This window comes from Xiphophorus couchianus, chromosome 7 (genome assembly GCF_001444195.1).
Source record: "Xiphophorus couchianus chromosome 7, X_couchianus-1.0, whole genome shotgun sequence".
Taxonomy (NCBI): domain Eukaryota; kingdom Metazoa; phylum Chordata; class Actinopteri; order Cyprinodontiformes; family Poeciliidae; genus Xiphophorus; species Xiphophorus couchianus.
Genome location: NC_040234.1, coordinates 11,378,998 through 11,667,355, shown reverse-complemented (window position 1 = coordinate 11,667,355; position 288,358 = coordinate 11,378,998). Strand labels below are relative to the sequence as shown.

Here is a 288,358-nt window from a genome sequence, read left to right as displayed (position 1 = left end):
ATGATTTGAAGTTGCTTTGAGCCATGTCGTTGTTCTGGATCCATGTTCAGGTTCCAGCACAGATTGGAAGTTGAACCTCTATCCAACCTGTTTGCAGCCTCCAACTTTTTTTTTTCCAGGACTACCCTGTATGTTGCGTCATCTCTCCTACCATCAACTCTGATCTGATTCTCACTCTGCTAAAGAAAACCATCCCCACCGCATGGTGCTGCCACCACCGTGGTTCACTGCAGGGATGTTGAATTAAAGGTGCTTTTTCACAATGCGTAACTTTTCACATGTTGGTCAAAACATGTGATTTCTGCAACTCCTTCAGAGTTTTTTTAGGCTTTTGGTTTCTTTTTTGGATAAATCCTCTCCTTGCAAAGGTTGTTAGTTTAGGTGAAGTGTCATGTCTTCATTGGATTGCCGTTGTGTCATATTTGTTCTAGTGTTTGGTTGATGGATTGAATGAAGTGCAATGAGATGTTTAAAATTTTGGATATTGTTTCTGAACCTAATCCTTCTTTCTTACTGATCTGTCTGGTTTATTCTCTACCAAAACCTCTGAGACCTTCACAGAACAACTGGATGTGCAATGATAATGAACTACATACAATTGTAAGTGCAGGTGCTTATTGAGACAGTTTGTATTTAGAGGTGTCAGTTTAAATGAGATTAAATGTTTCTGATTTTTATTGGTTAAAATGTTGGAAAACTACATATCCTTTTCCTTCCACCTGGCAATTATGTGCTACTTCTGTTGGTCCATCATATATAACTCTGACATGAATGCTGGTGGCTGTAATACAACAAAATTTGGAAACATACTCTTGCAAGGCACTGCAAAAGTGCAATATTAGTTAATTCTCATGCAAGATATTTTTTCCCCAGAGCTACAAGTTGTTGTACCTGTTAGTTTTTATTATTTTTTTATTTTGTGGTTTCTGTTGGTGTCATTACAGTTTGAGCAGATAGTGTGTCTGCTGGGGTTCCAGAGGATGAATGGTGCGGCTGAACCTCTCTGCGATAAGTGTTCCACAAACGGGTCCGCAGATTGTCCTCTGAGCCATTTTACACAGACTGAGAACACAAATTATCCTCTGCATTCATTCCCTAAACAGACCGCCGGTGGCGCAGACTCAACATAGTTTGTTGTGGCTCAGTCTTCTCTGTTTTCTTGTGCCTTGACTGCACGCAGCAATGCTTACACTCGAGATGGGATAACAAATGTGTGCTTCTCTCACACGCTCGTAAACAAAGGCCAAATGCAACGCAGGCGAATAGAATAAATGCACATCTAAGGCGAGGTGAGAGAACAATTAGGTGTAGAGAGAAACAGAGACGCACAGACTGGCAAGGACGAGGGAAACGGCAAGAGGCAGCGGGGCCAAAAAGAGGGAGAGGCGGAGGTGGTGAAAGGTTAAGTACTCTCTCTTTTTTTGGATGCTGTACTTCCTGCGGGGCCTTGTTCCTTGACCTGCTGGTTAGAGGAGAGAGGTTAAAAAAAATCTTGAGCAAGAGGAAGGAGGGTAGAAAAGGCTAAAGCTGCATGCGAGGCAACAAGGTGAGAGGTGGAAGAGCTAAAATGGGAGGAGTATTTGCCTCTGGCTGATGGGGAACAATTGCACACGTAAGCCCACATGCACACACACACACACACACACACACACACACCCGCACACACAAACACAGCCCTACACCCCGACACGCACGCACACACACTCAAGTGCAGAAACAAAATGGACATTCTCACACACACATGCAAACGCGCGCACACTCAGGACTTCAGGCCCAGCAGGCGTATGAACTTTAGTGCAGCTGTTGCCATGGCGATACACTGAGTTGCTGACCCCCTGACTCCATTTTTCCTGCCGCTTGGCTATTGAAAGAGATGATTGACAAGTGTCCAAATGTCAGCCGACCCAGCCTGGCCACACAGATGGAGGAAGGGTGTGTGCGTGTGTTTGTGTGTGTGTGGCAATTTTATGCTACTTTCACTCAAAGGGTGTGAATGTGTGTGCATTGTGGGCATAGATGCATGCAGATATTTAAGTACATTTACTTCCTTTGAAACTGAAAAGGGACCTTAAACAGCAATCACAACAAATTGCCCACACCCCGATGCTAACAATACTCCGAGCAAAGACATCAGCAGAGATAAACACACGCATAACGTGGACGTATTCATGTGTGAACACATATATCCTGACTTGCACAAAGAAAGCAGTCAAATAAAGTCCTTTTGTATGCAGGACAGGGTCGTATATTTGGTTTGTCTTTTGAGCTGCACCAATAATCCATTCAGTGGGACGTGGGATTGACAGTGGCTATTCAGCTTTTTTTTTGTGTGCCTGAGTTTTGTGTTCTGTTCTGCTGTGTGTATGTTTAATTGCACACCATTGATCCAAATACATTGAATTTAATAAGAAAATGAGTCTCGGGTGAAAATATGTTACTTTTTTTTTTCCTCAGTTCCCTCTTGCAACTCCTGTTTTGTGTGTCCACTCTTACTTTTGTCTTTCACTGTCTCATTGTGTGCGGGCTTGAAGGGATCGGTCTTATCTTGATCACCCACAGCAACACATTAACCTCTCCTCCCTTATCTCTACACTGGTCATTAGTGCCAAAACCCTTAACGTCCTATTGACGGAGGCCACAGAGCTGTGTGTGTAGGTGTGTGCGTGCGTATGTTGAGTTATTGTAAGAGACGTCGATGGGATCTGCTGAGCTGGTGATCTGAGGTGATAACATTATTAGCATTTTGTCTGCATGCTGAGATGTAAGTGAGAGTGACAAAGAGTAAATTGCAGAGGGATATTCTATACTTAATTACAGGAATTTTAAAATACATTGTTTATTATTTGACGGGATAGAGCTTCTATTTCATCATTACCATCTCCAGTATAGACACGTAAAATGCCTCAAAACTGAATGTTTTTTTTATTAGAGTAGGATTAGCACACGGTAAAGAATTTTGAAGCATCCTATCTTTAACTTGTACATTTTTTGTGTTTTTCAAAAAGACTGTACATCATTAACTATTTTAAAAATAAAATCAGCAGTTATTTGCAAACCTACTAAATATTACAAACTAAACATTTTTATTTAAACTTTTATTACATTGATTCAAGAGTTTACGAAAACTGTAACTAGGTTTCAAAACATTCTGTTTGGATTAGGTACAAATATGACAGACACATTTTTGCCTTAGTAGCTCTTTTATAATGACAAAATGCTTATATATATATGTATATGATAAACAAACTTGATGAGAACTCACATTTATTTTTCCACTATCCACAGTCAGAAAAGTAAATGAGCCTTGTTGTCAGAGAAATGCAGCAAAGAGTTAATCTTCTCAAAGATCCAGTTGGTCCTTGGTTCTACTGGAGGTTTGTCCAGTTGAAGGGGAGTTTTCTTTTCCTTCTGCTACAGGCATGTTCAGTTTGAGGGATTGCTGCACAGTTAGTGCACAGTCGAGTGCACCGAGTTGCTGACGCTACATTTTCTACCAGTGGAAGTGATTGCTACAAGTCAGTGAATCGTTGTGACAGACTGGATTTCCTTGGGTAGCAAACATTCTGACCTATTTGACTAATAAACTGAAGTTGACTTCAATAATCAAACTGGAATATAGGTAATTGACTTTAAACTTGTCCGTATGACCTGCCTATCAAAAACTTGATACTTTGCTAAATGCTGATGGAACTTTAATGGAGTTATGAATATGTAAAATAATCTATAACCCACTATTAGGTCTGGTGGAGAAACTGATTTTGTCTTGTTTCCCTTCGGCACTGAGACTCTTGATGGTCACTGCAAAAACACAGAATCCTACCAAGTATATTTAAGTCTTGTTTCTAGTGCAAATATCTTATTACCCTTGAAATAAGACAAAACTAACTTGCAAATAACTTATCAGGAAGATTTAAGAAAATAATTCCTTAATATTGATGAAAATGTCCTAGTTCCACTCGCAGATAAATTTACTTACAACAAGACAATTTTCCCATGTTGAAAGTTAGATAATCTGCCAATGGGACTAGAACTTTTTCATCAATATTAAGGAATTATTTACTTAAGACAAGCTCCTAAAAAGTAACTTATCTTACTGATAAGTTTCTTTTCAGTTAGTTTTGTTTTAATTCATGTAAACTAAGATATTTGTACTAGAAACAAGACAAAAAATACTTTGTAAGATTTTGTGTTTTTGCATTGTTCATATGGCATCGTGTTGTAGCAGAAGATTTTAAATATGTTTGGTTCTGCGTATCAAAAAGTTGAAAATGGGTCATGATGGTCTTTCAACAGAAAAATGTTCTTAAACCCTATTAAGAAAAGTTCCAGCGCTCCGGAGGATCTAGAGAAGTTGAGAAATGGTTGAAGACCCATCTTTCATTAGCAGCAAATTAAAAAAAAATATACATATATTTCCTGTTGGAGATTATGCTATACTCCAATAAAGATTTTTTACACATCTTTACCAGGGGTGTCAATAAATAGAAGAATGGTCTATGAGTTGCTTCTTTTACTGCTTCGTCTCAAGCAGCTGTCAACATTAAGTCCACCACAAATTCAATCAGTTCAGTATGTCTTTTTTCTTCACAGTTGGATGTCATGTATTGCAGCAATAGTATCATTTATCTTAAATATGGTCTCGCCCATCCAACTTAGTTTCAAAATAAAAGGAAGCACATTAGAGAACATATGTCTGCATAAATTCATTTCTGTGATGCTTTTTCGTTTAGCGTCACAGCACAGTTAATTTCTGAATAGGGAAAATTATATTGAATTGCAAGTGTTCATGTTAAAGACATACCATCCTTAAAAGTCTATTTACTCAAAACCCCCTTTCTGACAGTAACTGAATAAAATTTAAGCATTGCGTTTTGAGGTAAATGTGTTCCTCTGCTTGTCACTAAATGCAGTACTTATCTCATGTGTCTCTGGTTTCTGTCTTATCCCAGCCATTTGTGTGTGTTGTAGCGAGGCTGACAATCTAACAGGTTAAAAGAATAATAGCAACTCTATTTACCGCCAAACAGCCTCTCATCTGCTCAAAATTGCATTTGCTCCATTGCACAGACACACTACAGGATGTGCGCTCTGTGCAGAGTGGGAGAGTCCCCACTCTGCTCTAATATTTAGGTTGAAACAGTCATGTGTTGGAGTGAGCCCTCCTCTTGTCCTCCTCTTCAACGCAAAGCACTGTTAACCACCGACACTCTCAGAGAGGAATACGCTGACCGCACTTATTGTGCTCTGGATGTGCTGTGTGAGTGAGTGCTTTGAGAGAGTGAAAATATTAGGACTACTATAATCCTCCAAGGTTAAGGATTCTTTGCTCTGTAAATGTTTTTGTTCCCTCTGTGTTTTAAAAAAAAAACAAACTTTATTATAATATGTTGAATTCTCATTTTTAGTGTTCTTAATGTGGTATTTTCTTTTATTTGAAACACTTAAAAATTTAATTATGTTCTGCTGATAAGAAAACATGACCCATATTGCTATTTTTAATCCATTTGCTGCACTCAACTTTTCTCTATGAATCTGTGAACAATGTTAATGTGATTTAAATTGCAAATGCTTCCCAAAGCCATGGAACAATTTTGTTTACTGGAACACTGCAAGATCGATGTATGGAGTGCCATTTCAGCCAAAATTAAATAAATAAATGAGTAAAAAAAATAAATGAATGGGTAAAATATACAAGTAAATGACAACTTTACTCCCATTTATATTTATTCATTTATACATTTATTCATTCCCAGATTTATTTCTTCCTGGGCTTATTTCATTTTCCTATTTTTCTTTTTCCCTATTTATTTATTTATTTAATTTAGGCTGAAATGGCTCTCCATATCAGTAGTACTTTGTACAGTAACTGTGTGAAAATAAGAAATACAATTTAAAAAACGGGTTACCGCTCTCCTTTATTTGCATTTCTATCCTGCTTAGATTTCTAATGCAGCACTGATCGAAGGTGTATGTGCACTGTGAGGAACTTTTTTGCATGCGTGGTTAACAGGTGCACTTTATGAAATTTGTCTGTACAGATGCATGTACATTCAACGCGGGTGCAGGTTTAACTCTTGTCTCTGTGCCTGAGGTGTAACGATTTCGGTTTGCGGCTCAGTCATGCAATGCTCGTGTTCAAACATTGATGGCGCTGCTGCTGCATTGTTATTAATCACAATGGCAGCTATACTGTGGATCCACTCACCGCCCAGCATTACATTAGGGGACATTATCTAAATACTCAACAAAGTGAAATTGAATTTAGGACTCCCGCTGCACACACACACATGCACACGCCCACGCACCTCCTCCTTCCACTCTGCAGGCTCAACCAGCCTGCTTCAGGATCCCATTCTCTCCTTATTGTTGGGTGGGGATGGAAGGTGGGGTAGTTGAGCAGGATCCTCCAGTCCTCATCCACTTTCAAATTGAATCAGCCTCAATTTGACCTTTTATGTCCCAGAATCCGCTACAGATATACAGTATGTGCACACAAGCGAGATTTGACACATGTCTGTGTGTGCACCCATGTGTGCCCCCGTGTCAGCTCACATTGCTCCCGGTGAAGTGGGAAACAGCATCTCCCCATTTGCTGCAGAAGAGACCAATTAGTGTTTAGCAACAGAGCAGGAACCCGCGTGAATGTGTCATTGATTAGCAGGATTTAGCTAATCATCACATCTCATAAACTCACCCGTTAATGTCAGCTGGATCTCCTACGGTACGCCTCCTTCTCCCTTCCTCAATCCGTCCCTCTGTCTGCTTTCCTTCTCCTTTCAAGACCCCTCTTCCCGTCTTGCCTTTTCCGCACTTGTATTTTTGCCCATCTGCCACAGTCTGTCTTCTTTCTCCTTTTCTTCCTCTTCTTCTCCCTTCAACTCAAGTTCTTCCTTCCTCTCTTTGCCCTTTCTTCTCCTTTTCTTTCCTGCAAGACTGGAGGGTGTACAGTAGAAGAAGCGGAGCGGATGCAGGCTTTCCTTTTGATTTTTTGCTATTTTTAAAGAAAATTAGCACTTATTAATTTTTTTTTCCTGTAAGCAGAAGGTTTATCTCTTAGGATTGTGTGTTCTTCTCATTAAGCTTGGTACCTTTTTATGTTTCTCATTTTAGTATATTAAGTAATATTTAGCATTTGAAGAAAGTAGAATCTCTTTCACTTTTAGGTAATAGGAACTATGATGAATTCATCAAAAACACCTATGTAATTAAGATTTTCTCTTGATTTTTTTGTGTTAAAGACTTAAATGGGTTAACATAATAATCAAAGGCAAATATTTTTAATTAAAGATATATTGCAATTAATCATCAATAATTAATTCGTGTATATATTCTTTGTCATCTGGATTCCCTTTCATTTCAAACTTCTCAAAAACTGCAGAAATCAAATTTAAATGCAAATATGTGCCAAAAGATCCACAACTGTAGTCAGAATTGTAATTAAAAGATCCATGATCAAAATGATGCTTTAATTTGATTCTGTTTTCATGAAGAAACCAAGAAACTGAAAAACAATCACAGCAATAAAATGTTCTTTACTATTTCATCAAATTTCACTTACCTCCTTAACAATACATGACATGTTTTTGTTTTGGTAACATAAACATTGCGGAACATTCATGGCAACAAAATGTCTTTTTTTTTTGGAGTATAAAAATGTTTAAATATCAAAAATAATCAGAAGTAATTCAGAGGTTAGATTATCAGAACCTTTTAGTTTTAGAAAGTAAATGTTTACTGCATCACTATGCTGGGGCTGAGATTAATCACTGTATTTTATTTCACATGGCTGATTTTCTTCTACTGTAAGTTTTATAAAATTGCAAATTTTTCTTTTGAAGTAAGGAGTTGGCTGATGGTAATAAAACGGTTTAATAAGCAGACCCTAACTCAAAGTTTGACAGATGTTTTTTCTATAATTTTGCTATTTAAATAGACGGTCAATAGGAGAGTGCTTTATTTTTACAAACCAGGGAAATGAAAAATAAATAAATTGCAATCTAATTGTAGAAGAACCAGGAGTTATTGATAGTGTTACCTTAAAAGCCACTATTGAGGGGGAAAAAGCAAGAGCACATAAAAAAGTATACATAGGTTAAAATAATTAAAATAAAAAATACATATATGTGAACAAAAGTATTTAAATCATTTCAACTTATTATATTAGTGACTCCCTCTTATGTTTTATGGTAGTGGGACATATTATCTTTGAGTCAAGATGGAAAAGATAAATTTCCCTTTAAAGCTCATATTTACTTGAGAATTTCTTTTTTCCATTTCCTTAAACCTTTATTCCTTTTTTATTTATTTGTCTTAATATAGCTTTAGGAACGCTTTTATTTATTTGTTATTTTGTGGTGGTGACGATGCTGTGGATCACTAGAGCAGTTTGTTGTGGTTTTTAATTATTTAAAGTTTATTTTTGAAAAAATAAATTTGTTGTCTCTACAAATAATAAATTGAACTTTTAGAGAAAAAAAAACTCTGAATAAAATGTCATGATTTAAACAAAAAGAGGCTGAATTAAACTGCTGTTTTTGAAGCCTTCTGTGTTAAGTGACAACTATTAGTTATCATATTAATTAACATCTGTTTGACAGCACATGGTAGCCAGCTGGAAGCATGAAGGCGGACGTGTGGCACGCATGTGGTTACGTGTGTGTGTGTGTGTGTTAAAGGTTTCAGGGTGGAGGGTGAGGGGAGAGGAGGGGGATCACACCGTTTGATTTGTTGTGTTGCTAATGTGACACTGATTATACAGGTCAGAGTAAAACAAAGCGGCGAAACGTTGCGATGCTAATACAGACGCTGTGATAACAGGGTTGTCGTCTCAGGCGCCCAGCTCGAGCGCAGATCTGCAGATATATACCTTCATGAGAACATATACACTTGCATGCACTCTTGCTTGTGCACCCACATACACCAGCACTCTCTCTGCACACACATTCACATGTCAGAAAAAGAAGAGAGAGAAAAAAACCCACTCTTTCTCTCTCAATGACTTCAGCAAACCACACAGAGTCTTTTTTTTGTGAGAGGTAGACTGTTGCCATGGAGAGACGAGGTTAGTGAATTTGACCTATGCTATCATGCTAGCTTTGGTCCCGCAGCTGTAATTTCAAATGAGAGAAAAAAACATGTGTTTCTCACTGAATTGATTTATCCCTATGTTTATGAGTAGATAAGTGCAGTGATGCTTAGATGGAGGGTTATTTTCATGGGGTGACTCTTTTGTGTGTATTGTGTTTATCTAGGCCACTGTCGATGTAGGGAGTACTGTAGCTCTTTTGCTCCCAGCGTGGGGGCCTCTTTTTGTGCTTGTGTGTACGGGTTCCTTTCCTCTGTGTGTGCCTGCAATTTGTTTGTGTTTATTTTGTGCACCATTCTCCTCCGCAGGTACAGCGAAGGCATGGGACACATTGTGATTTATGGAGAACGGTGCGTGATCAGACTGCCCTTGTGGCACTGACGAAATGAAACACAATGAGATGGACAAAGTAGACGCGACTAAAAAACACGGAGTGCGCTTGTTCTGGTTTCGTCACTGTGTAACCTCTTCCTTCGTTTGGATCGAGCCAGACTTGTGGCCTTGATTCTGAACACTTCTGTCCCTAAAAATCATGCAGTTGTCAGCTGTTCCACACAATAAATCCAGAGTAGCACCATATGTGTGCATGAGCAACATACAACATGGAAACTTTTTACTGAACAGTATTTGATCAGTGTTTTTCTATTGAACTCATTGACCTAGAATTCACACTAGATGTTGGTAGCAACCAAAGTAATCCATAAGTACAAAGAAATCAACAGAAATCTGTCAAAAATCAAGCTATGTGCAAACATTTAGAATGACACCGAATAACCCACTTACAGAAAAATCCCCTCTTTGCTTGTGGTATCTTCATGATATCTACTGTGTGGAAGTACGAGTTATGTGCATTGCTCAGATGTGATATTAATCCATTTTTCCAAAGAAAATTACTTTAAACATTGAAAGCTCTGGAGGCCTCTTTGACGCAATTTGATCTTAAAATCTTTCCAAAGATTTTCAGTTGGATTCAAGTCTGATGAATAACTGAGCTACACTAGCACCTTTGTTTTCTTTTTCTGGAAACACTTGAGATTCTTCCATCTTGGGTTTGGATGATTTACTTGCTGACAAACTCTCATGTTGTTCAGTCTTAAAAATCTTATCAAGAAGGTAGTGGTCCGTTTCTCCATTCATGCTCTTTTCAGTTATATGGACATTTGTTAGCACCATTTTCTGAGAAACAGCCTAATACCACACATGGTGTCTTTGGAGGATGTGGAAAGGCTTTTTATCTCTAAACCTGCTGTATCGAATCACGTCTGAATGGTTTAGTCTTGGTCTCGTCTGATTGAACTATGTCCATCTATTATTTCATCGGGTTATTTTGCTGTAAAGCTTTGAACAAGCAGCAATATCCTTTTTCTCCAGCAGTGGAGTGTTGTGCCGTGAGCAAATTAATTCTGACTGATTTTTCTACCTGTTTTTTTTGGGTGGGGCAAAATGTAATTCCAGTTCTATCTTAAATTTCTGAATGACTGAAAATTGTGATTTCTTTTCTGGTTATTGTTTATGGCCTCTAGGGTGCTAACATATTTTGAAGTTCAAAATATGTCTTTAAGTTAACCAATGTCAACATCTGATTTTTCAGAAATAATCCTTTTGAAGGTCAGTCTTGTTGTGCCCATTTATGAGATACTACTTGTGTGATATCTTGGTACTGAGAGACTTTTGAATAGGACATCGATTAGGACTTAACCAACCAATATTAATTGCTTTATAAATGCCTAAAGATTTCAGGTATATTCTTGGCTTTCTATGCCTTTATGCAACTAGTTTTTTCACATTTATTCCCCATGCCTTTGATTTCTTTGTGTGAGTAAATTACTTTAATTGTTACCAAGTTGTGGTGTAAATTTCATGTTATTAACCCCATCAGAAATTTATTTATTAGGAAAAACTTTAATGTGTGTAGGCCTAATTTTTCATGCTGTGTTGAGGAGCACAAGCGAGCAAATAGGGAGTCGAGGTTTGGTCTGCCTGGGATTTGTAGGGGGTTATTTGCTGCAGTGGGTGTTAGTGTTGGTAGAGGAGGGTGGGGGACGTGTCAGTCACATGTTTTGACAGTTCCTTGTATAGGTTGTCATGTTGCCCCACAGCCGTGGCGGAGGATCCACCGACCTGGAGACCAAACAGGGGTCATCTCCCTGAATGGTCCCCAAGATGGCAATAGGTGAAGATAGCCAAGGCGTCGCTCAGGAAAAAGGTCACACCAGGGGTGATCCAATTCTCTGTATTTGGGGCGTCGGGAGATTGCACGCTCACCTCTGTCAACCCCTCCATACACAGGTCAGCAGAAATAAGGCAGAAGCTTACAGTGGCAGGAGGAAGGGTTGACATAAGAGAGAGGCGTAGCGTAACCTGTGTGTCCATGAGTGTATGTATAATTCACTGGGTAGGACTGTGTCCCTCTCATTCCTTCTCCAGTCATCTGAACAAGCAATGTAGTGGACACTAATGTGCTTCCCAGCACTTAGTTGACCCTTAAAAGCCCCGGTGGGGGATACTTTAGGGGACTTTGCTCATGCAGCATGGGACACCTCTGTATTCATTGTTTCTTTTTCTGCCCACATGACATACCTGTTATCTCTCTCTTATTGTCTTCTTACTTCAATCCTTCACTGTTTACACTCTGCGTTTCCCTTTCAACTTTCCTCCTCAGGGAAAGATCTCATCCCTCTTCTAAATGGTTCTCAAGGTTTATGCAGGTCACTGTTGGATATTCCTGCGTGATCCATAGTTATTGAAGCATAGGACAAATCAATAAAGTTCTGACGCTCTCAGATTTTTCCTTACCTCCACTAATGTCGTCAAAGCATTGATTGTGAAGGTCAAGCTTTTTCCAGCTGTTTTTTTTGTTGATAAAGAGCTTGTTAAACATAATGATGTACCTGCTGAAGGACATAGAAGAGGTAAGGCCCACAACCCTGAATGCTACGCGAATAATAATTGAGGGCTCTAACGCTCCTCTAGGTCGTCTGTTTCAGGAGAACCTCTGGGAGCCGCCATCTGCTATTGAAGGCCAGGCGGCCGTTGGAGCCTTGCTGGCTTGCCCTTGTCAAAGGCAGTTGTGTTTGTCTGTGAATCTGCATGTTCAGCGTGATGCCTGTGTGCACGTGTGATCACTAATAGGATCATTCTGGTATCAGACCAGTAATCGGTCATCATTAGTTGACATGTCGAGTTTATTTTCCTCTCCTCTGTAGTTATGTTGCACTGTAATTTATGTGACAATGTAATGGTATCTAATGGTTTATTGGAACTTCGTTTTGAAATAATACTACACACAACTGAAGTGCAATATAAAGCTGCAATGATTTTTTTGATCGGGTTTGAAATTTAATCCACTGTGGATTTTCTTTGACACACATGGTTGTCATGCATACCAGCTCAAATGTAAATCCTCCCAGGCATTTTCTTGTTGTCATTAACAAGAATCTGGCAGCTGTTCAGCTGAAAGTTTTGCAGAATTAGTGCAGCTTCTCTGAATTGGTTGCTTTCTTGCCACAGACTGTACTCAAAATCATAATTCTCTAATTTTTCATGTGATTAAAGTCATGACCGGTCCAGAAGTGTCATGTTAGTCTACTTATCTACAATAAAATGAAAGATTTTGAGGTGTGTTTGGCATCAGTGTTATGCTAGAACACCCACTTGTGTTCATTTCAATTTGCTAGTCATTGGTGAAGATATAAGGTGTGCAGGACATACTACTGTACTTTTAATTCATTATCCATTCAACTTTGCACAGTGGCTCAATCCCGCCAGCTACAAAACAGCCACGCAGCACTATTCTGCCACTGCCATGCTTAACAAGTCCTACATTGTTTGTAAGTTTATAACCTTCATCCAAACATTTTCTAGTCATTTTGGCCAGATATCTTCATCCATTGCCTCTTTCACATTTTAACTTACTACCACAACTTACATTAAGGGTTTATGGTGGAACTGCTTTGTGAAGAAGGTCAGTGTCTCTACTACAAAACTTTTCTGTAGAAGACTTTGAGTCGATGTGGAAAGGTACAGCATTCAGGTGTCACTTTCTGGCAGCTTTCAGAGCAGGTACTGCTTTTGAGATCTGCCTCTTATTAGTCCATGGTGACATTAAACTGTCATCAGTGTGGATCTTTATGATATCTAGACTGCTTTTGATCATTCTGACCAATTGTCTTTTTCATTTCATTGACAGTTTCAGTCAAAACTAAGATATCCGCTGGGAAAAAGTGGGATAAAGTAGAACTTCTTTACCAGAAAAACAAATAGATCTCAAGATCAGGGTCGATTTCAGTGCAGATCACAGATTTCTGTTTGGGTGTGGAGCTCTAAAGTTGAGCATGTGAAAAGTGATATCCTTCATTAAATCACATATTTCAGAGATTTTGAAACGTAGAGTTTGTGCTACAGAAAGAAACGCGGCTGTCTGGTAGTTAGGAGATTGTCAGTCTACTTTCAGCTTCCTCTCTCAACATGTCCTTGGGCGAGAATCTGAAGCTTACATTGTCAACGATCTCTGAGTGAAAGGGTGAATGTGGCTCACAGTTAAAAAATGCTTTTGAGTGATCAATAAAAGTAGAAAATTGAAATTGAAAAATCTCCAGTTTAAAAGCCTTTGTTGGGAGCAAAAACACTTATCACCCCTCAGGAGTACCAGTGCAGGGGTGCGCATGTGTGTGTGTCAGTGTGTTAATTAATTTTTAGAGTGATTGTTTTGGAGTCCTAAGAGCGAGACAAACTGATTTATAAAGAAGTCAATGAAGAGTGAATTAAAGCTGCTACTACTACTGCAAGGTTAATAAATTGTAAAGTAAATTCATGTTTTGCACAAAAAAACAACAGATTTTAAAAGAGGATTTCTTTTTTATTCTTTTCATTGCTGTAAAAACTAAAACATTTTTCCCAATGCGATTCATTGTCAAAGCAGGTCAAAGCAAAAAATTTCTCCATTTCACCATTAATAACAGATGTAGACGGCGTCAGTTTTGATATAGGCAATATGAATCACCACTCTTATCGACAAAGCCTTGAAAGTGGCATGAGCACCTGACAAATGAAATAAACCATTGAAGATTTATTTGTTTTCTGCAAAATTTAGAAAAGTCTGTGAGTATGTGTGTTAATTAATTATTGAAGTTATTGTTTGAGGCATCGGCATGAATCAAAGTGATTTATAAAGAAGTCAATGAAGAGCAAATAACAGGCAATGTTGCAGCCAGTTTAATACATGTATAACTAAATTAATGTTTTGCAAAAAAAACAAACAACACACACAAACAACAAAAAAACACCAAGCGTACTTTCTTAGATAATCCTCTTGTAAACATTTTTTTCATTTCTTGTGTTTTTTCATGGCTTTAAATGAAAGCTTTTTTATTTTCTTTAAATAAGATATACAAGACCGTTAATGATCGTGGCGGTTTTTTTGCTGTTTTTTTTTTAAAAGGGGTGACGTTCCTCACAGCCATGTGAATGAAGTCAACATTCAACAAATGAGGAAAAAAATCCAGAAATATAATTAAACAGGCTGTGTATTGCATCTGGCTTTTAAATTAAAGTTGGATTCTCATAAGTTACAAGTGTGGAGCTATTAAAATAATTTTATTTACATCAATCCAGTTCTATCATCTTATCATTCACAATAATACTTAAATTCATAATAAGAACATTTACAGCATTTTCCTTCCTCTACCTCCAGTGATTTGATCTTCATCCTCGGAGGAAGCCTAAACTTTTTATAAGAACACTTTTTATAAATAGAAATATGTCCTTTTAAATGTATTGTAACATAAACTTTAATAAAGAGATGCTTTAAAACATCTGTTTGTGTTCTTTAGTTTGCTTTCCCCTGATAAAATCTTTGCATTTACTTACAGTCCTCAGGGATTGATTTTCCACGACTATGCGCATTACCACAAAACTACTCGACATAAACATCTGCTTTTCCGACCTTCAAAGATTTAAAGGTTTTTGGTTTTTTTGGAAACATAAAACATGATCAAGTGAGACAAAAAAAAAATGACAACGTTCAATCTGTTTTACCAGCTTCTGATCTAACTTGAGAGGCTAAATATCTCCTAATGTCTTCGTCAAACAATCAAGCTGCCACAAGCCCCCCACCTTTGCCTTAACCCGCTTCTCTCCCATGGGCCAGCCAAAGGCTAACAGCTTTGTTTGGATTCTGCACTAAGTGATTTTTAATCAACTAGCCTGCATGAGTCCTCCCAGGGGCCTGAGCAGCTGAGGCTATAAGACACTGAGCTGTCGGCTGGAGATAGCGAAAACTTCTGCAACAAGACAAAGGACAAGAAATAAATAAATAATCAAGCTGTCAAAATAGCATGCTGACTAATGACATTAACAAATCTCACATTAAAAAAAAAAAAAAAAAAATGCCCGTCACTTGGTAATATGCTTGTAAACATTCAAAATCAAATTTTTTTAACCTGAACACTTCATATAAGTGCACCACTGGGAAACACATCAGAGTCCATTTCTGCAAAGGTTATTTCTGCATAAGTAAACATTTGCAGAACAAAGATTTTTACTTCACATCCAATAACACAGGATAAAATAAACATAAAAGTTTACAACAATTAAAATATATCTTACATACATTTTTTTGCAAGATATATATATTTTTTAGCATTTCAGAAGTGGTATGCAGGACGTTATTTATCCAAGTATTGCTCTTTTCGTATGCTACTAGTGAATCTGACATAACGTATCACACAACACACAATAACAAACTTGGCACAAATCATCCAAACCCCACAATTTTTGGAAAAATGTGTAATTTTGCATGATGTTCCTAAGATGGCTTGAAACTGTAATCATTTCAGATTTGCTTTTGAGACAGACATAAATGAATGCAGCCTGATTGTTTTGCCTTTAATGAAGACAACTTCAATAAAGGTAAAGCTGAAATTTAAGGTGGTGAAAAAAACGTGAAAATTTCTCTTGAAAATGCTTGAAAAGTTCTTAAATTTGAATGTCCTGTCATCAGCTTCTGCTGGAGGACCGTCTGGATGTCAAAGACCCTTTGAACGCCAGAGTCTTTTGTTTTATCCTATTTTTAAATCTAGGTGACTTGCTGAAGTTCAAACTGAGAGGCATTAGGAAGAAAAGAAGGATTTAAGTGACTTAATGTGACATGGTTGCTGGTTCCCAGACCAGCTAGTCCATGAAGAGATCAGAAGAGAAAAATTAAATTGGTCCAGATCATAAAGATGAACTAGCAGCGTAAATAACCTTTTACATTACAGTTTTTTCTATCAATTGTGTTGATTCCTATTTTCTATTTTCATAGTTTATAGCGTGAACTTGGTGATCGGTTGTGGAGTTATTTCTCTACCACCTCAAGAAAAAACCTCAACCGCAAAGTTTGCAGGTGGCGACTGAACTGTGGTCATTTTCAGCAGCAGAGATTGACCCATTCCATCATCACAATGTTTTGTTTCAGTTCTATTAAGTGCACTTCACATTAAGCCATGACTTTTAATACTTTTGCTTGGTGGAGACTGAAAAATTGTGTGGGATAATATTCCGGTCACCATCTACAAAGTTTGCAATTTTAAAGAAAGTACATCTCAATTTGGTTGTTTTTGGAAATATACATTGTAGGTTTTCTGCCTTCATATTATTTGTTGTGCAACAATGTACTCTTTAGCCATATTTCTAATATTTCTATTCAGTGCAAGCCTGCATTGCGGGATACTCAACTTATCACAATACATTTTATATCGAGAGTAACTTTTGTAACAACAGATCCGAGAACTGAAAAAGCAAAACTTCCTATCAGTAAATTGCATCTTGTCTTTAACTGTAAAGTTCCTAAATCTCAGTCAAAAACAAAAACAAATATAGTTGTTGACTGCATGGACTCTCATTATTATTTCAATATATATTCTTAGCTTTGGGGACGATTTTATCAGGTTACAGTGACAGTTGGGAAATGTCATTTAAAGTGTAATATTCATTTTTTTACTGCCAGTCTGCTGACATTTAAAACCATGTGGTTCGCCATGATGCTGTAGAGAATGTATACTGGCAGATTGCTGTCTGGCGGCTGTCAAATGGAGGCGTTCAGTATATGATGCTACCTATTAGGCGATGGGATTAGTCTACAGATAATTGATCTTACTATTTACATGGTAATCCACAGACAGAGCAGTGTTGTCGAGAATTTCCTGTTTGGAAAAATAATAAGGCAAGAAATACACCCTCCCCACCGTATGAACATAATGGAAATAATGGTGTGCAGTGAAATGAAGAGAGGAAACCCCAAAACTTTGAAACTAGAAACTGGATTCATTTATTTTTACTTTGTGGCTCCCTAAATAATATTCAGACCACTCAAAAGGGATTGTTTGGAATTTTTTTTAAAGTGAAATTTCGTGGAAAGGTTGGAAACGGACAGCATTTTATCTGCAGGAGACATTTCTGACAGTCAAGAGTACTGCAATCAATTCAATCCAAAATGGATTTCTGCCATCTTTAAACTGCTCCAACCTCGTATGTTTTTATAGGACTTAATGTAAATGCTATTTCATCAACCTTTGATGCAGAAAAGTATGGTTGCTTACTTAAAAACTTTATAGCTCAAGTATTAGCAATATGACACAAATTAGACCTGCCTAACAATGATTTCTGTTTAGAGTTGCCTTAATTCTTTCTGGCATTGATTTAACAAGATGGTGGAAACATTTCTCTGAAACATTGGTCCATTTTGACATGATGGCTTTTACCGGCACACACAGAATATCTCAGCCATATGAGTGTAAAGAAAGAAGGAGGTCAGGTTACATTACCAGACTGGAGGCAGCCGCAGCTAACACAATCTCTCTTTCACAATCCTCGTTATTAAGGATGAAAAATCTAAAAATAAAATCCAAAGGCCTACTTCAAGACTGAGGAAAATATCTGGATTAATTATTTAATATTTTGTAAAATGTAAATAAAAACTAAACATTTTCAACATATTTTTTTCACATTCACATTAGGGCACAAACATACAATAACAAACTTCATAATTCTTTAGAAATGGTAAACGGCGTCAAAGAAAAGATGAGCTGCAGTTACCCTGGAAAATGTTTAACCTAGAACTGCTTTGGCCATGCTAAGAACATTCTTCTGTGTTGGAAATTCAGAGCAAACATTTCTTTTCACAAATTAAGAAAAAAAGATTAAAGAATTACTGCTTTATCTATTTAAATTAAGATACTGTCTCCTCATAACCCTGTCTCACTTTCCCACTTAAAATGACTTTGACTTTCTGTTCAAAGCTCAGAGGTATCACTGTCATTAATAGAACGTAACAAGCCTTGGCACAGGCCTGAACACACCTAGCAAAGGCGGAATCGTGTTTAGCACCCACTTGTAGATGAACAGAGCCAGTCCACATTCACATTAAGAAGATGAGGGCCATGAAGGAAAATTTCCTTCAAGGATTATACTACTTTGCTCTGAATCTACTGTTAATGAGTCAAGGTCTCAGGCCTGCAGAGAAAGGGAGTGAGCAGGTTAAATGGAGGAGACACAGGAGCTACCTATAAAGAGCTGTTATTGTGGTTTCCCATTGTTAAACACCCTTCAAGGAGAAAGGCAGCTATTAACAATATTACTCATCAGGCCTCGCAATTAAAAGCTGTGATGAATGTCGTTATGGACAATTTCTCAGAACACTTAGATGGTTCAACTAGCATAACGCTCTGCTGCTATGTTCCTCTCCTGCGAAACGGGCGTACAGACGCGGTCCGAGCAGAAACAAGTGTTTCTCAGAGCCTTAACTTCAAGCTCACTGTGGTACAGGATGCAGTGGATGTATTCAGCGTACACCCAGCCTCAGCTGTTTGCCACCCCGAGCGTCTGGCCTCTTTCTGCTCTGCGGAAGCAGATGCGGAGGTGCAGAGATAACTCTTAACTTTGTTTTGACACTTTTGATTAAGGACCATTGAAGGAACACCTGTATGGCGGGAGGGAACAATGCACCGAGCCCATAGAGAGATTGATTTTGTGCATTAGAGAAGCTGCCATTGTCTAAAGCCACGAGGTCCTTTGTTATGCTAACCAGCTGTGGAAGATTTCCAATTCAATTTCACCTGAACGCTGGTCAGCCGCACGCTCCATTGTATGGCGTCCCGTGGGCCCCCCCAGTCAGCCCCAACCCACCCACCGCCGCCGCTGCCACAGCAGCCTTCCCCCTGCCGTCTCTCAAACTGCAATTTAGCCACTGAGGAGGGTGTGCTTGTATGTGAATAAGTTGGTGTGTGTGGGGGTGGGAAGGGTTGAGTAGAGGAGGAGGGGGGGGGGGATGCTGTGCAGACTAGATTGACAGCCGGCTGGATCCTCTTGCCTCAATATACTCTACATCCTGTACTTGTGTGTGCAATGGGCCACAGAGAGGATCACAGTGAAATGAGATGATATTAATTATCCTAATCCTGATGGCTCTCTCCGGACTTCTGCTTCCACTCATCTGTCTCAGGAGAGGCCTTGAATGGTCAGACAGAGAAAATGTCAGAGAAATGAAATGAAAGACGATAAATTCAGCAGAGGATACTCCTAAACAAAAAAATGACAACGTGCTCAATGACGTAGTTTTCTTTCTTTTTCCTATTTCAATTTTATGGTGCAATAATTGTCGACGCTCATCACAGCACTGAGAGGATTATAAAACAAAGCTACAGATGTGCCAATCGATTGGCCAAAGATCACAATTGTCCAATTTTCCCCTTGATTGGCTCTTCAAATATTTAAAAAAATTCATACTTTTTCTCCAATTCAATAAATATTTTGAAACTAATATAGAACAAAACGGTTGCCTTAAATTACTTAATATGAAATAATTTATAATCCATACTCGACCAGAGTCATGACTTAATAAAACGGATTTTATCTGAAGCATTAATTACAGATTCCTATTGAGTTCTTAACATTTGCTTTAATAATAAAGAAAAGAAATTATTACAAATATTCATTTGAAGAGTAGGCATAAAAAATCTAATATAATACTAGAGATCACTGGGGAAGAACGAATTTAACATTTAAGTATGTTTGCTATTGATAAACTAATGCAAACATGGACAACTAATTTTATTTCTCAGCTACATACTACTGTATATTTATCTTTTCTATATACATTAATCTGATGAAAGACCTCAGTTATTAAGTGTTTTTGGCTAACAGATGGCAAGAAAATAATCATTCTGATTCTAATTCACATGGCAGGAGATGAATATGGGAAATGAGAATTAAACTCTGTTTTCAACCATCTGGTCACATCTGGAAACAGAGGACAGCACTGCTTCTTAAACACATGTACAAGATGTGCAAAACAAAGTTTGATAGCATTTCTTTAAATAAGGCAAATTAACACACTGCATGATGGAAAATTTATTGTATCATACACTGTAAACTTTAAGATTTATTGCACTTAAAATTCAAAAAGGTCATGGTCCTGATTTGGATCTCTTGGTGGAATGAAAGGTGTCCAATAGTTCATGTCAAAACTTCTCTTGCACCAGGACTTGCACCTTCACCCAGATTTGATCAGTCAGGGATGATCAATGATTAATATCCTGATTTTTTATTTGTGTCATTCAGCTAATAATTTCAAGTGAGTGAGTGATATAGGCAGGTAACCAGAGATCTTCCTTTCTGACAGATTTCTTGCCTGCACGTTTTTACCTTAATTTAATATCTTCTAAACGTTATCAAGGTTACTCAGTCAGGATTAAATATAACAATTCTACTAAAAAAGAACAGTTTCATAAACATAATTTTAACATAATGAAATTCAGTGATGACCCTTCTGAACAGTATTTATGGATTAGTTTAATTAAAATGAAGTAAAATTATGATCTTTCATAATCGCTTGTTGTAAAAGCTGCTGGCTTTCATGCAAGCAGGATAACACATAACTGCTTGGAAAGAAGCACTCCTTCAGTGACAGACAGCTGCATCCTAAATGCACAAAGAAGCGTTACCGCAGATCCTTCCTCCCAGCAGATGTACAACCATAACCATCACTGCTCCCGACAAATTCACTAAGTGTTTATCCCTGTGGGTATTTTCATAGTTTTACTCATTTTAAATAATACTTCTGCTGGTATTGAACATCTCATCTTTTCTGCCTGCAAATAGGTTGTTGTCTTTATAATGCACAAAAACAAATGTACATCATGTGCATTTTGTTTTAAAAAGTGATTCTGATTTTTGATAACTGTACCAAATTTTAAAGTTGTAATCTTTTTTTATACTTTACAATATATAATTCTTAATCTTGTTCATTTATATTTTTCATATACGTATTTTGAAACAGTTTTTGATCTTTGTGTGAACCTACATACAGTACTGCTACTGTTGCACCAAAATTTCTCCACTGTGAGGCAATAAAGCATATTTCCATTTCTATTCTTTTATTTTCGCTACAATAAGAGTTTGCTGAGCCTAACTATACATTTCAGGAGGTCAGCTGAAGGGGAGAGAAAGCATCAAAATAGTAACCAAAATTAAAAGTTTGAAGTCCAAATCTGATTTAAGATTTTTCAGAGTTTAATGGGAAAATTCGATAAAGCATAAATGGGGACAGTGTTGTATTTATTTCATTTTGTTTTGGGTTTAAATTTACCATTTGATTGAAAGAATGCGGCATTTTTTCATTTCAGACAAAAATCCAAATCAATCCAATTAAGTTTATTTGTGCAACACAAAATTTCACAAAATCACAAGAAATTTTGTCTCAAAAAAAAGGATAGATTTAGTCCAATCATGAATATAGATTCCAAGTTAATTACATACTTTCCGATTGACCCTAGCTATTTAACAAAGCCGTACAGTTTAGTATCTTACTTACATTGGTAAAAAGCGACAACAGAAAGATAAACTCCTGTTGAAACAGTCAGACCTCGACAAAAAGTAAAATTCAGTATCAGCCAGAAAAAGCCTGATAAATGCACCTCTAATGACAACAACCCTCTTTTCCTTCATTCAGTCTCTGCGTTCATCTTTTTTTGCTTAAAATTATTCAACTACTTTTTTTCAGCTTTGAACATACTGCTAGAAGTATTCCCATTTTCATCTGCTTAAAAAAATTTTAATTGCTTATTTACATTGAGCTACATTATTTTGCTTGAGAAAAAACCCCTGAAAGCTATTTTAATTGAACATCACTCAAAAAGAAAGCATGTGATAATTAAACTGGAGGCTCAGTGAATAGGTCTGTATTACACAGAGATTTGTATTAAGATCGAGGCTCTGCAGTGGTGAAAGAGCACAATACTCAGCTGCAACCATTTGCTCTGCATGCAGTGAGAGAAACTTCTTAACTCACTCATTATGGTTGATGATTGTATTATTTTAGTGCCGTCACACTCCAACAGCCTGGATTTGATAACGTGGTTCTCAGAGCTCATGTAGTCAATAATGTTTTTTTTTTTTGCTCTTCATTTAAACATCATGGAAGAAGCTGTATGGCTCTGCTGAATGAAATTCATAACTTAAAGCTGTTGGCTACACTTTTCTTAAAAATTAATCAAACCAAGTTTAAGCAATTTGTCACGTAAACATGAACTTATCATTGTCATTTTAAAAAGAAATTGTTTTCAGGTTTGCTGTTCATTGTTATTTAATTGAGTAGATTATTATAGGAGTTATTTTATGCATGTCTGTCTGTGTTTTCAATTTCAAACATGTTTATTTGCATGTTTGAAATTGAAAAGGTGCTTATATGTATTTTGTCCAGCTGTAGCAATACATGTGAGAAGACTGCAAGGATTTTTTGTTTGGAAAATCTGGTGACAAAAAAAAAAGAAAAAAAGTCATCCCATCCAAACCACCAGGCCACAGACTGGTTCCAGAAAGTGGGTGGGCTGGTACTGACCAATGGAGTTAATAATAAACATGTGCAGTAATGACCAAGTTATTGACGAGCAGAATATGTAAGTGCTTTTACTTAAAAAGAATTTGATAAATAGATTATTCTTCTGTCGGTATGCTTTAAAAGTAGAAAGATGAACAAAGGGAACAGGAAGGACAAGCATGTGAGTCAACATGGATGAGAGAGTGTGGGTCTGTCCAGTGATAAGTTGTTGTTTTTGTGAGTGTGTGTAGTTACCAATCATTTGGTTTTATAACAACTCCATAATAACAGAGACTATATCGTATGGTGACGCAATATGTTCATTAGCAGGTAGTTTGGAAATCTAACGGTTAAATCCAAATCTCAGATTAACGCTCCTCCTGTCACATCAAACACTTTTTTCTCAGGAAACCATTGGGCCGATAACACGTCTTGAACCCTGAATATATTCTTTTGACACAAGGAAGGTTTTAGGATTCCACTTTTGCAAATATTACCGATACAAAATTGAATTCATCCCTGGTCTATCAACCTTATTAATGACCTGAGACAATGAGATGAGCTGGAATGTAGGAGGCATTCAAGGACTTGTTGATATATTCATTTTATTGAAGTATTGATGTGTGGTATTATTTTAGAATAAGACTGGTTGTAAATGTGTGGGAAGATGGTTGATGCATGTTTCTTGGATAATTGTTTTATGACATATATACATGCGGGATGTAAAAAAAAAACAACATCTCTGATGTTTACTATTACCAACTGATCAGCTTGATTTTGTGAAACTCTGCAGTGGAAATCTACATTTTATTAACCAGCTGTTTTTATTTATTGCCTGTGTTCCTTTGTTTGTGAAAATATACACCACTGCCATTATTTTAGGCTGAAGGATAAAAATGTCTGACTTTCAGGTATCAAAAGGAAGATTGTTTTCAAGGAAGAAAATGGAAGAAAAAAACCATCAACTTCAACCAAAACATGGACCTCTAAAGTATTCACATCCCAATCAGTCCTGCACTAGGAGAAATTGCCTTTTTGGATCCAATATGTGCTGTTTCGATTACTCACAGAACTAGTTTAATCCTCACAGATAAGCGTCTCCCTTATGCCCATCTCTTTGGCTCAGAGGCCCATCTGGACACCAAGGAGCGCGCTCCATCTGCCAACCCACTGAAGGCACTTTGAGGCCATGGTGTTTTCTGAATGAAGCAAGTTGCATATTAAAGAGAGCTTCACTCAGAAATAAGCACACTTAGTGGAGAAACAAACATTTATCACAATACCAGTCCAATCCAGATTATTGATCCTTATTCTGTCAGCTGGGTCAGGGTTCTTTGGTGAAAAAAATAAAAACATTCTGAGAGTAAAGTTTGGGAGTAAAGTCTGCAGAGGTAGAGTTGGGGCTAAAGTTTGCCAACTACAAAGTGTTTCTCATGTCTGACATTGTGGAATTTCATCTCAACTAAAACAAGGCTGACTACTCAGGTTTGGTTTACACAGTTATAGAATTTTAAATGTATAACTACTCCTTTCATTCAAGCTACTTTACATTCAGAATAGCACCATAATAAACCATTAGTACTGAACCTTACGTTGACCTCTGAACTGTTTTGATAGAAGGGAAGTTAGATGACTTAACCTTTTTGTCTGATGTAAGAAGGCCGAAAGCAGCTGCAAATGGCTTTTAAATAAAAAGAATGACAAAAACACATGTTGCTCTTTCTGAAAAAAATATTTTGGAACTTTTAAAAAGATATTTTATTCTGATTAAACTAGATTTTATCATTTTGAATAAATCATAATGTCCACCTCAACCGCTGAAGTAGGCAGGGGAGCATGGAGTATCTGTAAAAGAAAGGTCAAAGTAAAGGTTAGCTCATGCTACAGCACCGACAACAGGAGATTTTGTGCTACTCAATGTAGAATTTCTTGCAATAATGACGCAGAGTGCTATTTGCACAGTTTATTTATCCACATTTGAAATTAATTGATTTGTCGTTTATCTGTGTGCTTGCATGCTTGTTTCCAATTCTGATAGTTCTTTGTTCCATAATGTAGCACATCAACATAAACGGGGTGCACAGAAAGAGCCTAATCCTGGCCTGAAGTGGAGGTACTGTATATTTAGAGTGCTGCTGATTGTGATGGTTGTTATTATTGAATTTGAGTGACGATCACGCTCGTTTGATCACGAATCAATGCCTCGCTGGTGAGTCGCAATGAGCTTGAGGGAGGGGAAATGCAGAGGTGTCCAAATTGTGTCATGGGGCATTTTGCATTCTTTGACGTGCTCTTGTTCTGTCTCTTGAGCTTGCCCTGTAGCCTGATGAGCCCCCTGCAGGCGCCACACTTAGTCACACGCGCCCCGAAACTACGGCGGCAGACAAAGTGAAGTGAGGAGAATAGCTGTTTACCCCTTACGCTTGAGGTATTAGTGCCATCATAAAGTGGCACACCGCCCCCCAACCCTCACCCTTCAATAGGCTTGTGAAGTGTGAAGTATATTTTTGTTCTCGCATTTTTATACCAATTTTAATTCCACAGCTGCATATCTGAGAAGCAGGATTTCCTTGGTTGGCTTCCCAGATTTGTCTTTCTCCCCATCTTGCCACTTTCCCTCCCTTGTATCCTTTCTCATGTTTGCGTCTCCAACCCTTACAATCCCTAACCTCTCTGTGTCTCTCTTCCCCCCTGAAACCTCCCCCTCCTCCTCACCCCCTTTCCGTTGCCTGGGGGCTGATTATTTTAGTGGAAATACTGCCATCGTGTATCTGTGCCAGATCCTGCCAGCCCAAGCCTCTGCCACGCCGCCCCTCACTCCCCGCCCCCATACCCACATCCCTCCACTTAGAATAACCAATCTGATGATGTGACAGTTTCTTTCTCCCCATAGAAAATCTGCCTCTAACCCCCCTCCCACCCCCCATGTCTCTTGCATTTTGGATTCCAGCGTTGTTTGACATGTTATGGAAGGGTTTCAGCTTCCCACCTCCGCAATCCTTATTCTATCCCAGGGAAGCGGTTGGCATGGGAATCTAATACTTGGCAAAGAGGGCAAGGAAAGGAGGTGGAGAGGGGGGTGTTGTTTAAAAAAAAATCTTTTCAAACACACTCTGTCTCTCTGTATATTTTCCAAAATATCCTCATTTTCCGCAATGCACTTCATTTAAACTTTGGTTTTGCTGTGAGTCTCATGCCTTGATGTTGCAGGACTTTATTTAAAGTTTACAAGAGCAAACTGAACCGACATTAGTGAGTGCATTTCCGTTCTTGCATGTTGTGTAGCTCTGCCAGTCGCCTTTGGTCATTAGGTCGATGGTCATCGGTTGCCGTGGAGCTAGCAGGAGAAATCAGGTCCAATTACAAAGCTTTGATGAGGGAGACATAAAAGCCTCTTTCTTTCTAACACCTAGAGAAACCTCTAGAGTCTGGAAACCCATCGGCTATAGGCTAATGAGGGCTACGTCTCTCAGACCAATTGCCAATATTTAAGGGCTTTCAGTGGAACCAGGATGCATGTAGACAATGGATCATCTGGACTTTCTAAAAGTCAGCATTTTGATGCATATTATTTAGAAATGGCATTTAACCTTTTATAACCAGATTAGAATATTAGAGAAAAGCTATTATGTACAATAAGACAAATTTGTGCAAAACAAGTTCTGGATGACATGACTTTAATTCACAGTATAAAAAGAATAAAAATTCAGGTAATTGCAGTCAAAGAGTCCAAGTTGTATTTGATGACACCCCAGGTAAAGATTTATCAGTTCTTCATTGCTGCAGTGTAATCTTTATCTGGATGTTTTAAAAACATCCATCTTTTTTTGTTATTTTTTAATCATTTCTTTGTTGATTTGAACAAATGTTTTAAATCTACTGCAGTGAAAGACTCAGTGATGAAGTATTCTCAATTTTCTGGTCACATTTTAGCTTTAATTTCTCTGGCATTTCAAAACATTTCCAATGCCAAACACAAGTTTAGCATGGCAATCTTGTGTTTGCCTGTAACCAGTATTACAGATTCCCCTCTATGTTCAACAGTGCAGATGCTTTTCAAAATTTTCTTGCTACAATTTACTTCCAACCCACCTGGAGTGTTTGCTGCAGAAAAATTAAATCTTTATGTCATTAGACTAATTTGAAGTCCAGCAATTTTGGTGTTTGCGGTGGTAGAACAGAAAAGGTTTCTTTCTTGCATGCCATGAAAACAAACAGTTTATATGTAATGGACTTAATGGGGACTCCCGTGAGGAATTATTTTAAAGATAAAATATGGGTCTTTGTCTCCTGGCAAAAATAATTAGACCTCAAAACCATATTTGTACCATATGGAATAACCAAGTTACTAATTAAAATTTTCTAGAAATCTGGCAATTAAAAAAATTTAGAGTAATTACAAAAAGCTTCAGTTATCATCATTGTAATGGGACTGTTAGGGGTACCAATGATTGTGCCACTAGCGGTTTTGCCAAAATCTGTTATTTTTCATTGTGGCAGTTGAATAAATGTACCCAAATTAAACCACTTGCTTCTGTCGTTCAGAAAAAGGTCTCCCTCAACTGAGTTGCTGCTTGAATTGAAACTTGCAAAGTCAAACACATTGACATTTCCTGCCACCATCACAACACATCGAGTCTTCAGTTGTTTGAAGAAGACTGTGCACTCAAATTTTAGTTTATTTCTGGCTAATCCAACCACATTGTACACTTTTAACACGTGGAGGGGGTTACCATTCGACCAACTCAGCTTCATCCATTTGAACCAAGTTTGCACAACGAAGGGCTCACTTATGCCAATCACGCTCTTCTTCCACATTAAAAATGCTCCTATAGCATTTCCCTCCCGGCAACGACGTGATAGTGGTCATTAACCTAATTTTTTGTCATCATCTGTCATCAGGCTCATTGTGATTTAATCACATAGTTAGAGTTTGCCAATTATGATTAGCTCCTGTTGGTTTAAGGTATTTCAGGCGCAAGGTAAGCCTGGAAGAGGTTAATCAGCGCTTGCTTGTTACATTTTCTCGGTTAATGTATTGCCCAAAAGTGCTCTCTTTCTCTCCCTTCTGCCTCCGTCTGTCTGTTTTTCAGAATGGCTCAGCCTTGGTGGTGGGATCTGGCCGCCTACAGATAACTGCAGTCTTTGTGCGCGCCATTCTAAGCACATACATACTGTTCCATTCAGAGGGGGTTAGGCTATTTATTTGTCCATTCTGATCATTTACATGCATTTCCATCACACGTCTGTGAACTGATGTGCTTATTCAGTCACAAATCTGTGTGCCTTAACGCGGCACAATAATGGCAACAAAGGTGATAATACAAATATAATTAATCTAGCACCAATCAATCAGAGCTCGCAACCTGCCCAGTCTGCAAACCGAGCCGTACATGCGTTGCTTTGCACTCCATATTAACATGTATAAGCGAGGAGATGAGTAAAGATAGCCCCGTCTGCGCCGAGCTGTTTATCAGAGCACGGCTCCTCTCAGCATGCAGAGCAGCCGTGGCAGCTCCCAGTGTGAGGCTGAGCAGGCAGAGCTGTCATTGTTTAACGCCTCCCCTGATTAGTTTACTCTCGCCTGATTAGAAATTAATTAAAATGATGACACAGATCCCAGCAGAGGAGCAGCAGAACAGGAGGAGGTGGTGGCTGGGAAGGGGTATTCACGGAGGGTGTGTGGGGAGGAAATGGGGGGGACGAGGTGAAAAGAGGGTCTGTGGTTTGTTGGTGATGTCCGTGGGGAATAGCTGAAAGTTAAGTCGGAGAGCTTTTAGTGTGCAGCAGGGAGGGGTTTGGTTTGTAGTACGTAGCAAGCATGAGGGGGTAAGTGTTTTGGGGGCTAAGAGGAGGCGGGGTGGGGTTGGGTGGTGGGAGGTGGGGGTTACGTGCTTTGGCTGGGGACAAACATGGCTTAATAAGTGACTCTTGTCGCAATCAGAACATCATTTCCTCATGCATTTTAATGAGCTGGCTGTTGCAGAGGAGATCGGTTCACGCTCTAATTTATTCAATATTTTTGTGTATTCACCCTGTTTATTTAATAACAAGGACCGTGCACATTAATCAACATCTCAGCCATCGTCACATCAGCGCAAATATTCCAGTGAGAGCCTCCCCACTTTCACCCCACACCCTCTGTCCGCCTGCCTGCCTGGCTGGGCCATGTCACTGCTTTCTCGGTACAAAATCGCAGGCAACATTGTCCCGCTGCTATCTTTTTTTCCTGCTTATTGCATCTGCAGACATGCAAATCAGAACAAAGGCTTTGAGCATTACAAGGAGAGCCGATAACATCGTGGTTGTGCAAATATGAGTGCTGTAAACATTTGAGTGCATCTCTGTGGCTTACACGTCACTCATGGGTGAGCCTGTAATTCTATCTGCCTATGATTCTCCCCTGAAGACCCACTTCTCCCACAGAAGCTTGTTTATTGCGCAGTGTGCCTTTCAAAAGTGTTCAACCCTCTCTTTTTTTATTAGCAATTTATTTCACATGTTGCAATCAGAAACTTCAGTGTGCTATCTTGCAATTGCATATCATAAACACGAATAAGTGCTTAATTATGAAAAAGAAAGAAATCAAGCAATGGCTTTCAACTGTTTTTGTAACAAAGATCTGATCTAATTAGGACTACAGGTGGTGCAGGTGATAAAGCTGCTGCAGCAACAAGGTCCTGGGTTAGAGTCCTGGGACCCAAGTGTGAATGTGTGTATGCATGGGTGTGTGTCCCTGTGATGACCTGGTGACCTGTCCAAGCCCCACCTCTCGCCAAGGACCAGTGCCAGCAACTTTGCAAGGACAAGCGAGGGTAGACAATGAATGGATAGGTCACCTAGTAAACAATAGTCCTCCATACTGTAAATTAATTACAATACAAATCCAGCTGAGGCCTGTTCTGTTAAGACCTCAGAGGTTTAAACATTATTGAACCAACAACATCTTGAAGACAAGACATAGAGACAAGTTTTAAAAATTGCATAAAGCACTTTCAAACCATCTTCTGAAACGAAGAATGCTGCAAAACCGTAAAGCTACCAAGCCTGCAGAGATTACCCAAACTATGAATCTGTGCACACCTGTTAGTCAACAACTACCAGCCATACACATCCAAATCTGGCCTCTATGTGGAAATAAGAAGAATTATTCAAATTATAGACTTAAGGTACCAAGTTGGTCTCAAGTCATTTGCTGATAAGAGCAGAAATATGGAAGAAGGTGTTCTGTGTGTAATTTGACGCGCAATGTCTGAGGTGAAACGTTATTGTGGCAGCATAATGCTGTGAGGATACTTTTCTTCAGCAGAGATCAAGAAACCAATTTGATGTGTAGATGGATTGAGTTATTTATTGACAGAGTAATCATGTTAAAACCAAAATAAGAGCTTGTCATGGGCTGCTACATACTTGAGACAGGAGTGGAGATTCAAGATTCGAGAAAAGCCCAGTCAAAGTCCAGAGCTGAATCAAATGAGAATCTGTGCTAACAGATGAAAACTAATACTCACAGATGCTCCTCATCTATTAGATCAGTTTGAGCTTGAACTATTTTGAAAAGAACGCTGAAAATTTTCAGGATCTAGATCATATTTTACATCTAGACGGATTTATATCTGGTCAAAAAAGGCTTTACATTTTCCTGGCTTTTTCAATATTTTTGACTTTTCTGTTATTTTATGAGGGTATGTCATTAAGAGGAGACATATAGTGACAAATGTTATTCTTTTATTAACAATCTACATTTATCCTGGACTTTTATTGTTTCCTTTTTACGCTTCTACTTGTTGCTCTTTTTTACTCTGCCAGATTGTCAACACTTGTTTTCCACCACCATTACTTAGCACTCCTCTTTCCCATTCCATTATATACCCAAAGAGGTGAAAATATACTACATATGTTTGTGTTAGGGGGCAGTGTTGTATGGAGTCTGGAGGGTTTCCCATAGCAATGAGGGCCTGCGGTTCTCCTGGTAACCTAATTGGCATGTGTTCCCCGGCAGGTCTCATTGTGGCCTCTCCTAATCACTGTCCCCAGGCCTAACAAGAGCGACCTACAGTATTGCGGTTCCACTAAAGGAGCACGTCTTTGTTGTTTTATTTCTCTTTCTTTCTTCCCCATGCCCGTCCTCATCCCCCTCGTCTGTACCGAGGCGGCCTGATTACCACAGCCGGACCCAGAAATACGTGTAGCTCCACGCGCATGTGCACGCACGCACACACACACACACACGCACGCGCGTGGTGTTGGCGAACGAGCCAACCGTTTTTTTTCCCGCCCGCTGCTAAACCAGTTGGATTGCCGAGGCAGAATCCTGCCCAACAGAGCACGTAAACCCTAATTGGGAAATGCTTTAAATAATTTCTAATTAGTACAAGTGTGGTAATAATTGGCGGGGTAATCTGAGGATTAATTAGGCTTGTTTGTGTATATGTGTGTGTTTGCGTGTGTTGGTGAGTGAGTGTGAATGAGCGAATGCGTGTGTGTTCGCTGTACGCGTGGACGTGCACGTGTGTCTGCACTCGCATACCCGCTCGCTTGGGTCTGGACGGGGCCTTTGAATAGACCCCAGGTTCTGCAGCTTGCTAATGGAATCCCGTCCACTCAAGGAGGTCTGTGGAGGAGGGAGACCAAGACAGAAGCACCTTTGTTGGCCAAGTTGTACCGTGGGTGGCCCCCCTGCCTTCAGACCCTCATTTGTATCACGGTGGGCATTCACCCCCTCTCTTCTGACCCCAACCTTATTTAACAGCTAACCCAGCCTCTACATCTCCTTCACCTCGCCCAGTCGTCCCAGCTCCAGCCCCCACCACTCACCGCCCTGCACCACTCTCATCTTCTTTCTTTGGCTAAATGACACGTTTTATTTTCTTTGACCCAATATGCTCCCAAGCCCTGCTTCTGCTCCCCCACTCTTCCCGTTTTTTTTAACCTACTTGTATTTTTCTGCCACTCTCTTCTCTCCAGTCACGTTCAGCCTCTCCTGCCCTCCTGCGCATCTTCATCCCGCTTTCCATCTTCCTGTGGAGGAGAGAGGGTGAGGAAGTGCTGGGCTCTTGAGTTGTGTACTTCCACCTGGCCTGCTCTCTAATTACTGCATACTTCTTTAGAGGAAAAATTTAGTGGGGTGAGGGGAAAGGGAAATGAGGAACAAGAATACTGCAAGCACTTGTTGCTCCAAGTGAACGTCTCCAGCGAACTGGTGTCACGTTGGTAGAAGAACTTAAGCTTTTAGGCTTTCTGTGATTTTTTGTTTTCGTTTTTCATAAAAGCTCACTTTGAGGAACATTTTATGCTCTGTGTCAATGCCACATTCACTTCCCCTTGTGTTGCATTAAATCTCCACTCAGAAGTTTTGCTATTCACCTTCTGCACCCAGTGTGCATGTAACAAATTGTTTTCCCATTCAGTCACTGCCTTCCACGTTCTTTCTCTCTGTGTGACAGATGGCTCTTAATGCCACACAAATGGGAAGCACTAAGCAAGTAAACAAACAAGGTTGGGATCAATATCCAGGGAAACTAATTGCACAATGTCCCAAACAATTTTGCCAAAGCCTGCTTTTAGTAATGTGTTGTTTTAAACCTTCGTCTGCCAGATAGAAAGTACGACTGGGCAGTCAGTGCTAGTAGTAACAAACCAGCATGAATCAAAATAAAATAATATTGTTACTTCATTATCCTGTTACAACAGAAACGTCTTTGCAACAACCTGAGTTAAAATTGTAGTTTAATGACTTAAATTATCTCTTAAATGTCAGCTTGCTTTATCAATACTTTAAATGTTTGATTGATGTATTTTATTTTATTTTTTGGTTCCTTAGTCCTGTGGAAAGCCCAACAATGTCCAAAGTTCAACCATACAGATGTTTGTTTGGAGTCATTTTGTACAAAATCTGAGGTGTAAATTAGAAATATAAGAAGATTTCACGATATCGAAACATCTCAAGGAATACTAGCCAGTTGCAGTCATCGTGGCTTCGCCTGATGAAGTTGTGACAGGAGATGCTCCAACTACTCTTAAATCATTTGCTTTGCAGCATTTTGGGTTTCCAATAGAAACGACAAATGGTGACAGAGTGATAGACAAGACGCAAACATTACATAAGCACTGCGAGTAGTTCAGATGCTGAACGAGGCAGAAGGCATTGCCAAAATGGCAGCTGGCCTGGGGTGTATTGAGTTACAATCTATAAAAATGGAGAATATGGCCAGCATAAATTTGATCTCTGAAGTTTTCTTTGAAGTATTTTTAAAATCTCATCCTGCTTTATTCTTGTGAAATCAGTATTGTGCCTCGTCTCCGGAGTTTCATGTACACCCTTTGTAACATTCCTCCTTTGTTATTCTGCCCACTGAGAGCCAAATAAACCCTTGGCATAATACTGCCACCACCATGCTTGACAGCTGGTACTGCTCCTCCGACCAGAGTCCTGGCTTGAATTAGTCAGAGAATCTGTAGGGGGATTAAAAGATTAGGACAATGGCAGCCAAAGATGAATTATCCAAATCCCAAGGTAAATATGCAAATGATTGGCCAACAATTATATACAAGAAGGGTGTGATTGCTCTAATGTTTCCACTAAATGTTGAGAATGGTGGAAGTTATCGTCAACCTGCTACTTTCAACATCTAATGATATTCCTTTTATTATGTTTTTCTGTCAGCAGAAAACTTCCAGTCTGTGAAAGCATGTTGGTAAAAGATTAATTTAATGAATAACTTTGAATTTGAGTGTAGATTTATTTCACTGTAGACAACAGTACTGTTATTCCAGCAGTTTCCAGTTCATAACAAGTTTGAGTCTGAGCGTTTCAGATCATTTTTATTGCTTTGAGAGTTTCAAATTGGGTCTGATAGTTGAAACTTTAACACAATTGGGGATTCCAAGGACACAATTTAATAACACATCAGATCTGGTTCTGAACTGGTCAAATCAGGTTGGCATTAAGTGATGGAATGGCCACAACCTCAAATGTGTTAAAAATATGTGACTTTGCCTAAAAGCCAAGTTTGTCTAAAGAAATCCATCAATTTAAATAAGTTCCTCCAGCTTATCCACATAAATTTAAATTTGTGGACATAACTCTACTGTTTGTAAATCAGTGATGTTATTTACTGAATGATCTTTCCATTCTGAAAAAAAGAATGAGGCCTTAAAACGTAAGATGAAATTCACATCCTTTTGTAGAGTATAAATAAACATTGCACTACCCTGTATATTGCATGCATTTTGCTGAAGGTTATGAGATTTTTCTCTCCATCGTTACTGTTCCAACATCAAGTTATCTTGTTATATCCTGCATCTGACTGGTCAATGTGGTCTTTTTGTGGCCGAGGACACACACTGATTTATCTAATGATTGTCAAAGGTGCTTAGCTCATTGTGGCTATTCTAGTAGGCCAAGTGATTTGCAGAGGTTGTAGATTTATCAGAGTTAGACAACCAGCTCTTCTGTCTCCATAAACAGAAACACATATGTGGAGGATGCTGGTTTTACATTGGGTTTCAAATCATCCCTGTTTCCTCAATGATCTGTGCTCAAGCCCAGCTTAGGTGCCTGGCTTTTTCTGTGACATTTACTAGGCTGGTACAAGGACATACCCTTCCTCCTCCCCTCTTCTTCACCCATTCCTCCCAGTTAATCAGACTGGTGTGAAAAGGACGCTGATAAGCCCATTGTCTGGGTGACAATGTCTTGGTGATAGGCCGTAGTGGCCAACTGGATGGTGCTCCGTCCCGTCTCCGGCATCAACCCATCGCATATTTTCTTGTGCCGAATCTCTCCCTCGCTCCTCACCGCTATTATCAGTCCTCCTTTCTCCAACTCTTTGCCCGCTGTGCCTTCACCAGGTCCACTTCCCCGCCCCTCACACCTTTAAGCATCCCCCAAGCTTCCCCTGCCTGACCCGTCTCTTCATTCCCTCTCTGCTCTCCCTGCTCTTCCCTCTTCTACAATGAGCACCGCAGAGCCACCAGAGGGAACTCATTAGTGCCCTGCTCCCAGGTTAATTGGCTTCCTCAAAGAAAGGGACTGAAAAAGAAGAAATGAATGAGAAGAACACCCACTCTGTCCAGGGAAAAAAGGGAATCGACCTGCGTGTTTCTCATGCTGGCAGCTCCTCTAAACAGTGATGCAGCTGCTGTCAGGCCAGATGTGATCCTCTCCCACTGATTAGCGCTGCAGCCCTGTTAGCGGCACATGTGGAAGGGGGCGAGGCCTTGGCCTCTATTGTTAAGTTTATCTACAGTGGAACTATGTAACAAATCTGTAAGGCGCCCCGCGCGACAGGTTCATATTTCTCTTTGCAAAGGGAAACAATAATATCAAGCTGAATAGAACGTTATCTGATGGCTATCAGGGTAAATCTATATGGAGATGGCGAGTGTGGACTCGTGTGCATCCATGCGTCATTGTCTCTAAATGGCCTACCAAAGTGTGCCTCAAGTTCCTCCCAGGGCATGAGGCGGCCCTGGATGTCCCTAAAACACAGAGGGAAATGACTCTTAAGGGAGTGTGTGATCGGAGTGGTGCTTATGATAATGCCAGGAGAGTGTGAGTAGAGTCTGGAGTGCAGGCCACTTTTTAATTATCCACATTGCCTTCTGTCACCTTGGGCAACCAGCGCACGTCAACCAGAAAAACGTCTGGCTTGAATATGTCAAAGGAAGCTGAAAAGATATCTGATGGGCATATTTGAGCTTATTTATGAGATTACTTACATGAATATTTTCAGTGCTGATGTTTTTCATGATGAAATGTATGAAGTAGTGTTGGGATGCTATGAAATATTTTATGGAGTTATTTGCAGGATCTTCACAATTAATTGGAAACTATACATCAACAAAATAAGCAACATTTTCAATTCAAAAACTATTTTGCTGCCAAATCCCTGAATAGATATTAGAGCTCTACAACAAATACATTTATGGTTTTTAATCTCATATTTAGGTTATTCAGCAATCACATTGGAGCAAAGTGTTATTATGCTTTTTAGCTTTCAAGTGTTTCAGAAAGCCTTCATCATTCATGTAACTTCTTTAGAAATGTGGACTGTGAATGACAACAATGTTGGAAACATCTGTGCAACAATGTTTAGCATTGAGGTAGTATTTTAGGCTTCAATAGTTTTGGTAATAGGATAACTCCTTTTCCACAACATTCACACAGCAATAGTTTTTTTACGGGGTCGCATCAGGTCATTTTTTGAAGCAAAAAATAAACCCTCAGTGTGTCAAGAGAAGCAACTTTGTCATTCATCGCTGCTGTGCGTCAGATTTACGAGTGTATCAGAAACGTGTGAATACAAAGTTTCCCACCAGAAACTTTTGAAAAAAGGTATTATTTGTGATAGACTTTTTGATGCTTTAAAATCCACATAGTTATTAATCAAAATTAAAGAAGACATGCGGCAAAGACTTAATAAGAGATTCATATTAAGCCGACAGGTTTTCCCTTTGGATTGTCTATGTATTTACCTCCATATATTTGTCCGTAATCTCTCTCCGGCTTTCCTGTCCCAGCTAAAGGAAAACCTTACCCACAGCAAGATGATGCCACCACAATGTTTCACCTTGGAGATTATATGTTCAACATGATATGAAGTGTTAATTTTTCACTATGCATGTAAAAAACATGCATAGTGTTAAAACAAATTTTAACTGAATTTTCTTTCAGTTAAAAAAATTCAATTTGGTATCCTGTAAGCAGAGCTTTGTCTTCCACACAGAGCTTAGGTGGATGACCATGTCTTTGTAAGTTTGCAGATGTGCCTTGCTCCTTTTCGTTTTGAGATGGTGGATTGAACAATGCACTGTGAGATCTTCATATTTGGCGTATTGTTCTACAACTTTACTGCTTTAAACACAGCTTTATCCCTGATTTGAGTCTGCTTTCCTTGGTCTTCATGATGCTGTTTTCACCAACGTTCTGGCTCTCCAGACACTAAAGGGCCACATAAATAGCTACGGTGGGCCTTGAGTTTGACACATGGCATATATCGTAGCTGCATATCAATGTAGCTTTAGGGGTAAGGAAGTCTGTCACGTGTATTTTAAGATAGTTTAGATCAAATTAGGGCTGCACAGTGGCTTTGTTTTAGCACCGCAGCAAGACATTTCTGTGTTTACATCCTGGACTTTTTCTTTCTGCATTCAGTTTACAGTCTCTACTGAAGTGTGTTCAGTCTTTCTCTGTGTCAGGGGACATGGGGGTTAAAGGCTTAAAATTGTCTCTATGTATCTGTGGGTGCTTGGTTATTTTTTTCACTATGATGCACCAGCAGTCTGTCTGGGGTGTATCCTTCATCTTGCCCATTAGCCAAAGATGGGCACCAAACTTCCAATGGTCTTTTAAATATTAACCAGATATAGAAAAACAATGGAAGGTGCTGAATAGGATTTTACACGCATTTCATGACAGCCACACACTTTGCAATTACTATAGCCTGACGAAAACATCTGAGCTCCGACCCACTGATGTAAAAACAACACTAACAGGGGTTCTTTGTGGTTTTTATTGCCGAGGTACAAGCCATATCAGACATAGAATACCTCATTCTCCAAGGTGAATGATAAATAACTTTCCTCCCTCATTACCCATTTGCTTTTCCCGTTTAACTCTGGTTTTCACAGGTGAGACGGGAACAGGATCGGCCATACACAGAGCCTAAACCAGCGCAGGGATCATTTTCAGATGAGAGGGGTTTGAGATTCTCTCCTGAATGCCTACCTACCCGTATCGTGGGATTACAGGGACAGGAGTACGGATAGCTGCAGCATTAGTCACAAAGCTCATCCCTTTTCTCTCCCATCTTCGCTGCTCCTCTCGCTCTGCTTTGGCTGCGTTGGACATTACTACTTGTTAACCTGAACCACCAACAGCATGCGCACACACAAACATATGCACATCATGCATGCACGCACACACACCAACCTCCCTGCTTGTCTTTTCAGCAGGGAGAGAAAGCAAAAAGCAGACAGGGGAGGAGGGTTGCTGCATAGATTCACTGCCATTGTGTGTCAATCATTCTGCGTGTGTGTGTGCGAGAGAGAGAGAAAGAGAGAGAGACGAAGAGAGAGCTCTTGCCTCCAGTGATTAGCTCTGTCAATGCAGGGCTCTTGCTGCTTACAGAATAATACAGTAAGGCCTTGAGGAGCAGGAGGGAGAGAAGAGGAAGGCGGTATGCCTGTAGGCCTGCAGGCTCAGCGGTCAATGTTCTGTGTTGTTGTGCATGAGTGTGTGTACCTATGGCTGTTGGAGAGAGTGTGCTTATGCATCGTTCTCATAGTGGGGGCTGAGTTACTTGATGTTTGTCTGGCAATACCCTAAATAAAAGGTGATAGTAAACACAACCTGAGCTCATGAACTTGTCAGTTCACGCCCACACACACACAGTAGTTGTGTTTCTTCATCCCCTGGTCAGTAAGCCTCTCACATTGCCCTCTCTTCCTTTCTCTCTTTTCTTACTGGCCTGCTTCTTCCTCACACTAACACGCACACACACACAAGCATCTTTTTGTTCATTTCCCAAGTGGGTGTGCAATCGCAATCGCCTTGAGCTGCAGATGAACATGAAATAAACACAAACTCGGATGGTGACAGTTTCAAATCGGCTTTAGATCACTATGAAAGGTAAAGGATTTGGATGCTTTTTTCGGTCCTGAGGAGATAGGACGCAGTCTTGGAGGGGAGCCCACTCCTCTCAGCCTGTTGTGGGCCGGGTGTCTATCTTCTAATCTTCTAAAGCGCTGTTAACACCGTTTCCATGTAGCATGGCCTACATAGTTAGTTAGCACATGCCCATCTATGTAGGCCAAGATAAAAAGGCATCACTTTCAGAATGATGGAGGAAGATTTGTTGTAATTAATTTTTTTCTTCTGTTTCACTATCCAGAATTACCTCTTCCCCCCCCCCCCCCCCCCCCCCCCCCCCCCCCCACACTACTTATCAGCACATTTTTTAATTAGGCATTCATGGTATAATCCCCCTTTTTAAAAAATTCATTAATCCATTTTTTCATAAATCTTATAAGGAATAATTAAGTTCTCAAAAAGAGGATTTTACTCATTTTCTACCTAATATAATGTAATAATAATAATAACAATAATAATAGACTATTTTAATTTTATTGAGATTTAATCTGCATGTTTGACTGTCCAAATCATGATATTTTAAATATAAATATATATAGATATTTTTTAAAAATCATATATTTATGCCACTTAATGCTTTCTCACAGTTTCCCTTCACACTACGTGAAGGACTAGGGGTGGAAAAATCAAATTAGATACTCTATTGAAATTGCTGCTCTTGTTATTCAGAGGCTGGTTTGGGTTCTTTTGTGTGGGTGTAATTATTCTCCACTATCAGGACGGTCCACGGCGTAATTAGTAACTTCTCACCAAATTCCTCTCTTCTTCACCCCAGACTCTTATCACCTCAGCTGGGACATTTTATATATATATATATATATATATATATATATATATATATATATATATATATATCCATCCATCCATCCACCCATTTTCTGGTCACCCTTGTCCCTAATGGGGTCGGGAGGGTTGCTGGTGCCCATCTCCAGCTACGTTCCGGGCGAGAGGCGGGGTACACCCTGGACAGGTCGCCAGTCTGTCGCAGGGCAATATATATATATATATATATATATATATATTACAGTATATTATGGCTTGACATTATTTTTTAAATATATGGCTGTTGTTTATAACTTATTGCATTCATTTATGTTTGTGTGGGTTATTGTGTAAAAAAAAAAAAAAAAAGTAATCTTCGTGGTTCGGAAACGGAGAAAAGCTGCGCCATAGATGCGGGGTTTGCAGAAGTGCTGCGCGGAGCCAATCAGAGTAAAGTTTGGCAGCTGTATAGTTGGCTGGATTTAACGAGGGCTGATGAATAGATGTTGTTCAGTCCGCAGTAGAGGATCCACGACGAGGCAGCAGGAACTGCTGTTTCTCTACCACATAACACCATGACATATATAAGACAATTGTAGTTGTTTTTTTTTTTAAAGCACGGGAAAAAATCTATTAATAGCAAGATAAGGTATTGATAGTGGCAGAAAAGTGCGATTTAAAAAGAAGCTGAAGATACATATATTTCTTTTTACTAAGTGGCCAATGTTTACTGATATTTAATTGCTGAAAATCGTGCCATGCTGTTGATTGTTGCACAGCATGACGCAATGCTGTTTCTACAAGTATTTATTTTTATTTTGGGTCCCTCCGTTGTTTTCAAGGGCGTTTTTAATCTTAAAGCTCTGCGGAGTGAAGACTAATAATAGCTCTGTGTTTTGATTAGGCATGTAATTTCCAAAAAGCGGGAAAAAAACTTTCTGATCATGTGAGGCATTCTTTATTAGAATTTTTTGGTGCAAGTAATTCAGATGTTTGTTTTTTTCCCCTCTCTCTCTCTCTCTTTTTTAGAAAGCAAAACAAAACAAAAGTGCTGTACTGCTTTCAGGTGCTTGAGTTCATCTTGCTCGTTTGTGCCACCTGTAGGCCGTGACATATTGTGAAGGTGATGCGCTTCATAAGAATTACTGAAATGTTTTCAGCATCAAATATGAATTAAACTTTAGGAAAAAAATTAATTAAAAATGTCTTGTGGAATTTTAGGAAACCAAACAGATTAATCCTTGAGTCAAGTCTGTAAAAAAAAAAGTAATAATAATAATACAGAGGAAAAAAATATACCAGCAGGTGAGGGAGGAGCAACAGGTGATGCAGATCTGAAGTGATATGAGATGATTTTAAAGATGCTATCTGGTGGTGTGTGTTTTTCACCTACAAATTTAATCCAACAACAAATATTATACAGTGTAATGAAGTTAATTCATGATCTAACAAAATGCAATTTGATTTTAAAGGTGGATTATCAAACAAAACTTTGCTGACTCTGTTTTATGTGTATTTCTGTTGATGACATCACAAGAGGCACAAGAACAGAAAATCGGCTGATCAGGAGAGGACTTTTGACCAGTTTTGAGATAAATTTTAAGCAAGCTTGACTTTCTTATTCTGCTGCTTTTATAAATCCTTCAGTTGGTGAACATTGCCGAAATTCTTGCAGTCTTCCCAAACATTGTGCTACAGATGTTCAGCACAACTTAAGAATGAATTTAATTTAATTTAAAAAAACTGCAAATAGAAAAGGAATAAATTGGAAAAAAGAAAATGGCAAATGAATGTATTCAAATAAAGCATCAGCAGTGAATTTATGCTTTCCCATGGAGAGTCATTACTCTCCATGGAAAATAGTTCTTTTAGAGAGTAGATTGAATGTTGATCAAATATTGTCTTACAACAAAATACAAAACACTGACTATTACATGTTGTTTCATAGCCAATGGATTGGATCTAAGTTTGACTGATCTTACAGAAAAGTCTGCCTGGTGGCGTTAAGTTGATCATGGATGGAGTTTGGCATGTGTGTGTGTTTTTTTATTTCTGAAAATGTCAGCTGAAGCTGTTTGTGTCTCAGCACAACTCCAAACAAGCAGTGATATTGTGCGATTTTTAGTAGAGAAAAAGAAAGAAAGTGGTGGGTACGGTTGGTGGGGAAGAGAATAAGGGTGGGGGTGTTTTCTAATCAGAGTCACTGTCGTTTTGTTGTCACCTGCTTCCAGGCAGACAAAGTGGCATTTCCTGACTGTTCCCATCCCCGTCTGAGTTATCTGACACCCCCCCTAAAAAATACGGCTACCGGGGAAGCAGGGGAGACGAGGCACCGCAGCCTTATCCCGGTAAGGAGATGGCTTCTTATCAGATCAGGCTAGGAAGTTTATTTTATGGACTAAATCTGGATAGAGGGGATAAAGAAATGACACATCCCTTGCGGACACAAAGGGAGAAGGAGATTAGTCCTCCAGCAGCATATATGGCTTTAGTTCAACCTGACAGGCAGCGGATTGAAAGGTCATGAAATAATAATCCCCCTATTCTTCCGCTCTAATCCTACGAGGGTGTGTTTCACTATGGGAACGTATATAGGCAGAGGCTATGTGCTGCGGGGTGGATGTTCATTTTGTGTTGTCACTGTATTTAGATAGACATCCAACACTGATTTAAATTAATTAGACTAATTATGACTGAAGAGGGTTTTTTTTTTCATGATGAATGTCAGCGCCTGCACGACTGTCTCTGATGTTAGGGTTGAAGGCTTTATGTCATTCATGTCTGCACATGTGCTTGAGGTTATTTTCTGTGCTTTTTTTCTGCTTTTTCATGTTGCACAGATTGGTTGGATGTTAAAGGGACATTACAGAAATGTTGTTTCATCATCAGTGACTCTTCCCTTGGCATGAGATTTTCATGATATGACTTTGAGTAAAAATACCATCGTTGTTTTTGGGGGTTTTTTACAATCGTATTTGCAAAACCACAAATCTCTAGATCTAATGCTTTATTTAAAACAGGAACATTACAATTATTCTTGCAATTATTGTTACATTTATGACATACTGTAGATACATCTTCATTTAATTAAATTATGTTTGAGCAGTTAAAACTCAGAAATTAAAGATGCTGACTTGATTTTCTAATGAAATGCAAAATTTACATGTGAAAAGAAGACTGACCCACTGACTAGAGCAACACTCTAGTTTTTTCCATTTTAGATCAGGCATGATGCTTGTGATCTTGACTGTCTTTGCACAAGGGGTGCAACAGTTGTAGTCATTGTCCTAGAAGGTGTTTGAGCACACTTTTCTACCAAACCTTTTCCTTCCACTCAACTTTTCATTGATACAGCACCCAGCTTCTCCAGACCCGACTTCCTGTGGCTTACACTGACTGTCGTCTGAAGAAATGCCAAGATGGCAGTCTTCCCCATGACTATGTAGGCCTTAGTATGGTTATGATATTTCTGTGATAAATATATCTTTTTTAATATTGATCATATATAATATTATAATTTATGGAGATTTGAATTACTAAATTAACTTTTTAATAATGTTCACATTTAAATGACTTCATCTGCATTTGTTTTCAATTGTTTGTAGTGAAAATTGTCATACATTTTTGCCATTTTTTGCTTTTGAAAAAGCAATGGAAGTAACCGGCAGACTTTACCTGGTTGATTAGCATTAGTTGATCAGTCTGGAGTCAGGTGCTGAACAAACTTGCCACACTTTGGAAGCCAAATTTTGATGCACTAACACAAATAATTTTCAGCTCCACTTTTTTTGTTTGTTTGGACCAGAAACCTTACTTAACAGCCAATGCTGTCTTCTTTGTATGTGCGGGGAAAATGCGATGGCCTTTGATCCTTTTATTGATTTTGAACCACAACTTTTTAAAATCTCTGGAACTGACACAAACCGAATCACGATAAAGGAGAAAAATACGCTACCCTTAGTTTTTGGCCATATCGATCAGCTTCAAAGAAAAATAATTTGTAGTAAAATTGTAGTATAGTTTCAGCCAGCTGACCGGCAGTGTGGAGCAACAGTGTGAAGTAAGGGAAAGTACATTTGCCACTGTATATTCCATCAGGGAGAGAAAACTCTAGCACTATCTCTGGTATTTCAATGAAATGACTTTAAATTGCAGAAATAGGATAAAGAAATATTTTCTCAGTCTTTGAAAATATAACTTTTTAAACTTTTAACGTTTTATGAAGGACGGAAAGAAAAAAACTTCTTCATTTTTTTTACTAAAATCATGTTTAAAACAAAGAGGCTGGGATTATGCAACGGTGAGAGAGTGCAAACTAGTCTGGTGATGGCTGTGTTTAGGGCCATGAGGGGAGGGAGCACAGAAAGCACATCAGCATGATAATCAAGCATCAAAAATGGGAGAGAGGGAGACTCGGTGCAAACTAATGTATTCTGCACAATTTCTCAATTAATAATTCTTTTTCCATTACCGTGCTATGGAGACTTGGAGGGAAGGGAGGGAGAGAAGTGGAGGAAAAAGATTTTCTGAAACCGGGAAGGAGACAAATGAAGGAGGCGGGAGGGGAGGCAGAGGAGGGAGGCGGGAGGGAGGGAGGGAGCACATCAGGCTAAAAGATCTGCAATGGCTGTATATTTCCCAATGCCTAGTTAAGGCTGCAAGGCAGGGGTCAGAAAACTTAATTATAGCGTAAATGGATAGAATCCTCAGAACGATAAAGAGAAACATGCAGACAGATTGGAATGGCAAGGACAGGTTTAATACTATCTTCCCTTGTCTGCCTCCCCTCCCACAATGCAAGCCGGAGACCCACAATCACACGAGGAAGCGTCCCGAAAACCCCGGCTGACAATACCACTAATGCATATCAAAATTACATACTCCACAACTGCAGGGCATTTCTGCATTGCCACTCTTACTTTCCAATTTTAGGAGTTCAAGAAAGAACATCTTCCATGTAATGGGGATATCACAGTGAACTTATTTCCATGGGCTCCCTTTCGATAAGCGTCCACCTGTGGCGTAACAACAGTTATTAAACCATATCTACACTGATAGACCAGCTGAATAAATATTCGCTCTCTCTCTCTCTTTTTTTTTAATTCATCCCTCCTCCATTAATTCTGCACACCCTCTTCTTTATTTGTGTCCATTTTAATATTATTTTCCTCAGCGAGCTGCATGTGTGCCTTGCAACTCCTCGTGTCTTGATTTCAAATCCACGGAGGGCCAACGCGCCGCTGTCTGTCGTGCAAGCCCGCAATCTATTTGCACGGTATGAGATTTGCATATCTGCAGCTCATGAGGCAAGGCTTTAATTTCCTCTTGCCGGAGATAAACATCACCTTGTTGGAGCAGATGGGCAGAGGCAGGATGGGGTCAATGAAGAAGAAGCAGGACAATGGCACTGGTTCAGACACTGAACTGGCAAAAGTAATAAAATTGCACCATTTCCATATGGTGTCTCTTTTTTTCCCCGGGTAAATTAAGATCAAATATGATTTAGGGAGATGCTGGAAGCTCTTAGGATCCAGCTTTTGATGGAGAGGTTTGCCACATATGTTTAGATCCCAGATTTGTAACTTGTGATCCACTGATGAGCGCGTCTCTTTCTCCTTCCGCCGTGGCCGCCAACTTCATACTGCCTCGGTCAATACTTATTGAATACAGTTAATAATCTCCGGAGAGGCAGAATCTATTCCTTGCGAGATGAGAGGTGCCACATTCTGTGAATTAGAGTGTCAACTAAGCACCTTTCCAGTGACAATATCAGACACAGTGGAAATGATTAATTATCTTCAAATAGACGGGATCTAATCAGCGTCCGAGTGGGAATTCAGTCCAATGAGCTGCAAGCAACTGGAGACTCTTGTGAAGATATTTATAATCCTTGAACCTTTTTAACTTTTTAGTCATGTTAAAAAAACAAATGTGATTGTGGCGGGCATTTTTAATTGACCTCTTTGATTTTGTGTAACAGTCTGCACATATACAGACTAAAAAAATCTGCATCCATGAACATTAGCTACCACATTTAGGTATGGACTTTGACTGGGCCATCTAACACACAACTAGTTCTGACTGTGACTCTTCTGGGAAGTGAAGATCTCAAGTCTTTTGTGCTGTTTTACAGGAATTCTGCAGCACAATGCTGCCACTACTATGTTCACTGTGGAGATGTTGTGTGCAGGATGGTATGTGATGTTTGCAGCAATAGGCCAAAAATGTTTAAGCGTCTTTACAAGATGAGGAAAACTTGTGATCTAATTACTCTTACACTAGAAAACAAGGCTTTTCTGTTGCTTCTTCTATAGAAGCAGAGATTACATTTCATGTTATGATCCCAACTCTCCAAAAAACACAAACCAATCTGGAAAAAAAAAAAAAGCAGCCACGGCTACACATGTTCATCTTAAACATGTGCAGGACCCCATTGTCACAAGTACATCTTATTTTCAAAGGCCTCGAAGACGAGAGGAGCGAGGAAAAGGCAAGAAATCTGCATCAGAGTGTTAATTGAATCAGACTTCAGTCATACCTCGTCTTCTCCTCCCTCCTGAGGCAGCTCGCGGCTTCTCGGCTAGCTGGAGGAGAAGATGAAGGGAGCTTTCAGCCTCTTAGAAGATGATGTTCGGGGGGGAGGTGGTTAAAAAACGCAGAGATTAAGAAGGAGAGAGAGCGACTGAAAAGAGGGATGGGGATTATGTCATCTACAATTGATGTGCTCTCTTAATGTACCTTTAAACATGTGCCACTGGGGTCTGCTTTTATAATTTCTATTCACACATGGGAGCGTGGAGGGGAGGGCGTCGAAGTATTAACCCAGAACTACTTTGCAACAGATGTGTGGCTCATGTATTGAGAGTGGTTATCAGGATTTATGTCACTTTGATATGTATACACGTGGAGGATCATCTTTTTTTTCTTCTTTTTTTTTTGTCGGGAGGAGGTCCGTTTCTACTCAGCTTCCCATACTCTGCCATGCATTGTGCCAATCTCCATATCAAAAAGACAAACTTTATCGAACGATCTTCAGGACAAAATGTGTCTTTATTCCATGGGAATCTCCTTGCAGTCTAGTCCAACTTGGACTACGAGCAAAGGATTTAATAAATTGACTGATTCTTTTCTACCCGCTGGATGAATTGTGTGCTAAATTGCTGCTTGTCTCAACAAAATGACAGCAGACAGAGTGTGCGAGGAAAATCTACAGATCTTATCCACAAAACTGTTATTGGGTTAAGTGTACTTTGATACTTGGGGGTGTGTGTTTGGGGTGGTGCGTGTGTGTGTGTGTACCCGCTCGGTGTGTCCGTAGTCTGTGCAACCATTCGATTAAATCCACAGCTATCACTAACAGGATTAGCTGAGTGGACAGCAGAAGTCTATCATTGCTTATTGATTTCCTCCCGATTCCCATCAGCCCATCAGGGCAGAACATTCTGTGAGCGGCCCCAGTGGGAATCGCGGCGACGGGCCGGGGTTAACGTATCTGAGACGCTTCAAAGCAGGTGCCCATCTTTCTGTGTCAGGAAAAGTCAAATAAGTCAAAGCTATCTGGGGCAACAGATGCACCTGTCTCTCTCCCCCTCCAAGTGAAAAATACAGTCTGACTCCATCTCAAGTGGAAGACTAAGGGATCAATCGAATCGATGGATTAGTATAAGAAAGTGGTGCTGAGTAACGGCAGCTGAAAGTCTCTCGACACCTTGGAGATCAGAGCAATCCTTGCCTGTCCTTTGTTTTTGATTGTACTGTAAGCGTTGCACATTGGAGTGAGATTTGTTTGTGCTTTCTTAGTGAAATACTGTATAAGGATCCTTAACTTTCTGATTGTTTCTTTTTCTGATCCACTTTTAAAGGTTCACATGGTTCATATAAAGTACAGTCCTTCTCTCATACTGCAAATTACATCAGCTCCTGTCATTGGTTATCCTATAGCGATTTTATGAATGCGTTTCCTAAGTAACTTTCTGACAAAACAGGGTGATTTTATTCACTAGAACAACATAATTTTGCAGTACATGATTGTGAAGTGTAAGAATTGTTGTATAAAGAATAAATAGAAAAGTGTAGCATGTATTTGGATTCAGTCATTGTTCTTTGTAAAATAGCTTAAGCTCAGTCCAATTGGATAGAGAGCTGTGGAAAAGAATTTCACAAATCTGGCCAAAGATTCTCAAGTGGATTTAGATCTGGACTTTAACTGGACCATTTTAACACATGAATATGCTCTGATTTAAACTGCTTCGTGGTTCTTGTCCTGCTGGAAGGTGGAGATCTGTCTCCCTCCTGCAGCCACTAGCAGGTTACGTCTCCCAGGATTGTCCTGTACTGAGGTGAACTTGTCACGCCACAAACGTTGACCAACTCTCCTGTCTGAACTGAGGTAGAGTATACCAACAGCTTGACACTGCAATAAGCAGGAACAGGTTGTTCAGGGTCATATGCTTTGGTATCTTTGGTTTTGTATCCAGCTAAAGCAACCCGTGTTAACAGGGCTTCTTATGGCTTTCATTCAGCAACAGCTTTCTTCTTCCTACTTTTCCATAAAAATAGATTTGTGGAGAGCACAACTACTAGATGCCCAGTTAGCTGAATTTGTAGATTCTTTAGAGTTTTTTTGTCTGATTTATATTCCCTTTTTTCTGATTTATATTCTCTGGTCAGCTGGACGACCATGTCTTCTTGTGTCATAATCTTCAAGTGATCAGATCTTGGTTTGGACGATGCTCAGTAACATATTCAAAGTTTTTAATACTGTTTTAGAACATAACCTTGCTTTAAACTCCTCCACAACCTTATTACTGACCCGATCTTGTTCTTCATGATGCTGTTCATCCTTGTGATGTTTGAAAATGTGGAAACATTTAAGTGTTATACATTCATTTGTATTTTCCTTATCTAGCTTGGATTATTACAGTACTTCCTTACTGTTTATGTAAAAAGCAGCTGATAGAAAAGAGTGCCTAAAACTGTTTCTGAGTTTTATAAACCAGGTGCAAAAGCATCTGTCTGACACACTGACCTTGTTCTTATCTCCCTTTACAAACAATCCATACAGAGGAAGCTGTTGAATTCAATTCATTTGAGGAGGTGTAGTGATAATTTTCCATTTCTTCACAGCGTCCTCCAAATGTTATTTTAGATGTCCTGTTTATATTTTTCCCTTTCCAATGGCAAAAATGATTACAGACTCAGCCAATCAATGCTGTGTTTATACCATGTCCTGCTTCAACCTCTCAAGCAATAAACATTTTTTGTGAAACTTCCAGAAAAAAAAGAAACTTCTCAATTTCAGCCACAGACGGGAGGTCAGCTCCGACAACCTTGGACTAAAATTGATTAAAAAAAACACTCAGTAGAAATCTGAAAATCAGTTTCACAATTATATTCATATGAATGCCAGGAAGATTTGAAAAACGTTGAAGGAAATTTGCTATTTTTTGATTCTTTTCAAAACCGAAATGCAGGACCGTAAGTAACAATGTGCCGATGTGACGATGAAATCCTCATCTCCAAGGAACGTCCAAATAATGCAACTTCGATTCTGGTCATATCAATGCTGCACATTCTCTTTGCGATGAATTTAACTATGTTTGAAAACGTTATAAATGACGGTGATTCCTTTCTATTTAAGAAACTCAGGCGAAAGCCAGAGACGACATCAGGGTGAAAGAAGATAATTACATTTCCCACAGACACAGTTGATCTTTTTACTACTTACTATTTAGAAAAAAACAATTCACTGCCCTTTAACAAACATTTTCATTGTCAAGTTTGTCCTTCTTGACACTGTGGATCTCTTTCCAACCTTACCAAAAACTAAATGAGTTGTAATTGTTCTTCAGCTTTTTGCAAAGTAGCAATGTTCACCCTAAATGGAGGCCAAACCTGCTATTTTAAACAAGATAACACTTTTTCTTAGGTTTTTTGTTCTAAAAATCGCAACCAAAGAGTTCCAACAAAAGGCGTCACAACACAGTGAAGCAGAAGACAAGAAAACATAAAACAATATTTTCTTTTTCTTATTTAGAAATGTCTTTAAGAACGGCCGAGGCCACTTTATAGAGCGATCACAAGAGCAATACAATGAGTAATAAAAGCTAAAAAATACAGAGTACAAAAAGAGAGTGGAGCTAAATAACAGTATAAAAGCAAAATTTATTTATTTTAATCATTTATTTGACAGAGTTGCATAAAAGGCTATTTTTTATCAGCTTTCATTTCATGCTTGAATGAAGTGAAGGAATGCAGCAAAGTTAAAACCTTAGTGCAATCGCCTCGGTTTCCTTAGAAAAGTTCTTGACCGACTGAGACAATAAACTAAACTGCACTCTGTCGTAGCGAGGATTGAACTGGAATGCATGTAAGGGAATTTCAATGATATTCAATAAAATAAAAAGTTCAATTATTTAACACTATTTGGATTATTATCCAAGACTTTATTTCTAATAGTTATTATGATTTTCTGCTGACAACTAATGAAAACACAACATTTAAGATTAGAATGTTACATTATTAAACCAATAAAAAGAAATAATTTTTAATATAGAAATGTGGGTTTTATAAAACATCTGTTTTAATACCTGGTTATTATTTTCAAAAGATACTTTCAATCTATCAGGAAATCTTCACCGGAGCACATACTGTAATTTATTGAATGTGACTGTTTTAGTCCTGTTTATATATTTTTTTATATTTTTTTATATTATAAACTCTCTTTGAAACAGTTGACAGTTTTTCTTGGTAGCTACTATATAAATAAATTCAAATGATTTGCATTGAGTTAAACTGAATTTCCAGGAAACTTCTTCTACAGCCAACCCAAAACCCCCGTCACTGTCCCCACATAAAGTGTGATGGATGAATGAAGTTCCTTAAAAAAATCCTTTAGAGGCTTCAATAGACTTAAGACTGCGTAAAGCTTCAGCTTCCAGCTGAAACATGATGCAGGAAAATGAATGTTTTAGATCGAAGCGCATCTGTTTAGGATGGCCCAGTCAAAGTCTAGACCTAAATCCACAGGATGAGTCTGTGAGTCTTTAAAACCAATCGAATCTGACTGTGCTTGAGATGTTTTTCAAAGAATAAACAGCAAAAATAGCTTTCTCTACATGTGCAAGTTTCTTACAGACAAACCCCAAAAGACCTTCAAATGTATTTTAGGCAAAAAGATGGCTCTACAATAAATAGACTGAAAGAGGATTGATATAAATGATGATAAACACTCAGGTTATTTATTTAAAAAACCTATTACATCTTTTTCTACTTCACAAATCTGCACAGCTTTCTATTGACCTTTTGCATAAAATCCTATAAAAACTCTTTGCTGACTAGTTGCAAAATAGGTCCACGTAAAACAGATGGTTTGTTTTTATAAACTAATAAATTCACTCATTAAAATGTTATTGCCAAATACTTTCCAAATATTTACCAGGATCTAATTTTCTGATTATTGCATACTCTGTGGCTCCCAATAGATTAATCTTTAAATCTGGCACAGCAATTTGAAGCTAGTTAGCTGTAAAGACTTAGTGCTAGAAAGAAATTTGTTTTGACATGTAAATAAGAAGTTTGAAAAATGTCTGCAACAAACAAATGAGCAATCTTACGGTGGTTAAGAAGGGAATCAAATTAAATTTAAAGCTGTCTGTCCCAAATATATTTGACAAATGTGAGCTCATTTGTAGACAATCTTATCTTCCCAAACTGTGGAGGGTTTTCTTTTCAGAATAGGAGATTAAAAATAAGATAAAGTACAGAGGGACAGGGTCTAACGAGATAAAAATCAAGGGGAGGCTGACAGCAGTTCACCCTCAATGGTTCAGATGTCAAAGGCTAAAAGAGGCCCGCAGAAATTAATAACAGCGTTTGTGAAAGGGCGCAGAAGACACGCACAGCGAAGCTTAAAACTACCTCTGGATGCAGCTTTGACAGGACCAGATGAAATAGTCCAATTAAAAGTGGTAATTGCCTTGCTAATTTCTCTTATTAATTTCTCGGTGTATGTAGGAGTGAGGCACAATAAGAGACATGTTAACCCCTCGCTGCCTTAATATCTTTACTAATGTCTGCACGTTCTGCATAATGACTCTCCTCATCTCTCCGTTTCTTACTCATTTACATCTGTTATCTCTAAGATTAAAAAAAAGGACTTGGTATATTAGGTATTTTCTCATGGCTAAATCATGATTATTTTTAAATGTTTATTTGGATATTGGTAAACAGAAATAGCTTCTGAAACTTAGTTTCAAATTGTGTGAAATCATGCAACAAACCTGCAACTAGTAAGTTTTACCAGTAAATGTTAAACCTGTTAAAAACAACACATTTGCTATTTGCTAATTTGCTAATTTCCAGCATATCTAAAGAAATAAATTTCCCCTTTTTGTGTTTTTCTATAGTTGCAGGAGCACTTTGTGAACGGAAACACACGTGCTCTCTGATTTCCAGCAAGTTCAAATGACCCTGACGTTCAAATGTTGGTCATTTTAACCTCAGTTCTTAAAATTGTTAATAAAAAAAGTCTGACATTGATTTTACTGTAGTTGAGGGTGAAATTAAACACATAACTACTGTTTTTGTAACAAGAACAGGAGGAGATATAAATCAGAGAGACATTTTGGAAGTGCTGAAAAAAAAAGTTTGAATTCTTTCTCCTCCGCTCTCTTGGTTACCATGGTACTGCTTTCTGTTTGAATGGTTGCATGGAAAGCTAAAAAGAAGGATGATTTAAAGAGTTCCTCTTAAAACTAGGATATACAGTAAAACTCTTTTTAAAAGCTGTTGTTTTTCACTACACTTAAAAGAAAAACAATACCACAGCATGATGCTTCCTCCACCGTGCTTTACAGATGTTTGTAGATCTGAAAGCCTCATCTGGACGTATCAAAGCGCAACTATCAGTTTTGACAGAGATTAAAGATATTGAACATTTCCTACATTTTTCTGGAGAATTTTAGAGGCAAAAGCAAACAGCCACGCAGGAAGCAAAGTCACGCAAATACAAATGTGCAAATCTTTTTATTTAATATTTATGAAGTTTTGTTGTTTGCATTTTATATAATTTCGAGTTGTATGCTGCATCTATGTCGATGATTGAGTTGCAATTACCAGCAAATAGTCTAAAATACTCAATAACTGCAAAAAAAGAGGAAAACAAAAAACAAAAGACAATCTTCTGCCACCTATCAGTCTATGAACAGCATTCTGTGTAATAAGTTTAATAAGCTTTGGTGTGACTTCATGTCAGTCTTATTATCCATAGGTATTGCAAATATGCAGACTTATTAGAAGACATAATAATCTGATCATGTTCAGTTTGAGAGAAATCCAGCAAAACTAAGCAGGTAACACTGCAGAGATCTTCAATGACTAATTTATTGAGGAATTCAGAAACTTCTCAAAGTATTTTGTACTGACTGAATCTGGCATCAACTTAATGGATGTGGGCATAACTTCCTAAAGATTAATGCTCACAAATAAGTAACATGAAAACTCTCCATTTGCAGCGCAGGCGATGAGAAAAAAAAAATCTAAATCCCAAAGGAAGAACACCTAAGTAAAGAACATCTCCACACTTTGTAAAGATCGAAACAGGGCTGACAGGAGACATCTTTACCGTCTCTTTCTTGTTCTGGTTCCTCAAAGGAACCTTATCAAATCGCAGCACTGTAATTGCATTCCACGAATGTTCAGACAATCCCAACGTAAGCTATTTATTTGCTAACCTTAAATAAAGATTCCTCAAGCCACGCAGCCAGCAACTGCTACCACAAGCACCTGCTGCATGCTCTCTAATGCAGGCACAACATTAAAATGCAGGTCGAAACAGAATGCAGTCTCGTCTGAGTTGACTTTGGACCATTATGTGTCAAAAACTATTCTGGAGACAGATGAATTTTCTCTTCTGCTCCAACCGACAAGGTGGTCAGCTATGTAATTTGTTCCCATCTAGATTTAAGTGTATAGACTAGGCAGTCCATTGAGTTCCCATCCGTCATGGTTAGTTACGCGCTTGTCAGCTGCTCTCCTGCTGCCCAGCAGTCTAGCAATCACCCCTGACCTGGAAGCATTATATCTAAATCACATTACATGGCCCTGTGTTCTCTGGATCCCTTTTGAAGTCAGCAGAGTGAGACATCTGTCCAGCCCTGTTTGAGTTTACTTCCCACTCAGCCACCACATCTTAATTAGCCAATCTGATTTTTCTGTGGATGTGTGTGTGTGTGTGTGTTTGAGTGTTTCTGCGCTCCACATGTGTATGGATTTGGTTTTGTTTGTGCGGCTGAGGTGACGGACAGCCTGATGGGAAGATAATATGCCGAGAACAACAACCGAAAGGGACCTTGGATTCATTCATCGTGACGATAATGAATTTGAGAGAAAATCCTTGTCTGTTCATTAGCTATTGAGTCTAGATGACACAGCTTTCCTGAAGATGTCAGCCACAGATGTCCCCCGCTGAAGGAGTCTGCAGCACCTGAGTCCTTTCAGGCTAATAAGGTTGCAATTAGCAGAGCAGCGAGAGACCCTGAGAAAGGCTTCTCCATTTAGAGTGAGAGGCGCAAAAGTGACTCCTTTTTTTAATTTAGTTCCACTCGTAGCTTTCAAACAATTTAGATAACATTTTAGTTTGCATGGAGCTTGTTCAGATGACGTACTCTCATCACGTATATCACGTTCAATTTAATTATTTATTTGATCTCTCTTTGCCTAGGTAGGAGTGATACAACTCAAACCTTTAAGAACTGTTAAAAAAACAACATTAATGCGCAGTAGTTAATCTTCAAATAAACACAAACAACCCCAGTATAGGGCCTGAGTAACTGTGGGAACTAACGGTGAGCGAGTGAACGATTCAAAGGAAACAAGGGGACAAGCAAACTAAACATAACATGAAACACAGAAGCCAAAATTCACCAAAACGCATCAAACAAACTAAAACCGTAAAGTTACCAACTAAACCAAAGTCTTTCAAATATGGTAGAGTTTGTTCAGCTTTTAAGAACAGTCCATGCATTTTCAGTAAAGGTAAAGTAGGGTAATTTTATTTCTATAGCACATTTTCAGTATCAAGGCAGCTCAAAGTGCTTTACATGAATTAGAAGGGAAGACAAACAAAACAACGAAACCAAAAGAAAGACAAAAAGGTAAAAGTCCAAAACTAAATATTGGTTCTCCATATTTAGTAAGAATAAGAATGAATAGTCCATAATTTACAAACTAATAGGGGTTTCTCTGGATCTTAAGTTTGTTTTGGACTAGAGAGGAAGAAAAAAAATAAATGTAGTTTCTCCAAACCGAGGCTATTCCTGAAATTTAACATTAATCTGCCTGAATTATTCAAAAAAAACATTTCTGTTGTGTGTTTATTATCTTTGTAATTTTGTCCAAGTTTGAACTATTTTGTTAATTATAAATTTAGATGAATGCTCAATACCCAGTTTATGAACTGCACCAATCTCACTGACAAAAAAGCAGTCCCAAAGCATGATGCTGCCACCTCCGTGCTTGACAGTTGGTCCAGGGTTCTCATGTCTCCTGTTATAGAGGCAGGACAGCTTCGCCTTTTATAGTGGGAGTTTCCTTCTTGGTCATCACTGTATCAAGTCATGGCAATATGAGATTTGCTTTACAGCAGAAACCAGTTTGTAGCGTTGTTGAGCCTTGGTAGATGATAAACATCCTTTTTGGAACAATCCTTTGAAACCTGGAAATATTAGGCGTTTCAACTTTAAAATGATCTCGTCATGGAACAAATGCAGTAGGCTGTGGGGAAAAAAAGTCTGCTAATTCTGATCAAAACAATGACCAGGTTAATGCCAGAAGATTCTTGTTGTTAAAGGACATTTAAATGTAGTTTTAGTGGTGTAAGTTTATTTTTTTGAGCTTGTACTTTTTTCTTCTAAATGGAAAAACATTTACAATAAATTTAAACTTGTTTGCTTCCACAATGGTTGTTTAACATTTAGTCTTATCCTTGTTGAGGGTTAGGGTTAATGATTATTGCTTGGTTTACTGGAAGTGTCCATTTTTTACATCCTATTTCAGAATTTTGACCAAAAAGCTGAAAATAGATGGATGTAAAAGTCAATTAAAATGTTTAGTTATGCAAAAGAAAGGAAAGACGAGGTGTCAGAAGAGGAATTGACTTCTCTCTTCTCCCTGAACCTTTGCCTAGAAATATGTTGCAGTAAAATGGTTTTATTTGTATTTTTTTTCCCGGAAAACAAATTAACCTCTAAGTATTTGACCCCTACCTATGCTTTGCTTTTGATGCGCCAAGGTGAAGATGTCAAGTGGTTGGATTTTGCTAAAATAAAAAATAAAGAAGGAAAAAAGAAAATCAAAATCCTGACTTTCAAAGAGCTGGATGTTGCTTCTATCTTGCTGGACAAAAACTAAATTAGTGGAATCGTTTGGATTTCAGCCGGAACAGAAATGTTATGTAGGACAAATGAAGATGTATGGAGATGAATGTTCAATTAAACTTAAATATTCTAATACATTTTTTATATTTAAAAATAAAAATATTTTTAAATATAAAAATTTAAAAACAAAATCACATCATCTGCATCATTAGGTTCTTTGCGTTTGTAATATTTTTTTAATCTTTCATACTTGTCTATAAATGTTTTTTTTTTTTTTAAGTTCTTCAAATTGAATTTTTTGACAAACTTAATTTAAAGCACTCAACTAAATAAATATGTTAGTAGATTCAGCTTTAAGTCATTTTACCTGTTTTAGAAACTTTTGCACAAACATTAATGACATGCAGTAATTAAATAATTACCTTTTGTATTTTGTCCCTAAAATCTTTTCATATTTTGACACAAAAATTATCTAGATCAACAAAAAGTGGTGCACTGAAAAACATCTGAAAAGTGTGGTGTACACCTGTATAATGTCTGGATACTCTGATTCTCCTAAACCAAGTCCATTGCAAGCACTTGTTTTGAGAACTTGATTAATCGGTAAATAGATTTGGTCATTTAACAGTCTAAATCCAGCTGTTTTACAAATTTGTTAGGTTTGTTGGAGAACATTAGTGAACAAACTGAAAGCTTCATAAAAACAATATCCTGAACTTTGAATGTTTGACAAAGCACCATTCAAATAATTATTCAAAATCAAAGGAGAATAGCCTTCACAGAAATGGCCATCCACCTAAATTGACATGTTGGACAAATGGAGCATAATGAGAGGTGGAGCATTGTAACTCTGGAAGAGATGGAGGGACTCCACAAATGTAGCCTTTACCTGGAAATGGTAGAAATAAAGTTATTGTTGAAGAAGAGGGAAAACATTATCTGTACAGATGACAAAAACTGAAACATTTGGTGAAAATGCAAAAAAAAAAAAAAAAAAAACAGTAGTACTGCACATTTACCTGAACAAATCGTCTCTATTGTGAAACATGGTGATGGCAGTATTATGTCACGGAAGCTGGTCAGAGTTGATGAGGATGGATGAATCTACATCCATCAATACATACAGTTCAAATTATACTAGAAATTGTGTCAAGACTTTTCTGCCTTCCAGCAGAAAAAACACCCACGAACCATACAACCAGGAGCTTCAGTTGAAAGGTTTACATCAAAACATATTCATTCATTAGAAGGGCCTAGTCAAAGTTCCAGCCTAACTCTAAGAATTTGTTATAACACCAGTATAACACTAATGTTTTTCACCCAATCTGACCAAGCTTGAGCTATTTTGAAATAGAAAACTAGGGAAAAATTCAATTTTTAGATGTGCAAAGCTAATTAAGAGATTCCCCAAAAGATTTGTAAGAAATGTAGTTCTGTACAAAAAAATAATAATAATAATAATATTTTAAGGGTTTGCAAAGCCAGATGTTTAGTTTTTATTGATAATAAAAATATCAAAAAATTAACCATTTTCCTTCTGTTTTACACTTATGATCAACTTTGTGATAATCTATCACAAAAATGCAACAAAAGTTGAACATTTCTTTTATAAATATAGATACTTTTGCAAACACAGTTGGTATTTTTTCAAATTTTTCTTTTTTAACTGCATGTACATTTTGATCATATTTAAAGTAACATTATTTTAAGGAAAGCCTGTTTGAGCTTGTAGCTACAGAATAGATTTTGTTCTTTACGATGGATGCAACAGCTGCTATTAAAAGAGAATGACAAAATGTTCATCACTTCTATTTTTCTCTTCTTTTTTTTTACCCCAGTTTTCATCTTGCAGCTTAGATTCAGTTGGGAAAATATTCTGTGCAATCCATTTAGTAAGCCATATTGTAAGAAGAGGGCACATAGAAACTAGCATGAAATAAAGGCACTCCCCATTACCACCTTTTTCTCAGATATGCATGTGCGATGCTGGGATGCATTAACCCAACCACAAACTGTGTCACTGTGTTCAACTCAAATGTTTCTTTACATTGCAGAAATCAGATAAATACGTACATTACCTTGCAGGTGAGCAGGTCTTCAGTGACACTCAGTTCTTTTTTACTTTAAACAGTGTTGTAAAAAAAAAAAAAAAAGGATTTGCCCCTTTTGAATTTCTCCTGTTTTGACTTTGTTTTTGTCACAATTAAATGTTTAGAATCCTTAACCAAATTTTAATATCAAAGATAGCAGAGTAAATAGTAAATAGCAATAGTAAATATTTTTTTATTTTTTAGAAAAAAATAACTCATGTTCCTTTATAAAACTTTTTTGCATTAAACATTTTTGCAGAACATATTATTCATAACTAGTAATGTCTGGAATGGACTTTTATTTTATTAAAAGAAATACAGTACTTAAATTTAAAGTTATGCAAACATTAAAACTGAGATTCTTTTGTCTCTGTTTGTGTGTGTGTGTTTGGTAATTTTATAATTTAAATACGGAAGCATTAATATTTGACATTTGAATCTCAAATAGAAATCACCAAATTATTTTTTAAAAATCCTAAACTCAGGGTGGAGCTTTGAAGGAGGAATGGTGCAAAGCATGTGAATGAAATGTGCTTTTAAGACATAGTGCACAAAATGTGACATTCTTCAAGGGTGTAACCGTAGTGAAATATTCAGAAGACATAAAAATCAAGCTGCCTTTCTTCACAGCAGCCACCAAAAGTCTTTGAATTTAACATTGTTGCACTTACATATCTGCACTGAGTTGGAACTGATTTTATATACGTCATAGAATGACATTACTGCATTCACTCTTGGCTATACAGTTGCTTAAAATCCCGGCTTATCACGTACGCAAGCAAATCCATCTCTCTTTAGACACCTCTGTCAGTTTCACTGGATATAATTTATATAAACTATAAATTATATAAACAGGTAAAATGTCTACAACAGCCTAGGAGAGTTTAGGATCTGACAAGTAAAAGGTTCAGGGTGGCATAATGGACACAGTCATAATTGGTATGTTGTCCACTGAGTTTAGGGTAAAAACAAAAGTATTTGTTTTTCATCTTGTTCCTTTATGCTTATATTTTCTCTTCAGTGCCTACATGGTCGTATGTACGTCTGACTTCTGCTCAGTTTGGTCATATTTAAAACGTTCCTACATTTTCCCTGATTTTTTTTTCAGTACTTGAGAATGAATGTGTTCATATAATACTTTTACAGCTGTTAAATTACATCCTCGGTTCAGTTATCACCGTCTCATTTAATCAGCAGTTGGTTATATTTTTTTTTGTGTGTGGTTTGTCTGATTCACTTTTTTATTTACAGAACTGACAAAAAGCATCATCAACAGCCTCCATTTCCTAAATCATCTGCATACATATAATGAGAACACACAGAGTTTGCAGCACAAGCACACGCACACGCCCACACACGCACACACACACTGGTCCATCTAGCCGCTCTCCATCTGTATATCCAAGGGTTTTTTGCGACCTTCCTCCCAACAAGGCCAAGGGATATTCATACTGATTTATTCAAAGGGATGGTTCTCATTCAATTTTCTCCATATTCATAAGCGTGTTTCGCACCCCCCCACCACCCCTCCCGCTCTCGTTTTCCTTTTCAGCTTTAAATTAAAGGTACAGGAACAAGCCAGGCCTTTCATCTAGGGCCGGGGTGGAGGTGGAGGGAAGGGTGGGGGGGTTTGGAAGGAAGGCAAATGGGTGTGTGTGTGTGTGTGTGTGTGTGTGTTGGGTGGGGAGAGGTGGAGAGTGTGCTGGGCAAAGCAGGGGAGGGTTTGGTAGTGGTGAGACTCTCAGCACTCTGTATTTATTAGCCCCCGTTCCTTCCCCCGTTGGCCCCGCCACCCCACCTCCTCCTCCCTCAACGACACCTGGCGAAAAATGATTCATTAATTCAAAAAGCAGCATTTTTGAAAGGCATATTTCAAAGGCATCGACAGGACAGAGAGTGGAGTTGAGTGGGGCAGTGTGAGGCAGGAGAGCCGAGGAGGAGGAAGAGAAGGGGGCAAAGGAAGAGAGCCAAGGTGTTTGAAGGGCCAGAGTACAGTTTGAGAGTTTGGGTCACATCTCTACTCAAGCTGACAGATGAAAGGATAAAAATGAAGTTAAAGACAATAGAGCTGCTACAAATTTTGTAACTTTACAAAAAATATGGCAATTATCTAACTCAATTTACCATCAAATATATAGATATTTAAGTTGAACGAGTCTGTAAAGTCCCTTGCAAACCCATTCATGTTCTACGAACTTTCACAACAAGTGTCAGTCATGCGCTCCACAAATCTGTCCTTTAGAAGACCTTTGGCCATTGGTACAGTAGATAGCTCCTGTTTACAGGCGACACAGTGAACCTGGTGGAAAGCACAGAAACGTAACACAGCACATCACACCCAGAGCATCCTACTCTTAAAGTGAAACACGGTGATGGCGTCATGATGCTGCGACCATAATTTTGAGTAGGAACAGAGAAAATGGAAAAGTAGAAAGAAAGATGGATGAAGTTAATTTCAAGTCAATGCTGGGAGAAAACCCTCTTAGGAACCAAATGACAAACTGAAATATACATCCAGATCTACAATCTTTGAGAATATGGGCCACATTTGAAAATAATGTTTGTGGATCAAACATTCTGACTGAGTTTAGGATATTTCACAGATTTAAACAAGTAAATACTTTAGTCGTTAATGGGCTAAACGGATAGAGGCACATACTAAAAGTCTAAAACTGTGATTGCTGAGAAAAGAGCTGCAAATGATTGAATCAGAAAGTGAATACCACAATTTTTGTTTGTAAAAAACACTTTCAAACATTCCCTCGTCAAAATTGTGCAGTAGTTTTTATTGGTCTGTCACACAGGACACCAGTAAAATACATTTAAAAAATTGTGGTTATAAGGTGGCAGTGTGAAATCGTTCTTTTAATACTTAAATTTGCCATTTGCCTTGTGAATAAATCACAAGGTTCTTCAAACTTACAATGATGCATCTACGAATAAACGCTTCGTATGCTAGAGCGGATTAAGCGCCACTGGATCGTGTGTCAGCCACTCCCAGTCTGGCTGAATCTTTCATATGGCTGCAGATGATGTGGTTAATTATAGATGGCAGGACAAGCCGGGATCCTTAGCCTCAATTAGACGGGGCCACGGGGTTACTGACCTGCACCACAACTGTCAGTGCTTATTACACACTACACATGGCCAGTGACAGCGAGAGGGTCCGGGGAGGTGGAGGGCAGAGCTGGGTTACAAGGGCGACTACTGTATTCTTTTCTTTCCCCAAAAAAAGAGAAAAAGGCGTCACAGCTGCAGCCACGCACACAAAGACATGTGCAAACATAAAATCAGATATTCAAGACTTAGAAGCCATTCTAATAATGTTGTACTGCTGTTGGCTAACTCAGATCTATGTCCAGGATTATTTAGAATATAGAATAGAATAGAATTACTTTATTCATCCCAGCAGGGAAATTACTTCGCAGTTACAGCGTAGAGACACGACACAACAACAACAACCACTACTGAGTAGCAGTAGACAAAATAAAAAATAAAAATAAAATATAACATGCTGTCAATATAAAAAGCAGCTTAGAGCAGTCCTTGCAAAGATTCAAAAAATGCAGATGCAGTATGTATATGTAAATATATGTACAGCAAGTGTGCCACAGTGCAGTTGTGCAAAATTGGACTGATTAGTGCAGAACAATGATTTAGCTTTTATTGTACAGTGAGATGGCATGTGGCAGGAAGGATTTCCTGTATCTGTCCCTACGACAGCGGAGCTGGAGCAGCCTATGTGAGAAGGTGCTCCGCTGTCTGTCCACTATGTTGTGGAGAGGGTGCTGTTTATTGTCCATAATAGACAGAACCTTCTTCAGTGTCCTCCTCTCCACCACAGTTCCCAGGGACTCCAGCCTTAGTCCCAGTACAGAGCCAGCTTTCCTGATGATTTTGTCTAGTCTATTAGAGTTGCTGGCTCTGATGCTGCTTCCCCAACACACAGCAGCAAAGAAAATGGCACCGGCAACAACACTGTGATAAAATATAAACTTATATATAAATATAAATTTTGACGTTTAAAAGAAAACAGATTGTTCCCTTAATTTGCAAGAGTTTGGCACATGGTGACACCTTATTAGCTGCTTGGCAAACTTTTTGCACTTCTTTATGTATTCACATTAAATCAGTGTTTTCTGCATCTCCATGTGCTTCCTCAGCTGTTGCTCAGGACACGGAGAAAAAGATCAGAAGGTTGCATCTTTGACACCCAAAGCATGTCCTGTTTACATGTTAATGTGCAACTAAACCCCACACTCAACCCAGTTTGCCCAACGCCTAAAAATCTCTTTTGCTAACTCTGTTGGTTAAGTGTGAGTAAGGTAATCAAGCTTTGAAGTGACGCTGGTAATGATCAGTCCTCTCTGACTCTGTGTCACCATGTCCTTTAATTAGATTATTTGTGGTCATTATTGTGAGTTGGAGATCTTCCAAGACCTGTCAGAAATGACATTTCTGCCATTTCGTCTTTGCAAAAAATAAAAAATAAAAATCTCAAGTTGGGTGAGGTTGGATTGAGGGAGTCTGTTAGGTTTTCACCAGCACTGTTGAACACAACACATGTAATATTTTGTTTTTGAAAGTCCAACAGACTATTTTCTACCTTTACCGGTACTTGGCTTGTCCTAAACACTGAGTGGGGCTTCTTGTAGTTTTCTTTCAACGTTAGCTTTCTTCTTGCCATTCTCCCATAAAGGCATAACTAAAAGTTACCTGGTGGACATATTTTTCTACCTGAGGTGTGGATTTCTGGAGCTCCTCATGAGGCATCCAGGACCTCTCAGTTATTTTGCCTAATATGCTCCTTGCCTGCGCTGTCAGTTTTAGTAGACGGATGTGTGCACCGAGAGATGTTCAAAGTTTTGGACATTGTTTTGAAACCATTGTTTTTAAACCTCTCTATCATCGCTGACCTTTCTGCCTTCTTCATTAAGCTGCTTGTTCATTGATATTCTCCAGCAAACCTCTGATGGTGGTTTGAATGGCTGAATTTTTACTAAGATTGAATACAATACAGGTGGACTCTGTTTAATTATTAGATTTCTTCTCAAAACAGTTTATTTATTTATTTAGAGGAAAGTGCCACTTTGTAAGTTGCCACTGTTTTGTGTCTGTCTTATCACATGTACCCCTAATAACATTTATTGAAGTTCAAACATTGTAAAATGACAAAACCTGAAAGGTTTTAAGGAATATAAACCACTTTACAATGCGCTGAAGCGACACATTTTATCATTGACAATAACTCCCCCAACTTTAAAATTGCAGCCCTTCATGAAACATCAGTCTCGCTTCCCTCCTTACAGGCCTCTCCAGTCCGGCAGCAGCAGACTGCCCTCTGTTACTGTCTAACATCTGAGATTTTCTATCATATGTCCAGAGCACATGCTGCTCTTTCCTTTCAGGCCAATTCTTCGGCTTTTGTATACTACTTGTTGTAATTTCCTTGTCATGGGAGCGAGCCACTTCTGGCCAGACTTTTCTGAAGTGTAAATAGGTGTACCGGGTTCCCCCTTGATTCTTCCACTTGCAAAATGATGCCCCTGTTGGACATGCATCTTCCCTTTTTCAAAGCAAGTCCGCTTGAGATGTCTGCTGCGCCTGGTTCCTTTCTGACCATGACATTGTGCAGGTTTGTTCCTCAGCAGAAGAATTTGCAGGGCATGTCTGCTTTGAGTTTTCCGTCAGGAGCTCCAGATTTGCAGGAAGATCACCTGGTTGTTTTTGGTGCATAGTGTCCTCTTGATAAGATGTGAGGTTTTAAGAGATTAAAACAGTGTCCTCATTTTTGTAGACTTTTAATCCTCATTACTAAAAATGTTTCATTCAGCTGTTGAGAACCGATTGAAAAGAAATTAATATAACAAGAAGGGATTTAAAGGCAGAGGGTCCTGATTTGTAAATTCAAAGTGTACATTTCTCATTATAACATTGAGCAAATTTTGATTCGACTAAGAAAAACAAAATTAGTTTCCAAATGATTATCCTGAGTGAGAAATAACATCCAACAATAACCCAAAAGTCACTCTTACTTTCAATCACATCAATTACTAACATAGGAGAGGATGTAGAGAAAATTAAATCCAGATGTTGATACGGTAATAAAGTCTGCTAGATGAAACTATGATGTTTGATAGACTAAAACATGTTACTGAAATTAAAATGAATTACTGTGACTTTGAGCAGGGAAAAGTTGTTTTTAAAGGAGTCAACATAGGTTTTCTTTAACAATTTAAGATACATGCATGAAAATATTCTGAAAATATGGAAGGTTTGTGTACATTTTCCAAGTTGTGAAAAAACAATTGCTTGAGGAGTAATGATAATTTTTAGATTTTATTTTCCATTTTATTTTTCCACTCAGCTTGACTGTACAGAACATTGCATTTGTCCTTTGCAAAAGTTAAATGTTTGTGGCAGTGAGGGAGAAAGTGACTCATTTCAACATGTGACCTGAATGTGTCTGGATCATTAAATCATGTTAACTAACATGATTTCTAAGCACAATCATGTTTATAAATGGCACGTACTGATAAACTTCGTATAATATCCTTGGAAAAGTACGTGAAATTTTATTTGAATAGCACTGTTCACAAGTAAAATCACGAAGGGCTTTGAAAAATACATAGCAAAAACATCAAATTAAATGAAAAGTACAAGTTGGTTTTTAGCTGCATTTTAAAATAATCAATGGAATCGACACAATGTAAAATCAATGGGAGAGACACACCATAAAAATGTTTTAAAAATTCTTTAGGTTGTATTTCCTCTTTTTTAGTTTGTAGACATTCCTGTTTGTAACCCTGTAGTGACTTCAGGCAGCATCTTGTGTTCTTCATACAAGATGAAGAATACAAGCACACGTCGCCACAGAGCATTGATATTTGCTGTGTTTTTTCTCACGGGGGTAGCTGTTGGTGTAGTATGTCCCATTCCCAGGGTGTCTCTTGGAATACTGTCTCTGGGAACAAAACCAGGCAAATGGCCCTGAAATCTATCATATAATGATCCGGCCCTAATGACTACAGCCTCATGAGTTCAGGATGGGCCTCAAGTTAATCACTGCTGTCTTCCTTAAACTCTGGCTCTTGTAATTAGAGTGTCCTTTCAGCATCTTTTGGCAATTTGTCTCTCTACATGTCTAGAAGCCAGAAGTTGCAGGTTAGATTTATTCAAGCGAGAGCCTTTCCTGTCCTTACCTGGACTCACCTGTGTCTGTGCAGGTGAGTGAGAGCCGGGCCACGTTTGGGCCCCGTTGATTAGGGCATTAAAAATAAATGGGCTCAATTTAGGCAAGAGGGGCGGGGTGGTGGTGGTGGTGGGGGGAGAGACTGGTGCCACTGGGGTATATATTCCTGTTAATTTTTCTCCCGCCCTGTCTCTCCTGTGTAGTGACTGATCTGGCAGAATATGATAGCGCGGGCTGTCACGGTAATAATTAGGCCTATTTTCCGTGAGGTCATCTTACAGGGACGCTGGGCGGCTGTGGTTCACACACAGGGTGCTCTATGCTGCTCCTGCCCCAGAACCCCCCAGGATATGATCGTCCACGCAGGGCAACAAAGAATCACTCGGCAGCAAATGAGCGAAACATAAAACACCCACAATCTGATACGGACTGCGGCTCCCAACGCTGGGAGAGCCTTACCTCGCAGAGCTCTCTGCAGCTGAAAAGGAAACTGCCTCCTGTCACAAAAAAAACAAACACATCCGGCAAGATCTGTGGGAGGATTGAGACGTCAGGGGAATTACGTGTGACGGATGTTGAAGGGAGGCTCAGCGATACTTAAAAGTGGTTTTATTAAATAAACAAACATGAAGGTGCGAGGTAGATGTGGAAGTGTTTTTTTTTTTTGGTAATGGCTTCCTCACCAGAAAGCCAGTGGTGCCAAGTCAGAGCGCAACATATTTCAGCTCCATTCAAAACACTCCCTGGTCGGGTCAACAGCTGCAGGCTAGAATTAGAAATCAATTATTCAGCTTCGACAAGCTCATTAAGTCTTTGAATGGGATTTTCTGTTCTGAGTCTGCCTGCTCATTTCTCCTTGCTTGCAGTTTCTAATTAGTATTTCTTCTCCCTTTAAACTTTGATGGGAGTTTGGGTGAAAAAATGCCGGCATCGACTTAACTCTGGCCGGCCTCTGGGAACGGTATCATTATCTGTAGGGGAGGTTGTATCGGTACACTGGAGGACTGCTGAGGTTGTTTGCTCTCAGTTTGGTGCACTGTTTAATGATTGGTGTCATCAGGATAAATTAGGCATTAATAATCAAAGGATGACTGGAAATTATCACATGCAGCAAATGAAGCAGTACTAATCAGCAGCGAGAAAGAGGAGCGCAGAAGCCCGGAAAAGTATTTTAAAGCAAATAATAATAATAATAATAATAATAGGGTGTACAGTATTTTGCTAAAGTGTTCATACCCCTCAAACCTTTTCACAGTTTTGTGTTAAAACTACAACTGCTTACTTATTTCACAGAGAACGATGCCAATCTTCTTTCTAAAACAGCTTCAGCTCAGAGAGATTGAATAGAGAGTGGCTGTGACAATCAGATTCCAACTCTTCACTCAGATTTAAAACATAATTTAGATCTGGGCTTTGGCTAGGCCATTTGAAAACACAAGTATGTTTGATCTAAACCATTCCACTGGAGCTCTAGCTGTGTGTTAAGGTTGAAATCCTGTTGTAAAGTGATTTTATTTCCCCCATGTTTCAAGTTTTTTGCAGTTTCTACCAAGGGCTCCAGAACTATTCTTTAGATTTATATATGCTCCGTATTTAAACCTGAACAACTTCCCAGTTCCTGCTGAACAAAAGCTTTCCCCACAGCTTCACATTGAGGATGTTGTGTTAACATCAGCCAAAAAGTTTCATTTTGCTCTGGATTGACTAGAGTTGTGTTTTTGAAACATAATTGCTGTGTCCTCTACAAGGCTTGTAAACTTTAAATGACACTTCTAATGAGTTTCTTCTTGCCACTCTTCCATAAAAGACAGACTTATGGAGGGCATGACATACGTTTTATGAACAGGTTCTGCCACCTGACTGTTTACAGTTTATGCTACATCTGCAAGAGGGATAAAAGATATATGGGGAGATATTTTTTATCACTTTATTTTATGGCCATAATCAAAAAAGTGACGAAAGGAAAGCATTTAAAAGATTTTTTTTTTGGCCTTTTTGTCATTGCATTTGTATTCAGAGCCTGCGGGTATAATACCTGTTAATATGTAGAGTATTTCAGTATACCAGTTACATCAAGCTGTGCAACTGTACAGCTAAGCAGTGCACATTAATTGCTTTCAATCATATTTCCAGATATACTCATTTTATTGATGTTACCAAGGAACCAACCCTGGAAATAAATTGTTCAAGCAACAAAATTAACAAAACCAGCCGTACTGTCTGTGTTTGGGATTTGGGAACTTTATTAAATAGTTTGTCAATATTCAGATAGTTCACAACTCATTGTTCTTTCCAGACACTAATAAACTATACAATAATTATTTTTCTCTAATATAAATTTGTTGGTTTTACTGTATTTTTTGTTGTTGTTGTTGAAGATGTTAATGTAAAAGGAGCTGGAAACAAAAGCATGTCATATTTTTCAAAGGAAGTTTTGTAAAAAAAAAAAAAAAAAAAGATCTGTGTTCTGGACTAGCACACTTAATCCTAATAAAATACCATGAAATTTGTGATTGTAATATTTGGTTTAAGTGGTCCGTCTCCTCGGCTTGTTGGCATCCTCCGAAGGAAAGCCAAGACATAACTGACCATGTGTGATATGACATAACTAACTCACTGTAATGACCCGCAGTGCAAGGAGGCTTATTTGCAAACCCTCTTCATGGCCGTCCCCTCGTTCAGTCTCACAGATCTATGCCTCCTCCCATTCCTCCCTTTCTCCCCCTCTCCTCTCCTCTTTTCTTCTCCTCCCTTCCTCTCCTCTCCACATTGTGTGTGTCTATCTGATCCCGTGGCCTTTTGTTGCGCTATGAAAGGCCCGATGCCACACTCATTATTTTCTCCTTTATCTCTCTCCCCACTGCTCTGATTAGAACAGTCGCCCCTGACAGACGCCCTCAGCCAGCTCCTATCCATTACACCGTGTGTGTGCGAGAGTGTGCGTGCGCGAATAAGCGCGAGAGTGAGACGTGTGAGGCTGCTTACTGTATAACCATAAGTGTTTTCACCACAATAATTGCCTCTGATACAAAGACAGACACAATAGATATTGCTTAAAGGGTAACATAACAGAGGATAATTTTCTGTGTTTTTATAATTTTGCCTGTTTTTTTTGCAGGATTATTGACTGATGCACACATTGTACACTCACACACATTCACCCCTACACACCGCTGCACAAGTGGATTGTTCCAGCTCAAGTTCTGTTGTTCTTGGCAATGCAAACTTGCAAATTAATGAAGCATGACTCCAGCGACACATCCTACTGGAAATAGCTTACAGTTAATGTGTGTGTGCATTTTATTATGCATTCATACCTCTATATCAACAAAAGATATACAAACAGAAGATTTGAGGTGATTTCAATGATTTCATGCATAGCTGAGACTTCCACACGTCTGTAAAGATACAGTTCAGGGTTTTTTAAGTGACTTTCTGTTGATAGGTTGTATGTAGTAAATGTGCCCCTCGCAATACTTCACTGTTTTGGTATCTGCATTTAGTAGAAATTCAGATTAAAAAGTATTTGCAAGGTAAAGCTACTGCGTGGTATGATATTATGCAGATCTCTACCATTTTTGAAAGAGTAGTCTATAAAAAAAAGTCTAAAAAGTACAATTAGTGTTCATGTGAATGTTTTATGAGCCTTAAAACTGTCTTTGTGTTTGCATTGAGATTATTCACACAGAACCTAATCATCATTTTCATACTGAATTAGCAGATCGTGCACCACCAATAGTCCTTGAGTGAAACATGTACTTAGAGAGGAACATGTAGACGATGTCCGGTCAGTGCAACTACTTAATAAGAAAATTAGACAGTGTAAAACTTAATAAAATGTCTTTTTGTTGAAAGCTTATCATAGTTTTGCTTTTTAAAACCACTGACCAGCAACGCCTTTCAGGTTACATTCTTGGCATCAGTTTCACACTAGAAAGTCAACAGTGATACACCTCCTGCCTTTCCCTTCTAAGTAATCCTTGTGCAGTATTAAGCAAAAGAAAATCAAACAAACAAACATATAAATAAATTACTATGTTTGAACAAAGTAATCTCAAAATCAAAGATCAATCAGAAAGATTAATTAGAATCAGGTTTTCTGTATATTTCTAATGATTTAGAATGAATTTGAAATCACACAAATATCTATATAAAAAAGACCTTACTATTAAAGATTACTATAAATATTGTAAAAATTGTATGGTGCAAGGAGGCAAAGCCAGTTCTTCCAAAACCAAGACTGAGACTCAAATTGCAACCTCTGAGCCCGAGACCAGAAAAAGACAGCTTGAGATCATCCTGAGATCGAGCTCTCTATTTCTGAGTGCAAGTAGCTAGTTAATGATATTACTTATTATCTAAGATTAATTAATTACCTTTTAATTAGCTTACACAAATCAAAGACAAACAAAGATAAATAATCCACAAACTAAAGACAGGACTGATAAACAAAAAATAAGCAAACTGCTAGAGTTAATACTGATTAAAACTTAAAATTAATTAAGAATTTGTCCGTATTTTAGAAGCCTAAAATATAGCTTTTTAATTACTTACTTTAGCTTTAAGTAATATCACTAAACAAAAGATATTAAATATCTATATCTAAGGAGAGAACAATAAAATGAAGATGAAGCCAAGTTTCAGAACTAACCTCTATATGTCAGAGTTAAGCACCAGAAATGCCACAACACAACTTAAAAAATAATGCCTTCTCTTGGTACCAGATTAACTTTTGGTTCAATTTTCTCCCAGGACCAGATTACATCTCTTCAGACATTCAGCTCCCAAATGCCTGTCACTTTGTTTAGAGGATGTTCTGTATAACTGGACAAACTGCTGGGACGTCACTCTGCGTCTGACAGGCAGTGATGGTCTCTTCGGGCTCTGGGTTTGTGGTGTCCGCAGGTCCCTTACAAAGACATCAAACTGCAAACATTAAAAAAGCAGCAGCTAGGTTGGCATAGCCGATGAACATGGCATAGCTTAGGATGCAAACTAAATGTTAAGCACATCCAAATGTGGAAAAGTGAGCAGTCATTTTTCTGACTTGGTTCCTGAGAGAGTCTACAGATCACTGTGAGTGTCCAAACTCAGATCCATGGATGAGGGATTCATCAATCAATCAATCAATCAATCAATCAATCAATCAATCAATCAGAAGCAGACATAATGAAATAACTAGGTGTCGGTACACAACCAAAGTTAAAGGGATTATATTATTGTTTTCTAAAATAGATTCTCTAAGCATCAGAGACACTTCTTTAATTTCCAAAGTGAAATAATCTATACAATTTTGCCGTAACAACTTGACTGTGGCTTAATATTTAGACATGTAATAGTTCCACTAAACAAAAGACAGATTGATGTTTAAAGTTAACATGAACTAAAATTGAGATTAATAATTTACTGTTTACTGCTATAAAACTTTCTGGATTTTAGTGAAACCTTTGTCCCATAGTAAGACACTCACACAGTTGCTGGCAGCTTTCTATAGGCAGAGGTCAATAACGAGGAGAAAGTTCATGAAACCACAGTGGGAATGATGTTTGTTTTGACCAAGTCTGAATCTACACTGCGGCAAAAGCATTTGAAGTGATCTGGAAAAATAGAGAGTTCTTGTAGGTGAAGGGTCAAATTCAAAGGGAGAACTACAATAATTTGTGAGTAAATAATAGTCTAAGAGAAACAGTTTATTTCCATCTCTGTAACCAACTAAATATTGGATTGAAAAGCCAAGACAGTTGTATACTGTAGATATCAACTACTTCCAAATCCTGACACAAGGTGCTATTTTTACAGAGTAAAACAAGATATCATGAACACAGCATGCACATAAATGATCAACAAGCTTTTTATATATAAGTCAGTAATCTTTAATAAACAATAAACACAGTTAAAGATTTAAGGTACACATAAATCCTTTACTGACTCAGGAAAACCCTTTAAACATGTTCAGGTGCACCCAGGCTAGAACAAAAAGCCCTTCTTACAAATTAGTTTCTTACAGGCGTTCTTCTTCCTGGAGTAATACTGAATATGTCATTATCTTTTAAATTGTTTTATTATGCAAAATGAAGCAGAAATTTGATGAAACTCAGATGGATTCACCTGAGTTAATGGAATATGGGTTTAAGAGGGAACTAATTATCCCAGTTTAGCGGGCAGTGAATGTATTTCTTTTGCATGGCCTGATTTTAAATGTAAACATTAATGGCCTCCTTGATTAGCATAAGAATGGTGAGTTATTGTCCTGCTTACTATGCGTCCTGTTGGATATGCATCTGTGCAACTAAGCACACACACACACACACACACACACACCCACACAGACACCCCGCACACACACACACACTTGGACCACAAGCTTTAATGCACTTATTGCCTGCTTTATCAACACACTATGCCATTTCTGTTATTGTTTTGCTAATTCAGAAAATTCGTTTTGCCAATCAAATTACTGTTTAAAGAGCCAGTGACGTTATTGGAAGCTTTTTCTTCTTCTTCTTCTTTTTTTTTTTTGCGCTGAAACCAGGACAAAATCAAACAAGCAGAAAAAAAAAACAAGTTCCAACTTTTGAGGTGAAGGACAATAGTTAACACAAATACAAGTGAAGAGGCTGACTCTTTGAGATGCTGTTCCTTTGGTGTTTACACTCGCTTTGGGAGAGTGACAAACCAAGCAACTGTGTTTAAACAGAGAGGGAAAGGAAAGCATGACAAGAGAGGAGAGAAACTGAGTTGAAGAGCAGAAAAAAGAAGAAAAAGAACATGATGAAGAGAGTTAAAGGGCAGGTGAAGAAGGGGCGCTTTGACTTGAGGCCTCCTGTGGATGGTGACCTTATTTTAAATTCTGGGTGAGGGACGACACTTAGGCAACTGAGGAGCCCGTCTCCCTCCCACCTTCATCCACACATCTCAGATATACACACATCCACACTCATAATCAAACATGCCTTCATGGCTGAGTTCAGGAAAGGAGAGCTCCCCTGAAGTCCTGCAGCCCCCTAAAAGGCCAAGCGGCTGCCCCCGTTGTTTTGCGGAGCCACAGAATAGGATGCACACTTTAGACGTTCCTCCAGGGTTCAGTGATTACACTTCTGTCACAGGCATTAGTTTAGCATCATGCATCTGATGTGCAGTTTGCTTGGTGTGCTGCTTTGCTTGCTGCTTATGCTACATGTGAGATCTTAACCTTAGCAGTTTTGTTTAAAGGTTGAGAAATACATATTATGTTCATGAATGTCTCATTAGTTAGTTGCTTTTAGTGAAGCATTTAAACTGCTCTGTACCTTTAAACGTCGGAATTCTTTTTTTTTTCTGAAACAAGAATTTGGAGTAAAAGTTTGAATTAACAATGAATTTTCTGTTACTCAGACAATTTAAGGCATAACCGTGATACATATATAAAACGTAAGTAAACATACCACTAAAATCTGGATACATGCTCCTAAGCAAACTGCAGAAAAAATTCAGATTTTTCTACCATTAAAGGATCCTGGTCTAATTGTGGCTGGAAACTGGACTATTCTTTTTTGGCAGAATTGGTGGATCTCATTTAAATCGATTGATTTGTTGTGAAACTGGACCCTTTAGGCAGCATAACCTGGCCTATCTGAAAGTTTTACTGTCATTGTCTACTGAGTTTGAAGAAGACAAGAAGAGAATTTTGATAATGGCTCAATTTGCATTTTTAAGGCACAACACAGACTGTCAAGTAGGATGGTGGCATCATGCTGCGGGTCTGCTCCCAGTGGTCCATCCAAACAGGATGGACTAAAAAAGAAGCAGAGCTATTTTGAAATTCACCTTAAATCAAAAGCTTTATGGTTGAAACTTGAGCACAATTGGGTGTTCCACCAGAACGAGGATCCAGAAAGCACATCAGAACTTGTTGTGGAATACATAAAGCAGGTTGACAATAAGCCTCTGTAATGGCCCAGACCTCAACCCTATTGAAAATTTATGAACTATGCTTAAGCCAGGTCTGTGCCAGGAAACCAACCAGTTTAAATGAGCTCTATCATTTCTGATGAGAAGAGGGGTCAAATGTCGGGCCCGCATCATGCCAGGAGGTTCTTGATTGCTACAAAACCCGCTGGCCTTCTCTACCACCAAACATCAATGGGAGATATGGAAATATTTAAACCTCTATGTCTAATATTTTTACTTTTGGAGAGGAAAGAAACTTGTTCACCAAATTCATCATACTGTGAAGTGGTATGGTGTATTTTCTAAGACTAAAAAAAAAATAATGACTCAAAGGCATTCGTAGAAACCTACTGATGCATTTCGTATTCATGCGCATGATGAGTGTACATTACCTTCACATAAACACAAAGACATCTTCAAACAAAGCTGCAATATAAAACTTATTCAAACAAGTTTAATATGTTAAAAATGTTAAAAGAAACCGTTACAAAAATGCAGCATAAAAAACCCTACCTAAAACAAGAGTTTTAAAGTACTAGCAGCAAAGTAATTGGTGCTAATGACTATTATATTCAAGTATCATTAGAATACATTGCAGATACAGTACATTGCTAATGCTGATGCTAAATGCTGCAAGCAGATGTGTCAGGTCAGTCTCAACCAAATAAACAAGGACTTTTAGGTGATGTAGAGCAGGAGTCACCAAACACATTGTACATGCTGAGAGATACTTCACGTTTACTAACCGATAAGAAGAGCTACTAAATTGATAGACACAGTTTATTTTTAATTACAACAAATAATGATTAATGACATCTCATTTTGGAACAGCTCTGCAGGCTACTCATATGGTCTTTGAGATTCAGACCTTCCTGCTTCATCTGAATTTAGTTGATGTTGGATAAAGTAAATCCCAAGCAACAAAGTTTTTTTGTGAGTTGTCAAGAAAATCCGAGCTCATCCCACTTCCCCATGCTGGAGATTTTAGTTTAACAGTAATAATAAATAAAGTTATCTTTAAAATGAATCACTCAAGTGACATCAAGGCCCAGCAGTAGACTTAAGTGTCAATAAAGTTAGTTTAACAGTAATAATAAATAAAGTTATCTTTATAATGAATCACTCAAGTGATATCAAGGCCCAACAGTAGACTTAAGTGTCAATAAAATAAATCTAGTTGTGTGTGTTGTTTTTGTCTCATGCAAACTTTGCTTTAATTCTACTTTTTTCTATCTAATCATAAGAAATCATAGTCAGTCAGAAAGAGTCATTAAACAGGAAAAGCAGGTTTCCTGGAAAAAGAGGAAGTTTCCAGCCTGCAGATTTATAAAAATAGCTGAGACTATTCCTTATTTTAAAGCATGAAAGTTTTAAAAAATTAAATCTAAACATTTTGAGTAATTTGATAAGATTCAAAGTAAAATACTTATATTAATATTGATTTACTTGTAATAATACTTACACTTATATTTGTGAGAACACTTATAAGAAAAACAAGCAAATGTAACTTTGGTATCAAATAATTAGAATAATAGATTATTCTTGGTTTCTTTTCAGAAAACATCTGTAATAACTCACATTAAGATCATAATAAGAGTAACTAATAAGTTATGGTTATAAAATTATAAATGAATGCTAAATCAGAGAAGCTAAAGAAAATAAATGTGATATAAATGTGATTTTGACATTGAACTTGAAATGGTGTAAAAGGTTGTAAAACTGCAATTAAACATCACTGATATGTTGGAGGTAGATGGTAGGTGAAAGGTGACAGGCTAAGGGAAACAGGGGAACTAACAGGAGAGCAGAGATGATCAGCACCTTATTTGGACATAGGAGGTTGAGCAACCCTGAGACATTGGCACAGACATCATGACATGATGTCTCTTAAGACAGTGACGGATATGAGATCATCTGTCTAAGCAGACAGATGAACCCTATATAAGGTGGGTGCAAAAGAGGAACCGTTCGTTGGATCCTCCGGGCAGCTTCGAGCCAAGAGATGGACAAAGAACTCTGCAGCTGAAGAAGAGCCGGGGCCACGGAGCCGGAGACTGTCCTGCACATGGAGACCAACCCGTCAGGCCCACAATCTGTGGCTTCGAATCGCACTTCTCTCATCGGCTGGGTTCTGACCCCAAAGACAAAGATGAAGACAAAGACAAGGAAGAAGAACTGGTGCCTTTTTTCCTGCCAGCACCAAGTCCTGTGTGACCTCAGCATCCATGCGGAGAGGAGGCTCATCAGACCTGCGGAGATCCTGGCCTTCGCCGATCAACATCTTCCTCCTGCTGCCACACCTTCTTCGTCGTCGTGCCAGGTCTGGGGTTCGAGGCGCCAAACTCCGTCCGTCTCGCTCTAAGGTTCCTTTTTTAGTTCTCAGTGTCAGCAGTAGGGAAAGATAGACTAGATGATTGATTTTACTTATTTGATTATTTCTGCTACTGAATTAAGCTGTACTGACCCTTGCAAAAATGCCTTACTAATAAAATATTTAGCATAAAGAAAATCTAAAGATGTTGTGGACATTCAGTTAATGAGTCACCTTAAAGTTCTTTGATGGTTGTAAAATAGCTGTGATGTTTGATTCTGGAGAGGAAAAAGTGGAAAATGTTTTTAGGTTGCTGGTAGCCCATATTTAAAACAACATCCTTGGGACTCGCCGAGTCACTAAAACCTACCTGGTTCAATAACAAATGCAAGTTGTAAAATAGAGAACGAGCGACCGTTAACAGGTGTGCTCTGTGAAACTAGTTGGCTGTAGGCTGCTCAGTCTGGCTAATTCACAGGGGGAAGAAGGGTGGGACACCTGGATGTAGGCCGTCAGATAACCAGGCGAATCGTTTCTCGAAACCAGCTTAAACAGAGTTTACTTCAGTTCTGGACAGGGTAAATCCCAGCAGATTTAGGAAACTCAACGTACCCGTTAGACGGAGAGCTGGTAGCACATCTCCCCTCTCAGAAGAGGAAGTACGAGAGTGAGAGAGTAGAGACAGAAAGGAGGGGGGGGGGTGTTGCGCAACAACAGAGTGCATATTAAAATGTAAGCTGTTTAGGTTAATAATCTTTTTGGATCATATGTGTCAGGTCAGAGAAGCATATAAAATGTGCAGAAAAGTGCCTTGTTTTGAGGATAAAGTTTGGGAAGCAAGAAATGTAAAGAGGCGGAAAGAAAATATCCTCAACCAGTTTTAAGTTTATGAACTGTTCTCAAATTTCTGCAGAGATATTGGAGCTTATTAACTACTTAACTGTGTCTTCACGGACTCATTGGAAAACATGTAAGCACAACAGAATGACCAAAGATGCTTTTTTTTTCATGCATCATTCTTCAATAAACCAGAAACACTTTCTTTAGACTGCACATCAAAAACAAAATTAAAACCCAGAAAATGTTAAATTCTAAATATATACTTTTACAACACTAAACTTCTTGTTTACTTCTGCTCTTTGTGCTCTACATTTCTGTAGCTTTTAAACATCCAGTCGGAGGTCTACTGGCCAAGTAGGATCCAATAATCTAAAATCTGTTTTCATTTATATTTTTACCTATATTTAAGGTTTAAAATAAAGTTGTATTGGAGGATTGTACTCAGATAAAGTACCTGTACATGGTTATCATTCACCTCTGGACTAGAGCGTTTGCAAATTTAACATCAAACTGATAACACTCTCATTATATAGAAAATTGTTTTGCCATTTTGTCTCAGCAGTTATCGGCCTTAAAAGCATTTATATTTCTGAACCCCTGTTAATAAAACGTACAGTGGCAGTTTTACCTGATCTGTTTGATGCTATGAATAACATGCTCTTTATTGGAATAAGACAGGAATTTATGATCTTTTGTCATAATATGTCTGCGACAGTTATTGCATTACATCTATTTTGAGATTATGAGACTGTAAAAGATTGCAGTTCCTCTCCGTAATGCTTTAGATTAGTGAAAATATTGCCTTTCATACTCTTAACTTTTTCACAATTTGTCATGTTGCAACAGTTCATACTTTTGATGAGTACACCTCTAAAGAGAACCAGTGATACAAACTAATTAGTCATTATAATGAATAGGTATCCGTTACTGGTGCCATTTGTACACTGCTAACTTGTGCAGCACCTTAAGAGCACTTTATGAAAATAATTTAATCAAAACTGCACTTTAAACATAGATTTGTAAATCAGCAATCATTTGCACACAAAAAGTTAGAATTATTTATGGAATATTTATTGAGTATTTTAATAATTAGCATGTGGCCTTTTGTGTCATACCCTGTGCTGGTGCTTCTTAATTAAGAAGTGTGGTGGTTGCCTGTGGGAGGAATCGAATAAGGTTTACTGTTTGCATATAAATATTTGCTTACATTTTGCTAAAGTCTATAGGTCAGAGTGTCGCCATAAAATAGTTGCTTGAAGTTGCTCAGATATAATTACTCACCTGTCTTTTCTGTGTCCTCTCCAGGGGATCCAGGTGAGGGCAAAGGATAAGACAGTGGGAATTTCTATAAATCTTTCTTTTTATTTATTTATTTATTGTTTAATCCAAAACTTCACAATTATACACTTGTCTATGATTTCAAGTCATATAAAGCAATATATAGATGTAATATACTATGCTGAAATTGAATTTCCTTCTATATCCTAATTTTCTGCAACAGAATAAATTGAAAATACCCAACACAAGATTGCTTCTGGGTGGAATAAGATTAGCTATAGCCCAACAAAGGTTGACATTGCAATAAGTGACCTTATGTTACAAACAGACTTTGGTTTCCCAGTGGCAATATGGAGCACTCGCAGCTCTCTCAAAGGACTTTCACCTTTAGTTTTTCTCAGCAGTGGTTTCCTCATGTCCATCTTACTTGTCCTCAGTCCTTTGGCTCTGTTTTGACACAGATGCTGCAATTTAGCACAAAAAAGCATAAAAACATGCATCAGGAGCTGAATGGGCCTTTGAGTGCATCCACACTAACAAGGTCTAAGTGCCAAAGTGGTTAACTTTCCTCTCGAGTTTGCCCGCCTCTCGCTCTTCCCGCTTCGCTTTGGGTCATCTGCCTCCCCGTGAACAAACAAACCTGCTAGAGCCTTCTCTCTTATTATTTACTTTTTTTGTTGTTGTAATTTTTGTCCTTTTTCTCCTTTTGTTTTGCAAGTGTCTGCATCTGGCCAGACAAATGTGACAGATTTCCCCGTCATCAAAGAGGTTTTCCATTAATGGACCCTGACCTTGTCTGACTGCTTCACTTTTAAAAACCCTCTCTGCTACAAGACGTGTTTTTTTCTTCTTCACATCATTCCTTGACCCCTTATCCAAACACATCTTCACTCCAACTTTCCATCTCGCCTTGCCTCCTCAATGTAATCTCCTTTTTTTTCTCTCTTCTTCCATAAATTTTCTGCTCCTCTCACCTTACAAGAGCCCCCCTCAGTTGTTTGTGGGGGCTTGCCTGATAGCCATTAGTGTTACACCCTATTACATCAGTAATGACTGACTGTGAGCTCTAATTAGAGATGTGTTAGGGAGAGCTGACTTACCCCTCCTTCTCCTCCTTCTGCCCTTCTGCAAAGCTGTTACTCTGACTCCATCGCTGTGGCGACACCATTAGCACGGCACCTCTAAGAGTTGCAACTCCTGACTGTTAAAACCATTATGTTCGTTACAGACCAATCAGAGGGGAAGGTGTTATGGCTAATTGATAAGCTGAACAATGTGTAAAAATCTTGTCTCTAATTGCCCTGCGGGGAAAAAGAGAAAGCACCCAGGGAGAAAGAGACAGTGAGAGAATGGAGGGGAGAAAAAAAAGGAGGAAGAGAGTATGAAAGCGACTGGCGTGCTAATTTCAAAATCTGATATTTTTCCACTTGAATAATTTAGGCTTACAATATGTCTTCATCCAAACATGCTGTAGGATTTTTTTTCCTCTCCCTCTTGAATAATGGGATGTTTCTTTTGGGTTTGTCATCTGTGATAAGATGATTATCTGAAAGGTCTGTGGCACATTGTGAAGAGAGTCTCGCCTTCTCCGCTGGAGTAGGTAATCCTGGGTAATAGCATTATGGACACAGTGTTTTCCTAAAGCCCATGATTATCCGCCGCTGTTTGCCACGGGATTGACACCGGCCTCCCTGGTCTCCCTCTTCTCCTCCTTTTCTCACTTTCTCTCCCTCGGTGTCACCCCATCTCTGACTCACCACTCCATCAAGCCCTCATGTGCTCCTCTCCTGCGAGAGAACAAGATGAAAATGGAGCGCACGGAGCAAACAAAAGAACAAACTGCTCGTAGACAAGAGTGCCCTGATTTGAATGACATGTTACGCTCTCTTGCAAAACAAAAAGCGCACTTTCGGTTTGGTGGTTTTAGGTTGCTGGGCTTCTCTAAACTGCATTGCATTATTTACTAAACTATGTTTTGAAGTCTGGCATTATCTGTTCTACATCTCCATCCATGCGACATAGCAATCTCTTCCCCTGTTCTCCAATAGTTAACCTTCTAAATCAATTGCCTTTATTGGTCTTGTAGGGTTTGGAGCACCGTGTTATGGTGATGAAGAGGGTGAGAGTGCGGCTGAGCTAAGACCTTTGCTTTTTAGACAACTGGCTTCCTCTTTCCCCAACCCTTTTAGACCTGAACTTGAGCTGATCTCCTTCTCTTCTCCCCCTCACTTACCTAACCCACCTTTACTTAGCCAAACCACTCTGTGTCAATCTTGTCATGTAGTATATGTGGGGTTTCTTTTTTTTTCTTTTTATGTAGCACGTCTTTCAAAAGTGGCAAAAGTAAGCTCTTGTGATTGAATGCAGAAGTTTTAGCTTTAATCTGGAGGCAGGCAGGTGTTCTTTTAGCACGTGTGGATGGTAAAAGAGGAAAAAAGCTGGTTAACCACCTGCAGCAGGGTTATGTTGAATCAAAGGGCTATTTAAACACATCTGTACTTTGCAGAAGCTTTAAACTCTTCCATAAGTTTACCCCTGACACCTCCATAGCTTTGTCCTTTTGTCTTCATGACGCTGTTTGTCCTTTAATGTTCTCTAACACAAACCCCTGAGGCCTTCATAGAACAATTGTAATTATACTGAGATTAAATCACACGCAGCTAGACGGGTAGACTCTCCTTCCAGCTGAAGAGCTGTTGCATTACATTTTATTTGTGGGTATCAACGTAAAGTGTGCTGATACCAATCTTTTCAGACTTTCTATTTGTAAAACATGTGGTCGTTACTTTCCACTTAATGTCTATTTACTGCCTTGAATTGATTAGGTGGCTTCCCTCAATGAAGGTTTGTTGACCAGACACAGTGAAGACTGCACTCCCCTTCACTTAAACAGTCTGAAACTGTGGTTGAAAAGTGATAAGACGTCCACTTAAATATGTCTGCGGATGCGAACATGTTGGGGTTGAACAAATGGGCGGATCAAGCCTGATTTTAGCGACTGGTTTTGGGCTCAGTTTGGATGGGATATAATAATTGTCTAACCTTAAATAGCCTTAATATCCAAGCATGTCTTGTGGTTGGATCCTTTATTTTTAACATATTTTTCTGGTAAACACAGGGAGTGGCCAACCTTATATAGTCATAAAAAAAAGAAGAAGTCCAGTTTTGAGTAGATCAGTTGCACTGGGTTTTATTTTAGAATATTATAGTGAAAATAGGTGAATGCAAATGCTTTCAACACTTTTTAGATAATCATCTCTAAAACCTGTTGAAAACTAATTTCCATCTTCTTTCCTCCTTATAAGTATGTGCTATTTTGTGTTGGTCTATCCAGAAGACTGAAACATGTATGGAAATCATGCAATGGTGATGCAGCATGCGTTTATTATATTTAGTCTTAGTCTCTGCTCTTGATGAGACTACATGCAAAAGGTAAAATATAAAGATATTATTGACATGCGGGAATACTTGTAATATATTGGGCAACCTTAATTGAATGCAAGACAATTTTGAGACACATACAGTATATATTATCAGTATGAAGACTTTGTGATTATTTTTGGAACACTTTGAAGAAATTGTCCACATAAATTATCAAGAAGTGCTCATGTTGTCACCTTTTTATAGTCCTATTTTATTGGTACTGTTTCCTGAAAAGTTAAACGAAACTCAAGTGCCAAGCACGTGGATGTTTTAGGCACTAAATGCACCTGCCAGCTACAGGTGCTACAAGTCAGGGGGGCTGAGGTTTGTCAGCTGTGGCAGGAGCGGGCCGCGGGAAGCCGCAGCAACAGGCGAGGAGCATCCTGCGGGACTCATTAACAAAGCAGACCCTTCTCGACCGCGGTCTCTGCTCCCATGTTTGCACAACAAGCATGCAAAGATGTAGTCTGAGAATAAATTAATCTTCGAGGTACTCAATACGAGTAGTAAATTAAACAGTGGGGGAAAGGCTCGGCCTCATCACAAAACGGTGAACCTGCGTTTAATTAGGAATCCTTTATTTAACCCAGTTGTGTTGCTGTAGAACGTGTGCTGGGTGTGCGTGGGCGTGTGTGAGTGTGTTTCTCCACCTTGATGCTGTAAGAACCACGTGCGTTAAGTCTGCGCAGGTCCACATATATACGTGTGGACTAAATTGGATGCTTTGCACCTCACGGTTTGAAGCAATATTAATGATTCCATCACATTGTTGAAAACAGTGAAGGTCTTGTGTGTGTATAAATATATTTTTATATATAAAAACACTGCCTCCATAAGTCGATACCCCTCCTCCCCACTTCTTTTTGCATCCTTTTCTGCTTCGGTCTCAGTAATGGGAGTCAGTATCCAGGAAGAGGTGAAAGGGGTGGAGGTGGGTGGGGGGAGTGTGGGGCTCCTCGCCAAGTCCTCGCCCCTCCTCCCCGGAATGCGCCACAGCTGCCTTTCAGAACCCCGCCGCTCCAGCCCATTCATACTGGAGCCCCCCCACCCCACTCCCCTCTACCCCATCAAAAAAAAAAAAGTGGCTATTTATTAGAATACTTGTTTTGTATTGTTCTGCGCCGCACAAAAGACGTTCATTATGTTAGAAGCAAGCCCCGTTTGCAGAGGGAAACAATAACTTGGAATTGTCTGTTGTTGTTTTGTTTTTTTTAAACAGAGTATAATAAATGTCATTTCTTCTTGTGTCGGCCCCTCAGTGTGTGTTGAGTAGTGGGTTTGGGCACCGGGCATGGATGGCCTTGGCACTCAAACGGCAGGGACTGTGGTGGGGAGTGTGGCGGTCTTTGCACGGAGCTTTGGATTGTAGGGTTTAGGAGTGTGGATGGGAGAAATCATGCCCACTCTGTCTGGAGCAGAAGCGACGAGGGGAACGTAAGTTTGCACACAACAGTTACACAGGCGAGGGAGACGATTTTCAGTTTAACTTGTTTATTTTTGTTTGTGTGTGGGGGGGGGGCGTGGGGTGTGTGTGTGGCTGAAATCTGTTTGTGTTGAACGCAACTGTTGATCATTTCTTTTATTTCGGCGCGTCTGTTTTCTTGTGCGTGTGAGCTCAGTGCAGATATCCTGTCTGTTGCACCTGCAGGCTGCGGTTTTATTTTAGAGCCAGCGAGCCCCTCGGGGGGGTTGGCTGCGTGAGAGCGCGCAGGTCTGCGCTTTCTACCGGTTGCGCTCTAATCGGGAAAAGAGGAAAAAGACGTGTAGCAGTCTTTAGTTAGTTTTAATGGATTAATTTAACGTGATTATTTTTCCTCGTCGGTTGGTGACTCTTGAACTGACGTGTTGCGCGTAGGTTGAGTGGGGGGAGGTTCTGATCAAAACATCTTTAGATTTAAATTTACACGCAAAAGGACGCGCCTTTGTCTCTCTAGTTCGGTTAGGTGATCACCAGATGATCCGCTGCCTTTTTTTTTTTTTTTTACCCTCCCCGTCCAATTCCACTCGAGACGCCTTGCGCACAATCAAAACCTATTCCGTGGTCAACGTGACTGGGAGGGGGAAAAAAATCCTTGCACAGGTGAACAGCTTTAAAAAAATAAAGAAAGTAAAGAAAAAAAGAAAAAGATTAAAGGAGTCGACGAGGGTTAAACTGTGGGAGAAGGCATCAATCACGCGGTGGCCGCTGCGCCCCTATAAGCGCAAAGACGCATGAGGGTTTTATGCATTCACTAAGCATTCTCTTATATTTGCGGATAGTGGGGGCAGCATGTGTACGTGTGTGTGTGTTTGTTGGGGGTCGGGGGTGGAGGGGTCGTGTGTTGGATAACCGCTTTGACCCCCTGGCCCCAGTCGTGCACAGTCATGACGGCGCTCACACATTCTCTTCCAGAAGCAGGGGCCACAAAGGAGCGTGGATATTTGAAAAGGAGGTTTGTTAAGAGAGGAACTGAAGAAGAAGAGGGGAGGAGAGGAGGGGAAGGGGGGGCAGAGAAAGTAAACAGGGGGCCACCGGGGTCCTAGTGTCGGTGTAAAAGGCTAATCCTCCATGTACAACTCCGAAATCCTCTCTCAGCATGGAGAATAAAGAGCAGTATTAATCATTACATTCATGTGACTTCATGATTGCACCCAGGAGATTAAAAGAATATTTTTTATAATTGATTTCTTTTCCACCATTTTACTTTTAAGCATGTTGCGAAAGGATGATGTAGCCTTTGTTTAAATTGATTCAACCCAATAAAAACTTGAAAAAGGAAAAAGTAATACTCTTTAAATTCGAAATTGAAACGTAGATCTATTCCATATTCACAGCTATTGTTGAACATGTGTGATTCTTTTGATAACTTTTCATCTACAGTTTGTGAGGGAGTATATAAAATACAAATAGCCTACAACATAAATTATTAAAGCATCAACGAAAGAGTTCTTAAAAATTACTAAATGATTATTTAAAATAATAATTTAAAAAACATATTCGAACAGTTTTAAACGCAACAACGTCAAACATTTTCTTGCTGTGTATTTCATATTAATAAATCAAAAAATTAATACAATTTAAAAAAAAATTCTTTCCCCTCCATTGCTTCACTCTCACTCCGTGTTTTCTGTGAGCTGTTTTGGCTCTCACCTCATTGTTACATTATCAGCTTCCTCAGGCCTGAAGCCACAGACGCTGGAAACGTTCACTGAGCGCTGTGACATCCCCGTTAACCCCATTACCAGAAGACCCGCGGATCGGTCTGCGTGATCCCGCTCCCTCCGGCCCCTCAACAGAGAGCAACATCACGCTAAAAACTAATTATTTATTTATTTTTTTTTATTTTTTTTAAAGAGAGAGTTGAGGGGGGGAAACACAGCGAATGAAGATAGAAATGATTAAATCGTTAGTCTCACCGCGGGAAGTGGTATTTCGTTTTCCCTTTCAATTAGAGGCTGATTGGGCTTTTCAGAGGAGGTCAGCTGTGAAATCTGGATTATGTACGCGCGCACTCCAAGACGCGTAAACTGCTCCTCTCTGCTGCATGGTCTGCCATCGGGCTGTATACTTCAATGGAATCCTAAGTGAGAACCATTATACGTTTTACGCAAGAAAAAAAAAAGTAGGCTGTTACTGTTAAACGTTTGCAGAACCACCATCACCAGCAGACGGCGATACCTGCGCTCTGCCTCTTCCCCCGAAGCCTCACCTCATTAAACGGCTTTCCCTCTTTATGAACCTCTCCTCTTGGAACATTTACTTTGCTTTCTTTACAAAATCGCTTTCATATCATTTCCTGCTCCGAGTGCGTACATTTCCCTCCCTGACACATGTTATTACTGCATACCTTAATTATATACCTGGAAGGACAGGAGAGGGAGGCAGAGAGAGAGAGAAGAGGAAAAATGCACCGTGAACTGTAAATTGGTTTTGGAGCGCTGGTTCATATGAGATCGTATGAAGGAGTGTTATTCCACTGGATGTGTGCGTACAGAAGAAGCAGTTTAGATGCGCATTGATTGGGATGCCCTACTTTTATGCAACATATGGAGAAAATTTGACCTTAAAAAAGTAATCCAGAGTTGTGTGCTTTAAACGTTTTAAGTTGAAACAAGTATAGCTATCTTTATGTATTTGTTTATTTGATATGCTTTTAGTTTTTGTCCTTAATGGTCCAACAGCCTGTCACTCACTGCTGGGCCTGGCCTCAAATGACACAAGGAGTACCAGTATTTTTAAAAATTATGGACAACACACACAAAAAGTGTTTTTTTATTCCAGTATGTCAAATCAGCTGATGTTTTGTATGTAAATGCTTGGGAAAAAAACGTGACATTAGTTTATAAAAGTTCTAAATGTAACCCTTCTTTAATCTTTTTGATGGTTCCCCTAAAATGTTCTTAGGGCTTTGATTTTTATTTGTGAACCCCCACAGCCCTCACTTCCAATAAACCACCAACATGATCTTTTTGGAGATCCCCTGGCCTGGAAGACCTGCAGAAAGTCTTAAGTGTGTAATAGTTTTTATGAATATCCTTCCAGGAAATAAGGACAAGTCAAGAAGTTCTACCTATTTATTTATTTAGGTATTTATTTATTTATGCTTTTTTTCTGCGATGATTGCAATAGATTTTTAATATGTTACCCAGGGGTGTCCCAGAAAGATTTGGGGCCAAGGGACAGAGTGGTGGTGGCCGTGGTTTGATTCTCTGAAAAACAATAGGCATGCACCGTTCAAGACAGAAATTTCAGGAGTTTTATGATGTTTTTAGGACTATGCATTGAAGGACTTACAGAAAAAATCTTGAATGACTAAAGAACTAAATAAATAACTGAAATACAATATCTTACTTGAACATCTATTTATTTTTACAATGAGCTGTAAAAGAAATATAAACAAATCCAATAATTTCGAAAAATACACTTTTCAAGTATTGACATACAGTATGTACTCTTCTATCTGGAATTGAGGTGGTCAGCAAATTTTTGAAGGCGGTTGGCACCCAAACATACCATCCATCCACTCCTTTAAGAAACTTTGCTGAGGCTCCTCTGCTAAGATGTCATAAATCTTCCTTAAACATGATAGAGATATCTGACTCACTGCTATCACTGACAGAACCCACCAACACTGCAAACTAATCTCAGTTATTTTTGTTGCTGAAGTCTCTGAGAGTCTGTTTGAAAATGTTCAAATGCCTCGTGCTATTTGCGGGATTGATCCTCCTCCTCTTCCTCCTCCTCCTCTTCCTCCGTGCTCCTCTAAAGTCACCTGACCAAACGCCATGCAAATCACTATGTTGCTGCAGCCTCATTGGCCGCTTGTGGCTCATTTAACCGCTGTCAGTGCGCATCACATGGCCGCCGCTTTAACCAACTTCTCCAACTCCAACAGGGAAAGTGGCTCGAACGCGCATTCTGTCACATTTGGATGAGAAGCGACCCCAAGACCGAAGGCTGAGTGAAATACTGCGTGGAGAATATTTTTTATAAATATATTTATGCCTTCTCGGATTAATTTTCATCTCCAGTTTGTTTCATTAAGGGGCGAGAATAATAATATTCTGACTCGGTCATCTTCGGCGCACCCCGAATCAACTTGTGCGCGCCTGACCTGATCTTCAAACAGACTTTTGTTTTTGTTTTTTTTTTCTCTGTTGGTGGTGAAGTTTAAAACCAGGGTGAATGTATAGCATGATGATGGAGACTGACCTTCATTCCCCCGGCCCCCAAACGAACACGAGCACGGGGCCAACGGGGCCGAACGGCGGCTCCAAAGCGAGCCAGGAGCGCGTGAAGAGACCCATGAACGCGTTCATGGTGTGGTCCCGGGGCCAGCGGAGGAAGATGGCGCAGGAAAACCCCAAGATGCACAATTCGGAGATCAGCAAGCGCTTGGGCGCCGAGTGGAAGGTGATGTCCGAGGCGGAGAAGCGTCCCTTCATCGACGAGGCGAAGCGGCTGCGAGCCATGCACATGAAGGAGCATCCGGATTACAAGTACCGGCCGCGGCGAAAGACGAAGACGCTGCTGAAGAAGGACAAATACTCACTGGCCGGCGGGCTGCTTTCCGGGCCCAGCGGTGGCGGTGGTGTCGGTTTAAGCGTCGGCATGAGCTCATCCGGGGTCGGACAGAGGTTAGAGAGCCCCGGGGGTCACGGAGGTTCCGCCGGCTCCGGCTACGCGCACATGAACGGCTGGGCGAACGGCGCGTACTCGGGGCAGGTGGCCGCAGCCGCCGCGGCCGCTGCGATGATGCAGGAGGCGCAGCTCGCCTACAGCCAGCACCCCAGCAGCGGGGCACACCACCACCACCACTCGCACCACCACCACTCCCACAACCCGCAGCCCATGCACCGCTACGACATGACGGCCCTGCAGTACAGCCCCATCTCGAACTCTCAGAGCTACATGAACGCCTCGCCGTCCAGCTACGGCGGGATCACCTACACGCAGCACCAGGGCTCCGGCGTCTCCTCCTCGGCTGCCATGGGAACGCTGGGGTCGCTGGTGAAGTCGGAACCGAGCGTGAGTCCACCCGTCAGCGGCACGCACTCTCGGGGTCCCTGCCCTGGAGACTTGAGGGAGATGATAAGCATGTATTTACCGACCGGGGAGCCGGGGGACCCGTCCATGCAGAGCAGACTGCACGCCTTGCCGCAGCATTACCAGAGCGCCGCGGCTGGAGTGAACGGGACGGTCCCTCTGACGCACATTTAGAACTGACAGAAAATACCTGCAAACTGCGACTGAACACATAACCAAATATTTACCTCTTTTCTAAAAGTAACCCCGCTCCCCAGAGCTCCATGCATTTTGTACAGAATGTTTATGATATTGTAAATGAATGAGTAAATAATATTTCATCTCGGCTGTTCTCCCAAGCGGAAATATATAACGAATAAGACGCTGAGAAATTAGTTATTGTGCTACCATCTGTTTGCTCATCACTTCACAATCTTATTTAATGGGGGAGGGAAGGGGGGCGCCAGGTTCACGTGCATGGGGGGGGTACAAAGGGGGATTCTTTATTTGCTTCAGCTCTCACATTATTATTATTATTATTATTATTATTATTATTATTATTATTATTATTATTTTCAATTAAGCCATTGTAAGTTATTTAAAAGTGAGAAAACATGTCAAAGTCATGAGAAAGTGCTTTAAAAGATATGGAGAAGAACTCACATTCCTTAAATATTTGTGTTAATTTGCAGAAGCCTGTGTCTTAATTCCTTGGAGGTCATCTCTTTTTATTGTAACATTCTAATTAATGTAAATTGTGAATAACTTTAATATTTCCACAGAAAGACGGGCAACCCGCTGTTGTAATTTAAGCGCTTTTCTGCAGGTGAAAAGCCCCTGATATTGCAATGAAGAAGAATTGAATAAATTTCACAAGGTGTTGCTTTGATTCCTAAAAGGGCGGTCTTAGATTGATTATTTTTTCCACGTTTTCTGACAAAATAACACATTCTAGTTGAGTGAAGAAAAAACATTTCTTTTCACGTTGCTTCCCCCACCTTGAGACCATTTATTTCTGCGAGTTATTCTTTAAACGAGAAGTTTTTTAAATGTTTTTTGTCACTGAGGTTCACTTTAATCAAAAATGTTTTATATAAAAAAAGGAAACATTCCCAGTCTTCTATTTCACAAAAATTTCAGGTATGTGTAGATTATAATCTATTATATTTTAATAGATTAAAATATATATTTTACCTTAAACTGAGACTAATACTATTGTTCTCTTGAAATTGTGCATGCTGATTTATGAAATAATTTCATATAGAGTGCAAGAAGGCCTTTGATAACCACCTGTTAATTTTCCTAACGTTTCACGTTGGGGGTTTTATTATTGTATTTTTGTATTATTAACTTGTACTTTGATTATTTTTTTGTTGCCCCCACTTAAAAGCCAAACAACTTGAGTCTTTTATTCCAGTTTAATTATTATAAATTCTCCCTTAATACAAGAGGATTTTTTTTTCTCTCTGGAATTACAGATTTCTTCCAACCTTCCTTCCTTTCCTTTTATTTTGTCAATGCCGGTTTTGAAACGTGCTCTTCAAAATATTTGAAAACATGTCGAAAATTTGTTGCATTTTTAAAATTATTAGCTTTTGGGAAACTATTCGGGTCATTCGTTTGGAAATCAGACAGGCAGAAAGTCTGACATTCCCGGTGAAATTGATGCCTTGAGTTGCATTTTTTCCCCCACAATGTTTTGAATTTAAACTCAGTTTTAGGACGTATTTTTTCTAGTCATTTAATTTTAAGCCACATTGCAATTTACGGCCACAAACATTTTATGTTGATTTGCACTTTTTAGAAGTCCTAATTGTGAAACTTTTCTGTAAACAAGGCCGATGCGTAATTTCTATTCACTGTTTGCTTCCACGCAACAACACAGTCCACCGCACAGAAACATCTTCAAATAGTTTAAAAACTGATATTTTTGTTATTTTATCATTAACAAAAAAAAAAACATGATTTCTTTCATCTTTATTGCATCCTGGGATTTTCAGATGTTGTAATCCGTTTAGAGAGTTTCATCTGTGTTTTCCCTCTTGACACTTGATAGCCTTAAGTCGGTAAAGTAGAGGAAAGTAAAGAGCTTAAGGCGCAGCAATCATGTAACCAAAACAAGAAACGTGGGAGTCAATGGAAATAACACTCCGACGCACATGTTCCAGATTTTTAAAACTTGATGGCGCAAAAACACAAACTAATCACAAAGGTGCTCGTCGTTGCGCACGGTGAAGGAAAACTACAGATGTTGTTGAATCAACCACTTTTTTTTTATTTCACAGAAGAATGATTCTTTTTAGGATCCTCGCAGAAATTATCCAACGTGTTTGTGTTGGAAAACTGGAAAACTGGAAAATGTCATTTTGAAGTTTCAATCCACTGAAAAGTAATTTAAGAATGACAATTAGAGATGACTTCATTTCTGACAGAATGCTCGGTTTTTGATTGCCATAGGCCTCGTTTCATGATAGCGACTAATATCCATGCACACGCAAATAAGGGGGGAGGGGAGAATTTATGCCTACTTATGAATTTTAAAAATCAATTCTCAAATACATAGTTAAAAGGGCCTATTTCACACTGATGAAGACTCGCGTGGCGCGTCGATTAAACCTGTTAGGCCTCGCAGTAAAGCGTGTTAAACGTCTAGATGCGCGTTAATCTGCTGGAGTAAATCTAAGAGGAACAATGGAGACTTTAAATTCCAAAGCGCAACAAATAAAAAGTGCATCTATGGATGGATCTCTGCGCACCGCGGGGCGAAGGAGGGCCTTCGCCTCTGTTCCCTCTCTTATCTGCTGATGTGAGGAGATGCGGATTAGACCCTGAAAGCTCCGGGAGGCGGAGCCCGTCACGGCGCATCGCCAGGTTAAAAGAGGCGCGTTCTGGCAAATTTAACCCGCATAAATTACACCTTGAGGTGCAAAGAGGGCTGAGTGCAGGGCGCAACGTATATACAGGGGGATTCGGTTCGTGGCAGAACCGGTTTCCTGCTTGCGCGCGCGCGCGAATTCGTGCGTGTGCACGTCCGTGCGCATGCTTTCAGCTGGCCGGCCAATAAATCTCTCCTCCGCGCGTTGCTCTTATCTTGTAGCCACCGATATATTCCGCGCTATGAGGCCATCAGCAGCGGCGCACAATCGGTTGTTCGCAAAGCCCCGATCCCTTGCACTCCCTGTCCTAAATGGGGATAATTAGCGTCACTTTATCACGCCTCTGCATATTTTCTCCGCGTCTCCCCCCTCTTTTCCAAAAAAAAAAGAGAAAAAAATTACCAGGCAGCCTGCTCTCTGTCACAGAAGATTATGGAGACAGATTGCACAGAGCGAATGTGCCGGGCGAGATTAGCGCGGAATAGAGAATGCAGCTGGGCCAATGGATTCCTCGGAAGGGCCTTATCGTGCTATTACACGTTGACATGTTTAACAATCTTGCTGCCTCTTAATCCTGTAGTGCTTGCTCTATCTACCCACAGCTACCGCGCTGCACGCCGGCGCGCAGACCTAAGGCACCGAGACGCAACACAAATACGGTGAAAGTTAAGGAAAAATTGCCTTATTTTCCAACTTTGCCCGACTGCATACACTGAGTGCTGTTTCATTCTCCCTTTTTTCAGTTTTATGATTTCTCCGGTGTTGCGATTGAGTCTTTGCATAAGTTAGAAAATTGAGGTGAGACTTTCCTGTTTCATGAGTTATCCTAAATCACTGTTTGATAATAACACCAAATTTAATTAAACGAGTTGTGAATGCGCAATGTTGGTGATTAAAACAAGTGTCAGGAACTAGCTGTCTCTCTTGGAGGTTTATTGAGTTCTTCATTTTTACTGATAAAACAAGCAGTGAAATCCAGATATTTTATGTGAGTAAATTTTAATCCGTCAATTGGACTAGAAATTAGCTAAATTCAAACATATCTTGAATATGTACTCAACAAAATTTGTTAAATTCTGTCTCATTAATAGGATTATTTAGCTCATCTGGTTTGTCCTCTCCCAGTAAAAAGCGTCAGAAATGAAAATATGTTTAACATTAAGTGATAAACTTTTTAAACCCATAATGGTTGCATGTAAACCTTTTCCTGACAACTACAGTTAAAAGGTGCTGCCCATTGGCAAGACTCCTTCAGTGTCAAAAAGTTCAAAAAGCATCAGAACAACTGTAAAACAAGAAAGGCAAACACAAAGATCCACAATTTAGGATGATTTATTGGCTTCTGTAAAGATTTATGCCATATTCCAACAAGGATGGCGAAGCATTTTCCTTTAGTCTAGCTTTTTCCATCCAACTCTGACAGAGGAAGCATTCGGGCTGCAAGCAGTTTGGTCTCTTATATGTTTGAGCCAAAATATGGCTTTGAATATCTGTGAGGCGTGATGGATGCTAAGGAAAGGACCTAAAAAAATTTTCTTTCAACTAATAGCCACACATCTTCACATCTCAAAAACACAAAGTTTGGCAACTGCTCAAATGCCAGCACAGTTGTTGCTAAGATCCTCTGTTCTATGCATTAACTCTAAAGTGTATCAGTAGTTTAGTGCTCACTACCCTGCACTTGCTCCCTGTGTTGAAATTAAACGTATACCTTGGATCATCATCCACATGCAGTCGTGTTGCAGTTAGCCGGATCCATCGGCAGTCGGTCTCCTTGGTGATCATTCTTGGTAGCTGTGGAGGATGATCTGGTTGTTTTGCACATCCTTGGTCGGATTGTATAGTTGGGACTTGAAGATAAAATCTTTCCGTTCCAGTCTGCCATGGTCCTCTTCATAAACTGCAGTGCTTTTTGTCGCTGAATTACTTGGAGAAACAGTAGTGGTTCAGAGTGTTTTCGTCAGAATGCAGAATAAACAGAATAAACTCCTTCAGGAACAAATGTGAAATAAAAATGTAGAATAAACCAAAATATTTGCACTTTGAGCACATTAGCCATGGATAACTGTACACAGCTATATGGGTTAAAACCCAATATTATTTCCCGTAGTCTGTGCATTGATTGCAGAAGAAGTCATTTTGTTGCAACAAAACTAGCAACATAAACTTACCATGACATTTTACATTATAGAGGGTGAACTATGTGTAGGTGGCTCTGACTGATTTCCTTGCTTGTTCAAAGTCTTTTAGCACAAAAAAACTTTCTGAAGCCCTGATCTTAAGGCAGTCCTCCACTTTTTCTAAGCAGATAGTTATGAATTAATAAAACAACCCATATCATCCTCTCATGCTTTCTGTTCTCTGTTGGATTACAAAAATCCAGTAGCTAATGTTATCAGAAAACTGCATTTAAAACTTGAACTCTCAGTTATAATTCTAACAATTACAATGGTTAATATTAAACCCCCTCCAAAATTTCTTTTAAGAGCGTACACACATTCATGACAGTCACATCCCGGGTGCACCGTGCCTCCCTCCCTGTCCCGTCCCCTCCTGCCAGGCGGTGCACTGGGGCCTGTGTGGGAGTGATTGTGGAGCACCACTGTTGGAATTTGGCAGCATCCGTGGGTTGGAGAGTCGCCCCACGCTGAGTCCCATTCAGCGACCATGCAGCGCACTGTGAGGTTGGGAAGTTTCAGTCAGCCGTGTACAACTCAATGGTCCCCACAAAGGCGATTACAAGCCCCAGCGCATTCCTGTAGAGATGTGGGAGCGGCGCAGGTGCGAGGAGGAGTGGAGAATGGGGTTTGGTACAAGGGGGGTAACCCGACAGAGCCGTGATGAAAACGGGACAGTGTTGGGACCACACAAAACCAGCCGCTTCTTGGGAACCGGGGTTGAGAAAGCAGATGATAAGTGTGAGCAAGTTGTGAATTTAGGGGGACGGGGTGCAGCATATTGAAGGGCCTCGCTGTCCATTAGTGAAAGAGAGAGTGCCTGAGGTTCCAATCAGAGGACATAATTGGGTCATGAGTCCAAAACGTCCAAGCACATATTCATTCTGAACTTTTGCAAATGCTTCGAAGCTTTTTCATCCTGCCAAAAGTTTGACATGTTGCTGTAAACCAGCGCTATTCAACTTCAGTTTTAAGAGGCCCAATTAAAAAGAAATAAATGTTTTATTTTGTTTGATGGCTGTGGGGAATAATTTCTGAAACATCAAATAGAAAAAAAAATGTTGCTCCAATACTTCCTCTAACAATGACTGAACCTTGAAGTGACACTCAACTGAGGCAAATATTCATGAGGAAGTTTTATCAAGACCACATATCCTGGTACAGATGGAACATGAACACAGTACAACACCCATCCTCACATTTACATTTAATAATCTGTTATTTTATAAAAACGACTAAAGCAAATCTCACACAAAGGGCTTTATTTCATAATTTTACATTTTAAAGTCACAAAACTGCCAACAAGCCTGCGTAAGTAATATAGTGGAGATTAAGTAACAATTTTTATAAGGTGTGATCTTTGATGTACATGTTGTACATTTTCGAATTTCCTGTCAGTGACAAAAATACACAATCTTGATTTAGCTATTTCTGCATAATTAGGATCATAAATAATATGATCAATCCTGAGGCACTCATGCCACTCCTCATTGGTCAGAGAGGAACATGTCCCTGAAATTCATGTTTAAAAAAAGCTTAATTGACAAGTATAAGTGGATCCAAACATTAGCCCAAAAGTCCTCTGCATCATCAGACTGAAAGTGTTGTCCTAAAGCAAAAGAAGCCTGCAAATCCACCTTCTCTTCTCTCCATCTGAAAAACGTCTTCATCAATGATTGACATTAATTTTTTTATGCTTTTAATATAGAAGTTAGTCTTCTAACTGGTTCAATAGAAAATGGGTCATGAACAAACTGCAGCACCTCAACAGGATTTTTAAAGATCATATTTCAACAACGAACCAATAATCATTTATTATTATAATGGAGATGGGATACCTACAGACCTCCCCAACATGTGCATAGAACATTTATAAAATTTTCCCTTTAATGATCACCCAAAGAGACTTTGTGCTTTTGATCAACTCCACAACAACATTTCAAACTCAGAAACGAGTTTGAAATGCAGCACAGCAACACAAGCAGCACATATTCAAGCACTTGATGTTTCCTTCGGCTGATAAGTTTTGTGGAAATGCTGATTTCAGTTTCCAGCAGGACTTTTCACTTGGAAACTGGTTCATCTACGTTTGCTATCAACCTGTAACAGTACTGCTGCAGAGCCTCTATGCCATGCTATATTGATGCAGTAATTCATGCAAAAGGAGCCACAACCAAGTTTGGAGAGCATAGAAATAAACAAGCTTCTCAGAAACTTGGCATATCTGTTTAAAATATCTTTCTTTGTTGTTCTTATGTAATATTCACATTTTCTGAGATGGTGAATTTTGGGGGTTTCATTCTCTGTAAACCACAACAATCAAAATGACCAGAAATAAAAGCTTAGACTAATTCACTTTATGTGTAATGAATCTATATAGTATGGGTTTCACTTTATAAAATTATGCACAGAAATATTTAATGATTTCACGGTATTCTAACTTTTTAAAATGATCTTGTGCAAATGAAACAACTATTGACTATTTTAGTGACTAGATGTAGTATGATGATTCAGTTTTTAAATAATGTTTCTTTAACATGCTATAGTTAATGGTTCACTGTTCTGAGGTGTTTTTCCTTTCTCTGTAGAGTGAACCATATGTACCATTAGTATGAGTTTAAGGTCTGGTCAATAAGTTTAAGAGTAATGGATGCTGCGGAGCAATAAAGCAGCTTAGGCAAACCAAAAAAAAGGAAACTTAAATGTGAAAAAGGCAATGAATCATGAAAACCTTCTGTAAGTCTTCTGTCTGTCCCGCTCTCTTATGGTAGAAGGGATTTAGCATAAGAGTCTCAGAAGTGCAATAAGTCAAAATGTTCTGCTGTGTACACCAAGCTGCGTTTCTTTGCCCCATCTCACAGTCGGGCTGTACCTCAGTGTTCTGCTGGTTCCAGCAGCAGCAGATGTGGAACTCATTAATCCTGTACATCTTGGCCTCCTTACCAACCTTTCTGCCAAATGTACCGTTTCATGTTTTCTTCTAAATATTCAACTTTGATAAAGACATGAGGTATGACCAAACCGGTGTGATATATGCAGCTTAGGAACACCTCTGGTGTGTTTCCACTAATTTGAATGACACCCACAACGGAGCCAAAGTCTGGGTGAATGATTTATTTATTTTAGATCAAAGTGCTTTAATAAAAAAGACGATAAAGCAGGGCATGATTAAACGGCAACCTTTTCCACCGCAAACTTCACATTTGGCTGCAGAGTTGCAGCTCCCTGTTCTTAAGCATTGCATCACTGTTGGTATTTCACAAAATACCAACAGTGATGCAGGACATTTCTGATTTTCTTTCTGACCTTGACTTAGTTTAATTGAAAGCTCCTTTGTCGTCATTTTGCATTTGGATTGTGATTTCATGTACTTTATAGGTTGCCAGAAGTCGCTCAATGATTGTTCATAATGTAGCCACCCTCAAATAGAACAAAAACTTTAATATTGCTAAATTCAGTTGTATCTTATTTCTGGTTAGAGCTTACTTACAGTTTCAAATCTTTTTCAATTTCGTCATCCACGCCGCTTGAGCCTTTACATATTTGATGACGCTACAACCACAAACATCTGTATATTTTGACACGATTGTTGCAAATGTTCTTGTTGACGTAGTTTAATATGACTCAAATAAAAAAAAAAACATCCAGATTAGAATGATGCATGACCTGTCACATCTTAAGTGAAATAATATAAATTTAACCAGCTGTACAAGAACAGTAGGGGCTTAATTGTTACGGAGCAGCTGTTACACTTGTTGAGTGGGAAAGCATCACTTCAAAGTTAGAAAGCATTAAAGACAAACTTAGCGATAAAAGCACCGAGTTATTTTTTTTACAAGTCACCAATTTAAAGATCCAGTTCCTCAAAAACAATCTAGAAGACCTGTGTCTCCACAAAAGAAAAAACACACAGAAATACATCTTTACATGTAAAAAAAAAAAATAGGTCATAATGTTGTTGCTAAAAAGACTTTGCTATCTTTCAAACTTTTGGGACTTCAGTCTGAATTTTTTTCGATTGGACCTACACTCCAGCTCAACACATGGCAAGGGGTTAAGATTTTCTTGGAAATTTGTACTGTTTTCATTCATCTTTTGGCATCACATGCCTTGTCATCCTTAATTAGGAGCTTGGCTCTGCCAAAAATACTGCGATGAGCACTGCAATTTGCCCACTTCTTATAGGCACACCTTCATAATGATGCATCATAGAAAATCATTTATAGACCGAGTCTTCAAGCTTAAAATAACAATCCGTTTTTTATGACTGACGCATTTACAACTACTTGACATATTTTATTAGGCACAATGTAAAGTGTCAGGCAAACTGAACAGTTTTATAATTGATGTAGCAAAAAGCTGTACTTTAATCCCAACCACAGTGCCCTGTAAAATAATCTAGCTGCTCTCACGTTTTTAACATTTTGTCTCAGAAGAAACACAAACTATGATATACCAACATAAAGCAGAAAAAATGTAAGAAATAAGAGCTCCACAGGGTAATGTAAAGATCTTTGCATTTCCTGTTGCTTCCACTTTATCTTTTTTGTTTACAAACATGTTCAGGTCTTTTACATAAAACATCAATAAAATATTTTAAAAATTGTGCTTGTAATGTGACAAAGTGCAAAAAAGCTTAAGAGGCCTGAATATGAATGCCGTTGCCAATAGAGTAAATGTTATGCATCCAGATATAATTAATACGGGTAAGCCCCTCTTCAAACCTGTGCAATACTGCACTTCTGTGCACAGAATACCAGCTCTAGTTTGTCATTTGCAGGAGATTTCTGTTCTTCTCTGTAAATTCAGTTTTCAGGTCAATTTTTCACTTTGTCCATTTAGCTAAAATTTGCCCAACTGAGCAAAACTAGACATTGAGTCACTTTCTTTTTTTCTTCATACGTCACTCAGGTTTTGTGCTTTAACAAAGTTAAAGTTTAACAGAGTATCCAACATTTTGGATACTCATTTTCTTGAATTACCACATTTCCTCACTCACTGGTAGACTGACCCTGAGGTCAACTTACCAGTTTATTTTCTCCTCTCCAACTAGCAGAAAGAAAGGTGGTGGTGTTTTTGGTCCCTAACCCAAATAAAGGAACAAACTGTCTTCATTTGGACAACAATATTTTTGATTGTTTTAAATCTTGGTTTAGCTGTTTTCTGAGGCTTGTGCTCCATTTCATGTGATTTTTGATGATTACAATGTTTTAGCTTTTATTTTTTTCTTTTATTAATTATATTTCTTGTACATTACTGAGCTTGCTTGCTAGTTCTTTGGTCGTATAAGGGCGCTGCTGATTGGTTGATGGATTGATCAGGTTGGTTGGCTGATTATCAATACATTCTCCAACATGAATGCAATATAATAGCTACTAATTTAGGACTTATTGACCATTTGTGGACAACAGATTTTCTTGCTTCTTATGTTGCATTCAGATTCCATCCGTATTTCCTTTTAATTGGCAGGAAGAAAGGTGACTTAAGAACTTGAGATCTTTTTCTCTTTGAAAACTAATCCCATTAGAAAACATATTATCTCTTTAAAATCCTAGCTGATGGCATAAAATAGACTGCAAGTAAACATTATGTCCTTGCAGAAAAAACACCAGACAGAAAACTTTAATTGACTTGGAGGTGATGTCTGGATTGTAGTTAACGAGTTCATTTCACCTTCACAACTCCAGCTCCTGTCCCTTTTCTTCAGCAGGTAAACCTAAAAAAGGTTATTTAATCGGGAGCCTGCAGGGTTGTGAATGGCCAAAATTCACTTGGCTTAGCTGTTTAACCTAGTAAAAGAAGAAAAAAAACACTCAAAGTACTGAACATGTAAAGGCTTTCTGTGTAAGAAAGGAATTGGAATACAAATCCATCTAGGATTTTGTTTTGTATCCTGTTGTGAAACTACAGATGTATTCATCAACACTAGAAAAAGGTGCACTGATTTGACAAATCTTACCTACTTTTACATAAAGACAAGTCTGATAGCTTCTCTTATCTGGGAAATACACGACTCATCACCCAGCAGGAGTGATGTTGTAGGCAGCAATAGAACAGGAACCCTTGAATTCAGGCGTTCTTGGGATCATTTCCTGACACAAGTCATATTGTTCATGGCCAAATGCACAACTTCTTTAACAAAATATTTCAGCAACATACTGCATCCTGCTCATTGGATAATTTTTTTTGAACTATGAAAACTTTATTTTTGACTCCTTTTAATGCAAATATAGCCTTAATAAGTTAACTGCAGACCAATCATCCTCTCCTCAGCAGTGCCTGACTTGTCACATAAAACACATTTCTGATATGCTGCAGGACAGGATGTAAATAGATACTTAAATACCTGCATATGAGTTTAATGCACACGCATTCAAATTTTAAACATTTCATTTAGTAATAACATTAAATATGTTATTACTAAATAATTTAAATGCCATTTCTCGCTAACTTGTTAAATCTCTGACTCGCATGCGAAGTCAGATAAACACATGAGCCCATCAGATGCTGTGAAGGATTTCTTTTCCTCTGTGTCAGGTGATAATTCTCAAAGCAGTAGCTAGAGGTTAATGAGGGGTCAAAGAGTGCAGATAAGAAACAGCCGTTCTGCGGCACCTTCTGCATCCTGCAGCCCGCCGATAGCCGCTTGAAGTAGCTGACCTCTGAACTCCGCCGGGTCGAGTGATCAACAACCCGGGGTTATTTAGATAAGTCCGATAGAAACAAGTGAAGGATTTGTATGTCACTGCAAAATGTCGTAGAGGCGCTGATAAATTGTTCTTAACGATCGCAACCGTGCGCTATTAGTTTCCACGGCCGTTAAATTGATGCCAGATATCAAGCTGTTTTAAGATGGGATTAACTGGATTATTTCTGATTGAACTGATGAATTAATAAATCAACTTAGAAACAGCATCATCAGAGAGTAAATGACTCTTAATGTGTGATTCTCATACTGTTTGTCCTCCTTCCTCTTTCTGTTTTTGTCTCTTCCAGCAAAGTGACCGTGACCAGTGGACGTGGATCACCCAGTGGAAACCGTAATTTACTGATAGCACCCTGTCTCCTCTCTCAGCTGGCAGGCCATCATTACATCAAGCACTGGAAGAAAGGTGCTGTGAGGAATGGAAAGAGGACCTTCAAGGAAATGTCAGACAATCACATCCTTAAATTTACTCTTTGCACTCTGATTGCTGACCTTATAAACTCTTGAATGACACAATGACATTCCACTGATTGCCCAATATTTTGTGTAAAAGTGATTTCAGCACATCTGGACCACAACACAAACGGTGCCCTTGCAGAAGTATTCATACCACCTGCATAGATATGAGGTAGATGTTAAAGATTGCTTGGAAATTTTTTTAAATGTACAATGCATTTGTACATTACTTAGCCACACAAAAAAAATGTCTCTACAAGTCACCTATTTAAGTGAATTATTTTACATCTATGTGTTGTAATCCTTGTAAATAAAAAAAAATGCAGCTGATCTGTGAAAGTCTTGGGAGTTTGCCAGAGAACATTGTTAAAGAAAAAACATGACAACATAAAAACACACCAGCCGGGTCAGGGATAAAGTTAAGGAGAAGTTTGAAAACACTACAATGGCTGTGAACTTCTCATGAAGTTCTTTTTAATCTATCAATCAGAAACGGACAGATCATGACACAGCTGGTGCTAAATACACTCAAATACTGGAAGAAAACCTGTTGGAGTAAAACAGACTACAGCAATCATCCACCAGAAGCTTTATTTGGACAGATTAGATCAAAGTACATTCATATGCCTCGTTTAGGTGTAGTCAAAGTCCACACCTAAATCCAAATGTGAATCCGTGGCAAAATTGAGAGCTGATGTTCAGAGACGCTTGATGTTGCACATCGGTAGAGACATATCCCCAAAGGACTTGAAGCAATTACAGCAACAGGTGCTTCTACAAAGTATTAACTCTGAATGTGCAGGTACACTGTGCTTTTTAGAGTTTGATTTGTTTGAAAAAATGGAAAGAAATGTGCTTATTTACCTGCACTTGGCAATCATGCACTAGCTTGTGTTGATCTATCAGATAAATCTGATTAAATGCATGGAGAATTTAGTTGTAATGCATCAAAATATGAAGGAATTCATTGGGTGTGAATACTTTTGTGAGGCACTGTGCATACAAGAACTGGGTTGCATACTGCAGCTCTCCTTTTCTTGTCCCATTTGCAGAAAACCTCACCATCTTAATAATCTTAGCCCCTTAGCTGGCATGCTTTCCAAGAATCCGCTGCATTTTTCGTTTAGCAAAAATGGTCACAAATTTTTCACGAGTATTGATATTTACTGTGTAACCAGAGAACAGTCACCTTACACAGAGTTAGTGCCTGTTAAAGGGAATCAATCAAAACTCTGCTGTCTGTTTTCTGGCCGGCCATGGCCCTCAGTCACTGCGGTAAGTGGGAGCAATTTTAATTTGAAAACAAACCTCTGGCAGGTTCTTTTAATGCAGATACACAAAGAAATAGTGCTTAGTTATGTTCTAATTAACATCTTTCTGGTGTGTGTGTGAGTGAGTGTGCATGTCATATGTTGTTGTTTAGGTTCAGAGCCAATGGTTTGTTTTACAGCTGATGATGTGATTTTGGTTGGTTGTAGAGGTAAAAAAAAAAAATAGAAGAAGAAGAGCAAATTAAATAAACTGAAAGTGTTCTTCCCTGTGTAAAGATAATAATGCACAAACAAATTAAATGTATTTTCTAATTCAGAAGTAAATTAACTCCTCAAAGTAAAAGTTGCAGAAAAAGTTTCAGCAATTAAAATATGTATTAATTCCAAGGCCTAAATGTGCCCTCAATTATTTTACCATTGGCCCTAAAGTAATTGATTTTGGGCAGAGAAAAACAGGAGGTGGAGGGGTGATCCTTGTTGTTATGGGAAAAAAAACTACAAAACCAATAAATGGGAAAATAACTGACGTCGTAATTCGTGTGAGTGCTGTAACCTTGCTTTATTGATTTGCTTTTTTTTTTTTTTCATAAAAGACATTTGAGTTACAGCCTCAAAGTTGCACCCATGATAGCATAAGTCACAATAATTTGTCTATTTTTCTTTTTCTTTTCTTCTTCTCTCACTGACGCCACTGTAAGACGAACAGTGAACGGACAACAACAAAAACATGCATAGAGACAAGATAATGAGCTTCTCAGGTGACTACATGCAGTGATTACCAGGTTTCTGGTGTTACCACAAAAACCTGCGCTCTGTCTTTGCACACACACCCCCACACACGCCCGCACACTCTTGAGAGATCCTTGGTTATCACACCCTTCCAGATTGTTACCAACTACTTATGGAAAACACACACGCGCGCTCGCACACACACGTCTCAAGATGTGGCCACTCTTGCCAATATGAGCACAGTGTTAAGAACAGTTGTTGTTTTGCGCATATATATGTGTGTGGGGGGGGGGTTTAGTATCTCTAAATTCCTAGCGTTGCTAAGGTGCTTTGGGAGGGGGATTAACAGACGCTGGCGCCGATGAGCAAGCCTCGCAGATTTCCAACCGGCAGGAAAAGAGACAAAGAAAGACGGGAAAGACGGAGGAAGAGCAGCAGCGGGTTAGACAACAGGGAGACGACAGTAACAGCTTGTGTAAACACGATGACTTAAGAGACGCAAAGAGGGGTAAGGCGACAAAACAGGTATACTAAACGGCTGGTTTGAACTTTTAAGCAGACCTGTGGGAAACTGCTTTTTTTTTTCATATTGTGTTCTCACCATCTCCTCGCCGTCTTCCTCTCTATTACTTCCCATCTCTTCATTCCCAACCCCCAAGGGCAATAATTTCAGATCGAGACGCTTTAGTGTCGCTGTTTTTTGTTTTTTTTCCCCTTCAAACTTCAAACACTGTCAGCATTCAGGTCACGCTGCTGCGCCCCGAGCATCGGTGACTGCGCTGTCTCAGGTGAACATCTCTCCCAGCGCGTCCTTTATGACTCTCTCCTTCCCTTTCTACTGATATCAAAAGTCTGCACACCGCTGGTAAAAAAAAAACAAAAAAAAAACAGGCTTTTCTGCATTATTCATCTGGAAAACAAACAAATCTGTTGGAGGGAAAAATTCTGTAATAATCTGGTCAAATAAATACATGCACTATCTGGAATGAATAAATCATGCCTTTAAAGCATATTTTCATTACATTTCAACATTCTGGGTTTTTTTGGGTTCAGATCTAACATCTGTTAAGGTTAATTTGATCAACTTTAAACAAAGTTCAGCTGCACTTGTAAAATTGCTTCTTTCATACTTTAGCTAAATCCACAGTTTGAGGAAAAACTACATATCATTCAAATGATCCTGTTGTGGAGGTATCAATGAAAACTTCACAGCTTTACATACACACCAGTGCCAGAGTCAATCCAGTGACATTGCTAAAACCGGACTTTTCTCCAAACATTTACACTGACAAGATGAAAATTGGTAAGTGAGGCCGCCAAGAGAACGATAGCAACGCTCAAGAAGTTTCAGGAGTTTCAAGAGTTTGTGGTTAGTACTTGTTGTGATCTGCATGTGATAGCAGTCTGCTATTTTCTCCATATGTCTGGACTCACGATTAGGATGGAAAGACAGAAGCAATTTCTTCCAAATAAAACATTAACACCTGGCTAAAACCTCCCATGTGTTAGGATGGGAGTTTTAAAGTGGCCCAGGCAGAGTCCGGGCTAACGACTAAATATTATAGATTTGTATGGTATCCTGTAGGAGGCTTTTTACAAGAGATGGTGTCACAATCTGATAGATTTGGTGAATTTGGCACATATTGTCATAACTTACATAGGAACCTGTCAGACTCCTATTGAAAATGCTGAAAGCTGAAATTGAATCAAAAAGTCCTTTAATAAGATGTTGATTTAAGGGTTTACAGGTATGAAAGGAAGTTGTTGGATTTTGCTCATCTTTTAGATTTTTCCATCACAAATATTTCTTGTTTTTATGTAATTGTACTGAATATATGTCACATTGTGGATGTAGATACAGATCTATTCAATACAAATGAAAATACATGAAAAGTTGATTTATTTTAGGAACTTTATCACTAAGTGAAATACATTGTATAGATGAATTGCACACAGATGGATGTTTGAAAGCCTTTTCTGTGTTCACTATGATAATATTCCTCTTACAGTTGATGAAAACACAACATTTAAAACTAATCAGATGAATAAGAAAAGCAGTATGTATAGATTCAGAAATGTGGGTTTAGTTAAAAGTATGTCTAAAAGCTCCTTGAAGATTGTTCTTATCAAAAGGTGCTTTTATTCTGACAAAGGAGACTCATTGGGACGTATATTATAATTTATTGAATATGTCTGTATTAAAAGTGACATTTTCTTTAACCAAAGTAGGTGCAGCTTTAGGGGCAGGGTGGTCTAGATCCTTGTTTTTCTTTAATCCACTCCCCAGACTCGGCTTCTCAGGTAAAGTGTAACTATATGCCGCCTGTTTGTGGAGTACAAGGCACTTGACCAAGGGCCAGCACTGCTCCTCCTTCATCTCCCATCCCCTCCCTCCCCCTAACGGGATCAGTTTACCAGCCCCCCAGCCACCCACACCTCCGCGCCTTCCCGATCCCTCACTGAAAGGTAATGTATTTTGCAGCCACATCACCGTCGGAGGAAGTCAAAAAGCATGCGTCTGTATATTTGTACACCGTCCAGACAGGTGTTTGAGACCTTGTCTGGACCTCGGCAGCAGGGCTCCTGTAACCGTGCCCGTCTCTCTGCGAGGGGTTGGCTAGAGTGACTGAGTTGGCCAAGGTGCGGCGGCGGCTGTCTTTCAACCACTGATCCCTGAGAACTACTCATCTGATCAGCCTGGATCTGCGCTTCGCGGCTGCCGGGGTCACACAACCCAACCCCGGGGTCAAGCAGCTAATTACAGATCCCTGTGTCCTCCGTCTCTGTCACCGCTGGGAAAATGGCGAAGGTGGGGAAAGAAGAGGCCTGAGAGGAGAGGGGATAAAAGGAGAAAATATCGACTTAGACATCAAAAGGTCAACACTGAGGGTAAACCAAGCTGTACATTTCTTCCTCTTGAGGAATAAAATAAAAATAGACTGAAGTTCTGTGAGGTTCTGGAGCAGAATCTACATACTGGATATGGATTTGTGTTTTTCAGCCTTTCTTCGTCTTCACTCTTCAATACTTTCTGAATTAGCCCAAAATACGTTGCTTTGCAAAACTTTTCACACCTCTTGAAAATTTTCACTGTCTGTCACATTAAAAACACAAACTGGAAGCATTTTATAGGAATGTTGTGACAGAACAACACAAAGTAATGTATCAGGTCTTTCAACAGTGGGCTTCTTTTTACCATTAGTCCATGAAACACCAGCTATGCTGCACAACTAATCATTGTCTGTTTTGACAGATTCTTCCACTTGCTGCAGATGTTTCTCGCATTGACCTTCTTGCTTCCCATCACCTGATGGTTTAGGTGGACGACCATGTACTGGTAGGTTTCCAGTTGGGGCTTTTCTCATTTTATTTTCAGATGAAGGATTGAGTAGTTCTGCGTGAGATGTTCAAAGTGTGAGGTATTGTTTTACAAACCCTGCTCTAAACCTCTGCACAACTGTATCCCTGACATGTCTGCTGTGTACCTTGTCATCATGAATCGGTTTGCTCTCTAATGTTTCGAACCTCTGAGACCTTTTCAGAGCAGCTGGATTCGTATTGAGATTGAATAACATGCAGGCTTATACTGTTTACTAATTTGGTTACTTCTGAACTAACAAATTATCAGTTGGTTGCATTGAATTTTATGTTGTCAGAGCAGAAACTATCTTTAAATATTTTTTGTCTGTAAGCTAAAATATCAACATTTACTCCCATTTCTTGTAATACTTTGTGTTGGTGCGGTGCACAAAATCTGTAACAAAATGTGAGAAAGCATCAAAGGACGTGAATACTTTTGCAAGGCTGTTTGACTAAAAGAGCTGTGTTACTTTAGAGCGTATCACAGCTCTAAAGTAACACAAACTCTCCTCTTCTGAGAATGTTGTTTTTTCTTTGTCATGAAAGATTTCTTTTTTTTTTCTAGTGTGACCTTTTTTATAGTTGCTGTCTTCACCGACTGAGCTGTGGGTTTTAAAAGATGCTGCACACCGGCAAACAAAGTGAGCACACATCCACGCACATAAAATGAGAAAAAAATAAATAAAATAAGCACTTACCAGACCGGTATTACATTATATTAGACTGCAGGTTCATTAATCACAAATGCGAGGGCTTCTCAGCCGACGTAGAAAATTAATCAAAGAAGGGGACATTAATCACATGCATGAACAGCAGTAGTTACACCTGTGACAAAGCCATCTGATTTAAACGTGTTGCTCCAGCCTGTGTTAATGATGCCACCCAGGGCCAGGCAAGGCAACCTCTCCGCCATCACTGAAACAATAATGCGCTAACTATGAAGCAATTTTCTTAGCTGTATGCTGATGCACGTTGCTCATGGTTCAGTGGGTGTTGCAGCAATTACCAGGTGCAGCTTTTTTTTTCTCACAGCTTGACCATTGCGCTTTTCACTAACTGTTGAAAATGTCTGTTGAAATTAGCCATACTTAATATTTTCCAACTGTTTTGCCCCGACCCAAAGATTATTCATTTGAAAACAAAAAAAAAAAAGTAGAAAGTTGGAAAAAAAAAATACAAGATGGTGTAAGAGAGGCTTGACTGCAAAGTTAAAAAAAAAAAAACACAATACACATTTACACGTTTGTGGGAAAAAAATTGTTAGTATGAAGAAAAAAAAGGGGGGGAAGCGTCACCTGCAAGTGTGGTTACACTGCCCTCTTTTGAATGAACAGCAGTGTTTCTCAGGAATCCACTGCAGGGGTGGAAATCGCAGGAAAATTACCCATTTTTTAAATTTCTAAATTAGAAAGTATAGATGACTTGAATTAGTACTCTTAGTATGTACTGTAAAAATGAAGTATGGTGAAACGTTAATTAATTGAAATTCAAATAGTCTGGAACTAATTCAATTAAAGGTTCTCACCCCTGAGGACTTGCTATTTTTATCTGCAGCAGAATCAGGTTTTATTCCAGTTAGAGAAAGATAAAGAAAGAAGAAAGGAGCAGAAATGTGGTCACCATTGTCAGATTTCTTTTTGACATAAAGAGTAGGACAGTGACAAGTTTATTATATGCATTATACAACAGCTTAACGTTTCCAGAATATAAATCCCCTGTTATTCACCTACAGACATATACATACACAAAAAGCTGCTGTACTTTAATACATAAGGCATCGTATTCCATAATTACTACTAACAGCAAAACACAATTATTTAATTTGCTTGTAGTGACACAATTTTTAAGCATTCAAGCTGTTTAACAACACCGTCCCTGATCGTTAGAGTAATGTTCTGTAGTCTGGCTGGTTGGAAAGGAAACGGGGGACAAAAAGGAGGAAAGTTTTAGATAGCCAGATAAATTTAAAACATGTAACTTTTCTTCACATATTGATCTTGTAAGCATCATAAAATCATCAACTTTTGTCAAATCTCATGTATAACAAATATCCAGTTCCCTTTGCATTTATTGGAGCACCAGGTAAAGGTGTGTCCAAAAAACTATAAAAATGAATTCTTCTCTTATTGCAGTAACATAATCTCCCATTGACAATAAATGCTGCACTTTACATCCTCCTCTCTGCTTTTTCTTATTTGTTTTAATTCCAAAGTTTACACCACACATATTAGCTTGTAGCCATTACCTGACGTATAAAGATCAAACTGCTTTTCTTAGATAGCATGTTCTCTTAGTTTTCCATTTTTGAATCATGCTAGACATAATGGGACTCTGTATAACATGATTTTTATTACATTTATCTATATATGTTAGATCACATGGACAAATATTCCTTTATTTAATCAGGTAAACCCCGTTGAGATCTAGATCTCATTTTCAAGAGGGACCTGAGCAAAAATTGTATTCAAATTTCAGATGTAACAGAAGAGATTTTTTCCTTTTACCAGTTCAACCGTGCAAATCTTTCAACGTGTGCACAGAAAAAAAAAAAGGAAAATAACTTTATATGGCGTTGCCAGGGCAACAGCACAAACATTTTTCCATGTCATTTTCTTCCAATGCAGAAAGTACCATTGTTTAAACTCATCTGGTTTTCAAACATAGAAATAGATATTAGGAAAAAGAAAAAGAAAAGAAAAAGGAGCGGCATATGGCACAAAAACAATTAGATGGAAACTTAAAAAAATAAAAATAAAAAATGTCCACAGGACATTTAAAAAAAAAAGTAATCCTCTTCTTTCCTCGTCATTTTTTTATTTGTTTTTTTGTTTTTTTCTGAGCAACGCAAGGCTGAGAATGAATGAAATCAAGAAATGAAGTCAGGGATTACAATGTACGATTTTAAAAGCAGTCTTGGAAAAGTAAAATGCTTCAGTTATATTTATTTTATGGAAATTATTTGGGTTTCCACTATTTGCACAAATAATTTAAAAAAATCTTTGAAATCTTAATTTAGGAGTTTTCCCCACTATTTTAATATAATCAAGTTAGACAGATTTTCCTAAATCTCTAAGAGTCAGATGAATCTAATAGAATTAAAGAGGAATTGTTTGAAGGCATGTCCTTATTAAGGCTGCCAAGAAATAGGGAAGACATCACAACACTTGATTATATAAAAACAACAATGGGTATTTTTATGCATATTCTTAGTGATCTTCACAGGAACAACTCAATAAGTTAGTAAATGTGATTAACAGTTATTTACGTTAAATGTTGCAAATGTGGTTAGGTGCAGCTGTACAAGAGTTGCACTCAATTATAAAACCTGTCCAGAGATCAATCTTCAAAAGTCCAGATCCCACTAAACTATGAAGCAGCTTGTTTTAATAACATTAGCTTATCTTGTTATCATTCCTCTGCTGAGGCTTTTAGCAGCATCTCTTCGGGTTTCGATCCGTCAGCTCCGTGACCATGATCCGTGTTTGGCTCTGCCTGCGCTCTGGTCCAACAGCACCGCTCATTGACCCCTGTGGCTTTGACAGGCAGCTCTGATAAACTCAGATCACTCGGAGGCAGAGAAACCAAAGACTCGGCCTGATTAGCAGGCGGTGGGAACACGAAAGATGATGAGAAGACGGAGAAGAGAGAGAGAAAGAAACAAAGAAGAAGAAGAAAAAAGCAGGCTGAAGATTGAAAATCAAAACGATGACAGCATTACCAACTTTGACCCCTTGTTATTTATTTATGGGGTAGCTAACGATGACCTCGGAACAGAATGCTCTGCTAAGTTCCCAATTACCATCTTGCCCCTGCAGACTGTTTTGCACCTAAGAAGTTACCTCCCTTTGTTTCTCTTTGCTTTTCCCCTCTTTTTGTCTCACTTGTCACCTTCTTCTGGCATGTTCAGGTATTCCTGTAATCCAGGCCGTGCCTTGTCAGGAGGGAGAAAGTCTATCTCAGGGTGGAGACAAGTGCTCTGGGGAGCTGCAGTAAGTCAAGCCGGTGGTGTGGTGGTAGAGGGAGGGTGGAGGACCAGAGAGACGAGATGGGGGGGGGGGGGGTAGGTAAAGGAGATCGTGTTCAGGCTCCTGGGGACAGGAGACTTGGCGTGGTACCGCACTGCCCACCCAACATCAACACTCTCAGGTTCCCTGTCTCAGATGGGCCAGATAATCACCCTCTCTCCACAGGGACCATCTGGAGGCAAGAAGGGGAGTGAGAGCCATATTTTATTTCCATATAACATAAATTCACTCATCTTCTGCTGGGAGAAAGAAAAAAAAACCTTTTTGTCTCCTCCCTTCGTCCAACAGCTGACAGCTGATTCACACAAAACGTCAACACACGAGCGCCACATGTAACTCCCGGCTCGGCGAAAGCGTCCAGCACATGTTCATGCTCGCAGCAGCGCTGAGAGCCTCCTGTTTGACTGACGCTGCTATCCCTGTAGAGATCAAAGGACAGCCACTGTGATTATCATCTCACCGTGGTAACCGAGAAACCCTTAATCCCACAATAATCCCTCACAGCCAGTCAGCTCGGGAGCGTCCGACCGCCTGCAAGGAAATCACATGCAGACAAATACATGTGCTAAAAACACACATGAGCACTTTTCACACCTCAAAGTAAGCAAACCCAGGAGACCAACAGCTCACATGGTGTGTATGTTTTCATCACACCTTCACACACTTTTAGGACAGAAATTTGTGAATACAAGGACAGCCCACCTTTGAATAAGACACACACCTGCTGCCTCTTGTGCTCAGGGTTTTTTTTATTTACCAGAAGGTTTGAAAACATCTTTCTTCATTAATTAGTTTAATGAAACCTCTTTATGAACAAAAAGCAGCTAAAGAAACAGGTAAGCACTAAATAAAGTGCCTAACAAAACTGTTCAAAAATGTGACTGAGAATCTTTAATAGCTCTAAAGAAAATGTGGCGTAATTAATTACCTTTAACGTGAGGTCAATCTCAGTGTAAAGCCAATGGTTCTGTGAAGACCTCAGAGGTTTGTCAGAGCACAAGAAATCAAACACAAAGACTGAGAAACACAGCAGAGAGGTTAGTGATAAAGAGATGAAGAGTTTTAATTCAGTTAGCTTATGAAACAATATGGAAAACTTTGGGGATCTCACATGGCACTGTTTAATCCACCATCTGAAAATTAAAAGTCTGCCACAGCTGCAATGTAGTAAACCTGAGCTGATAGGCTGGATTAAGGAAGATAATTACAAATGTCACATTTGTGGAAAAAAAATAAAAATCACTGAAGTTTGTGAAAATGTGAACAAGTTCAATAGGTACTACTTTTTCAATGTAATGTACTAGTTTCCAGCTTGCTTTTGTTTTTTTGACAGTAATATTTGGGGGTGAAATCAAACTCTCACTTATTCTACACAGGATTGTGTGAGATTAAAGAATGGATCAAAGCACAGATTTTTGTGAATTACCGACATTTTATTAATTTTTATCTCAGATATTTGCAAACATAAGACTTCAGACTTGAGGAATTCAATTACATAGGCAACTAAATGTCCTGAACGTTTTCCTCGACTTTTCTTTTTCTTTTTTGAGTGCTCAATTTCTCAAATAGTGATGAATACCTTTCCCAACATGCAAATTTGTGCAACCACAGTGGTGTGCAAAAATTTCATACCACCATTTCTTCCTTATAAGACGGAGACGAGATGTAAAAATTAATTACATCAACTTCAATAATTCAAACAACTTGCATTTTGTGACACGTTACAAATAACAAAGTGTCTGAGCATCCATTTTTAAATGCTTAACAGTGTAAAATCTAGAGATGCCTCTGATAGATCCAACACTAGTTTGTAGCTTAGGTTAAGCATCATATTGATGCTTGAAACCAAATTAATCAATCTAATGAGAAAGCATTTACTCCAGGATGCTAACAGTCGCTCCCTAAAAGTGGTTTACCACTGACCATTTCCAGAATTGGAGAGGATGGGATAGTATTTCTGCAGTCCTGACCTCAACCCTCTTGAACACAGTTGGGACCGACTTGGATGTGCTGCTCATTGCTAGAGTGACCAATACAACCACACTGGCTGACTCTCAACATCAAAAGAATGGGATGGCATCCCACAGCAGTGTCTGACCAAGCTAGTGACGAGGATGAAGAGGATTGTGATTGTGTGCCATACCTGTCAAGTCTCCTTTTTTTTGGCCAAGAAACTACCGTATTTTACCCTTGTCTTTCCTGCCGGGTTTCCGTATTAGTATTTTCTGGTATTATTGTAAATACGTGCACCCCCGCTCTGACGGTAGCAGACAGCTAAACATTTCCTGTATCCTCAAATCCAAAACTTGACAGGTATGTTGTGTGCTGGCCTTCCATTTATATGTTGTTTAATTTCCAATATTGTTGTTTTGTTTTTTTATTTTTCAAATATCAATCATCCAGTTTAACAACCGTCAAAAATCAATAGACGAATAAACCTTTTGTATTGGAAGAAAACATCCACCAGTTCGCTTAATGAATTCTTTTACTCAAATCAGAAATTTATTTTTCTTACATGAGGCACAATTTTAAGGGTGAAATTATTATGGCTAAAATTATTAAGATTATTCTAGGCAAACATCTCAAATGTCACTACAATTATTCATTAAAGAAATATAAGGCAAAAATGGAAACCTTAGTAACAAAACAAATTATGAAAATCCATATAGCCCTTTATAAAAGACAGTAAATACAATTTAAACTGGAATTTAAAGTATACATAATTTTTTTTTAACCACAATTTTCCATAATTTAATGCAATCCTGCATTTATTATACAAAAGACATTCTCTACTAAAATACACTAAAAACTACTGCATATTCATATTTTATAAATATTTATATTCTGACATTGTGCATTTATTGGAAATTAAAATAATCAAGAAAATGGATTTTTAATCCGATTCTAATTTGAAGATTATCTGCCATTTGCTACTGATAGCTCTGAGGATGCAGTTCCACACATGTGATTAACAACCGTCATTTAGATTCATGCAGAGAGCAGAGTTCAGTCTTTTTAACACCTTTCTCAAGCTATTTTCACCTTTTTTTTACACTGTTTCCATCTTTATTTTCTTTGCCTTCAACCTGTTTGTTTTGTCTTCCTCTCCATTCAAAATAAAAGCTTGATCTGGCGGCCAGATCAAGCTTGTCACTGCGGAGAAACCACAGCTTTCCTGAAGACGTGGAGTGACGGCTGGCACATGGAGAGTGCATGCAGCATCGACTGCAGGGAGATGTGCTCAGCAGGGGGCCTGGGAGTCAATGGATGTCACTGTTTAACAAGCTGTTACTGCTCCGCCGTATAGACAAGAAAAGAAAAATGAAGACGGGACAAAGAGAGACTGTGCAGTTCTTTGCTTGTGCATGCGTGTGTGGATATGGTAATAACACATACAGACTTGTGTGCCCCTTCAATTTGATAACATGGTTAGAAAGCTGAAGGGGCATACACCCTCATGCACACTTGGTGGGGGGTCCAAATGGGTCATTATTTTGCTTCCTTAGAAGAAATTGGTTACTCTGCTTTAAATTTCTCTTTTCTGATGGAAACCTGTGGCCCTGGTGACTCATACATCTAGTTACAACAAAATATCCTGCAATTAGATTTGACAATTTGGATTTCTTTAAAATGCATGAGCATTGGATATTTCTTTTTCACCTGACAGACTTAGAGGAATGAGAGTTTTGTGTGGTTTTATGGTTCCCCTGAAGAGCTGGGTTGGTGTGTGGTGTAGGGTTAGAGTGGAGGGCACCCACATATAGGTCCTTGCTACAAATTATCAAATTCTTTTGCTGAATGTCTTACCAATATCCGTTCTGATTACTACTCTTATTAAGAGTGCTGTTGAGACTACATGTTGGATGGTATACGCATAGAGATCTCTATTCACTAAATCTTTATGAATATATGTACACTTCTTTGCAATCAGAGCCAACCCAAGGCACAAGCAGACAACTTTTAACTTCTCACCGAGAATGTCAATCTTAAATTTATGAGCTTATCGTTTATATTTGATGCAAATATTGATCATCAAAATCAAGGAATATACATGAAGCCTGGTGAGTGTCTGGTGAGTTAAGTTCATAGTAGCCTTTCTTTTTGTATGTTTCCCTTGTTTGTACTAGGCTATGTTCTCTTCCCTGAATTTTTTAGACAATTCTCCTGAGTTAGTTTCCATATTTCCAACATACAATAAAATATTTCCAGCAACTCTCAATTTGTTTAGAGTGTGTAGATATATTCAGGGAAAGTATGAGGCTGTGTTTAAAGTGATTAAGAAACTTGTACAAACATAGTTTTAAAAGATTATTCTTACTTTTTAAATTGATTTCTGTAATTTGTTCATTGCAACCACTTGAACAAATTCATAAATTAGATATTTATGAATGAATTTTATTTGCAGTGTGTCGTTGAATATTTTTAGGAGGTACAACTGTAGGTGAGTGAAACTCAAATTTGTATATAGAAGTCATTATGTGTCTCTCATTCTTTTTGGCAATTTCTCTTTGATCACACGTTCAATCACCCGATACATCTTAGATCTATTTCAGCTATTTGAACTAGTAAGTGATTCTAAAAGCTGAGCTGAGTTTCGGCAAATGCAAAACTTTTCTAAATGCTGAATCTGTATGTTTTTGCTGAACAAAGGAGCACATTTCTAAGGTAAGTTTGCCAAATATTTGAGTGAGTCTGTTCTGTCTCTCTCTCTCTCTCTCTCTCTCTCAGGTACTTGCACATATATACTGTCGAAACACTTTGGGGAAAGAGTCCTGTGGCTCGCTAACACCACAGGCCACCGCGTTTTTGTGACTGGCCTCTGCGGTGCAACCGCAGCGCACATCCATCTTTTCAGCATTAGCGTGAGCCATTAGGGTTGAAGCAGTATGCTGTGCGAGGCTTGGGTATGCTAATGTGCCCTCTCACACCTGCAGTTTCCAATTACCCCAGAGGAACAGAGCCAAGACTCGCTTTGCAGCCACCAGCAATAATATGAGTAATGGCAAAATTGCAGAAGTCCTTTTTGTGGAAAATTGGAAGAGAAAAAAAGGGGAGAAATCACTCTGCAGGGGGAGTTAGAGAGGGTGAGGATCAAAAGGTAAGAAGTGGGAGGGCAGGTGAAGACAGGGAGATTCAGAGGTTTGACTTGAAAATATTTTCCACTTTTGAAAACAGCAGTCTATATTTGAAGGCACACTTCTCTTTTTTCCCCCTCTTTTATATCACTATGAAATTATAAAAGAAAAAAAAACGTCCTAAACCCTTGGTTTAGACAGATTCGACTTACTTTCTGCAGTCACACCATTATGCCTTGAGCAGAAGCTGTGAACACACCACCGATGCTCACAGCCACACTGAGTGAGCATCCTCTGGCTGCCTCTCTCCTGCACGCAGCCAGTTATGCAGATTAGATATTCGTAATGACCACGTGACGCAGAGAGGCAGACAGATGAGGCTTGATAGGCCTATTTTCAGCCCACGGAGCTGCTGATAGCTCTGCGAGTGTTGGACAGGGTCCTCGTGGCTGCTGGCCTCGATAACAGAGGGGCGGAAAATCAATCACCTTCTTGACAGCCGTAAGAGAAGTCCCGCCCATTTACCTCCCCTCCCCGTCTCTTCCTCCAGTTAGTGCGTTTCTTGTCTACTTTGCCACTTTTAGAGAATGTCGTACCGATCTTGCATGTGGGAGAGCAGCACATGTATGTCACTGCCTATGTGAGCTGGGATATGATTGCATAGGTGGGCAGGTAGCACCTGGAGAAGCCCTGGCAGGATTAGAGAGTTGTAGGAGTTGGTTACGGTGAGGAACACATGTTCAGGTCACCGTGCTGCTCCAAACACTGTTCCTCTCATTATATTTCCCTCTCTGCCTTTTTTTTCTCCCATCCACAAAATCCCGTCTTTCTCTCTCTCTCATACCCCCACATGTGTGTATGAGGACTCCAACTATGTGTTTATGGGGTGAGGAGGGGGTTACCAAATCCTTAGAGAGGACTTGGCAGTCGCCTTTCTCCCTCTCGCTTCATTGCTTCGGTCCTTCCCAAATCCTATTTCACGGTGCCAAGCATGCGCTCCCTGGGATCTCACAACTCCCATCTCCCGACGCAGGTTTAAGCCCTTCTCTTGGCACCGCGACCGGGCACGGAGAGATGGCATGTGACGTGTATCAGCACCACCAGAGACAAAGACACACCTATTATCATTGCTCGGAGTTCATGCAGCTCACACGTGTGCACAAATATTAGCTAGATGAATTAGTGGCAACGGTTAACCTCAGACAGGAGGCAAGGGGTCACAGAAACCTGCAACCAAGCAGAACTGAACATACTCCAAAAGTCAGTGAATCAGACAGCAACAAATCAGTCTAATGCGGCTGCAACTGTTCAAGCTTTATGAATGAACAAACTGAAAACAAAACATGCGACACTTAATTGGTACTTTCTCTTAATTTGCTCTCACAAGGTACAGGATAAACGTAGCGGTTCTCCAATTACAGCTACTCAGGAAATTAATTAGTGAACAAATTACCTGAATCTACAGCAACTGAGTCAAGAGGGAGGGAATAAGGACGCTTCATTTAGCCCATCTGTGTGATTTTGGATAATGCCCATTAGATGGCGCCAAATACCAGATGGTTTGTTTTCATGCAAAAGTGTTCATGAAAAACTTTAAACCTTTTCGAATTTTGTCAAGTTTTAAAATCCCAGATATGATGGGATTATGTCAGGAACTTATATTACATACTAATATAAAGTAGTGATAATTGTCAGATGGAAGGAGAGTTATACACATTTTAAAATATCTTTCAGAAGTAAAATCTGAAAAGTGTGGTGTTCATTTGTATTCATCCCTTTGAATCATTCAAATAAAACCACGTTTTGCTGCAAATACAACTTTAAAAGTTTTGTGGTATTTTTCTAACATCTATAAAAATGGCTCAATCTCAATCAGACCGTGAGCGTCTCTTCTCAAGATTGGGTTTGAATCTATACTTTGACTAGACTACTTTACTACTTTCCATTGCGGCTGTGGTTGTATGATTTGAGTTGTTGCTTCATTCCTCCACGATTGTCCTGTGGTTAGTTCCATCCATCTGCCCATCAAATCCGATCAGTGTTTCTACGGGAAGAAAAACATCTCAGCAGCATGATGTCACCACCATGTTTAACTGTGAGGATAGTTAGTTCTGGATCATGTCCATTGTTAGTTTTTTGCAATACACACCATTTTGCCTTTAAGCTAAAGATTATAATCGTGGTCTGATTTGACCAGAAGACCTTCTTCGACATGTTGGATGTAAGAAGGCATCCAGCTTTTTTTTACACGGCTTGTGGCAAATTACAAGCAGGATTTCTCATGACTTTCTTTCAAAACTTTGTTCCTGGGAAACTTCCATCAAGACCAGATTAGTGAAGAGCACCACTGTGGATAGATTCTTTATTCTGAGCTGTAGATCTGAGCAAGTTTTCCTAAATTACCAAGGTCAGAACTTTGCTGCTTTTCCCAGCAATGGTCTCTTTGCTCAGCACAAGTGCATGGTCATGTCTTAGTAGGTTTGCAGTTGTGACACACTCATCAGTTTTATATGATGGGTTGAACAGGTCTCTGAGATGTTTAAAGCATGTGACATTTTTTTATAGCCAAACCCAGCTTTGAACTTTGAGTAGCTTAATTTCTTATCCATCTGAGTTGTTTCTTGGTCTTCTTGGTGTCTTTTGTTCGCTCATATTTTCTAACAAACCTCCGAGGCTTTTAACAAGACACATGGATTTATAATCATATTACATATTACATATTAGAAAGGCACACTACATTTACTAATTAGCTTACTTTTTAAGATCATTTCTTGCATTAGATTTTTTTCAACGGTAACAGAGTAAAGAGAGTGGATGAAAGTCCAAGCCTTTGAAAATTATTTTCTTTCCATTTAATAATTATTTATGTCTTTGTTTTTGATGCTTTTTAAAATCCAGAGAAAATACCTTCAAGTTGTTGTTAGTTTAATGTGACAAAATAGAAAAGAAAAGTTCACACAATGTGAATACTTTTACTAGGCACTGAAATGATTAAATTAAATAGTTTACTAATACCCTCAGAGGATTTGGGGTAAACCTAACAATCCACTGTCAAATCTCCTCATGCAATTATCGGCTGATCTCACTGTGCAACATGTACCTAGTTTCTGTTGATAACTGCGCTTAATGAATTGAAACCATCAAAGTTCACGTTGTTCTGCGACAAGCAACGTAAAAGCGAGCCTAAGCACATTTTCCACCTCATCAAAATATACAATTGCAAAAAAATAGAACAAGTGCAGGCTATAATTTCTAAATACTGTCAATAAACAGTTACATTAATAATCTGGTCAGTACTTTTAAACAATGTCTTCAACCCTTTGTAGAGTTTCTATAACAGATTCTAAAACTTTACGGGACAACAGCTCTTTTAATATTGATGCTGTTGTTTCTCTCCGCAATATTCCTCATATTCTCAATTTTCCAAAGCAAAGAAACTGGATATGGGGATCATTTCTATGTGTACAGTATAATAGGATCTGGGATTTGTGCTGACAGCAATGCAGTGTCAGCGGCTTGCAGGAGCTGTTCTGATGAAAACTACAAGAAAAACGTGTACTGAAAATCTCCTGTATAAATATTTTAGTAGTGTAGCAGCCACTATACAACTTGTCAGCATATGGGACTTGGCTGATTTGCCCATTTTTCCTTTTCTGTGGAGTAAACCATCTTGAGTCAGCACAAGCTTCTATAACTAAAAATACCTTGAAATGTACAGGCAAAACTTCATACCCTTACTGACACAGCAACTGTCACTCATTTCCCTGCAGTTAACACAGCAGTCAGCACATTGAAGTTTGAATCCATTGGGGAAATGCTTCTTCCAAAGAAACTTTTCAATTGCTCTCCATTTTCAATTGGAGAGCGAGACTCGATATTTTCACTCTGAGAAACTGAACTGCTCTCACTCAAAACTCTCCATCACTGCTTACAGATATATGCCCTGCTCCCTCTCTGCTCAGATTTTATGCTTCCAGGGGAAATACGATTTATTCTGCTCCTGTCTCTCACGATTTGTTGGTGTTTGAACTTTGAGTTTTGCTAATTTGATCAGTCAGTTGCACTTTAATTTGCTCAATCATGTCAATTAATTTTTTAGCATCTAAGGTAAAGATGTGTTAAAAGTCTTAACCTTTTATTGCAGTTGCATACACTTTAAAATAAAATGTTGATGGAAAACAAAGAAATTATAATATGTGCAAAAGCAATGGGATCTGTGGTTCTGCGGGTTGATGTCTCCTCCAAAGACTCCAAAAACCTTATAGGCATCGTGAACTATTTGAAACTTTGAATAGAAATCAGATTCTAACAAAATAATCAATGTGGTTTCGTATTTTATCTTCCAACAGTATAGTGGTTTAAAAAAGCATAGTCAATTAAACACACATTTTTCATCGGACACAAAACCTAGCCTTCTTCCATTGTCACTTCAGTCCTCAGAGCTAAATCATATATAAACTTGTAGGGTGTTAAGTGAGGATCTGAGGCTGGGTGATTTCTAATGTGTGCAAAGAGGAATGGTCAAAGATCCCAACCTCTGTATCCTCCAGTGTTGTGTAATGTTGGAGAAGATTGGCTTATTAACTAAAAGTAGTTGTGAAAATATTAGCAATAAAAGTGTTCCTGTTAAAAAATTAATTATTTTCAGATTTATACATTCTGCACACACAGACCTGGTGGTGGCTTGAGGTAAGTTCCCCACTCCCCCATATATGAAGTAACTCAGTATCACACGCACAGATGACAGAAGCAAGAAAAGAACAATGACCCAGTTCCTCCACTCGAACAAAATCAAAGCAGCCAGTCACCCATGTGATAATCTCAGCAGCAGCTGTGGAAATATTAACCTTGCCCGCAAGCAGCGCAGCAATTTCAGCCCACTTTAGTTTAGAAATCAAGGCCAGCACACAAATCTAAAATGTTGATCATCATAGTTAAAAAAATTCAGCAATAGATTAAGACTTAAGTATTATAAGAATTGATGAAAAACCATCCAGGATGAAGAAGCTAATGCACTGAATGTTTCATTTTCGTCAATATGGCAGCAACATAAATTTTTTTTATGACTGCGTAGTGTGCATAAAAATGACTTTAATACATCTACATGAATGATGCAGCTAATGAGCAAAGAGCTTACTGTAATGTGTCCACTGAAGCAGACTCATCATAGCAGTCTGAGTGCCCCCAGGGTCTAGACGAAGAGAAACAGCTGCGTCAAGGATTAACAGGTCAGAATGAAAGTGTTGTATCCCCATGCAATATTAATAGGGTCTGGCTTAATTGACAGCATTAATAGTGCAAATGAATGTCTGGGTCAGACATCCTTTCTGTTAGAGGATCTCCATCTGAGCTGCAGCTAATGTTGGATTTTGTCTTGAACAGTCATGCAGTTGGTGTTTGGACCTTGCATTGTGTTTGACTTCAAGAAGAATACAACTCAAGTGGCCTGGCTACGTATTGTCTGACTGGAAATGTAAATCATATTTGTAAGTCAGTAAATAAGAGAGTCTTGATCAACATGAGGACACTGGCCCATTTCTAGTCCATTTATCAATAATGGCCCCATATTTAAATGTTGGCTGTATTTCTGACTTTTTTGTTTCCTGTAAGTGAAAATATTCAATCAAATTGCCTAAAATTTCTGCACCATTGTTTAATGGAAATAAATCTGAGACATTACATTGTGGTTCTTGTTTTTCTTTTCATACAGTAATTCACTTGTTCCTACATTCTCATAAAAACTAAAAAAGAAAAGAAAACTGTACAGGAAAGTCAAAATAAATGTTATACTCTTTGGAAGATTTGTATTTAAGATAATTTTATTACAGCAATACATTTGCTTGTTTTTGTTGTTGTTGTTTTTTTATCACAAATGAGAAAGGTACTACTCCAAACAGAATAAAACAACATAAAATGACTTTCTGTTTTGGAAAAGACATCTGGATTTCTTTACATTTTATTAAAAAAATTTATGTGAAAGTTGTTTATCCAGCCACAATCAATGGGGAAGTCTTCATTAGAAATACAGCAATCAAACCCATCTTTTAATTCCTGATCAAATATTAGTTTCCTCTAGTTTTGATTCTCTTTTAGATTCAGGTCAGGACTTACTTGACCACTGCTAATATTACCACCAGTCAGAAGAAACGTGTTGGTAAAATACAAAGAACAAACATTATAGTGTCAGAAAGGTTATTAGTAATAACGAAACAAACTCTGAAATGCATTTTTGGTGCTATTTTTTTCTCTCTTTCGGGAATCTGCAGGAAAGTGAAACCTGAGAGCACTTTAGAAGAATGCTGCAAAGCCCTTTGATGACTAGTGACAAATATTTCAAGGAGAGTACTGTACCAACTGAAGAGCTGCCACCCTGACCTCTGAAATGCATGTGCTCTGGTTTAGACAAACCAGCCGCTTGCACTCAGGGCACTCAGGGTATGTGAAATGCCTCTGACTAAACATACTCAGAGGTTAAATATACTGATGGAGAAAAATGATGTCAAAGACCCACAGTGTACAAGGGCACACAGTAATGGAAAGTATTTTAGGATATTGTATAAACTTTTCTGCACCCCTTTGCTTCCTATTCTTGTCTCTAAGCTTCATCTGTTGCTAACTAACACTTTGAAAAACAGAGATAGGTTCCTAGAGTTTCTAAATGTGGAAAGTTATCAGGCTAATCTCCTGTGGAACCAGCTCCCAGTTTCAGTCGGTGAGGCAAACACCCTGTCTACGTTTAAGAATAGACTTAAAACTTTCTTTTTTGAGTAAGTTTGTAGTTTGCCTGGTTTAGGTTATCTTGAGCTATCTCTGTAGCTACACTACCATACGCTTAGGCTGCCGGATTACAAAATGACCATTCTACTACTTTCTCCTACTCTCCAATTATTTGCAGTTGTTTTGCCAATTTGAGCTAAACCGAACTTGACTGCATTGTTTGATAACTAAAAATGTATGTGCTTGACTCTGAATCTGTCTACATGATTTGATTGCAGTTCCTTCAGATTAAATGAAGAGGTACAGTATATATAAATAAACTGAAAATGGAACGGAATGATTTCGTTTAAAACTTATTCATGTGGTAGGATGGCCCAGTCTAAGTTTACACCCACATCTAATTGAGAATCTGTTGTAAATCGTGAAAACTGCTTCTTTCCAATCTCACTGAGCTTATATGAAGGTGTTTTGCAAGAAGACAGGGGGAAAAAAGTTAAGTCTGAAAAGTTTATAGAGACAAACCCCAAAAGACCGTGGTCACAGCAAAAGTTGATACTTTTAACTGTTCAAAAATCCAGTTAAAATATATTGAAATACATGGTTGTAATGTGGCTAAATGTAAAGCATTCCTCATACTACTATCCATAAACATACAAACCAATTTAGAGCTAAAATATGCAGTAAAAATTATTCTGATTTTTCTCTTTATTTATTTATTTATTTATTTTTTTGCTCTGTCCCAAAGAGCGCTATTTGATTTGATCCTGGGCGCAAAGATAAAATGCACTGCAGTCGGATTTCTGCCATCCGACATGAGCAGGTGCTCGCTGCATCAGACCTATTTAAATGCGAGATCTAAGGAGCACATGTGCGCATGCGCCGCGCAGTCATCTGACGAGTGCGCGCAGTTGACGCTTCACAGCACCACACAGAGAGGGCCACGGTTCTTACTACGGAGAGAGACACACACACACACACACACACACACTCGGTCTCCGCGAAGACTCGTCCGTTTCAGGATTAAGCACTTTATCGAACACTGAACCCACAACAACCCGAGCCGGAGGTTTGAAACCAGGCGAGTAGGTGGAAGAGCGGAGGAAAGAAATCCTGCTGAAATGTGGCGGGCGACGCCGGAGTAACGGTTTTTGGAGCAAGGCTCGAGGGGGGGGGAGAGCTGCGTGGGTCTTCCAGGGATGCCATGAAAATCACAGGAGCGGAGTAACACGGGAGAGAGAGAGAGACCGTCGCTCCTCGCTACAATCACAGACACGCCAGGGGCGCTGGTGGCGGTGGTGGCGGAGAGAGAGCGAGAGATGGATCCAGCTGGAAACATCCGCTTGTTTAGGTAGCGCTTACGAAGATCCAGGGAGAGCTGACCCGTCTCTGTCGCTCAGTTTGTAGCCGCCGCCGGGGAGCTGTCTCAAAGGATGGATTTCAGCCTGCTCCGGAACATCATCAGCAGATACGTAAGGGCCGCCGTCTGTCAACACTATCATTCCATCTCCGATGTTTTTATGTGCTGCAGAGTGTTATGGGTGTTTTACTTCTAGCCTTGCATTGGTTTTCCCCCTCCCTCGAGGTGGGTGACACGCAGAATGACAAACGCTTTGCTCATCTGCAGTGATGCACATGTCAGTGGATCAGCTTTGGCAGGAGCCTGACTGTTGTTTTTGTGGAGCTCAATGAGAATGTGCCAGTGGTTGCAGATCCGGTAATAACTGTGGGGGTGTGTTGGACACATCTGAACTTTGCTGGCTCGTTTACAGTGCTTTGCAAAAATATCCATACCTTCTTGGACTTTTTCCACAGTTCTTCTCCTACACTGCAAAGTTTAATGTCTGTCTCATACTTTTGAAATGGAAGGAAAGGATATGTGGTCTTCTAAAAGTTTTGGGAGTAAAAATGAGAAAAGTCTGTGCTTCTGTAGTGTCCCTTTGAGTCAATAAATTACATTGGACCACCTTTCAAGTAATTTGAGACTTTGCAACTCTAGTTGAGATTAATGTTATTTTAGTATATCTGGACTTTGACTAGGCCATTTTAGCTCATGAGTATGCTTATTTTATGACTCCGCCAAGCCGAAAGGTAGTAATCAACAAAAAGAATAACGTTAATTAGCAATATTTATTATTACAGAGAGTTTCCCATTAACTATCCATTCCTTTGTCAGTCCATTAATATTTGACCCGAATTCAAACACCACTTCAGGCGGACAAACCCACATAAAACACTACAGTTACTCACTGCAAACTAATGATGCACTTGATTCACTGCAGACTAAACCCAAGATCACACTCCAAACAGGATTGAGTCACACATATTTAAGATTAACGGCGACATGGAATGCTTATATTCTGGGAAGTGACCCGAAAATGAAACACAGGACATAAAAGCACAAAAAACAAAAGAAAAATAGTTAGTCCGCCCTCACAAATACTAAGGAGAAACAAACAATCCAAAGGCCGGCTGAACTAACAAAAAAAAACAAACTCTAAAGAATATCAGGAAGCAGTAATAGAACTGTAAAAACAAAATGCATAAAATACTAAATGCTTGTAATAAACACTTTAATCAAATCAGTCTAAAACAAATTAAAAAACACTGCATACCTGTGTCACATAAGCCAACACTCACCAAAATTTTCTTTCATCAGTGGATTTATTCTTGCCACTCTAATGCAGTATATTTGACCTTTTTACTGCTGTTACAAACCAGTGATGATCTTGTTTTGGCATAAAAAAAATTTGAAAATTGAAAAAACTTGTAATGTCAAAGTGAAAAGTGATTTTCTTTATAATTATGATAGGAATCTGTAACATGAAATAAGTTCATGTATTTTTAGTAGATACATCTTTGGCTGCAATAACAGCATGAAGTCTGCATGTATAGGTTTCAGTCAGGCTGCGCATCTGGATGCTGCAATTTCCTCCACTTGTCCTTGTTCAAGCTGTGCCAGGTTGTGTGGGGATCATCTGTGAACAGCCTTTTTCAAGTCCTACCACAAATGCTCTGGTTTTGAGGTCTTGGCTTTGACTGGGCCACTCCTCTCAACCTTATTGTCTTCAAACCATTCCTGTGTAGTGTTAGCTGGATGCTTTGGGTAGTTGTTCTCTGAAGCTGTAGTTCTCTTGAAGATGGAAACAGATTGTTCTGGATTTCTCTATATTTTGCTATATTTGTTTTATCTCCTTTACAAGTGTCATCCAAACATAGCATCTTCCCTGATGGCCAAAAAGCTCCATTTTGGTCTCATTAGATCAAAGAACTATCTTCCACTTTGCCATGGAATCTCCCACATATCTTTAAGCTCTTTGCCAGTCTGTCATAAAGCTTTGACTGGTCAAGAAAACTGGCAACAGTTGTTGTCTGCTGAGCCTTCCCCGTCTCAGCTGCTGGAGCTTGTAACTTCTTTACCATAGTTAGAGGTGTTCTTTAGTCTCGTTTTTGCACAGTCACGCAGTTTGTGAGGACGACCTGATCTATGCAGAGTTACACATGTGACATGACGGATTTCACTAAACTCCACAGAAGTTGTCTGCTGTGTTCCTTGGTCTTCATAATGCTGTTTGTTTGCTAATGGTCGTGAACCCTTCGCAGAACAACTGTACAGATGGACTAGTTGGTCTAAGATGGCTTGTGAACGCTGTTTGTTGCCTTAGATTTTATTTAGAGGTAACGGAGTAAAGGTTGATTAATACCATTGCTTGGCACCCTTTTCAGATTTTTATTTGTAAATGGTTTGTAAAACCAAACATTGAATTCCCTCTGCTCAAAATAATACAATACTTGAATATAAGTTTCCAGTGAAACAGTGATGCCCCTCGCCAGGCTAAGGGTTTCTTGTTGTAAGGCTTTTTCATGCACCAGTAACAGTGAAAACCAAGACGGGTTTATAGTTCACGCATTGAACTGGGTGTGCAGTGAAACTGATGTGAGCACATATCTTTGTAAACAAAGAATAAAGTGTTGAGTGTGCACTTATCTCACATACGTTCGCTTAATACATGTCCTTAAGACTATAGTTTTTGCTTTTTAAGACTATAGTTACGTAAATATTCTAAATAATGTCATACAGTATCATATAATTTATCTTGCCATATTGGGCTGTTTGTTGGTGGACTGCCCTAGTGCCTCTTAAACCAGACTTAGTAAGTTTCTGTGAGACATTTTTTCAAGTCTCTCACAGTCGTCACTACACGTGTCTGCTGTCCTCTGTCTCCCGTATAAGTAGAAACTTTTAAGGCCAGGAAGAGAAGCGCATCTTTGTGGCAAACTATAAATGTCCGCTAAACAACATCATTGTAAAGCTGAGCTGTAAACATTAGCCACATTACTGGTTGGCCTGGCCTGAATGAGTCGCTGCCTTCAGCAACCTCTGATTATCTGGCAGGACAGGAAGCAGCTGGTTGGTGGGCGGCTGAGTTGGAGAGAAAAAAAAACATAGTGTGTTTGAGAAACCCGCTGTGACAGGGCCTGGTGAAGCTTTCAGCACTTTTCACACATTTCCGACGCTTTTACCTGTTCATATGACAAACCCTAGTGTTGATGAGATGACATATTTTGGGACGGTCAGGTTTGTTTTCTATATTTTTTTCCCCTATGTTTACGCTTGTGTGAGTGACAGGGAGCTTGACCGATGCTCAAGTCGAGCCAGTATCAAGGGAAATCAGATTCCCAGTGAGGCGAGGGGGGGGAGCGGCAGCAGGAGGAGGCAGGGGGTAAATGGGTCACTGAACAGGCCCCCATCCCTCACCCTACTGCCTCTGCATCCTGACAAATTCTCCAACATTATTAACCCAACAAGGTATTAATCTTTATCTAAATTATCGAGATATTGATTTACAATTCAAGGGAGGGATGATGTACGGGACCTTCCGTTAACCCGCCCATATTCTGAGCAGATGCTCTTGTAATGGGCCTACACAGCAGAACAAACATTACATCGTGCAAGGTGATTAAAATGTAATGAGCAGTCCAGTCAAAGCCTTTTCAGACAGAGAGAATAGTCTGCTCTCATCAAGGTCACAGCCCAAATGAAGCTTAGTAATGAATTAATAAATCAACTTCAGCCATTAAAGGATGGTCTTTTAATTTAGTCCGGTTTACTCCAGAGAGAGCAGGTCTGAGGTCTAAAACGTTATACTTTGTCACCTTGTCTTCACCCATTTATTCAGATAGAACTGGAACATGTTGTTCTTTTGGTGGAAGAATGTATTTTATGGTCAGTTCTTAAGTTTGTCAAGACATTTTAGATATTTTATTTAAATGAAATGCTTCATAGCTATTTAAATTTTGCTAGCGAGGAAAAAAAGTTGTTTCACTAGATTTTTAATAGTGTCTTACTTAATAAGTCTATTCAGTAAAAATAGTAAAACTGAATCATTTACAGTACTCTAAACATTTATTGGCAATCCTATTAAAGAGCTTAAAAATAAAGGAGCAATTTATTGCAGTAACATATTATCACATAGGCCTGTCACGATAGCAAATTTTGCTCAACGATTAATTGTCTCAAAAATTATTGTGATAAACGGTAATATTGTTTGAAGACCTTTTTACACTGATGTAATAGAAATGACGTAATAATGCATGCGATTTCCTACCAAAGACAGATACACTTTGTTGTCAAAAGAACATTTAACACTGGAACTGATAAACAAAATAAACAAAACAACCAAAAACTAAAATAAAATGGATTCTCAGTCTCCATCAACAAAAAACTCACTTGAAAAAAAAACAACTAAACAACATAAAGCCAAAGTGGAAATAAATACTGCATTCAACCAAAAGAGTGCAGATTATGAAGTCTGTATATTATGTTGCCCTTCAGTAATAATTAGATTTAAATAGAGAAAATGGGCACATCGACTACCTGATGCAATAGTTCACACTACAGATTTTTTGCTGCTATTTTCCCCCTTACTGCAATCTTAAAACGTTGGTCTCTTTCTAAGATTTGTGGTGTGTTACGGTAGATCGTCGTTGCCGCTCCGATCTAAATCAGGGGTTTTCCCGGACTGTGAGCTTAACGCAGCCTGTTGAATGTGACAGGTAGCCAATCAGAAAGCGAGGATTCTCCTCCGTGTTTTCTGAGGGGAAATTACGGAGAGGAATCCCAAACAGCTGATACGGCACAACCCGAAGTCCAGCGGGCATTGGAGATGATATGTGGAAACAACATTAATGTTTATTCAACATGCAAAGAATATAGAAATGACAAGAGGAGTTGGAGCGAAATTGCTACCGCAGTTGATAAACCCGGTAACTTTTCAGCTGTTCTTCGTTAACGTGACATAAATAGGTTATAATGATTTTCATTCGGTCAGGACTGACACTAGCCACATGCATTGCAGGTAGATTGTAGTAAAGCATTGATTAATGCCTAGTTTTAAAATTAGTTCACTGAACTTGTAGCCATTATTTTGTGCAAATTGTTGGACACCACACGGCAGGAACGAACCAGATCGAACCGTTATACCTAGAATTTCTGTCGGCTAATGTTTGGTCTGTCAGGTTTTGAAAATGGGCCGACAATCGGCCAACAGCTCTAAGATCGTGTAGTGTGAGCTGGGCTTTACACTAAGGAAATGAGGAAGGGAGGGTAAGTGGAGAGCACTGGAGTTGAGCCTTTTTTCATTCGGTGTCATTAACAGAAAGAGAAAAAGGCCGGAAGAGACGATAATGCCGATAATTAAAATGATGTCGATAGTTTTAATTTATCATACAATTAATTGATGTATCGTTTATCGCGACAGGCCTACTATCACATTTTATTTAAGTACATTGAGTGGGTGAGGACATCAAGATCTCACATTAAAAAAAATAATCGTTTGCAGCAAAACCCCTGCAAACAACTATTGACTAAGACATTCTTTAAAATAAAAAAAGCATATGTTACATAAACATTTTAGTTGTTCAGAGTGTTCAGGAACTTTTTTTTAAAGATTTGTTTTGGTACTTGTGGCTTTTATTGAACAGTCAGTTTAGACAGAAAAGAGGGTAGACATGCACCAAAAGGCTTGAGTCCGGGAATCACACCTCGGATAACCACGTTGAGCACCACAGCCTCTGAATATGGTGCACCTTGTTTGTAGCAACTTTTAAATACCAATCCACTATTTCCTGTTCCCCTGATGTATAGATTTGATGTGACACGAAGGGCCATTTCTCTTAGCCATTCTTCAAAATGGGAAAGAGACTAAAACATGGTGTTTAAGTAAATCAGACGTGTGCTGATATTTATAAAATCAGGAAATGGGTTCATGAAAATGCTTACTCACCTGAGCTTTCTCATTATAAGAGCTGGAGGAATTGTTACAAAATACAAAACTTGTATTTACTGGAACTGTGGCCATCAAGCCAGGACAAGGATCCAGTTTTACTACATTAAAGACATTGGTGCAAGGAAAAAAGTTGACAAATCTACATTGGCAATGAGAAAACGAAGCTGAAAATTTGAGTCCGTGTTGTTTGGTACTCGTTTTTTGATTTTATATTAGTCCCACGCTGCATGTGTGACCTGTGTCCCACTCTATTCAAGAGCCTTTTCTTGTCTGGTATTAACAGTGATGATGCGATGCCTCAGACTTTTGCAGTCTAAGAGCTCTATGAGGTCATGATCTGTATTTGAAAATGCTGGTGTGTGTCACTGTAGGTTAAGTTGATGAATATCTGAACTCTGACCTCTAGTTCCTGTTCTGTGCACACATCTTTGCATCTTATCTTTGAATACAAAGTAAGCCTGCAGTCACCTCTCACCGAAAAGTTGGCGAATACACTAAAAGGCATGTTTTGAAAGCCAGGACACTGTCTGCGAAAGTACATTGCTGTTTGTCACTGCGACTAATGGTTAAGGGCGGTCTATTCCTGTCTGGTGCACCCCATGGTGAAGGGGCCCTTCTGTAGAGACAGCACCTGTAGGTGGCAAAATCGTGCAAAATGTGTGCTTGGTCTGAGCTTTTTCCGCTGGCCTTTGTTAATGTCATGGAAAACGATCTTTTAACTACAGTGCATGTGATCAAGGGTAATCTTTTGACGTGGTTAGCAAGGCTCAAATGTCTGTTTTTATTATTCTGAGAGCCATTATCAACCGGGTAGTAGCTCATCGACGTCAAGAGCAGTCAAAATGAGAGCTTTTTTTGAATGCAGATTACGGTGGCAGGGGAAATCGGAGAGAGCGGAGGGAGTGAGGAGAAGAAGCACAGCTGGATTAAGGAGTTACGTAACGGTTGGATCAGAGCGAGTCAAGTGAGGGAGAAAGCTGGGACATCATCTGAATACAAATGTTGAAATTCAAAAGCATATTCAGCCTTTGACTTTTGTCTCAGGTATTTTGTCAGATGCATCATCAGGCTTTTGGTGGATTTTCTCCCCACTGGATGTACAGTTTTAACTTTGCACTATGCTGATGTCTAAGCAGAAGGCGTTTTTAAGACCTGCATTGGATTATTCCAGAGGTTATTCTATAAAAGAGGTGTAGTGATACATTTCATCTGGTGAAAGGAGACAATTTTCAACATTTGTAGATGCTGCAATTAAAGATTTGTGGCCGACTCCCAATCTCCAGTTATTGTAAAGTTTTGATTCTAAAGTTTAAGCAAACAAAAATAACTCGATGTTGTTATGTGGAGTGACTAATATAAACTGTCTTGGTTTATTGTTTGAAACCATCACAATTTCAAATAATATTTTGTAATTTTATTTTTGATATTTTTAAGTTAGCATTTTGTTTTACAGAGATTGTTGTGAACTTAATTGTTGATAGGGTTGATATGAAAAGTTGGGCCATTATCAATATTAGATATTAATATTACTGCTATATTTACTGATATTACATATATTAAGTATAATTCTCTTGCCTTTTAACACAGGCAAAAATTATGACCACCGACTTTGCCTCTCTGCTTCAGTTAAATCAACCCATCCCTGCATCACTATTACTGTCACATGACCAAACAAATACCTCATGTGACAACAAGATATAAACATCACTTGTTAATATCTCTCCAGTTTTACTTTTCTGACCAGTACTGATGTTAAATAATGACTGATATCGGCCATTACTGATTTGATATATTGAGCATTCCTAATAGCTGATTTTCATTTATGTGTTTTAGATAATAATCTGCATTTGAATAATACCTTTTTATTTAAAGTCAATTCAATGTAATTTGAGTTTAATAGACTAGTGATTGTTTTAAACTATAAGGATTTCAATGTTCATCAAAATAATTGTAATTTTATTTTTTTTAATATAATAAAATTAGAGCTGTCCAAATTTTGGACTATTTATATAAGTAGTTAGTGCTGTTAGCGTGATTAGCTGTAAATAACAGTTTTTTAATGGCAATATTTCCTAACACCAAGTCTTCTTTGTCCAGTAACAACATCTGTATAGAAGACGGGTACTGTTAGGACTTAAGTATGGTGTGTTCACTAACTGGACAAAGATAGGATTCTTTAGATTTCAACTAGATAGTCATCAGTTAGGGCAAGTGACACTAAAAATAGTCCACTTTCAGCTCATTTGTCTCTAGATATGCAGCTTACAAAATTTAGTATTTTTGTTTTGTTTTAATTGAGTACAAGAAATGATTAAAAGTGCTGAAGCTTTTAACACCAGTCACAAGTGATGCTAACTGGAACTGGATAGGACATTGCAAGAGAGACTCAACCTAGATGAAAAATATGACCAAAGAAAAAGCTTATCACTTTTAAGCTAATGTGTGAGATGGCAACATTTTTTCTGTGGAGAATCATGACAACTACCCTGGTGTGAGACTGGGCAACTTGCAGAAACAAACTTTGGAAGTTTAGCAACATTTTACAAGATCAGTAAAGTGTTTAGTCAAAAAAAAAAAAGAAATTTGACTAGCTCATGTAGAGCATGTAGAGCTTGTAGCATGTAGATTCTACAATCTACATGCTCTTATTAAAAAATAAAGAGCTTTCAACTTTCCTCGGCAAACTGTGTTAATAAACCACAGGAACTGACCCAGGATTTAATTTCCAACAACTAAAGATGTCACCCCATTCAAAGAGAATGAGAGTCGGTCTGTTAATGTATGAATCACATCACAAATTCAATCTCATTTTGAATCCATTTTCACATCAACAGATGAAGGAGGGAAGTCATACTCAGTTTACAGTTTATATAATAAGTGTCTTCCTTTTAGTCTTGTTTCTTTGATGCATGAACTTGCAGACTTAGTCTGATGTTGAGAAAGTGTTACTATGCTGTTAATGGGAGACATTTTATCCTTTTTAGCTGGTTAATGTTCTGTTTTTTTATCTGCTTTAGGTGCTGTGTTAAATTTCACAGTTTTAAGGTTTCCAAACACTGTGAGGATACCATGACACCACAAAAGGTGCTCAAGTTTGTGTGTTAGTCATAGTTTTTGATTGGCGGTAAACCAGACATCTATTTTGTAGTTTTTATTGAGTTTTTGATCTTCTTTATGTCATGAAATGCGGGTGAGAGGTGGTGAGGCAGACGCTGTAGACCCAGGTAAGATGAATAAATGATTTTAATAACGAAAACACAGTCCAAGCAACGGGCAGCACGGCCGAGCGGAAGCCAGGGCTCGACGCCGGTAGCAACCGTAAAACGACTGGACAACACGAAGGACTGAACGCACATTAGACGAGGACCCGACGAAGACACAGACACACAGGTGACACTAAATACACAGGAGGTAATTAGGGAACGAGAAACACCTGGGAGTAATCAAGGGGACGACAGGACAACACGGAGGCACAGAGACACAGAAAACTCTAAATAAATACGCAGAAAAACACAGAACATGACACTTTAATTATAAATCAAGTCTAACATCTTAGGTGGTTCAAACTTTAACTGAATAACCTGAAAGAGATCGCCTCAGCATTAAATAAGGACATAAAACACAGTATTGCAAATACGTTTTCAGTGGAGAGGTGATGTTTTTTTTCCAAACAGGAACAGTAAATGGAAACGCTTCAGATGATTGCTTAGCTTATTTTACCAATAAATCACGCACCGAACGTACATTTCTTTCCATTTGCCATGATTGCATAAAGTCTGTATTTATAGCTGTATTTGTTTGCTTCCCTCACCTTTGAGGGATTTGCTAGCTTAAAAAACTTAATGAAATTGCAATGAAGTAAATTTATATGAAGCAACTTTATTTAAAAGTATATTATAAATCTTTTAAACTTAAATGCATTAAACCCCAGAGCGGTGCTGATCCGTGATAAGTAACGTTTTCCTGTGTTTATACATCCTGTGTTAACAAGAGTAGTCCATTAAAGCTCAGTCGGAGAAATTTGATCTGTTGGTTAATGAGGGGTCTTTGTTCAGCGTGCTGTGGTCTTCTACAGTGGAGGAAGTCTAAAACACGATGGTTTAATTAAGCCAGTTAATGGCGGGTATCTTTTATTATCTTTCTGCAACAGAAAGGAGTTGAGGTAGGCTTGGGATCTGTCTGCTAAAGCATGCAGATAAGATAAAGACCATGCCAGAACTAGAAATACACTCATTGCTTTTTATAGCAACATCTCTGAATTTTTAAATAGCAGGCCTCCTGCTGCTGTCTCTTTACAATTCCAGCGTTCAAACAGAAACTAACTAGCTAAAGAGAGCCACGTCACAGCACAGTAAGGAAGCTGCAGTGGTGGAATGCTTCACTGTTATCACGGACATCGAGTCATTGCTGATGATTGATACTGATGCAAAATCAGCCCACTTTGGTGATAAAGACAAAGCTTCCATGTCCTGCAACAAAGCAGGAAGCCAATTTGTCGGATGGAGCCCTGAGGTAGAGAGAGGGGATACTGGGATGAGGGTTGATCCAAATCAGTGGGAATTGATGACCAGATAACTAAAACCCACAATGTAGTTTCTCTGTCTTTCTCAATCCCTGCTCTGCAGTTTCTCTCTGTCACGGTGTGACAGTCACTGCCAGGAGACGCTGGGAACAAAGGCAGAGAGCCATGTTGACGGAAATGGGAAGATATGAGTGACATAAATGACAATTTGTGTATTAAGTATAGAAATGTTAAAATTGAGGCTCATGCCTTTTCTGAATATTTTCAAATTGTGGTATTTTGGGGGAGGATTTCATGTGTTAGTCATCTTTTACTGCGGTTATTGCTTCCTTTTTTCATGGTATGTCTCTACCAACTTTGCACATCTAGAGTTTTTCAGCCTGTGAAATAGAATGCAAATTTGTGTTAATACCACAGTACATGTTGTTGAGGGCCGGACCACTGCCTGAACAATTTTCCAAGTATGTATTTCTTAATAAACTCTAAATATTGTTTCTTCATCTTCTTCTGACATTACATATTGCAACTCAACAGTACAAAGTGACTCATAATAGTGACGTATTTTAATTTGCCTGTCCTTTACCCTGTTTTTTGTTGGGTTTTTTCTGCACAAACCTAACAAACTACTATAACATTTGTAATTAAACACTTGCCGCTCCAGCGTGATGCTCTCACCATTTGTTGTTTCATTGTGTTGGTGCTGTTTTCAAGGTGCAGTGGTTTTCCATCACACAAAGCATTTTGTTTTTAAACTTCTGTAAAAATTACACACACAAAAAAAAACCTTCTTTCACATGTTAGCCATAACAAACAAAGCTTGTTATGGCTTACTTTCAACCATGCCTTTCTTTCTCTTCCATGAAGGCCATATTTGTGCGATATGGCCTTTATGTCGACACACTCTCTCCTCCTCAAGCGGTAAATCTTTTCAGCTCCTCCAGAGTTACATCTTGGCTGCTTCTCTGATTGATGCTCTTCTTGCCCTGTCAGTTCAGGTGGATTGCCATGTAGGTTTGCAGTAACGCCATACTAGGATAATGGATTGAACAGTGTTTATTGCTGTATAACCTAACCTTGCCTTTAACTTCTCCCTGCTCTCTCTCTGACTTGTCTGCTGTGTTTCTTGGTCTTCGTCATCCTGTTTGTTCACTAGTGTTTTCTAAAAAAAAAATTTAAAAAAAACACTGACTTTTTCAGAGAAGAGCTGGATATAGTGGATGTAATGTTTCATCCACTTTATAATTCTGGGCTACTTTGTGTCATTCTATCACATAAAATATAAATAAAACAACACATTTATGTTTAGTAGATTTTAAAATGCGTAGAAGTTCAAGGGATGTCAATGCTGTCTATCACTGTACGTACATTACTGTAGAGGCTCATAGCTTATATTGTCAGTGTTTTCCTTCTTGGTGCCTTTTTCATAGTTTGTGTTGTCATAATCTGTTCTTTTCACTTTTGCGCTATTCTTCTCTTATTGCTCCTGCTGCTCGCTCTGCTCCACTGTCAGTTTACATTTCACAGTATCTACTGGGGTTATGTTGCCTTTACTAATGCTTTGGTGGGGTCTTAACTCAGCTCACAGCATTGACTACGTCACTATTTTTACCTCATGGCACGATCCTGTTCATAAACAGTGAATAAGTATAGATCTGTGGCTGTGGGCTTTTCACCAAATAATCTATGCCTTTATTTCACTTTGGTCTGTTCACAAGGATGTGCTGGTTGCCCTTAAAGCCATATTTAAAGCACATCAAGGTGGAAAACTTAATTTGGAGTAACCTCACTCCACTAAAATAGTGCAAAATTGCTTAAGTTGTATAGAGCACATTGTTTATTTTTTGATCAGTATTTCTGTAAGTCTTGCTTTATTAACCTTTGTCAGTCATTTTGCGCCGCCCCAGGCCGTAAGTCTTTATTCTTTTATTATTCTATGGCGATATCTTGCCACAATAGTTCTGTATTGCTTAATGAAGGGTGAGAGTTGGTGTTTGCTGATATAATTCCCTGGAATAAACTCTCCAAGGAGCTGTTTTGTTGTAATACAGCTTATTCCACATGGGATCCAATGTGTTTTCCTTCGCTTTGCATTGAGTGCTGTACAGTACATTTAAGCAATGCTGTAATGGGTAGCATAATGGAGCAAAGCACAGACTTTAGGAATAGTTTAGTTTAATCATTTCTTTGCCTCTGTGCTGCTATTTTTATCCCGACATTCTCCCGTTTTATTGTCAGTGTGCAGGGGAGGAGAACTGGGTGGACAGCCGGACGGTGTACATCGGCCATAAAGAACCCCCTCCGGGAGCTGAGGCCTACATCCCTCAGCGTTATCCCGACAACCGCATCGTCTCCTCTAAGGTGAGCGATTCCCAGCCTCCGCCACAGCGTAGTTTATCTTCATGCTCCTTTTCCGCTTCAAATCCAGCCAACCGGGTAATGTCTTCTGTCACATTTTTTGACAAAGGAAACTATTCTCTTGACTTCCTCCTGTCAAGCTGTACATGCTTTCTCTGGTGAAGAGAAAGTTTGTGATGTGCCACTGATTCTCGAACTGCATCAGTAGTTTCCCCCCCCCCCCCCCCCTCTCTCTCTTTATTCCACAGTACACCTTCTGGAACTTCATTCCCAAGAACCTGTTTGAGCAATTCAGAAGAATCGCTAACTTCTACTTCTTGGTCATATTTTTGGTCCAGGTAAAATTTTTCTTTGAGTTAAATTAACAAAAAAAAGCAAAACAAAACACTGTCAACTTTTGGTTTTGTAAAGAATTCATCTTGAAGCCTCTAAAGTTACTTGAAATGACCTGTTTCGGATACATCATTGCCTTTACTTTGGATGACGTTAGCTTGTGTTTGAAAGGGTAACCAAAAACTTTGCTAAAGATGCTTTTTTCCAAAACAAAAAACTACAAATGTTCCTTACATTGTGACAGATGAACGCTGTGATTGAAGCTGTGTTGGTTTCATATTGATAGCTAAATACTTGAGCTACAAAAACATGCTATGGCCGCTATAGCCTGTCCTTTCTGTTAGCTTCATTAGACTCCTTCAGTGAGTAGGGTGTTGGAACTGTTTCCTCTTTTTTACTATTCATTATTGACATGTCTGGATGGTTTTTGAGCTGTTTTAAGGAACCTTAAGACAACCTTTGTTGAATTGTAGGTTTGTTAGAGCACAACCAGCTGTTTACTATGACCAAAAAGAGCCTTACATCTACTCATAGTACTTTAGTTCAAGGTTATGAAGTCTGTGTAACAAAACAACTCAGTTAAATAATTTTTTGCACAATTAAAGTAAAAACGTTTAGACTCATTACGTGCGTTTCAGACATTATCGTGGCAAGTCCCAACCAGCAGTTGCCTCAAGTCATGGCTATTTATTTCCACCAGTATCATGTGAAATATTACACTCTCTCTCTCTCACATGAGAAACTGGGTGTGGCACACCAGCTCAATTTCTATTGTTTAATAACGGAGGAAAGTAAAATCTTTTTTTTTCCTGTTTAAAGGCTTATTTTCACCTGTAAATGGATTCAGTTCGATGGTATAGATACAAAGTTTGGTGCTCTTTTAGTAATTTAATGAGCTTCATCTTCCAACCTCAGCTTTGCTTCACTCCATATTTTCCTCCCTCCTCTTTGTGTTGTCCCCTCTTCCACCTCCCCCTCTTTTCTCCCTCCCATTTGTCCTTTCTCCTCGCAGCTCATCATCGACACCCCCACCAGCCCAGTCACCAGTGGCCTGCCCCTCTTCTTTGTTATCACCGTCACCGCCATAAAACAGGTAGGACGGACACAAATTAACTCCTGTCTCTGGAAAATGTCGCCCCAATAACTACTGGCCTCAAACAAAAACACACACTCTCCCAAACAATCTGCAGCTGCTCCATTTTCCGTATGCACACATTCCTCTCCTGGTGAGAGGACATACTATTGAATAAGTCTGGTGATGTGAAAAATATGATAATGAGTGTTCTCTTCTGTTAATCACTTGAGCGGAGGATCCCGTGGCTCTGGGAGATACATCTCCAAATAGTGAGCGATTAGTGATAGATGAAGTCGTCCGAGCTTTACGGGACATTAATCTAAAACATGGCATTTTCACTTAAAATATAGAAAACGGGTCAGTAAGCAAACAGAGCCCAATACTAACTTATTACAGAAATCCTCCAGTTCTTGGGATTGTATGCTCCAGCACTCTGCACAGGCATCATATTTTTTTTATACCTTTTCAAATTTGCTTCCTATTTCTTTCTTGCTGCCTTTCTGTCAGGGCTATGAAGATTGGCTCAGACACAAAGCTGACTGCTCCATAAACGAGTGTCCGGTGGACGTGGTGCAGCAGGAGAAGGTGGTGAGGACGCAGAGTCACAAACTACGGGTAAGAATGGCCTCATTAGGCCGGCGCTGCACCTGAGGCCACAAAGCAACACTGCTGCACTGCTGCAATGCTCACGTTTTTCTAAAACTGTCGCTCCCTCTCCCGCTTTGCTTTCCTCTCTGCAGTGCTTTCTGGCTGTCTTTCTAGTCTTTCTGACCAATTATTGGCTGTAAAACTGTTATAGGCCATTCCCTCGTGTGAGGTTCTCTCCAAGGATGAACAATGCTTATGTATTTTGTAAATCATAATATTCTTGTCCTCATATTCTTGTCGCTGATGAGGAGTAGGTCAGTCGTTGGTGATGTGACATTGTGTTCTTCTTGATTGAATTATTAACGCAGTGCCTTGCAAAACCATTCACACCTCTAATTGCCTACATTTTGTCGCTTTGCCTCACTGGGTTTTATTGGGATTTTATGAGTACTTTTACCAGTAAGTAAAGACATGTGAAAGGAAACTAGGCCACGGTTTTCAAAATCTTTTTCAAATAAAATCTGAAAAGTGTGGCAAGCATTTTTATTTAGTCTCACTGAATAAAAACTTTGTAGAACCACCTTTTGTTGGTTTAAGTTCGATGTTCCTTTGCATCCTCTTACAGGTTTACCCAGTATTCAGCACCATCCATCCGTCTATCCATAAACCCTTGGCAGTGCCACATCATGATGCTGTCACCACCATGTTTCACATTGGGGAGGGTTGAGTGTTTTTTAGGAAGTCATGCACCATTTTCCTTTTTATTTTACTATTATGCACTAGTTTGTGTCGGTCTGACACATAAAATCCCAAATGAAAGCGTTGATGTTTTTGATTTTAATATGAAAGAACGTGAAAAAGTTAATACGGCATCAATACTTTTGTAAGGCACTGCATATTGTACCTCAGTAATGTCTTGATTAGGAATGCACTATAAATTGGTAGTAACGGCAGGTGTACTCCAATGGATTTTTTTTGAAAAATTTCCTTTTTTATACTTTTACAAACACAGCACACCTACAGTATGTCTTTAGGCAGTTTCGCCCATTCTTCTTTGCAGTTCTTCAGATGGTGTGTTTATATTTGTTTGATGTTGGAATCTCGTACAACTAAGTCCCAGTTTCAAATGATAAAAAACAAACAGATCTAATAAACTGAAGGGATCATAATATTCATTAAGAGAAAGTAGAAAAAAAAGTGCAAGTAAATAGTTATCAACTGCTGCTCTCACAAAAGTTTTAATGCAAGGTTGCCATACTGGATTTTGATGTTGCTGCAGGTGGGAGAGCTCTGATTTTTCCTCTCAAACTTCTAATATTGATGGACTTTGATGGGTTTTTTTAGAACTTAATGCTCAGAAATTTCAACTTCTGAGTAAAATACAAAGCATAGTTAAATGGAATCTTTCAATCAATCAAGGTGCTGTTTTTTTTTTTTTTACTAGCATTTTAAAATCTTTCAGTATGGTGCCTTAGAAAAATATTTCCAGAAGTGGTGTTAAATGTTTGAGAACCTCTTATGTGGTGACCCTGAAGTTAAGCAAGTCCATTCTTTTGCCCACCCTCCAATAAACAACCAAGTAGGAACTGGTACTAGCAATAATATAATAAAGTTCTGCTTCCCAGTAACAGAAACAGTGCTGACTTCCAACATTTTGTTTTTGAAAAGCCATTAAAAACTAACACATGTAGCTGCTTGTTATCCATGGAGACAACCTTTCCCCACCATCCAAGGATCTAATGAAAACAGTGTCAGGCTGTTTAATGTGACTGATCTAGCTCATCAGATCTATTGATTCGGTCTGCTATATTTCAGACTTGTAGCACCATTTTGTCAGCAGGTAGGTAATGAGCGCCGGTACATCTAGTTTCTGCTGCGTCTGCTGCTTGCTGTGAATGTGCAGAGACTGTGTGGGACATTGAGGGTCAGCTCAGAATATACAGCTTCACCATAGCTGCCAGGCAATAAAAGGTTGCACAGCACTGTAGTTGCTCCTGTCATTGCAGTAGTTTTCTTAGTTTTTTTGTGAAGGTGATGCAACTTTCAAAAAGAAGGAAAAAAAAGATTTCTTCCATCAGTGTTGCTTTCATCTGTCTCTTATTCATTTTGTTCTGGCTGTCTGTCTGTCCTCCAGCATTTTCTGTTCTCTTCCGTAGATCAAACAGCAAGGATTAGAGCGTGCGTTGGGAGTAGGAATAATGATGAATACATTAATCATAATAAATCAGAGAGCGTGTGTTATGTGTACGGTCACCGTGGAGACGGGATTTATTTGAGTTTAAGCTGCTCTGCTCACATAATCCGTTATGCAACTTCTCAATCCTTTGGAAAAAAAAAAAACGAATAGTAATAGATGAGCAGATGGTTACCTACAGGTCTTTTCTGTTTTCTTTTTACATATTTTTTCTAATCTTACTCCATCTGCTTTGTTATTTTACAAGAGCTGCTGTGCCTCTCCTTTTCAGGTGGGCGACATCGTCATGGTGAGAGAGGATGAGACTTTCCCCTGCGACCTCATCTTTCTCTCCTCCAGTCGGGACGACGGCACCTGCTACGTCACCACCACCAGCCTCGACGGGGAGTCGAGTCACAAGGTGCTCGCAAGAGACAAGTGATGACTTTCTGTCTCAGCCTCATTTTAAACTCGAATTAATTTAAGTTGCTATCTAAAATCATTGAAATTGTGAGTAGTTTTGCATCCTGAAAAGACTGAGAAGGTAATCGTCTACATCTTTGAAGTAGCAAAATAGCAAAAATTTTAAGCCAACAACACATGCCTGTTTGGACAGAACAATGGCTGTTATGCAATAGTATAAATTGTATTTCTGTTACTATTAAAAAAACAACTAACATACAAACATCCCTGATAGTGACTCATATCTTACTGCCTTCCTGCTCGGAAACATTTACCAGCTTATTTGCGGCCTTTACATATTGTTGAGATCGATTAGATAAACTACCCGAGTTAAAGACCAAATCAATCCCAGCCTCATAGTCGGTGTCTTAGTGACATTTTCCCCTGTCTTCTTTTTCTGCTCCCCAACCTTCTGCCACCTTTTTGTCTCAGACCTATTACGCTGTACCAGATACCATGGCCTTTAAAACGGAGCAGGAGGTGGATTCATTACATGCCACTATTGAATGTGAACAACCGCAGCCTGACCTCTACAAGTGAGTGTATCCCCATAGATGGATCGTTGTACACAGACCTTTTACAAGATGTAACCTTATGGCCCTGGACATCTTGATTTAATTTTGTTTTCCCGCTTTGTTCCAGATTTGTGGGACGCATCAACATTTACAAGGACAAAGAGGAGCCTGTGTCCAGGTGGGCAGTTGTTTGTGCTGTGGTTTATTGTCTAAAATTGTATCTATATTGTATTTGTTTTGTTTATTTTAGCCTAATGTTGCTTAAATATTTCTAATTTGTCTGTAGCACTACATAATGCAACATTCAACTTCCTAAACTTTAGAGGTTACTTTCCAGAAGTTTCATGGATCTTACCAGATACGTTTCTAGAAGTTTTATGATTCATGTAGTTTAATCATGCAGTTTTATGGAACTTCAATGAAGTTTACTGCATACCTTCCAGCAATTTAACAAGTACTTTATTAGGTACTTTGCCGATATTAGTAAGTACTCTGCTGGGAATATCTGGTTACTTTCCTGGAATTTATCAGCTACATTGCCAGAATTTCATTGATTGATTGAATGATTTATTGACTGATTTTTTTTAACATGTAAATGCTAATCAATAAAGCTTTCCTCGTACTATACCGGAGTTTATTAGGTGTTTTTGGAGCTTTCTAGATACATGCTTATGCTTACCACATAATGTACTTTTCCAAAACATACCAGGTCCTTACCTGGAGCTCAATACATTCTTTTGAAGAACATTTTCGGAAATTCTTTGCTCCTTTCCTTACCATATACGTACTCGGATAAGTATTCCAAATAATATTCCAAAGCTTACCAAGTAATGTCCTGGAGCTTATCAGCAGTTTCTGTGGAGCTCCATTGTACTTACAGGTTACTTTCCTGCCGCTTGCCACGTAAAATACCAGGTGGCTTCCAGAGTTTTTAGGAAATTACCAAGCACATTCTTGAACATATTAGGTTACTTCCTTTTATTTATTATGATGAGGCTTTTAACTGTGTAATCTCCAGAACATACCTGATGCTTTCTTAGAACTTCCAGAAAAGATGTGGTAAATACAGTAAATTACAATCTGTATTATTGACTGCTATGCTAATAATTAGTTGGGTTTTGTGAACTCTATTAAAAGAATGAATTTACTTTACATTTGCAGAACACTAGGAGCTGAGAATTTACTTCTTAGAGGAGCCACGCTGAAGAACACACAACATATTTATGGTATTACAATAATTTTGAGCATGCAGTTAAGCATTTGTAAACATTTTTGAAAAAAACTCACTTTTGTTTTCTGCTCCTCAGCTGTTGCGGTCTACACTGGCATGGAGACGAAGATGGCGCTTAATTACCAGTCTAAATCTCAGAAGCGTTCTGCTGTTGAGAAGTAAGATTAATGACGGAGGCCTTCCCACTGCTTGATTTAGAGTGTGTCTTTGGGGAGTGGTTTACTTCCCAGCTCCGTGACGCTGACCCCTCTTCACTCCATCACTCTCTGCAGGTCGATGAACGCCTTCCTCATTGTGTACTTGTGCATCTTGATCAGTAAAGCTGTGATCAACACTGTCCTGAAGTACGCCTGGCAGTGGTCGCCTGACCGGGACGAACCCTGGTACAACCACAGGACTGAGAACGAGCGCCAGCGCCATGTGGTCTGTCCCTCACTCTCTGCATTTAATGGAACATTTAAGCAGCTATGTGTTATAATTTCCCTAAAGCCACATTCCTATAACATGTATCCTCCACTTCCTAGGTCATCCGAGCCTTTACAGACTTCCTGGCCTTCATGGTTCTGTTTAACTACATCATCCCAGTGTCCATGTATGTCACTGTAGAGATGCAGAAGTTTCTTGGGTCATATTTCATCACATGGGATGAAGAGATGTTTGATGAAGAGCTGGGGCAGGGAGCCCAGGTGAACACCTCCGACCTGAACGAAGAGCTAGGACAGGCATGTGGCTGGACACACTCAAGCAAACTGTATTGCATAGATAACTGAATGCAATCTTTATTTAAATGTGCTGTTGCTTTCACTTCCTTCAAGGTGGAGTATGTGTTTACTGATAAGACCGGCACTCTGACTGAGAACAACATGGAGTTTATTGAATGCTGCGTGGATGGCAATGTCTACATCCCACATGCCATCTGCAACGGCCAGATCCTCAGTGCTGCCTCCAGCATAGACATGATCGACTCCTCACCTGGGGGGTACAGGAGAGTAAGTTTGTTTTATATGTTACACATACAAACTTCTGTGTAGCTAGGAGAGATTTTATGTGATAGGCCAACAGAAAATAAAACAAAATGGAAGGAAAAGGATACATGTTTTGTCAAATTTAGTTTTATTTGTGTGTGTAGGAGTACGAGGATCTATTTTTCCGGGCGCTGTGTCTCTGCCACACGGTGCAGGTGAAGGAGGAGGAGACAGTGGATGGCATCAAAAGAGGCATCCATCAGGGCAGGCCCACTTCCTTTTACATTTCCTCATCTCCAGATGAAGTAGCTTTGGTGGAAGGAATGAAAAGGTAACATCATGATGACAAATTTTAGAACTTTAACAAAAGTTAAGGGAATATGTGATATATATTCACTTTACACGTACAGTACAGACCAAAGGTTTAGACACACCTTCTCATTGAATTCAATGACCTTTGGTCTGTACTGTACACGTTACAAAGTCACATTTTTCCAGAGAAAGAATTAAGTTTGGGCAATTAGCTTTTTCTAAATAATAAGTAGAAAAGTACTGGGTGCATTGGGCAAAACTAGGAATGGATTCTTTCTTTAAAAGCATATTTTTGAAATTCTGATACTTTTCACTCTTTAGATGTTTGACACATTTTATTCGTATCTCCCATTATTGAACAATCTGTGTTCCACATCAACCTCACATACACACTACAAGAAGAAACAGCCTTTTTTTATTGGCATTAAATCTGTTCTCATCTGTAAATCACTTTAACTAGTTTGGTGGTATGGTTAAGGTCATTGTCCATTTTGAAAATCCATTTGTGCTCAAGTTTGAACTTCCTGGTTGATGTTTTGTGATGTTATTTAATATTTTCTCAAATATCCTTTTCTCATGATGCTATCTGTTGTTTGCACCTGTCCCTGTTGCAGTAAAACATCCCTGGATTAAACGCAAATGTCATACTTTACATTTTCCATTGTAGGAAAATTATGTCAGTAATAATTTTAACCCTGATCAAAAATAAAAAGTCTCCATCTGCATTAACCACGAGTGCTTGACTAGCCAAAGTTGTATCATTCTTGAAGTAAATTTTGGGGTCGCACACAGTTAATCCAGGAGTCACAAAGGGCTCCCGGGCCTCACTTTGGACACCCCCGATGTAGATTTTTCCAAATTGTTTAAAAGCATAGTAATCTTTGTGTATTTGTGTACATTTCTGAGTTTAAAGAAAGTAACAGAAAATGCCATGTGTCATTAGTGTGGCATTTGCTAAATGGAAATACAGTTGGTTGTCCTAACTCACCTAAAACAGGAAAAGCTTAGTCTGATTTAATGTCAGAGTGACAAAGAATGTGGTATCGGCCTTATTTATAGTGTATGCAAGTGGTTTCCACTGTAACCTACACAGTATACAAGCACTGTACATACATCTCAGCTCAAGTTACGCAACATGCGTCACAGCATCTTCAGTCTTGCCACCTCCGAAAGACGCGACTGTTCATCTACATGACCTCTTTCTGTCACCCTCTAATCAATCATTTTCCCTCTGCTGTCTTTGCCAGGCTGGGTTACACCTATCTGCGACTCAAGGACAACTACATGGAGATCCTCAACAAAGACGACGAGATCGAAAGGTCTGTTTAATAAGTTGTTACACCACGAGAGATAAAACAGGATTAATCCAGCTGATGGAGTCCTGTTCATATTATCTGACTGAAGAGAATTAGCTCGCAGCTTGTGATACAAAAATGTTTTTTTTAATAAATCTGCGACCTCAGAAGACCTGCTCAATCAGATCAAAACAATTAAACTGATGAGTGAAACCGAATAATAGTCTGGTTCAATTCCAGAGAGGTTTTATGGAAATTCTCTGTTTTGATCCATTGCGTGTGTTTGTGTAAGCAACCTGGCCGTACATCACTGTCAGCGGCGGCCTGTCGATAGTGAGCTATTTTTAATGAAGCTGGAAAGAAAGGGGGAGAGAGGGAGGAAGTTGAACATTCTGATTCTAAAGTCTTCTTTAATTTTCTGTGTTTTCTTCTTGCTAAAATGCAACACGTTTTTGTCCAATTCAATATATGTGTGTGTTGTTGTTTTTTTACTGAATTAGAATCATCTGCACTTTCTAAAGGAAGTCATTATGTTCATTTTGTGCTATAGATGAATAAAAGGGGAGTCGTATGAAGTCATTATTTAACAAAGGCCACCTCTGAAATCCTGAGCACATGTAAAATAACTATTCTGGCTTTAACAATATGCTCTTGCAGTGGAACCCAGCAGCCAGAACCAGGAGTACAGTGTGTACTCAGAGGTGTATACTTTGCAAAATCATCCAAGGTGCTATTTAAAAGGAACCGTATGGAAGGAGAAACTTTGTCTGTTTATGAAATGTGCCCTCAATCTAAAAGAAACCAAATTAGAAAAGGAGGTGAACACACTTCAACTCTGTCCCTCCTTCAGGTTTGAACTGCTCCATGTGCTGAACTTCGACTCTGTCAGGAGGAGAATGAGCGTCATAGTAAAGTCCATTTCAGGTGAGACGTTGCCACAAACAGAGCGTCGCTTGCACCTTTTATAGATCCAAAATTAGAAGCTGGACAGTGCCTCCAGTGTGCTAACAGTGTTTGGCGCTGTTTCTGTGTGTGTCCTCAGGAGAGTACCTGATGTTCTGTAAAGGTGCAGACTCATCTATTTTTCCTCGAGTAGTGTCTGGAAAGGTGGAGCAAGTCAAAACCCACGTGGAGCAGAACGCTGTGGTGAGTGAATGTTTTTCATCTGCTGATTGGGTTTGAGGGTACATTGTGTCCATTTACACATTTAGCCATATGTTTCATGTCACACATTAAATCCTTAACTGTATATCTGAGGGAAAATTGACATTTAATGTGGTAATTAAAGTTGTTAAATGTTAGGCCTGCCAAGCTGACAAATTGGGCTGGATGATCAATTGTCTCAGTAAGTTTTGCGATAAACGATAATATTGCTGTTTTGAGACCCTTTTCAAGTAATATATTGTTAATGGCACATTAAGGCAAATTTGCTCTCTCAAAGACTAATAAACTTTTATTTTGTAAAAACAAAAAAAAATCCAAAAATATCCAAAGTAAAAGACAACTAAATACCACAAATAAATGTAAATCATCAGAATGGAAATGATCAAGCTCATTTGAATTTGTTATGCGAATAATTGATTAACTGCTTATTCTGATAGGATTAATAAACATCTCATTTAGCAAAAATCATCCCACAATAATACTTAATAGAGCTGTGTAACTACTACAGTTTTAAGATTTAAATCATTTTTTAGATTATTTCATGTGTTTCAAGTCAAAATCCAGATCTAAATCTGATTGAGAACTGTGGCATGACTCGACAATTTGTTCCTATAGTTTTTCTCTATCCAATTTGACTGAGCTTGAGCTTTTTTAAAAAACAAGAAATCTTCACAAATTTCACTCTGTAGGCATGCAATGCTTGCAGATGCATAACCCAGAAGTCTGGCCGCTTTAATTAAAAAATCTTGCACATACACCAGCATGATTCATCTCTTAACATTCTGCCTCCCTTTACCTTTTCCTATTGGTCTACTTGTCTGTCACCCATATATCAGACCCTGCAGAGCATCTTGAAACACGTGCCAATTTCTAAGATCCACCTTCAGGAGAGTTTAGAAAGGAAGCTTTTTGTGAGCTTATGTTGTTCCTAAAGTGGGCAAACAACTGCTATATATTGTTGTGGGCTGAAAGGGACAAAAGTTCAACTGAATATTAATGTTCCTTTGTTCAGGATGGTGTGGTCTTTAAAGAAGAAGTATTTATATGCTTTAAAAATTCAGCTTTGTCTATCAATCACATCTTAAAATGTATAATATCAATAATCTATTCATTCCTCTCCATATCTCTCTCTTTCTCTCTCCGCTGTGAAACCAGGAGGGGCTGCGGACTTTGTGTGTCGCCTACCGAAGGCTGTCAGAGTCAGAGTACCAGGAAGCGTGTCATTACCTGACCGAAGCCAAGCTGGCCCTGCAGGACAGGGAGCAGAGGCTGGCTCAGGCCTATGACGTCATTGAGAGGGATTTTGTCCTCCTGGGTGCTACAGCGGTGGAGGACAGGTTGGTCAATGCAGGAAGAGAGGAAGGGAACGATTTAGAAATGGTGCAGCAAGTGGACAGAAGGGGGATTAATGAAGCTTTACAGTAAGTTTAGACAGTTGTCTTGACTCATGGCAGCAAAAAAAAAGGTTCAGTATGAACTCTTGAGTGGTGCCTTTTGTTTGTTTTTTTTCTCTGGATTGTGCAGTAATTGAATATTTTTGTGCACAACGATATAAGATTTAAGCCTCGCCCCTGACTGATTGATCAAGTGCTTGACAGTTTAATTTCCTAACAGATAAACTGCCGATGTGAAACGACAGGGTTGGGGTGGTCTTGCATTGAAAACTTATCACCCGTTGGTAATGGATTAACTGGAGCTTTGATTGATGGCGCTGCCCACCCGTGTGCACCCTGAAACACTTATCGACTTATTGATGAACAGGCTGCAGGAGAAAGCTGCGGACACCATCGAGTCGCTGCACAAGGCCGGCATCAAAGTCTGGGTCCTCACGGGGGACAAGATGGAGACGGCCGCCGCCACGTGTTACGCCAGCAAGCTTTTCCGTCGCAGCACCCAGATTCTGGAGCTGACCAAGAAGCGCACCAAAGAGCAGAGCCTGCACGACGTTCTGTTTGAGCTGAACAGGACCGTTCTTAGGCAGCGCTCCATATCTGGGTACGGAAGTCAGTTGCTCCCTGCTCCAAACCTGGTTAAGTTTGTTGTGTTGATGGATCTCCTTGATAAACCTTATTCAATCTCTGATTACAGGTTGTCAGTGGACTGCCTCGACTTTGGCCTGATTATCGACGGGGCAACTCTTTCTGCAGTACTAAAACCCAGCCAAGAGGTGTCTGGCCATGGGAACTACAGAGAGATCTTTCTTGAAATCTGTCGCAACTGTAGCGCTGTTCTCTGCTGTCGCATGGCACCGCTGCAGAAAGCCCAGGTGACATTGACTTTCTTTCTTCCTCTTTTATTTTCAATTGTTCTCCATATATGCCTAAATAACTCTTTCATCTGGCTTAAAACATTTCTCTGACAGATTGTGAAGCTAATTAAATCCTCAAAGGAACATCCTATAACCCTCGCTGTTGGCGATGGAGCCAACGATGTCAGCATGATCTTAGAAGCACATGTTGGCATTGGTGAGTTCAGTTGCTACCTTAAATAATAATTATCTCAATCACAAGATGTTTTTATATAGGCATTCCTGGTGATATCTGAGAAAATATAGTTTGTTCGTACATCCTGCTGTCAACCCAACAGTCTATCGTCTATAGGTTCACCCATTTCCTCAGCCTGTCAGTTTTATTATTCATACATCCATTTATCTGTTTGCCCTTTCAAACACGTATCTATCCATCCCAAATTTAAAGTCTAACCATCTGCAATGACTTCATGGGGAGCTTTGACAAAAACTTGTCATTGAAAAACAAATAATTTTCACTTAATGTTTTCTCATTGCTCTGCAGACTATTAACACTACTAAGGACCGTTTGGGGTGCATTATCTTTATGGCTATTATAGTCAGTGTGTTAGGAGTTCATCTGCTGCATGCCAGTGCTATTTTCATCCTGCTGGATGCTGTATCTGTAGTAGACACCCACACCTAACGCGCTCAAGGTGCTTACAGAAAAGGGGTTGGAAGCAATATGATTGAGTGAGGAAATGTGGATTTAACGCGAATTATGTCATTTGCGATATTTAGCAATTGTACCGTCATCACCAAATAATGTATGATCCTAGTAGAAACCCTGATTTTCTATTTCTGAGCTTACATTCCAGATTGTAAGTAAACTGTTTCTTTCCCCCAGGCATCATGGGTAAAGAAGGTCGACAGGCAGCCAGAAACAGCGATTATGCCATCCCAAAATTTAAACACCTGAAGAAGATGCTTCTGGTTCACGGCCACTACTACTACATCCGAATCGCTGAGCTTGTTCAGTACTTCTTTTACAAGGTAAGGGACGAATGCTTGCAAACGCTTGTTTGAAATGAAAAAAATCGAGCCAAAACACAGATGACTGGATTTAGGACTCCAGTAATGTGCAACACTCTCCTGGATTCACGGGCGCAATGACCAGTGTGGGTGGCTTCCACAGCATGTAGCGCTCTGCCAACTGACTCAACTTTTTCCCCATTTGGCATCATTGCTTTATTAACAACCCACTCAGTAAGCTCATAAACAGGAATGTGTAGATAGCTGCATTTTTAGAGTTTCTTTATTTGTTTTTTGTGATTTGTCATTTGTGTTTTTTTTGTCTCTTCTCCTCTTAAATCATTGCAGAATGTGTGCTTCATCTTCCCTCAGTTCCTGTATCAGTTCTTCTGTGGGTTCTCACAGCAGGTAGGTACTTTATACTGTACAGGAAAAATATTTTTCCCATTGTAAGGTACTGTTGAAGCTTATTAGCATGTTCTGTTGAAGCTTATTAGCAATTTATCAAAAGTACTAAAATTCTAAAGACAATTTTTATTTGTTAATGAAATAAAAACCTGGAAATTGGGAACTAATAGCTAGAGATCTGTAAAAAGTGATTGTCACCTTAAAGATTCCTTCTATTTATAAGAAGAAAGTTGACGTCACACAGCAGCACATTGTTTACGGTAGTAATAATGGATGCCGTCGTCTATCAATCGATTTCAATTTTATTCAGGAATAGGAATCAACAGTATTGCCACAAGATCCTAAAAACACACAGGAAGCTAATAAAAAGAAACGCATAGAAACGGCCTTTTGTGGAGCGCAGACTGCAACTTTTGTAAAGTGTATTGGATGTGTAGTCAGAGCCAAGATTGAAAGGATTGTGATGTAACCATAAAAATTTTAAAAAATAATACCATTTAAGCAATTTAAGTGTTTTTCTTATTTGGTTGCTTCTTGTGGTAGAAGTGTTGACCTCTGGTTTAATCAAGTCCACTTGTAGCTTGAGTTGTCAAGTATACGAGGGAATGTCCTTGAATCTTTGGAAGCAGCTGAAGCTGAGGGTCGTCAAACCCAGGTAGCCATCCCTGCTAGTAGAGATGAAACTGGAGGAAGGAAGGGAAAGGTGTCGTATCCTTCCCCAGAGCTATTGTGTAAGAGAGCAAGGTGTGAAAACACATCCTGTCTTTGGAGTTGGAGCGATTTGAAAAGGAAAAGATTACATAATAAAAGTGCAGAATTCAGAGTTTTTCTCTCTTTTTCCTTCTTGCGTGAGTTTCAGGTTATAAATGCACAAAAATCAGCTGGCATTGTTTAACAGAAACACTCTTTTAGTTCCTATCTCTAAAGCATCTCTGTCCCTTTGCAGCCTCTGTACGACACGGCGTATTTAACGCTCTACAACATCAGCTTCACCTCCCTCCCCATCCTCCTGTACAGCCTGGTCGAGCAGCACGTGACCATCGACACACTGAAGAGGGAGCCCTCTCTGTACAAGTGATGACATTTGATTTGTATGATGCTGCGCCTTGTATCCCGTTTACCTTTATTTCTGCCGTAACACGTTTTCCCTCTCCCTCCGTGCATCTCAGGGACATCGCGAAGAACTCCCTCCTCCGTTGGCCCATCTTCCTCTACTGGACGTGCCTGGGTGTGTTTGACGCGGTCATCTTCTTCTTCGGTGCCTACTTCCTTTTCGACAACACCACCTTCACCAGCAATGGCCAGGTGAGCTTCTGCATCTGCGTCGCCAAATGCAGTGTGAAAAACAACAGACATGACATGTGCGTCAGAGGCATCAGTCATGGGGAGGATAACTGTTGAGTCTCCATGAACGCTCACTCATCTTCACCGTACGCTTTTAGGTGCATCGACTTGACATAGTAGTCATGTTTTGTCTCTATGGCTCAGCACCAGTAAAGTTTCTTTCGCCGGAACATCGGATCTCCATTCATATCGACAACACAAGAGCATCTTTCTCTGTATTGTTAATTTGTATCATGTCAACTGTTTTTGATTGCCTTCGGTCCTGTTTTTTTTTTTAAGTTTAAACATCCTGAAATTCATTTTACCCTTTGTCCTGATTCTTTTCTCTTTTCTCCCCCTCCCTTTCTCTCTGCTTTCTTGCTCTTTATTTTGCTCCCCTCTTCCTCCTCCTCTCCTCCTCCTCTTCTTCCTCTTCTTCTTCTTCAGCTTATGACCACCAACACACAGATGGTAAGCCTGTCTCCCTCCCCTGTCAGCTCTCTCTGTCTTCCATGCCCCTTTTCAGTTCCTGTCGTCTTGTTTATACTTTCAGTTCATCCTCACTCCACCTAATCCATGCAACTCCCATTTGGATGTGTAGATTCCTAGCGCTTACGTTCCCCCTCTAAATTTTTGCAACGCTCTGAATCCTGCATAGTACCTAATCTTAACCACTCTGCTGACATGGTAGAAAACCTTTGAAGCTTCTCCACATTATCCCCGTCTTGTGCTGTGGTAGGGAACCTAATGTTTGCTGCTGATTTAGATCCAACATCTGTTTGTTTCCTTTTCTGTCTACCTTGTTTGTTTTTGTGTGTACTTGTGTGTCTATGTACTTTTATTAATATTACGCTGTCTGCCCATTTAAAATAAGTCGTAGGAATTCTAGATAGGCTTTTTTGGTGCCAACAGCCAGCTTTAGTTGTTATATAAGTCGTCCTCTTTGCCTCGATTTCCCTGTTTCCCCGCCCTCCTCCCCTCTCTCATAGTCCCATCCCATCTGTTAACTCCTGGTGTCTGCCTAAACCTTTCTAGGATTTCAGCAAGTAGCAACATGTGAATGCTGTGAAATAAATTGGAAATGTTTCAATTGTTTTTTTAACCAAAATCCTATCCTAATAATAATTAACATCTTTTTGAATGAACACTCTTTTCCACAGTTAATAAAACATGAGATTGCCCTATACTTCCTTTCTTGTGCTCACTTGAGCTGTCTACAGTCATTGTCTTGGTAATTATTTTTATTGTTAGCCTGGCCGCTAACTATTGTCTTCATCTTTTTCTTACAGATGTTCGGAAACTGGACGTTTGGAACTCTCATCTTTACTGTCCTGGTTTTCACCGTAACGCTCAAGGTGTGTGAGTGAGCAAAATGAAATGAGAAAAAAAATCCTGCTGCTTATATAGCATAACCCTCTCAGTTGTGTTAGATCATAACTATTGCATGAGTTTTCTAAATGCATTGAACAGACAAACGTTTAGGCCTTTTCTTCTTCCTGTTAGAAGACCTCCAAAACATTAACTATAAAGGGAACAATAAAGGTTTAGGAATTAGATGGAAGAGTTTTATTTTTCAGCTCCGGATTCATATTTACAAAATCAATAATTAGTTGGTAAGAGTATAATTGAACAACCTCTGTGAATTGCTATAAATGATCTAAAATTATTCATGAACAAATGGCCAAATAAAACTTACCTGTTTTAGTGAGAGAAAGTTTAACAGCTCATAACAGCAGGTAACAAGAGCTTTTCTGAGTATTTTTTTAACTATAAATATTCTCTATTGAGTTTTATATGCATTCTGTCATCTAGGCGTACAGCATGTGTTTGACTTTAAGCTTAAATTTCCAGAGTAAAACCAGACAAAACATCACTTTGACTACAATGGGCAGTGGTCTCGACCCGATAGTTGACCCAAAAACGGCACCAATACATATAACACATCACACTGGTCCCATCTGTTTGGGTTAACGTTACTAGTAAGACCACTTTAAAAGATTACAAGGAAATCATTTAAAGTATTAAATTTACTGATGAGTTTCTTCTGTACTGACTGATTTGGTGTTTCCACTGCTACTTTTCTCTGTGGTCCAGCTTGCCTTGGACACGCGTCACTGGACTTGGATCAACCACTTCGTAATCTGGGGCTCGCTGCTTTTCTACGTCATTTTCTCTCTTCTCTGGGGCGGCATCATTTGGTAAAGCCTCGATTCAGCCACAATCCACACGGTCTTTGCAAACTGATTCTGTTCGGGAATAAATTTCTGTATTCCCTGCTGCTGCTCAGGCCCTTCCTGAACTACCAGAGGATGTACTACGTGTTTATGCAGATGTTGTCCAGTGGTCCAGCGTGGCTCAGCATCATCCTCCTTATTACCGTCAGCCTGCTCCCGGATGTCATCAAGAAAGTCCTCTGCAGGGCTATTTGTCCAACAGCTACTGAGCGAGCACAGGTACGAAAAAATTCTTAAAATAGATTTAAAATTTTACTTCTGCTGATGTTGCATAGTGCGAATAATACTTTACTACACCAATTTAACACATGGAATTTCTTTCCAACTTTAGTTGCTTATGTAGCAAGTGGAAATCGTTTAAATCCTACTCTATACCAGTCAGTAATTTTACAACGTCAGAGTAGAAGCTGTAAATCTTCTCCTCTTTATTAATAATCCAGGAAGACTGTTAATGTGTTTCATAGCTTTGAGCACCAGCTGGATTTACTCTGACTTCCTCTTCCCAGTAGTTTAGCTTTACCCTCCTTTTGAAGCAAGCTTTACCATGAAATGGAAGGAAAAAAAATCGAGTGAAAGGTCTGACTGATTTCTTCCTGCTGTGCTCTTTCTTCTTCCTCCCCTTCTCACTTCACTTTATGGATCCCCGTCATCCATATTGACACATTCCCTGTTGCTCCTTTCACTTCTCCTTCACCCTGTTCCGCATTTTTCTATTTCCTGCCATCCCTTCTTCTCACCTTTTCGTTATCCTTTCTTTTCCCTCTTCTCCGTGTGGTTGTGACACGCTGCACTTTCCCGCTTTTTCATGGTGACCACAGTCCACCCGCCCGTGCCTTACTGTGGAGCCGTCCACCATCTTCATGCTTTCTCAGTCCTCCAGCAGAATGAGTTTCTGATTGGCCCAGAGAGAGACGAGAGAGAGGAGCAGGAAGAGGAGGTGACTTTCTTTTAAGCCCTCATTTGAGTGTGCATGCTGGCATGGTCCTGTGTCAAACTGCTTGTCTCTACACCATGCTAACCAGCCACTGATGACAACACAACTTCTGAGGTTTAGCCCGTTTTCTGTCATTTCTCTTCTACGCGTTGTTTTTTTTTTTTGTCCCATCATATCCTGTTTCAGAAATCTGTGATGCATTGACTAAATTGCCAAAATTGGTAAGATATTATCAATTCAGATTTTCATAACCTGCATTTTTGGACTTGTGATCTGTTTTGTTTATTGTATTCTTATTTTTAACAATCTTCTGATGAGGTTTTGAAATGCCTAGCAAGTACAGAACTTGATTTTATCTTAACCTGTGTTGATAAACTTTATTCATTTCTCAATTACTTAAAAGACAAAAATCCAAATTTTAAAACAGAAAAACAGTCAAGCCTACAGATAGTTTTGTTTTTTGAATTAGCAGTGGAGAAACTGCCAGTAATCCAAGCTCATTCAAAAATCAAATAAAACTGTTTACCAGCTTTTTGACCGCTGAACCATTATAGGTCAGGATTTTAAACTGGACCTACTATGGATCGTCGATGCCAACCAAAATAAGTGACTCAAGAATGTACTTGTTTAAAAATGTTAATGTTTAGATATATAAAGCTAGAAGAAACAAACTGCAAAACACTTTGTGCTGTAATTGCAGCAAAAGGTGGTTCTACAAAGTACTGAAATGGGGTCCAGGGTCACTTTTGAAAAACATTCATTATTTCTTACTGGCCTTTTATGATTATGTGTTCGTCACATGAAATCCCATCAAAAACTCCTGACAAGATATAGGAAAGTTCACAAGTTGCAAACATTGTTTCGAGGCACCATAAGACTCCTGAACTCTGTTGATTCCTGTTATGTGATTAGTTTTTTTATTTTTTTATTTTTGTGGGCTCTAGTGTCCCTTATGTGATAGTAGGCTGACAGGAAACAGGGAAGGAGGGGCGGGAAGACATGCGGCAAATGTCATCGGGTCCGAGAGTCGCACCCGCGACGGCTGCGTCGAGGACTCGAGGCCTCCAAATACGGGTCGCGCTAACCCCTACGCCACCACAGCACGCCCCCATGTGATTATTTTTAATGAAATTGCAGACTACTTCTTCTAAGTCAAAGAGGAGAGGGACTGTCCAAACGTTTGTCAGTGTAAACTTCCAAAAGCAGCTTATATAAAGTAAAGAAAATGCCAGTTGTTGGCAGCATCAAATAGTGTCTAGCTTTTAGCAACTGATTTGAGATACTACCTTGTCCATTGAGTCTCACTATTTCAATTACTGATTATTTAAATGGTAATCTGACTTTTAAAAATATCTACTAAGACTGTGTGAAAATGTAAGGAGGATCCTCTACATTTTAGTGTGTTTTTTATAGATTTAAATTCACTTTCAAGCAGGTAATCTACTTCTTTTCTGTGCTCTGAACACTCCTTGGTGTGATCATTCTTGTATCTAATATGTGGCTGTCAAATCTGATGATAGTTAAATAATGCATGGGAAGCTTCTGCAAGTTAGGAGCAGAAAATGACTTACAATTCAGTCTTCTCATGTACTTTTGTGGAAATATTCTTGCTCTAAAATGGTGGAATAAGCAGCAAATTGAGTCAGAACATATCTTGGATCTGATTGAGATAAAAGCCTAAAATTCCTAGATTTAGTACACAAGATTGGGGCAGATTGCATTATCATCACTCATTTAATGTTATCTGCAGAAGGTAGGGAAATCTGTGTGACTCCTGGCCCATCTGGTGGCAAAGTAGGCAGCGAGAAGGAGCAGCTTCATGACGTTTGATGGAGAGAGTGTGGACATAAAGATGCTAGGACATATGACTATATGAAATATCAAAGCTTGTGGGCTAAGACCACTATGGTAAAAGCACAAAGCATTATTAGTAGTATTAGTAGTTGGCTGTTGCTTCTGTTTTAATAGAGGCGGTGTATTAGGTCAGTTTGTATGTGTTCCTCAAGAAATTTCCTTTTCTCAAACTCACTATCCAACTAATGATAACCCCACAATTAAGTCTGCTGTGCCAGTTCCACAGCTAATCAGACTCCTACTGCTAGCGTGCTGAAAATGAGCCGGGTCTGGGTTGCAGCCAAATGAGGAATTCCACCTTTCCTCCATTTTTATTGAGCCCAAACCACTTAACCCCCCGGGGTTCCTTCATTTTGTGTTCCTTCTGTATCCCTTCCTTTTTGTTTTTCCCGCAAATTTATTTGTAAATAAAATGCTTCATCTAAATTCTTTGGACACAAAACAATCTCTTGTAAACATTGCTGTAAAAATATTATCCATCAATTTTCTAAACACTTACCCTTGCAGGAAGGGCCTGGTGCCTGTCACCAGCGGTCACTGGGCAAGAGCGAGGCATACACCTCTGTCAAAAAATATTAATTTCTTTCAGTTCAGCAGTTGTAAATTTCAGTTCTTGTGATACATAGTATATTTACATTTTTAAAATATTTTTATCACTTTATATTCTAATTATAGTGATCTCCTCTTTTTTCTTTTCTAGAAAAAACACTAAATTAAAAACTAATTTCCATCCTACATATGCAAATTGGAATGTGAACGGATATTATCAGAGCCTGAGCGTGTTAAAAATTTGCATGAATCTTGATTCTGATCAGTTATTATTGTTGTGCAAAGTCATAGAAACAACAAATTTCAAGCTCTTGTGTGTAAAGTTTAAGATTTGCTGTGCATGGGCAAACATCTCCACCTAGTGGAAACAAGAGAAATTAAAATTTTGATAAGGTTTCAACACAGGAGAATAAAATAATTAAAACAGAAACCAAATTGCAATGGTAGTACCGTATTCAAAAATGATGAAAGACAAAATCAGAAAAATTGGATGAGTTAAAGTATGAACCATTTGTATGGCCATATATTAGTGATTATCATAAGTATTACTGTTATCATTAATATCTTTAGATGTCTTTGTGCGTAATCCCTGGAGACTGCACACCTTCATTCAGCCTTCCTGTTATCTGTTGAAGTCCATGTGAGGTCAACTCTCTCCTTCGTCAGTTCGATGAAACTCACATCCTGTGGCACAAGGATGTACTAAGGAATAAAACCTGCTAAATTACAAATTATTGAAGCCGTTAAATGACTTGCACCTCACCAGCAGATTGAATGAGCTGCTGACATACCTCTGTAAAAAAAAAAAATTTTAATAGTTTGCTTTCTAAATTGCGCTTCCTCCGGATTCGTTTTAAACTCCTTACTGACACTGAAAAACTTTGAGTCGCCTTTCTGCAGTAACAACTTCCGTACTGAAGGGTGTTGTAGTTGTGTTGTTGCATTACTGGTAGCGCTTAGGAATGGTGGATTTGATTTCTTGGTGGAACACTAGTAAGATTCAAGGCTGTAGGTTTAGCTTTGAAATAAAATATATATTGGAGGTTCAGACTGATTTGATTGGTTTTGATGCAACATCCAGGTGATATTTTACTGCTATTGCAACAAATCCAACACAAAAAACACATTTTCAGATTTTTCTTTCTCTGTTTTCATATTTATTTTTTTAATGAAAATGTTTTAGGTAATCTCCTGACATCTAGTGTTACAGACCAGTACTGCAAGTGTAAATTTATTATTATTCATATTGGGAAGAAATGTCCGTTCAGACATTACTAGATTTTGTCATCCAGTCTGTTCATGTTAATTTCCCCCCAAAGATCCATCACCAGCTGATGGATAAATTACAGAAGAAAAAATAATATTAAAATCTCAAAACAAAACTCTTATGCCTATAATTATAGGCTAATTTTTAGTTCATGTGTCCACATGTAGACGTTTGGTTGGCTGTTCTGCATCTTTTTATTCTTCTTAGGTTCAGTCTTGATTTGTCTCCTGACAACACTTCCCTTGTCTCCGTAGGTCAGCGAGAAGCTGCTGCCTGGCAGCGTGGCTGATGTGACTCCTCTGTCTTTTCGTCGATCCTACAAAGGCAGGAGCACGGACTCCACCCTCCTCCACCTCGGTGCTGCAGAAACGCTGTCCCTCCGCAGCTCCAGTCCTCTTCCCCAGAAACTCCTGGCTCACCTGGCAGAGGGAGGAGGGTCCGACCTGACCTCTCTCAGCCCCTACATGCTTCGTCTGTCAGGGGCGGGGTTTGCCTACTGCGCTCCTGGACCGGAGACCTCTGTGTGAAAAAACCCCCAGAAACATCTGAAGATGTGTCGTTAAGCTCTCCATTGCAAGAGTAAAGAATTTATTGAACACCCCTTAAAATCATGGACTCTCCATGTTCATTATGTGCATTTTCTGGGGTCCACCTGAGTGGACCACCGTTGTCATTGCAGTGCCCTCAGTCTTTCTGTCAAAGTTCCCTGTCAAGCTCCCAGTCAGAACAGTTGGTGAACTCAAAGGGAACCTTGAGCAACTGTCCTTTTTTTTTGTTTGTTTTTTGCTGTTTTTTTGTGAACTCATCCCCATTTTTACTCGCATTATTTCTCTTCCTTCACTTTTATGTCATTTTCTATTTTATTTTGTAAATGTTTGTTAAAAAAATTGTTGTTCATGGACACTCTGTGGTCTGGCCAAGTAAGGGGGTAGCAGTCTTGCTCAGCCCTTTAGGTATGCGTGCGTATGCATGTGCTCTATAAGTACGCATGTAATTGCCTGTTTTTTTGTATGTTTGTACGTGACACAGACCTTTACACCTTTGCCTTACAGGTACGCAGCAGAAGTGGGAGCTAAAGGAGCAAGGCGTGAAAAGGAATTGGTGTTTTACAAAGCCTTACGCAGACACAAACATGTTCATTAGATTTACGGTGCCTTACAAAACTATTCACACCTCCTAGACTTTTTCATGTTTTGTCTTGTTGCAACCACGAACTTTAATTTTGGAGGGCTTGGCGTGACAAAGCAACACAAAGTAGGAAATAAACTTACCAACACATTGCCAAGGAGAGTGCATTAATCAGAAAAGCATCAAAGAGGACCATGATGACTCTGTAGGAGCTGCAGAGGTCCACAGCTCAGGAGTGAGAATCTGTTATATGGAAAACTGAAGAGGCTACTGCTGTGCTCAGAAGAGATCAAAACTTTAACTTTTTGGCCTACATGCAAAGAAGTGTGTGTGGTGAAACTCTAATCCTGAACACACCATTGTGGTGTGAATGCTTTTCTTCAACTTGGCGAGGGAAGCCGATCAGTGTTTATGGAAATGTGAATGAAACTAAACAAAATGCTGTCCCTGGAAAAGAAATGGTTTGAAGTTATTATATTCATGGAGTTTACACAATCCACCTTGATAAACAGCCAAAAGTAAAGTTTAATAGTTTAAATCAAAGGATATTTATGTGTTATAATGACCTAGTCAAAGTCCAGCTATATATACTTAAAATCTGTGGCAAGATTTTGATGTACAAAGACACTCTCCATCCAATCTGAGTTGTTATGCAAAGATGTTGAAAGCTTATAGACTTATAATTATTACATAAAAGGTGAACAGCGAACACATATCCACTCCATGCTTTTATTACATTTATTTATTAAAAACCATGTATAAGTTCCCTTCCCCTTATTCGCCACTTTGTGTTGGTCTGCCACATGAAATTCCAATAAAACACATTGAAGTCTGCAGTTGCATTCTGACGGCGTTTGAAAAAGTATTAGGGTTATGAATGTTTTTGAAAGGCACTGTAAAGGAGAGATGAAGCGACTCAAGAGGAAAGTGCAGTATTTTAGCCACCCTGCCTTAATTCATGGACACCATTTTCAGTCGGTCAAATAAAACACATTTATGAAAGTACAAGGATATTCACAGGGATTACATGTCTGTTACAGCGTCTGTTGTCCCCCTGTCTTCTTTCTACCCTCCTAATTGTGTCAACCTTTGTCTCGTTTATCTGTCAGCTTAGCATGTTGAATTGTCTCTGCATGCTGTACTACTCTTCTGTATATCACGGCTTGTTGCAGACATGATCATCACAAAACATATCAAGTTATTTTGTTTTCTTTCTGATCAGTGAGCATGCCCTCTGCTGCCACCGTGTGGCCGCTTGAGGTAATAGTCTGGAAATGATGGGTTACTGATTTATGAATGTTGCTATCCCTCACTGTTGCAATGTGCTTGTGTATTTGCTGCCATGATATGTGTCATGAAAACGCTAACGTCAGAATGCTAATATTAGGTAGGTGTGTTACTAGGGGTCGTCTCTGTGTTGCGTTAACTCCTACGCTTTTGTTTTTCTTTTCTGTAATGCGCTATAAAACTATTGATGTCAGTGTTATATGTATGGATGTAAATGACAAATATTTTGCTATATATTCATATATATAGTCTAAAGAAGGTAGATACAGTTTGTCGGGAAAAGGTGGGAGACTTGAAAAGGCGACGTCACAATCAAAATCAATAAGAATGTTGAACTGATTTGTCCATCATGTCCTGTATCTGAAGATTGTAGCTCATAATGGATGAACCACTTTTCCACATTTCTGAAAGCATTTCCGAAGACCTCTTTGTCCAAAGCCTATCTAGTCTGGTAACATAGAAATGTATTGACTCTGGAAGTCTTGAATGTGACATTCTGAAGCATTTTTTATATGGTTATACAGTTTATTTTCATACACATCACCATCTGCCAACTTGTATAGATTTGATAACAGGTGTTCAGTATTTTTCTACTGGGGCACAGATGATTTATTACATTAATGGAAAGTTTAGGTTCACCCTCTCAGCTTTCAACCCAAAACCTCCATAAGAGCCACCCTGGGTCAAACCTTCACGCTTTTGTGGTGGTCACTGTGTTGTTGCCATACTTCTACATACTGTGCACCAGCCCTAATACAGCAATGCTGTAAAGGTTATTTATTTTTCAATATTTGAGTCTTCTGATTTTCATCTTGTCATTCTTATGTTGTCCAGTGTTCATATTTTCTTCACTAGTTTTGTATCTCAGAGAGAAGACTATATTTTAACTGTTAAGAGTGCGTGTTGACGTTTGTAACCAAAGTGAGAGTAAAATTTAAATTATATGGTTTTGTTAGAGTTACTTATAGTCTGACACACTGCACTTTGTTTTACAACAGATCAGTTTTACCCTAAAGAAAACAGCAAGGTCTATTGCTTGTCAACTGGAGTTTGTAGTTCACACTTCCTCACGTTATTTTTCTAAGATTGTACGGGGTGAGAATTAAAGAAAAAAAAAAAAGAAGTGACCAAATGACCTGACTAGGAATGAACTGTCTGTAGGTGCCAGCCTCTGTCTCAGCGGGTTTATCACACCAGCCTTCTATTGCAGATCAGAATGTCAAACTGCTTTTTCTAAGTCCATCAGCACAACAGCGGGTGCTCATCCAGTCACTCCTGAGCTTGGCAAAAGTCTGAAACATCGACTGCTCTGCTCTGAGGAGCACACTTCATATCATAGTACCTTTAGTATGCCACTGTTTGTATTACTAAACAGTTTTTGACAAATTACTTGTTTTTTGTTTTGTTTTTGGATAAAGATTTTAAAAGTTCACATGTTGACTTTTTGCCAGCCTGTCTGTAGCAAATGAGGACAAAGCACTGTATTGTCATTCTGCTTGTAATAAAGAATGAAAGAGAGACGAATGGCCTTCTTACAGATTTTGTTTTTGTCCTTACGATGATGTGTAATTCCATCTCTGTCCAGCAGGAGTTCTAAATTACAAATTTCTAGTTTCTGTTTCCAACTAACATGACGCCGGTTCCGCCTTCATGCGGAAGTAGATCAAACCTCCTACAAACAAACAGTCTGAAAATGGCAGAAGTAGTGAAACTCAATGTCTTGTATATACATTTAAATAATATGAATTAGTTCAAGAACCACACTCCATACCAGGAGGTGGTGGTAATGCTACTAAAAGTCTTTTTTGCCAACTTTTAGTAGCAATAAAAAGCAACAAGAAGAAGAACAACTCTATGCATTGCCCAAGACATTTTTGGAGACATGTTTGCTTTATCAGCAAACAATGAGGCAAAGAGGACAGGCAAGAAAACTCTCTAAAGAGTCAGACATCAGGTCTGTAAGGTTATTTGTGGGAAACATCATTGTTAAAGCCCAAGTCTTTCTCAAATACAGGAAGAATGAGGGGCACAAACTCTCATTGGATGCAAGTGTGAAAACTGTGTTGGACGCATTTTGTACATGCAAGAGCAGGTGAGTAATGACTTAAATAATACAAGCTTGTGAAAATCTGCCTTCAGGAAAATGTCTAAAAATAAACATTAGTCTAAAAAGGTGCTTAATGGTAAATACCGCAGCTACTGCAGCACATGTTTTTATGCTCCCATAGGAATTTATACATACAAAGTCAAGCAAATCTACCTTCACTTATTGACCTTTGATTTGACTATCAAACAGCGTCGTGACAAAAAATGACATGTTTACTATCCTTTGTGCAGACAAACGTAGTAGATGCTGTAGGTCACAGTTTCATTCACCTGGATATGAGGTTGACTGCAGGCCTTAATTCATCTCTTGTATTGTTCCAGACTCTGTTTATTTTCTTTGAAATCTTTTTGACCGCCACAAGTTAGCAGCGATGAACCCTGGCAACACTGATGGAGGTTCAGCTCTTCCTGATAAGGGGCTGTACTTCAGGACAAACAGTGACCGGCGATTGGTCAGCTGCTGAAGTCAATTACACCTCAGTTGTTTTTATTGCTAATCTGTTTTTAATTTCTGAAAACTTAAATGGTAAAAGGGACATCGTGTATTTTTTATTTATCATTGTCAAAATATGTCCATTATTGACAATAGTACAAATAATTGAATTTAGTTTAGCCACAAAAATGTTAGCTTCAACATTAGGTAGCTAAAATGCTAGGAAATGCTAATATGAAGAGGACTGCAGGGGTCAGATGAATAAACTTCCTTCTTGACATCGATTATGTATTTACTTTGAGTTAGACCACTTTGTAGTGTTTTGTTTGTTTGTTTTAACAGATGGTCTAATATTTTTGCTCCAGCATCCTCTGACGCATGGAAGAGGTCATGATTCTATGATTCTATGATAGCAAGCTGGCCGGTCCTGCTGAAGCAAAGCATTCCCAAACTACTTACTGCAGCATGCTGTAAGTGTCATGGGGTAAGATTATTATGGGATTTTCTGATTGTAAAGACTTAGTAGTAAGAGAGTGCTGTAGATCTTTTGATGACATTTTAAGGTTTTTAGAGACACCTATTTCCTCTTGCAAATTTCTCTTGCACAATCACATCAGTCAAAAAAAACACAGCTTAATTGTTTGAAAGGAAGTGAGAGATGATGCATCACATCTGAAATATTAACTCATCCACCATTGTTCTACAGCTCAGAACGTTGGCATGATGTAATCGCAGCCATCCCAGAGCTCGGTGTTCATGGCTATGTGTGAAACTTGTTGCTGATTTAAGCTGCTTGTGTTCTTCCATGCAAATGCTACAGAGGCGTAACTACCAGTCAGTGGAGTATCAAGAAGACAGTGATGCTCCCATGTACTTATAAAGTGCTGTGCAGGCATTGTGTAAGTCTGTCAGGTTGTCTTTCTTAAGAGATATCCATGTAAGTAAACATCAGTTTACATTATTAGTAGCTCCATAACCCCAGTTTTATTCAGTGGGGATACCATTGGTCATCAGCTGATGGCAATGCAGCATATCTGAAGCTGCATGGCCTGTAATATTTCTGTTCAGATCATGACGCAGCTGTTAAACCTTTCCCTCTTGCATGATGTCACTGTTGCATTAGCTGTTTGTGCGAACCTGCAGTGCTGGCCATCACTTCCCCTCCCCCCGATCTGTCTGCCTGGGTCCTCACAGGTTTGCACCATCATGTGTACTGGGGCTGAAACATGCATGTGTGAATGAGGCTGTCTCCTGCTACAAGTCCTCCCCGTCTTCACCGCAGCCCCCCTCTGCTTCGCATCCCTCCGCGGACGACTCGTCGTCATTCCTGGGGCTGTCACAGCAGCTTCAGCATCCATCCACCCTCCGTTTAAGCAGCATCTTCTCCATCCGCTAAAGCATTCATTTTTCACATTCAGCATCCATCTGAACTCTCCTTCCCTCCGTCTCTAAATTTGCGAACCAAAATCGAAAGCAGCCACGCTTCCACATTCTCAGTGACTCTTCCACGCGGCATCCCCCTCTCTTCCCTTCTGCTGGCCTGGGCTCATCATCGTAGAGTCTCGACTTCCCATCATCTTCACCAGCATCCACTCTCTAAAGCTGCCAAGCTGTCTCTTCTTCCCAGGAAAGTGTATTTTGGCTGGACAGCTGGGTGGCCACTGTCCCTCTGGAAGATGCTTCTGTGGATGAAGACAGAGGAAATGGCTCTTGGGGAGCTGCTGGAGAGACTAAGGAGCGTCACCCAAACCATAGGTGGGTAATGACGACAGTCAGCACGAGCTTCAGAGCCTGTATGATGCCATTTTTACTGCTTAGCATTGCGCCTATTTTTGTAACTCTGGAATTATATGTAATTATATGCATGCAGGCAGTGTAATTTGCTTCTTTTAACGTTGCTCTCTCAAAATAGAGAGATGTTTTACCAGCTCCTTTTTCTTCTTTGCTAGCAGTTTATTCCTTTGGAAAATGCGCTTTTCATCCTCATTTTGAGTGTGACAGAGTTATTAGACAAGAGTGTCAACTGTTCATGTTGAACATTTCATTTTTATATCATTTCATTGATATTACATCTGACTTTCTGTTAAACATTGCAGAGAGTGATGAGGAAAGCCATACCCACCCTCCCTGACCTCTGTAACTCTGGAAATCAAGTGCTATTCAATTCAAAAATACTTTATTACCGGTAATCCCAGATTCATTTATTTATTCACTCTTCCAGTGGGTCATCCCTTTATCCACCTTTTTATCATCCATTTGTCCAGCCATCTGTTTTGCAGTCCCATATTCAAAGCCAGATCACTGTAAAATAATCCTCCAAAATTAGCTTTTGGTTTCTTTATTGCACTGTTTCTTCACAACCATTTAAGATTCTTTGTGAACTTAAATCCTTTCCACATATGCAGTATCAAAGCATATGTTTGTTAAGTTCCTTTTTCCAAAAAGAAAGCCATGGACATGTTTTTATTAGTCTGTCTGCCATCTCCTCTGATCCATTTATAGAAATCTGCCTTAATCTACCCAGTATAAGCATACCATCTCTGTCACTAGTACAAACGCACTTAAATTTTCAGCCAGAGATGCATGAATTGTGAAACGCTATTTTGAAATCTGGGACTTTAAAGTCTAAAATGTGTTTAAAGAAACATATTGCAAACCTTCATGGATTTGCAAGATTTTCGTCCATCCATTCCTTTCCAGTACCAAAGATGGTGAGTGGGTGGACTTGAGGAAGGAGGAAAAATATGGTAATTTATGTCCAAGCTACAGTAATGAAAATACAGAAGTATCTGCCTTTACAGCATTTTTTATGTTGCATTTCTCTTTCACCAAAAAACAGGCACAAAAGCTAGATAATATTGACATATCTCATTTTGTTTACACTGATAGAGAGCTGATAGATTTGATTCAATGCCTAACAGTTCCCTAAAGAAAATGTGACATAGATGTGGTGTGGCAGGAGGATGAGAGCAGTAATCAGCTTAGAGAGGAGAGCCTGACACTGACTGCAGAAGACAAAGAGGAAGGGAGAGTGATGAAGAGAGATTCACAAGAAGAAAAAAAAATAACTGTTGCTGGAACGATTTTGTTTTCTCAAACATGTAATGCGGAGATGCATTTTGTTTGGAGGAAACAGAGACAGACAAATTTAATCTATTTATTTCCCAGAGAAACTGTATCCACCGTGTAGCTGTCTGCTTCTGCTTGTGGTTTCTGGCACAGTTGTCTGTTTTGTTAGATGAGAATATATTCGATATTTGCAAACTCAGACAAATGGGGTGATCATATTGCTTCCCAACCTGCAACTGACTTGAGATTGAATCATTTTTAAATTAGTTGAAATCATCAGACACGCCCACTTTATATTTGATTCATCTAACATGAAGCATTGGGGGGACAGTCAAAGTTTTTTGCTTTATTTTAAGCTTAGGTCATAAATATGGTTGTTGGCCTACAGCCCTGACCTGATTTTTAAACACCTTGCTAATACTAAATGTCTAATTTTGAGTTTTCTTCTTTCAGTAACAGCGTCTACACTGAAAAGTGCAACAACTTAGTAGCGCTTTGTGTGGCGTTTTCACACAAAGTATCAGGTTTTTACATTTTCAGCCTGTGGCTCTCTGATCAGGGCAGAAAAAGCTGAAAATTGGCTGATTCTAGTCGTCAATTACTTTCTCTCTGCATCTCTTGTTTTATATCATACCTGAAATTGCTCTTTCAACAAGGACAGTGCCCACAGTGGGCTAGATTAATTTTTTTGTAACTGTTTTGCAGCCGTGGACACAGGCAGCTTTTCAAGTGGCCAGTAGACCCACTTCCAGTGTATTTGAAGGGCAACATCCAGTTGAATTTGTAACATTTCCAGCATAAATATGTTCATCTACACTGGGTCACTTACATTTAGGGTCGTTTTGTGCTTTCAGTTGTAAATAGCATATGTTATGTGGCCTTATTCAGCTGATACTCTATAATTAGAATGAGCTTATGCCTCTTTGTTTGTGTGCATAGTGGTATTTCATTTGTGATTGTCGAATAGGAAAGTTGGGTCGGTTGTTGAGACTTAGAAAGACTCAGCTTAGCTTCACGCTGCCCAACTGTCTCTCAGGTAAAATCGAGTCCTCAGCCAATTTTTTGTTTTTCAGATTCTTCTCTTTGGTATTTCCTGAACAGGAAGATCAGTGAGGAAGTTTATAGATCAGACGTGAATGTCGCTCTGTTTTTGGTACCATATTGTGAGGTTCTGTTTCCTATTTTTGTTGGAGGTCAGCTGAGCTGCGCGATCATCCTCTAAAGGCGGAGCAGGTGTAGAGCCAGATGGATACAGCAGGCTGCCTTTAGTCCCCAGCTTGTTAGTCAGTACCTTAAAGACAAGAGGAGCAGTAACATTTCACATATTTTATAAGAAAGACCGAAGATATTAGCTTCTGCAGTAGATTGTTTTAACTGAGTGTATTGATGTGTATTAAGGTACATTTGGTGTTGGAGCTATTGAAATAGGAAGTTATTAGAGGGGGTCTCAAGCATTCATGGGTTCTAGCTTTTTGAGGATGACTCACAAACACTAACACTCACAAATATCAGGGGTCTACTGTATCCATGAAAACACTAAAATATTTTACACAGCCTGAAGTAGGATAATGCTTTTAAAAGTTGGTTTGCCAGAGGTGACTGCAGAGTCATTGGGGATGTGACTGACAAATATCATTTATTAACTAGAGGGACATGAAATTGGGTTTAGTCCAGGATTTAAACATGCCTGGGTCAGGACAATGAGCCAATCCATGCAATTGGATTGGAAAAAATGTAAGTTGATTACCACCACCAAATGTGCCAATGTAATGTTGGATGCTTTAAAAGTTGTACGTACTCAGAACATAGTTACTTTTTACCTGATGTTAACATTAAAATGTTGAGATGCCAGCATTTATATTGAAGAGTTGGGTGGACATTTAAGTAGGTGTGCATTGTGCAGAATGGGCTGTACATTCTGCAGACATCATTTTAACATGTCTGTTAAAATGATGTTGTGTGCAGTTGCCTCATCAGCATGCGAGAGCGCTTCTCTTTACTAAGCCTGTAAACACTGATCTGCCTTTTACTTGCCAGCTTTAACTACCAACCAGGGCCAAACACTGACACAAAACACACATAAACTTAAAAGCTTCCCAGAAATTGTCCTCTGAGCTGAAGGAGTAACCCCCCTGTGCTTGCTTTTTGACTTCAGTTACTCACAACATATTGACTCTGAAAGATAAAAACGTGCAGTATAAAGTTTTCAGACTGTTATGGTAGTTTTTTTGTTGATGTTGTTTTTTCACACAATGGGTTTCAGCAGTTTCCAGTCCTTCATGTGATCCTGTTGTTCATCAGGCGTTGGATGTGTGAAAGAATTTACAATTGAAAAGCAGATTAGTTGAGGAGCGGAGGAGTATAATTAGCCTGAGAAGCAGAAGGGGATTTGCCTTCCACCGGCTGCCCTCTGCTTCTGTTGCACTCGACCTTCCTTCCTTCTTGTCTTACTTGCCGCTGCGGCAAGTAAGACAGTCAGTTGTTGCATTTGCGTGGAGGTGTGAGTGTCAGTGTGTGTGAGTGTACCCTCCCATTCTCACCTCCAGAGTGAACAGTTTTGGTTAGAGAGGTTGTGCAGAGAGTGACTCAGCTCTTTCTAATTCTGCCGGCTTTGCACAGTGTCGTTTCCTCGAGTCCCCAATGTGGCACTGCAGCGGACGCTGGACTGGTGTTGTACCCAGTGCAGAGATGTCCTCACTGAATGCATGTGAGATCCTTTGGTTGTGATCCTGACTAACTTGGCACGAAAATAGCCAGGTGTCTGTCCATGTCTGGATTTTGGCAGTGCGTTTTGGAGTCTGTTAGAGTGTGCAGCTGAGAGGTCTCCTTGGATGCCAGTTTCTGTTTGAGCGTGAAGTCCAGCGGCCTGCTGTCATGTCCCTGCCTGAGTTTCTCCGGGAGGGTGGAGAGGCATCCTGCCGGCTCATGAACCGCCTTAGTCATCTGATCCAGAACTTGGACATCTCAGGACTGGGTTCTTCTTTTCCATTCAGCCCCGCCAGTCGCAAGAACTCCTGGAGGGACTGGGATGGTAAGAGGAGGAAAGCTTCTCTAGTTTTAGCATGTTTGTGTTAAAGTCCTATCTTTCCACAACTGCAACTCTGCAGTGCTGCAGATTTGTAGGCAAAGCGTGGACGCAGACACTCTGTGTGTCTGTGTTGTGCATAACATATTCATCTGGCCAATAGTTCTGCAGGGCAACATGCCCAGAGCCCCACAAAGTGTTTCCTGTGGGCTTCCCTTGTTTCCCACTGGGTCTGTTTTGTGTCTTTGGTGTGTATCACATTTTGTGTGTGTAAGAGTGCATGACTGCGCAGCTTAAATAGCCTCCTCATTTTCTAGCTCACCGATCTCTGCAGCTGTACTGACATTTTTCCATAGGAGAAAAGGATTTCTCAGCAAATGCGGCATTTGCAGCATGCAGCACCTTGCCGGCAGAAGGGCTGCTGCAATGGAAAAGGAACTGGGGTTTCAGATTGGCATCCTGTTAGGTCGTTTCCACTTTGAGACATTGTTTTTTGGGACTATTTTAAAAAGGAGGTCTTGTGCACAGCAATGAAAAGAATGGTAAGGAAAACGAGGAAACGTTCTTCTGAATCAGAGAGAGGGATACCAATGGTACCACTTAAGTCAAGTGAGTTGATAATATCTGTTCTTATATAGACATTCTTGCATTTGAGAGCTTTTTGTTTCTTGTAGGTTGCAGCATTTTGAAGCTAATGTTTATATTCTTTGAATACCTTCAGCTGTTTTCTTATTTTTCACAAAGATGCTCTTGGACATTTTGCCTTGTTCTGTTTCTGGACACATGTTTATGTTGTAAGCTACAATTATAGTTTATACATATAGATTTTACAAGCCTAACTAATTTTGGAGGATCGACTCGAAGTAACGGCATGTCCTTCATAAGTAGTGTGATCATGCTGGAACTGCATGGTTTCCTGTGAAGGTTTTTATTTCCTTCCAGCTCTGGAAAAGTCATTATTCTTACTGAAAACACAAGAAGAATTTGAAAGGCAAATCACTGGTTGTTATGTCTTTATACCCTGTGCAGCTTTTTTTTAAAAAAAACCTTATATTCTGAACATTGTGAGATAAAAGATTTATTAAGGTCTTTGATTTTTTTAAAATGATTACACGAGTTTGAATTTAGTGTGAATTTTCTCTACTCTACACAGGCTCAATTTATGCACACTCTTCCATCACAGTCAAGTTTTCAACTTTTTATTTGAGGTGAAGTTGAAGGAGGTCTTCCTTCTTCATTTTTCCACTCACTTTGTACACTAGTACCACTGCACCGCAGACCGTGTAACAGGCTGATGCTCCCACCACAGGGCGTGATGTGGCGTTCTTCTTCTGTTGGAAGAAGTTGGAAGTTCCTGGTTTGTTCTGAAACATCTTGAACATTTTGGATTTATTTTAGGGTGAGAGATTGGCTAAGGTGGTTCAAGCTGTTGGCTCTTTCCACAGGACAATGTTACATCTATTAACGCGCATGCAATGACTGTGCTCACAATCTCTTTATTATTATTTCTGTCACTCATACATGAACATAACCAGCAGACTTTCGGCAGTCGTCACGCTCTTATGATCTCACCATTGACAGCGTGGCCACATGCTACAGACATAGCATGCTACAGTATGTCTGCACACATCAAAAGTAGTTCTAAGTGGCTAATGTTAGACTCTCTGAATAGCATATCCAAACCTCTGACCTGTTGAAAACCAGTGGCCTATGCATAAAAGGCACGTCTGTAAAAGGAAACCAACCATTTTAGATGAACTCTACCAATTCTGTCATCCAGATTTAAGGTAGATTTGAAGACTTCAAAGAGTATGTGGTGAGTAATGTGCTAAAGGGCATTAAAGCCATTCTTTTGACCTGGTATATATTAGAGACTCCATGGACTATAGAAAAATGAACAATTATAATTGTGCACCCTGGCCTTTCAATGCTCTTGAAGTTTTATATTAAATAATTCTTCCAACCTGAAAAAATATCACTTCAAATAAATAATTAAAAGCCCAACATTTCAATAATATTAATGCATATGTCACTGCACGATACTGTCTGAGTAGAACTGCTTATGGTATATACTGTACATACATCTGATCTGTTTCAAAACTCACCAGAATTTCAGATTGAGTAAAACAAAGGCTGTTGAGGTTAAAGAGGCATGTGTTTGATGGATGCTCCTCTGTTTGTTTTTAACAAAAGCAAACCCAGTCTAGTCACATGTTCAGATACATGACATATGCCTCATTGTTCCCATGAGCAGTTTGTAAATATTTGCTCCTTCAGTCTCTCCAGTGGAGTTTTCCTTTTATAATATGATTTTAAAAAAAGAAGTGGCCATAAACGCAACGTGTGGGTGGATGAATTTATAGCTCGTATAGTTCCCTCAGAGACCGGCCGGCTGCTTCCTCGTTCATACTCGTGGTTGTTTTTAAAGATTGACCCTCTGTGGTTTTAAACAACTCCTGCAGACTGACCTCAGCTCTTTATACAGCGATCTATATGTCCAGAATTTAATTAATGTGCCTCAATTGGTCTTCTATTTTTATTAGAAAAATTTTAGAAGAAATAGAAACAGAAGCAAATGAAATAGTCTTGCCTAGATTTGCACAATGTTTCAACTGAGTATAAAACATAATGTATTTGTGCCTCTTGTTTGTTTTAAGACACTGCTCTCTAAGGCTTTTAAAGCCATGGTTTTGACACTGATAGCTTCCTGTATTCCACTGGTCGCAAAGCAAATACTCATGTAAATTATCCTGCCATCCCAACAGCACCTTTTAAAAAAACAAACAAAAAAAAGCCCTATGCAAATTCAAGCTTACATAACAAACTCCCACAAGAAAAACAACTTTCTCTCGCATTTTAGCACCACTGACTGACTGACTTAAAGTAGATAATGACGGGGTTGAAAGACTGATATTAGTGTCCATTACCTTGCTTTGACTGAAATCTCTTTTCTGGGTTTTGTTGAAATTGAATCTTAATTGCCATATTCTGTCAAGAAACAGTGTCTTTCTTCAAATGAGGTCTCCTCATAATTGGCTCTTTCAGTGAGTTTGTAAGAATGGGGTCATTTGAGTGGAGTAAACGAGAATAGAAGCGTTCAGTCGACAGGCTGTGAACGGTTAAATGGGGTTGCAGGCAGCGTTTGAAAGGGCTGGGCAGAATGGGAGCTTTGTACTTCTGGTGCACATTTCCAGAGATAAGCCAATCGGCTATACTAGGTTTGGCTGCCCTAGGTAAATGAGCACTGAGAGCTACAGTATTTATAACATGTTTTAGCATATCTTTCCTGGGATAGCTAAATCGTTATCCTGTATCTCAGTAGCTGCTGGCAGTGGATGTATTTTACAAGTCAGACTCAGGTTTGAGAGCAGGTCGGATGCATTGTTCTTTTAGGCGATAGAGGAAACTAGTTGGGTTATCACTGAGGACTGGGTAGAGCACTACACTGTAGCTTTTGTATGCAGGGGAGGTAACCTGAGGTTGAAAAAGGAAGTCCTTTCAGTGAGTGGTGTCTGCAGGCAGTGGAGCACCTGTACAGGCTGCATGCACTTTTTTGGGGAAAGGTGGAGTCAGCATGGGAGAGAAGCTGTTCGTGTGACACTCCTGCACAGCTTCATGGAGCAAATGTTACAGAAGAGTCGTGAGCCTGGAGTAGACTACACAACAGATGGCAAATTCAAGCTTCCTCATGGAGGAAGATGTGGACCTTGGGTTAGATTGTGGGTTTAGCACAAAGGAAGACCAGGAGCTAACTCTGGCAGCACATATGATTGTAGATTCCGATGAATGCCTAGAAAAGCAAGTCTTGGATTTGTTTGTGACTGCAGGTTGGACAGAGTTTCTGTCTACTGGTAAGGAGCAAAGAGAGGGGGTTCCAGGAGGAGATGGAAAGAGACAAGCGGATGGAGAGGAGATCTGGGCTGATAGAGTTTTAGTGGAGAGTGGAGAGAATGAACGAATGATGGAAGAAAAGACAGATAATCGGACTGAGGAAGAGATGGATGAAGATCTGTATACACGTTTGAATCCTAAAGACGAGTGTGGATGTCGTCATGTTCGGATTTCTCTTGAAGAGGTGGAGAGATTCTACAAATTTTCCTGTCGTTGCCACTGGCTCTGTGGTAGGTGTTGCACAGCTGATATGAATGTGACTCAAAGTATTTTAATTGAGATTTAGATCTAGAGATGCACCAATCAGAAATTTGCTAAAGGTTTGACCCACTGATATGCTGTATTCAGTTTCTTGTTAAAAGCTCTAACAGACAGCAATAGAATATTAGTTTTAGTTTTACTTTTTTCTTGCCTTCCTGTTGTGTGTGATCAATATTAATTTACATTGCATCAATGAAAATTGCCATTGTAAAACAGCATTATATTCATATCTAAAAATGAAAGCAAAATAGATGGTTGGAATTTGAAAATGGCTTTAGTATCTTATATGTGTATTTTGTGTGGTTTGTGCTGTTAGCATGACAAAAAAACAACAGTCTTCATGTGTCGTTCTTAGAGAATGTAAGTCCTCACTTTAACTCTGGGAATTTTTCCAAAATTTCCAAATCAAAAATGTTCCATGACACACATAAGCTGAAACCTCAAAAGGATTCAAACGCAGCACTTTTACTCTTCTGAGCCTTCCTGTTTTCTGTTGGAAGTCTTGCTCTCTCTCACTCTTTCCTAAATAAACCAAAGACAGAGTAAGAGATGGATGAAGATCTGTATACACGTTTGGATCCTAAAGACCAGTGTGGATGTCGTCATGTTTGGATTTCTCTTGAAGAGGTGGTTTCTTTTTAAATACCTTTTGACATTTGTGTGTTTCATCCGAATTAATATTTGAAAACTTCACTGAAACTAAAACAGCTAACGCCGAGCCTTGTTGTTCTTTACGTGAACTTTTGCGTTCAGTGATCTGAAAAAGATTGGATTTCAGTCAGACCAGTTCAAGATCAAAAGTATCCAAACTCTGTTGCCAGCCAATTTTTTCAAAGCATCTCTTATTTATTAATCCTACAGGTTGAATAAAGATTCAGCTACGAAAATTGAGAGTCGAATACAGTCGGTGTAGATTTTTTATTTCTTTTCCAGTTCTGCGAACATTTTTTTCGCACCACAACAGTTTGATGAGGAAAACTGCAGCTGCTCTGTGCTCCATCACTGTTTTTGTGTGTAAGACGCCGAGTTGGTTTTATTCTTTTATTCTTCATAGACCTTTGCTATGAATGAAGAAAAACCTTGGAACTGATTTGGATTTTAGTTTGTTTCAGATTGTTTCTTTTGCTCTGTTTCTAAAACTGTGTGCGGTCTCACACTTCAATTATTTGATTATCAGATGAGCTCTGATAATCATCACCATCACCTTAGACACCAAACGTTTTGGTGTCATCTGAGCCGTCTCACCTTTTGTGTTCCTTCATATTGCATGACCTGTCACGAGTCTGCAGACAGCACTTTGCTTTATCTGTGCCTCTACTCTTCTTCACGGCCATTGCTGTAGTCTTACTTGTGACTATCTGTTGCATCTGCCCCATTTTTCTGATAATATACACACTATTACCTTGAAAAAACGAGCCACTGATTGTGTGGAAATTCACTCTAAAAGGCTGAATCATATTTTAAGCAAGAAAACATGCAACTCTAATTGTTAGCAATATTTTTTAAGTATTACTGTAACCAATATTTTGTTTTGTTGGAGAAGCTTGATGATGTTTTTTATGTCAAAAACAGAGAACCAACATTTCAGTTCTGTCTTCTGGTCCTGTTTAATCTGTGTCAGTAGTGGCAGGCGGTCCAGGTGTTGTCACTGTGACCCACTAACGTTTGACTCGTCAGCCATAAACGTGAGCCCGAGCGGACACTAATCCCAAACCCTGAGCCTTATTAAGAACATTAACGCTTGAATCGGCAGCTGAGCTGTGAGTTGGTGTGTGTGTGTGTGGGTGTGTGTGTGTGGTAGGGTTTGGGCGTCGGAAAGGAATTCTTTTGTCACTAAAGACCAAAAATGTTTCCTTAGTTGCAGAAAGTTAGCATTTTTAATAAGGTCTTGGGCAATATTCTTATCTCAATAGACGTCTGAAAAACACACCAGAGTTTACCATGCTTCTATCTGATTTGACAGATTTGTGATATTGTTTTATATTTACATTTAATTTAGGACATTTGGATGGTTTCAAACAGACTTTATTAGTTTTTTTAGCACAAAAATGCAATAAATGATAGATCTTTTTTCCTGTGTGGAATAGAAAGACAGACTTCATTAAAATTTCAGAATCAGCACATCCCCTCTAAAGATTATATTTGAAGTCCTCCAACAAATATAGTCGTTTCATCAAATGTTTAGAACTGACAGAGCTGTAGGGAAAACAGAGCTGTATTTCTGTAATCTCCACAATACCCAAACAGCTCTTCTTTATTCCCAGTTGTGCTGTCCACATAATGATGTTCATTATCCACAAATGAAGAAAACATGGAACAGTGGGGAACATTTCCTGGAGGGAGCAGCCTACCAAAACTAATCCAAGAATTCAACGACAGCAGGGAGATTATGAAAGGTCACGGGATCTACATCTAAACCTCTCCAGGCCTCACTTGCCTTTAGTTTTCGCGATTCAACAAAAAAACAAGATTGAGCCAAAATGACATTCATGGGAGAGTCCCTGGAGGAAAATGATGACTTACCAATAAGAATAGAAAGACCAATCGCACATTTACCTAAAAACATCCTGGTGATTCTCATGTCATTAACTTACAACAGTTCAGTAAAAGAACATCATATTAGCAGTAAAACATGGCGGTGGTAGTGCGATGGTCTGGGTTTGCTTTGCTGACTCAGAACCTCATTGTGATCATTAAAACGGTTATACAAAGAAAAGTGGGCCAGAAGTCCTCCACCCCAGTTGTCATAAACGCTTCATGGCAGATGTTGCTATCAGATATACAGTAGTTGTTCTTTTACAAAGGACAAAGTTTGTTTGGACATATTTTTCCTTTATAAATAGATTCTTTGTTTGAAGAATTTTTGTATTTACTTAGGTTAACTTAGTCTGACACTTGTTTAATTACCTTCACAGAGCTTCATTTTTTCTACTTCCACTATATCCATCAATAAATACTGTTCCAATAGATTCGTTTGCAATCTTGGATATTTGTAGAACTACCAAGCTTCATAGTGTTGCTTTTATTTGCTGTAAAGATGTACAGGATGTTCAGTTCTCTCCTTTTTGGAGTTTAAGGTCCATTTATCGTGAGATCACCCTCCGATACTGGCTCTCGTTTCACAGAAACAGCCCTCGGGACTTTTCCAATTGAGCAAGAAGTATGGTGAAAGGATATTTGCACACGTTGATGAAGAAAATGTCCAGAAAAAAATGGGCTGAAGCTGAAACTGGACATTAATGAGGGGATTTTTCAGGAACAAAATAGCCTCTTTCTAGCCTGATTGAGGGGCTGGTTTTGATGTGATACGCGTGGGAGTTTCTGGGGGTAGGGTGTGGCTGGTGGAGTAAGTGATATCAGGTCAGAGTAGGGGAAACTGATGGAGGTCTCTTTGTGAGCTTCAGTGCATGTGAAGCATGAGAGAGGCTGCAGCTTTGTGTCCGAACACCCAAGGCCATGCTGACCGTTATTAATCATGGTTACATCGCTTTACAAAGTCACTATCCTCACAGAGATAGACGTTTATTTGCTTTGATTCATATTCGGCTGCCTTGGTAGAGGAGAAAGGAACTAAGCTTAAAGTGACGTATGGAGAACAATCAGTGAGCAGTTCCTGATTGAGTCATGCTAACTAGAAAACGCTGAAAAGTTCAAGTTAGGTCTGATGCAGAAACAATGAACAACCTCTTGGAAATTTTTCCAATTAATTCTGGACATATTAATTTAAGAGGAATCTTAAAAACACATAACAAAGTCAGTCAGTGTGTATCATCCATACTAATTTGGCTTGAAAAAGGGTTATAAAGAATAGACCTGGGTTCTGTTTTATCTAGTGATTGAATAATTGATGACTTAATCTATTTATAATAGCTTTACAATTCCCTTCTTCACTTTGTGTGTTTTTATAAGGTACTGTGTGTATTTACTCCTTGCTGTGTAAGATTAGTGTGACCTGGGTGTCAACATCAGTGAACTCCAGCTGTCTTTTAAGATTTGAAACCATCTATTTCAGAGGTTATGTTGGATAAAGCCTCAGCGGTGCCACAACATTGGCTCTGGGTCAGTTCTTTTTGAACCACATGCTGCCATATTGCCCCAACTTGCTTCCATTTTGGATCAGTCCGTTTTGTACCCATGCGCGTCACAAGCATGTCAGCAGAATTCTCTTTTTAGTTGATCAAGATAAATTGAAGCTAAAAAAAAATACTGTAAACTGTCAATTGTGTCAAAGGTCTCCAAGGTGACGAATTATTGGAAGGTTATTACAAAACAGCTCATTTTCATAACCAGGTCCAAATAAATATAAAAGTTCAAAATTTACAAAATGGCCGACCGTCCAGATGTTGCATTCTTTTATTTTTTCTTTTATTTATTTTTAAGAATCTTATAAATATAACTTGAAATTAAATTTCTGCCAATTTTGTCTACTATTGTCTATATTTCTTCATATATATATATATACATTTGCGTGTCTGTTGTGTTAAATTAGTAGTTTTCTAATATGTTAATGAATGATGCTGTTTCTTTCTCTCATTGGTTAGTATCTCACTGTTGTCACTTCCTTACATTTCATAAAAGGAATCTTGTTCTTATTTATGTTATTTTGTTACTTAGGCTCAGGTAGAAAAATTATCCATCTCTCTATGTGACAAATATTTTATAACTAAAGTGTGTTTGTTTGGCTACTTTAAACAAACAAATTATTTATTGTTTAGGTGCAAGAGAAATGTAGTAACCTGAGAAGAAAAAAAAACTATACATATCAACAAAATGTAGTTTAAAGCATTTTCTCTCTTTCAAAAACAGTCTATTGACTCTGGTTGTATGGTTTGGATCGGATCAGAAGAGAAGATCAAATTGTCAAAACAATAATAGTTGGAAGCATGTGCTTTATTTAAATACATAGTTCTTTGTTCAGATTTGTTTAGGAAGTGTTTACATTTCTCATATTTGTTTCAGGGTAGTCCCTGGCATTCCTGTAACTGTTTTGTTGTGCTTAACTTCCTATTTTGATTGACATTTAGTTTTTCTTGATATATATACAAACTGCAGTGAACCCCATTGAAAACTTCCTGGTTTTTCCACCAAATATTGATTTCTGAAATCTTTCTTGAGTTAAAACATTAGTATTGTTGTTTCTAAATGAACATAAACTTGTTTTCTTTGCATTATTTGAGGTCTGAAAGCTCTGCATCTTTCTCGTTATTTTGGCTATTTCTCATTTTCTGCAAATAAATATTAAATTTTTGCTTGACGTTTAGTAGTTCATAGAATAAAAGAACAATGTCCATTTTACTCAAACTCATAAAAAGTAAAATCAGAGAAACTGATCATTTTAAGTGGTCTCTTAATTTTTTCCAGAGCTGTATATACGTGTGACAAAAACAGTGATTTCTTACACAAACTAATTAGACATTTTGATTTGTTTAAACCTGAATAAAAGACGTTTTTTAAGAATCGTACCTGTAGGACGATAGCTACAGTTTCTTTAACGGTACAACTCAGAGTGATATTTGCATGGAGTGATTTGGAGCAATCAGTATTTTACCTGCCATCTGGTGGGGATCGACACCAAAGCAGAGATCTGTTATCTTACTCTAACAACAGTTATCTCATCAATCTCACGAATACAAGCGACGTGGTGTAGACTATCTTGGCCTTTACTGTCAATAACAATAGACTTCTAGTTGAATTTCACTTCAGTTAAATGTGTTTGTATGACACCAATATATACAAGCTTTGAGAAAGCATTGGCCCAATTCATGTCCAGTTGAACAGAAGGCATTTCGGCCAAATTTAGTTTAATCATGATATACCAAGAGATATCACCTACTGACATATGTTCACCACACTGACAGTGTGGTGAAATGTGCATTGAGTTGGTGATTTCTGAAGCTGCTCCCTGCTTTTAACAAGCATGTGACAACAGTGGATAGGAACTACTTCCTTTTAACCTCTAGCAGAAATAGGTTCGGTATGAATGGTCATCTATTTCGACCGGCTTGAGATTTGCATTGCAAGGAAGTAGATGCACAAAAAGACCAAAAGACCTGAAGCAGGTGTCTTTTGACCAGGGGTTTTGATTGGACAGTTTGTAGAGGAGGGTATGGTGTTAATCAATAGCTTCACCTGTGAGGTCTGTCCATTGAAGAGACACAGGAGTACATCCTATGGAAGGAAGGTCACAAAAACCCAAGGAGACTTAAATGAAATTTTATTGAGCCACTGTACGTTTTATCCCAATGAATCAGGATTTTTCATCAATATTCAGAATTCTGATCATTTGTAACCCGTTTAACTCTAAATTGTCAGAATTTTTGCATTTGTAGCTATAATTTATTTATTTATTAAAAAGGATGCCTGTTCAAAATGTATATTTATCAGTATTATTTGCAGATTTTTTAAGGTTTGATTGATGGATGGATGGTTGATGGATAAATATTTGAATTTGCTCCTTTTTTCCAGATGAGATCATGCAGCTGGACACCAATCCCCCCCGCGCTGCTGACATCACGCCTGATCTCAGAAAACAGTTTGCCTTCCTTTCAGGTGACAGTTTTATGTTTCTATCTTCTCTCTGTGGTTACATTTATGCCTATTTTAACTGTGTCCAATTCATATATGCTTTATGTTTTATCTCTGGACAGATAATATTTGACATTCAACTGTGATGCCTGTCCCTTTCCTCTTTACTTCCTTTCTGACCTTAGCGGCAAATATCTTCTGCTTAGTCGCTTCTTTCCTGGATCTATTTTTGACCAAAACTCTCACAGTATGCTTCATTTTTTTTAATGGAGCTACTCCATCATCTCCTAGGATAAAATAAAAAAACTGTCCTCTGTTTTTATTTTTGCGACCTTGTGGACGCAGCAGACACTGGGAACATTTTGAAAAACCCAAAGCAGACGCTGAAAGCATGACCATGCACTTGCTGTTGCCATGGTGATGGGACAAGAAAAGGCAGGCGGATTGATATTCCAGTCTCATGTGCTGACAGAGCAGCTGTTGCTTGGAGGAAGGTAGACGGGGTGTGTGTGGGGGCGTGTGTGTGTGTGAGAGAGAGAGAGAGAGATTGATTGAGTTTGTCAAGGTCGTCAACAACAAGCAAAGTGTTGCAGCATCTCTGTTTCATTTTTTAGCATTTTAGCATTTTTATTCCTTCTTCAGTTGTGTGATTTTGCTAAAAATATATTTTTTAATACTCAGAGATGCACTGATCAGGCGTTTTCTGTCTTAACCTGCTGATTTCAATCATGTTCTCTTTTTGTTTTCTATTCATTTCATTCATTTATGTATTTATTTATTTATAAAATGCGTTAAAATCCAAAGGCACCCAAAGTGCTCTGCAGGGGAATCAAATAATACACAGCTTGAAAAATAAGCAGTAAAATCATCAATTACTTAGGACTTACCTGGTAAAATAAGGGTTTAAAAAATGCCTACAGTTTTGTTGACAGAGGAAGTATTTTACATGTAATCCCTACATTTTGTTTGATGCATTTCCTAAATCTCACGCTGTTGATAGGTGCGTTTAAAGAACAAAAATGGCAGAAGCTCTTAGTTTTGATGCATTAAACAAATATCAGCTATTTCAGTATCTGATCTGACCCATCAGGCCAAATCAATTAGCCATTTTCAATCTTTGGCCGATTGATTGGTGCGTCTTTAATAGACATTGCTTTTAAAACCAAATCCATTAATTCACAGTGTTTTGAAAAAAATATTATTTTAAAAATAAATCAATTTGAAAGGTTTTCTCATATTATCTATCAACATGTATTTGAATTTATAATTCAGGTCATTTCCCATAAAATTGATCAAAACTGTCAAACACAGTTTTTGATTGCTAATTTTCCAACTTTTTCTTTTTTTTCTGCATTTGCTATGAGGGAGTTTGTCATCTTGTTTAGGGGGCTGTGCTGTGTAGATCATAGGTCCCTATATTCTGCAAGACTCTGCTGTTCCTCAGGTTGTTTTTTTTCCCCAACAAGACAAGTTAAGCTGTGTTAAATGCCAAAGACACTGATATCAACTTATTGCAATCAATAAGTTGCATAATCAATAAGCTGCATAATATGTAAGAACTCCTGAGTTTTGTTAGTGGGACATATGTGCTCTTATATGCTTTTCAGCATCTTGCTGACCTTGTAGCTCTGCTTCTTAGTTGTCCTCACTGGCTACATAAACATGTGGAGATTTTTTTAATAATTTTTCCTAAATCTTCTCTGTTGAGCCTCAGGTATGATGAACATCTCTGCACAATTGGCTTTTACCTCATATACTCACCAAGCAGTCCAGCTCTACCTCCCACTGCTTAGTAGGATGTGAAATTAGGTCAAAGTCTCATCACTATTCCCTATTGTCTTTTGTTGTTGTTCATTCATAACCACATTTCTATTTGGCTGTTTATCATTGATTATTTTAGGTTCAGTACAATCATGGCCATATTTTATAAATATATGAGCACAGAAAAAAAAACATTTGAAAATTTCTATTTACATACGGCTGCCATGTCTGATCCAGGGGAACTGTAGCACACCCTAGCTACAGCGGTGGAGTCACCTCTGCTAATCTAATTTTTTTATGTGAGGAATCAGTTTTGAAGTAATAAAAAAACATTACAAATAGTTTTAGCAATCAAATAAAGATACCGGTTTTTCAGTATCTTTTTTACACAAGGGTCTAACTCAAACATGATTATCTAATTACTTTTATTTTAAACAGTAACAGCTTAATAAGGGTTATAGGTGGTACTTATTCAACTTCCTCACTGCGACTCTTTTTATCGGTGGAAATATTTCTAGAATCCGGAAGTTCTTGGAAGTAAAGTAAAAGCCTAATAACATTCTTTCAGCCAGCTGACAAGCAGTAAACATTAGTCTTCTACGTTGGTGATACATTAGTCTTAATACTGAAGGCAAACAAACTACAGGACTTCATTTGACATCTTATTAAAATGATTTAGACAGATTTAAGCTGAAAAATGTTGCTCTTTTAACTCTTTTAATCTCATGTCATGGAACTGTTTCATCAGCTCACTGTAGCCTTTGATTCTTCTCTTTCTTTCTAAATTTGAAAAGGATTTTCCTTCACAGACTAATAATAATGATGGTTTCAGTTTCATCCCTGTTCATACAGTGTTTGTACAAAATTCCTTTAAATTCAAAGCTGAAATGTTCAACGTTTCTCTTTCACTGTCTTCCAGGCGGTAGAGGAGATAATGGCAGTCCCATCATTGTGTTTCCAGAGTTTCCTGCATTTGGGGAAATCACGGACAGAGAGTTTCACAACGTCCTAACCTATCTAACAAGTGTGCCTAGGTAAGGTCTGTTTCTGACCGACTGCAGCAGACGGAGGCAGAGGATGAAAATCCTGGCTGTTTTTCTTATTTCCTCTATCACAACTTGTTTTTCTTGTTTCTTATCTTTTTTTTTTTACGTTCATGACTTCATCTTCTCTTTCTCTTCAATCTGCTGCACTTTTGTGGTTTTTGGAAAATTATTAATTCATGGATAGGATGCTTCAAGTGAAAGCAAAACTGAAAGTGATGATGAATCTTATTAGACACTCAATAAATGTTATTTGTGCCACTAGGTGGCAGTGGATCACAGTACAGATCTCTAGAAGCTTTAGAGACAGTGGTTTCTGTAAGATTTCAAAAGTGTAAATCGGGATTCCTGTTTAAGATAACTAAATGCATCCACATTTTTGCTCACAAGGTCAGATCAATTTCGAAAAGGGATGAAAGCCTGAGATATAAGACATTTTTTACCTCCAAATATGCCAACAAATATCCGTTTATTTAAATATACATATAGTTATAACATATATGTACAGTTCAGAATAGTCTCTTAGCTTTCCTGATCCTCCCTGAAAAAGAAAAAGCAGAGCATAAATAGAAACTGCAGTGGCTCTAACTGGTTGAGACTGAATAATGCATACAGACAACTGAGCAGAGCCGCTTTTGACAAAAATGCATGAACTCACATGAACCTTTGCTTCCAAAGATTAAATTTGGGTTTATATGGTCTCTGGAGAAAATCCAGACTTAACTGAGCTTCTTAGATAAGTTTTTAGTCACCTTGTCACAAAGTAAAATATAAATGCTCCCTTTCATTTTAGCAAAGATTTACGGTCTGTATGAAGAACGTCCCAAACATTTTATTTCTATTTCATTTCCTTATTTAACACAGATGAGATTTCACACAAGCATTGGGCTTTAATCTGAGAATGTTTAGGTATTTACACAATTTTTCTGACTCGCTAAGCAATGAAGAAGGAGGCGAGGTGAAAAAAGAGTTTCTGTTGCTGTGACTGCAAATGCGTTCATGCAGCAAATTTTCCCCAATGCTGCGTTAGACGTTAGAGCAAAGCTTTTTACCAATCAACACACAGCTCAAGGTGCTTCTGTGCTCTTTGTTCTGAGAAACTGGATCATGTTTGCAACAGAAGCATCCCCTCACGGTTTTGAAAAAACTGAAAGAGAATCTTATATTTGAGATTATCCCAGATTACCGTGAAATTAGAATCAATGACTAGAAAACCACACTGCTTGATTTGTTGTAAGTATCTACTTTTTTTAGCAACATTTATATAATTTTGTACTTATAAACAGTCAGCTCCTGCAATTTTGAGAAAATATAAAAGTTGGTTACATCAGTATGGCCCTACACAACTACAAAGAACAGAGAAAAACAGGAATTGTACTGCAGAATCAATCTTGTGAGGCCAATTTATGATTTTGTAAAGCCTCTGAATCAGGCTAATTCAGATTTCTGTTTTGGAAATATTATGCAAAACATCAAAATGTTTTTTGTGGCATTGAGGTGTCATTAAATTTTCATTTAAACAATGTTTAAGCGTTTTTTAAAAACACAAAATGTATATTTTGCTGTGTCTTTAGTGTCTTATTTTAGCAGTTTCCCACCATTACAAAAACAACGGTACCCTGAGTAGTCGTTTCAAAAACTGGGACGAGGATAATGCAACAATAGCTTCTTGAGATCCTTTTCAGAAACCAAGCAAAATAATGAAATTGTTCAATTCAAAACATGTCAAATGGAAAAAACCTTGTCCAGGATGGAAACCCAGGCATCCCTTCACACCAACAGGCACTGCTTCTGCCCTGGTTTTGCATATTAGGATTCTCCTTCCTTAAATAATATATTTTGCTACAATAGTTTTTTCTTTTCTTTCTCTTAATATTTTTTAATAATGTCAATATTTTTAATATAAAGAGTCTTAACTGAGAGTGAACTGATTGAGACCTGAGGATTATTTCTTCCCCTACATCTATCACTTTCTCCTAAATGGCTACTGTAACTGTCTATTGTTTACTTGCATCACTGTGATTGGTTTAAGTCTTGCATCTCCTGATCTCTCATTGGACAGTTCAATAATGCAATATGGGCGGTGCCTATGCTTAAACCTTTTATGGTCCAAAGCATTATTCTCCATAAACTACAAACACGGTGGATTTCTCCTACCTGCTGCAGAGAGAAGCCTTTTGTTTAAACTCTTTCAACCTGGTAGTTTAGTCTGTAGGTTCAGATTGATGAATGTAAATAAATAATACTGGAAGCCATGCCTACATGAAGGCTAATGAAAGTGCCGGGAGGCTTGTGTGCACTTTTGCTGATTGTGCATTTTGCTTTCAAACCTGCTGTGAGTTCTGCTGCTGGATCTCGCTTGCAGTCGCCTGTGTGGACGCGTTCCTCTCTCTTCCGAGAGCGTGGGACGGCTGTGTAGGAGGGAAGGGGTGGGAGGCACGGGGAAAAAATGCGAATGCTTATGGCTGGTGACCAAGAGATCTGGAGAAGCTTCAGAGCAGCTCTCTTTATGGACTGCACCGGCTGTCTGAGGAGATAAGGAGCAGCACAACAAAGCAGCAGTGCTGTGAGCAAGCATTTGGATTTGTTTTTCATGCAACACGGGGAAAACAATATGTATGTTTTATTTGTTTTTGCTTCTTTGAGCTGTTGTTTAATAGGACGTATAATTCAAGTCCACATAGAGGGTTCCTCAACGACAAACCCTCTATCTGGACTTATCTGATCGCTGCTGCCTTGTGTCCTACATTGTTCTTTGTTTTTGTTGCAGCTTGTCATCAACAGACGTAGGTTTCATCCTGGTCATCGATCGCAGGCAGGACCGATGGGCGGCTGTCAAGGGGACTCTGCTTCGTATTGCAGTGAGTTTGTCTTTGTGCTTGAACGTCTGCAAAAACACTAAGAAACGGATATTTAACCGTCTGAGAAAGAGATCCACACAATGACACACTTCACTCCCAGGGGTGGAAGATATCTGTTATGTCATAGAGAGTTGGAGGAGAATGATTGTGTTTCCGTCACAGTTTCACCTCAGATATCACTTCCACCCTCGAGGGTCAGTAGGAGTGTGATCACTTCCTTTAATGTGCTCCTGTTGCAGCCATATTGTGCTTCCAAAGCTGCAGGTAAAATTAATCGTCATTGCTACAACTTTATGCCTTTTTAGTATTTATTGAAGAGATTTGCAATACTCACATGGACACTGGAAAGTGTAAATTTTAAGTATTTTTAGATCTAGATCATTTTAAATAAATAAAAAAAACATCTGATAATATTAGTTATTATTAATATTTGTCCATTTGTGCCCATCCGCACTAAGCTTTTTCTCTAAATGAGAAAACCGTAGCAACCCTAAACTAAAGATATAAATTACTCTGAATTTTGTGCAACTTTTCCTTCAGCATCGCAACGAATCGCTGGATGTTTCTACTAAAAAAAAAAAATCTCACACAGTTCACTGTTTGGCTTAACTATTTGTTCTCACATATCAGCTTCTTATAAAGCCAGCAATTTTTTGTATAAACAATGAACTATTGATTAGCAGTGTGGTTTAAAACTCTAATGACAGGGAGCAGCTTTGTTTTTATGAACACAGTGAAGCTTTTATTACTCCCCCAACGTAGTACAGACCCGTCCTGCTAAAATACAGCAAAGGATAAAGGATTAAAACCTGTGCTAATTTCATTTTAAAAAGCTGCTTGCTTCATGCTGAGCTGATCTTCAGGCCAGTCATCCAAACTGAATCACACATAGGTTTTTTAAAAAAGAAAATAATTAAATGTGCTATAAGGAGAATCGGAGTTGAATGCCACCACCCGCTGTTTATAGACCCGTAGCAGACTCGCTCAGTCATTTTCTATTTAATTAAGCTATATTAATCCCACAGGGAAGACTTATTCAGGTTGGAAGACTTTAATAGAGGGCATTCAGTCAGCCCTGCAATAATGTCCTGCTTGAGATGATTCAGCTGAGCTGCTAAATACGAGATGATGAAAGCTTGAGAGGTTCTTCAGCCTCTCTGTGCATGTGAGGATCTGTGTGAGGCAATGAGCTTTTTTCCTCTTGACAAAATTATCTTTTAAGGGCTACAGTTTTTCATCTGTGCATGTAAACATATTTGTGTATACTCTTGTACTCTAGGTCGTGGCTATGTTTGCAGCGTGATTTCATACAGACCTCAGTAATGTGTTTATGGACTGGTTTCAATTAGGCCTTCAGTTGCGTTGCTGGTCCCCGATGTTCATCATTAAGCTAGCTCTTCTTTGAGGTTTGTTTGTTTGTGTCTTGTTTTTGCCTGCCACTGAACAAAAAACCAAGAGCTACTAAGCCGTGACTGTTAGAGCGTGCAGCGATCAGACCCAAACAGCATGGCTACATGCTACAGAAGAAGACCAAGCATGTTTGTAGTTTTATTGCAGATCCATAAAGAAAAAAGACCTGTAGTTCTTAGATTGTAAAACATCAACACATTCCAAGAAATCATGTACATTTTTCTGTTCACCATCATATTGGAGATGCACCGATCAGAGATTCGCTGCCTGGTTCCGATCGATAGTTTCTGTAAAGCTCTACACTGGTGACACCAATTGAAGCTGATTTTGGTCACTTTTAACTATAACATAAGCAGTCTTTAATTATTTATTTTGGAATCAGAGGTAAACTGTTTTATTATATTATTTTACAACAATAAGGGTTAATACTGTAAATATAATGCTGTAAACTTAGGTAGATTTATAAGTGTATGAATTTACCTAAAGGTATTCTGATTGTACCCCTGCTGACCCCACTAGCGACAAGGATGTTAGAAAATGGATGGATGGATGGATGGATGGATGGATGGATGGATGGATGGATGGATGGATGGATGGATGGGTGGGCAGGCATTCTATTCTAGTTGCTGTTTGTAGCGTTTTAGTATATTTCTAAACTGTATATATCTTGGGGCTTATTTAATTATGTAATTCATCAGAACAGTCTAATTATGTATTTTTAGTTGCTTTGAAGTTTCTAGTATAAATATTTCTTTAGTTAAAATTTTAAACCTAAAGTGAACATCTAATAAAAATGAACTTATATTGCATGTTAATTATATCTACTAAAGATATTATTCTTTTGCTAAATAGATTTCATTTAAAAAAAAAACCCGACTTACTTGACATGCTAATTATTCAGTAAAATGTTTGACACCGCCATTAATCATAAACACTCTGAGAAAGAGGTTATTCTTTGTTCTGCTGCAAAGTAATTTAAAAACATCTGCATATCCCACAGACTGTACTCTTCATCCGTGAACATCCACTTTCTGTGCCTTCATCATCCTCCTTTCAGCCCTCAGCAAGGACAAACCCTGAGTTGATTTATTAATTCATCTACGAGAGGTTTTCCCATGAGGTTTATATCAACAACGTATTTACCATCACCTCTGCTTAGGCCAGCGTTTCCAGCCCATTCAAGTACAGGGACCAATCAGTTGAGCCGTGCATTTAGGTCATTGGCTAATTAGGCTCACTTTAACAAAAGCACAGCCTTAGGAAGGGAGATGAGCGTCTACCCTTAGCTGTCATCCAGCCGCTGCCACAGCTGTCTGTCACTGGGAGTCAGTCATGATATTTTAATTGGTGTTTTACTTGGTTCACTGGCTTAGCTGAGTGGAAACACAGCATGATGTTTTATTTGAATGTTCCGAAAACAATTAAAGAAACAGCGTTTTTTGTAGCCATACAGTTAGGTTTATAATTAGTATATTAGGAAGCATTTTTGAATTTTACAAATCATAACCAAAAGTATAACAAAAGTAGAGAAAGAGGAAAACAAAGACTGGATGAAAAACATTAAACAGCTGTAACGTCAAAGTCACATGTGTCAAACTCAAGGCCCGGGGCCCAAATCTGGCCCGCCGTAGCTTTTTATGTGGCCCTTTAGACTCCAAATTACATCAATAAGACCTTCCAGTTTTTTACACATCTGCAAAATTTACACAAATCAACAAATCTCCACATTTTTTTAAATTCTGATTTTACCGCAAATTTCTCTTAAAATTGGTCAAAAACATTGAGTTTAAGTGACTGATGCCTCACCTTTACTTGATGTCAAGTTATAGTCCGTAATTGATATGATGAGTAATTAAAAAGTCACATTTAACATCATACATTAGCACAAATATTGTAAAAATTCTTTACAAACATTTCTGAACTGGCACTACATAATCTGCTATTTTGATTGCAAAAACAACAGTTTCAACAGTCTCAGAATCCAGATAGCCTATATATTGATATTTTTAACAGTTTAATTGGTTTTATCAATATATTCTGGCATAACTGGCCCTTTAAGAACATTCAGATTTTTGCTATGGCCCAAGTTTGACACAGCTGGTCTAAGTATTTGCTAAAATACAGATATAAAAAGATACTTAAGTTGCATTCCTCATTCCACCCCCCTCATATCGCTCTCTGTTGAAGCTTTGAGAAACAGTTTCAAATAGGAGCTAAAACAGAGACGGGAAGAAAGTGATTGCAGAGGCAGCAGCAACTTTTCTGAAAATAAATGTGTTGGTGGAGGTGGTTTATGTCTGCACAGTTATACAAGTACAGTATCTTCTACATAAGCTTAAAAAACTATTGAGTTTTGTTTTAGCAATTATTTAGCCAAGGCAAATATATAAATATATGAAAACTAATGTAGTGTTTCTGTACTGTATTCCACAATCCACAGTCAAAAAAGAAAGAACAAAAACAAACCTATGAAGAAAAAAGGATGTTCTGCATTGTTTTACATTTCGAACATGTTCTGTATCTTTAATTTGCCACATCAAAACTTTTTTTTCAACTCCTGAAGAAATAAATGCACATCTAACACAGTTCGCTGGCTCAAGCTTCTTAAGCTGGACCTGATTTTGATGCAAAGCACAGAACTGAAAATCATGATTTTTCTAGTTTGTATGTTTTGTAAACATCATAAGTGTGTCACGGATTATAACCAATTCCTTTTAAAGGCGTTGATTTTGGTGCATGAAAGCTCTGTCCTCATAACTCTTACGCGATTAATGACTTATGAGGTTTTTATTGTCAATAAGAACTAGTTTTTAATAGCTTACCTGGTTCAATAAAGTAATCTAATTTAATCTAGAAGTCAGAAAATCAGTACTGTAAACAAAATTAAGCCTTTTTTCGTGATTTGTGAAATTTACAATATAATAAACATTTACACATACTCAAATGTTAAGAATGTTGAAAAAACTGCTGAAATTATCCTGAAATTTCAGTAGAATTTAATGTAAATAACATTTTAAATCTGATTTAGATTTAACAATGTTACTTCAGGGCTCCTTCCCCGGGAATCTCCAGCTGGTCCTGGTTCTGCGGCCCACCACCCTGCTGCAGAGGACGCTCTCAGACATCCTCTTTAAGTTCAACAAGGATGAGTTCAAGATGAAGGTGCCGGTGGGTGTAACCAGTTTTTCCAGTCAACAAATACTCTGTGTTCTGTGTGTACTTAGTCTTTTCTATGTGGCTTTTAACAGTAAAACCACAAATGAGAGCTAACATTTGATTTATGCACACTTTTGAAAAAGTCTTTACTGTCCAAAAAAAAAAAAAAAACTGCAGTAAATGTATCAATATTCTGGAACGACCTTTAAAATGATCTGTAATAAGTAATAAAACTTAATTTCTGGTGAGGAATAAATGAGGGCATTTATTTCTACTTAAGTCAGCTAAAACCACACACTGTTATTCAGCATTTTAAAGAAAACCATGGAAAATCTTGAGATCTAACGAGCTGCCTGACGCCTTCACAAAGAACACTTTAGCATTGTTTAGATGTCTCTAAAATCATTTCTAAATCAGTCATTCCACTATAAAATAATAATCTATTCAAAACAACAGCAAAGTCTTACCATCCAAGCAAAATGGACCAGAAAAAGTCCAGAATTTCTGGATGAGTTGATGAGTTTAAAATGTACGACTTTGGACACAGAAACAAGGACAAGTTTCACATAAAAATAAATACAGCTGAAATAATCTCATACAAACTTTGATTTGGGGGGAAGCTGTGCTCTACTTTCTGTTTTGAGCTGTAATTAAATCGCTTTATATTCCAGATGTGAATAAAAAAGTAGATTAGACATCGATATTTGTGAGCTAAATATTCATGTAACACGATGAGGCCTGTATTTTCACATCGCTGTGCGTGTGTAATTGGATACTTTCTCCTCAGGTGATCATGCTGAGCTCCGTGAGTGAGCTGCACTCCTACATCGACCGCACCCAGCTGACGCGGGAACTCGGAGGAACGCAGGACTACTGCCATGAGAAGTGGATCTCACATCGAACTGTATGAAAACACTCACAACTATATCACAACTACTAACGCTCTCAATATCCATAACAAACAAAAGAATAGTGTGCTGCATATGAGAATGTATAAACACAAGGAGGCTTTTTACATGGTGATGACATGCTTCAGAGTTGATTTACTCATAGACTGGAGCAAATAAAAAGGTTATCTTCAGTAAAATCATAAAAAAAGACGATGAGAACCTTTACTGAAAATCCCGATTACTTGCTTCAGGCCATTGAGGGATTTGCACTGATGGTGAAGAGAACAGCGCAGACCCTGCAGTCATTTGGGACGGAGCTGGCAGAAACTGAACTCCCAAATGAAATTAAGACAACGACCATCCTGCTTAGCACACACACCAGCAAGAGGGACAAAATGAAGGTACCCCCCTTTCTAAGATACATGTCGTCTCCTGCTCCCCCGTTTGCTCTGGCTGATAAATGCTGTCCCATGACTCTGTGTTTATCCAGGAGGACATACTGGTTGCTCTGCATCAAGGCAACAGGCTGCTGGAGAGCATCAATGAACCTGTAATAAGAGACCCTGACCACAACATGAACCAGGACGAACTGGAAAACCTAGCAACAGTACAAAGGTCAGTCACACTCCTAGCTTAGCCACCAAAATCCAAACCCAGTTTGGACAGTTTCTCACAACAAGACTTAAACAAATAGAAAATGAAGTAAAAGTTCAAATGTAACTATTCGTGCTATTTGTGTTCGTAAAAATCCATTGAGAGGAGTTGTAACATAAACATGTCATTGTAATATAATGTTTCTTACTGAAATGTCAACCATTTTTGACCCACTGTAGTTAAAGATTTGACTGACCCCATTTTGGTGAAACTAGTTGTTAACCGTGCTGGATCCAACCACAGAAAGCAGACCCAATCATTAAATTAACTTTAAAAAATTATTTTATTGCTATCATTTTTTTAAGTGAGTCAAATATGTCGCAGATTTGTTACCTGCATAGTGATAAACATTTTTTTATGTTCATTTAGATGACTAGGGTTTAAATCTCATGGGAACCTGAAATGTAGTTTCTCACTAATTAGAATATCACATTAAATTCAAGAAAAAGGGTTTTGATGTTGCCGTGCTCCACATTTTGTTTTACTGACCAGAACTTAAAATGTAGGAGTTAAGCTACAGCCTGCCTCAGTGGGGCCCTCTGGTGCTCAGTCTCAAGAATGCAAGTCAAAGATACACAAACATCTTGAATCTCGAATCGGCTGTCTATCTTTCCAAAGCATTTATTCTATTTTGGTGTTAAAAATCGTTTTCACTGATTAAATATATGTTAGTTAATTGTATGAAGGGACTAATTTACTAACACACAGATTAAAGTCAATAGAATAAATATTTGGGCTTGCCGTGGTGGCGTAGGGGATAGCGTAACCCATGTTTGGAGGCCTTGAGTCCTCGACGCGGCCGTGGCGGGTTCGACTTCCGGACTCCACGATATTTGCCGCATTCCTCCCCCCTTTCCTGTCATCCTACTGTCATAGAAGGGACACTAGAGTCCACAAAAGACCCCCTGGAAGGGTTACAAATAAAATAAAATAGAGTAAATATTTATTTTTTCAATTTTTATCTGTGTGCTTTTATCAGGAGATAAGAGAAAATTATCAGCTCTCATATCAGCAGGTTTGATCTCCACACTGCATATTCAGATATAGACAAGGTCTATCACCCCTTCTACACAAAAATTTACAAACCCGTTATATTTCTATTTAATATTTTTTTTCTCCAATTATTAATTGACTGCTTTAATTATTCAGACTGCTGTCTCAGCTGGACGAGACAGAAAGGGCTTTTGAGGAGTTCTGGGTGAGGCATCAGACCAAACTGGAGCAGTGTTTGCAACTGCGACACTTTGAGCACAACTACAGAGAGGTGAGCTGACCAAGCTCTGTTAGTAAAGCTAGTACTTTTATTTTTCTTTTTTTTTCTTTAAATGATGACTGAAAGTGACGGCGTTCTGTTGCAGGTCAGAGGTTTGCTGGACAGCCTGTCGGAGAAGCTGGTAACCTTCTCCGAGGTTGGGATCAGCCCCGCTCACGCTGACCACATCTTCTGTGAGCTCACCTCCTTTGAAGAGCGAGTCTGTGTGAGTCACTAAATGTCAATTTGTTTAACCAGTGCGTGAGGAAACCTATATAATATGGCTTTGTTGTGTTGAATTTTTTATTGACTCTGGCTGATTTATGTTGCCCAATTATGTTTTTTTAAGCTCACCATCTGTTGACAAGACATTTATATCCTTTATTGGGAACACAAAATTAGCAAATTACATTTAGCCTCTCAAATGCTTTAACAGGACTACTTTATATGATGAATGTCTTTATTAGGCATGCCTGACAGTGTACCAGCTCACTCCCTGTGAGCTTTAGCATCTTGGTCGCCAAAATCAACATGTGGACTAACAGTTTATCTGACCGGCCATATATGCTATTGACATGCAGACAGTAAATATTATATCCTATTTTGTATCCAAGTTCTCCTTTGTTGTTTCTGTTTTGCACGCCTAGAGATTGCACTGCTGATTGTTATCCATATATATGGTGCAGCTCTATTTAAACACAGCTATATATATATTTTTTTCTGAATAAATGCATATTTTATCTTAACATAAACCTCAGTATACATCATAAAACCTTCTTACTGATATTTTGGTGTTTAGGTCTTTGTTTACTCATTCCAAACATTAACAATAGAGGCAAAAATAAATGCTCCTTACTTAAAAGGTAAATGACATCCAGCTACAAACAACATAGTAAAAAAAATCTGTTTTTTTCATTTGTTATTATAAGAACTGTCACAAATACAGTTTTTGCCACATTCATCTAGTTGAATCTATAAACAATAACAGAAATAACACTGTTTGACACATTTTAGCATTTTAGTATTTTAGCATTACAACGTGACTCGTAAGGAGTTACTATGCGACGACATGGCAAATCAGAGAAAATCAGCTGAAGGTGATGCAGCTCTCTGGTTGTATACCTGAAAGACCTGATTTACAGATAATGTTCATTTACCGTACATAGTTTTTTCACAACATGCTGCCTTGGTCAGATACCACAACTGGACTTAAATTAAAGATAAAGAAGCCAAAGTCAAAAGTTCAGTTGATCATCCTCGGCTTTTTTATTTATCAAACAGTGTTATTTAAGGTATTTTCATAGATTGAACGACAAAAATACTCAAAATGTTGTGTGGAAACTCTTTGGAACTTTCTGGAATTAAGAGTTAGAGATGATGTAAACTTTTACAAAGTCCTGCTTTACTTCTTTTTTCCTCAAATAAATTTGCTGTAAGTTTATAAGAAACATAAAGCTACATTAGAATTCAGTCAGTCACGAATTGGACTAATGTGCTCTCTTTGCTGTCCTGCAGGAGGTTCTGGACAGAGCCTCGGCGCTGTCTCATGAGGGTGATGAGCTCATCCAGAAGTCCCACTACGCCGAGGACTCCATTCAGCCCAAATGCAGCGAGCTGAGAGCCGTCAGCGAGAGCCTGAGCTTCAACCTCAGGACCAAGAAGGACTACCTGCTGAAAGCCATGGAGCTGCACCATCGGCTGGAGAGGGTGAGAAAAAACACAAACACCTGAATCAGAGCACCTTCGGTCTGTTACCGCTCTATAGCTTCTTCCCTGCTTGTCTGCCCCATCTAGGCATCTAAATGGGTCGACGATGGCATCTATCTGCTGGCCTCTCAGCCAGTAGACAAGTGCCAGTCCCATGAGGGGGCCGAGCTGGCCTTGCAGGAGTTGGAGCGTTACCTAGACAACGCTGGTCAGAATCAACTGACTGACCTCGGCGCCATCTGGAAGGAGTACGAGGAAGTGCTGAACCAGCAGTTCAGGGTTAGAAAACAAGCATTTAAATGTCACAGGAATTATAACAACTAGATGCAGTTATGGTAAACCATGTCGTCATGTGTCTAACATCAGAGAGTGGTAAGGTCGCACTTTATGGGCTCACAGCTGCAATGCTGCTAATGGGCTGACTGCCAACCAGCAGATGAAAACTACACCTGTCGATTTAAATGTTACTCAAACGGCATCGATGGCTTTTTTTGCGTGGCAGGAGCAAGTGGAGAAAGTTTACCAAAAGCAAGCGTCCATGCAGGAGATGTTTGACAAGCGGAAGATCAGCCTCAAGAAGCTAGCAGCCAAACAAACCAGGCCAGTGCAGCCAGTGGCTCCGAGACCAGAAGCCTTCATCAAATCACCGCTCAGCTCTCCTGGTGAGCCGTCTCACTGCATCGGTGTTGACTCTCTGAGTGTGACCTCACTCTCCAGTGCTGAATTAACTATTTCATTTCTGTAAGAATTGAAAAGTGCATTTTCTTTTAAATAATTAAAACTCTCCATTCTGGACTGTAATTTTCTACTTTTTTGTTCTTTTAAACCTTTATTTAACAAGAAAAAAGAACTAATTGGGATTAATAACCTTTTGGACAGACGTACACTAAATGATCAAAAATAACAACTACACACATGCATATAAAATGAATCAATCAGCCAGTCAATGTGGTATATAAATAGTATGTGAAATAGTGCTGAAAACTAAATGAAAAGGTAAAAGGCATTGAGATCAAATTAAAATCTCAATAAAATGAAATAAATAAAATATATTTAATATAATTTATGTCAACAAAATAATCCACACAGCCTCCTGAGTTTAGTGAAATACAGCTTAGTAGCTTTTCTACCATTTGTAGGCAGTGCCGAATTTTTAATGGTTTAACATTTTCCAATAAGTGTGTAATAGCAACTGTATGTGTTGCACCAGATCTTGCACCAAATTGTGTCGTCCAAGGAAATGTTCATTTTCATAAACAGATTTTTTTACACATTTATTTCCGTAAATGTTAACACTTTCTTTTTCTCACACAGCGCACAAAGCACAGCTGGAAAAAAATTCGGAGTCCAACCTCAGCTGTGAAAAAGTAAGCGACCTGGTGCTGCTTCTTTGCCTGCTGACGTGTGAAACGTTCCCACGTCTTCTGAACCCGTTTCATCGCTTTTGCTTTCCAGAGAAACGGCCAACTGCAGAACGAAGACGGTGGCAGCAGACACGCGTCTCAGTCGGAGGAGGAGGAGAACCTGGCGGTGCTCCGGCGGTGAGAGTTCAGATCTTTCATCTTTAATCAAATTACGCAGCAGATGTCCTGCGTGAAAAACCATTATCTCATTATCTGATATCGGTTCAGTCGCTTTCATTTGAGCTCTGTATCCGCTTGTTTATCCTGTCTGCAGACATGTAATGAACGAGCTGCTGGAAACCGAGAGGGCCTATGTGGAGGAGCTACTCTGTGTGCTGCAGGTATTTGTCTAAACCAAGGGAAACTTCCTCGTTTTTTATTCTTGTTGTGGGTTTTTCCATGCTTTATTTATTTTTGTTGTGATTACAGGGTTATGCCTCTGAGATGGAGAATCCAACCATGTCTCACCTCATCCCTGCGCCTTTGCAGAACAAAAAGGAGGTTCTGTTTGGTAACATGCCAGAGATTTACCATTTTCATAAAAGGTAAATGAGCACCACCGGTCTGCAACACTGTTATATTTTATACTTCTGTCTTCTGTGCATTTAATAATTTAAAAACAAATGCTGTGCTGCAGAACCTTTCTGAGGGAGTTGGAACTTTACACACACTGCCCAGAGTTAGTGGGAAGATGCTTTTTGGAGAGGGTAAATGAAATAAAAAATTATCTGAATGCATTAAGGAGCAATATTTTTTTTTTATCGTACACATTTTATTCAGTGGTTTTTTTTTATGTCCTCAGATGACTGACCTGCAGATCTACGAGAAGTACTGTCACAATAAACCTCGGTCTGAGAGCCTCTGGAGGCAGTGTTCAGACTGCGCCTTCTTCCAGGTAAATTTAACCTCCTCCTGCTGCACAAACCAGTACCACTCATGACGTATTTGGTAACCTTTTTGCATTTTTCCTGCTTTCAGGAATGTCAGAAGAAGCTTGAACATAAGCTGGGTTTAGATTCATATCTGCTGAAGCCAGTTCAGAGAATAACCAAATATCAGCTGCTGCTGAAAGTAAGACTGTGTTTTTGCCTCTTTGGAAATAGACGCATGTCTCTGTGTCCCAGCTCTGAGCTTGTGTGTTTCTGACTGCAGGAAATGCTCAAGTACAGTAAGGGCTGCGATGGAGCGGATGACCTGCAGGAGGCGCTGACCTCCATTTTGGGCATCCTCAAGGCTGTCAACGACTCCATGCATCTCATCGCCATCACAGGATTTGAGGTGTAATACTAAGAGAGGCTCTAGAAGTGACATATGAAAAACTATTTTGAGTGGTTTTACGTCTCTAGATGCTTTTAATCATGTAAAATTAGCTCAGTTAACTGTGTTAAGCATTAAGTCAGGGGTGTCCAGACTTTTTGTAAAATGAGCCAAAATTGTCAACTCAAGAGTACACTTTCACAGATTTTTTTTTCTTTTTTTTTGGAGGAATGGAATGTGTAAGTTATTGTAGATCCAAAACTTCTAAAGAGTTTCACATGTTCTCCTTATTGAAGGAAAGGCAGTAAGGAGATTTTTTTTCTATTCGCAGCAATTAAAACATGATTAAGGTTGTTCTTTATTTGGAAAAAAGTATTAATAATGTAATTAAAATCAGATTTGGGTGCACTAAAGTCTGATAAAGTGTATAAGTGGATAGATGTGTTTGTATAATATGAAATTAAAGGCAAAAGAAAAAGCTTCATTAATAAAAGATGAATACTTTATTTTGCATCTAACTTTTTTGTGGGAAGATTTTAATTTGTGGGTCAGAGTTTTGTCCAAATTGGGGGTGGGGGGAAGCCTCCATCTGCATCAATCTCCTGGTGGGACAAATTTGTTTCATTCAGGACACAAAATCAGTCCAGGGTCTGCAAACGGCCCCCGGACCGCCCTTTGGTCACCCTTGAATTAAATGGTTATCTCTAAGGATATGCTATGTACATTGTAGATCATTTGTGTCTTGCTTTATTTCTTTCTCAGGGTAATATGAGTGAACTAGGAAAGCTCCTCATGCAGGGCTCATTCAGCGTTTGGACTGAGCACAAAAAAGGTCACGCCAAAGTTAAAGACCTGGCTCGTTTCAAGCCCATGCAGAGACACCTGTTCCTCCACGAGAAGGCTCTGCTCTTCTGCAAGAGGAGGGAGGAGAACGGAGAGGGCTACGAGAAGGCTCCTTCATACAGCTTCAAACAGTCACTTAGTGTGAGTTGCTCCTCCAAATAGTACATATGCCTCGTCTGTTTCAGTCATTGATTATTATAGGTTTATATGAACCTTCTAAACAGATGAATGCAGTGGGGTTCACTGAGAATGCAAAGGGAGACAACAAGAAGTTTGAAATCTGGTCCAGCTCCAGAGAAGAGGTTTATATTGTTCAGGTGAATAAATGAATCCTTCGTTGAGATCTGCTTGCATGAAGCTGTTTATAGTTTAATTCTATTTGTGGTGGGGTTTTTTTTGTTTTGTTTTGGGTTTTTTCAGGCACCAACTGCTGAAGTAAAAACCACATGGGTGAATGAGATCAGAAAGGTTCTCACAACCCAGCTGGAGGCCTGCAGAGGTGCAGAGAGAACGCTATTACAACATTCTGTATATATTTGTTCAGAAACACAAGCACTCAAACCTATAAATCTCTTGAACGTCTGCTCTTTTCATGCCTTTGTGTTGTCTGTCAGAAGCCAGCCAGCAGAGGGCCCCAGACCAAGTGTTTCAGTTTTCCCCCGTCCCAACCGGTACAGTGAGTCTCAGGTAAGTTTTGTTCCCCTCCATCGCATTTATTCTCTTTCTTAATTTAATGCACACTAAATAAATGGACTGAAATGTTCAGTTTCTACAGCAGTTTTTTATATTCATCAAGTTTCGTATTACTGGGTCTAGTTCGCTCAATCTCTGAAAGCTTCTCTGGTATTTTGAAGCTTCTTTCAGACTTTTCTTAATAAATTACGGTGGTTCTTTCAAGAAATCAAATTTACTTCAAGAATATCAGCGTAAATGTAGTCTGTAACCTCTGAATCTGCACATACATGTATAATCTAAAAGACTCCTTCTATGTGTATTTAAAGTTCCCTAAGGCAATTTCCTTTCAGAAAAAAATATATGACAAAGATAATAGTGGATTTTTTTTCCTTTAGCTTAATGTTGCCAAACAAATATCTCTTATGAGCTTCAAAGGTCAACTCGAAGACTTTTCTTCTTTCTACCTCCAGTCCTTTAAAGACGAGTCAGAAGATTAAAAAGGGAGAGGAGAAGAAGGCTGAGCCTTGCAGCCCTGATGTCACCTCTACTTGTTCACCAAAGCTCACAGTGAAAGGTGAGTCAGGAAACCAAAGAAATACAATTCCTGTTTAGAACATTCTTTCCTAACAGAGCTGCATTTGTATGGCATGTATTATAGAAGCTAAGTATTTGTCTTCCTTTTAATGTCCGTTTTCTGACTGATTTGTGTTATAACTACTTGTTTTCCAATCATTTCTTCCCTCTACGATGATTTTCTCCCTTACTCAACTTACCTTCTTCCTTCCTTCTCTCCTTCTGGTTTTCCCTCTTGTTGATTTTTCCTCGGGGGGTCAGACGAAGCAGTGACAAGCCCGACCTCAGACAGAGCTGCTGTGGCTAAAAAGCGTTTTACTTTACAGGGCTTCAGTAACCTCAAAACTCAGAAAGGTAACTTTCAGCCCATTTTCAACAATCATATGAGATCAATGCAAAACAACGATATTACTTTTGGTTAAATCCAAAACCAATTAGTTGATGAAAACGTGTTTGTGATCATGTTAAAAGTCCTGACGGTTTGTGAGCCTCCTACAGGCAAATAGTCCTCAACATGAATCACCAAAGCCGCCTTTACACTGGAACAAGACCAAGACTTCCGGCACCACAGCTGCAATGTGCATTGGGTTCTGCTGCACATTCCTTCAAGAATGCTGCAACATAAAGTTTCTTACTAAGTATATGAAACAAATCATGCATCAACATTTTCATTACCCGAACTATCTGGTTCACAACAGGCGAAAGGTGCTCACAAATCCAAATTGCACATATTTACAGGTTTTTGAGAGTCTGAGGGAAGTTCAGACTCCTATTGGCAAAATGTCACATGTTGATGTTAAAGAGCTGCCCTTTCATCATATTTAATGGTAGGAGAAAGAGAAAAATACATGAGCAGTAGCTTATTGGGTTATTAAAATAATTTCTCCTGATAAGATGATGGAATTACTGATGGCGTTTCTTCCTCCTCGGAGGGGCTGAAACTGATGTTGGAGGCACAGATACCTCACAAATTTAATAAACATTAAATGAAGGTTTTCCTAATTTGACATCATCCAGTGACCTTCAAGCTTGAAGGACCTGGACATCACATGGCGGTCTTGATCCAGTGTGAAGGCGGTCTAAGAGACACTTTTGATTCTTTTGTGGACTAAGTAAGCAAAAGAGAAAATTCTCATCACAGATACCTGTTAAAGGTGCGTTTCTGTCCGCAGAGCCCACAAGCACTGATGACAAATGTTATACGTTCCCCATGATAATCTGCCCATCTTCAGGTATTAAGCAGCTCTAGACCCCATTTCCTCAACTTTAGCCACAACGCCTTTTTCACAGCAGATAGTTTCACCTGATAATTAAAGCAATTTAATGCTCATTAATGTACAGTTAATGTACTACCCTATATCCTCTATGAAAAAGATATGTGTAGCTGAAACGCCTGTTTGTGCAAAGCTGAGCCTCTGCTTTCCTCAGTAAAGGTAGTGATATTTTTTTATTTTACCTTTACCTGCCTGTTTTTATGTTCTCTTTAGGTTGGATTAGAGTTATGCTGTTTGCTGTCCTACCTTGCAATGAATAATATTTCACTGCTGATCTCTTTCATGCCTCACCATCTGTGTGTTTTTTTTTTTCTCCATTTGCTTGACGTTAGGATCCTCCACCAGCCCAGACCACAACACCAAACGGCAGAGTGATCCCACGCCTTTTGGCTTCAAAGGTACTCTGTTCTTCTTCTCTTCTTGGCCTATCCTGGTCGATGCTTTAGGACAGCCATGGTTTAAAGCTGCGTACAGCTAACCCAGGCTGCGTGACCAGCTTTACCTCGTGTCCCTCAGGTCCTCCTCCCCTCCACTTGACCAGGGCCAGGTGGTTCAGCACCTCTAGTCTCTTACAGACAAAGTGGAGAGGTATTCTGGCACTGGCTTGCTCACGCTGGTTGTGTCTTGGCCCACTCTTTCACCTTCACATGGAGCCTTTCTTTCCTTGTAGACTTAGAAAATAAAACACTTACGTGATGGGAATGGTTGCTTGACACTTTCCCCCCATTGTTTGACTTTTAAACATGCATGCCGACATCTGGAGTTTCCAGACTTTTTTGGTTGTAGCTGTGGATATGATGAAGTCGTAGTTGGATTGCTGGGTTTAGCGGCACTTTTCTTTTCCGATGGAAGGTCACAGATGCGGAACAGCAGCTTTAGCTTTCGAACTAAAAGAGATGTTTGCATCTTTCTGATCAGGATGGAATAAGACCTCCCTATCATTGGACGAACACGACGGCTACTCCAGCGCCGAGGAGCCTCTTAACTCTGATCCAGAAGACGAAAACCACAAGAAGCTGGTGGGTCACTCTTTGTGGATCATTTCAGCCATTTAATATTTTTGCTTTTTTTTTTTTGTTATACTTCTTAAGATGTGGGATTCCATTCATTGAAATATTTCTCCTGTTATATCCAATTACTCCTGCGCTCATGAGTGTTGCTGATTTTTATTTATTTTTATCTGTCTCTTGTGTTTAACTGTGAGCAGTGTGCTGGGAAATACACCGTAATGGCAGACTACAAGAACGGAGCTGCAGAAGAGCTTTTAGTGAAGAGTGGAGACATGGTGCAGCTGGTGAAGGAGGGGGACGACGGACAGTGGTGAGAGCACACCATTTCTAGTCTTTGTGTGAGATAGCAGAATATTCAGCACTTAATAACATATATGTTGAGAAACATCTTCTATTTTAAGCACTTTGAGGTTAAACAATCTATAAATAAACAGAGTTGGCTCAGGTTCCGTTGACTGCTGTAGTAGTTAAGTTTAAAAGAAGATTATTTACAGAGGAAACTGAATATTTTGATTGTGCAAGAGCTCATTTAAAACATAGATATAAAAGGTTGGGTGTTGCCACCTGTGTTCTGACCATTTGTGATCAAATCAAAGATCTCCAAAATTTGAGTAATGTCAAAAATGTCATTTATTTTAGTGATTTTTATTAAAAAGTTAAAATTACACACAAACAGATGGTTTTATTATTTTCTTTACAGCCAATAAAATCAGCACAACTGATTCCCAAACTTTACACAGAGAATAAAAGCTGTAGATGCTTCAATGGTTGGTTTTCACAGGTTTGTGCGCAACCTCAACACATCTAAGGAGAGCTGGATGGCTGCTGCTAATCTCATGACCCTCATGGAGAAGTCCAAGTCTTGTCAGTCTCTCAGCAGCTCTGGTATTTAAACACACATTAGCACCTAAACGTCCATAAGCATGATCCTTCGGAGAGCGCTCTTCAGGTTTTTATCGTGTTTCCAACAGAAGGCAGTGGGAACCTCAGCACATCCTCCAGCTGCAGCGAGACCTAAACAAACCCATCAGACGTCAAACCCTGAGCTCCTCTGCACTTCTCCCGTCAAGGAACTGCCCTCCTGAATGCAAGCATCACATGGCTGCATCTGTGCTGTCATGCCAACATCAGCACTCCTGGATTTTGCACAAAAAGTTGTATGTTTGTCATTGTTTTTATTAAACCCGTACGCCATGTGGTCTCATAACGTTGTTACCATTATGCTGTTGAGGTGTAAACATTAGAGAAATAACTCCACTGTGTAGTAAAGTGATCTGGCAACAGACATTTTTCTGATCAGTTTTAGATGTATGAGTGGACCAGCAGGACTGAGATCTGTTAATGCATCTTTTTATCACTTCACAAGCAAGGAAAAGTTACAAGAAAAATATTTCGTCACGTTCATCAGCTCTGATAGATGGTTTTAAAAAGGGGGGAAGAAATACATTCATGCAGCTTTTTTAGGTTGTATGCTTCCCTTTTGTCTGCTCAGTATTTATTTAAATGTAACGCACCCATTTGTATTCATGAATTCTCCCGTATTGCCACCTGTCTGCTGTTTGTTTAGTGTCAGCCTGTCTGTAGAAACCGGTTCTAATGTCTAAACTTTGTGGATTTTCTTCTATTTGTGAATTTCATTAATGCAACAAATGTTTCTCAGTGTAAAACCCCAGAAACCACTGTACTAACTTATTCCCTGTGCAGGGGGTCATTTTCTGAATGTAGATAATATGTAATAATAACTGTCTGTCATGAGATATTTGTTAATGAAAATGCTATATTGTACACTAAGTATGGTGACGTCACTACCTGGTGACTTGTCAAATTTTTTTTACATAAACAAATTGTTACAAAACAGTGATTGTGTTTCTTTGTTTTTTTTATCCAAAGCAGCAGAATCCCAGGAAATGAAACAGAAAGTATCCTGCACTGGGTTGCCACATCCTTGTTTTAAACATAAATCAGCTATTGACAATAATTCACAGTAACTGTTTTCACTATGGAGAGAAAGAGAGACCTATTTCTAAAAATCCCAAGGTAGAAAGAGTAAATACAGAGACAAGTTGAACCCTTTTGTCAAGACAGTTATAATGTTAATGTATAAAAAAAATGCAATGAAAAGGTACTGAAAAGCATGTTTAGGTAACTTGCAAATTAATAAAGCACCTGTGATATTACAACAGGCTGCACAAATATGTACGACGACTTATCAATTTAATTAGATTAATGTTAGGTGTCAAAGTTTGGAGAAGGTTTAGGCGTTAAGAAGGAGATTTGCAAAGTTGAAAAAATACCTGGTGTGATACAGGAGGGGTCTGAGAAAAAGCTGCGATGCAGGTGGATAAGAGGACACGTAATCCTTCATTAAAGGTTTTCTGACTACAATAATAAAACGCTTTCTGACATTGTCCCAATGTTTGATTTAAGAAACACAAAACACTGACCTGAATTTCTATTTTTAACCATTTGTTAGCTATAAAATTGTTAATCATTTTGTCCTCTAAATCAAAGAATACGTTTGTATTTTAAGCTAGGTCTATTTCAAGTTTAACATTTATGGCAACATTAGTTTCGGCTTATTTATTTATTTATTTATTTTTTATTTATTTATTTATTTATTTAAGTTTACTTTCTGTGACAAGTTTTAAAATGTATGCGACGGAGAGGTGTTCTGAAAACTGATTCTTATTTTTAAATACCAAGTCTTTATTCTTTGGAAGATTACAATAGAATATAATTAAGAGCTTCAAGCTTATTATTTAAACAATTGATTGACGTTTATGTTTCCTCCGCAATGTTCTCGCGAGGACTGGGGAACTGTACGGGGGCCTGTTTTTAAAAACCTGGCAACCCCGGAAGTCCTGTGTGGTTTGAATAGCGTACGGAAACAGGAGTGGGTCGCGTCCGAGTGGAAGTGGACGTGTGTTTGGGGTTTATCCAATATTTGGATATATTGAGTAGCGTGGAGAAAATGAACCACAGCCGCAAGTGCGTCCTCTGTCATCGGCTCGATGAGACGAAGACAACTGGACCCTTATCGAAGAAAGAGCAGGTCACTGCCCACCAGAACTGCCTGGTAAACATAAAGCTACTTGAATCATTTCTGTCATTGCAAACCGCCTACAAAAAAACCCCTGACGTCCTCAGGAAGTAGAGAGGGTTTAAGAAAAATGGCGGTGGAAATGATTTGATAACAGTGAGCTGGTGTTTAGTTTTTTGTTTTTTTTTAAAACTGTGAACAAAAACTCTAAAGTTTAGATGCGCTTTTTACAATGATGAGTCAGTGGATAAACGTAGCGCAGCTTATTGCTGTAATTTTAAAATAAACATACCGTATACATTGTAATAAAAATGCAAATAAGGCTTTAACCAGAAATGAAAGTAAGAGACTGACTCTGATGAGGCGTGGTGACTGCAGCAGAGATTTATCCATGATTTTTGGAAACAGGGGATCAATAAATCAATTGGTAATTCACAGAGGTGGGTAGAATAGCCACAAGATTGTAGTCAGCCAAGAAATTACTCAAGTAAAAGTCACCTGGCAGACAAAAACATCCAATTCTGGTCTTCTAAAGAGTAAAATTAATACACTTGTACTCAGAATAATTACAAAATATCAAATTCAGGCACGAGAAAAACTTCCCGATATTTGTTTTTCTATATCAAACTTATTAAGCTAATGCAGTTGGTAATATATTTGTGTGTTAGAAAAGGGTAAAGGGCTTCCAGTGATAATGAATGTTTTTACTCTATTTTATTGATCTACAAGTGGCCCTGTAGGCATAGAAAAAGACATTAGAACAATAAAACCTTTGTACAAACAATAATTTTCACTTTAACACACAACCGATAGGTGAGTGTCTGGTGTGTTTTTGGCAAAAAAAAAAAGAAAACATGTTTTCATATTCATTCGGTTAAGTTGGTATCCAGCAATTTTACTCAAGTAAGATTAGTGGTACTTCTTAATAATATTAATCAAGTAAAAGTAAAATATACAGCGTAGTAAAATTTAAACGTAAATTTTTTTCAAAAAGTTAGACAAGTAAACTTAGCAAAGTAAGTGACTTGGGAGTCCCAAATACAGCACACAGTAAGTAGTATTTCTTGTGACTTGAGAGGTGAGTCAGGTTGGCATCCCATCAGTTAAACTAATAATAACCTATGGCGGTGCACTAACCTGAGGGGGATATTGAGGCTTTTATTTTGAAATAAACCGTAAGCTTCATATTAAACGGCCACACTAAACCAATGTCTAACAGTGGTTTGTTTAAACCAGTCACATAAAGCCCAAAATAGCAATTATTTGATGTAAACAATGTCAAGGCTTTTAAATAAAGAGACATTCTATTGGGTGTAGAACAATAGGTGCCTGCCATGCAATGCATTGGGAGAGCAAGTCAGTCACTGCTCTCCCTATGCATTGCTATGGGCAGGCCCCAATAAAGTGCATGAGCCGATATAATATATGACTATTTAAGGAGCAAATAATGCTAATAGGTTAACCGTGAATAAAAACATACTTTGACGTTTGTGGTTGCATTGTGACAAAATGTGAGAAAGCTCATGAATACCTGTCCAATATAATAAGCCTTAAATAAATTACGTCTTATCGTGTTAGCTTAATCTCAGAGACTTGTTTTGTTTGTTTTCCAGCTCTTTTCATCGGGCATTTTCTGCACCGACACGCCGCAGTTCGACGACCTGTTCGGCTTCTCTGTTGAACACGTCCAGGAGGAGGTGAAACGAGGAAGCAAACTGGTGAGGACCGTCCAATGTGAACAGATTCCTCCTGTTTGCTGGCGTCTCTTTTACTTCACCAGTCATCCTCTCTGTCTTAGCTGTGTAAACGCTGCAAGAAGAAGGGGGCCACAGCGGGGTGTGAGGTGAAGCGCTGTAAGAAGACCTTCCACTACCCGTGTGCCATGGAAGAGGGAGCCACGACATTTGAGGATAATGTAAATGGGAACTTTGGGTACGTCTGGTACGAGGAAAATAGAATCACGTTCTAGAGAAACGTCTTTTTTTTTTTGACTTTATATTTTTTTGTGCGACAGACTGTACTGCCGAATGCACAGTGATCCAGGTAAGTGTTCAGACCTGCATATTTTTATGCTTTTGTTCTTCCAATAAATAGGCCGGAAACAATTCATCGGATTAGTTGTGATGTAATGTTGAATTATTGAAATAATTGTCAACTAATTTGGTAATCGATTAGTTGACAATAGTTGATTAAAGCAAAATGGAAATTTGCTGATTAAACAAGACAGTCAGACCAGTAACTAAGCCAAATCTGTACAAATTATTTTTATACATTTTGCACATAAGAGAAAAAAATCCTTTGTCTGTAAATAAGGTCAGTGACAGTTTTAGCGTCACTTGGTTCAAATTCTGTAAAAAAAAAAATCTCTTATTAAGCTTATCTAATTATTAATGTTGTTTGAGGTATGTTTTTAGCTGCATCCTTTGCTATAAATGATCAAGCATTCACTAGAAGGAATGCTGTTATTGCATTGAAATATTTATTTTCTTATTTAAAACAAGAATTTGATTATTTATCTGCGTCTTTTAATCAATTTTTTAATTTTGTGTAAAAAGGCTTAAGATGTTCTGGGAAATCTGCAGAATGTGCCAAATTTTCTTATCCGATTAATCATCACAATAATCGATTTATTGAACTCTTCCTTTTTCCAGAGAATCGCAAACCCAAAACGCCCCGACCCAAGAACCCCAATAAAGCCGAATCAACAAAGGTTTGTATTCACATTTATTAGCGGGACACATTTGTGGCTGATATTAAACGTAATTTTCAGTAAATTATCTCCTATTATAAATAAATGCAAATCCTTTTTTAGAGTTCTGTCCCTCATATAAAATTACAATTCCCATGTTCTGTTCTTATGAGACTTATTGCCTCACCTGTGAGAGGAAAGAAGGAAATATCAGCTTGGACAGTTTATCTAACAGCATTGTTATGTGAGTATCTCACAATCATCCGCTCTTTTATTTCCACTTCCATTATTGCCGTTCACATCAACTTAGAGGTTTGTGTTTTTTAAGGATGTTCTGTGCCCAACACGCTCCTTCGTCACTGCAGACGAAAGCCAACGGTAAGAGCTGCTCAAGCGCTTCATGCTCGCTTGTTTTGTTTTATTTTTTTTAGTTTCATACATTTTTAGTTAAATCTTTTAAACCTTTTTGCAGGAGATCCTTCAGCTGCCATGTGGTCGTCCTCATGCAGTGACTCATCAAGCATATCACTTACCAAGGTTTTTATACTTTTTTACTTTTTTGTTTGTTTGTTTTTAATCGCATTGATTTCTTACCAACCCGACTTTTGACTGTGGTTGTTTTTTTTTGCTTTTTAGAGACAGCTGAGTTTTGATGAACAGTAAGTAACAATCCATGCTCAAACCAGACTTTTGAAACTGAATTTATTTTTATTAAATTTTCCCGCCTTATAATAAATGTTAAACAACACTGTGTTGGGAAAAATTGTCCTAATGAAATGTCTTTTATTTACTTGAAAAGAAATCATACTTTTTGTATGATACCAGAAACGCCTCTGGGAAGTTACAGTGATACAAATAAAGCATCAAATGGTCACGTAATTTAAAAAAAAGTGCATTAAAACCGTGGTGAGGATACAAATTGAACAAGCCAAACATCTACATCAACAAAATCATCAAGTCCTTAAGCTTAAAAACTTATATTAGTTATTTAAAGAACAGTGGATTATGTGGTGGTAAATGTTATTTAGTCTGAGAAAACCATTTTGTAAATCATTGTTTGTGAAGATGGCTTGTCGCCACAAACCATGCAAAGAGGAAAAAACAAGAACATAAAACATCTCATCATTGAAGACGGACTGAAGTAAAGGCAAAAGCAAAGGCTTTTGCTATTTGCAGGATTCAATGGCATTTGGCAAATATTACTGGGGTCTAAGTATTATTTTGAACCTGTTTAAATTAGAAAACAGTTACACTAAACCGAAACTTAAGCTCCATTTCCTGCTTTTAGATCATTTAGAATGTTTGCTCTTAAATTGATTCCATCCTGAAATAATAAAAGAAAAAGAATAGTACAAATGCATCTATAGGACAAAAACAAATGGATTCTGAAGCGCATGTTTTAATGAGCAGTGATGGCCGCAACAAGTTGTGACACTGTTTTCCCACCAACAGACATTATTACTATTTTAATGTCAGCGATTAGGCAATTAGATTTCAAACTTGGATTCAGGATGAGTAGAGTAGCCTGACTCATAGTTTCTATAATAGCCCCAAAAGTAAAAATTAATCATTAACATTTCTTCTTTGAATCGTTTTTTCGAGTGAGTTACAGGAAGTTACGATGATACCTTTAACCTCTTCCTCACAGGGAAGAAGACGGTGTGTCCAGGAACAAACCAGTAAAAAGGAGCAGGATGTTGTCCAATGATTCTTCAAACACAGGTTAAAACTCTTCCAGTCATAAAATAGAAACTATTGTTGTTGTCTTTTTTGTATTTACAGTTTCCTTGTTTCCTGCAGATGAGGAGGGACTTATGCCGCCTTTAGAGTCAGACTTTGAGGAAAGTGCGACATTTGTGCAGGAGCATGAAGTAGGCTGGATGTTTTTGTTTTTTTTGTTTGTTTTTTTTTCCCCACTTCTTTGGGGATGTGATTACTAGAGCCTGAAGGTGATTTAATAATCATGTTTTGTGCCTTTCAGTCAGCTCTCCCTCCACTCATCAGGTACCACATCATGCATTTTTTACTTTCTGACTGTACAATAATGTGGATAAAATTAAACAAAACATCTGAAAAATTAATATTGTTTTCCATAAATGTAAATTATTATGCACAACTGTTCCCGATGTTCTCCTCCCACAGCAGGGAGTCAGAAAAACCTTCATGTTCCTCAGCAGGTGAGCCCTCCCAGCGGTTTTACCAGAAATATAATCAAAATTTAAAACTTTTTTCTAATCTCTGTCTGTTTTTTCAGGGCTTCCGGTAGAGAATATGAATTCAGACTTCAATAACAACGATGACTCAGTCATACACTCTGTGAGTTCTCAATCAAGCCTTCAATGCAATTTTTAGTTTGGCAGCTTCAAGATTCGATTTATGTAACTTCTCTGATTCAACATCAACAAAACATGATGGTTTTGTGATGCAGCGTGTGTCGTTTCCTCTCAAGGATGCGGAGTCCGAGAGTTTGCTGTCCCCGGTGGCGGACGGCGCCGAGTTTTACCCGGCTCCCTCACCTCGATCCGTACCTGACGAGCGTCTGCAGGTTCAGCTGACGGAGACAGCGGTGCAGACAATAAAAAGAGAAAATCAAGGTAGGGTCTCCGTAATTTGGTGTTTCCTACTACGTCTCCTTGGCAACATGCAGATTTAATGCTACTAGGGTAGAGAATCTGAGCAGTTCTGTTGGATGGACAACATGCAGCGCTTCAGTTGCTGCTAGATTATTTTAGATTTGCGGGAAAAAAAGAAAATGTGTCTCATTGTCTGACGTGTGTCACGAAAGAAATTACTTTAACCAGAATCTGGATGAGAAGAAATAAGAAATGTATAAAAACCTTGCGAGATGAGAACAGAAACGGAGTCAGAGGAGTCTGTCAGTCTGCTCTGACTTTCAGTGGATCTGGCTTCATTTTATAGGTTCTGGTCAGAGAAGAGAGACTTGATTGGACTACAGGTGTGAATCCCTGATTGTTATGTGACAGAGATTCTGTGGAGCCCAACACAGATGCTCTTGCAATTTGTCTATTGTTAAGGAAACAATTGGGGTTGTTCTTTGATGCTAAAGAGGGCAGATAAGTTCTAGGTTGGAGAAGTAACACTAAATAGTCTCCAGGATCAAGGACCTCCTGCTGTTATACGACACCGCAGAGGTCTTGAGAGCAGCTTGACCGATCTCATGATGAGACTATGCAGATGACCTGAAGCAGAAGAAGGGTGAGGAGCACATTATAACATTTTCCATTACACGTGTTGATTAGTAAACAGTTTGTCCATCCATCCGTGTGAGCTTCATTAGACTCCACATATTCATGTTTGCAACATGGATCCAGTTTGAACCTTGTTACCAGAATGGAGCAGGATGTTTGGTGTGAAACGATTAATTGCGATCAATCAATTATTTAAAGCATCGACTAATTTAGAATTTCATTCTTCATTAATTGGAGCGTTTACAGACTGAAAAAATGGCATTTGCTGAAAGAACGACACACCCTGAGGAGTTAGTAAGAAATAACTGTACAGAAAATGCATAAATTTGCATTTAAAATCTTTGTAAATATGATTCACCTAGAACTCCTGATGTGGCGTAGTAAATTAATGCTGTTATTGCATTTTAGGCAACTATATATTTGTCTCATTTTTTTTTTAAAAGGAATTAAATTATTTATTTACATCTTTTGATGTTACATGTCTTGTTACATTTCTGATATTGTATTAAAAAAAGGCTTAAGTGGTTAAATGAAAATGTGTCAATTTCTTCTCTGATTGACAGAATGATCAATTACTAAAATGATCATCAGTTGCAGCCCTAGTGTGTTTAGATCAAATCCTCGTTCTAAATCATTGTGATCTTGAAATCGGTTGTCATGACGTCGCTCTGTCTCTGTCTTCAGAGTTCAGAGTCGAGCAGCACGAAGAACACGTCAACGGATCGTCCGTCCCTCATCAGAGCGCCGCCGCCCTCGGCCCTTACCCAGAGCGCTCCAGCAGCGCTCCGCCGTCCTCCAGCTCCAACTTCATCGCAACTCCACCCAGATCCGACTGTGCGACTATTGTCTCGCGCCCGTCCCCGTCCCATTCATCCGCCCCATGCCTGTTCCCTCCCCACACTCCTCCTCGCTCGGAGCCCTCCTCCACCCGAGCACCTCCCTCACCTGCCGTCGACGCGGCCAGCATCTGGAGGAACTGCAACACGGCTGGATGCACGCAGGCCATCTTCACTGAGTTTATTAGAGAAATTAACAGCATTTCCAGCAGAATCCAGAGTGACCAGGCCAGCCAGGAGGGTGAGGAAAAGAGAAAACTGAGCTAATTTATGTGCTAAACACAACTACAGTGGCAAAGTTTACAGGTCACTCCTGGTAAAGATGGATAAAAAAATTCATGTAATTTATTTTTATTACAGCAATGATGTATTTAGAAAAAAAGTACAGTTTATATTTTAATAAAAATATTATGGATTTTTTAAAAATCGTTTTAATTTTCGAAATGCCCACATTTAGACACCCCCACTAACTTCTATGAAATTGACGTAGTTAAACTTCTATGTTAATGTTATCAGAGTTTCTGTCGATGCTTCATTTATAACCCACGACTTCCTGTTTCCCCTGTGAATGAATATGATGCGACATTTATCTTACTTAAAAATAGAAAAGACTTAATAAAATGTTTAGGGTGTCAATAAATGTGACACCTGTGTTTAAGAACGGTTCTCACTCATCTCTACCAGGACTGCCAGTAAACGTGGAGCACAGTGTTGGTTTAAAAAGTGAAAGTGTGAGATTTTCTCCACAGATTATGACCGGGCGCTTTCAATGATGCTGGCTTCTGGAAGACTCACAGACCTCGTTACCAAGCAGCACGAAGGTAAGTCGGCTTCCTCACTCCTCATTCATGTTAAATCGTCAAAGAAAACCTTTCATTCTGGACATTATTCCTTCCTTCGGCTGTTCAGAAATAGGCTGAAGTTCTGCTTTCATCCGTCGCCATTGGTGAACTGAGCAGAGAAAATGCATCTCTTCTTTCATATTTGAAGATTTAAAATTTGTCCGGCTGGCCTGCGTCTGATCTCAGTTTCTTTAAGACAAATGAGCAGAGCTGCAGCTGGACTCATTTAAAATGAAAGAAAAACAAAATCATAAACAAAGCCCAGTGATGTTTGGATTTGTAGGGGGTTCATTTGCTCTTCATTCAGAGTCTAATTTACATAAATAGTTTACATCAAGCCTCAGCAGAGAGTGTTGCTTTTCCGTTAATTCTCCAGAAAATTTATAAACGTCATAAATGGGGGAAACTCTAATTCCCCCTATTCTGTGAATAAATAGGTCATTGAAGTTATAATATATTGTAATAAGTCTGTAACTAAATTGTCTTAGCTTGCAAACAAGTTTAAATTTTAACCGGAAAACTGATTTTTAGAGTTGGAAAGGAGACAAGTGGAGCTGCAGCGTGCATCGGCATCTCTGAAGGAGGTCGTCTCCGCTCTGAGTCGTGCCACAGAGAGAAGCTACTTTTAATCAGTGATCTCCTGGTTTTAATTTACAGTTTTACTCTTTAGTTTTTACATTTTCATAAGGATAAGGAAATTCAACTAACTGTGGTAATATCAGGCTTCCTAATATGTGAAAACAATATTTTTAAATGTTCATTTCTGGAAAGTTCCTTTTATGTTCAGCTTATTGATTAATTTAATGTATAACAAATTTTTTTTTTCATGTTTTAATGCACTGTTGTTCATTATCATGAGATAAAAATATTCAACTACTGTGTTTAAAACTGATTTTGTTTTTTTGTTTATGTCCTGGAAGATCACTGAGCCTTTTGCCTGTTTACAGAGACATGTTCAGAGTTTGGTTTTAAAGAGTCTGAAATGTCAAAACTCTTAACTTTAACACAGAGATATGCACATGTTTGGTTACAAGTGTTTTTGATAAAACTCTTTAAATATATATATTTTAAAGTGTAATTTGTGTGCTTTATTTTTCTTCATTTTGTGACTTTGTTCCGGAGCTCTCACATGTTCCATGGACATTTCAAGAAAATCCACTCTCACTGAAAAATGATCCCCTTTGTGCACAGAAATACTTTTTAACAAACCTCAATTTAATTCTGCATCACATTTTATTGTGTTAGCACATGGGTCATTACAAAGTGCTGCACACTTTTGAAGTTACATAATATCGTACATGTTTTCTTTAAAAAAGTCTTTGTACTAATAAAAAGTGAATGGAGAGTGCCACCACTATGTTTGAGTGGGGATGGTGCAGTGTTAGATTTCGATCAGATTTTTTTGATCTGCATGTAAACAGAGTAGTTACATTTTGGTTTTGTTTGACATTTTCCTTGTTTGCTGTCTGCTACAGTGCCTTTAAAAAGTATTCACCCCTTCATACGGTTGATCCTTTTATTTCTTTAACGAATCAATCATGATCAACATAATTTGGCAAACAACTTTCAAACAAAGAATTACCAATGACCTCATGGCTGCTTCTGTGAACTATTCAAATATGCATATTAAAAAGCTATTCTGGGGGCGTGCTGTGGTGGCACAGCGGGTTAGCACGCCCCACGCTTGGAGGCCTTAGTCCTCGACGCGGACGTCGCGGGTTTGACTCCCGGTCAAAAACTCTTCGGAGAAAAAAATGGAAAAAAAAAAAAAAGGCTATGCTGATAAATGAAAACAAATGCCTATGCCTATTTTGTAAGATTAAAGTACGTTAGGTATTACTAATCAGCTCTTAGTAAATTGGTCAAATATGGAAAACAAAAAATCTTAGTATCATTAAAATACATTTCAGAAAAGTGTGGAATTTTATTTCAGTATTTTCCAGACTAATTTCTCCCCATTCTATCGTCTAAATGTTGCAGCCTTACTTACCTTTCATTTTGGTATTTTTCTTGTCCTTAAATCCTTTTACTTCCAGTTCTCACGTGTGTCCTGCCTTTCTATCCTTGAGGACACAGTAAATGGCTTTTATTGGACTTTTTCCAACTCCAGAGCACTTCACAGTACAGTCAGTCATTCACCCACTGCTGCCCTACGGCCACCACCAGCTGGCAAAGTGGGGAAAGCATCTTGACCTAGGATGTAGTGGACAAGTGACCGAGTAGGGATTTGAACCAGCGACCCACTGGTTGCAATAGAACTTCCTAAACCACTTGCCTTCAGTCCTCCCCCCTTCCTTTGGCCTTCGATCCTTCATTTGCTCATGTAAGTTTCCTCTTAAAGCGGAAACTACAGAGATTTAGAGTGGAGTGAGTGTTCATAGCACATACATTTGTGTTATATTAAATTTAAAAAGCACCACTCCATGAAAAAATGTCATTCAAATTCTCTCTGGGGGAACATTGTCAGGAGGATCTGTGGGGGGAAATAGTTCTCTACCTTTAATATGACCAGGAGTGAAACATAAATAACAACCAGACAAATATTTTTGTTAAATCTGTTTTCAGAGGTCAAAGCATTTCACTGACACTTATTATTCAGCATCAATAGAGAGAGAGCTGTTGATTTTCAATGTCCTGCAAAGAAATAAGTACAAATATAATACTCAATTAAAACAATAAGATATAATACTTTTAAATGTAATTGTCAGCGTACATCAGAGATTTAAGGAGGGGAAAAAAAATATCTAAGCTAGTGTAGGCAGTTATGAAGCCACCAATAAATGTCACTGACCATGACCTCATCCTGGTGAGTAAAACTACATAAACTCTAAAAAAAAAAACAACACCTTGATGAAACAAATAGATTAAATCCACTAAACCTGAAGAACTACTCTTAGGCTTCTTTGCAACTCAAGTTTCTTTGGATCGTTTTACCAGAAAGACTAAAAGGCACTAATAGCTCAAACGGGGGGTTGACCTACACAGATGAACCATCGGTTTTCAGTCATTTCCTCTCATCAGCTACTAGCACAGAGTCTCAATCTGCAAAGCATAAAAGTAGACACTAAACTGATTCATTCACTTAAAATAAAAACAACAAAACCGAATAGTTAGTCTTTTAAGTTAAACTAAAATATAAACAGCAGCATTCCTCTCTCGTGCCCTACACAATATGTGTAAATTAAAAAGCAAGGCACTGTAGGGAACCAGCTGCTGCTCCCAGTGTGAAAGTATATGTAACGCTCGCTCATGTTCAGACCCAGCGCCGACACAGATGGCTAGAAGGGGAAGTTTTCCGTTGTGCAAACATTCTAAAGACTGGATTTGATGATTCGCAGGAAAGCTGCTCTGGATCTGAAGTCTCTCTGGATGCATTCCCATCACTTCCTGCAGTCCAGGTTTAGTTTTTGAAGGCTCCACAGCGACTCGCTCGACAGATAAAGTCTTTAAGCAGGTTGCCGTCAATCTGCCAGAAAGCAGTCGTCTGGGTCACTTCAGTCAGGTGGTTCATGCAGAACTTGAAGCAGAACTCTTCCAGGTCCTATAAAGAAAAGAAAAAGAGCTCATTTTGGTCAAACAGGATAACCAAAATGAGTAATGAATGTCTGTGGTTTTAGGATGGTAAGACAAAACTTTGTTTTATTTCAATCAATCAAGTAATCAAACAATTGTATCTATAAAGCACCCTTCATGTTGGAGGCAGCTTGCTGGAAACACATAATGAAGGATATTCCTGAACCGGGTTTGAACCGTCCAGGGTCACAGTCTGCAGGTGCAAATACCAGAGTTGTGACGTAAACTGAAACTCCCTTTTTTTTTCTCCACTCTTCATAAGAGGGCTGGTGGATACTAAAAGTGATGTATTTCATCTTTTCTTCACTTCCCTGGAATAGCCAGGGGAATTCATTGCTTATATACTTCGCTTAATTTCTTAATAAAACAATTATCAAAATGCATTTTGATACGTTCTTGATCGACTCTGCGTTTCACCTTAGGTAAGACTTATTTATTTCCTTAACAAGGGGCACAGAGATTCACAGATACAGTTAATGTCACTAAATAACTGAGAAATGTTTCAATGTCAAAGAAAGAAAGAGAGAGAAAGAAAAAAGAAATATAGACAGGATGTATGGCACCAAGTTAGAAAGAAACGAGGAAGGAAGGACACAAAATATGAAGCGACAAACCGGTAACTTCACAAGGCTGTGAATGACCAGGATTTCGCATATTATTTTAAGGACAACTCATGCCCACTTTCACACTAATCAACTGTTTGCCTGTTATGTGAGGCTTGGTAAAGAATGAATGAACGTGCTTTGAAGACCGACCACGGCATCGTAGCGCACAGCGGCAGACAGCAGAGAGAAGGCGTTCTCCACCGTGATCCCCCGCTTGATGATGTGCTGACACAGACGTTTGAGTCGGTCCTCGCAGTAAGACGTGGCCAGATCCAGCAGCCCTGAGGAAGACACAGACTGGATCAGCAATTAGGGATGACATGACAAATACAAGCCGAAATCAGGCTGCGTGCTGGATGTCTGTGTGTGTGTTAGAGATTTTTTGGTATTATCATTTTATTCTTACTTTAGTTCACATTCAGCCTATAGATCATTGTGATTTTCTGTTTAAAGTGTTCTCTTCCTTACGTGTGTATGGAGGTCACTACTGTCTGTTCAACTTTACGCACCTCCTAATTTAGTAACTACCTGTGAACAGTCGTATTTTGTTTTATTGACAGTACTGACCGAGATTTGAACCGGGCTCAGACCTTTGATCAGATATCACATCTGGAACTGGGTTGTTAGATGTTTGGGTTAGAAGCTTTACGACCTCTGTTGTTTTTCCTGACTGCCCCCTTGCCTGTTCTTCTTTGACAATAAAAACAGGAGCTCATGTGAGAGCAGATCAGAACGCTCTGTAAAACTGGTCGGAGGAGAAGTTTGGCAGAGCCTTCCCTTTTGCAAAAGCTCCACGTAAAATTCATATACGTTGTCTGTGGTTCTTTCTTTTATTTAGGTTCGAAAGGAAAATACCTATCAGTGTGTGTGTGTGTGTGTGTGTGTGTGTGTGTGTGTGTGTCTAACCGATGGCGTCTTCAGGAGAGAGCTCCACGTTGTCTGTGTAGAGGAACTGGAGGAAGGCACGATAGACGGCGTAGGAGAACTGGTCTATCTCAATCACCTCCTTCATGTCCTCGTTCCAGTGGGACTGGAACATCGATCGGAAGTGTTCGCACCTGGACGGCAGAGACGGAGGACAGCGGCTGCAAGAAACGGTTCACACGTGAAGGATTTAGGCAGAGATTGAACGTCTAGGTGGAGAGTTTCTGACCTAATTTTGAGGACTGCTTTGTGGACGTAGATGTATTTGCCATCAACGCAGAACTTGAGGTCAGCGGTTTCTGGGTTATCGAACTCCTTCTTAAGAGCTTGAGCCACAGTTAGGAAGTCATCGTGCTCTGATGGGAGAGAAGCACCACAACCAGAAGTTTGCATACACTAGGAAAAAGAGGTTGTTGTTTTTTTTTTCCTCACAGTCTGACAATAAAAACAGAAATGATTTCCATGATGATGAAAAACAAAGAAAAATCTTTAAATTCAGAAGCTTAAACAATCTTTAAACGGTGTGCTTTATAATCCAACATTTTAATGTTACTTTTGGGGTAATGGCTTCTTCCCATGTTGGTACAAGACAGCTTTTTTTTTTTTCAAATACTTTTTTTTAGCACTGTTCGCTTTCATTGACAGGAAATTAGCAGAAGTACAAGGACGAAGACATGCAGCAAAGGTCTCCAGGTCAGGGATCAACACTGAAGACTGAGGCCTCTGTGGCGCCTGCTCTACTGCTACACCATGTGATGCAACGCGAGACTGGCTTTTATTAGGACAATGACATTCTTACCAACTGCAGTATCTTCACAAGGTTTTGCTTTTGTTTCTTGGGTTTATGCATAAAATCTGCACCAAAATTCTCTCATATTCATGCTGTTCAAACATGGTGTTGCATGTTTGAACAGTTGAATGTGGTTATTTCAGGAAATGGGGAATTGACACAAACCAAAACGCCTCAGGGTCCAACTGGAAAAGCTGTCAACAAAATGTAACATGTCTCAACAACGTACGGGTTATCTGTGTTAAATCTGATGTAATAACTGTAACCGACTTTGATCATTAGGAATGCAGGGTGGAAAGGTAGAGGTCACAGACAAAAATACATGTAATTGCTGAAATGTGCTCTACAAATAAAATTTGACTTGACTTGGTGTTTCGACTCCTAACCCCAAGTTTCTCATCTCACCCACGGAGAGAGGCCGCCACATTACAGAGGGCGTGGCGAAGCACGCAAAGACGTTATCCGTGCAAGAGAAGTGTGTGAGGTGAGGCAGTACGATGGACTGGCCACGGCACTGGCCCCACATGTACACGTGACCGCTCTGGGTCTTGGCGGCCGACGTGTGGGTGGAGTGGCAGGCGGCGACCTCCACAACCCTGTAAAAAAAAAAAAAAGGGACGGAGCAGTCAGACGGAGCGGCGGCTACGGGAATCAAGAGTTTGAGAACGCGGAGAGACTCCGTCACCTCTCCTTCTCCGTCAGGATCTGAAGCGGGCTCAGCTGGTTGCTCTTGTTGCCTGTGCCCAGCTGTCCATATGTGTTTGCACCCCAAGCGTAGAGCAGACCCTCGTCTGTTAGCGCCAGGGAGTGGGCGTAGCCGGAGACGATCTGGGCAGAAAAGAACTTCAGCAACAAACTGAGCCCTGAATTTTTAACCACATGCTACTGAATAGAGAATACGTTCATGGTCTGCGTAGGACAAGCGAGTCAGCAGCAGATTGCTTTCATTAGTTATTAGTTTATGTTTATACCCTTTATTATTAAAAACTAAACAATTATATTCTTTTGGTATTTTTACTGATGCCCAGTGGATCACTTTATGTTGTACTTCAGGTATTTACATCATGGTTGTGTTAAAAGTAAATAGAAGATTTTTGATTTTTTTAGACAAAATCTAAGTATTGTTTTTGCATTATTGTTCAGACAAATAAACATGTTCATAAATAAACCACTAAAGCCTCCATCCACCTGTGGTCACCTTGCTGCCTGTTTTCCTTCGTCCTTCATTTATTTTGGCTCTTATTGGACTTATTGGGATTTGGAATGGGAATTTTTCATAATTACACAAATCACTTCTCAATTATTCCTCAGTCCATAGCAGTCATGAAGGAGTAAATTAAAATCTCAATTATTACAAAAGTCAAACATGGCTTTTGCTATTTTATAAATCATATTCAGAGTGCCATTTATTCATCTGACGATTGGAAGATAGATGGAGCTAAACAGACAAAAATCCTGGAAGAAAACAGGATTATAAGTTAAGAAGTTCTATAAGACCTGAGTAGATCGGTTGAGGTCAAAGGACATTTATGCGCTAGAATGGCCCAGTCAAAGTCCAGATCTACATGTAATTGGGAACGTGCTTTAAGTCTTTAAGACTGATGTTCACAAACGCTCTTGATGCGATATGCATGAGCATGAGACTTTTTGTAAAAAAGATTAAATCCAAAAGATTATATTGACTCAGGAGGGCCGACTACAAATGCATGCCACACTTTTCAGATTTTTACTGATAAAATATTTTGGAAACCAGTCATTATTTTTCTTTACGTCAGTCTCTCACATTAAATTTGATGGTTTATAACCACATCGTGAGAAAAAGTGGGGGGGGAAAGCAGTCAAGGGGTGTGAATATTTTTCCAGGTAGTTTATATTTGACTCAGCATTTTCTCTCACCTGTTGCACACACACACCTTGCAGACCTACGAGTCGACAGGGAGACATCTGGTTCCCGTTATTCCCAAGCCCGAGTTGCCCGTTCCCGTTGTAGCCCCACCCGTACACCTGCAGACAAATGAAAGGCATGCGTCACAGCTGGGTGGCACCCAGCACCGGCTCTGCCTAAAAAAAACCCCCCAAAAAAACCCAAACGGTCACCTCTCCGTTGTCCACCAAGGCCAGAGACGAGGTCTGGCCGCAGACGATGCTGATGGCCAGCTTGTTCTGCAGGCAGCTGGAAACCCTGCGAGGCGTGGGCTGGTTCGCCGTGGAGCCGGAACCCACCTGGCCGCAGTTGTTGTAGCCCCACGCGTACACCTGGAGGACAAGGTGGCCACATCGTCAAGGCAACGAGCTGAACTAAAAGTGTGATGACCAATAGATTTGTCACATGAAATCCCACTTAAATATACTGAAATCTGTAGCTGTGCAGAGAAAAATTTCAGAGGGTTTGAGAGCTATCAGAGTAATGTTCAAAGCACAGAGTGTGAAAAATTCTGTTTTTACGCCAAAGTGCAGCTTCTACTGCTTGAAGCACAATAGGTTCATTTATCCTGAGCTTGTTTTCCAGACTTCAGCTCACAGTGGATTATTCATGACTGGACTTTTGTTTCTGCTCAACACTCCAAACAAAAGCAAATCTGCTTTCTGCAGAAACTTAAATGCAAAGACCTCTGTTTATGCAAACATTTGTTGAGTTCATCCCAGGAAACTCACTTCTCCTAAGTTAGTCAGAGCCATGGAGTGGTGGGAGCCACAAGCCACCTCCGTGATCCTCTTGCTGATCAGGTTGGCGGATACGACCACCGGAGCAACTCCCTGATTGGTTGTCCCGTTTCCAAGCTGGCTGTAGCCGTTATGTCCCCACGCAAAGAGCTCTCCGTCTGAAATGCACAAGCACTTGTCGATCCACTGCAGGTTTTGTGTTTGCTGTGAAATTGGGGACGGGTTCTGTGACGCTACCGTCTGTAGCCAGCAGGATGTGGGGTCCGCTGCCGTAGCTCAGGCTCACCACCTTCCTACCCTTCAGGAAGTCCAGCTTCTTGGGGACGATGGTGCTCTGGCTGTCCCCCGTCCCCAAGCAGTTGCTGCAGTTCAGCCCAAACACAAAGACCTGGACATGCAGGGACAGAGCACAGGAGAAAGAGTGGGGACAAGCTATTAGGAGGCTTAAACAGACAGTGTTATTATGACTCTAAGGCAGCTCTAAACAGGGGGGTTATTAGCCTTGATTCAAAGAAACTCAGTTTCCTTTAAATCAAGTCTAATGTCCTCTTATCAAAACAAACATTTCCAGGCTTGAATTTCACTATTTTTCAGGACATTTTTGAAAACATTCTCAGTTCTTGAAGATTAAACATGAAACAAAACAAGATGCTGAAGCTATTCCACACACAGCTTTTTTTTTTTTTTAATCAATGACCCGACTCATAGTGCTTTTTTAAAATCACTTCAAGATTTATCAAATCTGGATCTAATTAGTCGACACAAAATGCATGTACATTTGTGATCGGTAACATTGTTCTATTTATAACGTTATTCTATTTGGGGAAGTTTCAATGCTTTTGCAGCTAAAACAAAACCATGGATCCAGATTAAAACGCATGGTTTAAAACTGTAAAAGCCATTTTTTTGTTTGTTTTCTGGATGAGTCTGATGTGATCTGACAAAAAAATATATATATATTTTTTGCAGCACACTTTGTAGCACAAAAACGTAAGTATTCATGTGGATAAAGAGAGTCCTCCATAAATAAATTATTATATAAAGTGTTTTGTTTTTCAGAAATTCACCTCTGTGTCTGTTAGATTAAAAAAAAAAAAGATTTTAGTTTGAAAACATAATTTGTTTTCTACTCAACTGTTATTTTTCCAAGTGTGTGTATGAACTCTGGACCTGCTAAGCTGAACAGCTGCTGGTGTTGATATTTCCAACCAAATATCAACACCAGCAGGAGGCGCTGAAGCGATCAGAGCTCACATTATGAGAAAAGTTTTAGTTAAGCTTCAGACACCAAGGCTTACAGCAAAAAATACTTTAACCTGACCTCGTTTTTTTAAAACTCGGTTACTGAAAAGATTAAAAAAATGAAAGGACAAGTTCTCACATGCATTTCTGAACATAATGTCAAATTTAATCATCAACCAATTTACATTATTAGGAGTAACCATCTTTCTGACTGCAGCTGGTGTAAATAAGATGCAGTTCCAGTTATAATTAGCATGAATGTCACATTAATTATGTTTAAGGCTTTCAGTGAAGCTTTTGGACCTGTGCATTTTTTTTTCAAGGATGAAACCAATACACAACATACAATAGATGAATTGTGGATTTTCTCTAATTCATACAGGATCAAAAGTATGCATACACCCCCCACAATATGCGGTTTAATGTTCCTTAGCAAGATTTACATAGATCTAAATCCCATGTGACACCAATGTCCATGATGGGTGTGTGTAAACTTATGACTGGAGCTGCAGGCAAAAAAAAAAGAAGATATAAATTAGAACCCATTTTTAAAGTTGTAAAATATATAAAGTTTTGGTCTCTGGTCATTGTCTTGGTAAAAATAATTGTATTTGCTATTGCCAAAGGTTAAACAGAGTGTTTATAACAGCAATAGATTACATATAAAACTCAGTAAAACAAGCAAAAAAATAGTGATTAAAAATTATATTAAATGAGATTCTGTGCAAAATAAAAATAAAATAAAATCAGCAGATATGAAAAGTCATGTTCTAGATAACGTCCTAAAACAAAACATCACCCCTTGCCTAATGAGCTCCAAACCAGAAAAATGTGTTTCCTGTGACCTCTCACCTCATCGTCATTGGTGATGTAGATGGCCTCATTAGCAGACGAGCCAAACACACAGGCCTTCCTTATTGATGGGAGCTCCTCTGGCGCCATAAGGCTGAAAATGGGCCATTTGGTTACATCCACCATGATGTGCTCGCATTGGCTAGTACGCCCCAGCTGCTGTCACTGTTTTGAGCGGATGAGGGTGCATTCACTTAGACATCAGAAATAATTTTCCCTTTTGTCAACAAACTTAGACAATCACAAAAATATTCAGGAATCTGGATCAGTTTTCACATTCTGATCTAATATGAATTAAAGCCGAACACACACACACATACACACACACAAACGATAGAGATTAGACATAGACCGCGTCACAATGTTTCATAATAACTCAGAGATAAGGCAATGATTTAAGGGAGTAAAAATCCTCCTGCTTTAACTTTTAATCTTTACCAAGAATGTTTTGGCTCCAAACTCACTTAAATGGCCAGATGGGAAACGAGCTGGATCAAATATAGAAGCACAGTTTTTTGCACCTGGAAGGATCATCGTACATCGCTTTAGTGATTAGACAAATTTATTATCTTCAAATTTCAGTGTTCAATTAATTGAGAAATAAATAGGAGATATAAAAACATTAGTAGATCAAATGTGCAACAAAACATCTTCTTAATAGCAGCTTAATGTGTTTAAGGTAATTTGCACAAATTAATTTTCACAAGACATGCGTCAACCATTCATCTGTAAATTATGTCCATTGTGTTAATGAAACTAAAATTGTAGGCAAATATTTTTATTGTTCTACTTTATTTAGATCATGTGACTTTACCTTTATCTTTTTTGCTTGCTGTCAATCTATGTCTATTTAAATATAAAAGCTATATTTTATACAAATAGCAGACGCCTCCCCCCTCCCCCAAAAATGAAAGATTTTGGCTTTACTGATGAACAGCCAGGTTTATTGAAGTAAACCAACAGCATTTAAGTTTCACCGTAAGAGCTGTTGCACAAACACAAACACAAAAAGACAGTGTAAGATACAAAACGCGATCTTACAACCGTAACGTTTGAAAACTGAAAACAACGTTCACTACTAACAACATCAACCGATTCAAAAACTACACCACTATACGTATTTGATTACAATAAACCAAAAATCACAATTCCAATTGATCAATATTAGAAATATCCTATATACAAAATTAACGTACCTTGTGCCTCTATCAAGGCCGTCAATAAGATACATTTATAACCCTGTTGTGTGGCGCATATACAATGTATGATTTCCACAGTTGCAACTTATCTTCCGTTCTTTCTGTTGCCAAGCTGCCGCTGCACAACATAAACAGCGGACGTTCTCTCATCAAAATAAAAGCATTAAATTCAAAAGCCGGAAGTCAACCAACAAAATAAAGGCAATAAGCGCTAAAAAGGAGCACAACAAATAAGGAGCTTAACTTGGGGTTATTTACACAACTGAATAAAACAGAACAAAGTAAGGATATTAATTACATGAAATTTTTATATTTTGACATATTTCATTAACAGAAAATGTAATTAAAATTGTTTGTGTTAAGAATTTTTTATTTTTTTTAATCAATGGCCAATGGATTAGTGCAGGGGTGCCCAAAGTCGGTCCTCGAGGGCCGGCGTCCTGCACATTTTAGTTCTCTCCCTGGTGGTACCAACAACCTTTTCAACATGTCAATGTTCTTCTTAAGCCTCTAACGAGCCATCATTGGATCCAGGTGCGTTAAACCAGGGAGAGAACTAAAACATGCAGTATGCTGGACCTGAGGACCAACTTTGGGCACCACTGGATTACTGCATGTCTATTGAACAATAAATCTACTGTCAAAATTAAAGCAACTATCTTTGTAAGTGGTGACCATAACACGCTGCTCTACAATGGAAACTATATCTTAAGTATTTTGGGGGTCTGGCAGAGGAGTTAAAGTATTTTACAGAAAAGTCTGGCTTGTACCTTTAATTCCCCTTCTCCGCCCCCACCACCACCTTCTCCTTCCGCGACAAGCTTTGCTAAAACATTTGTTTATGAAACAAATTATAATGCTAAGCAGATAACGGGTTTGTGTGGACTAAATATGAGTTGGAGGTGCAGACATCGTCGCGCTGTTGTGTAAATGGTGAAAACGGGACTCGGGCTGACCTGCGTGTGTTTGTGACGAGCAAACAGCAGACTCTAGGGACAGCTAGCTGAAAGAGGATAGCTGCCTGTTTATGTTTGCCTCTGTTACGAACACAAGCAAAACACCGGTCAGCAAAAACACTCCGGACTCGTCTGATTTCAAAACTCCCATCTAATCTACAGCAGGTCGCACTGCAAACAAAAAAAAAAAACGAATAGCAGGAAGAACGTCGACCGTAAATAAAAGATATAATTTGCTCACCTGAGTGATGAGTCTTTCTACGAGGGGGATATTCCGTCTGACGGCTTCGGCATGGCGTGCGGAAAGGACGACGCCTCTGTAGGGTTTTTACTTTCTCTGCTGGAACAGAAACAAAAACAACTGCTCCAACTGGCGTTTGTTTGGGGAAGTGGCGCGAGCACAACGCGTCACGTGACCGCGAGACCAAAACAATCGAGTTTGACTTCCGGTTAGTAGAAGAGCAGCAAGAAAACTCGCTCGAAATTTTTACAGAAGGGACATGTGGTAGTCTAAAATGAACACCACAATGACACCATAATTTATATTTTACATGAACAGAATCTGTAATTGTGTCGGACATTTTTTTTATTAATGGATATTCTCATAGAAAACAAAGTTATGCGTATTTGTTTAATATTTATACACGTCATCTATAGAATTGAGAGTAAATGTGTAACAGAGATAATCTTAAATAAAATGCACTAAAGAGTATTTTTGTTTGTTAAGCATCTATTTATGTCATCTTATTAAAAGTGTAATTAAAACAGATATCAATATATGTCATGATCGAAATTGTAATAAGTATATTAAATGTTTTCTATTATATTCATATATAAAGCATAAAAGTTTCAATAGGCACGGAAAATGTAATATTCCTTACATATTTACACTTTGTCTAAAATGTGTGTTATTTATACATTTGACAATCTGAATACAATGTTCATCAAAATAAAATTGGAATAAAAAGAGAAAGTCAACTTAAGACCTGCTGGGATACAAATGTAATGTAAAACATAATTATAAATGCTTTAACATAAAGAATATGAATTATTTTAACATTTAGTTATTTTAATTATGTAATAAAGTATTTGAAAATTAAAATGATCAAATTCATTAATGTATGCATTTCCAATTTTGTGGAAATGATTACAGATATATATTTGCCTTATTGATGTATTGCATGACAACACTTTGTCCTTCAACAATAGATACGATTCTTATAAAATACTGAATGCCAACATGCTTGGCACATGAATAGGGAAAAAAAGTTCAATGTAAAGATTAGTCTGAAGGATGACTGCAGATGCTTCTATTAGACATGAGACACTCTAGCGTCAGATACTGCAGACAGAACAGTAACAAAGAACCAGAGGAGGAATTAGATGGCCTCTCTGTGCACAACAGCTAAACAGATCAACAGTTCGTCTCCATGTTGTCACCCGAGAGAAACCGGCAGCATGACCTGCTGACGCTGACTGAGGTCATCACTAAGTGGTTGCCAAGCTACAAAAGTCTGTCACACTCTGCAGCTTTTCAACAGAGTATAAAAGGACTTTTCATCTCTATTATTTATTTATGGAGTCGCTTCTCCCTAATTATAGTTCAACAATGTAATGCTCGCTTTGAGAATAAATCCAGTACGAGTCAAACATTCTGCTTTAGGAACGAATTTCCCCACTTCAAAATTTCTTTACGCATGTCTAGAAAGCAAAAAATTGTCTTGCAACAGTACTCAGTCATTACATTTCTGAATTTGTGGATACCATTGAGTCCCCTAACTAAAATCCAGTTCTATCAACTGTCTACAGAAGTCATAATTGCCATACAGAAGACTTCAGACAGCGCAGCAGTCCAGCTGTGAGTTAGGTTTTATACTCGAAGCTTTGAAAATGTTACCAATACAATGTGAAATGTGGTAGTGGCAGCCCTCTGATGCATGAATTATGATCCTTTGTGTCAGAATTTATTTTCCATTTTTTAAAATTCTTTTCTTAAGGCATAAAAAAGGTAGGAAATTTTTTTTGTAAAAATAATTTTTATTTTTTTTTTTATTTTTATGTGATCAATTGTAATTTTGTCCAAATACAAAGTTGTTATTTGAAAAATACATCAGTAGTATTGATCCTTAGGGGTTATCTGATGTCACAATATTTTTTTTACTTGCAAGAGTCGTCTACAGTAGAAGGAGGGACCGGGTCGGTTCTCATGCTTTTGTCTGTCGGCCATATTGTATTTAACAAAAATAATTTCTTGCATTTGCAGCTGATGGCCAGTAGTTGATGGTATATTTTATGATGCATTAGTGTCCACTTCAGTGGTCTGTGTGCATTTATAACATAAAAATCCACAGGAAGCACAAGAAAATGGCTTTTAGAAAGCTGTCCACTGTAGTGACCACTATGCATGAAAGGGTTAAGCTGTGGAAATGCTGGGGAGCAAGTCAGAGTTGATGGAACGATGAAGATAAAACTTAACCCTGGATAATATTCAAAACATGTTAGTGGAAGCAAAGGACTCAACACTGGGCCTTCCACTCGAATATTGACTCTAAACATACTTACATAGCCACAGTGAAAGGCTTATATATATATATATATATAAAATAAGACATTAACAAGTTTGTGGCATGGACTGAAAACTGATGTTTTTCCTTTCATCTGACTTGAGATATTTTAGAACAGTGCAAAGCTGGTAGGCAAACTTTCAGCTGTAATTGCACTGAAAGGTGGTTTCAACAGACATTAGCTTAAAGTGGCCAAGTAGAAATGCACACCACACTTTTCAGATGTTATTTTTGGGTAGAAATACTGCATTTCCCCTGTTAAAACACCATACTTTCCCAGACTTAATTTTCTTTATTAATCATGAAAGAACATGATGTGAAGCTTGGTTTCCGATCCACATGTTTGGTAAAGGGCATTGGTTTAATTTTTTTTTTTAGCCAGTTAAGTAAACTAACAACTACAACTCAAACTATCAAATCTGGACTGAATTGTAAAAATACTTCAAAAAACTTTTACAAATAAAAAAAAATACAATTAGGAGTTTTAGTGATTTGGTCAATGCTTACAACAGACAAATTTAAAACCCACGAAGTCCAGCCTAAAACTTTGATCCGAGGGTAAATGCCACAATTTTTCCCCGTCAGCTGATTCTTCTGCTTCCTTACTCAAGTAGGGCCCTAAATCAATTTTCTCCTGTTTTTAATCATTTTTTGAAAAAGTGATTATACTTACCCACTATAAATTGGCAAAAAAAATAATTATTGGAACTTTTTTAAACATCAGTTTCATAGGTATTATAATACCAAATCAGAATTGCAAAAATAGACAAAAATAAATAATAGTTCTATATGAAATAAGGATTTTTTGTTTTGTTTTAGACAATAGGATATTGAATGAAATTTTAAAAAATTTTCTTCCATGGTGCCTTTTCTTTTTTGCACACATACAGACCTGGAAAATGTTAAAAACCTACTCCATGCTTTCCACTGTGTAGGAATGTATGAGTTAATGTTGGTCTGTAAAATATTGATTTGTAATGTGAAATATATATATATATATATATATATATATATATATATATATAAAATCTCAATATTTAACATGTGAATATAGTTCAGGAGGATTTATGTCTCATTTCTTAAGTTGGTTATCTTATACATCACGTTGTTTGGACCGACTCCACGGGAAACCTCTATTCAAAGTCTAAGGCTAAGTTAATGATTGCCTTCTTGGTCTTTATCTCCAACAGTTGGAAACCCTCTCTGTGGAAAACTTCTCACATTTTAGCCAACCCAAGAAAATCTCCTGGATGTGTGAAACAAACACTTGGAAGCTACAAGGAACAAACGGCTAGACAGCAAGTTTATTTTGGTTAGAATCAGAAACACAGACGACGTCCTGAGGGTGAGTTAGGAAACCACGGTCTGTTGACTGAAATTATGGCAAACCGGTGAGGTTTGTGGAGTCAGGGAGGAAGGAATGGTGTCGTACATTGTTCAGTGGGTAAAAGATATGAAAGAAACAGTTGTTTTTGACAGCAAAGAGCAGCACTGACCATTCCTAATGGCAAACTCCAACAGTAGGGAGACGACAAATTTACCCCCGTGTGAAGATTCTCCAGTTGCTCCGTTTGTTCAGAAAAATCTATTCGCAGTTGAAATAAAAAAGAAAAAACAAAAGGCACAATCATTTCTCAACTCATTATTGTCTTTAATATGCACAAGAGTTGAAAGCATCAATGAGCCACCTTAAAGAGAAGAGTTCAATCTAAAATTTATAAAAAGATACAAACAATCAGAGGCCAAAACGCTGTCTGTTGCTTCTTTTTCTCCTATTATTTCACTTAAAACAGCTTTTTATTAGCAAGTAAAAATCTTGCAAACATAAGCTTGCATCCAATTTGGATACAAGACAACAAAATTGTAAATCTTTAAAGTGGCTCGGTCTAGTCTGCTAGTTCATGACTGTACACCCTCTCAATAGTTTTGTTCAGTAATATTAGCTAATCCCCAAAAAAAGGAAAAAAAAAAGTCCTGGCTGCTTTTAACAGCCCTACCAGATATTTAAAGTCCCCCACTGTGATCCAGTCGCTGCTCCGTACGCCCACCCCAATAATCTGAAAAGTTAGCAGCCAACCAGCGGATTCATCTACAAGACTGAGGTTCGGGGTCCGACTTAAATTTAGTCGCCTCGGCCCCGGATCTAAACACCAACTGGAACGTGGGACGGTACATTTTCAAAACAGCCGTCACCGCAATAAGAGGTGAAAACATGACAAACCAAAAAACCCGGCCTACTCCAATTTATCAGCATGTCTTCACAATACATTTGCAAGTCAAAAGAAAAAATAAAATAAAATATTGCTTCCAAAAAAACTAAACAAAAACCCTCCCCAGCCATGTGGGATAGTTATCAACCATCCAATGACCGTCAGCTGCAGCAGCTTTGTACAGGCTTTATGTAAATATATTCATATATTTGTTAGACGGTAAGGAGAGATACACATCACATGTATTTTTGGGTTTTTTTTTGTTTTGTTTTTTTTTACAATTATTCAAATCGAGTGATGACATGTGACCTCTTAATCAAAAAGTACTTAAGTACTATAAAGATCAGGACCTGCACTCTGTATGAGGCTAGTCTTCAATGAGCATAGGTCCCTTTCTGCAGGCAGACGTCACCGTGACTCAATTGTGTGCATAAGACTGGAGGAAAATAAAACTAATAAAAAAAAATAAAAATATTCCACAGATTATACCAGACCAGGCTGAAATGCGAAATTAATATCCGTTCAAAGTGAGAATTTCTTCTTTTTAAAATAAAAAATAAAAAATGAAGCTAAAAATAACCTTATGGTTTGATTTCAGTTTGAAGGGTTTTTTTTTTTTTTTTTTTTTTTTCCAAACCCTGCCCCCATATCTGAGTTTTCACATTACAGGGGAGTCCAGAGGAAAACAGTTTGCAGAGCGGGGCAAATGGTACGGCTGATGCGTTCCCTCTTTTTGTAAGTCTCTGTGCCTTCATCGTCCGCCTGGTGACAGAAATTTACATATTTTGACGACCAAAAAAAAAAAAGTTGCTGCTCTTCTGAATCTGTAGAGGGACATTAGCTGTTTGTGTCGAGAGAAAAAAAATATGGCATTTTCTTCACATTTGATGAATTCCTTTAAAAGAGTCTAATATTTTGACAGAGGTCACACGAAAAAAAAAAAACTTTGAAAACTGAGTCAGAAGTCCCGTCAGTCAGTTTGCCACGGATTCCTCTATTGTTTTTACCTTTGAGCCCTTTCACACCTCCACTTCCTGGGTGGGCGGAACGGACGGGGTCCGTGGTAATCATGGCTTAGCTCGGGGATTATCTCTTTAAAACGGGTGACAGAGGGGTGTGCCTGTTCATCAGGAAATATTGTGACCAAGGGTGTACAATTGTGTTTCTCTCTGTGTTTGTGTGTGTGTGTGTGTGTGTGTGTGTGTGTGTGTGTGTGTGTGTGTGTGTGCGTGCAGGGGGTGACGATCCAAGGGAGGGAAAGCACAAAATATAAAACCACAAACCAACAGCAGTATTTCTTCCCCAGATTTGATATGACGGCTTCTAACAGAAGTATGCACACAAATCCCAAGTGTCAGAAAGTGTGTATACATATATGTATTTCTATACATTTATATATAAATGTGAGAGTGTGTGCGCGCGGTTGGATCTGAAAATGTGCTTGTGTTTCTGTCGTGAAGACTTGACATTTGGCAATTTGGATCTTGCCAAGAAGGCTTTTTTCCCCCCTCCTTCTGGTTTTACTTTTGAGTGATAGAAGCACTGGCAGCACTGACAGTTCTCCTCATGCAGGTTGCCAGCAGAACAACTGGTATGAAGAGTTGCACTAGAAGGAACTTAAAAAAAAAACAAGACAAAGAAAAAGCTCCCCACAGTGCAGAAGTGGCTGTGATTTAAATCCTTTAGTGGCGAGATTGGTGTTTTAAAATCCTTCTGTACCGGGTTGCCAGATTGTTGGGAGAGATGGATGAATGTCTGCGGTAATTACAGGACGCCCCTGCAACTAGTGGAACCAAACATCCTGGCTTTTTAGAAATTGAACTCCTTTGTTTGCATGTTGGATGCAGGGTCAAAGTTGAAGGTTCCTCCTTGAGTGGTTTCAGGGATCAAGCTAGGGTCTTCATCAATCTGAAAACAACAGATATTGCCAAACTGATTTTAGAGCCAACACAAAAAGGAGAAAAACAAAAAAAGGCAAATTGGTGATGGAGAACTTACATCGTCTCCTGAAAAGTACTGATCAATGATCTCAAAGGCTAATTTGTAGATATCTTCATTCTCATGTTGCTGCAAGTTTTCTATTTTCTCCAAACCTTAAAAAGAAGGACAGCAACATTTCAACAGGAGGCCAAGCAAAACATTTATTCTGTTGCCAAAACTGAATATGCTTTGTAGAATTCCCTTTCACACACTAAAAAATCAATTACAATTGCTTCTAAGCACAGATAGAAAACTAATAGAGGTCAGATGCTTTATAAGTCTAAAAAAAATGCTGATTTTTAAAAGTCAGCGTTTATTCTTCATGTGAAGAGCTGGCACATTTTTAGATCAGCTTCATTATTTAGTCGATCCAACTAATTTGGGCTTTCCGTATGTCATTTGGTAGCTATTGCAAAGTATTTTCCACCCTGTGGAATGAAGTTTACACTAGTAGGCTGTAAACTTCAACAGCAGCTTCCTTACTCAGGTGATCTGCTCATCATTAAATTTTAATCACATCCAAGGCAAAGAACAAAGTCAGAACTGAGCTGCATTATCGTAGCAGTTCAGCAAGCTAAGCTGCATGACAACAGCCAGCAGGAGAACGATGCAAGTTTATGAAAGACTTGTTAAGAGTCAAATATAACTAACTCAGTACAACAAAAAATCTTGTTGGGAGAAAATACCAAATCAATCTGATACTGCAATATGGGGAATTAAGCCTGTTGCAAAAAGCAATAAATCAATCATGTACTTCTTGCTCTACCTATTTGGCCCTAACAATTATTATGTGAAGGGCAATTTTGTTTACAGGGACTTTATAATCCATTACATTCATGGTTTTGATTGTGTTTGGTTTTTAATTCCATTTTATTTATTGTTGTTGGTCATTTGTTTTATTTTATTATGGATATTTAAAATATATTCCTGTTCCAGTGTTCTTTAGAAATGTTTTAGTTTATTGATCTTTGAGAGGATGTATTTGCATTATGATGTGATTATCAATACATTACTTGGAAATGATCTCAGTACAACAACATGATTGTTTATCGCAATAGTTTTTAGGACAGTTTATAATCATGACAGGCCTACGTGAAAGAAAAGGCAATATATATATATATATATATAGTTTTATGAACTAATATGTCATGTTTAGTTTTCTACAAGTTTAACCATTTTGTTGTTAAAAATAAAATGTACCCTCCTAAAACAAGTTGCAACCCACATCCCTCTGATGACATCACAAAAGGCATGAAGGCAGCAGAGCTCAATGACATCTATTTGCATTTTTCTTTTTCCCGTTCATGTTTTACAAATTTCTTCTTCACAAGAGTACATTTGAATTCTGTTCATAAGGTTTTCTAACATGCTCTGATCACATCATCATTGTGCTTCTTGTGATCTCAATCCAAAATCAAACCTTTTTTAAAAACACTTTGCATTTAGCGAAATCTTCTAGTGGAAATCCATATTTATTATTTTACAATTAGCTAAGAATGTCTATCTTCACATCTCTGCCCTAACAGGGCCATTCCTAATGTTAACCAAAACAAAGTGAATGAACACAGACCTCCACACTCCTCTATGATTTCAGCAATGGTGCTGGCTTCGTCTCCAGCCATGATGAGGATGTTCTTGAGGCCGTCCAGGACAACCTGCACCACCTGAGAGTCCTTCACTGACAGCAGGTTACAGAAGGGAGGGATGACATTCTGCTCCACTAAGAACTCCACCTACACAAACCCATACATACACACCACATTCATACTTTATTGCAACACAGGTACACAGTTACAAGTCTGGAAAACAAGCTTACTCAACGTTCACAGTGATATTTAAAGAACAAAATATTTCCAAGATGCATCCGTCAAATGAGACTTCTTTATGTTCTGGTAAAGATTTACTACTGAGGTCAATACCTTAACAGGTAAATTCACAAATTAAAGCAATGTAAATGTAAGGAAAGTGAATTATGAAAGATTTCTACGTCAAAAGTCAGACTCACCTGGTCTTTCCTCCCACTGATGGTGAGGTTGCTGATAGCCCATGCTGCTTCCTTCTGAGTGCCAAAGTCACCCTGTGGAGAGCCAGTCTGTTAGCAAAAAGTCCTATCACAGCATACGGTTAGGGCAGACATTAAATCTAGGTGATCATTTCATTCTAAGAGCATGTTTCTAAAAAATAAAAAATAAAAACAACAAGCAAAAACATCAGATTAGCGCTGAAACAATATACTTTTCCAAACCGGATTTGTTGCAACCATGAGAAAGAACTAAAGCTTAAATGTCCAGCAGCTCCTCTAATGTGCACAAACCTTGGCCAGTTGGTGGATGATCATAGGAATTAGCCCGGCCTCGATAACTGCCTGGACCTGCTGCTGGTTCCCAGCTGTGATGTTGGACAAGAACCAGACAGCTTCCTGTAAACAAACCAATCACAAATGGTCAAAACTATCCCCCAAAAAACTCACCGCCGAGGAAACGCTTTCAATAATAACCACTCCTGGACTTAAAACCAACTCTTAATCCTTTACATTATTATCAGAGTTTAAATGGCTACATTACTCTCGTTAAATGCTAAGGCTGGGTTTTGATTAGTATATTTTTACACCATCATGACGATGCGTTAACGTTTATAAATGTATATAAGTTTACGGACATTTTAACAGAACAAAAAGCACCATTTAGTTTGCGATACCTTGTTAATCTTTTCTTTAGGATGGGTGAGCAGATTGGGGAAGTGCGAGAGAACGTCGCAGTTAAGAACCACCTGGGTCTGCTCATCTGTTCCTGTCACAATGTTCCCAACTGCCCTCAGAGCTGCAGTCTGGAGTTTGAAGACAAGAGAACAAAAACTATTTACTTAATTATAGAGACAAACAACATTCAGCTCAGCAGAACAATGTCTTACCTGAACTTTCACCTCCTGATGGCTGAGGAGAGGCACAAGAAATGGAACAACTCCAGAATCAATGACCATCTGGATTTGTTCGTTTCCTCCGTCCGTCAGATAAGACAAAGCCCACACTGTGTCTACGAGTATCTAAACGCAATGAGGTGAACAATGATTGCACAATTTTAAAACACACAAAGTCTAAAACTGGCATGGGTAAAAAAATGTTATTCAGTTCGATGCTTACATTTATATCAGTGTGATATATTAGCACACAGAGAGCAGGCAAAATCTGTGAAAAGGAAAAGGAAAAGTTAGATTTGGGACATAAACAGCTTTGTTGGTACAGAACTAAAAAACGTCACAACAGAACCATTCTAGCATGAGGCTGGCAGGTCAGCAAACTAGTCTGCATTAAAATCTGCAGCACAGTGATACAAGTGTATGGAAAACTGTATCTGGGATTTCTTTTCACCAGAAAATCTCATATTGCTACATTTGTTTTCTTTCTTTCTATTTTTAAATCAAAAGTAAATCTACACTCCTACAACAAGCTACCATGTGCGCCTCGCTCTGATGACATCACATAAGGCAACTGATAACAGCTTGTTAAGTGCATCCATTTATTTTTGTCTTGTTGATTTTCTGTATTTTGTCACATCAAATTCCTCCCTCAAAGAGTGTCTACTGGGATTCTGTTTCCTAATGCCAGCTGATCACTGCCATCCACAGAGCTGAATTATAGCAGCTTTTTTAACGTGCTTTGTACAAATGGTGAGAGTGAAATCTTGCTGTGGAAAGGAAGGTACCAAACTTGAATAATCACAGTTTTATACTCCATCCTCCTTCTGTAGTAATTATGAGAACAGAAAATTCCCTGGAAAAGTTGAACACACTAATGGACGAATTGCTCTCCGGGCACACCCACCTCTTGCACCGTCTCCATGGGCGGAGGCGGATCCTTGTTGCGGCAGAGGTTAACGATGACCCAGGTGACATTGCGTAGGAAGGTGATGGGGATAGATGGGTTGATGAAAGAAAGCAGAGGCTTCACTACGCCCAGGGAGATGACATAATCCCTGCACTGTGGACCGTCGCCTGAGCAAGAAGTGACGAACATCTCAGCTCGGGCTGTTGCTTGCTCATGGACACTTGTGTCAGTGGGCCACACTCACCTATGATGTTTCCTAAAGCCCATACGGCCTGTTCACAGACGTTCTGGTGAGGAGAGTGTAGCAGCCGCAGGAACAAGGGCACTGCATCTGGATACGCAAACATCAACAAATCAAAATTCTGCCTGAGGTGACTCCACAGAAAAGCTTGTTTCCCAGAACACTTGAAGCCAAAATAAACATAAATCTACTGTGGCAACCCGGGGCCCCAAACATCCCGTGGAAACTGAAGCGGAGGCGACAACAAAACAACCTTCATAAATAATTTACTGGCCGTGTTCTTAATGATAAAAGCAACGCTTGGGGTACACACACACACACACACACACACACACCTCCTCTGGGTCAAGGCCTGAGTGTCTGCCTCTGCCTTGTAAACTTTGGCACAGACAAAACACTTTCAAATTATCTTACATGTCTGCAACACCAATAAGCACCATTTAAATTAAACGCTCTACTTGGTTCATTTGCATAAACAAAACAATCTGAATTTTGGAAATTCCAGTTAATTTGGGACACATTTAAATCAAAATCTGACCAATAATTTTTTAGACTTGAGTTTTTTTTTTTTCACACTTAATCTGTTCAAAAAGCAAAGAACGAACAAATTCACATGATAAATAGCATTATTCTCTTCTTGGTAAATATGACGGTCTCACACATGCAGTCCAGACATGAAGCATCAGATTGTATTGCATGTTGGGAAATCTATCGTCATTAGAATTTGATTCTAAACAATATCAATAAGAGAATAACTTCTTGGACTGCAGTAATAAAGAGGTAATAAACCATAAAAGCAATCATTATCTTTATACTTTCAATGTATTTGTTGATGCTTGTTTACTACAATAAACAGTTTATCGCATGATAAATTAAAATGAGCTTTATAAATTCTGATGATTAAATGTAGTAATCCATTTTATTTATGTTTTGGTTGTGTGTGGTTTTTATTTCTGTTATATTTATAGTTTGAGGTTGTTGTGTTTTATTTTGGATATTTGAAATATGTTTAATTCCATTGTGAAGTGTTCATTACAAAATTTCAGTTCATCGGTCTGTGAAAGGATGAACTTGAACTATTAGGCCATTATCAATATGTTACTTGAATATGATCTCAAAACAACAATGTTATTGTTTATCGCAATAATTTCTGGGACGATTCTTCCAGTAAAATGTTATTGTGGCATTAAGATCCTCTGACAAAAGTTGCTCCATCAGCTGTAGGCAGATGCAGTATTTTCAGTGAAAATATGCAGAAAGAGAGGAACTAATGAGTCTCTCATTATGACATTCACCATTATTATCACACTTTGCATGTATTCCTAAAGTGCATTTTCTAACTTCAAGAGAAAGCTTCAGTCGGATTCACCTTCTCTGTCCCACTAGCGAGTCAATTTGTCTATTTTGAAACGCGACCAATTTTCTAAACTTAAAAAAAAAATAAAAATAAAAAAAAAAAATACAAAAATGCTTGCTCCTCAGACTGCAGACAGTACATAAATACAGACTGACGGGGTAACACCGGGGAAGACAGAATGCCGGGTCAACATACTTGATTTAACCACAGCCTGAGTCTGTGCTGATGTCCCAGAGGCGATGTTGGTCAAAGCCCAAGCTGCCTCGAACTGAAGTGAAGGACTGTGGGATTAAGAGCACATTTAAATCAGTTAATAATAAGCAACACGTTTGCTTATTATTTTAAAAAAAATCAACTGGCCCCATTTATAATCGACATTTACCTTGTTAGTAAAATATTAAATGCAAATAGACTTAGAGTTCAGACTCCTTAGCAGAATAAGGTTGAGTTTATGCCAGAGGACTATAATTAATTGTTTTTCAGAAAAACTGATGCAACACAAGAAAATAAATCGACATATTGTGGTCAAGTGATTAATCCATCTGCCACAATAAATAGCTAACTGGCTCCAATAATTATCTGGAATCTCTGAGGGTTTGATTTACTCCTCAGCACAGATGTCAAATAAACAACATCGCTTTGGCATGACGAGCTTTCTGTTAGTTAGTAGTGAGAATTCAGAGACCCAATTTAAAGACCTATAAATGACTTCTTTTGTTTTATTTTTAAATGGCTATAGATGTCATTTAAGCATACCTTCTTCTCATAACAGTTAAAACTAGATATTCTTTTACAGAGTATTAATGCATTATAAATAGGTTTCACAGTCTAGCTATTGTTTGATTCCACTATAAACTTCTATACCGCTTCTTCCTTAAGGATCTTACAACCAAGCTATTCAATCTGTCCCCTGACTGAGCACAAGGTCCTGGGAATTGGGGAACTCTTAGAGACAGGAATGTCGATATATTTGGCTTGGCCTGAGCTGAGAGAGCCAGCCAGCTGCCCTGCATGCCTCCACACACACTCTCACGTGTGGTCACAATGGGGAACAACAAGCCCAGTGCACTGTTGCAACAAAAACCTGCTACAGTAGCATCAGATTTTGAAAATGATACAGAAATATGTCTTTTTATTTATTTATTTTTTTTTAATAAATGATGTGTTACATAAAAGATATCTGAACAGACTTACTTGTCATCCCTTTCCAGGCATTTGACTAAAATGGGCAGGATCCCAGACTTTATCAAGTCATCAATAGGAGGGTTTCTATCACTGGAGAGAAGTTTTCTGACAAACGAAAACATCAGGATTATTATTAATAAAAACCCATGTCATTTTGGCATACACTCTTTGGTTTTAGAGCAACTTACCGGGCTGCTTGCACTGCACTGAGCTGTATAACAGCATTGTCACTGGTTGCGTTCTGTGTTTAAAAACGAAAAACAGGACTATATGATATAATATAGAATCAATGACCAGAATCAATGTTGCACAGATTTTGTGCAACATGCAGAATATTTAGGACAGATTTAACAATCATAGGATAAATTTAATTCCTACCTGTAAGATTGCATCAAGTGTAACATTTTGCTGCAAAACGAGAAGAATAGGGTTATTAAAAATCTAGTCCATATTATTTTATATGTGTTGCAACCATCAGTTGCAATAAATCCACATTTTTTCTACCACTGAAAGACTCTCCAACGGGCTGAATAAATTACTGGTTTGCAAAATCTGACATCTTGATATTAGGAGTATATGCTGTGAGGATATAGTTGCAAAATATTGTGCAGTTCTACTAGAATATTTCAAAATGGAAAATGTTTTACCAATTCTGTCTAGTATGCAGAACTTAAACGATTCTCTATTCATTTGAAGAGCAAAAACAACTTTGAAATAGAACAATTCGCAAACAAAGTCCATCTTTTTTAAAATCCACAATAAACTGCATTTGTACATTAGTATTTTTCTTTTCCTCAAGTTATACAATTTTAAGGCTGAAATTTCCTCAAATATGATCTTGTTAATATTTATTTCTTTACACCAATCTCTGGCGTTTCAGACCATAATACTCCACTGGGGTTTTTCTGACAAAAGGGTAATGATTAAAAAATAAACAAATAAAAGCTAGAAAAGTAGTCTGAAGGACCTCACTCTCATGTAAATGTATAGGAGTAGCCAAGACTTGAGTACCATTTGATTATGTATGAAGAGATTTTTGTGAGCCCAGCAACAACAAAAGCTCCACATAGTAGCATGAGGAATAATAATAATTATAAATAATTGGGGACATAATTTGTGCAATTTCCATAGTAATAATGATAGTACATTTTTAAATGAGCCAATCATATGTGAAATTGTATGCAGCTGCAATCACTGCAAGATTAGGGCAGGTGAGATGATATCAAAAATACAAAAGATTTGAATATTTCAACCATCTGCCAAAGTAGTTTCTGACCATCAACAATTTTATTTTTATTTGATCTGTCTTTAGTTTCATTAACTAGTTTTGAATATTGTTGTATAATAGTGACACTTTTAAAGAAAAAAAACAAAAACAAAACACAGTTTGTGTTGAGCTTAACATGCCTAAAACCCAGCATACTGGAAATCTTACACATGTCAACACAGCTGATGTTCATTGCATTTGAAACAAACTGGTAAGACTGGAAAACAAAATTTATTCAAATCTGTTCAGTGACATTTTTTTGGTATAAATTATATTTATACATCAGAACGTGATTAAACAGCAATTGCTTTTTTCATGTAAAAGATAAAGAATTTATCTTTTTCCAGTTGTTTTCACATGTGCTGAATTTTAAACAAAAGATACAGTCTCTAGAATCAAACTCTTCTCATGCGCTTCTTGCCTGGGTCTTCACAGATAAAGAGTGTGTGTCAACATATGGTAGGTTTCTCTAGTCTCACCCAGACAAACATACACACACACAGGCTGCCGCCTGAGGCTGCAGTGCTGGATCTTAAAAGTACGTGGGTGTTTACTGCTGCCTGACCCTGGTGTTGTTTTGCCCATCAAGCATGTAATACAGCACAGCTTCAACTAGGAAGCACCATTCAATTCAGTTCATTTTTTTCCCAACAAGACAAAAACACAGTTATGACTCAAATATTGCAGTTTCACCATCAAAATAAATTACAGGCTCCCAGTGAGGCACATTTCTGTGTCAAAACAAACAGGATGTTTTGTGGTGAGAAACTCAACATCCTCGCATCATAATCTGAGTTCACACAATCATCACGACTTTGAAAATATCCTCACCACATCAGCACTGGGTCAGAATTTCTTCATAAATGCCTTTAAGCAGATCTGATTACTCTGTTTTCTGAATAATGGCCAGCTCTATACAATGCATTTGATTTTGAGGTGGTAAATGTTTTACAGCATAATTGTTTTTTTCCCAGAACTTCATGGCTTCTTCTTCTTATTTTTAAAGCTATTGAAATATGCGCAAAAGCTGTTTGTTTTATTTTGTTTCCCTATGACCTGTTATCTTAACAACCCGGTCTCTCAGTGCAACATACTCCCACACTTACCCCTTTAAAGTCTGAATCCACATCAGAGTCCTCCAGACTCTCCTCCTGTGGGACATTTCTCTTCTTCAGTAAATGTTCGTCTCGTTTATTCTGACCAAAGGAGAAAACACAGGAGGGCAGCGAGGAGTGTTAATATATTCATGAATGTTTAAACAACCACAAGACACAGTCTAATATCTTAGACTGTGTCTAAAACCCAGATAAATACTTTAACTGCAGCCTCGCTTGAAAACCAAGTGGTCAGTTTGAAAGAGGTTAAAAAAGCCTGCACAAATTAATCTTTGCTAGACACTGAATCCCGAGTCTAAATCCCAACATGCTGCAACTCTGACAAGCTCACATTCACACAGCATGCGTCTGCAAGGCATGTGAGTCAGTGGTAGGAGGAGATTCCCTTGCCCTACATTCCTGTGCATCATGCTGACGTGCGTCACTGATGACTAATCAGCTAGTGCAGTGCTTCTTGTTGCTCTGATCCGGCTAAAAAGGAATGTGCTAGACTCAGAACCGCTTTAGTACTTCACATAGAAAACGTTCAGTACTGTTACTTCAGCCAGTATTCCTGACGGCTGAGTTGCTCCCAGCAAAAGCTTAAACGTAACCTAACGGTTGAATCTCTTCAACCGTTAGGTTAAAGGATTCGAATGATGTTTAAATGCTGATCAGAAAACTAAGTGGGAACAAATTTCTGCCAGACATCAGATGTCTTTATTTAAAAAGTTTAATTTTTTTCTAGAAAAAAAAAGATGAGGATGATCTCATTTACATTTTCTAAAACTAAATACTTTTAGGAAATGTAATCCTGCTTGGGAGTAAGCACTCCACATACTGTAGATCAACCTTGATACCACAGTAGTTATACGTTTCTTGGGGACAGTTATTGTGGTCGCACAACATTAAGATAAATCAAGAATGGGAGGATGGTGAGAAGAAAATCTGAGAAACAAATTTCTGGATGCCAAAACTTTTGGCCAGAGCAAAAATGCTCTGTTATAAACACAATTATCTTAGCATAAAAGAGCAATGTCGGCAATTACTTTACATTTACAGGATTTTAGGTTATTATTTCTCCTTATATTTGTTCAGACTGGAGCACTTTGATAAATTAAAGGATAAATTAAAGCCTGAAATTTTGGGACAGACATCCTGACAACTAATCTCTGGACCAAGGTGACTTGACATGTTTTATGGAAAACATTACTACATTTTTGTTCTGTTTGGATAGTGTCTAAATGCTGAATAATCTAAATGCTGAATAGTTCAAAAACTAAGAAAAAACAGTAAAATAAACTCTAGATAGCCAGTCATAACATATATATGTGACAACTCTGATAACCAAGGAATTACTAAAGATTACCCAAAAGCTAAAATTTTATAGATGCAGCTCTAGGTTTTTCTTGTTTTAACAGCACAGACTTCCTCACAAATTCTCACCCCAGAAGCACTGCAGCTGTGAAAAATCACCCCCATGCATGTGTGTGACACCTCAGTAATGCCAAAGCACAATGGCAAGAAAACCTTTGTTCACTCTGTTCATAAAGTCATTCTTTATATTTATAATAAAAGAAAAACTTGAGATACACAAAAGAAAAAAATACAGCTGGTGATGATAATCAGTCTATTATAATCTGAATAGGGCCTGATGAGTGACCAGGCCGTCCCAAGTGCTACCAAACCATGCTAAATACAACACTGTTTGGTGAGGAAGTAGTTACAGCTGGAAGAAGATTCCAAGTCAGTCATTTCTAGTTTTTGACTGAGGCGCTGTATTTGGAGTTACAATCGAATACACGCTCCTGGCCCTGTCATGTTAGTGCTTAGGCTCTCAATAAAAACAGGCTGCCTTTGCTTATAAAATGTACTACACATATTTTTTATCTTGAAGTATTCTTCATTACAGAACATAAATGGTGTAAGCTCTACAACTGTATTTAAATATGTATTCAATTTCAGTTTATGATTGATGCTAGAAAGTGACTTTCAATTATTTTTTATTTTAAAATGCATTTCTGTTACCCAATGCTTTGAATTTCATAAAATATTCAATTAGATTTTAAGCATTGTTAAAAAAGTCTTTGTTTTCCTTCTTTTTATGTCTAGTAAAGCACATAAGATTGCCCGGTGTATGAATGAATTTCTTGCTTTAATCTTTTCTTAGAAACAACTAGAGTCTAAAAAAGGGAATAGAAAATTGAAACAAAAGTTTTGAGGGACCAATATCTTAAAATATACCTGCAACTATTTAGTTCGCTCATAGATTTAGACAGTAGGGGTACGGATATCTCACACATGTGCCTCATGTTTCTAAAAGATTTCTGTTGATTTAGCAGCACAAAGATCTATTAAACAAATCATGTAATCGTTTAGATGTAGTATTTACTAATAAAAATAATTTATCACTACTTGTTTAAGTGCTAAATGTGTGCAACTTCTTAAACACAACCTTGTTAATTGTAATTAGTCTTTTTTCTACTGTTGTAGATTAAATTTTAATTAGTCTCAGTATGAAAAAAAAAGTGTAAACAATGTATGGAAATTATCCTATATGATCAGAGTCAATAAATCACCCAAAGTTCCTCCAATTATGATCCTGGCCTATACAGAGGCTGTGCTAAAGAAATCCTGACAGTGTCAAGAAAATAAAGACAGTATAACTATAACAAAAGCATTGAAAGGCAGCTTATTTATGACGGTGTTAACTTTTGCTGTGAATGTTTTGTAGTCTGTGTACTGTTGCCAGTCACGGCCAGGATTCTCCTGCATAATAGAGTTTTAATCTCAATGGGGCTTCCCTGGTGAAATAAAGGTTAAATTAAAAAATTAAAATAAAACATCCCTTGTAAAAACAGATTTCTCAGGCAACCGCTCAGAAATGCAACTGACCCAAGATAAGATCACTTTGAAGGGGTAAAAGCTATAACAACTATGAGCCTTCACAGTTGTTAGTCTTTAGGCCAGACTACGCTCCACGAAGACGAAACAAACAAACTCCACAAAATTCTTCACATTAATCTTGTGTTAAAGAACCTCAGCCATTTTTTAAACTGGGGATAGAACTATATGAAGAACACTTGATCAAAATGCAACACTACATGAAAAAAATCTACCCCCTTCTACCTTCGTATGCATCAACTCTTGCACTGAAAACCTGGACCTATTTAATCACAAGCCGAAGGTGGGCTAATGGAGGCAAACAACCAATCAAAATGTACACAGTACCATGTTTACAACCTCATTCAGGGTTTCCCTCAATGTATTATAAGCCTGGTGGGTCACCAGGCTTGACTTGTCCCCCCACCAGGCTCGGCATCTTTTGATTATTTTAAATGAAGTTTTTTATACACCAATAACACTGATATTAAGACAGACTAAGCTAGGTTTATAGTTGATGCATTGAACTGGGCTCAAAGGGGTGCGCATCAATTGCGCCGTCCATGCAACTGCCCATTGGCCTCACACTATTACTTCAAAATTACGGTACCAACTAATGAACCTCCAAATCTTTGTAAATTTTAACATTTTTTTTAAACACACAAACACAGTGGGTCGCTGGTGGACTGCCCTGCCACTGCCTGCTTTCATAGAACCAAGAAACAGCCAGCTAAAGCACAGGTTACGGTTAAAAACTGAAACCGCTTTGATGGAAAAATCTTGTTTGGTTCTCAGATTAGTCTAAAATAGTATTAAAGTGTTTAGTATATGTCATTTCTCACCTTTCTCAACTCAACCGTCACCTCATTTCGATGTCTTCTCATAGTCTGTAATAGAGGAAAATTGTGAATTAGTAACTACTTTATTAACAAACATTAACTGCAAAGGTAAAATACAGACTGGAAGGTTTACACACTTTTCAAAGTATTACAGTACATTGGTTATAATCAAAATATATAAGCAAAAGAAAAGTTAAACCATTTTCTTCTCATTAGATGACAGAAACATTTCAATGTTCAGGGACAGAATCATGTCAGACAAAAACATGGAAGGCAAGACATCTGTAAATCAACCGAAACCCAACCCAACTGATGAAAGACAGTTTAAGGGTTCAGCTAATTGCTGCATTTGTATGTCTGCTTGGGTTCCAGATCATCCATTGGAGTTGGAAATGGTCTATGATCTTGTGACTGTTTAAAAAGGTTCGTGTTGCCTTCCTAAATAGACTCTTACGTAATTTGGGCCAGTCGAAACTCAGGAGGCAAGGGATAAGAGAGGCATATCCCAACCACTGCAAACCAATGGCAATGCTAGTACATGGATCCAAATCAGAAATTATTACTGTACAGTGAGCATGTAATGGTCTAATCTGAACATTAACTAGTACAAATAATTTGTAAACTTAAATGTATTAATATCTAGATATGTGAAGTGTATAACTATTTGCTCACATTTCTACTGCTGGTATTGCAATAAACTCACAACAAGAACTGTATTTTAAATATATTGGGAAAATAAGTCATGGCTTTCACAGTATGTTTGGCATTACTCTTGCAATTCAATAAAGTTGCCTGAGATGACACCAAATCTATGACAGACCAAAATAAACCCTTTTCCTATGCTGTAGCCCGAGTCATCCATGTTCAAAAACTCAATTTCATGCTAAGATTCTAAGAAGGCCTGGGTCAGACATCCCAGATGCCTTGAATAGCATCAGGAATGCACTTGGCAGAGACTACATCGTGGTAGCCACGTGCTTCTCAACCAGACTCCTGGTTTCAAAACAACTACCAACATGAGAAGTTAAGCTGTGTTTTGGAAAGTTTACAGTGAAACTCAAATCGCCACCACAGTAGATTTTGAAGAACCATTTTCAGACATACCTTTGTTTGGGGATTATCTCAGGATTAACATTAAACCAGAATGACCAAGCACAAGCATGTTTTTGTTTGGCAAGCCCATGACTGATAGATATGCCATCTGAGAAATTGCTTAAATATCATGCATAAGTAGAATAGGTCTAAATATTTGCAATTCTTTATCCCAGATTTAAAAAGCTTTCACACATTTCAAGGAGTATTTCTTCCCCAAAGAAAATTTAACACTGACTATAAAGAATTTGGATGCTGAATAAAATTTAGAGCTGTAGGATCTCACAAATGTTTTTATTTAAAGCTGACAGAAGAAAATAAAAAGCCTGTTCTGCTTCGTGTCACATTAGCAAACACTGTTGACTGCACTGCACTCAAGTTCCACTCTAGTACACTTCCATGTGTTTTATTATTGCCAAATAATAATAATTTTAAAAATCTATTCAGTTTTCTCGAATGAGGCTACATTGTTTCTCTGCAGATATACAGAATACAACTCAATACATCTGAAGCAGAACTTTGATACAAAACAAAAGAATAAATAGGGCAAATCAAGAAAAATACTAGTAATGGACTTGATGTTTGTTACCATTATGAACTGCAAAGTTCCAAGTCGTAATTACAACAAAAAGAAAGTGTGAACTGAAGTCAGAAGTTTGACTGGGAAAGTCAGAGGTGTGCAAGCAGACATGAGTTCAGCATCCAATATGGCTGCCACACATATGAAACTGTGCAAGTTGCAGATGTAAACTATACTTTATGAATATTATCTCAAACCAAAGGCTCCCATAGGATTGTACTATCAGAATTTGTCAACATGTTCTCTTTGTAGTCAAACACATAAAATGTAAGAAATGACTTTATCAGCTTGTATTGCTAGTAGTAGTGAACTCCACAGCAATTAGCAAATCCCACTGGTTTCCCACAAGTTTGAACAAGTTCATTCCTAGATCTGAGCTTCAACTTCCAAGACAAATCAAATGCACCCATACTCAAAAGGATCTTGATGAGTTGCTTTAGGCCTTATGTGATGTTACTAGACGAATCTGTACTTGGAAGTATGCTTTAGGGAGGCTAGACTTTTACATTGAGTAATAACCATTTGAAACAAAAACAACTAGAAAAATAAGTCTGTTTTTCGTATTTATGTAGGTCAGTGGTTGTCAATTCTGATCCTCGGGGGCTACTGTCCTCCATGTTTTAGAAGTGTCTCTGCTCATACACACCTGATTAGAAATGGTACTGCAGAAATTTGCTAGTCAACTAGTTATTTAAATTAGGTGAGTGGCTGCTGGGAAGCACTTAAAATATGAAGGCCTTGAGAACCAGCAAAAGTGACAAACTAACCAAGTATGGCCAATTCAACAGAAAAACCTGTTTAATAGTTTAAAATCACAGGTTGTATTTGTCTGAATGGCTTATGGCATATTCACCGAATAAAGTCACTAAATTAAATTTAGATATGCCGGCTAAATTGTGCGTTTGCTAATGCTGATTTGCAAACAGGGTACAAGCCAAAAGCTCGTTGTTTTCAAAAATAGGTGGCTCAAAGTGCACTTACTGTACTTCTGTAATCTGCATGTTTGGCGCATTATCGTTCAAGCAATGCAATATTTCAATGCTGGCTTCCACCAACACTGCTAGCTTAAGTTAATATCGCCTGTGTTGCTTATTCGCTCAAAGGTAAAGCTCCCTTAAGAACTAGCAGCTGTTTTTACCTATATGGAAAACTGTAAGGTCAAAACATCGTTCTCATTCAGCTAAGCGTTTGGTGACTTAGCTTGGTTTAGCAGCCTCACGACGTTAGCTAGCTACCAAGAAGGGGTGGGTATGGTGACTGTGGGCAAGTCGTATAAATTACTATAAAATATTATTTCCTAGATAATAACGTTGTGGTGTGACCTTGGGGTCTTTTTCTCAGAGTCAATAAGCGCGATGTGGCTGTAAAACACCAGAAACGACACGGTTGTGAAGCCGGGCAGGCCCAGCCTCGCTTGTGACCCGGTGTCCATCCATCCAGCACAGCGAGCTAACATGACAGCTACACCGCTTGTCCTCAAATCTAACAGCGGACCAACCGCCGCGTAGCTTCCTGCTGGAAAACAGTCGTCGCTAAGGTTCAGTGAATTTGTCGACCGCCATAGCATTCGTATTTACAAGTTCAAATATCTGTATCGTGTTTTAGTAGGACATCTGATGGCGAACTCCTTATGGTAGCTGAAATTAGCTAGCTAGGTAGGTAGGTAGCCGACTGGTAGGCAGGCAGCTTCAGTTGGGGCCAGACTGTCTAACGAGGCCCGCAGACAGTCATTTATTGCGCTGAAACATACTCAGTAAAGATCGCTAATACTTGTATTCCCGAGTGAACTCACCTCGACATCGCGCCCCTTGTTTTTAAAGCTCTTGATGCGGTGGTTTTCCAAGCCGGCGTTGTCTGCCATGGCTATGTGGGGTGTAGCTCTGACTCCGGCTTACTGTATCTGCTCCGTCAAAGGCACGGCAGCTCCTCTGCTGCTGCTGGTGGTGGTGCTTCCAAAGGAGGGGGAGGTAACAGATCGCAGAGTGAGGGGAGGAGTTCCTCCTGCCCGCTGGGCTGTCCTGGTTTCCACTGTTTCACAAAAGCAGGAGCTACTAAATTCACCTGAAAGCAAGACTGTAGCAGACTTTGAAAGGGAATCCTTCGGATATGTGGACGTAGCCTGCAGGTGCAGCTCACCAAATGAGAATATAATCGAAAAGTTAATTTATTTCAGGAGTTTAATTTGAAAAAGTTAAACATGCATTGAGAGACGAATTTCAGCCACTCTCTTTATTTGAATGACTATGGCTTACAGCTAACAAGAATCGCTAAGAAAATTACATACCAAGGACAAATTAAAAACGTGAAATAGAAATTTTATTTCCATGTTGTGATCCTCGCGATCCTGACGAAGATGGCTGACTCATCAGTTTTAATTAAACTCAGTTCAGTTCAAAGATACTTCAGTTATCCCCGAGGAAAAGTAAATGTAGTACCTCATCTCATCCAAGTATTTTCAAAGAGTTTGTTAGTGATGAAGAAGGCAGGTATGGATCTCCGGAAGCTGTCAGTCTTGCAGGGAATCTTAAGAAGCCTCTGACTGAAGACTCTGTTGCTGATTGAGTCATGCTTATACCCTAATTTCCAGGCAGCAGAGACAATATGCCACAGCAGCATATCCTGGATGATGGTTGGCAAGCACTGCTAATCCACCTCATTTGTTTTTGACACTCCTCTTTAAATCTCTGTCTGATCGAATCAGAAACCCTCCACAACAAAGGTGAGTCACAAAGTTTCTTATTAATAGAAAATTAAATACAATTTTTTAGAATGGAAAAATCACAGAGGTGCAATAACAGTGGAGAAACTCTTAAATCAATACTTTGTTGAAACATTTTTGTATTAGATTTAAGTTTAAAAGTCAAGCATCGTTGATTTTGACTTGGTGATAGTTGCCCACTCTACCTTGCAAAAGTTGTCCTAATCCTTCAGATTGTGAAACGTTCTCTCGTCCCCAGCCCTCTATTCTCGTGACCCCAAATTTCTGAGCCATATTTAGTTTTGGGCACTGGCTAGTTCAGCTCGAAACTTTTATTTCCCCCTCATCGCATCATTAATTTGTTGATTTGTATGCATGCTTGGTCTCAAAATGATGCTAATAAAATCAAAGCAATCTAAGATCTTCAGCATACATGAAGCTTCTGAGTCAAAACCAACCAGCATTTTATAACAGTTCATATTTTTAATTACCTTAATTTCTCAAATTCTTCATAAGATCGTCCAGGAATCTTTGTGACCTCTCTGGGGGAAAAAAATGGCTGCAGCAAAAATACGCATTTTAGTAAATGTGAAGAAAATCCTACACATTTGGTTGTCCTGTTTCACAATCAGATTCACTAGATCTGATGTTGGTTAAAATTGAATGAAATAGTGCTCCAGGAAAGTTTCGATTGAAGGGTGCATAAACTTTTCTAATGAGGTAATATATATATATATATATATATATATATATATATATATATATATATTTCTTTTTTCAAATTAGTTTTCTAGTTGAATTTAACAGAATAAATGTTCCATTTAATTTCTCATGACCTTATTTTACATGGCAAATGTCTGGTATTTCAACAGGCATGAATGCAATTGTCTGTAATGACAGACTTTTATTTTAACTATGCTAGCTTTAGATGTTTTCTGGCCATTTCAGCTCTTTTATTTTAGTTCATTTGCAGAAAGGAAATCATTCTTCTGTCTAAGAAAGTCTGTGTCATACAGAGATCAAATTATCAGCATAATGCCACTTAAAAATTCACCACGTATAAATTATACACCACCTTTCAATAAACACAGGATGCAAGATGTCGCCTCCAAAAACACAAGTTCAATGAATTAACAATATTTGGATTTGTACAGCGTCATTAGTGCAAAGACAAGCATTTGACATATTTTACTGTCACATCAGCAGCTGGTATGCTTTGCCAGCACAAAACTACTTGATATATTTGTAGATACATCTCTAATCGGAAACAACCAGCGCCACTCTCGTAATAATCTCTTTGAATAAACAGACTGAGAAAGAAAAGGATTATCAAGAACAGTGATTTGCAAAGTAATCCAACTATATACTTGTCTACGTAAATCAATTTCCAGCACCAACAAACAACCAGGCACTGGATGTCACCTGGAATTTGAACTGCTTTGCTAGTGTCAGTCTTTTTAAAACGTTGCTCTCTCAACAAAAATTCAAACAATGTGGCATGAAGATGTCCCTACACTTAAAACAACCAAATCCTTCTTCTTTTGCAGCTAAAACTACATGTTTTGTGATACAGCAAAAAAAAAAAAAGACATATCGCTTTGATATGAAAGTAAAATAAATATAAATAAATATGTGATGCATTTTGAGACGTCAGTAGATCCTTCGGAAGGTTAAAAACAGAAAAAGATAGGAATAAAGCAATTTAAAATATGGCTTCTGATCCTGAAACCGGGAACATCTCACTGTTACAACATTTGTTCGGTAACTACACATCGTGGAAGTAAGCAGCAAGTGAAAGTTGTTCTGTTTACATAGGTTGATTGAGGGTGAAACGAGGCAATTATTTTTATTCCTGCCTGCACAGACTGCAGCAGCCCACAACAGCAGAGTAATATCAGACATCCCCACTTCTTTAATACACAAGAACAATCCGAAGCAGCAGGAAAAGACAAGGTAATCAACACAAACGACATGAGATGAAGTCAAGTTACACATCAAAATAATAGCCAAAGTCAAACTGTAGTGTCACAGATGGTGCTGTAGGATTTAGAGGAGGCGCTCATTTAGAAGATCTGTTGTTCAAAGAGGATCTTCTCAAATCCTTGCGGAGGAGTGTGATAGAAGTCGCTAAACTGGCAGTCTAAGATGGCGCTGTCGTCCACTGAAACCACACGAGGAAAACCAAGGGTTAGCTACTGGACACATTCACCTTTTGAGAGAAAATTCTCTGACATTTTTCTTGTTCCTTAAAAACTTGGAGTCATTACATTCAAACCAAAGAATACAAGACATTTTATAAATAAAAGGCTTGGAATCTTTGTATTCTAAACGTTCAATTGCTTTAATAACGATGGGGAGGATAGGATGATATGATTCTGAGAGCAGATCATAAAATTTTGTACTGTTTGAGAAGTTTTAATGCCCCAAACAGAAGACGAAATGGAGAATATGGCCCATAATTTAAACATCTTGTCACTTTAAAACCACAAAATTAAATCAATTTTACTGGGATTTTATGCATCAAATCAACATAACGTAGTGCATACTTGTAAGGTGGAAAGGAAAAGACGTGTGGCTTTCAAAGCTTTGAAAAACAAAATATGCAATATGTATTCATCCTCACCGAGAAAATACTTAGGAGAAGCATTTTTCATTGTATTTACAGCTACAAGTCAATATAGGGTGTGTCTCTACTAGCTTTGCACATCCAGAGATTCAACTTTTTGACCACTCCTCTTTGCAATGTATCAAGCAGATTAGATGGAACAGAACTATGACAATTTGTTTTCAAGTTACATATTCTATTTGGTTTTAGGTCTGGACTTTGACTGGTCCATTTTATTAGAGGAATATGCTTTGATCTAAGCCTTTCCAATGCTTCTCTGGCTGTCTGTTGAGGGTTGTTCTGTTGGAAAGTGAACCTCTGCTCCAGTCTCAAGCCTCCAGCAGGTTTTATCGTTCAAGGCTTGAGATATTGTATCCCTGTACGACTTAATCTCTGACCTGCCTAAAATACCAATAAAATAAGACAGCTTGAAGTCGTAATGTGACACAATATAGAAAAGGGGTATACTTTTTTGTAAGGCATCACTTTATTTTTATGATGCAATCATGAAAAAAACAAAGGGGTGTCAGCTCTGTCTCAGTAGGGAGAGCTGTCGCCTTACAACCACAAAGTTGTGTTGGATTCTGGCTTCCTCTTCCTCCATATATCTGGGAGCACTTAACCCCAAGACCTGCATACTGGTGTATCAACTGGTGGAATGTGGCTCACATGGGAAGTGCTTTGGGTGGTCAATATGACTAGAAAAATACTTTAACATTTGATCCACTTACAATGCTTTATTACACTAAACTACTGTACATAACACATGTGATTATTGTAATTATTGTCCGCCATAAAATCTGTGCTTTTTCTTTCAATAACAACAAAAACATCTGCTGGATTAAACACTTTTCTACATTGCTCTGCAGCTTTGCAAATCTCTTGGCGTAGCGACTGACATTTTGTGCAAATAACCTTTCAGAGTGCTGAGGAGACGTCACGTTTTTCTCCAGCTCAAAATCATGCCAAAGTTTAGACAGAGAGATAATCAGTTATCAGTCTGAGCTGTGGGGGATGCAGGAGGGATGCACGAAGACAACAGTTGAACAAACTTCTTAAAAATCTATTTGTTTACTGTTTGAGAGCTACTGTGCCCAAAGCACAGCTTTACAAATAGGAAACTAAATACAGCGAGTCTTCTAATGGGTATTGGTTAAGATCACAAAAGCACCCAAAATACAGTAATGTGATTATGTGATGCAACTCAACCAAAGTATAAATGCTCTTAAACTATGTTTTAAAATATGGATTTAATGGATTCTCGATGAGATTTTGTCTTGGAGCACTATTCTCAGTTTTCACCATAAACTGCTTGTTTATGGTGAAAACAAAGCAGTTAACCAAACTTCTTGTTACAGCTTCACAATCAATTAGCTTTCCCAAGAAACCATGATTTTGCTTAATAGTTAAATAAAAATAATTTTATTTAAACAGTGAGATTGAGTGAAGAAATTTTTTTAAATATTTGCATATACAGCCCTCTTGTGGAATTCAAGTGTAACTGCAATTTAAAGACATCATATTCACCGGGTTAGAACAAAAACAACGCAAATCAAAATCCTAAACTTCCTCCTTTTCAGTTGGGCCTAAATCTTCCATTTGTGCAAAAATATTCATAAACATATGTAGAAACCAAGTCACCTCCCTGGTTGAGGAACTTCATTGAAATACTTGTGTTGGTCTCCCTCAACAACAGACTCGGCACTTCAACTTACCATAAACAACTGGGTAGACGGTGCCACGGATCCCTGAGGCAGGACAATGCATGTTCTTTCCATTAAGATACAGGTTCATCTCCACGTGGTCGTACGTGATGCCCTGAGAAACAAAAATACATGTAAATTTATCTTCATTTATTAAAAGGACAGATGCAGGGATTTGAAATAATGCATTGCGAAATTATTCATATCTTTTGAATTTGTCCACATTTCATACTGTCGATATGACAGAGCGTTGCAAAGCAGCACATTTTTGTGAAGCAGACGGAAAAAAGGTTTTAAACAAAAGTCTAAAAAGTGTGATGTGTATTTATATTCACTCCTTTCACTCTGATGCCTCTAAATAAAATAAAGTGCAACCAACTCCTTCTGATTTTTTTTTTATCACTAAACATCAATTGAACTACCTATCGTCTTCCCTCCACTTCCTCATTATCCGCTAGTTAGTGTTGGTCCATTCCCTTTAATCCCAGTAAAATACCTTAAGTGCAACGTAACTAAATCTGAAAAGGTCCACTGGGTCTAAATACTTTCGGAATGCACTGTGCAATATTTATAGCATTTACACATAAATGTATACACTGCTATGGGAAAATTTGTGATTCCTGACAAGAAGAATGTAACATTTGCAGCCCATGTGCAAGATTCATCTGTGAATAGCGCCTCTTGATGCCTCCAAATCCTTGAGCGGATTTGCTTGACAATCCTCTTAAGGCTGCGGTTATCCCTGCCACTGTTGCAGCTTTTCCAACCACACTTTCTCCTTTCACTCAACTTTCTACGAATATGCTGAAACTTTTCTACAACATTCAAATCTTCTGATCAACTACATTTTTAAGGGTAATAACAGATAAGTCATAATATCAAAATTACAAGAAATAAAGGTTTGAAATATTTCACTATATGAGTAGTTAATCTATGTAACATATGAGTTTGAGTTGTATTTGTATGTACAGCATGTTAAAATACAGTCTTGATCCTGGACATTAGCTCTAATGCAGAGCTTAGTTCATATGAACATTTTCTTTCATCTTTTAAAGGCAGCAATAAAACAGGTTCACTTCAGCAAATTCAAATATCTTTGAAAAGCTTTTGTCAGGAACTCAGTTCAAAACGTGAAGCCTAAATACTCTATAGATCTATTACACAGAGATATATTTCAGGTTACTTGTTTCTGTTAATTTTGATCATTAAGTAAATATCAAAGTATCCCTATCCTTCTATGCACAACTATGTTGAAGTATGTTTTTTGCATATTCCTTAACGCTACACTGGTTAATTCACAACCCAGAAATCTTCAAATGCAAGCACACACTAAAGGAAGTGTGTTGCTGCTCTTACCACGATGTCGCCCTCCTGAGGAAGGCTGTTTGCAGGCAAACGATTCTTCTCTTCGTCGTTGTGGTACACCGAGCCATCATGCCGCAGGACTAGGCTGTTTGTGTCTCTGCCCAAAGGCACTTGGTTAAGATTGACTTTCTGAGTGGCCACTCCAATTCCCCACACACCTAAAGAAAAAAAAACACAGAAAAATTAAATATTTATAAATTTAGACTGGTTTTTTTTTAAAACACAACTTCTGATACTTAATTTGCATTAATGGTAAAATGTACTTAAAATAATACGTAAACACAGAATACAGCTAAAACTGGGTACAATTTTAAGTCAATACAATGCTGCATTTAAAATATTATGAGATGAACACGAAGTTTTATACATCAACTACAAAAGGCCCCAAAAGATCAATTTAAATCAGGAAAAGAAAGTGGAAGAACAGGATAGGAACCCAGTAAAAACCTAAAATCCAGGACTTACCACTGGACTGGATCTTAAATTCAAAGTAGCTTTTGTTCTGATGCAGAGGAGCATTGGCAAGGCAGCCTCCAGTCCCGCATATTCTCCGGCCGCTCTTTACAATGACGACGTCTGTACCTGCAATGCAAAAATATTAACAATAAATTGCAAGACAATGCACTGCTCTCCTATGCGTTGATATAGCAGGCACCAATAAATCCTCCAACTCTTCTCTGCTCTGGTGTCATCAACTCTGTAAACCTTGCCAGACTCAAGGGAGGAATTAATGGACATCCTCGTCCTCTCTGTAACCCCGTCACATAATTTCCATTTGCTTTATATTATACACAAGAGGCTCAAACACATCTCTTCATTAAGATACTTGAAAATAGAGGCTTTAAACCATCCCTGTTGAAGAATAAACTCCTGAAACATTAATATTTCTCCACTTACACACTGTATAATTTAGCCTCCAAGGGTTTAAATGAAGTATTTGATTCATTACCTTTTCTAAACATTGCAGCAGTCAGTTTTTTATAGTTCACATTTGTCCATAATAGATCTTTTCCTTCATAATATTCTCTTCTTCATACATATCCTGATGGTCAGAGATCTTGGCACCTCTTTGAATTAGTATTCGTGGCCGGCCTTGAGACCGGATTACTGAGTGTGAAACTAATAAACACATTAGCCTGTGCGTGACCTGCTGATTTTTTTTTTTTTAAAGTTTGCTTAATTACAAAGAGATGATCAGCCCCAATAGCACATTATGTTTCACTGACATTAAATCTTGCAGGTTCCTGCAACAGTAAGTCATTATACAGCAACTGTTTTCAGTTTGCCAATTTGAAAACCTGACAGAGACATGCTAAGCATGCCATAAATAACATGATCCTGACAGTCAAGCACAGAGGTGGAACCATTATGCTTAGGGACGGTTTCCCTGCTAAAGGAACTTCCATACTGAGTTTTACTTGGGTGTTTGCATCGAACAAATGAGGAGATAAACTGAAAACAACATTGATGACTCTGTTCAAGACTACAAACCAAAAGAGGCAAAGGTTTTTTTAATTTAACTGGTAAATAATTAGCTACCTAGAGAAAATGATGAGTACCTATGATTCAAAAGGCACTGTAGGGCTGTGAAGGATCCCTGATTTAACAATGACTGGTTGTCATTTTGTTTGAACTGGAACAGCTTAGTAGACATCCTTTATCTATTGACTGCACAAGTATCAGTCACCGTGCAAAGTTCAACAAATGTCAACTTTGACCTGGGCACAGCAATCTCCAAGGAGATGGACGCCGAAAAAGAAGCTGCGCTCCACATGAGCTGTTTGGTTGTTCGGTCCATGTGTGATCTGTGTAGCCAAAGAAGACCAACACCAATGTCCCTTGAGGCCTTTTGTGTGTGTAAGGTAGGATTCGCCACTCCTCCAGTCGGAAGAAGTCTGATCAGCTGGCCTGGGCATCTGATCTTGATGCCTCCTTGGTGCATTTCCGACTGGGAAACAAATTGTGTGGAGTGTCTGGATTGCTTAAAATGAGCCGGAGACTACCACAGGGCACAGGGAAGTCTGGGTATCCATTCTGGACCTCCTCTTACTTCTGTTACTTGAAGTCAGATAAATTGAGATTTTTCCAATACTTTTTGTTCACATCTTTTCTGGTGCTTTCTGTCGTCAAAAGCAACAAAAATACTAAAAATGATAGACTATATTACTTTGTAGTTTTTCAAAATTACAAAATCATCAGGGAATTATGCATCCCTCCTCTTAATTCCGTTTTTAATAGGCATGTTTTTTTTTTGTAAATCGTATATTTAAAATAAATATGCCATTTATATTAAATGTTATATTAATTGTAGAAGAATATATTTTTAAACAGTATTCTTGCATGTATATTCAAGTCAGTTACTTTTTCTTAATTGTTAAGGGAAAATGGCCAGCAATCAGCCTCAAACAAAGAATTGCCGTTTATTAATAATTAACATACTCTATTCAGTTCAGACAATTAAAAGCACGTAATTCAAGTTATAAAACAAATACAAGTAGTAAAACACAAGGAAACAAAAGTCTGCAATTGTTCAAGAAGCTAAAAGCTAACTAGCTTCAATTGTATATATTTTTTTCCCAGTAGATGATTGGTGTAAACATGGTTAACAGTTTTTCATATAAACCTACTCACCCATGTGATGAGTGTCTAACTGAACAGTGGGCATCTCCTTGAGGGGTATGTGCCCCGAGCCGCCCTCTCCGCAGCAGCCGAAACAACACGTAAACATAGCGGCCATTCTTTCCTCCCGATCCTAACCAAACATCCGGAAAAGAGAGGCTGTCAAACCGAAGAGCGCTTGCTGCGTCAGAAAATGAAAAGTGCTGCCCCCTGGACGCACCAGTGACACCTAGCGGCAGAGGGGCAGAGCTACAACAGAGGCTGCTCCCTGTACTGTATCCAATCACAGCGGCAAAGACAGGCAGTTGCTCCTGATGGCATGGAAACAAGGGAAGAAAATCAAGGTCAACATTGCTCCACGTGACTCAGTAACTATTGGGTATCGATGTTACATAACCCCGAATAAACAGAAAGTGGATTAGAGTTTAATGTAAGCGTTCAATGGGTAATATGGGGGTTTATCGGAGCAGAGCATGGACCCAGGTCTGATTTGGACTGCTGCTGAAACAGTCTGGATGCGCTGAGAGTAGCACAACTCTGGGTCAGCCAATGTGCAGCTACAGCTACACTTTTACACTGCCAAAAGTTAACAGCTGCCTGAATCAATTCGTGCCAACACGAACTACTAAATGAGTTCAGAGTTAAAGATGCTAAAAGCCTACTTGTAATGCTGTAATGTTTTGCATAGCAACAGCCCCTCCCCCAACCAACGGCTTGGGGGTCGTCTGCCAATTACTCCGCAGCGACAAAACCGTGCACTCATAAATTAAATCCCAGTCGAAGCCATAAAATAATCCAAAATACATTCAGATTACACATGTTCTCAATTCGGCACAAAATCGGATTTATGTGTGCACAAATGAGGACGAATCGTCCGATTATATGTTTCTGCTTGGCGCCGAAGCGGTTAACTCCATACCCGGAAAGGGCGAAGTCTGCACAGCAACAAGCGCCATGATTGCGTTGCAACGAGCGCCTCAGCAGCTGGTGAGTGATTCTTTTGGTCCAGTAGTTGCATGTTACTATGCGCTTGCAAAAATCTGTCACAGCCCTCCTTTCGGTGCCTTGCCAACAGCAGCAAGCAGAGCGCGCAGCCCCACTTCTGTCGATAATCTGTCGCATTGGATTGGTGAGGGGAATCGCTGTGATTTAGAGCGCAGCTGTCAGCTAACCGCGGTCCCGCTGACAAGGAATGCAAGACAAGCGAAGAGTAGTTTGTTGCTGGAGTTAATATCCAAGTTATTTTGGGGGATTTTGGGGGTTATTTTGACCAGTCTGTGTGCTGGTTTTGCCGGAAAAAAGCCTCAGGATGTGGCGCAGCCTTAGATGCGCAAGCGGAGCTCCAGTGACAGATATTTTTTACGCGGGCACACCGATCCAAGACGGTTTCACTTTCAAGACGGGAATGCATCAGAAACAGCTGGAACGTGACTTGACCCAAGCAAAAAAAAAAAAAAAAAAAAAAAATCTGTATCCTTTTGGGACCGTGTTCTCGTTTGTAGTTCGTTTTTGTTGTTGTTGTTGTTTTGTTTGTTTTTTTATGTAGCGGCATCCCCTCTGAGTGTGGGTGCGTATTGTGATAAGTCTGTATTATTGAGTGATTTTATTGGTTTCCCCCTGCATGTGTGTGTTTTGACGCCTGGGTGATGATGTGTTCGCAGGGCACGATGGAGCAGCTGGAAGAGGAGCTTACGTGCCCAGTCTGCTGCGGTCTCTTCGAGGACCCGCGGGTGCTGCTGTGCTCGCACAGCTTTTGCAAGAAGTGCTTGGAGGGGCTGCTGGAGGGCAACCGGGGTCCGGCTTTCAGGACGCCTTTGAAATGCCCCACGTGCCGCAAAGAGACCCCCCATAACGGCGCGAGCAGCCTGCAGGTCAACTACTCTTTGCGCGGCATCGTCGACAAGTTCAGCAAAATTAAAGTGATGCCTAAAATGTCCGCTTGCAAGCAACACTGCGGGCAGCCGCTCAACATATTCTGCGCCACCGACCTGAGGCTCATTTGCGGAATCTGCGTGACCACCGACGAGCACAGAGGCCACGGCTTCAGCTCCCTGGAGGAGGCGTACGAGCGAGAGAAGGGGGCGTTCGGAGGCCTGCTCCAGGAGGCGGAGAGCTGGCAGAGCGCGGACACCCTGTCCTGCCTGGAGACGCTGCAAGCCAGCAAGAAAAAGGCGCTCCAGTCGGTGGGCAGGGACGCGGAGAAGGTGGCCGACTACTTCGACAAGCTCATCGGATCCCTCGAGTGCAAAAAGAGCGAGATCCTCTCCGACTTCGAGACGCTAAAGCTGGTGGTGATGCAGGCGTACGACCCGGAGATCTCCAAGCTGAGCGCCGCGCTGGAGGAGCAGAGTCGCGCGCTCGGCCTGGCGGAGTCCGTCAGAGGCGTCTCCGACCCGCTGTGCTTCCTGCAGAACATGCAGGAGTTCCGTGAGAAGATCAAGGTCCTGAAGGAGACCGCGCTGCCCTCTCGGAAAGACATGGACGTGGGGCCCCTTGTGCGTAATTTCGATGTGAAAAAGTGGGATTCCCTCCGGCTCCGAGAAATAGACAAGATCTCAGTCCCGCACGAGAGTGGCGCCTACCAAACAGGTGGCTCTCGGATGTCGTGGTCCAAATGGATCGTTTTGTCCCTGGCCTTCCTGTCAACACTACCCATCATTTTCCTGTCACCGCCGTACACTGCAATCGATGTGACCTCAAGAATCCCAGCGCTGATCACTGAAAGTGTCCCTTCCGCTACTCTGTACCTGCAGGAAATCAGTGACATGTGCGCAGGTCTGATCGAAGCAGGTCAGGAACATATGATGAGGTTCATTTCAGATCTGTCCACTACTTTCACTCACTACTTATCCTAATTCGTGCCGAAGAGAAGCGAATGAATGGAAACACCTATACTTGTTTACATTATGCTATTATTTTTTATTTTTTAACCTTTGGTCCTTTATCAAACTCAGTCTAAACCTAATCATGTTTTGTTTTTTTTTATTTAATTTTGTACACTAACGATTTTTTTTTTTTTTTTAAACTTGATTTTTGGTAAATAAATTTGGAGAATCCCTGTTATGGTTGTTTTCCTTCAGAGCGACAGGGTGAGATCAGGCTGCCGCTGTAATGATGGGAGAAACTCCGCGCTCCGCAGTGATGCTGCAACCTCTTCAAGGTTACAAACGTTACGTAACAAGGGCCCGTGTGAAATATTCAGCGGGCTGCTGCGGAAGGTACGAAGACACCGCTCGGTCATGTTTTCAGTGAAACAGAAAAAATTGCTCAACGTGTAGCAGCAGTCAGATGCTCAACCTCAGCACTTAATAAATGCTGATCCGCCACTTAAAAAAAAAAAAAGGGAAAAAAAAGAAGATCAGATCTGAGCTTCTGCGGCTCTTTCGTTTCACGGCTGGCAGTGCGAAATCCAGAAGGTGCGCCCTAAAATAAATGGCGCAGAGCATAATTTACTCCCTAAAAATCAGATTTTTTTTATTTTTTTTATGCCTGCAGTGACAGCGCAAGGAAAATTCTTCACCTTTCGGATTGGAGATCGTTTCCCCACCAGCAGTGTTTATTGAAAAGCGGTCAGATCACACAATTAAAGCGGGAATTATTAGAATCACTTACATTTATTTATTTTTACTCTGGTACATGCGGGGATCCCTTGTGGAGTGGGGGGGAGACAGACCATGTAGTGAAGCAGTGATGTCAGCAAAGACATTAATTCAGCATATACGTCACCCAGGTCTGTACATAAGCCCATAACATATATAGCTTACTGTTGCCAGGCAAATATAGGATGAGGCATTAATATTTTAAATCCCATGCCACCTTTTTATATAATTCATGTTTTTTTTTCTATAAAAAGACTAAAAGGTGAAGCTACAGTCATGACATAAAACGCCAAAGCGCAAAGTCCTCCAGTTAATAAATATGTGCATATAGAAGTTAGGAATAAGCCTCTTTCCCAGTTATGAGACCTGAGTGCCAAGGTCTGTTTTAAAAAAAATATATATATATATTGTCAGGATGAATCGTGCACTTCTTTGCGTGCAGATTACATACCAAAAAAGTAAAAAAAAAGAAGAAGAAAAAAAAGCCTTTTATTTTTTCTTGCGCGAACGCAAAGGGGGATTGTATTGAAGGGAAAAATGTTATTTTAATCGCACTAAAGGATATTTTAAACGTTTTCACAAACTATGAAAACACGCAAATTTGCGTAAAGAAATAAAATCAGCGTAAAGAAAAATTGCTACGTTACAGCTCCCAAATTAAGAATTTGTATATTTTTATGTGGACAGATTTAGTTTCGTCACGTTATAATGATCAGTCGGTATTTAAGAGTGTCTGGGGAAATTTAAAGGGAGCTAAAATACAGGCAATTCACTTCAACGTAAAACATTCAAATATGTAAGCCATATTTTCTGCAGGGTGACTTCAAGGTGAAACGGGCTTTTTACATAAAACCGCAAATATTGCTGCATTAAAATGAATCTCGGATTTTTTTTTTAAAAAAAGTAACATTTACTTAAATGATTATGAAGTTTAATAGGCTATTCTTTTATTTTTAATACAAAAATAAATAAATAAATATGAAGAGGCCCGATATGGCCGGAGTGAATATAAACGCTATAAGGCGGACAAAATATTGGCCCCGCACGAAAACCCTGTTTGTTAATGAAAATGTAATGATTTAATAAACGAGCAGAAAAAGGTCACTTTTTAATTTAGATATCAAAGAGAAGTTTAATATTTGTGAAGCAGGTGTTAGACTAGCTTTGAATATCTTCCATTTCATGTTTGTGTATATATTTTAGGAAAAAAAGAAACGGGAAACGGAAGTTATTTTCACAACCCACAAGGCAAAAAAAAAAAAAATTGGTGAATCAAATTTGAGACTATCGCCAGTAATATTCTGAGCGCATAGCAAATACTTGAAACGCTTTCGCGTCCAACTGCGCTTGAAAAGGAGTCTGGTAGCGGGGCAGAGGGGGATGACCAGTTACGAAACCGCAGGACTTCACGTAACCGCAGACATTAGGGGATTTACAGCGGCTACAAATACTTAAAAGTGCAAGATCATTTAAAAATAAAGAGTGACGATAAAAAAAATCATGTTCTTATTCTTGAAAATTAGGAACGAAAACCCTGACGAATTAAATCAGATACTTCTAATGTTTGCATAAACTGATCTGACGACCATCTGAGCAGCGCGGCAGAGGCCGTGCAGGCCCCGGTGAGCGCTTCTGCTTAGCGGCTGTAATTCTGGGACAACTGTGGAAAAATATTAAGAGTCAGCACTTGTAACGTGTTTAGTGTTACTTTGACAAACAAAAAAAAGGTTAACATACAATTAAAGCATGTCGTTATTAGGGAAATAAATAAATAAGAAAAACACAAACGAGATCAGTTAATGTTTTTATTTCTCAAAAATATTCACATATAACAAGATATACTTAAAATCTTCAAACAAAATAGTTCATTGAAAAAAAAAAAAAAAAAAAATTTCAATTCAATGTAATGAAACCCATCATCACCTACAGAGGGTCTGAGAGCATTCAGAGTGTGTGAGTGGTCAGCTTTGCTTCAGCAGCACGATCAATACTGGAGACTTCAGCTAGTCTTAACTCCAATATTTACGTGCTGCTACAGTAAGGCGACCAGCGAGTCAGAATGATAAATACCCTGGAACCGTTTCGTCACTGTCATTAGCAACACAATTATCTAGATAACATGAGCTCAGGCAGCCAGTGGTCATCAAAGACATCTGGAGGGGCTTAAAGGTGATCGCTTGCATGTTGTGTTATTCAGGCTTTATTGCGGCAGCACGGTATGGCCTGCATCTCAGAGTAACCCACAAACCATTCTGTGCTGCTACAGCATCACCAGAAACATCTGCTCCTCCTCTTCGGCACTCTGCACTTGCCTTGTTCAAATCTGCATGATGGATTCATCTAAGTAAGAGGGCGGAGACCATCAGCATCCACGTCTTCCGTCTCCATCTGAAACAGAGAACAGGACAATTCAGGCTGTGACTTCTGCAAAAGAAATGTTTTCTACTTGGGGGGATGGGGGGGGAAAACTTTCACATGTCAGAGACTGGCTACAGCAGTTTGGGCACAACGAGACCAGTTTGATGTCGGATGACAAAGTTCTTGGCTCGGCGTCTCTGAGCTGCTGGATGAGGACGAGGTCCAGCCTCTCCACAGAACGGCACTGTTCGGTCTTTCTAAATTCAAAAACTATTTCTCCACGCACGTTGCTTAATGCACGAAGGCGTCGTCATGTTGAAATGTTGAGAGAAGGGGGCCTGTCCCAGACTGTTGCCACAGCACTGGAAGTAGTGTTGACAAAGATCAGCTTTATGCCATGTAGTATGAGGATTCCCAAAACGCTTGGAGACGTTCCCACTGGCCACATGGTGCAACAGGGGCGTTTTATATTGTGAGGTCAAGTATTTAAGTAAATTGAGTGGTTTAATTAGAGATGTACCGATCACAGTTTTCCTGACCACTGCCGATTTCCGATCTGTCATTCTGATTAATAGAACATTGCAATGTAACATGCAGAGGAAAACATGTATTGCAGGTTCTTTGATAGAGGTAGTAGTTTTGAACTAACAGGAAAATTTATTTACTTATAACAGGCAAAAAAAAAAAAAAAAGAGTAAAAACAGAAAAAAAGAAACAATCATGCTAACTGACATGTAATTTTACATAATTTGTTCAAAAAGGAGCAGGTAGAAGATAATTAAGGAATTACATGTTCTCCATTTCATCACAAATTTCTTTTAGTGTGTTTAAAGATTGGAAATGCTGAGTTTGTAGTTTTGATGCTTTAATGAATAGAAAGAGTTATATCAACGGAAAATAGGCCCCGTTCTAATCTCTTGGGATTATTGATTGGTGCACCTCTAGATTAAAATTTTATATATTTTGTTTTAAAACACAGAAGCAAAACTGCTCTGTAAAACCCAGGGAGCGACAAAAAAAGCTGAACATAATCAGTTACTAATCGTACAAACAGGAGAGACACGCTGCTTTGTGTCAAGTTGACTGCATTAACTATTCCAAACGCAGCAGCAAATTTATTTCCAAACTCTAAAAAAGCACCATAAGCAAAATAATCACAAGACACTTGTAAGATATGTGTGGGGTGTATTCAGTTTGATAGTAACTTCCCTGTATCATGACTTACACGGAGAGTAATAACTAAAAGAAACACTAATATTTAACTCTTATGAGAACGGTGAAGGTTGTATTTCTATATTTTATAAAAACTAATAAAAAAAATAAAATCAAATGAGTAACCATGGGAGAAGGTGAGATACACAGATTTGTTGTTGTGTTTGAATAAATAACCCTAACCGGGATGAAATTAACTGCTCAAAAACTAACCAGCAACCGAAGAAAAACACATAATTTCTATATTCAAAGAAAGAAAGAACTATGTACAGTACAGACCAAAAGTTTGGACACACCTTCTAATTCAATGAGTTTCCTTTATTTTCATGACTATTGACATTGTAGATTCACACTGAAGGCATCAAAACTATGAATAACACATGTGGAAATATGCAGTAAACAAAAAAGTGTAAAACAACTGAAAATACCCCTTATATTCTAGTTCCTTCAAAGTAGCAACCTTTTGCTGTGATTACTGCTTTGCACACACTCTGCATTTTCTTGATGAGCTTCAAGAGGTCGTCACCTGAAATGGTTTTCACTTCATAGGTCAACCTGCCCTGTCAGGTTAATAAGTGGGATTTCTTGCCTTATAGTCATGAAAATAAAGAAAACCCATTGAATTAGAAAGGTGTGTCCAAACTTTTGGTCTGTACTGTGTGTATATATATAAAGAAAACGCTTGTCAAACCTTCTGGAGAATTATGATATTCAAATTAGCAATTATAATCTATGTGAAGCTTAAAGTTATTAGATCTTGATAGAAGTCCCAGTGGAGTTGGGATGTGGTGTTGCCACTAGAGGTCTCAATGGACCTGTGATTATAACTTTACTCTGAAATGGACTCAATAGCCAGAATCTAATAAGATCACATTCAACTTCTCTTTATAATGTCGCAGGGAACTAATGCAGGTCAGTCTGTCAGCACAAACTCCACAGCATATTAGATGGTGGATTAATTGGAGTAAAGCTAATATAAAAGCTGTTGAGAACTCGGGTGTAGCTTTTATTTACCACTTATGCTGTCTGATAAACAAAGGTTCTAAAATAAATGTTATTGTGTAAAGAGAGAACACATTCTGTTATGAAAACTAGACTTTTATATGGTGCTTGTTCCTGATACTAAAATACTAAGAGGCTACATGCATAATTTAATTCACAAGTCAATACAGGATGGCTATTAATAGCTTAATGTGGACTTAATATTTGGTGGTAAAGAAGAGAAAAACAGGAAATCGTACGTGAACTTCTGACATGAAAGCGAAATTTGAAAATGCTTCGACTAATGTCGTCACCTTATTGTGAGAAGTTAACAAATAGGCTATATTAAGAATTTTTAGATTAATAACACTTTAATAAGAGTATTCATAAAACTCGCATGAAAAGTGTGTGTTAAGCTTCTTTTGCGTGACTAACTTTAGTCATAGTTAAAAGATATGGGACTTGTGACTCTTCCTACCTTTAGGCATAAATGCTTTCTCAAACAATGACACGCATCAGAAATTTATTAGGTGACAGAATGTCAGACCAGACTGGTTCAGCAGCTGTATTAACACCCTGGCACTACAGACAGTAGCACAGTGTGTGGAAGACACTTAGGGCCAATGAGTTCAGCATGTTACCCCCCCCCCCCCCCCCCCCCAAGGTTTTAATGTGGATACCTAAAGCAGAACATCTAAAACGAAATTTTAGCCACTCACTGGCAAAACACAGTAAAACATAATTTAAAAACAAAATCTCTCACTACCTGAAAGAATCTTTTGAAAACCAAGTTTAAAGGCAGCAAAAATGGTATTTGTGAATCTTGAATATGTACGAAGTAAAGAAGAAAAAAAAGATTTAGAGATTATATCATAAGTATGCTGATAAGCATCATGGTACTATCCTAAAAGAGTAGAAAACTTAAGCTTTTGACTTTTGGCAGAGTGTAGATCCATTAAAATGTTACATCCAGGAATTAGATTTTTTTTATATGAATGGGACATACGGTGTAGTTCAAAGCTCAAAACAACTACACCTCCTCTCAAAACATGCAATGTCTGCCAAGTCAAACAATATCAGATTCCAAAATTTTAAAAAATTAAAACAAGGTATAACCTTGAAACTGCAGAAAACACACTAGGGAGAAAATGCCTTCCCTTAAAAGAACGCATTTTAAGTGGATAATATGTTATCCACTTATTATTAAAATATTTCCAGGAAAAAAAATTAAATAAAAAATGTAGAAGTTGTTTTAAGATATTCTGCATCACCAGCCTGCACAGATGTAGATAGATTAGTACCAGGATAAAAGACACCACATCCCCTGTCAAAAAGCACATCGACAGTTAAGTCACAGTAGAAAGAAATATTTAAATACAAGCATCTGTAACACTGTCTGGATAAAATATGTGCGTCCAAGCACAATTGATGCAAGATTCATTTACTGTGCTTGGGGGTGGGGAAAAAAATCTAAGCAATTCCTTTTAAAAATAGAAGAAAAAAAAAAATTCTCCTTGATCATGTGAATTTCGGTGTTTTCTTTTTCTAGACTAATATTTACAAAAAATATATATTTTATGTTACAAAGCTGCATGTGGAAAAAGTGTCTCTCTGTGTGTGTAACAGTAAAAAGGAAAGGTGCATGCTTGTAAATTTTAAACTGAAGTTCCAGCAACAAACGCTTCACCTTGCTCATCAGGCACAAATCAGGTAAGCCAACACATTTCCTTAGATACTAGTAATTACTTTACAAGTCTGGTTGTAAACTCTTCTCATCAACGACTAACCCTGCCCTTTTCTTCTTCCTCTTTCTCATTTAAGGAAGCATGCTCGGACAAGTCACCTTCAATGCTCAGCCTTTTTAACCCATTCCTGACACTTGCTCCCTGCACAATGACCTCAAAGAGTCACCTGACCCTGAGGCTGAAAGGTCAAGTATAACCTCCTCCACCCTACTGGGTTCAGGGACATTGACATGACAACCCATCAGCACCCCGGATCAAGTATCTGGCCTGGCCTCTTCTGGCCAGTGGTACAGACCTGCATAAGCACAGACTAAGAAATGGCATCATGTGGGAAAATACTCCTCATCTATCCGCATAAAAAGATAAATGTTTGGGGGAAAAAAAATCTGATTGATAAATACACCGACTTATCTATTTATTTATTTTTTACTCTTGTATTACATGTTGGGGGGGGGAAAAAACAGGTACTTTCAAAAGAAGGAAAGAAAAAAAAAAAATAAGAGGGAGGCAGATTAACACCAGCTGTTTCCTCAGCTGAATTAACACTTTACAAGTTTGGGCAACAATTAAAAAAAAAAAAAAAGCTACAGAGGCAGGGAACTTTGTTCTGCTTCATGCAGAAATGGGAAATCTTAATCCCAGATAAGGCAGTAACTCTTGCACACCCAGTGAAGCACTAAAAGCAGAGGCTTGGTAGGTGAGGGCCACATGGACTAATTTTTTATCGTGGGACAATAGCAGAGGGTTCTTCCTCTTTAGGTACACACTAACCTATCCATGTACTGTTAAAGTGCAACTCTGATAGCCGACTCTCTAAATTTGTTAAGAAGTGTAGATTCATAAAGACAAACCTGAACGCAAAGCTAAAATAAATTTTAAAAAAATATCCATACTGTCTCACTTGTAGTGTCACTATTTATTTGACTGCAACTGTCCGCTTGATTTGCTAACAAAATTATGTCCTACATTATTTACAGAACATCTCTGTTAAGGTTTACCACTTAAGTGTAACTAAATATTTTTAGCAGATCCAGTGTAAATCAGGGCTGCAAATGTAAAGCTTCCCCAAGGACTCACAACACTGTTTCCTCTAAATACATCAGTTCGCCCACGATGAGTCAGGTGAAATATTTAATCCAAACTCAACAAGTGCACCTATTCCCACAATGTAAGGACCAACTTTGCAGGGGCTCAGTCCTCAGCAAATACATTTAGATTTCATTTGAATCATCCGAGGGCTCCGCTCACTCTTTACATAAAACAAAGGAGCAAAAACAGACAACACACCTCACAATAATTGAAATTCATATGTATGACCAGGGAACTCAGTTTAAACTTAAGTCATCAAAAAGTACCTAGAAGAAATAATAATAAAAAAAAACTAAAAAAATAGAGAAACTGTCCTGTCGTCCTTTTTTTCTGCTATCCTTGTAAAGCACTGCATGCAAAAGAACAGCAATGTTTAAACTGAGTATGCTGCATTTGCAGACTCCCTTGTGCAAGTGGGGCAAAAGAGGAAGCAAGCCAAAAGTGTGAGAGCAGGCTCACACGCCTATTCACTTGTGGAGCAATTACTGAAACACAACCTAAACTGTTATTTAAAAATAAATAAATGAAAATACACGTATATTTAGATGCCACAAACTGGAGTGATTCAAAGTGTAAGAAAGTATTTCCCCTCCCACTTGTGCTTCATCATCTTTTATGCTAAAAGAATGAAACCTTGCAGTGACATTCAATTTGACTGTTGTATATTATTTACAAAGGTATAAAGAAAATTATGTGGTGGTATAATTATAAGTTGTGTGATTACAAAAATTCCTAGCAGCTCCATATTTGGCCCAGCAACACGTCTAGCTCTGTGCTGACAAATACACATAAGCAGATCAACATCAAATACAACAGTGACGACAGAAGTACATGTAATACAGAACTTAGTGGAAAAATTTTACAATAAACATTCTTATGAGATTATATTTATTTATACATCTACATATATATAAAGTGACATGATGTGTATCAATAGTGGCAAGCAAAAAAAAAAAAAATTAATTAATTAAAAAGATGAACACGTGCATTCTTAATTATTTAAAGGTTAAAAGAAAAATTGCACTGATTTGCAATTTTTAAATTACAAATATAGAGTCCAAAACTAAAAGTCACCGAAACACCATGCGTGTTTTGCTGCAAGTGCTTTTTACAAATAATCATTTTACCACCTAAAATTTAATAATGACTTGACATTCAGTTTAAAAAAAAATAAAATAAAACATTTAAAGATATTGCCTAAATACACTGTGTTTACAGTACATAACCTAACTGTGGGACTATGGATTTTCACATTTTCAGTTCATGTCATATTAAATCTTCACCTACACATCTCACAGTAACGCATATTGCTAAAAAAAAAAAAAAAGGGCAACATTTTAAATGAGAAGCAAGTCTTCGCTGTAAAGTCATTTTAAGAATAACAGTAGAAAAAGCTAGAGCAAAACCTTTGCATACAGAACTTCTGCAAGAACTTTCTTTAATTACATGCTGTGTTGCCACTACTGACATGAACCTGAACCAACATCATGCAAAAGAAAACGCTTTCCTTCCCTCGAGACGGCATCTTAACTTTTTTTTTTTTTTGCAATTTCAGTAAATCCTTGACTAAAAAGACAACCGTTTCACTGATTACAGAACTTGAATTATATCTGGAGAAAAAGTGACTGAAATGTGACAGCTTCTGTTTTATGCAAATCAGATGCAGAACTGAAACCAGGGCCAATACCTGGAAATGAACCAACAGGACCCATGAAAACGGTTCCTGTCAAAACAAATTTGAATACTATAAAGTTTATGCTGAGTAGTGCAAAAAGAAGGCAGAGAAAGAGGAGGGTGGGTGGAGAGGGGGTTCTGCAGTCTGGTTACAAACACATGTGAGCAAATGCAAAAGAGGAACAGTTTCACCAGGAAATGGGGGGTGGGAGCCCATTTTGCCAGAGGGGTCTGAGGAGACAGAATGATGAGTCACAGAATGTCAAGCTGGCAGTCTGAAACAGCACAACAGTGCACTACAAAGAGGGTGAAAAGGTAAATACCAGAGTGTGGAGTGGAAACATAAACCTGTAGCATTTAAAGCAGATTATCACTACAGGGTGGAATATCATGTGCTAACACAAGCAGCTGTTTCTTCACAAAAAGTATTCATCTAACATGTCCGGGTACGTCAGATACTTCATGGAAAAATCTGTTACCAAAGGTGAAAAAAGTACAAATACAATTCATGACTCCTGATTGTAAAAAATTCACTTTGATATCTATTATGTAACAAACAAGGAAATATACTTAAAACTATGTAGGGGGAAATATTAGAGGATTACTTGAGCAAAGTCAATTTAATTTCAGTGATGCTGCCTTGCCTGAAAAATAAAGGCACCCCTTCAAAATCACCCGATTGGATTTCAAAGATCTGATGCTTATGGCTGCAAAATGTCTAATGTATTTTTTTGTATGCACATGACACGCTCCATGTAGGTCAGCACTCTCCCCCACCCCCCCATTCTTTTTTTAGATGTCTATGGCGTGTCAGCAATTTGCCTTCTAATCTTAGATTTTAAAAACAATGTGGGTAAAATGCCAGAACATCACAACAAGATTTAGCTCGAAGGTATAGATATAAAAAAAAATGTCAAGAAGCCCTTGCAGAATATTTTGACAGCTCAATGCCAATATTGTCCCATCAAGCTTGTTGACCATAACTTCTTATTTACATCCATGCTGCTCATCAATTTCATTAACAATAAATATTCATAATTTTTTTTTAACAAGAGTAAAATGGAAACTTGGAGCAAATTCAAGTGATTTACACATTTTACTCCATATTCTAAATCATATAATCACACATATTGAAACCTAAAACATAACAATAATATTTAAAGTGGCCTTCATCCTGACCCTGACATTTAAGTTCTGCAGCTGTACAATAATTTACTTGCTGTGTGTTCATAACAATTTTCCATCACAGCAGATTAGCCAGTTTCTCTCTGAACAAAATGCCCACAAAGATAACCAAAATCTTACCAGATGAGCAGAGCAGTTTCACAATGAATATGCTGCCCCAATTCAGAAACATCTATTATATTAAAGTGCCACGAGAAAATACTAACGATAACAGAGCTGCTTAGCTACATTTCCATTCAACTCCTGTGTGTCATGTATTTAAAATGACAGCACACACACACACACACACACAAAAAAAACTATAAGTAAGCACACTTCCAGATGTGAGGAGGCTTGGCGAGGGAAAAAAAAGGCAGTTCAAGTTTACAGAGGTGACTGCCGTGTCTCATTTCAGAGCATTTGAGTTATTTTTTGAAATGATCTATAAATCTATTTAACTGTGTTCACACGAATGTCTCTAAATAAGTTAAAGCTATAAAACTATGAAAAAGGCCTCACGTTATGCAACACATCAAACCGATCTCTACTTGCAAGGAAGTAAAAGGGGCGGGTTCACACGATCAAATACATAGAGCTCCCATTTTTCTTCTTATTTCCAGAAAGAGATACAAAAAAATATATACAATATATAGCTGCATAATATAATCGCATTTAAGGGTGCTATGATGATGAGTGACTCTGGTCTGTCAACCTTCATCCTACGAGAAAACCACGAGGTATTCTGCCTACACTTAAAAATAAATCAGTCATCAGGATATAGAAAAAGTGCAGCGATGCCTAAACGGGTGAAAAGGGGCAAATGGAAGCAGAAAGCGACGCCCGAAAGCCAAACTACGATGATCCAAAACTCCAGACATCAAAGTTAGGCGGGAGAAGCACCGAAAATATATATTTTTTCACGTTATTAATTTAAATTCATAACATGGTTTCTAATCAGGATAACTATTCGTTACATTAAGGACTGCTACAATTCAAGTGAAATAATCTGAAGTTGAAGTCGTAGTTTGCTGTCACTTGGCTTGGAGCCACATAGATCATCTAACGCTCACTGTAAGGTATTCGCATCTTTTAAGAGAGAAAAAAAAAAAGCGAATGCGAAGCATTTGACAGGATAAAATCACAGTGAAGTGCCATTAGTATACAAATTTTCACTTGTCATTTACAGTCATTTTTGTAGCTTAAGAAGACATCTAGCTAACTTTTAAAAAAAAAAAATTATTGTCATTACTAGTTTTGAGCTCACAGAGCGATATAATGACAAACTTACCAGGTGTCCTCTGTCAAACAACCTCGGAAGTCCACATATCCCAATTCACAAGCCCGAACAAAATGTCTGCCTTTGCTAACAAGATCGTTAAAATTAAGTTACTACAAAAAGCACAGTGTCCGTCCCGGTCTTCCATTTGGATTTTTTTTTTCCCTCCCAGGGCAATGCAAGTGCCGTGTGCATTTGTTGACACTACCGACTCTCCGCTGCCTCAAACCTGGCAGCTTCTGCGCCTCCCGCTCAAACATGGTCAATGTAGAAAAAAAAAAAATCCAATACAGCTCAACTTTCACTAATAACACTAAAGTTAACTATCACCTTTGTTGTGTCAAAAAAAAAAGGAAAAAAAAATCCTGTGTATTTTTTTTTTTTATGGAGTGGTTTCCATCATCCTTTGATAAAATAATCCACTGTATGAGCGCATTTTCCCTTTACCGTTACAGCGCAGCGAAGTCAGAAATCCCTCTCTTTGAGGTAGCTCGCTAAGCTAGCCTGCTAACCGCTCGGAATAGTATAGGCTGCCAACACTGGCCAAACAGCTAACGTCTCCCCGCCACGGTCGGTCTCCCTCCTGTTTTCCACGTATTTCCTCTCCGTAAGTCCGCTCGAGTTACCAGAATAAAAACGTACGTTCGCATCTGTGGCTGTAAATACCTGTGTTCCAGTTGAAATAAAGGATTTTCTTCTCTAAAAACGCAGTTTGGGTTTGAACCACTTGGCTTCTTCTCGCCGCACCCACCCCCCCGCCTCTCTCTCCGTCTCAGCGACAGCTCTCTATATTCGCAGCAGCATCCTCTTCCCGCAGCTGTTGAAGCGATCGCTGCTCACTCGAAAATGGCGCCGAAAGATACACTGCTCATTCAAATTCGATAGAGCCTCCCATTCTCCCTATTGGCTGGATGCAAAGCGGATTCGGCGCAGCTGATTGGACGCTGAAAATGCACTCTGTGCTGATGTCACAGCTTTCCGCAGTGGTCGGCTGAAAAGAGACAGCTTTAACTCTTTGTGTCCCAGGTTGGCTATTTGCAGCAAAACGATGTATGGGGAATCACGTTAAACTTTTCAAAAGCAAAATGTTGCTACTAAACGAACGCCACAGCATGTGGTTTTATTAAAAAATTAGAATTGAAAGGCTGGAAAAGTCTTAAACTGAAATTAAAACAACAGAAAAGTCCCTATTAGCACACGCCAAGTCATGAACAGGCCCGGACTACTGCATTTGTCCTGGAATCAACATTGCACCAAATCCTTAACATAATGTAACATCAAGTGCTGTTCTCTGTCATGTTTCTTAGCACCTAAAACTCATCTTGTTTGTATAGTGAGCTTGTTGAAAGTCTTTGGTGTCAACTGGGTGACCCACATCAAAACAACTATGAAGTTCTATTTATCCTCAGGGTTACACTACTCTGTACTTTACCAGGAAGACACAAATTAGTCATCTGCCTGCCTCTTTAGTTCCACTCAAGGGTTATTCGTACCTTATATTTGTTTTGCAAGTGTGCAGAAGACGTTTTCAAAAATATGTAAACATAAAAAAGCTACATTGAGCAAATACATATAACCAACATACATAAAAGGAATATTTTAGAATATTTAAAGTGGGGTTATGTTAAAAGTCGATAAGCTGTATCTTACCTGCTGTAGATAACTCTTACACTAGCTAAAACTTCTACAAGCATTAGTTTGGCTTTTAGGTTCTATAAATATCAGTAGTATCCATCATTATTTTCATTATTTATATTATATTTTAGTCATTACATTTCCACTTAGTGTAATGTTACGACATATCTTTTAATTTAATCCCAGTTTTATGTTTATGTTTTAATTCTCAAACACTTAGGCATGCAGTTTTGGCTATAAACGTGGATGTATAGCACAACGTTTTCATTATAAATACATAGCAATGTTCCCTGCATTTATCCCTGATGAAGAAACAAAATATATCCAAATTAGTGTCTTCATTTAGCATAAATCCAGAATAGAAATAAGTCCAAATAGAAGCAAGATTGAGATTGCCCAGGATCTAAGTGAACTTAAAACAATGCAATGTCAAAAACATCACAATGGTTTATCCTCATGCTATTTTATGAACATTTTTAAAACAAACTATTTTTATGTCTGCATTGAGAGGATATTTACAAAAAAAATTACCTAAATGATTATTTACATGAAAAATATATGAAGGAGTTTGTGTGCTACCACTGATCTTATTGGGAACAGAGCATATAAACTGTTCTCTTTCTGTTTGACAGAAAAGTCAAGCAGGGTAAAATCAATAAAATACCATTAACTTAAACTCCTAAAATACTTTTGCTTTTTAGGCCACTTTAGTGTTATTTCAGGCAGTTACTCTTACAAAAATTGCTTTGGATGTTCCTTTCTCAGTACATTTTAAACAGGAGGACCTCTGGTGGCAAACTGCTTACTACTTCTATTTTTTGCATTAAATAACAGTATGTTTTTGTGTAAATAACAGCTCTAAGCCAAAATAATGACAAGTAGAAAGTTCATAAATTAATGTTAGCATTAACTGCTGTGACATTTTTGACAACATGGTTCCTTTAGCACAGCAGAAGCTTGTTTTGGTCTTGGCATCTCTCAAACTGGCTTTTTGCGTAAATTTCCAGAGCCAACTCTGGATTGTACTAAATAAAAACACCAAAAGAGTTATCTTAAAAAATAGTTCAGATTCTCTTTTTGTTTGTTCTGTTTAAGCAGTTCATATCTTACCTGCAGTAGATAATTCTCTTGGCATCTTTATTTTGTATCCAGATTACCGTAATTGGAACAGGAGGCTGAAGCTAATAGTTAATCTGAAAGGAGCCGAAGCCAAAGTGTATTTATTTCGAATCACTTTGAAGAATTTCTATCTCAAAAACGTAATGCTGGTTTGTGTGAATGTTTTTTTAAATTTTTTTTATTAAATCTTCAAACTATAGTTACATTTGCATTGGATGGTTATTAACAGAGAAGCTGGTGTTTTCTTAGAGGTTGGTGATAGTGCACCACCGGTAATCTACCTGAATGAAACACATTCCTGGAGTAGAACATAAAATGTTTCCAGTCATTTAAACTGTCTGATGTAAAAGTGTAAAAAGGAAAAATATCATATCAGTTTTAGTGATAAACTTTTAACTGAAGCTTTTTTTAAAATTTCGATCTATCCTGTAACAAAAACAAATTTAACAGTTATAATTTTATTAGACACGATTTTTAAAGAGGCAAATGAACAGCAATGTTTTCGATACAAGCTATATATATATTTATATATATAGGGAGAGAGAGAGAGAGAGAGAGAGAGAGAGTTGGTGCCGGTGGTTACCTATAGTCAGCATCTTGCTTGTCTACCAAGCCTATCAGGTCAACAACATATGAATTAGTGACTAATATTTCAGGGATAAACCCCCCCCAGAGGGTTAATGGGAGCAAAAGTGAGTAGTAAGCACAAACATTCATGATGCAATTCTTCCTCTCAGTCATAATTTGGAGTTGGCTTATTTTCTCCCTCAGTCTGAATGAGAACACTTCTTCATTATCTAAAATTGCACTGACATCACATTGCCCGCTCTAGTTTTAATTAAGTTTCAATTTCGGTGGCATCATTTAAAAAAAAATAAATAAAAAAATTCTTCACTGATTTTCCGTCTGACCAAATACCCATTATAAACGGGATTTGGATTGAGAGCATTTGATGTGAAAAAATTATGACATAACTATTTCTTTCAGTTCAGGATCACACTGGCAACACTGTTTATTTTAGCTGACCATCGTGGTGTGGTGTACACACAGGACTCTTCAACAGCAACCCTGCTGCTGTCATGCCTACTTTTACACACTGCAAAAACACAAAATCTTGCCAAGTATTTTTTTTCTGTCTAATTCATAGTGAAAATATCTTAGCACACATGGAATATGACTAAACTAACTTTAAAGTAACCTAATAGCAAGATATAGGAGCTTGTTTCAAATAATTCCTTAATATTGATGAAAAAGTTCTAGTTCTATTGGCAGATTATTTCACAAATTGTCTGCCAGTGGAACAAGAACGTTTTAATCAATGTTAAGGAAATATTTACTGAAAACAAGCCTCTATATCTTGCTGATAAGCTACTTGTAAGTTAGTGTTGTCTTATTTCAAGTGTAATAAAATATTTGCACTACAAACAAGATTAAAAATACTTGGTAAGATTTGGTGTTTTTTTTGCATTGAATGTACTTTAAGTAAAATGTACACACACTGCAAAAGATGCTTAAAATCCAAACTTTTCACTTTTTTCCAGTCAAGGTAATAACATCTTTAAAGTGTTAAATCTTTCCTCTCAAACAAGCCCAATGTTTCATTGCACAACTCTGTGTTTTCATTAAAAAAAAAAGTTTTTTAAATGTCGCTTTCTACTTTTAGAGCACAAAAGCCAACTGGGAAAGAGAGAGGGCGCCCACTGTATATGCATTCTGGTGTAGTGTGGACAATAGGGCGGAGAGAAAAAAAACACACTTGTTTACAGATAAACTGGTTTGGACAGGAAGCCAGTAAGGAGGAGCTCTGTGTTGTTAAACAGGCATGTGGAGAGGCAGGGATGAGCCAGCAAAAAAACACGACCGTGACCATGGGACAGATATCACGCTGTACTCCTAGACACACACACACACATACCGTAGTACTAAATATCCTCAGCAGACTTATGCTATGCTTATAGCTTGGCAAATAATACAGGAAGAACGATTTTTAGAAACAATGCCTTGTTTTGCAATCTCAACTGTAACTGAAGTTTGTTTGGTTTCAAAATCCAAAAATTAGAAATGCACTCATTGGCCTGCATTTGTAGTGCCAAAACAGTAGCAAAGCGGAGCGGTGGAGAATACTACACAGTTCACCCTGCATTGTGTCAGCATCACATGAGTGCACACTGCCTTCCATTAGGCAGGAGATCCTTATGACTCACGAAAACACAAGTCACATGTTACTACACAAATGAACCATGCTACTCAGACGCTGCTAACCACAGCAGCTTCTTCTTTTTTTTCCTTTTTTTTTTTGTGCAGGCCCAAATGAAATCACATCATAATGCATCTCTTCATTAGCTGGACGGAGACAGAGACGGCCTCTCCCTTGTCTTCTGATAGGCCAGCTAAACAAGAGCCACAGTGTCATGTATCATGGTGTTTGGCCACAGCAGGCAAACCTGGTCTGCCGAGTTGCCAGACTGGGGTGGCTTTAGTTCAGTGTAATTTGATTTCATGTTGAGACGTCTAATGAGCATGGGTGGCTGTTGAATGCACATACCTTCTCTTGGGCGAGTTTTACCAAAGAGAAAACTTTGGCGACACATCTTGGTCGCTCTTCTCTGTGAGCACAGAGAGTCAGGGTGCAAGACAACAGAGTAAAAGGCGGCAAGCAGGTTGCCCTCTATTGCTGAAGTTCAGAAAATACAATGCTTTTCAAGCAGATCAGCACAAAGAAGTGCACAGTTGTGACGTGAAAGGAAAATCACACATTGTTTTTCAAATAAAAATTTGGAGAATTTTTGCCACTCTATCATTGTTGATAAAGTGTTACTTTTCTTTCACATATATTGTTTTGCATGTAAGTAAAAATGCTAAGCTTTGGTCTCCCATGACTGGAGCACCTAAAAGCAGAGTTGTTGTGTCCATACATGGCTTGTTGCGAACTGCTGATGAGCTTTCTTTCAATGATGAATTTCTTCTTGTCACACTCTTCCAGAAAGGGCAGATTTGTGGAGTGTGTAACTATTATCTGCCCTGTCAACAGATTCTCTCACCTGAGCTGTGGATGTCTGCAGATCCTCCAGAGTCCCCATAGTCCTCTTATTGACTTTTCTGACTGATATAGTGTTGCCTCTCCTATCTGTTTAGGTGAACAGCGACATATTGGTGCTTTTGCAATTGTAAAAATGTCTCCACAACTCCCTGAACAGTCTGCAGTGTCCTTGTGTCTTTATGATGCTGTTTGTATAAAGTTCTCTGAAGAAACACCTTTAGGGTCTCCACAGAACAAATGCATTTACACTGAGCTGAAGTAGTAAAACTCTTTTCCCCAATAAGGTGACTTCTGAGGCCAATTGGTTACTCTGGAGCTTATTTGAGGGTGTAAGAGTAAAGTGGGTTGAAATGTATCCCACCCGTCTTTCAAATTCCTGCTTATAAGAAGACTGAAGGCCATGTATAATTTTCCTTTCAAATCACGGTTATACCTTAATTTGAGTTGGTCTGCCTAAAAAAATTACAAATAGGATACACTCATGTAACAGAAAAATTAAATGTGAAACAATTAAAGGGTATGGCTACTTTGGAGAAACACTGAAAACACAGAAATGGATCAGAATGGGGCCAAGGGTAAAATTAAACAGGCTGTTCACCACAGAAGACAAAAACTTGTTGCTCTCGTCAACGTACAACAACAGCAGCAGGTGATTTTACAAGGTGTTTGTTTTCATGGAGCTCCCTTTACTGAGGCTATCACTATACTTGAGATAAATTAGGCATCACAAATCAACCAGGCGTGAAATATGCTCTTCTTCTTTTCTAAAAGTAGAAGTGAAATCAAGTTTTATGCCTGATACGATGCCTCTAATACTAAACTAAGTATTAGGGGCATCACTTCTTAAACTAGAAGTTACGTCTCACACTGCGAGATGTTTCCCAACTATCCCATTTTAGCAACTATCAACCTATGTAACATTTCAGGACACTGGACACCAAAAAGACAAATCCTTCTGAACTACACCCTGCAACAAAGTATAAAAGACTATGAGCTTACTATATTAACACTGACTATTCCCTCGTCTTGGTCTCTAAAGAACACAATGAGCCCCACAGAGAACTCCATACTACAGAGAGTCTCCATTGATGTCCTCTCAGCTCCCCTCCCCCTCTCAGACATCTGTAGCAGCTGCCCCCTTGTGCTCCTGTCAGCAGGGCGGAGTGTGTGTGTGAGTGTGTGAGCGGCTGTCTATGGACTCGCTGAGGTGGGGTTGGCTGCGAGGTTAGAGTAGGGCGTGTTGTGACACCTCCCCCTTTGGAGGGGTCCGGCCCGCACACTTGTGGGACATCACATTCATCAATGGCTAATAGTCACTCGCAGGTCATCCCAAAAACACAACAGAGACCTCTGACCTCTTTTTAGCGCAAAAGGCTGCGAGGTGGCCACATTAAGCCTTGGGCACTATAAAAAAGTGTGCAGCGCACACACATATGCAACCCAATAACATGGAAATTTTGACGTGTGAAATTGGTCGTAAACCACACTTTACACTTCGTACACTAATAAACGCTCACTTTAAATCTGGGATAACTTAAGCTTGAAATAAAGGAGGAAAAAAAAAACAAATACTTTTGCAGCTGGAGTTCTGTGAAACTGTCACATGCCAGAGCAGCAAGTTCAGATCTTACAATATAAGAAGCCTTGTTTGACTGAGCCACCACAGTTTTACACACATTCTGATGCATAACAATCAAATTAAGTGGGCATAATTCATACCACAGACTGTGGCTACATAACAAATAAGGGACAATTAGGAAGGAAAACACTGCTCACTCCAGTAATGACAGGAACTGAGATTTTTTTTTTTACTAATAAAAAGAGATAAGACAAACAGATATTGCACGTGATGTGAGACACCGCATCAAGAACAGAAGTTTCATTATGATCCTTAAAATTAACACCCTCTCACTCCAAAGTGCACTGCTTACGTACACAGCTCTGAAAAAAAGTGTTTCTTCACACTGAACTGTCCCTCATTTCGTCACAATACAAGCAAAACTTCAGTACATTTTGTTCTGATTTCACGTGACGTAAGGGTAAAGAGAAAGAAAAATACAATGTTTTCAACAATTTGTTCAAATACAAATCTGAAAAGTGTGTCCAGCCACCCGCTCCCTAACTAAAGTCCTGTCTTCAGCACCTATCTAATTACTGAGCAGAGTTCAACTTAATCTCAGGATTAATACAGCGGTCTTGTGAAGGCCTCAGAGGCTCTTTAGAAAATATTATAGAACAAGATCTGGGAAAAGGTCAGAGATACAGTAGAGGAGATGGTTACATTATAAAACAACCACCCAAGGGAGTATGGCGCAAATACAAACCTACAGAGTCATGGTCGTCCACATAAACTGAGAAACCAGAGGCTAGATTGGTATTAGTCATACATGCCACCACAAGACAAATAATAACTCCAGAGGAACTGCAGACATCAGAATTTGTTGACAGGACAATTATTAGTCATGCACTGAAAACTGAAAGCTAATATCAAAAACACACCATCCCCACAGTGAAACGTGGTGGAGGCAGCATTATGCTCTGGGGTTGCTTACCATCAGAAAAGACAGAGAAAATAGTATGATTTAATAAGAGGTTAAGTGGAACTAAATACAAGGTGATTCTGGAAGAAAACTGGGGCAGAGGTTTATTTTTCAGTAGAACAGAAACCCCAAAAATACAGCAGTAATGGTAGGCTTTAGATCAAAGCATAGTAATGTTTTAGAATGGCCCTGTCAAAGTTACGATGTAAATCTAATTGACAGTCTGTGTAAAGACTTCAAAATTGCTGTTCACTGATGTTCCTTTTCCAGTATGTCCGAGTTTGAGCTATTTGGCAAAGAGGAATGTGAATTTTAATCTCTAGATGAGTAAAGCTGGTGGAGACATACCTCTAAAGAGTAGCAGATGTAATTGCAGCGAAATGTGGATCGACAAACTCCAATATGAGGAGGCTGAGCACATATAACATATTCTCACTCTTTTCAGATTTTAATTAGTAAAAAGAAAAAAAGAAAAACCATATATCATGTCACCTCTTGCATTACTTTGTGCTGGTTTTTCAGTAAAATCAGTGTCAATAAAAAAGCTTAAAGTACATTGCAATTTTATGGTTGTGACATGATAAAATGAGAAAAGGTTCAAGCGATTTAATACTTGTGCAACACTCTGCAAACCGTAAATGTCTTCAAATTTTACTGTCAACGTAGAGTCAGGTGCCAAAAGGCCAAAGGCTGTCATGCATGATGCGTGACAGATTCGACTACTAACCTCAGAGGCTAGTTCTTCCCTCTCCCTCACTCAAACTTCCAGTGCCCTATCTGGTGTTGTGAGCGGTTGCCCAATTCCCAGAAAGGTTTTTGTGATGATTTAAATCCCCCAACAAAACACGATTCATGTCGCTTCCTGTTCTTGTAGCTTTTTTTCCTTATCTTGAGTGAACTGTCCACACCCTTCAGCATTTTATTCTTTATTAAGGCTAGCTGCTAAGAGGGATTACACAAAGAGCTCAACACAAACAAGATCTAATCCAAGGGAAGAGGAGTTACCTTGAAAAATGTGGTTTTTAAAGTCTGACTTACTAAGTCTTTTTGACTGAAACAAATTGCCAATGATTTTAAGATACAGCTGCATGCTGACGAGTGAAGAGAAGGATTTCATGCAAATGAAAATGACTATTCATTAAAGATGGAGTATGTAACTTTTCTAAAAATGTCTTTTACATATTTGTTAAATCTGTCACAACGTTGTGACAGTATAAAGACACAGATAATCTGTAAAAAAAAAAAAAAAAAGGAACTCCTCTAACTTCTCCCAGTGCTCCCAGTGCTAACAGAAATATAAAGCTCCGTCAGAAACAACAAATCAGAGCCAGGAGGAGCGTCATTGAGCAACACATACATGAGTTTGATTGACATCGCTAAGACATTCCTCCTGGCTCTGGTTGGTAGTTTTTGACCGGGAGTGGTGCATTTCTTCAGACGGCAGCAGTGTCACTGGGAGAAGGTGAGGGAGTTGAAATTTTTCACAAATGATCTGTTTCATGTCATACTGTCACAACATAGTCACGACACACGACAGTTTTAACAAATATTCAGAAACACTTTTATTTTAATAAAAGTTACACACCCCAGCTTTGAATAGCAAATGATGCAAAGCAGAGAAAACAAAAAAGCGTAATAGTCTGACTGATCTAAAAAGCACAACTAAATTCCTCTCAAAGGTAAAGTTAGGAAACAATTGTGTTGATGTATGAGATCCATCTAGAGCCATTTAGATGGCTCTATGAGGGCAAAGCATCCTGTTAAACTGCTAGACCACGTCTACAACCAGCATTTTCTTTCTGTGCAAGTTCTAGAAAGTTTTGTTTCTCTGGCATTTTACCCATACATCACCCAAACGTCCCTTTATTGCTTACACATAAAGGGACACAATAATGCTTCTTAATGTTGAAACAAAATCAAAGAAAATCAACTCAGTCAAGATGTTTCAGTATACTTCTTGTGTTCAATTTATACAGAGTATACTGTATAAATTAGAACATTGTAAAATAGCTGCTCAGATTTTTAAATTTCAAACATGTCTTCATAATTTTGAGAAAAAAAGCCTTTACACTACACACACATACAGTATATACACACATATATACAGTATGTATGCATGTCCTCAGGTGCCACTGTCCAGCAGCTTTTTGAATGCATCCCTGTATCAAAAATCTGAATTACCTCCATTAAACGTCGGCAAATTATTTTTTTTTTTTTGCAAAGTCCTGGTCATTCACTGCTGAACCAGGGATGCATCCAGAAGTTGCGGGACAGTGCCACTCAGAGACTGAAGTCACAGACCCCTGTTTTATATCCCGTGTATGGCTCACTCTATCCTTTTCCTTGAGGAATTGAATTTTTTGTTAGTTTTGTTAGCTTTATTATAATTTTATTATAACTATTGTTACACATTGTTGTTAAATGACTGTACAATCCATGTTCGCTGTCTTTCACAAAGAGATCCTTGTCTTTCTTGCTCAGATGCGTTTAATGTCAGATCATTTATGTCAGTTATCACATGATTTTTAACAAACAATAGATCAAACCCACTTTGTAGGAGTATTGTACCACTGTTTTTTCTTATACTTAAGCACACCTCTTCTTTCGTGACTCATTTGAGCTGTTTGAGTGGCACAAATAATATTCCTATTTTCAGAACTTTTGAGTTATTTGTCAATAGGAAGTAAGACAAACCTTCTTTGCTCTGTGCAGTACTAAAATATGTAATGCTACAGTTCAGTGCCTTGCAAATGTATTCACACTCTTTGAGCATTTTCACATTTTGTCACATGTTAACCACAAACTTTTGTTATGACTTTAAGTGATAGACCAATACACAGTAGTTAATATCACAAAGATGATGGAAAGCTATATAAAAAATAATTTTGAAGAGTGTCTGGCATTTGTATTCAGGCTCCCTGAGTCTGTACTTTGTACTTTGCAATTCCAGCCACAAATCTTTTGGCGTCATGCCTCTACCGCTTTTTCATATATATAAATACTGAGATGTTAGATTCTGGGAGAAGAGCATTTCTAAAGTTTTTCAAAGCCTCTAACACGTTTTCGTCCAGAATGTAGCTCCACCCAACTTCCAGTCAACTCTGACTGCCTGCCCCTGCCGAGAAAATTCATCCACACAGTATGATGCTGCCAATACCATGTGTCACCGCAAGAATATTGTTAAAACAATTTCACATATTATATATACAGTATATACCGTATATATATATATTATATTTCACATATACCCTGTAGAAACAGCATGAATCGAGGCAAACCTTACTCTCTCCTCACTGTAAGTTTACACCATTATGCATCAGAGCAGATATATCATAATAATGCCAATAAAAATCCCAAGGCCAGTGCAAATTTGAAAAACAAGTAAATCCCAAATACGTATAAGTGGGAGACACCAATGAGTATCAAGATTAAAGGAAAATTCTCTACAAGTTCTATCTTCTGCCTCACTGGCTCCTTGTAATTTCCCATGACATGGTTGAAAAAATGTGCAATTTTGACGTCATTTCTAACAAATGTCAACAATATATTTCTTCTCTCTGCAGTAGAGACTGCTGCTTGACTGTATTTAGGAAGAAAGTTTTCTTTAGTTGGCAGCAACACAACTGAAGTCAACAGTTACAGGTTGGATACAGCTTCTTGAAAAAGGAACATACGTATTACCCAGAAATGGGTATTGACCAAGCTATTTAAAATAAATAGCATAATTTTAAAGGGATGTTTCAGCATTTCTGAAGTGAAGGTAAACCATTTCAACTAGTTACTAATTCACCAGTGAGTAGGTATTTATTTTCTGCATCTTCACATTGTACACTATAAAGTTTATCTGGTCCCAGGGGTTGACGCTAAAAGCAAGCGTGGACTCTTTTCATCTTAAAACAACTCCAGTCTCAAAAATGTCACAGTAGTTTATGCAAATGGCTATTTCATCAATGTTGAAGCACTCATCAGGTTTGCATTGAATGGCTATTTAAATACAAGTGGATAATTTTCTAGCTTGAAACATGAAATGTGATATCAAATTAAAGCAGCACAGCGCAAAGTGAATCAGATCTTAACTCTGTCTTAGATTTTCAGTCATTTAGTCTGCCTGGAAATGCTTCAAATTTTAGTATAAATCAAAGTACGTATAGCATAATTAAATCCTATTTAAGTTTTTAGCATTTAAGTCATTAACTAATTCATTCATGGTTCCTGTGTTACAGCATGTTATGAAATCATATAAACCTGTTATGACCGAGTGCCAGAAGCCTGATTTTTATGTTTGACTGTGCTCTGTCCCCTCGGCCCACATTCGGTCATGGCAGATGGCCGTTCGTACTGTGATGGTTGGGGGACTTTCCTCTCTATGACGTTGTTGTTCATGACTAGAAATTTTTCCATCTGTCTTTCTTGTAGGTGAGGGTAAGGTGTCTATAGCCTTAATTCAGCTTCCTGGCAGGGCGCGGCAACAAATGGGATGAGGCATTGCTATGCTGCTCAAGGCAAAACTCCCCAAAACTGCGTAAATTAATATCTACAATAATGTGGATATATAAAATCTTCACACACCTGCTAAATATCCAACTGTTAAAACATGAGACTATTAGGAATCATCTGAGTTATTTGAACCTTTTTCGTGACAAACATCTTGTACAATTCAACTGAAAAACAAGCAAGTCTTTTAAATAAAAATAATTACTAAAATAAAAGCTGCAATAAACTGCTCAATAGAGTACACACCTTCAAACTATTACTTTAATTTCAGCATTCAGCCTTATTTGGTATGAGTCTACCTGTAGAAAAAATACCGGCTAGAAATAGTGATGCTGAAAACTGAAAGCTCCTCATGTTCAGCTTTCTATTAAACACCTGAAGGTCTTGGGGCTGTTTATGATTCAATCTAACTTGACAAAAGTGCTTGTTCCGTCTGAGCAAAGGTGACCCCAGGAAATGAAGCTGCAACTACAATAATTCATGACACATACAGTGTATTATTGAAAAACTTACCACTGGGAAGGTTTTGATTTTAGTGAGGCCTGGTTGTTTTCTCCGGCAGAAAGAGACGTAGTTCGACCGTGCGCCTACTATATACACCTGGCATTTTAACAGGGGTGTGTGAACCTTTTTATACCCACCACAAAATTATCTCAGCGGTAAATTTATAAATTTGATGAATTCAAAACAGTCAATCAATCCAACTTCATTTATAGTGGACTTTTATACAGCCGAGTGTAATGCAAAGTAAGTCGACTTTACTGTATTTGAGAAAGAGATACATAAGAACAATCCTAGAACCACTTTATTTAAATATCACGTATTTATTTATTTACCTTCTTATCTTACTCACATGACATTTTTATTCTGGACCTTTCTTGATTTAGAGTGTAAATTACTATTTACTAATTTAGTTAATTTATTTAAATGTGGCACTTTTAAGCCTGCGTTGTTACAAACTCTACATTGTGTATTAAATCCTAATGTACGCTTTAAAAAGAAGAAGAAGAAGAGGAAGAAAAAAACAACAACACTTAAAAGTGTGTCTATTGTCCTGTTTCTGGACTACAAACTGGAGAGTTCCCGCGGAAGTCCCGCCTTCTTTGGTCAAAATGTTGCGCCTCGATGATGTAACCCCTTTCCAAATATAGCGTGTTGCTGATGGCAAGCGGCGCCCTCATTGGCCGCTCCGGCCGTCACTCGCGGTGACGTCACAGCCGCCGTGTTATTATTGTAAACAGCCCGCTCGCTCTCTCCCACCGACGCTCTGTGCGGGAACCGACTACTCCATCCAGCCCTTTGTTCGTGCAGTAAAAAAAAAAAAAAAACAACAAAAAACACCGACACGAGGAAGCGCAGCGATCTTCCGTGGAGACCGCGCGTCAAACCTCAAAGCAAAGTTGCACAGTTCAATTAAAATCACGACAAACCTCCCGGGTTTATAATTTAAAAGAAAGAAAGAAAAAAAAAGAAAAAGCGTAGAAACCGCCGCTACGTTACGGGCATGTTTGGGATCCTCTTGTACCCGGCTGCTGCGCGTATATGTCACCAACACATTCGCGTTCACGCGAAAAATTGCCTCTCCATTCGTACGCTTTTCATAGAAACCCCATTTAAACAGCGTAGTATATACCCAGCCCATATTTGGAGTTGACGGTTTGGTTACGCCGCCGTTGTCAATGGCTGCAAATTGACAAACTTCTCATTCTGAAAAACACATGCACACAATGAGTATCTCGGCCTGTTACTATAATATTCTACACCCGGCAGTTCCACAATCACGAAGAGACTTTAGACAGCCGCTCAGATCTACTCGCGCCTCTGCTCACTCGAGAGGTCACGCAGGAAAAGTTGAAATTACTCAAGTGTCTGTCTCATCCGTACTTACTCGGTTGTCTGTTCCGGAGTCATCGCCCGCATCTCTCTCTCCCTCTCTCTCTCTCTCTCTCTCTCTCTTCACTCAGTCGCTGCCAGCCGGGCCAGCCCTCACCTCGATGTTTCCCACCCGAGTGAGGCAAGTTGACAGCAAGCTGCCATTCCCCGACTAAGTGCAGTTTCAGCAAAGCTTCAAGGAAGTTGTTTCTTTTGTTCCAGTATTTTTTGGTTGCGTCAATGTTGCGAAAAGAGAAAGCGGGGAGGAGGAGGGAGGAGGAGGGAGGGAGGGAGGAGGAGGAGTCCACGAGCCACCGTGAGAGGGAGGGAAAAAAAAAAAAAAAAAAAACAAACAAAAAAAAAAACAACGCACACATCTGAGCGCACTACAGCTATAGAGAGAAACCCCATCATCCAAATCCGCGATCAAGTCGTCTCATCCGCTCAGCTCGCGTGTTTTGGGGTGTTGGACCGGCATCCCGACCAAAGTGCGCGCAACCGCCCGGGTCCGATAGGCTCTCCAAGATCAGCCTATATATATACAGGTCGGTGCGCCTGAGCGCCTAGTGGAGGTGGAGGAAGGAGCATGAGGGGAGGCGGTGGAGGGGAACGAAGAGGCATTTGCATAGCGCGGTTGAGTTACAGATCCCATATACTGCCATTCAGCTCTCACACATCTTGCGTCGTCAAAACGAGAATGTGTGGTGCACCACGTACGCCTCTCTTCCACTCGAAACTGCTGGTTCTCAGGGAGAGCGCAGGGCGGCAGCGAGGTGCACAACAGTTTTGCCGTCGTTGCTTGAGCCGCACAACAGGAACCAGAGTTTGAATCCAGTCCGGTGCTCTCGTCTTGTCAAGAAAGGTTCATTCAGTGATTCCAAATGCTGGCAGGAAAGTTTGCCTTTCTTCTTTAGTGAGGAAGCAATAATAATAATAATAATAATAATAATAATAATAATAATAATAATAATAATAAAGTTTTTTTTTAAAAACAAGATGCAAGAACAGTTTGGGCAGCAGAAGCAAACGCACCAATTCGTTAATGCGTACAAGCGGACAGGTACTCTGTGATGCCGCGTAAACCCGCCGCTCTTCTTGAAAGTGAAGAGCGGGCGGGGAGGGGACGGCCGAGACCGCTTGCTATGCAGAAACAGGAGCATGTTGGTTCATCGGATAAAAAGGTGAGCGCCGTTTCCTCGCTCTTACAGTAGCGTTGCGTCAGGAAGCTGCTGGTGTCAGTGAAGTCACCATCACTATAGCAGGTACGCCCATCTAATTTTCCTACCCTCCACCTTTACCACTACATGGCGGCAACCGAGACCGTTTAAAAATCATTCCTAACTTCCCCCCCCCCCCCCAAATGCCTCCTTGCAAACAGGTTGACATTAGAGCGCTTGCAGGGGTGCTATCCTCTGGGCGACGAAATAAATAAAAAGGAAGAGGAAGTAAATCATACGCATCACACTTAAGCGTGAAAAAGCCTAGAATAGGCCTCTTAAAGTTCAACAAAGACCTTTGTGAGATACGTTAAACTTACTGAGTAGCAGCTATACAGTATTGAAATCCGCAACAGGGTGTGCAGACTGTAAGCCCATGTCTGAGTGCGCAAACAGAGTCACAACAAGCTGGGAGAGTTTAGTTTATCATGTTGCAAAAGTATCTGATAACAATCAAGATACCTCCATTTTAAAAAAATAAAAATAAAAGTGGTATCTCGGAACGTTCTCTTATCAGCGACTTTTACCTGCATGCGTGCATACAAAAAAAGGGGGTCAAGCAGGCGGGATAAAACACTTTATAGGACCTTTGTGGCGCAATGTGACAGACAAAAAGAGTCCGTGTGCACAGGTTTGGTGTGAGAGGCAACTTCAAATTGTTTCTGATGCAAACTGATTTTTATTTTTTGTTTATTTTTATACTAAAACACATAAAAGAGTTTGACGAGAAATTGCAAAACACAGCTGGATTTATATATTTTTCTTGCTAGATTGCATGTAGAAACCCGCAGTCTTTAATGTGCATGGCTGATGACCTGATATAGAGGTTTAATTGTATTAAACTGCATTCAGCAGTGCAGTCTCTTTAGGCCAACTGATGTAAAATGAGCTTATTTTAAAGACAGAAATATGTAGTTTTGTTTCAAAGAACGCTTTTGTTTATCTAGCTTAAATCAAATAATGAACTGTCTAGTAATCCAAATTTTGGTCCACTGTGAAGATTCGAGTTATTTGTCTCAGGTCAAGCGCACGACACAGATTTTCCACCCGCGTTCAGTGGACAAATTCCCCTCAAATTGAAGTTCTGTAACATTAGAAGCACAGACCTGTAAACTGGTTCTCACAGAGCTGACTGAAAGTTTGCACAGAACCGACAGGCTCGCCGTCCTTATGTTTGGGAGTGTCACACTCGCAGCAGAATTTGAATATTTGCCCGATGTGTGGGCTGATGCAGAGTCAGAATGCAAAATAAGAAACCGTAATCAGGCTCAATTATCTGATGGGCTGCGGTTCCACTTAAAGGTCATCGATGAACAACAAGAAAAGCAGAAAAGGAGAACGTTAAAAATAGCCGTGAAGAGATATTCTCATTTCTAAAATTAATTTCATATATAGAGGGCATTGTGTTTTTTTAAAAAATTTTTTAGATATTTTTAAAATCTCACGCGTCTTTTTTTCTCTTTCTGTTTATTTTTTCCTCTGGGACGGGATCCCAGCGTGCGCATTTAAAAGTTTTATAACTACTC

General features: G+C 38.8%; 8 protein-coding genes and 2 long non-coding RNA genes across 31 annotated transcripts; 6 read left to right on the top strand and 4 right to left on the bottom strand.

Moving 5' to 3' along the window:
• Positions 1 to 86,012: 86,012 nt before the first annotated feature.
• sox1a (SRY-box transcription factor 1a) lies at positions 86,013 to 101,321 on the top strand. Its single transcript, XM_028023899.1, has 2 exons — positions 86,013 to 87,304; positions 99,351 to 101,321. The coding sequence occupies exons 1-2, from the start codon at positions 86,462 to 86,464 to the stop codon at positions 99,396 to 99,398; spliced, it is 891 nt and encodes a 296-aa protein (XP_027879700.1). The 5' UTR covers positions 86,013 to 86,461; the 3' UTR covers positions 99,399 to 101,321.
• Positions 101,322 to 119,948: 18,627 nt separating this feature from the next.
• On the top strand, positions 119,949 to 160,736 carry LOC114147913 (probable phospholipid-transporting ATPase IH). 4 transcript variants are annotated; one of them, XM_028022695.1, is made up of 31 exons: positions 119,950 to 122,162; positions 134,737 to 134,859; positions 135,105 to 135,194; positions 136,202 to 136,282; positions 136,772 to 136,879; positions 139,318 to 139,446; positions 139,920 to 140,023; positions 140,130 to 140,180; positions 141,164 to 141,228; positions 141,310 to 141,391; positions 141,506 to 141,656; positions 141,758 to 141,955; positions 142,049 to 142,222; positions 142,363 to 142,529; positions 143,758 to 143,829; positions 144,656 to 144,729; positions 144,848 to 144,951; positions 146,125 to 146,306; positions 146,731 to 146,964; positions 147,058 to 147,235; positions 147,332 to 147,434; positions 148,104 to 148,249; positions 148,577 to 148,636; positions 149,583 to 149,710; positions 149,806 to 149,941; positions 150,407 to 150,430; positions 151,249 to 151,314; positions 152,054 to 152,157; positions 152,247 to 152,412; positions 153,012 to 153,130; positions 157,052 to 157,218. In XM_028022695.1, the coding sequence occupies exons 1-30, from the start codon at positions 122,124 to 122,126 to the stop codon at positions 153,087 to 153,089; spliced, it is 3,417 nt and encodes a 1,138-aa protein (XP_027878496.1). In that variant the 5' UTR covers positions 119,950 to 122,123; the 3' UTR covers positions 153,090 to 153,130; positions 157,052 to 157,218. The 4 variants fall into 4 exon arrangements, with proteins under 4 accessions (XP_027878498.1, XP_027878495.1, XP_027878496.1 ...); XM_028022697.1 differs by lacking the exon at positions 150,407 to 150,430 and having other exon boundaries at positions 119,949 to 122,162; XM_028022693.1 differs by lacking the exon at positions 153,012 to 153,130 and having other exon boundaries at positions 157,052 to 160,736.
• Positions 160,737 to 161,850: 1,114 nt separating this feature from the next.
• Positions 161,851 to 202,152, top strand: mcf2lb (mcf.2 cell line derived transforming sequence-like b). Of its 10 annotated transcripts, none has more exons than XM_028022690.1 (33): positions 161,851 to 163,506; positions 178,463 to 178,546; positions 181,203 to 181,317; positions 184,097 to 184,187; positions 188,646 to 188,765; positions 189,541 to 189,657; positions 189,895 to 190,044; positions 190,134 to 190,258; positions 191,447 to 191,561; positions 191,656 to 191,775; positions 193,065 to 193,256; positions 193,344 to 193,535; positions 193,759 to 193,918; positions 194,571 to 194,623; positions 194,712 to 194,797; positions 194,934 to 195,000; positions 195,089 to 195,204; positions 195,297 to 195,366; positions 195,462 to 195,554; positions 195,638 to 195,730; positions 195,812 to 195,937; positions 196,679 to 196,900; positions 196,984 to 197,076; positions 197,180 to 197,258; positions 197,374 to 197,446; positions 197,905 to 198,008; positions 198,269 to 198,361; positions 199,180 to 199,239; positions 199,614 to 199,679; positions 200,200 to 200,300; positions 200,489 to 200,601; positions 201,073 to 201,176; positions 201,263 to 202,152. In XM_028022690.1, the coding sequence occupies exons 1-33, from the start codon at positions 163,428 to 163,430 to the stop codon at positions 201,307 to 201,309; spliced, it is 3,519 nt and encodes a 1,172-aa protein (XP_027878491.1). In that variant the 5' UTR covers positions 161,851 to 163,427; the 3' UTR covers positions 201,310 to 202,152. The 10 variants fall into 10 exon arrangements, 9 of the variants coding, with proteins under 9 accessions (XP_027878491.1, XP_027878490.1, XP_027878492.1 ...); XM_028022689.1 differs by lacking the exon at positions 161,851 to 163,506 and adding an exon at positions 167,546 to 167,851; XM_028022691.1 differs by lacking the exon at positions 161,851 to 163,506 and adding an exon at positions 168,164 to 168,454.
• Positions 202,153 to 203,139: 987 nt separating this feature from the next.
• phf11 (PHD finger protein 11) lies at positions 203,140 to 211,998 on the top strand. Of its 2 annotated transcripts, XM_028023369.1 has the most exons (18): positions 203,140 to 203,367; positions 204,945 to 205,049; positions 205,130 to 205,263; positions 205,346 to 205,374; positions 205,983 to 206,041; positions 206,194 to 206,264; positions 206,349 to 206,398; positions 206,493 to 206,557; positions 206,657 to 206,679; positions 207,669 to 207,742; positions 207,821 to 207,891; positions 208,002 to 208,024; positions 208,163 to 208,197; positions 208,275 to 208,336; positions 208,470 to 208,614; positions 209,914 to 210,306; positions 210,815 to 210,886; positions 211,439 to 211,998. In XM_028023369.1, exons 1-18 carry the CDS (start codon positions 203,263 to 203,265, stop codon positions 211,534 to 211,536), a joined length of 1,614 nt encoding a protein of 537 aa, XP_027879170.1. In that variant the 5' UTR covers positions 203,140 to 203,262; the 3' UTR covers positions 211,537 to 211,998. The 2 variants fall into 2 exon arrangements, with proteins under 2 accessions (XP_027879170.1, XP_027879171.1); XM_028023370.1 differs by lacking the exon at positions 206,194 to 206,264 and having other exon boundaries at positions 206,386 to 206,398.
• A 1,385-nt stretch (positions 211,999 to 213,383) lies between these two features.
• LOC114148235 (RCC1 and BTB domain-containing protein 1) lies at positions 213,384 to 224,141 on the bottom strand. 7 transcript variants are annotated; one of them, XM_028023367.1, is made up of 12 exons: positions 223,954 to 224,141; positions 221,558 to 221,722; positions 219,701 to 219,851; positions 219,455 to 219,621; positions 218,897 to 219,055; positions 218,696 to 218,803; positions 217,485 to 217,627; positions 217,205 to 217,395; positions 216,239 to 216,365; positions 215,992 to 216,170; positions 215,223 to 215,382; positions 213,384 to 214,448 (listed from the first exon to the last, which is right to left on the bottom strand). In XM_028023367.1, the coding sequence occupies exons 2-12, from the start codon at positions 221,681 to 221,683 to the stop codon at positions 214,415 to 214,417; spliced, it is 1,545 nt and encodes a 514-aa protein (XP_027879168.1). In that variant the 5' UTR covers positions 221,684 to 221,722; positions 223,954 to 224,141; the 3' UTR covers positions 213,384 to 214,414. The 7 variants fall into 7 exon arrangements, with proteins under 7 accessions (XP_027879168.1, XP_027879167.1, XP_027879169.1 ...); XM_028023366.1 differs by having other exon boundaries at positions 215,236 to 215,382; positions 223,954 to 224,126; XM_028023368.1 differs by having other exon boundaries at positions 215,223 to 215,366; positions 223,954 to 224,125.
• A 3,421-nt stretch (positions 224,142 to 227,562) lies between these two features.
• On the bottom strand, positions 227,563 to 246,812 carry kpna3 (karyopherin alpha 3 (importin alpha 4)). Of its 2 annotated transcripts, XM_028024311.1 has the most exons (17): positions 246,620 to 246,793; positions 243,159 to 243,203; positions 239,446 to 239,535; positions 237,451 to 237,480; positions 237,261 to 237,313; positions 237,082 to 237,177; positions 236,083 to 236,168; positions 234,534 to 234,620; positions 234,287 to 234,456; positions 233,606 to 233,650; positions 233,377 to 233,508; positions 233,164 to 233,292; positions 232,781 to 232,885; positions 232,472 to 232,543; positions 232,037 to 232,199; positions 230,485 to 230,579; positions 227,563 to 230,394 (listed from the first exon to the last, which is right to left on the bottom strand). In XM_028024311.1, the coding sequence occupies exons 1-17, from the start codon at positions 246,686 to 246,688 to the stop codon at positions 230,296 to 230,298; spliced, it is 1,566 nt and encodes a 521-aa protein (XP_027880112.1). In that variant the 5' UTR covers positions 246,689 to 246,793; the 3' UTR covers positions 227,563 to 230,295. The 2 variants fall into 2 exon arrangements, 1 of the variants encoding a protein (XP_027880112.1); XR_003596359.1 differs by lacking the exon at positions 227,563 to 230,394 and having other exon boundaries at positions 232,037 to 232,233; positions 246,620 to 246,812.
• Positions 246,813 to 248,627: 1,815 nt separating this feature from the next.
• On the bottom strand, positions 248,628 to 256,062 carry spryd7b (SPRY domain containing 7b). Its single transcript, XM_028024315.1, has 6 exons — positions 256,038 to 256,062; positions 255,830 to 255,950; positions 253,664 to 253,780; positions 253,190 to 253,356; positions 251,846 to 251,948; positions 248,628 to 249,686 (listed from the first exon to the last, which is right to left on the bottom strand). The coding sequence occupies exons 2-6, from the start codon at positions 255,933 to 255,935 to the stop codon at positions 249,589 to 249,591; spliced, it is 591 nt and encodes a 196-aa protein (XP_027880116.1). The 5' UTR covers positions 255,936 to 255,950; positions 256,038 to 256,062; the 3' UTR covers positions 248,628 to 249,588.
• A 545-nt stretch (positions 256,063 to 256,607) lies between these two features.
• trim13 (tripartite motif containing 13) lies at positions 256,608 to 258,765 on the top strand. 2 transcript variants are annotated; one of them, XM_028024312.1, is made up of 2 exons: positions 256,608 to 256,804; positions 257,479 to 258,765. In XM_028024312.1, exons 1-2 carry the CDS (start codon positions 256,700 to 256,702, stop codon positions 258,670 to 258,672), a joined length of 1,299 nt encoding a protein of 432 aa, XP_027880113.1. In that variant the 5' UTR covers positions 256,608 to 256,699; the 3' UTR covers positions 258,673 to 258,765. The 2 variants fall into 2 exon arrangements, with proteins under 2 accessions (XP_027880113.1, XP_027880114.1); XM_028024313.1 differs by lacking the exon at positions 256,608 to 256,804 and adding an exon at positions 256,811 to 257,384.
• A 1,551-nt stretch (positions 258,766 to 260,316) lies between these two features.
• LOC114148832 (uncharacterized) lies at positions 260,317 to 285,868 on the bottom strand. Its single transcript, XR_003596360.1, has 2 exons — positions 285,632 to 285,868; positions 260,317 to 261,804 (listed from the first exon to the last, which is right to left on the bottom strand). It is a non-coding gene; the product is annotated as an uncharacterized LOC114148832 (long non-coding RNA).
• On the top strand, positions 263,592 to 271,197 carry LOC114148833 (uncharacterized). The gene is made up of 2 exons (XR_003596361.1): positions 263,592 to 265,677; positions 265,789 to 271,197. It is a non-coding gene; the product is annotated as an uncharacterized LOC114148833 (long non-coding RNA).
• Positions 285,869 to 288,358: the final 2,490 nt, after the last annotated feature.

Excerpts from the sequence above, each read along its gene's own strand:
- sox1a (XM_028023899.1), top strand. The coding sequence starts at position 86,462 with ATGTATAGCATGATGATGGAGACTGACCTTCATTCCCCCGGCCCCCAA. Across the intron at positions 87,305-99,350 it reads TGGTGAAGTCGGAACCGAGC|CAAAGTGACCGTGACCAGTG; the intron begins GTGAGTCCACCC and ends TGTCTCTTCCAG.
- LOC114147913 (XM_028022693.1), top strand. The coding sequence starts at position 122,124 with ATGGATTTCAGCCTGCTCCGGAACATCATCAGCAGATAC. Across the intron at positions 134,860-135,104 it reads ACCGCATCGTCTCCTCTAAG|TACACCTTCTGGAACTTCAT; the intron begins GTGAGCGATTCC and ends TTTATTCCACAG. Across the intron at positions 141,956-142,048 it reads TGAACGAAGAGCTAGGACAG|GTGGAGTATGTGTTTACTGA; the intron begins GCATGTGGCTGG and ends ACTTCCTTCAAG.
- mcf2lb (XM_028022683.1), top strand. The coding sequence starts at position 171,513 with ATGGCAAATTCAAGCTTCCTCATGGAGGAAGATGTGGACCTTGGGTTA. Across the intron at positions 191,776-193,064 it reads CCTTTGAAGAGCGAGTCTGT|GAGGTTCTGGACAGAGCCTC; the intron begins GTGAGTCACTAA and ends GCTGTCCTGCAG. Across the intron at positions 193,536-193,758 it reads TGCTGAACCAGCAGTTCAGG|GAGCAAGTGGAGAAAGTTTA; the intron begins GTTAGAAAACAA and ends TTTGCGTGGCAG.
- phf11 (XM_028023369.1), top strand. The coding sequence starts at position 203,263 with ATGAACCACAGCCGCAAGTGCGTCCTCTGTCATCGGCTCGATGAGACG. Across the intron at positions 206,399-206,492 it reads ACTGCAGACGAAAGCCAACG|GAGATCCTTCAGCTGCCATG; the intron begins GTAAGAGCTGCT and ends ACCTTTTTGCAG. Across the intron at positions 207,892-208,001 it reads CATTTGTGCAGGAGCATGAA|TCAGCTCTCCCTCCACTCAT; the intron begins GTAGGCTGGATG and ends TGTGCCTTTCAG.
- LOC114148235 (XM_028023362.1), bottom strand. The coding sequence starts at position 221,683 with ATGGTGGATGTAACCAAATGGCCCATTTTCAGCCTTATGGCGCCAGAG. Across the intron at positions 219,056-219,454 it reads CTCTGACTAACTTAGGAGAA|GTGTACGCGTGGGGCTACAA; the intron begins GTGAGTTTCCTG and ends CTTGTCCTCCAG. Across the intron at positions 216,366-217,204 it reads GTGGCGGCCTCTCTCCGTGG|AGCACGATGACTTCCTAACT; the intron begins GTGAGATGAGAA and ends CTCTCCCATCAG.
- kpna3 (XM_028024311.1), bottom strand. The coding sequence starts at position 246,688 with ATGGCAGACAACGCCGGCTTGGAAAACCACCGCATCAAGAGCTTTAAA. Across the intron at positions 232,544-232,780 it reads TCATCCACCAACTGGCCAAG|GGTGACTTTGGCACTCAGAA; the intron begins GTTTGTGCACAT and ends GGCTCTCCACAG. Across the intron at positions 232,200-232,471 it reads TCAGTGGGAGGAAAGACCAG|GTGGAGTTCTTAGTGGAGCA; the intron begins GTGAGTCTGACT and ends GGGTTTGTGTAG.
- spryd7b (XM_028024315.1), bottom strand. The coding sequence starts at position 255,935 with ATGGCCGCTATGTTTACGTGTTGTTTCGGCTGCTGCGGAGAGGGCGGC. Across the intron at positions 253,781-255,829 it reads GTTAGACACTCATCACATGG|GTACAGACGTCGTCATTGTA; the intron begins GTGAGTAGGTTT and ends TTTGCATTGCAG. Across the intron at positions 253,357-253,663 it reads ATTTAAGATCCAGTCCAGTG|GTGTGTGGGGAATTGGAGTG; the intron begins GTAAGTCCTGGA and ends TTTTTTCTTTAG.
- trim13 (XM_028024312.1), top strand. The coding sequence starts at position 256,700 with ATGTTTCTGCTTGGCGCCGAAGCGGTTAACTCCATACCCGGAAAGGGC. Across the intron at positions 256,805-257,478 it reads AACGAGCGCCTCAGCAGCTG|GGCACGATGGAGCAGCTGGA; the intron begins GTGAGTGATTCT and ends ATGTGTTCGCAG.